General features: G+C 34.7%; 24 protein-coding genes and 1 pseudogene across 40 annotated transcripts; 20 read left to right on the forward strand and 5 right to left on the reverse strand.

Moving 5' to 3' along the window:
- The first annotated feature begins 1117 nt into the window (after positions 1–1117).
- On the forward strand, positions 1118–4477 carry LOC113004875 (odorant receptor 22c-like). Of its 2 annotated transcripts, XM_039450036.1 has the most exons (9): positions 1118–1509; positions 1578–1697; positions 1782–1899; positions 2247–2508; positions 2605–2721; positions 2949–3039; positions 3124–3260; positions 3415–3547; positions 3623–3751. In XM_039450036.1, exons 1-9 carry the CDS (start codon positions 1366–1368, stop codon positions 3680–3682), a joined length of 1182 nt encoding a protein of 393 aa, XP_039305970.1. In that variant the 5' UTR covers positions 1118–1365; the 3' UTR covers positions 3683–3751. The 2 variants fall into 2 exon arrangements, with proteins under 2 accessions (XP_039305970.1, XP_039305969.1); XM_039450035.1 differs by having other exon boundaries at positions 2949–3260; positions 3623–4477.
- A 1354-nt stretch (positions 4478–5831) lies between these two features.
- On the forward strand, positions 5832–9505 carry LOC105193355 (annotated as a pseudogene).
- A 1960-nt stretch (positions 9506–11465) lies between these two features.
- Positions 11466–16194, forward strand: LOC113004871 (odorant receptor 30a). Of its 4 annotated transcripts, none has more exons than XM_039450042.1 (9): positions 11466–12117; positions 13612–13731; positions 13814–13931; positions 14281–14557; positions 14647–14763; positions 15105–15195; positions 15276–15412; positions 15610–15742; positions 15816–15956. In XM_039450042.1, exons 2-9 carry the CDS (start codon positions 13654–13656, stop codon positions 15888–15890), a joined length of 1026 nt encoding a protein of 341 aa, XP_039305976.1. In that variant the 5' UTR covers positions 11466–12117; positions 13612–13653; the 3' UTR covers positions 15891–15956. The 4 variants fall into 4 exon arrangements, with proteins under 4 accessions (XP_039305976.1, XP_039305975.1, XP_039305974.1 ...); XM_039450040.1 differs by lacking the exon at positions 11466–12117 and adding an exon at positions 13118–13538 and having other exon boundaries at positions 15816–16194; XM_026139436.2 differs by lacking the exon at positions 11466–12117 and adding an exon at positions 13119–13538 and having other exon boundaries at positions 14296–14557.
- A 683-nt stretch (positions 16195–16877) lies between these two features.
- LOC120357946 (odorant receptor 13a-like) lies at positions 16878–20301 on the forward strand. The gene is made up of 9 exons (XM_039450047.1): positions 16878–17223; positions 17289–17408; positions 17495–17612; positions 17951–18212; positions 18303–18419; positions 19237–19327; positions 19411–19547; positions 19950–20082; positions 20149–20301. The coding sequence occupies exons 1-9, from the start codon at positions 17080–17082 to the stop codon at positions 20197–20199; spliced, it is 1173 nt and encodes a 390-aa protein (XP_039305981.1). The 5' UTR covers positions 16878–17079; the 3' UTR covers positions 20200–20301.
- Positions 20302–20522: 221 nt separating this feature from the next.
- LOC105193356 (odorant receptor 85b) lies at positions 20523–24925 on the forward strand. Of its 3 annotated transcripts, XM_011157765.3 has the most exons (9): positions 21783–21929; positions 21993–22112; positions 22196–22313; positions 23154–23415; positions 23508–23624; positions 23886–23976; positions 24067–24203; positions 24423–24555; positions 24627–24769. In XM_011157765.3, exons 1-9 carry the CDS (start codon positions 21783–21785, stop codon positions 24678–24680), a joined length of 1179 nt encoding a protein of 392 aa, XP_011156067.3. In that variant the 3' UTR covers positions 24681–24769. The 3 variants fall into 3 exon arrangements, with proteins under 3 accessions (XP_039305973.1, XP_039305972.1, XP_011156067.3); XM_039450039.1 differs by having other exon boundaries at positions 20523–22112; positions 24423–24517; positions 24627–24925; XM_039450038.1 differs by having other exon boundaries at positions 20541–22112; positions 24627–24923.
- Positions 24926–29921: 4996 nt separating this feature from the next.
- Positions 29922–43149, forward strand: LOC105202917. Its single transcript, XM_039449247.1, has 25 exons — positions 29922–30259; positions 30564–30683; positions 30755–30872; positions 31204–31465; positions 31600–31722; positions 31802–31952; positions 32517–32653; positions 33185–33383; positions 34473–34748; positions 35012–35131; positions 35200–35317; positions 35603–35867; positions 35949–36071; positions 36169–36259; positions 36530–36666; positions 39290–39422; positions 40455–40730; positions 40991–41110; positions 41179–41296; positions 41582–41846; positions 41930–42052; positions 42150–42240; positions 42484–42620; positions 42757–42889; positions 42968–43149. The coding sequence occupies exons 1-25, from the start codon at positions 29948–29950 to the stop codon at positions 43016–43018; spliced, it is 3999 nt and encodes a 1332-aa protein (XP_039305181.1). The 5' UTR covers positions 29922–29947; the 3' UTR covers positions 43019–43149.
- Positions 43150–43373: 224 nt separating this feature from the next.
- LOC105201546 (odorant receptor 67a) lies at positions 43374–47500 on the forward strand. The gene is made up of 9 exons (XM_039450045.1): positions 43374–44004; positions 44194–44313; positions 44427–44544; positions 44893–45166; positions 45309–45425; positions 45511–45601; positions 45780–45916; positions 46042–46172; positions 46258–47500. The coding sequence occupies exons 1-9, from the start codon at positions 43849–43851 to the stop codon at positions 46305–46307; spliced, it is 1194 nt and encodes a 397-aa protein (XP_039305979.1). The 5' UTR covers positions 43374–43848; the 3' UTR covers positions 46308–47500.
- On the forward strand, positions 46816–51856 carry LOC105193357 (odorant receptor Or2). 2 transcript variants are annotated; one of them, XM_039450044.1, is made up of 10 exons: positions 46816–46951; positions 47832–48376; positions 48833–48952; positions 49072–49189; positions 49418–49700; positions 49846–49956; positions 50306–50396; positions 50558–50697; positions 50825–50957; positions 51026–51856. In XM_039450044.1, the coding sequence occupies exons 2-10, from the start codon at positions 48221–48223 to the stop codon at positions 51071–51073; spliced, it is 1200 nt and encodes a 399-aa protein (XP_039305978.1). In that variant the 5' UTR covers positions 46816–46951; positions 47832–48220; the 3' UTR covers positions 51074–51856. The 2 variants fall into 2 exon arrangements, with proteins under 2 accessions (XP_039305978.1, XP_039305977.1); XM_039450043.1 differs by lacking the exon at positions 46816–46951 and having other exon boundaries at positions 47684–48376.
- Positions 51857–52515: 659 nt separating this feature from the next.
- Positions 52516–55673, forward strand: LOC113004873 (odorant receptor 63a-like). Its single transcript, XM_026139444.2, has 9 exons — positions 52516–52827; positions 53462–53581; positions 53703–53820; positions 54049–54331; positions 54478–54588; positions 54673–54763; positions 54911–55047; positions 55161–55293; positions 55360–55673. Exons 1-9 carry the CDS (start codon positions 52672–52674, stop codon positions 55405–55407), a joined length of 1197 nt encoding a protein of 398 aa, XP_025995229.2. The 5' UTR covers positions 52516–52671; the 3' UTR covers positions 55408–55673.
- A 1098-nt stretch (positions 55674–56771) lies between these two features.
- Positions 56772–60866, forward strand: LOC113004878 (odorant receptor Or2). The gene is made up of 9 exons (XM_026139451.2): positions 56772–57130; positions 57428–57547; positions 57672–57789; positions 58598–58868; positions 59086–59208; positions 59283–59373; positions 59443–59579; positions 59825–59957; positions 60023–60866. Exons 1-9 carry the CDS (start codon positions 56975–56977, stop codon positions 60068–60070), a joined length of 1197 nt encoding a protein of 398 aa, XP_025995236.1. The 5' UTR covers positions 56772–56974; the 3' UTR covers positions 60071–60866.
- A 2160-nt stretch (positions 60867–63026) lies between these two features.
- Positions 63027–73267, reverse strand: LOC105193358. Its single transcript, XM_039449248.1, has 18 exons — positions 71554–73267; positions 71156–71275; positions 70815–70932; positions 70244–70493; positions 70045–70167; positions 69784–69874; positions 68835–68971; positions 68549–68681; positions 68316–68357; positions 67242–67649; positions 66685–66810; positions 66485–66605; positions 65844–66105; positions 65188–65310; positions 64820–64910; positions 63928–64064; positions 63598–63730; positions 63027–63523 (listed from the first exon to the last, which is right to left on the reverse strand). Exons 1-18 carry the CDS (start codon positions 71692–71694, stop codon positions 63473–63475), a joined length of 2607 nt encoding a protein of 868 aa, XP_039305182.1. The 5' UTR covers positions 71695–73267; the 3' UTR covers positions 63027–63472.
- LOC105193346 (protein Fer3) lies at positions 67424–79940 on the forward strand. Of its 4 annotated transcripts, none has more exons than XM_039450052.1 (6): positions 67424–67560; positions 67789–68380; positions 75219–75493; positions 76303–77684; positions 77768–77966; positions 78163–79940. In XM_039450052.1, exons 4-6 carry the CDS (start codon positions 77383–77385, stop codon positions 78439–78441), a joined length of 780 nt encoding a protein of 259 aa, XP_039305986.1. In that variant the 5' UTR covers positions 67424–67560; positions 67789–68380; positions 75219–75493; positions 76303–77382; the 3' UTR covers positions 78442–79940. The 4 variants fall into 4 exon arrangements, with proteins under 4 accessions (XP_039305986.1, XP_039305987.1, XP_011156059.2 ...); XM_039450053.1 differs by lacking the exon at positions 67424–67560 and having other exon boundaries at positions 67648–67992; positions 68201–68380; XM_011157757.2 differs by lacking the exon at positions 67424–67560 and having other exon boundaries at positions 67648–68380.
- Positions 79941–110935: 30995 nt separating this feature from the next.
- Positions 110936–115818, forward strand: LOC105193359. The gene has a single exon (XM_039449992.1). The coding sequence runs from the start codon at positions 110966–110968 to the stop codon at positions 111959–111961; it is 996 nt and encodes a 331-aa protein (XP_039305926.1). The 5' UTR covers positions 110936–110965; the 3' UTR covers positions 111962–115818.
- A 35393-nt stretch (positions 115819–151211) lies between these two features.
- On the forward strand, positions 151212–183096 carry LOC105196896 (inner centromere protein). Of its 2 annotated transcripts, XM_026136816.2 has the most exons (4): positions 151214–151443; positions 179384–179656; positions 180801–182045; positions 182164–182353. In XM_026136816.2, the coding sequence occupies exons 3-4, from the start codon at positions 180835–180837 to the stop codon at positions 182165–182167; spliced, it is 1215 nt and encodes a 404-aa protein (XP_025992601.1). In that variant the 5' UTR covers positions 151214–151443; positions 179384–179656; positions 180801–180834; the 3' UTR covers positions 182168–182353. The 2 variants fall into 2 exon arrangements, with proteins under 2 accessions (XP_025992600.1, XP_025992601.1); XM_026136815.2 differs by having other exon boundaries at positions 151212–151443; positions 180801–183096.
- LOC105193076 lies at positions 152306–154477 on the reverse strand. The gene is made up of 4 exons (XM_011157405.3): positions 154351–154477; positions 153866–153898; positions 153169–153435; positions 152306–152468 (listed from the first exon to the last, which is right to left on the reverse strand). Exons 1-3 carry the CDS (start codon positions 154390–154392, stop codon positions 153199–153201), a joined length of 312 nt encoding a protein of 103 aa, XP_011155707.1. The 5' UTR covers positions 154393–154477; the 3' UTR covers positions 152306–152468; positions 153169–153198.
- Positions 183097–183892: 796 nt separating the features above from the next.
- On the reverse strand, positions 183893–185444 carry LOC105196897 (probable serine hydrolase). Of its 2 annotated transcripts, none has more exons than XM_011163046.3 (3): positions 185292–185444; positions 184842–185018; positions 183893–184770 (listed from the first exon to the last, which is right to left on the reverse strand). In XM_011163046.3, exons 2-3 carry the CDS (start codon positions 184975–184977, stop codon positions 183938–183940), a joined length of 969 nt encoding a protein of 322 aa, XP_011161348.1. In that variant the 5' UTR covers positions 184978–185018; positions 185292–185444; the 3' UTR covers positions 183893–183937. The 2 variants fall into 2 exon arrangements, with proteins under 2 accessions (XP_011161348.1, XP_011161347.1); XM_011163045.3 differs by lacking the exon at positions 185292–185444 and adding an exon at positions 185095–185251.
- A 43-nt stretch (positions 185445–185487) lies between these two features.
- LOC105196898 (WD repeat-containing protein 3) lies at positions 185488–191099 on the forward strand. 2 transcript variants are annotated; one of them, XM_011163047.3, is made up of 15 exons: positions 185488–185740; positions 186869–187062; positions 187142–187351; positions 187650–187847; positions 187920–188093; positions 188189–188400; positions 188493–188628; positions 188704–188894; positions 188980–189175; positions 189258–189485; positions 189575–189844; positions 189941–190183; positions 190268–190434; positions 190509–190731; positions 190823–191099. In XM_011163047.3, the coding sequence occupies exons 2-15, from the start codon at positions 186892–186894 to the stop codon at positions 190985–190987; spliced, it is 2784 nt and encodes a 927-aa protein (XP_011161349.2). In that variant the 5' UTR covers positions 185488–185740; positions 186869–186891; the 3' UTR covers positions 190988–191099. The 2 variants fall into 2 exon arrangements, with proteins under 2 accessions (XP_011161349.2, XP_039305923.1); XM_039449989.1 differs by lacking the exon at positions 185488–185740 and having other exon boundaries at positions 186859–187062.
- Positions 191100–193001: 1902 nt separating this feature from the next.
- Positions 193002–196039, forward strand: LOC105196901 (KICSTOR complex protein C12orf66 homolog). Of its 2 annotated transcripts, XM_039449991.1 has the most exons (10): positions 193002–193103; positions 193315–193509; positions 193606–193752; positions 193926–194077; positions 194152–194292; positions 194900–195038; positions 195115–195308; positions 195372–195522; positions 195648–195755; positions 195816–196039. In XM_039449991.1, the coding sequence occupies exons 2-10, from the start codon at positions 193429–193431 to the stop codon at positions 195984–195986; spliced, it is 1284 nt and encodes a 427-aa protein (XP_039305925.1). In that variant the 5' UTR covers positions 193002–193103; positions 193315–193428; the 3' UTR covers positions 195987–196039. The 2 variants fall into 2 exon arrangements, with proteins under 2 accessions (XP_039305925.1, XP_025992603.1); XM_026136818.2 differs by having other exon boundaries at positions 193058–193509.
- Positions 196040–199515: 3476 nt separating this feature from the next.
- LOC105198547 (WW domain-binding protein 4) lies at positions 199516–245264 on the forward strand. The gene is made up of 7 exons (XM_026136819.2): positions 199516–199956; positions 241943–242150; positions 242220–242321; positions 242555–242629; positions 242829–243069; positions 243965–244298; positions 244821–245264. Coding segments are annotated over exons 1-7 (1182 nt in total). The 5' UTR covers positions 199516–199954; the 3' UTR covers positions 245041–245264.
- LOC105198546 (calmodulin-lysine N-methyltransferase) lies at positions 211618–222841 on the forward strand. The gene is made up of 2 exons (XM_011165283.3): positions 211618–214659; positions 217429–222841. Exons 1-2 carry the CDS (start codon positions 214003–214005, stop codon positions 217786–217788), a joined length of 1017 nt encoding a protein of 338 aa, XP_011163585.1. The 5' UTR covers positions 211618–214002; the 3' UTR covers positions 217789–222841.
- On the reverse strand, positions 243634–249142 carry LOC105198548 (facilitated trehalose transporter Tret1). Its single transcript, XM_011165286.3, has 4 exons — positions 248679–249142; positions 247198–247765; positions 246931–247129; positions 243634–246712 (listed from the first exon to the last, which is right to left on the reverse strand). The coding sequence occupies exons 1-4, from the start codon at positions 248743–248745 to the stop codon at positions 246092–246094; spliced, it is 1455 nt and encodes a 484-aa protein (XP_011163588.2). The 5' UTR covers positions 248746–249142; the 3' UTR covers positions 243634–246091.
- Positions 249143–250997: 1855 nt separating this feature from the next.
- LOC105198549 (protein-L-isoaspartate(D-aspartate) O-methyltransferase) lies at positions 250998–254916 on the forward strand. 3 transcript variants are annotated; one of them, XM_039448988.1, is made up of 7 exons: positions 250998–251139; positions 251285–251403; positions 251538–251677; positions 252461–252686; positions 253578–253663; positions 253738–253930; positions 254430–254916. In XM_039448988.1, exons 2-6 carry the CDS (start codon positions 251349–251351, stop codon positions 253918–253920), a joined length of 690 nt encoding a protein of 229 aa, XP_039304922.1. In that variant the 5' UTR covers positions 250998–251139; positions 251285–251348; the 3' UTR covers positions 253921–253930; positions 254430–254916. The 3 variants fall into 3 exon arrangements, with proteins under 3 accessions (XP_039304922.1, XP_011163590.1, XP_011163589.1); XM_011165288.3 differs by lacking the exon at positions 254430–254916 and adding an exon at positions 254065–254123; XM_011165287.3 differs by lacking the exon at positions 254430–254916 and having other exon boundaries at positions 253738–254123.
- A 265-nt stretch (positions 254917–255181) lies between these two features.
- On the forward strand, positions 255182–258866 carry LOC105198550 (protein-L-isoaspartate(D-aspartate) O-methyltransferase). The gene is made up of 5 exons (XM_011165290.3): positions 255182–255737; positions 256610–256749; positions 257015–257240; positions 258062–258147; positions 258217–258866. The coding sequence occupies exons 1-5, from the start codon at positions 255677–255679 to the stop codon at positions 258391–258393; spliced, it is 690 nt and encodes a 229-aa protein (XP_011163592.1). The 5' UTR covers positions 255182–255676; the 3' UTR covers positions 258394–258866.
- Positions 258867–259747: 881 nt separating this feature from the next.
- Positions 259748–263886, reverse strand: LOC105198552 (equilibrative nucleoside transporter 1). The gene is made up of 11 exons (XM_011165293.3): positions 263666–263886; positions 263216–263370; positions 263050–263131; positions 262802–262977; positions 262426–262520; positions 262282–262332; positions 261963–262195; positions 261357–261594; positions 260844–260929; positions 260571–260770; positions 259748–260495 (listed from the first exon to the last, which is right to left on the reverse strand). The coding sequence occupies exons 2-11, from the start codon at positions 263359–263361 to the stop codon at positions 260384–260386; spliced, it is 1419 nt and encodes a 472-aa protein (XP_011163595.1). The 5' UTR covers positions 263362–263370; positions 263666–263886; the 3' UTR covers positions 259748–260383.
- Positions 263887–264285: 399 nt separating this feature from the next.
- On the forward strand, positions 264286–269882 carry LOC105198551 (DNA replication licensing factor MCM4). Its single transcript, XM_011165292.3, has 8 exons — positions 264286–264576; positions 264702–265018; positions 265856–266751; positions 266969–267291; positions 267372–267649; positions 267726–268126; positions 268243–268453; positions 268700–269882. Exons 1-8 carry the CDS (start codon positions 264309–264311, stop codon positions 268793–268795), a joined length of 2790 nt encoding a protein of 929 aa, XP_011163594.1. The 5' UTR covers positions 264286–264308; the 3' UTR covers positions 268796–269882.
- The last annotated feature ends 455 nt before the right edge of the window (positions 269883–270337 follow it).

The following is a 270337-nucleotide window of genomic DNA, read 5'->3' on the forward strand; positions in this document are numbered from 1 at the left end:
CCTACGTATAGCAATTATTTCAAACGGTACTTATCTGGAAACATTTTGTATAATAGGTATATTATATTTTATTTATGTCAAACTATGTTAAAAATTGAAATATTTTTCTAATGCACTAATCAAAAAATATTCTTTAAAAAGCTATATATTTAATGTTAGGATTAATTATTCTTCTAACATAATTATAATGTAATAATTAATAAATACACATGTAAATTATTATTTCGTTGTTATTAATTAGGCAAGTATAATCATAAAATAAATAATGATAAAGTAACATATAATAATTTTATACAAATAATAAAATTTATTTAAAAGTTAAAATATAGAGTGAAGAACATATTATATAATAATTGTATGCATATGTACCAGATGTAGAAGTTTATTCATAATTAATATAATTGTTTACAATAATTTTATTCCTACGTTTCTTACTTTGTATAAAAATATTCAAAATGTGGCTACAATTTATATGATAACATTACAGAATTATATGAAATATTTTTCTAAATATTATATAAGAAATTTAAAAAAAAAAAAAAATAATATCACAATATAATCACAATAACACAAGCAATATATTATGAAAAAGGATAAGCTGTTATCTAATTCAAAATTTAAATTATTTAAAGTTGTACAGAAAAATGTTTATTTTATTAACTCAACATATTATTAATATATGTATCAATATAAAAAAATATAATTTTCTTAAATAAACTAAATTATTATAAAATCTTAATCTTTGAGAGTTATTATTGAAATTTAATGTTTTAAAAGGAAGAGACGGAAAGAAAGAATAAAAATGAGAGAGAGAGAGAGAGAGAGAGAAATTTTTTAATATTCCTTTTCCTCTAAATTTTATGCAGCAGAATCATTAAATATAATAATATTAATGTATATTTACGTGTTGAATTTCTTAGAACACAAAAGAATAAACTTCACAGAATTGATTCTTCGAAAACAGATTGATTTACAGATTTAACGGTTTGTAAAATCACTAGGTGGACAGTTTTACTTTTGCGAGTTTGCAATTCACATGTACCTTACTACCATTTATCTTATAGTGTGATAAATTTTACTTCATTTATAAAGCGATGGGTATATAATGTCGATTTTATAGATCTCTCTGCTCACAAAGAGTGCGATTGAAAAAAAGGCGACTCATATATTATTCAGAAATTTGTGATTGCGCGTATACATCTCATTGTTTTTTGTTGTCGCAACGTTTCCTCTTAAAAATCTTTTCAAAGGAATACGCAAATATTATTTTTCTTTTAAAGAAATAAAACTCTGCAATTTGACGTGAATATTCTACGAGATATCTGGCCGTTTCGAATAAAACATCTTTGATTTGTGCAATACGATATGTCTTTCTTCGACAATCGCTACTATTATCTCAACAAAAGATTGCTGTCCATAATTGGTCAATGGCCATTTCAGTCGCGACTGAAGGGTAACATAATGTTCGCTGTTGCATCTTTCTTCATTTTCAGTTTTTCATCCATTCAGGTATTTACACAAGTTCAGTAAGGATACGTTAGATCCGAGACCAATAATTTGTTTTTTATTTTTGGCAGACTTGGGGCTTAGTAGCTGGGATAACGGATCTGGGTATCATCATGAAGAATGGTTCACAAGTGCTGGTGCATAGTTACATTATTATAAAGCTCATTAATTGTGCAGTTACTAATAACAAAGTTTGTACTTTATAATCTGTTGTATCTGAAGATAATCAAATCGTTCTGTAATTGTATAAAACAAATTAATTCTTCGAGCTGTAGATGAAAGTGCTTCTGGAGGACGTCGAAGAGACGTGGAAGATGAAACAGTCAGGTCCAGAAAGAGAAATATTACAGTGTCACGCGGAGACAAGTAGAATTTTCACAAAACGATTTATGAGTGAGTAGTCTTTATTTTACAAAAATAAACTTAATTTTTTCTATCCGATAAATACCATAAATCTGGCGAACTATAAAATTGATGCTGTTTTTTTTCTAAATCTGCTTCTCTTATGTTATTGTTCATTCAAAATATCGTAAGTTCTATTTAATTTTTTTTAATATCTTCGAGAGATTTATAATAATATTGGAATATTTGCAATTTTCTATTTTATTTGTAATTTTTTTCTAATGCTGATCTTTTTCAATATTTATATTTTTACTGGATTTTTAAATAAAGAGCCTATTGTGTTTACCTAAAAATGATTTTGAGGTAACTTAAATGGAAAAAAGAGTAACCTATTACAGTTGCTTTTTACACGACGTGGGTGTTGTACATTATGCCATGGGTTATCGCGAGAGGGATGTACAAGCTTTCCCCGACAAACAAAACATACACGGCCAAGTTTCTGTATCGTATCGAACACGTTCTCGACATGGACAAATATTACAACCTGTTGCTACTTCACGGGCTTATGGCCGCATTCTTCTTATTAACCGTGTCAATATCCATCAATGCTGTGTTCACAGTTTGCACTCTGCATATCTGTGCATTGTTCGAATGCCTACGGTCAGTTGCTCTCGCGAATAAAGCTGCATTTAAGAGGACCTTTTTAATTTCTTAATTTCTTTTTAAGAACGATAATATTACGATTTTATTAAATAGTTATAACGTAGAGCGTATACGAAGCACCGATCCCGTATCGCTGGAGCCAAATATTAAGGATGATGAATCGTATCATGACTTAATTGCCTGCGTTAAATCTCACAAACATGCCTTAAAGTTAGTATCAATGCTAGTTTTTATTATATATGTACTCAACGTGTTGCAAAATATAACAAAACGTACAAAATAATATTTGTAAAATGTTGATCATACTTTCAGGTAACGTTTATCAATTAAGTAAATATGCGTATTGAATATTATATAAAAGTTTTAATCAGGTATAGATTATATTAGATTTGTTTAAATAGATTAAAGTATTTATATTTTATCTATTTTATATGTAGACTTTCTGATATACTTTCATCTAACTATTCTATGGCATATTTCTTTCATTTGGGAAGTGTAGTTATAAGCTTAAGCTTTGGCTCTGCTGAGGTAAATATCCAAATTAAATATAAACACTTTAAACTATTATTGCTCTTTTTATATGTGAAATGTCTAATAATGTTGCGTTTCAAGATAATAATGCTAGACTTAAAACTGGGCGAAATTATCAGCATCCTTTCTCTTAATATAACGCAATTAGTACACATATTTAGTTTGTGTATGCTTTCTCAAAGATTGACCAATCGAAGCAGCGAAGTTCAAGATATAATGTACGCATGTATTAATTATAAATATTTAAAAAATTATGCGTTAATCTGTTCAATTGCAATAAATATATGTTTATTTAACATTTTAAACAATTAAAAAATCAATATCACTATTTGTAGGAACATAAAAATGATATAAAAAATAATGTATTAACAGTTACAGCTGCGATTGGTATAGGATGTCATTACGATCGAGGCGTCTCGTGATGTTTACATTAATGGGTGCAAATAAGCCATGCTATATAAAAGCTGGGATGATGTTTGTAATGTCGATGGAGACCTTTAGCTCGGTACGTGGAACATAAAATTTAACTTTGATGGTTATTTAATTTAAAATATAATAAATTATGCGATATAATTTTTAGATCTTAAAATTATCCTTATCGTACTTCACGGTGCTTACGTCTCTGCAAAACGAACAGTAAATTAGAAGTTTATAATAGAATTATAAATGTATATAGTTTCTTGTAGATAATACATGTTAATATCATTAATGTGTTTTTATTTTATACAGAGTGTCTCTAGATAATTCTGTTTTAAATAATTGAGAAATAGCAGGAGATATGAAAAACTGTTTCAAGTAAATTTTACTGTTTCGAAAAAGATACCATGATGATGGACATAGTTCTTCTAAGTGGGCATGTTCCCGAGATTTCAAAGTAATGCTGTTATTTTTTAAATGCAATTATGCAATTATTTTACATAGAATATAAACGATTATCCATAAGAACATCTATGATCTCTTTCGAAATACAATAAGATTTACTTGAAATACATTTTCCTATAGTTTAGCAATATTTCAAACGGTACACATTTAGAGATATCTTGTATTCCAGGTATATTATATTTCATTAGTGTCAAACTATGTTAAAAATTAAATTATTTTTTTAATGCACTAATTAGAACATATTCTCAAAATAGCTATCTATTTTATGTTGATATGGATTATTCTTTTACATGATAAAATCATAATGCAATAATTAATAAATACAAATGTAAAGTATTATTTTATTGTTGTTAATTAGGCAAGTATAATGATAAAGTAAATAATCATAAAGTAACATAGTTATGCAAAAAATAAAATTTATTTTAAAGATAAAGATAGAGCAAAGTATACATTATATAAGTATTATGTACATTATACCATGTGTATAAGTTTATTCATAATAAATATAATTATTTATTATAAAATTATTAATAAATATAAATATTTTAATAAATTTAACTATTTACCAGGAAATTTTATTTCTACGTTTTTAATTATATATAAAAATATTCAAAATATAGCTACAATTTGAAGAACGTTATGGAATTATACTAAATATTTTTCAAATTTAAAAAATTATAATTTTAAAAAAATTAATATGACAATATAATCTCAATAATAACACAAGGAATATATTATAAAAAAGGATAAACTGTTATCTAATTAAAAATTAAATTGTATAAAAATATACCGAAAAATGTTTATTATATTAAGGGAGAAAGGTCATGTAAAAATCGATTCCTTTTTTATTGCATATGTATGTACTAAAACATTCCAAGAATTCAAATTTGAAGTCCTCATATTGGAGATCGACATATTAACGATTCTACAAACAAGTTCATACGTACATACGCATCTAATCGTTAGTCATGCGCTTTTCAATCTTTGAACCCATTTTTTTGAAACTACGTCTTTCAAAACGGAGTGCAATATAACTCTAAAAATATTCAATTAATATAGTTGAGACGGTGCATTTATTTTTCATTAAATTCTCCACTGGAAGTACTTATAAAACTTGCAAGAATTACTGTCCAAACTATTTTTTTTTATATTGATAAAAATAAATATTTTATGGAAAAATTCAACATTTTTTTCATAACTGCGTAGATTTTTATTTTAGTACTTTTTACTATCGGATTTAGGTTCATCGGGTGTGCAATTTTATCAAAAAGACAAATTTGTTCGATTTTTTATTTTAGGACAAGATAAAAAAAATACTGCATTGCACGCCATTTGATCTCCTCGAAAACTAGGACTTAGAGAGCGAGCGTCATTACGCCGCCATATTTAAACAAATTTGGTTTAACAAATTTCTTTCCTACATCAACGAATTATAAGAAATATGTGAGAAAAGTTAAGGACAGTTCATTAAAAAATTTAAAAGTCTTGTGCCGCAAAAAAATCTATGAAAATTAGTTTCTTTTCAGCCGATTACATGACCTTTCCCCCTTAAATTAAAATATATTATTTATATATACATATATATCAATATAAAAAATATAATTTTTTAAAAATAAACTAAATTATTATAAAACCTTAACCTTTGGGAGTTATTATTGAAATTTTATGTTCTATAAGAAAGACGGAAAGAAAGAATAAATTGAGAGAAAAAGAGAAAAAAATTTTATATTCTTTCTTCTTTAAATTTTATGCAGTAGAATCATTGGATATAATAATACTAATGTATATGAACGTGTTGAATTTCACGAAACAGTAAACATAAAACTGATTCTTCATAAAACTGATTCTTTTAATACAGATTGATTTCAACGGTTTGTAAAATCAATAGGACAGTCTTACTTTTACGAATTTGCAATTCGCATGTATCTTACTACCATTTATCTTATAGTTTGACAAATTTTGCTTGATTTATACAGCGATGGAAATATAATGTCGAGGTTATAGATCTCTCCGTTCACAAAGAGTGCAACTGAAAGAAACGCAACCCATTACTCATAAATATGTGATTGCGCGGCATACATCTCATTGCTTTTTGTTATCGCGCAACATTTCTCTTAAAAATCTTTTCAAAGAAATACGCAAATATTATTTTTCTTTCAAAGGAATAAAACTCTGCAATTTGACGTGAATATTCTACGAGATATCTGACCGTTTCAAACAATACACCTTTGATTTGTGCAATTCGATATGTCTTTCTTCGACAATCGCTACTATTATCTCAACAAAAGATTGCTGTCCGTAATTGGCCAATGGCCATTTCAATCGCGACTGGAGGGTAACATAATGTTTGCCGTTACATCTTTGTTCATGTTCAGTGTAACAGCCTTTGAGGTGTTTAGAGGTCCAAAAACACAGGGATACGTTGGAGCAGAAACTGATAATTCGTTTTTGATTTTCGGCAGTTTTGGGGTTTAGCAGCTGGGATAACGGATTTGAACATCATCATGGAAAATGTTTCGGCGTTATTGGTGAATTGCTTGGGTATCATCAAACTCATTAACTGTGTGATTACTAATGACAAAGTTCGTATCTTATGTTCTTCCACATGCAAAGCTAATCCGATCGTTCTGTAATTGTAAACCGAACGATTTCTTCGAGCTACAGATGAAAGTGCTTTACGAGGACATCGAACAAACGTGGAAGAAAAAATGTACGAGTGCAGAGAAAGAAATATTACAGCGTTAGAAAGAAATATTACAGCGTTATGCGGAAAAAAGCAGATCTTTTACAATACGATACGCGAGTAAGTTGGCTTTATTTTATAATAAAATTAGCTAATCTTTTCCGTCAGATAAACATCGCAAATAGCAAATACGAAAAAAAGATCGGTACTATTTTTATTAATTCGTTTTTATTATATTATTATTTAAAATATTATAATTTTTGTCTTTTTCTCTTTTTTTCGCAATATCTACGAGAAATTTATAATATATGAAAGTTTTTGCATTTTTTTATTTTATTACATGTTTTATCTATAAATTTTTTCTGATGCGTTTAATATTTTTATTAGATATTTAAATAAACGGCCTGTTACGTTTTTATAAAAATGATTTTTTAAATAATTAAAGAAAGAAAAGAGTAATTTATTGCAGTTGCTCTTTACGTGGCGTGGCTCTGTTACTGTACGACACCACTCGTCATTACTTGGATCTATAAGCTATTACCGACAAACGAAACATACGCGGCCAGGTTTCTGTATCGCGTGGAACACGTTCTCGACATGGACAAATATTTCAACCTGTTGATGCTTCACGGAATTATTGGCATATTCTTCATACTTACTATAGGGGTAGCTCTCGAATCCACGTTTGTATTTTGCACTTACCATATTTGTGCATTGTTTGAATGCATAAGGTCAGTTTCGCGAATGAAGCTGCATCAAAGGACTTCTTTAATTTCTCAATCTCTTTTTAAAAACAATCATATTATGATTTTATTAAATAGATATAACGTAGATTGCATACAAAGCACGGATCTCGTGTTGCTGGAGCCAAATATTAAGGATGATAAAACGTATCATGACTTAGTTGACTGCATCAAATCCTACAAACATGTTTTAAAGTTAGTATCAAAATGGCACGTTTTAATACATATATCTCTTGCACATATGGCAAAACAAATTATTTATAAAATATTTAATTTACATGCAATGTTAATATCATTGTACTTAAATGTTGTATGTTTAACTTTAAATTAGATTAAATTAATCATTGAGTTAAATTAATTATTGATTTCACAGGTACGCAACATTTTTAACTTTTATGTGTGTTTTGGAAAACAAAATTATGTAGGAAACAAATTTTGTTTTCTAGAACTCATAAACATGCATATATTAGATTTATATTAGATTTATTTAAGTATGAAGTTGAAAATATTTGTTTATTAAACCTCGTGTTACATGTAGACTTTCCGATGTGCTCGAATCTAATTATGCAGTGTCATTTCTCTTTCTATTGGGAAATGTAATTATATGTTTAAGCTTCGGCGCCGCTGAGGTAAACACTTTAGTGATATATCAGAAATTTAAACAATTTGTTTTTTATGCAGAAGAGTCTAACAAAATTGTGTATTTAAGATAATAATGATAGACATCCAATTTGACGAATTGATCAGACTTCTCGCTTCGGATATAGCGCAACTAACACACATATATTTGCTGAGTATGATTTCTCAAAGTTTGATTGATCATAGCAGTGCATTTCAAGATGTAATGTACGCATTTTAATATTTAAACTATATGTACACTAAAAATATATATTGATTAAAACAAATCTATTTAAGATCAGAAAAACATTTTGTTATTTAGTTCTTTCGTGCTTACTTAGAGATTTAAAGATCAATGCAAATGGTTTTTTAGTAAACAAAAATTATATAAAAAATTAATGCATTAATAGTTACAACTGCGACTGGTATAAAATGTCAATCAGATCGAGACATCTCCTAAGACTTACATTAATGCGTACTATTAAGCCGTGCCAAATAAAAGCTGGTAAGCTATTTGTAATGTCGATGGAGAACTTTAGTTCGGTAAGTGCAAATGTAATTATCTCATTAATTATTTAAATAAAACATTATTGCGATATATTATTTTTAGATCTTAAAAGTATCTTTATCATATTTCACGATGCTTACGTCATTACAAGAATAGGAAAAAAACTAGAGGTTTACAATAGAATTATAATATCTATGATCTTTATGTGTAGGAACATATCTGAATATCATTATTATTCTGGTTTATATCTATATAAAATTTATATATCTATGTAAAACCAGAATATGTTTATAATTCACTTCATCATATATCAAAGTTTATTTTCTATGTCAAAATATTTATTGCGTTAAGAATAATATTTTTCTAATGCACCAATCTAAATAAGTTCTTAAAAAAGCTATTAATTTTGTGTTCATATCGATTATTATTCTTTTACATGAGATGTAATGTAATAAATAATAAATACAGATGTAAACCATTATTTTATTGCCATAATTATTAATTAGTATAAGTATTTGTTAATTCAGTATAATTATTAAGTGTGCGTGTGTACAAGTTTATTCTTATTTAATATAATTTTTTTTCTTAAATTTGTTGAATATTATACAAAAGTATCATCAATTGGTAGATCAAATCATTCATGTCGATAAGGACACAAGCGACTAACACTTTTACCGTATGCAGTATTACGAATATAGAAAATAGAAGTGGAACATTTCAAAGTATTCACCTAAAAATATTCATAGTTTTGTTATAAATTACAATTTTTTTTAAATATAACATGATATGTACAAGAGTATGTTTCAAAACATATATTTTCCAAAATTGTAAACAATTCAACATTTTATTAAAAATAAAAATTAATAATTTAGATAACAATAAGAAAAATGTCAACATATTATTTAAATAATATTTAAAGTAACGCTTATGATTTTGTAATGATAAGTGACTGCTTGTATTATTTCTACTAATATAACTGAATATATTTAATTAATGTTATAAATAAAAATGGTATTTTAGAAAAGAAAATAGTTTCACCGTCAATATTGAAACTTGCATATTTAGCAATATTCTTATCTTATAACTTTAGAAGCTACAGATTTATAGGGAGAAGACTATACGATGTCAATTGCAGTGAGTTGCACGCTAGAGAAACGCGATTTTTACTTACAAACATATGATGGCTTTATTATGCGGAATTGCAAAATATTATCTCGGCGTTTTTTGTGATGCGCTACTTTTCTTTTTGAAACTGTCTCCAAGAGAATACGCGATTAAGTCTGTGAGTAGTCGCTGTAGTCGTGAATACTCGACGATTTGATCGTTCGGCATAGTATTCCTTTACCTAACACAAAATGTCCTTTTACGATAATCGCTACTATCATTTCAATAAAATAGTCCTGTCTCTTGTCGGACAATGGCCGTTTCAATCGCCAATGAAGAGCAACGTGATGTTTGCCACTACGGTTTTGTTCGTTTTCACTATGATAACCTTAGAGGTAATCAAAATATGTTCGAGAACGAATGTTAGAATCGAAATTAACAGTCAGTTTTTCATTTTCTACAGCTATGGAGATTAATAGCTGGCATAACGGATTTGATCATCATCATGGAGAATATTACCACCGCTGCTTGTCAATAATTTCGTCCTTAATAAAGTTAATGCTTGTATAATAAATATAAGAATTGCTTGTGTAGAACAAATATAAAGTTCGTACATTACATTTCACTACGCGCAAAGCAAACCAAATCGTTGTAGTATAAATAAAAATAATGCAAACGATTTCTTTGCGTTGCAGATGAAAGAGTTGCTGGAGCGTATCGAAAAGACTTGGAAAATCATGCACGTTGAACCTGAGAATACAATACTAAGGCTTTACGCAGAAGAAAGCAGAAATTTTATGGTACGATACATAAGTAAGTTGCCATTATTTTATAATAAAAATTTTAATAAAAATTATAAAAAAAATATTATTATAAAAGAATAGACCGTTACTTAATACCGCAAAAAATCTGATACATAAAAACTCATTATTACTTCTTTCAGTTGATGCCTGTTTCAATAAAATAATTTTTTATATTAAAAAAAATGATCTTTTATCACTTCCTTTCATTTTTTTGAGGTGAAGTGTTTCAAGTGTCTCAAATTGTTTGGTCTTTTTTTGAGATTTGCGAACTTTTTATTAATCTGTTAAAATATAATATTATTTTTTTTTAATAAAAAAAATGTAACTAATTTTAATTGCCTTTTATTCGGCGTGGATTTTCTATTGCGTAACGTCAGTGTTTTATTGCACGCACGCATGCACGCATGCATGTCGCATGCACGTCGCATGCACGGGTGGAGGGTGCAAGGGAGTGGATCTAGACATGTGTGTGCGCGCGCGCGTATGTGTGTGTGTGGGTGTATCTGTATAGTTATTACTAAAATAAATTATTAATGAAAATAAAAGAACTTATTTTAAAACAGTTTTCCTATTATAACAACTAAAATATTGAAGTTAGATAAAATATGACTTTTTTTGTAGAGTTTATCACAAGCTTCATTTCCTGTTGGAATCTTTTTTTGTGAAATAAATATTTCATGAAATAATTAAAAAAAATTTTTAATTTTTACAAACTTTTATGATTATAAATTTTTAATGGACAACCAGCGACGGCTAAAACTTGTTAGAGGTTATTCAGAGCCACGTCCTTGATAACATACCAGGATTATTCGGAAAGTAAGGTCCGATTTCTTATAAACATAAACCATCACAGATTTTTTCAAAAAACTTTTTTTTATTTAATTCCTTACATGTTTCTCTACTTTTCTACATAATTTTCATATTTGTTTCGGACCTTACTTTCCGAATAACCCTCGTATGTTAAGATCAAAATTATTGGAGGGTGGTCTCTATCTCTAAATAATTACCAAAATTTTTCATATATAATTATACATACTCCGCCGCTTATGGAAGTCTAGACACCTGCATAAATTTTATCAAATGGTTATTTAAAAAATTATAACGTTACAAAAGAGATGCTACATTATTCTCTTATATACATACTTTAGAGTGTTTACATATTAATATTAATTGCAAAAGTTTTATAAATTATTTTTTTATTTTATATGCCAAAATATCCTTATTTATCAATATAATTCATAAATTTCAAAACAGCTTTCAAAATATATTAATTTAGAGAATCAATGGAATTTTTTATTTTCAATACTTTACCTGTTTCACTCTATTCTTTTAAGTACAATTAATCACTCTTAATTAATCTTGTTGATTTCAGAAACATTATTTTAAGGTTATTAAATTTAGTTCATAGAGTTTTAGTTTTTTCTCTAAAATATGCCGCGAGGAAAGCTAATAGGTATTGAAACACGATCCAGGATTGTTACCCTTCACGAAGAAGAATATTCTATCCAGCAAATCAGTCAAAGAGTTGGAATTCCAAAGTCAATGATTAAAGATACTATTCATTATTTTGGATATACAGAAAGTTTAAAAGATCGCAATCGCCCAGGACCATCGAGAAGCACTTCTTATGCTGAAGATCAACATATTAAGTTAATAAACAAGCGCAATTGAAAGTTAACAGCACCAGAAATAGCTACTGAATTCAAACATATCTGGAGACGTCTTATATACCAGGTATGTTATATTTCATTTGTGTCAAACTATGTTAAAAATTAACTTGTTTTTCTAATGCACTAATTAGAACATATTCTCAAAATAACTATCTTATGTTGACATTGATTATTCTTTTACATGATATACTCATAATGCAATAATTAATAAATAGAGATGTAAATTATTTCGTTGTTGTTAATTAAGCAAGTATAATTTTAAAGTAAATAATCATAAAGTCACATAGTTATTATAAAAAAATAAAATTTATTTAAAAGATAAAATATAAAGCAAGGTTATATTATATATATTATATTAGTATCATGTGCATATACCACGTGTTCATTTATAATAAATATAATTATTTATTATAAAATTATTAATAAATATAATTATTTACTAAAACTTCATTTCTATGTTTTTCACTTTATATAAAAATATTTAAAATGTAGCTGCAATTTATATAATAACATTACGAAGTTATATAAAATATTTTTTTAAATATTTTCTAAGAAACTTATAACCTTAAAAAAAATTAATATCACAACATAATTATAACAATAACATAAAAAACGCATTATGAAAAAGAATAAGCAGATCTAATTCAAAAATTAAATTATTTAAAGTTATACAGAAGAATGTTTATTATATTAATTTAATGCATTATTAATATATGTATATATCAATATAAAAAAATATAATTTTTTAAATAAACTAAATTATTATAAAACCTTAACCTTTGGGAGTTATTATTAAAATTTAATGTTTTATAAGAAAAACAGAAAGAAAGAATAAAAATGAGAGAAAAAAAGAGAAAAAAATTTTATATTTTCTCTCCTGTAAATTTTATAAAGCAGAATCATTGAATATAATAATATAATAGATAATATAATAGAATATAATAATATAACAGATTGATTTCAACGGTTTGTAAAATCAATATGACAGTTTTACTTTTATGAATCTGCAATTCGCATGTACCTTTCTACCATTTATCTTATAGTTTGACAAATTTTGCTTCATTTATAAAGCAATGGACATATAATATCGAGGTTATAGATCTCTCCGCTCACAAAGAGTGCGATTGAAAGAAACTCAACCCATTACTCATAAATATGTGATAGCGCGGTATACATCTCATTGTTTTTTGTTGTTGCAACGTTTCCTCTTAAAAATCTTTTCAAAGGAATACGCAAATATTATTTTTCTTTCAAAGAAATAAAACTCTGCAATTTGACGTGAATATTCTACGAGATATCTGACCGTTTCGAACGATACACCTTTGATTTGTGCCATACGATATGTCTTTCTTCGACAATCGCTACTATTATGTCAACAAAAGATTGCTGTCCGTAATTGGCCAATGGCCATTTCAATCGCGACTGGAGAGTAACATGATGTTTGCCGTTACATCTTTGTTCATTTTCAGTTTAACAGCGTTTGAGGTGTTTAGAGACCCTTAAAATACAGGGATACGTTGGAGCAGATATTGATAATTCGTTTTTTTATTGTCGACAGTTTTGGGGTTTAGCAGCTGGGATAACGGATCTGAACATCATCATGGAAAATGCTTCGCCATTACTGGTGAATTGCATGATGATCATCAAATTCATAAACTGTGTGATTACTAATGACAAAGTTCGTACCTTACGTTCTTCCATATGCAAAGCTAATCAGATCGTTCTGTAATTGTAAAGCGAACGATTTCTTCGAGCTACAGATGAAAGTGCTTTACGAGGACATCGAACAAACGTGGAAGAAAAAATGTACGGGTGCAGAGAAAGAAATATTACAGCGTTATGCGGAGAAAAGCAGATCTTTTACAATACGATACGCGAGTAAGTTGGCTTTATTTTATAATACAATTAGCTAATCTTTTCCGTCAGATAAACATCGCAAATAGCAAATACGAATAAAAGATCGGTACTATTTTTATTAATTTATTTTTATTATATTATTTAAAATATTATTTAAAATATTATAACTATATTCTTTTTCTTTTTTTCGCAATATCTTCGAAAAATTTATAATATATAAAAGTTTTTGCAATTTTTTTATTTTATTACATGCTTTATCTATAAATTTTTTTCTCTAAAGCGTTTAATATTTTTATTGGATTTTTAAATAAACAACCAGTTACGTTTTAGTAAAAATTTATGAATTTTGAAATAATTAAAAAAAGAAAAGAGGAATTTATTGCAGTTGCTCTTTATGCAACGTGGCTCTTTTACTCTACGACACCGCTCGTCATTACTTGGATCTATAAGCTATTACCGACAAACGAAACATACACGGCCAGGTTTCTATATCGCATGGAACACGTTCTCGACATGGACAAATATTTCAACCTGTTGATGCTTCACGGGTTTATCAGCGTATTCTACATAGTTCAAGTGCCGATAGCTCTCGAATCCACTTTTGTATTTTGCACTCACCATATTTGTGCATTGTTAGAATGCATAAGGTCAGTTTCGTGAATAAAGATGCATCAAAAGGACCTCTTTAATTTCTTAATCTTTTTTTAAGAACAACAATTATATTCTTATTAAATAGATATAACATAGAGTGTTTACAAAGCACGGATTTCGTGTTGCTGGAGCCAAATATTAAGGATGATAAAACGTATCATGACTTAGTTGACTGCATCAAATCCTACAAACATGTCTTAAAGTTAGTATCAAAATGGCACATTTTAATACATATATCTCTTGCACATATAGTAAAAGAAATTATTTATAAAATTTTTAACTTCCATGCAATGTTAGTATCATTGTATATAAATGTTTTATGTTTAATTTTAAATTATATTAAATTAATCATTAATTTAAATTACTTATTGATTATACAGGCATGCAACATTTTTAATTTCTTTTGGCGTTTTGGAAAACAAAACTATGTAGGAAACGATTTTTGTTTTCTAGAACGTAGAAACATGCATATTTGTGTTATATTAGATTTATTTAAATATAAAGTTAAAAATATTTGTATATTATATGTCGTTTTACATGCAGACTTTCCGATGTGCTCGCATCTAACTATGCAGTATCATTTCTCTTTTTATTGGGAAATATAATTATATGTTTAAGCTTCGGCGCCGCTGAGGTAAACATTTTAGTGATATATCAGAAATTTAAACAATTTGTTTTTTATGCAGAAAAGTCTAACAAAGTTGTGTATTTAAGATAATAATAATAGACATTCAACTTGACGAATTAATCAGAATTCTCGCTGCTGATTTAGCGCAAGTAGCACACATATATGTGCTGAGTATGATTTCTCAACGATTAATTGATCATAGCAGTGCATTTCAAGATGTAATGTACGCATTTTAATTGTTAATATTTAAACCATATGTACACTAAAAATATATTAAATTGATTGAAACAAAGCTATGTAAAATCAGAAAAAAATTTTGTAATTCAGTTCTTTCGAACTTAAATTAAAAAGATTTTAAAGATCAATGCAACTGATTGTTTTAGTAAACAAAAATTATATAAAAAATTAATGCATTAATAGTTACAGCTGCGATTGGTATAATATGTCAATCAGATCAAGACGTCTCGTAATGTTTACAATAATGCGTACTACTAAGCCGTGCGAAATAAAAGCTGGTAAGATATTCGTAATGTCAATGGAGAACTTCAGTTCGGTAAGTGCAAATGTAATTATGACTGATTTGAATCAATCATTCAAATAAAATATTATTGCCATATTATTTTTAGATCTTAAAAGTATCTTTATCATATTTTACGATGCTTACGTCATTACAAGAATCAGAAAAAACTATAAGTTTTTAATGAAATTATCATATCTATTGTCTTTGGGTGTGGGAACATATCTGAATATCATTATTATTCTGGTTTTATATCTATATAAAATTTATATATCTATATAAAATCAGATCACGTCCATAATATACTTCATAATGTGTCAAATTTCATTTTTTATGTCAAAATATTTTTTGCGTTGAGAATAACATTTTTCTAATGCACCAATATAAATAAGTTCTTAAGAAAACTATTAATTTTGTATTGATATCAATTATTATTCTTTTACATGAGATGTAATGTAATAAATAATAAATACAGATGTAAACCATTATTTTATTACCACAATTATTAATTAGTATAAGTATTTGTTAATTAAGTATAATTATTAAGTGTGCGTGTGTATAAATTTATTCTTATTTAATATAACTCTTTTTTCTTAAGTTTGTTGAATATTATACAAAAGTATCATCAATTGGTATATCGGTTCATTCATGTCGATAACGACACAAGCGACTAATACTTTTACCGTATGCAGTATTATGAATATATGAAGAAAATAGAAGTAGAACATTTCAAAATATTCACCTAAAAATATTCACAGTTTAGTTATAAATTAAAATTTTGTTAAATATAACATTGTGTAATAATATGTACAATATGTTACAAAACATACATTTTCCAGAACTGTAAGCAAATCAACATATTTTCTTAAAAATAAAAATTAATAATTTAGATAACTATTTCAATAAGAAAGGTGTCAACATCTTATTTAAATAATATTATTTAAAGTAACGCTTATAATTTTGCAATGATAAGTGACTTGTATTATTTCTACCAATATAACTGAATATATTTAATTAATGTTATAAATAAAAATAGTATTTTAGAAAAGAAAATAGTTTCACCGTCAATATTGAAACTCGCATATTTCGCAACATTTTTATTTTATAACTTTAGAAGATATAGATTTATAGAGAGAAGACTATACAATGTCAATTGCACTGAGTTGCGGTATAGAAAAACGCGATTTTTTACTTATGAATATATAATGCTTTATTATGCGGAATTGCAGAATATTATCTCGGCGTTTTTCGTGATGCAATACGTTTCTTTTTGCAACCGTCTCCAAGAGAATACGCGATTAGGTTTGTGATTTGTCGTGAAACCCGACGATTTGATCGTTCCGTACAGTATTCCTCTGCCTCGCTAACACAAAATGTCTTTTTACGATAACCGCTACTACCATTCCAATAAAATAGTCCTGTCACTTGTCGGTCAATGGCCGTTTCAATCGCGAATAAAAAGCAGCGTGATGTTTGCCTCTACGGTTTTGGTCGTTTTCACTATGATGGCCTTAGTGGTAAAGATACGTACGAGAGCGAACGTTAGAATCGAAACTGATGGTCTGTTTTTGATGTTCTACAGCTATGGGGATTGATATCTGGAATAACGGATATAACTATCGTCATGGAGAATATGTCACCGCTGCTTGTCAATAATTTCGTCATTATAAAGTTAATGAATTGCTTGTATAATAAATATAAAGTTCGTTCATTACATTTCACTACGGGCAAAGCGAAACAAATCGTTGTATAAATAAAAATAGTGCAAACGATTTCTTTGCGTTGCAGATGAAAGAGTTGCTGGAGCGTATCGAAAAGACTTGGAAAATCATGCACGTGGGACATGAGAATACAATACTAAGGCTTTACGCAGAAGAAAGCAGAAAGTCCACAGTACGATATATAAGTAAGTTGCTATTATTTTATAACAAAAATTTTATTACAAATTATAATAAAAATTTATTATAATAAAAATATAGACTGTCGCAGTATTTAATATCGCAAAAAAATCTGCTACATAAAAACTCATTATTACTTCTATCAGTTGGAGTCTGTTTAAATAAAATAATTTTTTATATTAAAAAAATAATAATCTTTTCCTTTCATTTTTTGAGGTAAAGTGTTTCAAGTAATTCGAATTGTTTGGCATTTTTTTCTTTGAAGATTTGAGAACCTTTTATTAATCTGTTAAAACATAATATCTTTTTTTTTTAAGAAATATGAAAAAAATGTAATTAATTTCAGTTGCTCTTTATTCGGCATGGATCTTCTATTGCGTAACGCCAATCGTCGTTAACCGAATCTCTGTAGTCTTACCGACGAACAACACTCATACGCCCAAGTTTCTTTATCGCTTGGAACACGTTATCGACATGCACAAATATTACAACCTATTGATGCTTCACGGGTCTATCTGCGTATTTTATACCGTCTCCGTAATAATAGCTATCGACTGCTTTTTCGTTCTTTGCACTCAGCATGCCTGTGCATTGTTCAAGTGTATAAAGTAAACCGTTATTAATATTATCTATGTAGTATCAAAAGACTCTACAATGGGCTGACATTTTTAACAAAAATTACATTTTTTTTTAAACAGATACAATGTAGAATGCATAGGAGTTGCGGATTTGGAATCGCTCAATCCAAATGTCAAAGATGATGAAGCATATCATGCCATAATCAATAGTATCAAATTGTATAAATATGCTTTAAAGTTAGTACTGCTTTTAGATACGTTTTGCATAGTTTAAAAGTAAGAATTATTGAAACTTATAAAATACTCGGAAAATACATTATCCATGAGAAAAAATTTTTCATATATAATTATACATATTATATCAAATATGTTCATACATATGTCTATACACATAAATTATAAATATATATAATTATATATATTTATATGTATATTGACATTTAATATATTATTATATATACAATTTTTTTTCTGAGGCTCTTTTCAACATGACGCTTGTGGCAAGTTAATACTCGTTGCTTTATATTCAATTATATGTTTTTTAAAAGACTTTACATTATATACTTTATATTGTTGGGGGAATTCACAACCCAAAATTTTGTACACCAATGCCGATTTTTGGCATTGCTGTAAAACACTGCCGACATTTTTGTACACTGCCGACAATGCTTATTGTTAGTCAATGCCTACAATGCCGTCAATCCTATATTAAAATTAAGGCAATGCCATGCAATTATGAACACTACCGTGTGCCCATTATCATACGCCAATGCCTGCACAAGAATTCTAAAGCTTTCCCGAAGTATTCAAAAATTTTTGTGCTCAACCCCATGATCGAAAAGCCGACTCTGAAGTGAGCTCACCACTCCCCAACCACTGACGACAATGCCGTCAATATTATAGGTCACTGCTTACTTTTTTCGGCAGTCCACTGCCGAAATTTTGTACACCAATGCCGGCTGTGAAGACTTTACATTATATACTTTATATTATTGTATATATTATATAACTGAACTAACGCGAATATATTTCTGTTTCCTTTTTTTGTACAAAGATTTGCCGATCTGCTCTCAACCACGTACGCAACATCTTTTCTATTTACGTTAGGAAACGTTGTTATAAGCTTAAGCTTTGGCGCGGCTAAGGTAAACGTCATACACAAATCTAGAATCTATTGATAATAATTGTGTCTTTCAGAACTTTTTAATAAAACTACGTATCATTTAAGATGATAATGTTGAAGAGTAGCTTCGATCAAATCATCAGAATTATGTCTACTAATTTAGCGCAAGTGCTACATATATACTATTTGAGTTCAACGTCTCAACAATTGATCGATCATAGCAGCGAACTTCAAGAAGTAATGTAAGCATCTGTTTGGCAATGACATTCAAAGTATCTTTGCGTTAATTATCAAACAAATTACATTAAATTGAATAAAAAAAGGTAAAAAAATCTCTTGCTATATTGTATTAAAAAAAAAAAAAAAATATATATATATATATATATATATATATATATATCTGTTTTATATATTACATCTTATATTTGACGTTTCGAACAATTTAGTAGTCAATGTTGGTTTTACTAGATAAATAAGACTGGAAAAATTTTTTTATATATAATTACTATACATATAATTAAATATAAAATATGTATAATTATATATATTTTTAATATATAAGAATACATATTTATATACAATTATATATAAACATTTTTTTCTCGAGAAACTACGTGAAAAATTAATGCCGTATCCATTATCAGTTATAGCTGCAAATGGTACGATATTTCATTGAGATCCAGACAACTGTTGCAATTCACATTATTGCGTACAACTAAACCGTGCCAAATAGAAGCTGGTAAAATGTTTACAATGTCAATGGAAAACTTTAGCTCGGTATGTATAAACGTATTATTTTCCTGACAATTTAGAATAAAATGTTTGCGTTTCATATATTTTCAGATCTTGAAAATGTCTCTATCATATTTTACGATGATTAGATCATTACAATAAAAATTGTAATAATAAATTTATTACAGAAACGTAGACTGAGAACTTAAATATTATGTATAACACTTAAATATTATGTATAATACATTATTTGCCTAACTATTTAATAAAATAATAACATATAAATTTGAACACTTTTCTGGTGCACCAATTAAAAAATTTCTTAAAGGTTTTTATTTTTTTGTCATGTTAATTATTTTGTTATATAAATTAAAATTTTAATTTAAAAAAATAATAAAGCAAATAAAAAAGTATATTATAATTGTACATGATAACGTAATATACTTTTTTATTTGCTTTATTTTATATATATAAGTAAAAAAGTATTAACAAGACAAATAAGTTATATACAAAATAAGTTTATAATTACTATAACAAATAAAATGTATAAACAACAAATAGAATAACATATTACTATGTATATCATGTAGATGTCTTATATTATTTATATTTAGCATTTATTCTTTATTTATTTTTTTAATCACTTTGATAAAGATTTATATCATCCATTGGTACATCAACTCACATGTGTAACATATGTTACTCATATAAGTGGATAAAGCATATTTTACTATTTCGTCAGGAAATATTTCACATTTGACCATGAGCTATAGATTAAAAACAATAGTGCATTGTTGTGTCTTTTAAAAAACATATATTTTTTTAAATTTAATATTTTAAAAGAATTTAATAAATTTTTAAAATACAAATACGCCGACGTTTATAAATATTCCAATATAAAAATATAGTGATCGATTATTCAAATAAAAGTTATTACGAATTTCAAACTATGAGTAAGTACACTATTAATATAAAGGAAATAATGTCCAAAGATATAATAAATATTGTAAATAATTTAAACAGTTTAATATTGTCACATAAATGTCATAACATATTTTAGAAAAATAAAAAATTTGATAATGTTCTTCTACATGCAAAATTAATTTAAATTTTTGTTCAAGATGGTACGTCGACATTGCATTTTAAATATAATAAATTGGTGTACTGTTAAAAAAATGTAATCACAGAATAGATCATACTGAAGAGAAATAAAAGATATTTCTCTATCACTTTTTTTCATATTGACTTAGAAAAGAAATATACTCGAACAGTCCAGTTAATTGTAACATTAATAATTATCTTGTAATATTAGTGTTACATGTAAAAATGCTAAATATAATAGAATTTCTTTCAATGTCCATAAACTTAAGCAAGTAATCAAATAAAAAAAATAGACTGTTTCAACGTTGATCACGAAACCTAAATAATACCACTCTTTATCTTATAGCAGTTTTCTTTGATTTAAAACGCGAAAGATATAGAACGTCTGTCGCAGTTATATTTCAACGGGTTGCGTTGCAAAGGGTTGCGATAGAAAAAATACGATTCATTACTTATAAATATGTAATGCTTTGTTGCAGGAAACTGTATGGTATATTGCCTCAGATATTTTTTTCACAGTGAACTCCGTTTCTTTTAGAAACTGTTTCCAACAGAATACAGAATAAGCTCTGCGATTTCATGTGAATATTCGACGAGATATCTTTGTTTCGTACAGTTTTCTTTTGCTAGTTTAATATAACAAAATGTCTTTCTACGATAATCATCACTATTACCATTTCAATAAAACGTCTCTATGCATTATCGGCCAATGGCCATTTCAATCGCGACTGAGGAACAACGTGATGTTCGCAGTGGCGGTGTTCTTCATTTCCAGTTTGACGGTCTTAGAGGTAACTAAAGATACGTGCGGCAGCAAACGTCAAAACCGATGGTTTATACCTGATTTTCTGCAGTTCTGGGGCTTGATAGCTGGAATAACGGATCTGAGCATTATTATGGAGAATACTTCGCCGTTGTTAGTGAATAACTTCATCATTATAAAATTAACCAGTTGTTGGTTGAATCAGTATAACGTTCGTATATTGTGTTTTTGTCACACAAACAGTTAATCGATTAGTTTCATAATTGTAAATCGCACGATTGCTTCGAGCTGCAGATGAAAGATCTTCTGGAACAAGTAAAAGAGACTTGGAAAGTGATACATAAAGGACCAGAGAATGAAATATTACAATATTATGCGGAGGCAACCAAAAACTACTCAATGCGATACGCGAGTGAGTTCCTTATGTGCACATAATATTTCTATAATATTATACGAATATTATTAAAGATTAAAATAGTATTTCAAGAATATTATTCAATACTTTTAACATTATTTTAATATTATTATGGGAATATTGGGTTATGTCCGTTTTTACATAATATTCGCGTATTACTTCAATATCCGTGGAATATTATAAAAATGTTCTACAAATATTATTGTTGTAAAAAAATTAATGTAAACTATTATGCATAAAATATTCATAAATTTTATAATTATTACATTAAAAAAATTTAATATTCCTTATAATTTAAAATAATATTGAAGCACATAATATTATTTACTTCTCGTATAATATTCATATTGTTACGTCCGGTATGGACGGCCCGGCTAGCAATCAGCTGTCTTCGGGAAAATCAATACTTTTATGACGGTAGCTGATCGCTAGTCCGGCCGTCCGTACCGGGTGTAACAATATAATATTATTAGGAGTAAACATAACCACTTTTCATTAATATTTCGGGAATATTATTTAATATTAAATATTATTTAATATTAAATAATATTATAGAGCTTATAAATTGTTTTCATTTTATTACAATTAAAAATTATTATTATATAGAAAAACTAGTGTATTGAAAACTTATATAGACGTATGTAAAAATGATTACTTCTTTATATAGCTTTGAATTTATTAGCAAATTATTTTGCAATTTGTCTTATTCTTTTTTCATTCTGTCCCTTTTTTTTACTAACATTCTTTCATTAAATTTTTATGTAAACAGCTTGTACTCTTTTTGTTTAAATCATGACTTCTGAAGTAATGTGAAAAAAAAGAAGTGACTTATTTTAGCTGGTCTTTACGCGATGTGGCTCTTCTATTGCTTACCACCGGTCATTATTACTAAGATATATACGCTTTTACCGACGAATGAAACATACTCGGCCAAGTTCCTGTATCGATTGGAACATGTTCTTGATGTAGATAAATATTACAATCTGTTGATGCTTCACGCATTTATCAGCGTATTCTACATAGTCTCTGTGCCGATAGCTGTCGACAGCATGTTCATACTCTGTACTGAGCATGTTGGAGCATTGTTTGGTTGCATAAAGTAAGTCATTTGCGCGAACAATGCTGTAATTTGAAAAAAGTCTAAATATGATATATATGTCAAATCGCAATTACATTTTTACTTTAAAATAGATACAACATGCAGCGAATAGAAGATTCAGAATTATTTTTGCTCAATCCAAACATCGCACACGACGAAGCGTACGATATCATAGTCAGCTGCATCAAATTGCACAAACGTATCCTAAAGTTAGTGTTAATCAGTTTAAAAATGAGAGTTGTATAAAATATTATATGAAATAGTCATCAAATGACATAACTGTTTTGTGTAATCTTTATATTAATTTGCAATTCACTTTATATTTAATTATGTATTATGTAAAATCATTTTGCATTAAACTTTACATAATTTACTTTAACTAATTATATCAGATTTATACAATAGTATAATTAATTATAATACGCTTATTTAAATACACTAATATATTTGTTTCATTATTTTACGTGGAGATTTTTTGATCGGCTCGCATCCACATATGCAATGTCTTTCTTACTTTTGTTGGCAAATGTAGTTATTTGCTCAAGTTTTAACATGGCAGAGGTAAATATTCAATATTATTTAAAATTAAATTTTTAGACAATAAATGCATTTTTATTTGAAGAAAATTAACAACATTGTGTATCATTTAAGTTGGTAATGGTGGATAATCAACCAGACGAAATTGTCAGAATTCTTGCTTCTAATGCAGCACAATTGGCACATATATATTATCTGAGTGCAACATCTCAACGATTGACCGATTACAGCACTGAGTTTCAGGAAGTAATGTACGCATTTGTTTGCCAATATTTATACGCTAAATTTCAAACAAATTATATTAAAATGGAAAAAATTGTATAAAATCAAAAACCTCATACAGCAATGTATTTCGCAATATATTTAACTTAAATATGTATATTTAATTTAAAATAATTTAGAAATACAAGTCGCATTTAATAGATAAACCAAAATTATATAAAAAACTAATGTATTGAATTCATTAACAGTTACAGCTGCAAGTGGTACCAAATTTCACTGAGATCCAGACATCTCCTGAGATTAACATTACTGCGTTCTACTAAACCGTGCCAAATAAAAGCTGGTAATATGTTCATAATGTCGTTGGAGACCTTTAGCGAAGTAAGAACAAACGTAACATTATTTTGATGATAATTTCATAAATGAAAATGTCTTTATAATATTATTTTCAGCTTTTAAAAATGACCATGTCGTACTTCACAATGCTCACGTCAATGCATGAATAACAGATGCATATAATGATTTACATTGGAAGAAATAAAAACGTGTTAAATAATCATTATACATATTATATAATGATTACAATCTTATCTTATTTAACATATCAAACATACAAACTAAAGCATTTTTCTAGCACATCAATTGAATGTATTCTTTAAACACTTTTTAATTTTTAAGTTTTACGGCTTAGGCATGCAGTGTACTTTTATAGAGGAAAACATATATTTTCAATAAAATTTTTAATCCTTAACTACATTGATAAAGTATAGACGTACCCTATCGTACAGAATTACGCAAATATTTTTTACGTAACACAAGAAAGTGGCGCAAACGCTATGCAGTAAAAATATTTATATCACAATTTTAATACGCTCGTATTAAACTTACGATATAAATATTTCCACTGCATGACGTTTGCATTACTTTCTTGTGTTACGTAAAAAAATATTTGTGTAATTATGTGATAGAAAATGTTTAATACGAGCGTATTAAAATTACGATATAAATATTTTTATTGAAGGAAGTACTTTTCCTTTTCTTTAAATTTAAGTTTAATTATTTTACATTATTGTAAATTATTAATTATTTAATTTAGTTATTAATTTATTATTAAGTTAAAGTTTAAACACATAGTCGGAGTCTATTGTAACATCATTGTTCAATGCAATTCATTATTGAATGTAATGTTACTATCGATCCTGGCTGATGAAATTTATATCGTTTTGAATACACATGTTTTTATTCTAAAATGCCTCGCATTACGAAAGACTAACAAGTAAAAAAATATAGTTCTGTTAATGAATACAGAGATACAAGAATAAAAATAATAAAAAAGTATAGTCTATTCAAATAACAGAAAAGAAATGAATCATGCCACGTATTTGTCTTTTGCAAAAAATATAAAGAAAAAACAAAAAGCTTAGAAAAAGGTGAAAGTGAGAACCGATCTTTTGTGTTACAATCGACTTTACGTCAGTGGTTGTAACATTGCATTCTGTCTCTATTTATAGTTGATAATTTTGATCCTACGCAGAAAAAACAGTATCAAATATTAGTATAAAATTAAAATTATTCTATTCTCTCCAACAATTATTGTTTCATATAAAAACAAGAAGTTATATTCTTGAATGATAATCTTGCTTATAAATAATTTAATTTTTTTTTTTTAATTTGATAATCTTCAATTTTAGTAAAATATTGTATTTTTATTTTTAATATTCTAGTCATCTAAAGAGCACAATATGTTTTATTTTAGTAATAATAATACATATTAAAAAATAAAAGTTCCTCTACATGCAAAATTAATTTAAAATTTCTTTCACTATTTGTAAAATATATGATATATCTATCAGAGTTACATTTTACAAATTGTGCACTGTTAGAAAAAAGTGTATAAATGAGAAAATAATAGATTATGTTAAACAATAAAAGATATTACTCACTTTTTTCCATCATATTATAAGAAAAGAAATATAATTTACACAATCTAGTTACTACAATTACCAAGTGATTAATGTTACATGCAAAAATGCTAAACATCATAAAATCTTTTGATCCATTAACTAAGCAAGTGATCATGTAAGAGTAACAGATCATTTCAATGTTGATCATGAAACACAAATAATATCATTCTTTATCTTATAGCCGATTTTTCTTAGATTTATCGCAAAGCATATAGAACGTCTGTCGCAGTTATATTTCAAATGGTCACAAAGGGTTGCGTTAAAGAAAAAGTACGACTCATCGCTTATAAATATGTAATGTTTTGTTACGCGGAAATGTATGGAATATTGCCTTACAATTTTTCTTTTCACATCAAGCTCCGTTTCTTTTAAAACTGTTTCTCTGTTTCCAAGAGAATAAAGAATAAGCTGTGCAATTTGATATGAATATTCGACGAAATATACGATTGTCTCGTATAATATCCCTTTGATAGTTTGATACAAAATGTATTTTTACGACAATCACTATTATAAAATATCCCTATGCATTATCGGCCACTGGCTATTTCAATTGCGACTAAAGGACAAAGTGAGGTTCGCAGAGCCAGTGTTTTTCATTTCCAGTTTGACGGTCTTAGAGGTAACTAAAGATACGTACGACAGCAAACATTAAAGTTGAAACTGATGGTTTATATCTGATTTTCTGTAGCTTTGGGGAGCTTGATGACTGGCATAACGGATTTGAGCATCATTATGGAGAATATTTCGCCGTTGTCAGTCAACAGCTTCACCATTGTAATACTAATCAATTGTTTGTTTAATAACTATAAAGTTCGTATATTACGTTTCTATTACACAAACAGTTAATGGACCCGTTTTAAAATTGTAAATCACATGATTTCTTCGAGATGCAGATGAAAAAGCTTCTGGAACATATAGAAGAAACTTGGAAAATAATACACGAAGGATCAGAGAATGAAATATTACGGTATTATGCGGAGGAAAGCAAAATTCACACATTACGATACAAAAGTGAGTTATCTTCATCTTATTACAATTAAGAATTTTTGTCATATGAAAGCACTAGCGTACCGAAAATTTAGCAGTACATAAAAAGTACTACTTCCTTATGTTGCTTTGAAACTATGTGCAAATTATTTTTCAATTTATCTCATAATCTCATTTTTTTTATTCTTTCCCATCTTCCCTCATTCTCTTTCGCTTATTAAATTTTTATATAAATATCCTATATTCTTTTTGTTTAAATATTACAACTTTTAAAGTAATGTAAAAAGACAAAGAAATGACGTATTTCAGTTGGTCTTTACAAGATGTGACTCTTCTATTGTTTAACACCGATCATTATTAGTGAGATATATACGTTTTTACAAAGGAATGAAACATACTCGGCCAGGTTTCTACATCGATTGAAACATGTTTTTGATGTAGATGAATATTGCAACCTGTTGATGTTTCACGTGTTTATCGCCGTATTTTATATAATTTCTATGTCGGTAGCTATCGACAGGCTGCTCACACTCTATGCTAAGCATGTCTGCGAAGTGTTCAGTTGTATAAAGTAAGTCGTTTGCGCGAACCTGTAATTTTAAAAGAGTCTATAAACATGACTATATTTCAATTACACTTTTATCTTAAAATAGATACAACGTACAGCGAATAGAAAATTCAGAGAGTGTTGCTCAATACGGACATCGCAGATGACAAAGTATACGATGTCATAATTAGCTGCATTAAATTGTATAAACGTATCCTAAAATTAGTGCCAACCACTTTTAAATACTTGTTTGGATAATTCTCAAAAATGAAAATTGTATGAAATATGAAAGACTCATAAAATAATATGATATAATTTTTCTGTGTTCTCTATATTAATGCAATTAACTTTATTATGCAAAATAATTTTGTATTAAACTTTACGTCAATTAACTAATTATATACATTTATATAGAGTAATTAATTATATTATATTTATTTATACACTAATATATTTGTTTTAATATTTTATGTGGTGATTTTCTGATCTGCTCTCTTCCACATTTTCAATATCTTTCTTGTAAGAAGGTAAATTGTTCGAAATGATTTAAAATTAAATATTCAGATAATAATTGCATTTTTTCTAAATATTAGCGATATTGTGTATCATTTAAATTGGTAATGATAGACAATCAATTCGATGAAATCATCAAAATTGTCGCTGCTAATTGGCACATATGTATTGTCTGCATTGTCAACGACCTAATGATTGATTAATTCCAGCAATAAGCTTCAAGAAGTAATGTATGAATTTGTTTGCCTATATTTAACCGTCTTTGTACTATTTTTTAAACAAATTACATTACATTAGAAAGAAATTGTCTTAAATTAAAAACCTCTTACAACAATGTATTTCACAAAATATTTAAATTATGTATAAGTATATTTAACGTTTGAAATAATTTAGGAATCCAAGTTGCTTTTCACTAACAAAAATTATATGAAAAATTAATATATTAAAAAAGTAAAAACGTGTTAAACAAATAAGCTAATAAAATAATAAAAAAGTAAACTTCATAAAGATTAATGAAAAATTAATTATTATGAATCAGCATGCATCTGCACGATTCAGCGCCAAGGGATAGCCTAGCGTTTACACACACATTGACACATTGAGAAAAATATTTGATTTTCTGGCTACAAATGCATGGTAAAAAAATTATGGTTAAAAGTTTTATTTTTATAATTATTACTGCTATAATGGTAGTAATAACAATATTATGCTTATAGTTTTATCAACTATAAAAAAATTTTCAATTATAAATTATAATAATTTTGAAAATTAATTTAGTGTAAAATATCAAAATATTGTAAAAATAAAATAAGCATTTCCATGTAGATCACAATTATAATAAACATAACTATTTTTTATATATTCAATATTTTTATATACATTTTGTAAATATTTGATTACTATTTACATAATAATAATGACTTATAACTACAATTTTCATAATTAAAACAACTATAAATATATAGTTTGCATCAAAAATTATTATTAATTATAATTAAATTATAGTAATTGTAATAATCTTTCTCTTTTAGCGCAATCGCTCGAAACGTTTGAAAGTACGTTCTACGGATAATATTGGCTACGCAAGAGGCGCATACAGGTAACTGCAATATAATATAATTATGCATATCTCTGAACATCTTATCATGCTTCTAGCAATTACATGAATGCATTTAAAGGTTGAGTTATCTCTTGTCACAGAATCGCGCGTATTTACGCTGATTTGTTAATCTTCACTAATCAATTCTTTATTAATTATTTTGGAGTTTACAAAATAGCAAAGGGCCTTTTTGCTTAGTTTTCTGCTTTATTGCTCACAAGAAATGTTGCAATTATTACCAAACATCTTGTATACATATGTATCATTATACTGTAATAAGATTTATGAATAAATTCTTTAAACTTTTTTTCAATAAATTGAATGGTATTATATGTTGATATTTATATCTTAAAAATGACCAGAAAACTACAACGTATATTAAAAATTAAAATATTCCAGCATTAAAAAAAAATAATGTAAAATTACGTACTTGTACTGCTTGTATTACATTTATTTTTGCTTAGCTGAAAATACTGTGTATCTCCTAGAGAGAGAGACGGTCACATCAAGGTTGATTGTCAATGCAAGAAAGATTTGCGGATATTGATCTTACAACTCCTTTTACAGCAAAGTTTTAAAGAGAAATAAAATAGCGATATAAGTGGACTAATTTTCTTCTTTGTGCTTCTTCTGATAGATTCTGGTGTAGTTTATATACGTTCCATGAAATCGATCGCGCTTCTTTCAACACACCGCCATCAACCATGCAAATTTCCGTCTACCGTTATACGCGGATATTCACCAAGGGAATACGAGATAAACGAAAGATTTACGTTCGAGCCCGCACGAAAGGTTTACTGCCTGCTGCAGACGCATTCTAGTTTTCGGAAGCGAGTCGGGATGGACGCGCAGCATTATAAAATCAATCAACTCTTTATGTCGTGGATCGGTCAATGGCCGGAACAGTCTACCTTTAAGAGATTCTTGCTTTCCGTTCATCTTTTGTTCACCGTTTCCAGCCAATTTTGTTTACTGGTTGATGAATCATTGATTAATAATTTCGTGACTCAATTACGCGAGCAGTGCAGAAAAATGTGCAATTAAAGATATTATTTTCTATTTATTATTAATCGTCACCGAAAACTGAGATCTTTTTACATATATATTACATCTTATTTATTACATGTTATTAATTAACAAATTAAATTATTTTAAATTATTTCTTGTTATAATTCACGTGCAAATAATTTTTTCTTTCTTTTGGTTTCTTTACAATACTTTACTTTCTTAGTAATACTTAATTTCTTAACAAATACGAATAGTTTTTTATTTTGTGCAGGTACTCGGCTTGGTGACAGCGTGGCAGGATTGGAATCTGGTCATCGAATGCTCGTCCGCTATCATCATCCACTTAGTGTGCATCATAAAATATCTAAATTTTCTCTTCAATAATCGCAAGGTATGTGAATCGAAATGCTTAGATTAAGCAAGTGTTGCTAAAAGTACATTCTATCATATGAATTTGAACAGTTTAAAAGCCTTTTTAACCAAATGAAAAGTAGCTGGAAATTAGCGACGTTTGATGCTCAGATGCAAATTTTAACAACCTACACCAATGAGGGCAAAACAATGATTAAGGTGTACACAGGTGGGAGATCTTGAGAAGCGTATCATTCACTTTTCATCGATTTCATTTCTGTATATTCCTGCATTTAAATCTCCAAGCGCACGCCAAGGCACAGACTCGCCGAGTTAGAGAATTTTCTCAAAAATTTGGATTTTTATTATTATCACATTTTTTGGGGGGAGAATAAAAATACTATAGTTCTTTACGTTTTCCTCCCCTAAAATTTCTCTATACCTTTCATCCGCCCGAAGTTCATGATAATAACGAAATTAATTTTAAGAAAAAAATTCCCCAACTCATTCCCCAATTCTGCGCCAAGGTGGATGATATTGAGTCACATTCATTTTTATAGTTATATTATACAGTTCTATGATCCTGTATATGACATTGCCCGTCATGCCGTCTATCATCGCATCCTTCATGAGCGCGAACCAAACACAAATTTACGGTTTGCTGTTCCACGTGGAGGCTGTCCTCGACACAAAGAAATATTATTACTACATCTTATTGCATTCCTATTACACCACCTTCTTTATGATTACCATTCCGGTAGCAGTGGATTCCATGATGATAGCTTACGTGCAACACGCTTGTGGTCTTTTCCAGGCAATAGGGTACGCTTCATGAGGATGCGAAATAATTTAATAGCGATAGCATATTAAAAATCCCGGTTGCGGATATTGTAACTCGATTTTAAGCATTCGTGTTTATTTTAGAAATTTTATAATGATTTAATGATCTTTTTCAGATATCAATTGAAGAACGTGAAAAGGAGTGGTGATCTCGATATTAACATTTACCCCTTACGCGAAGACGACGAGCATTATCGCACAATTATCGACAGCATCGTGAAGCACAAAGAAGTTTTACAGTAAGTATCATAGTTATCTCGAGAGGATCGATTTTAATAGCGAAACACGAGTTACTTCAATTAGCGAAGCTTAATCTAGAATGAAAGAGAAGATTCGATACGAAACACATGAATTGCGATGTGTATGCTCTGCCATTAGGTTTGTCGAATTATTGACGTCTTCATACAGTATCTCCTTTCTTTTACTGACAATACTGAACATGGCGGTTATGGCATTCAGCGCAGTGCAGGTTTGTACGCAAATTACTATAATATAGTATAATCGGAATATCGATACCAAATCATTTCAAACTGTCGAGATGCATGCTTTCTAAAGAATTCTAAAATATCGTTTCAAAGTTATATAAAAATTTAAGAATTTTATTTTAAATATAATAATATATCTTTAAAAAGATATATTGCAATAAATGTCAATTTTTCAAAAGTCAATCGGTTCATATCGATTTACTTGATATGAACAGAAAAAGAACAATTTTGCTGAAATACAAATATAGAAATAATTATGTTGAATGACTAAAAAATTTATATTGGACGTTTAAACTAATGGCTGGAAAGTCAAAACTTTTGCAACAGTATTATCATGCTTAAATGTTTTACATAATTATTTTCGACATCAAATTATATTTTCTGATCTGTATCTACTAAATTTTGAAATACTACTACAGTAAAATTGTTCGTTCAATTGTTCTTTGTAAAGTAGATTGGACTTTTCCATTATTCTACTTACTTACTTAATTACTTTAAAGATTATGTTTACCAAAATGACTTATTGGCTCCATTTGACTCTTAATTAGGCGATAAACAATCGTGATCAGCCCACAGAAGCGTTGAGATTTTTGACGACGTGCATATCTCTATCAATGCATTTTCTCTTCCTCAGCCTGCCGGGACAGAAATTGATAGATCACAGTTCCAACATGCATGAATCCATGTAAGCGTACGGATTATTTGAAATAACTCAAAATATATACTCTCTTAAACGGAATCAGTGTATTGTCATGAAGAAGTAGCTGAAGTGCAGCAGCAGTTATAAATACAAAAAATTATGTATTAGTAACATTAGTTTATTAGAAAATAATCTTATTAATTCAATCAATATCATGCTTCTTATTTTAATAAAACAAGTATGTTTCACCAATAGTGTTATTAAATTATTCTCGTAAAATTATATTCAATTAGATTTTTTGTTATTAATTTACTGAGAATAAATAAAATATAAAATCAGAAATGCAAAGTGTCAATGTTAATTTTTGCACCGAAAGTAAATGAAGTATTCATTGATTTTTAATAAATTTTTATTTTATTATTTTATTTAATGAAATTTTCTCAATATTATTTAAGAGAGAAAATATTGTGAGTCTGTTATGAAAAAATCTCATACACTTATTTAACATGCACTTTATGCAACAGACAAAGGGGACAAATATAATATGCAGCAACAAATAAATTTTTTATTTCACAGTTGCGCCACGAATTGGTATGCCATTTCTTTGAGAGCGAGAAGGTTGTTAAACCTAATGCTGGTGCGTTGCAAAGTGCCATGCAAGATGACGGCCGGAAAAATGAGGGTTATGTCTTTACAAAGCTTCAGCGGGGTAAGGAAAGAAATTGCTATTCTTTTAAAAGAATTTCTTGTAAAGACATCGTTAAAAGAAAGAGCTTAAATTAAGCTAATTACACGCTTCATGCGAAACATATTGCGCAAAAATATACCATTAAAGGTCTATAACACAATCGTCCCTGCAATAGCCATCCGCGTGTAAATAAATTGTTTTTATATAGGTCATGCAAGCGTCCATGTCTTATTTCACTGTACTAACTTCTGTGCAATGATCATTATCCCGAGGTTGACGATATGGCTATCATATCCGACTACGAGGCTCCTACGCGTTATCACGTACTTCGGACACTCTACTGCAAATAATGCTAATTCATAATTAGCTTCATATAACATCGCGAATCAATAGCAATAATCAACAATAATACCGCATTTAGTAGATTTAGCTTGTCATTCATTTTGTATGCGTTATTGCACAAACATAAAAGATGATACATCTATATTGTTCTTTTATTTTTTGACTCGATTTTTTGGCAAGAGAAAACGCATCTTCCTCTTTAGAAAATTTTAATCTGCATAGCTCTATGTGTCTTATCAATGATAGATATAAAAGCTGCTAATAAAAACTAAGCTACCGAACTGCAAACAGGTCTGTAACAATGTCAACATATATTCCTTCTTAAACTAATATTTTTAGTTTACTTTGTTTCTGTAATTTATAATTTATGTTGTTCACTTTAATTAATTAAAGTAAACAACATTAAATAATAATTAGATTAATGAAAATATAATTTATTTTTTAAATATGATTTATGAATCAATACCTTCCACGTTAATTTTTGTGTTAATAACATATGTGTAAAACAATATTTATTATATATCTGTAAATAAAACTCATTTTAATAAGAATTTAATTTCCAAGAAACTAATTTCAAACTTGACAAAGATCCATCGATGACTTCTACTAAAATATTCTAAGAAACACATGGTAAGCACGATACTATTATCGTGATGCACTGTAAAACTTGGCAATATTCCGATAATAGCGAAGTCCCATTGCAAGGTATAAAGGCCAACTATAAGGTGCATCAGGTATAAAATCAATCATAAAAGAACACAGATCTTTCGCAGGATAAATGTTTGATTGTCCAAGCCTTTCATCATTCTAGTGGGATAATCGGTCATGTAAATATACGCAATTTTCTGTGACTCGCTATACCCAGTACGCAGTCGCTTTCTGAGAGAATTTTCTATTAGACTGAAAATTGTGAGAGCGATATCGTGGTACAGTAGTCGAAACCAAGTGTTAGAGATGGATTCATCGAACGACATCTTTCAGTCCCGATTATATAGAGTTAATCGTAGACTACTTTCGTTGCTAGGGACATGGCCCTTTCAAAAAGACAGAGACAGATGGATTATTTTAGTGACAGTGTCGTTTATTGGTATAACGCAGGCCATCACGCAGGTACGTTTTTTACTTCGTGATTCTTATTAACCGTCTGTCAGTACATCTCTAAAAAAATTTTTTTTATGAAAAATTTTTTTCTTTTACTAATATTGAAAATTAAAATTTTAAAAGTCAAAAGTATGCAAAGGCATAAATTTTATAAAATTAAAAATTTGAAAAATATTCCAAATAATAAATGTAAGCCAATCGTGTTTTTATATTTGGCAAAACATATTTTTTGCTTTGATCTCTTTGTTTTAATGAGAAATATTGAATTCAAGGTACTCGCTTTAGTGACACTACGCGACGATCTTGACGCAACTCTTGAGTGTATACCACCGCTCATAATAGACTGCATATGCATCGTTAAGATAATGAACCTGGCGTACAATATAGAGAAGGTATGCAAAAGACCGCGGTAATAAACGTGAGATCACATTTGTAATAAAAATGAAATTTCAAGCCGTAGATCAAAATGTTTCTTATACACATACAAAGGGACTGGCAATCCTGGACCACTGAAAGCGAATTCGAAATTTTGACTAGATTTGCGGAGAGTGGAAGAAGCATTACAATCGGCTATGCCAGTAAGAAATTGATATAACAATTTCTCTTTTATTGTGCATTGAAACTGATAGAACAATCATAAAAAAATGTTTAGTTACTAGTCATATTAATAATAATTAATCTATGTTTGCAAGACAGAACTACTAATTAAGATACTTATTAATCAATTTAATTTACATACAATTTGAGAAAAACTTATTTCAGGTAAAAATCTTGCTAGCATCGCACATTTTTATATAAATGTAATTCTTCAAGTGTTTAATAGTTGCACGAAAATGCTTCTTTAAAATATCGTCCTAATATAGGTGGCATGTATGCATTCGGCAGCCTCTTCCCATTTTCCGCGATAATTCCAAAAATAATTAGCAAAAATGTAACTTCCGAATATTCGACGCGGCCAGTCGGATTTCCATATCACGTGGAATACTATATAGATCTCGAAAAGTACTACTATCCCGTGCTGATTCATAATTACTTAACAACCGCCATTCGTCTCACCATCATAGTCGCGGCTGATACTTTTATAGCTATTTTGGTGCAGCATTGTTGTGGACTGTTTTCAGTTGTTAGGTATGTATGTAATGTGATTTGCAAATCGCCTCAGTAAAAAAACTTGCGAGTCTCGCTCGGATATTTTATTTCGTTTATCAGACATAGACTAGAGTATATACGAGATTCCATCAAGCAAGATAAGGAGCTCGCTTTGCTCGAGGAGGATGATAAATTTTACAATAACTTTGTATATTGTATACAAAAGCACAAAGATGCCTTACGGTTAGTACATACTTTTATATAATTGCAAGAAATAGACATCTTTTTTATACATTTCAAGGAAAGAACGGATAATCATCAAACTCTTTCATTGAATAAGATTCGCAAGGCACTTGGACTCTGTCTACACAACGGTGCTTTTCATAGAAGTCGGCTTAGTTATATTGGTTATGAGTCTGTCGGCTTTACAGGTGTGTGCTTGACATACAGTAATAATATTAAATATATGCATATAATAATATAGATATAAAAAAATATAATATATAATATAATATATATTATATATATATTATATATTATATATTACATATTATATATTATATATATAATAATGTATAATATATATAAAATAATATATATAATATATATTGCAATATGTATAAAAATATTGTGCAATTTGTGAACAACAATATTAAATAGTATTAACCAACGGTATTAAAAATGTCTTCTGGAACATTCAGGCAACCAGTGGTACCCTCGATCCACATCTCGCAGTTCGACATGGGGGATATATTGTCGCTCAATTACTACATTTATACATCGCGTGCTGGTTGGGACAGCAAGTAATCGAACACAGCGATCGCGTGTATACATCGGCGTAAGTCAAAGCATACAACTTTTTAATAAATTTAACCTTTAGACGGCCGGAAAATCTATAAAACATGCATAGAAAGTTTAATACACCCTCTTCCGCCTCTCCTCCTCCCTCATCCCAGCCCACCCTCCTCGCTCCACTCCCACCCCCTCCTCCCGCACACAAGTTGCGCTCCCGGCAGAAGAATCCGAAACCTCTGCGAGCGTGTTACTAATTTTTTTTGTAACCATCGATTGCATCACAATTGGCTTACCGGCACAACTGTTGTTGTTCCGTACTTAGATTTCTAATACAGGTTTTGAGGAATGGTCGTATCGTCCCTGTAATTCTGGGAACGGGAACTAATAACGAAAAAGAATAAGAGTCCGAAACCAACCGACCGGCGGACCCTCTCACCATTGAATAATTGCAAATAAGATAATTATTCAAAATCTAATTTTGCAACAATAATGGACGCTGAATCTGTAGCCTGAAGTAGTGGCGAATCCACTACTCCTCAGAAACCACCAAATGAATCTGATGATGAACAATTGGTGCGTCTGAAGATATAAATACTGATTTATCCTATAATATCGATAAAGACTATCCTAACATATTTTACGACAGTTCATTTTATCTTTCTGTAAAAGATTTTACGGGTTTATCCGGTATTTGCGATAGTATTCTTGTTCAAGGTGATACTTCATTAGACTATTTTAAAATTTTCTTCAATTCGACTCTCCTAGAAATTATAACAATGCAAACTAACTTTTATCAGAAGCAAAATCCTAAACCCTTGCATTCAAAAATGAAACCCTGAACACCAGTAGACCCAGAATAACAGTAGATGAATTACGAATTTTCCTGGGACCTACAATCAATATGGGACATATGGGTTCGAAAAGGCATTCTTAAAAACTATTAGAATACAGATCCTTTGCAGGCCACTCCATTTTTTTGGAATATCATATTCCGAAATAGATATGAGCAAATTTTGGGATATTCGCATTTTTCAAACAACAAAGAAATAATGCATCATCCTTTGGAAAAAATAAAACCTATAATTGGTGATCTAAAAAATAAGTTCTCTAATAGTATAAAACCAGGGAAAAATATTTGCATTGACAAAAGTTTGGTTTTATGGAAAAAAAGACTAAAGTTCAAACAATATTTACCATTGAAACGAAACCGTTTCGGTATCAAACTGTTTGAACTTGTTGATTGCAAGACAGAATTTTTGATGGATTTCATTGTATATACAGGCTCAAATACCGATTACGAAAAGTTTGGTTTGGGTATTTCTGGTGACGTTGTAGCTCATTTCTTGAAGCCATGTTTTGGCAAAGACGTTATCTATATAGATAATTGATACTCATCTCCACAACTGGCTAAATTTCTACAAGACCGTGATACAGGAATTTGTGGAACTGTAAGAAAGAACAGAAGAGGAATGCCAAATCTAAAAAATAAATTAAATAGAGATGAAATACAAGTTGGTCACAATGACGTCTGGTTAGTCATAAAATGGATGAATAAAAAAGAAGTATACATGATTACGTCAGTCCATGAAGTCAAATTTTGTTTTACTGATAAAAAGCATTGGACTGGAGAAAAAAATCATAAAACCAGTTTGTATTCATGAATATAATCAAAACATGGGAGATATCGACAATATTGATAGGCGACTATCTCTGACAGAGACCATCAGAAAATCAATGAAATGGTACCAAAAATTTTTTTTCCACTTAGTTGATTTAGCTTTGACAAATGCCTATGTACTATACAAAGTAAGCACAAAAGAGAACATTTCCTTCCATGAATTTCGTTTACAGGTGGTCAAAAATGTACTCAAACTTGACTCTAATAAACATGCATATTCAATTTACTCCAGTAATCTACGACTAACTGAACGTCATTTTCTTCATCAAATTCAAAACGAAGACTTGACGAAGGTATTACAGCGTCAATGTGTGCTCTGTGCAATGAATAAAATAAAACGACGTTCTACTTATGAATGCAATAGTTGTCACGAAGCTTTATGTGTTACACCTTGTTTTGAGATTTATCATAAAAAATTTAAACTACCATAGAAGTCCGAACAAATTCGTCAACAGTAAAACCTATAAACAAACAAAAAACCCACAAAAACAATAAAAAGAAAAACAAAAACAAATAAAAACAAAAAATGGAGCCACACTGTCTCTCTACGTCCTCGTCGTTGGCTCTGAATAATGCTAAAGGAGAGTTGTATCACATATTTATAAACCTCTGTAATTTGGGAATGTAATTTTGGGAATAAAGATCAAATATTTTCAAAAAAGAACTTTGCTATCGTATTCCGTGATCCCAAAAACTTATAAAAATAATCTTTATAGCCAAATTTTAAATTTAAAATTTTTTCTTTACTGTTAGAGGTCAGAAAGTTTACATATAGACGCTACGGAAGATCCCCTATTATATAGGTTGCATCAAAGATATAAGAACAATATTTCAAGAACTTCCTAAGGGAATCATAATAGGTCCAATGCCGATCGTCTAAAGGTTAATACGCGTCGTGCAAATGTTCCATAGAAAGCGAAATAAAAAGGTTTTCTACAAAAAAACTTTTTATTTGCGACACACATAATAATAAAGTTTTTGATGAAAGTTATCGAGGTGAATGGTACGAGTCATCGCCCAAATCCAGGAAGCTCTTAAACATGATAATGCTGAGCAGCATGTCACCTTGTTCGTTGACTGTTGGAAAGATCATGATTCTTTCTCTTCCGAGTTTCAACGCCGTAAGATTTGTCATAATTTCCTTTATGAGTTTATTTTTCTATTGATACTTTCGCTTAATTATTTCTTTCCTTTTCTAGGTCGTACGTGCATCTGCTTCGTATTTCACAGTCTTTCGATCTGTACAGTAATCTAAAATTTTTAAAATTAAAAAATTATCAATATAAAATTATGTAATACTTATTTGTTTTAATAATAGCAGGTCATTGTTTTCTTATATTTACGAAAAAATGATTAAATACAGAAAATATTAATATTATTAATATTATTAATATTATTAATATATTAATATTACCGCCTATGCGTTATTGCACAAACGTAAAAGATGATATATCTATATTGTTCTTTTTATTTTTCGACTCAATTTTTTGCCAAGGCAAAATGCATCTTTCTCTTTAGAAAATTTTTATCTGTATAGCTCTATGTGTCTTATCAATGATAGATATAAAAGCTGCTAATATAAAAACTAAGCTACTGAATTGCAAACAGGTCTGTAATAATGTCAACATATATTTCTTCTTGAACTGATATTTTTAGTTTACTTTGTTTCTGAAATTTGTGATTTGTGTTGTTCACTTTAATTAATTAAAGTGAACAACATTAAATAATAATTAGATTAATGAAGATATAATTCATTTTTTAAATATGATTTATGAATCAATACCTTTCACGTTAATTTTTGTGTTGATAACATTAGTGTAAAATAATATTTATTATATATTTGTAAATCAAACTCATTTTGATAAGAATTTCCAAGAAACTAATTTCAAACTTGACAAAGATCCATCAATGACTTCTACAAACAAAAATATGATTCGAAGAAACATATGGTAAGCACGATACTATTATCGTAATGCACTGTGAAACTTGGCAATATTCCGATAATAGCGAAGTCCCATTGCAAGGTATAAAGGCCAACTATAAGGTGCATCAGGTATAAAATCAATCATAAAAGAACACAGATCTTTCGCAGGATAAATGTTTGATTGTCTAAGCCTTTCATCATTCTAGTGGGATAATCGGTCATGTAAATATTCGCAATTTCCTGTGACTCGCTGTACACAGTACGCTGTGGCTTTCTGAGAGAATTTTCTATTAGACTGAAAATTGTGAGAGCGATATCGTGGTACAGTAGTCGAAACCAAGTGTTGAAGATGGATTCATCGAACGACATCTTTCAGTCCCGATTATATAGACTTAATCGTAGACTACTTTCGTTGCTAGGGACATGGCCCTTTCAAAAGGGCAGAGACAGACGGATTATTTTAGTGACAGTGTCGTTTATTGGTATAACGCAGGCCATCACGCAGGTACGTTTTTTACTTCGTGATTCTTATTAACCGTCAATATATCTCTAAATAAATTTTTTTATACAAATTTTTTTTCTTTTTTTACTAATATTAAAAATTAAAATTTTAAAAGTAAAAAGTATGCAAAAGCGTAAATTTTGGAAATTAAAAATTTGAAAAATATTCCAAATAATAAGTGTAAGCCAATCGTGTTTTTATATTTGGCAAAACATACTTTGTGTTTTGATCTCTTTGTTTTACTGAGAAATATTGGATTCAAGGTACTCGCTTTAATGACATTACGCGACGATCTTGACGCAACTCTCGAGTGTATACCACCGCTCATAGTAGACTGCGCATGCATCGTTAAGATAATGAACCTGGCGTACAATATAGAGAAGGTATGCAGAAGACCGCGGTAATAAACGTGAGATCACATTTGTAATAAAAATGAAATTTCAAGCCGTAGATCAAAATGTTTCTTATACACATACAAACGGACTGGCAATCCTGGACCACTGAAAGCGAATTCGAAATTTTGACTAGATTTGCGGAGAGTGGAAGAAGCATTACAATCGGCTATGCCAGTAAGAAATTGATATAACAATCTCTCTTTTATTGTGCATTGAAACTAATAGAACAATCATAAAAAAATGTTTAGTTACTAGTCATATTAATCATAATTAATCTATGTTTGCAAGACAGAACTGCTAATTAAGATACTTATTAATCAATTTAATTTACATACAATTTGAGAAAAACTTATTTCAGGTAAAAATCTTGCTAGCATCGCACATTTTTATATAAATGTAATTCTTCAAGTGTTTAATAGTTGCACGAAAATGCTTCTTTAAAATATCGTCCTAATATAGGTGGCATGTATGCATTCGGCAGCCTCTTCCCATTTTCCGCGATAATTCCGAAAATAATTAGCAAAAATGTAACCTCCGAATATTCGACGCGGCCAGTCGGATTTCCATATCACGTGGAATACTATATAGATCTCGAAAAGTACTACTATCCCGTGCTGATTCATAATTACTTAACAACCGCTATTCGTCTCACCATCATAGTCGCGGCTGATACTTTTATAGCTATTTTGGTGCAGCATTGTTGTGGACTGTTTTCAGTTGTTAGGTATGTATGTAATGTGATTTGCAAAATCGCCTCAGTAAAAAAAACTTGCGAGTCTCGCTTGGATATTTTATTTTGTTTATCAGACATAGACTAGAGTATATACGAGATTCCATCAAGCAAGATAAGAAGCTCGCTTTGCTCGAGGAGGATGATAAATTTTACAATAACTTTGTATACTGTATACAAAAGCACAAAGATGCCTTACGGTTAGTACATACTTTTACATAAGTGCAAGAAATAAATATTTTTCTTATACATTTCAAAGAAAGAACGGATAATTATTAAACTCTTTCATTAAATAAGATTTGCAAGGCACTTGGACTCTGTCTACACAACGGTGTTTTTCATAGAAGTTGGCCTAGTTATATTGGCTATGAGTCTGTCGGCTCTACAAGTTTGTGCTTGACATACACTAATAATATTAAATATATGCATATCATAATATAAATATAAAAATATATAATATATAATATATAATATATTATATATTATATATTACATATAATAATGTATAATATATATGAAATATAATATATAATATATATTGCAATATGTATAAAAATATTGTGCAATTTGTAAACAACAATATTAAATAGTATTAACCAACGGTATTAAAAATGTCTTCTGGAACATTCAGGCAACCAGTGGTACCCTCGATCCACATCTCGCAGTTCGACATGGGGGATATATTGCCGCTCAATTACTACATTTATACATCGCGTGCTGGTTGGGACAGCAAGTAATCGATCACAGCGATCGCGTGTATACATCGGCGTAAGTCAAAGCATATAACTTTTTAATAAATTTAATACGCGTCATACAAATGTTCCATACAAAGCGAAATGAAAAGGTCTTCTACAAAAAAAAATTTTATTTGCGACACACATAATAATAAAGTTTTCGATGCAAGTTATCGAGGTGAATGGTACGAGTCATCGCCCAAATCCATGAAGCTCTTGAACATGATAATGCTGAGGAGCATGTCACCGTGTTCGTTGACTGTTGGAAAGATCATGGTTCTTTCTCTTCCGAGTTTCAGCGCGGTAAGACTTGTCATAATTTCCTTTATGAGTTTATTTTTCTATTGATACTTTCGCTTAATTATTTCTTTCCTTTTCTAGGTCGTACGTGCATCTGCTTCGTATTTCACAGTGTTTAGATCTGTACAGTAATCTAAAATTTTTTAAATTTAAAAATTATTACCAATACAAAATTATGTAATACTTATTTGTTTAAATAATAGCAGGTCATTGTCCTATATTTACGAGAAAATGATTAAATACGGAAAATATTAACATTTGCACTTTTGTCTTTTTAATAAAACATCCCCGTAACAAAAAAAAACCTTTATAAATATATTTATATTAAAAATTTTAATAAAAAGTGTTAATAAAAACAATCAAAAAACTTTACAATAGCAATGTGTACAATATACCTTTGATAAACTTATACTTCACAAAACTGTCATTTTCTAACGTAGCTAATTTTGTAAACAGCTATTCTGCAGTCTTCTTGCAACAATTTCATCTTTCGCCTTGTGTCCACGATATTAGAAATCGCTTTGAGACGGATATAGAATTGACCAACAGCATTAAGTCAATTCGCCGAATTGTTCAAAGGCGAATAGCCAATTTCTTCTCCGTCTAAGATCTCGGAACGATTTCTAGCATCACAGACACAAAGCTTTAGACCGACTCTAACTGCGAATAAAACTTTCATATCTCTTCTGTCTGTGTCGAATCCATTAAGATAATATTTTCAATATGGTTGTTTCCCATCTCTATATAATTGTGCAATTTCCATAAGATAATGTTGCGACTTTGCAACGTATGACTTTGGTTTTGGCGGCACGGAATACGTTATCGATAAACATATTAGACATGCACTTTGGATTTTACGACAATCGAACAGTAAACGGAATTTTCAATAAGGAACCGATACGTAACTTTATGGTGACTGAATTTCGCTTTTGTAATAGTAGCAGCAAAAGATAGAAGGCAGAATGGGTGATATCGAACAGTTTTTCCAAGACTCGCATTACAATATCATACGGGTATTATTAAACATCAGTGGTCTATGGCCGTTTCATACGCGAAACAGGCGCTACGCGACATATCTCGCAATGATACTGATACTCGGATCTGGATTTATATTCGAGGTAAGTTAAAAAAAAAAAAGAAACGTCCTATCATCCTTAAATATGATATTTGCTTGCGTGCGTTACCGTACATGTAATTGATTGATGTAATTTACGATTAATTTACTTATTAATTGTTTTAATTATTACGATTCCATTCTAATTTTATTTGTTACATGACGTGTGTAATGTAATCAACGGAAAATACAGATGTTAGGTACAATCGAAGTCAGACACGATTCCTTTGAAGTAATTGATGCTCTGCCGTTATTATTTTTTGCTATAGTGACTGTAAGCAGAACGTTCTGTGCAGTATATACGTTACCAAAGGTATATAAATGACAACCTTGTTTATACTTTAGAATAAAAACAAAAGCAATCAATTGGGAAAAAATGATAATTATATTTTTTATATTCATATTTAAATATTTGTCGAGTATCAGATGAAAATACTTCTGATCAAGATGCAAGAACACTGTCTTTCCCCAAAGTCGGATGAGGAAACCAAGATACAGAATTCGCACGCGCAATACGGACGAAAATTAGGCTACGCTTATACGGGTGACTTTAGCATATTCGGATTTAACAATAATACTGCCGTAACAGAGACAACATTTCAAGCATATGTACACAGAAAAAAAATTAATATCAAATCAATAATTCATTGTTTCATATATAAGTGAGAATATCAAATCTTCTTGAATTTATAATCTTAAATAATTTGTTTACATGAAGAAATTTCGTTTCTTATGATTGTTAATATAAATTTTATTTCATAAATAATTTAAAAAAACGCTTGGTATATTACAGTATCTTTATGCTTGAAAACATTTGATACTTTATAAAATATCAAGATATTGTGTCATTTTTTAAATCGTAAATTAATAATAAAAACTTTTTACCAAATAGGTTTTCTACTAGGCCATAGCGTTCTTTATATACTTTCGACAGCTCTGACAAGACTTTTCTATACAAAGTCAAAAGAAGATGATGGAACATCAGATAATGTACAAATAGGACTACCTCATCGGGTCAATTATATGGTTGATTTAGACAAATATTACGTTCCGATTTTTATACACTGCGCTATATGTGATTTTTCTTTCACATTCTTACTAGTTGTATTCGATGTTCTGTATCTAACAGTGGTCGAATACTGCTGCGGTTTGTTCGCGGCTTTGAGGTGAGTCTAATGAACAATCACGATTTGAGTACACGGGTTCTGTAAAGAGTCCAAAACGAATAATGAGCTAATTTACTTGTTGCGAAGACACTTATTCCAAAAGTCATTGTTTCTAAAAGTTTTGTGATAATATTGAGCCTAGATATCGGTTGGAGACCGCGTTAGTTTTCAAAAACGACAGATTGACGATGACGACTACGAATGATCAATGTTACGCGAATATCGTGTATAGTGTTCGCAGACACACGGAAACGATGCAGTGAGTATACATTTAGACGTTTGCTATTTTATCTTTACGTGAGCAGAGTAATAATGACTTATTATATTCGTACATATTATGTCAGATTTGTTGCCATTATGGAATCAATATACAGCTTACCACTTTTTATACATATTGGATTGACCGTACTGATCTTAAGTGTTCTGGGATATCAGGTACACCTGATAAAAATTCTCCTATGACTGTAACGATTCTTGAACATATTTTTATTTTATTAAATATTTTGGGTATACCGTAAGGCATACACAAATTATTTAACAAAACATTTATCAAAAAATTAATCAAACTAAATTAAGTATATTTAATTGGTTTATATATTTTGTTACGGTATAGGTGATAAGCAACACGGAAGACATTAGTGCCATTCTAAAACCAATTGCTTATTTAAACGGACTTTTAATTAACGTATTTTTCGAAAATTGGCAGGGTCAAAAAATCATAGATTCCAGCGAAAAAGTGTTTGAATCTGCGTACGTTCTATATATTAGAAATAGCACATTTGCAAAATCACGAATACTAATCATAAAAACGTAACGAAATAGCAAACGCGTAAGTATAAATTCTATAATTTTGAGATTTCTTGTAAAAATTACAGGTATAACTCAGAATGGTACAGTATGCCGATAGCAGCGAGAAAGCTTCTTATAATGATAATGATGAGAAGTGAAAGACCATCGGTACTAAGAATGGGTAAAATCGTTATATTGTCATTTGTAACTTTTAATGCGGTAAGTACAATTCTGGAGAATGTATACGTATGTACAACGACTTAATAAAAATAAAACTTTGTTTAAGGTATTGCGTACATCTTCGGTATTGCGTACATCTTCGTCGTACTTCATGCTACTACGATCTTTATAATGAAAATTTTGAATACAATTAGTGATATTTACATATTACCATTCATCACACTCTAGTATAATAGAAATGAGATCTTATAAGATCGCACATTCATAGAACAACTTTCCTTCCAGTGCTCTTTTTATGTGGAAATTTTAATAAAATTAAAAAAAAAATTTTTTTTAGCCTCTAAAATGTAAAGGAAAATCCTTTAAAATAGAGAATCCACGTCAATCTGTTAAAAACAATCATATAAAATATTTTTTATCGGTGTAAAAAATACTTTTGATTCAGTTGCTGTTATTATTAAAAAAACTTTGCATGTGCTAAAGTTTCAATAAATAAATTATAAATATTTAATGATAATCTATAACAAACAAATACATGTATATACTTCGTATAAAAAGTTTTTGGCTCTAGTATTTGTATATTGTATGCTATGAATGTGCAATATAAAAAAGATATGCAAAAAATCGCGGAACATAAAAATACATTTCAAGGAAATGGAATTTCAAGCCGTCAATATTTTTTATACATGTATATATAATCATCTGATTTATCTCGTGAAGTATCGTGAACCATTAGTAATTCCGAAATTATGTATAGATGTGTGGAGAACAGAAGAAGAAAGTAATCGATTATAACACACGCCTGTAGACATTGACGTAAGTTAAAACATATAACTATCCAATAAATTTAATTCAAATCGTGCAAATATTGTATACAAAAAAAAAAATAATTATATTACGAAATATTTTCATTTAACACACATAATAACACGGCTTTTGGCTCAATTTACCGAAGTAAACGATATAAGGCAGCTCTTGAATACGATAATACTGAGAAGCACTTAACTACGAAGCATGCTGATTGTTGGGAAAGGTCATAATTCTCTCTCTTCCAAGCTTCTTCAATGCAATAAGATTTGTCATAATTTCCTTTGCGATCATTTCCTTATTTTCCGATCAGTTTTCTTCTTTTTAGATACATCCATCTGTTTCGCATTTCAATCTCGGGATCTAGAATACCGTGATCTAGAATTTTCAAAATTTTTTTCTGAATAATGTAAAAATTATTAACAATAATATAAATATAATATAGGGCCTGAGAGCCGCCTTAATAAAAGTTACTTTAAATAAGTCAAAACAATTTGTGTGTGTGTAAAAAAAAAATTTGATATATAAATAATCAAATAAACACATTCTTTATGTAAATATCAAATTTATTATTCTTTCAAAAAAATAAAAAATAAGTAATTTTTCAGTACTGAAAAGATATCTGTACATTTATAAAAAAAGAATACAGAAAAACTTTTAAAAATAGCAATATGCAATAATACGAAATATTATTTATTAGTTTTATCTTGGTTTACAAGAAAATAATTAAACATAATTAAAATAATTAAAAATATTTTTACGTTTATACTTGCAGTATTATCTTCTGATAAAAAAATTTCTTCGCATCTTTAATAGAAAAATAATATAGAGAAAACTTTATAAATGGAAAAACAATGTAATACACCTTTAATAAACTTATACCTTGCAGGTCCGATTTTCTAATGCAACCAATTTCGGAACGACTGCATATCGTATTTTCATAATAGTCTGAACAGACTCTATATACGAATAAAATTTTCATATCTCTTCAGTTTGCGTCGAACTCGTGAAAATAACATTTTCTATGTAGCTGCACCCCTTCTCCATATAATTACGCAATTTACATAATGTCGTGACTTTACAGAAAGTGGTTTTGGTTTTCGCGGAATGTATTGTCGAGACACATGCCAGACACATGAATGTCTGATTTTACGACAATCGACATTAAACAGAATTCTCAATAGAAGATTGATTCGAACTATATCTCACGTTGAACTTGAAATACTACATAGATACTGAATTTCGTATCAATAGCAGCGGGAAATAAGAGATGACAGGATGAGTGATATTGATCAGTACTTTAAAAATTCGCATTACAACATCATTCGAATACTATTAGGTATCAGTGGTCTGTGGCCCTTTCATACGCGAAACAGACGCTACGCAATATATCTCACAATGATATTGGTGCTGGGGACCGGATACATATTCCAGGTAAGTTAAAAAAAAGTGCCACCTTCAAATAATGACTTGCGTGCATTAATAAATTTGAATAAAAATTTGTTCAAATAGTTGCAATAAAATATTTATTAAATGTAAATAAATATTTATTTAGTACAAAAACGACTAATATAACTATCATTTTTTTAATGGAGTTAAATATTTATTTACAATAAGTAAATATTGCATTGTAACTATTCAAATAAATATTTATTAAAATTTAATAATTTTTTCTTTCAATGTGCACTAGCATTCATTGTTGCATTCTATCCATGAAAAAAATAGAGAAATTGAATATTTCTTATATTATTATTATTTTATTAAATTTTATTACTATTTTATCTAATACAAATTTACATTTAAATGTATTTCACATAATTAATGTAATTCACAATAAAATTTAAATTAAATATTTGTTACACAATGTGTGCAATGTAATCGAAATTACAGATATTGGGTATAGTTGAAGTCTGGCACGATTCCTTCGAACTAATCAATGCAATACCGTTCTTATTTTTCACTACTATAGCTTTAGGTAAAATGATCTGTACGGTATACACATTACCACAGGTATGTAAATAAAACCACCACTGTTTATATAACCAATAACAATTACAACTAAAAGTAATAGCAATAAATTCGGAGACAAAATTACATGTTATCATATTTAAATCTTTTTTGAGTAATAGATAAAAGTGCTTCTAACAAGAATGCGAGAGTATCGTCTTTCCCCAAAGTCGAACGAGGAAACTAAAATACAGAATTCGCACGCGCAATATGGGCGAAAGTTCGGCTACGCTTATACGGGTGACTTTAAAAATATAATTGGGCTTATTACAATAATATAATACAGTAACCAAATACAAAAATTTCGAAAACAGTTATACCTAAGTTTTAATTATTAAATGATTCTGAATATCATGTGGCATATATGACAATATCTTTGAAAACATTTGACGATTTAGAAAATATCAAATCATTGTGCAGTTAGTGTTGATAATAACAGTAAATTATGAAAATTTTCTTGCAAATTAGGTTTCTTATTAGGCCATAGTGTTCTTTATTTACTCTCATCATTATCATTAAAAATTTTCCACACGCCATCCAATGAGACTGATGAGTTATCAGATAAAGAGTCGAATTACCGGATAGGACTACCTCATCGCGCTAATTACATAGTTGATGTAGACACGTATTACGTTCCAATTTTTATACATTCCGCCATATGTGATTTTACATGCACGTATTTACTAACTGTATTCGATGTTCTGTATCTAACAGTGGTCGAGTACTGTTGTGGTTTGTTCGCGAGTCTAAGGTAAGTCTAATGAGCGACCACGATTTAAATGCACGGTTTTTATAAAAATGCATATCCAACACGAGTAATAGAACAGTTTATTTGTCGCAACGATGTGTGTTCCAAAAGCCGTTTTTAAACATTTTTACGATAATATTGAGCTTAGATACCGATTGGAAATTGCGTTAGTATTCAATGATGACAAATTAAGAACGTTAAAGGATAAATCTTACGCGAATATCGTGTACTGTATTCGCAGACACGCAGAATCGATGCAGTGAGTATACGTTCAGATATATATTTAATATTTATTAATTTGATGTAAGCAATAGTAACGGAAGTAATATATAATTTTAATCAAGAAAGATGGCCAATAGATGGTCCTGACAAGATCTTACAATTAGTGCTAAAAATATTTTTAGTACTATTTTAAATACATTTTTTAATTCTCTAAAATGCGTCGTTACTTTTGGTTTCAAATACAGCTCGTAAATTGAATCATAAGAGTAATATCACAGAACTAAATTGACAATTAATTTAGTAATTCTGATGCTAACAAGCATGTACAAAATCATCTCCTTGCCCGAATATAAAGAAAAGTAATATATTCGTATATGTGACATTAGGTTTGTTTCTATCGTGGAATCAGTATATAGTTTATCTCTTCTTCTTCATGTGGGATCGTTCGTACTTGTTATAAGTTTTCTACTGTATCAGGTATAGTCTGATGTAAAAATTCTTTTATGACTGCTACAATTTTAGGTTGTGCTTCTATGTCGCATACAAATTATGTATTTACGAGTTAAAAAAAATTATTTCATTTTATCTAATTAACGATATTTTTTACATGTTATTAATATATTATAATTACCATACAGGTGTTAAACGACTTAGAAGTAAACGCTAATACCGTTGTACGAACTACTGCTTATTTAAACGCAGTTTTATTTAACGTATTTTTTGAAAATTGGCAGGGCCAGAAAATCATAGATTCCAGCGAAAAAGTGTTTGAATCGGCGTACGTTTTGTATAATATTAAAAATAGCACATTTGCAAAAGCACGAGTCACACTAGTCCATATAAAAACGTAACGACATAGCAGTAAATACATATCATAATTTTACAACTTTTATCAAATTTTACAGATATAATACAGAGTGGTATAACATGCCGATAGCAACAAGAAAGCTTCTCATAATAATGATGATAAAAAGTGAAAAACCATTGATGCTAAAAATGGGTAAAGTCGTTTTATTGTCATATATAACATTCAATACGGTAAGTGTGGTTATTCTATAGAATGTACGTGAAACGTATACATTTATAAAAATGAACCTTTGTTTAAGGTTTTGCGTACATCGTCGTCATACTTCATGCTACTGCGATCTTTATAATAAAAATTTTGAATATAATTAGTAATATTTATATATTATTATTTATCACACTCTAGTACAATATAAATAGATCTTATAAGATCGCACCTTCATAGGACAACTTTCCTTCCAGTGCTTTTTTTATGTGAATATTTAAATAAAACTAGAAATTAATCTCTAAAGTAAAAAAAAAATCTTTTTAAAATAGGAAGTGCATGTTAATGTTAAAAAATATCATATAAAGTATTTTTTATTGATAAAAAAAATTTTTGATTTTTAATTGCTATTATTATTAAGAAAGTTTGTATGTGCTAAAATTTCGACAAATAAATTATAAATATTTAATAATAATCTATTATATAACAAACGAATACACGTACTTCATAGTTTTTGACTCTATTTGTATATTGTATGTTACAAATGTGCGATACAATGAAAATGTGCAGAAAACCGCGCAGTACAAAAATACATTTCTAAAGAAATGAAATTTTAAGATATCAATATTTTTTATAAGTAAATAAAGTGATTAACAGATCATCTGGGTCATCTTATGAACCATCAATGCTACCGAAATTACATATAGAATTCCAAAAATGTAGAAGAAAGAAGTAATCGATTATAACGTGTAAACATTTACGTAAGTTAAAACATGTAACTATTACCAAATAAATTCAATTTAAATCGTGCAAATATTTTATATAAAACAAAAACAATTACATCATAAAAAATTTTTATGTAACACACATATAATTTTTCATACAAGTTACCGAAGTAAATGATATTGAGAAGCACATGGTTGCGAAGTATATTGAGCATTGGAAATGATTCTTCCTCTTCCAAGTTTCACGGTTTGTCACAATTTCCTTCTTTTTATTTTTTTTTTCGTTTCCACGCATATTCTTGTATTTTGTATTTCAATCTTAGGATATATGACCAATTTAATATTTTCGAAATTTCTCTTCTGAAAAATGTAAAACTTATTAACAATGTAAAAACAATTTATAATATTATATTGTTCAAATAATGCGAAACACTGTGTGTTCGTCTAACAACAATTATTTAGGAAAAAATAAATAAATACAAAAACATTTATGTTTTTATACTTGCACTTTTATCTTGCTGATAATCTTGCAATTTTCTTTGCGCCTTTAATAAAAAAATATATATATATAGAAAACAACACAGAAATCTTTTAAAAATAGCAATGAGCAATAAAATACAATTTTGCTAAGTTTATACATCACAAGACCATTCTAATGTAACCAATTTCGAAGCGACTGTCTTTTCGTAGTAGTCTAAATAGACTCTATATACGAATAAAATTTTCATCTCTAGTCTGCGTAGAACTCGCTAAAACAACATTTTCTGTATGTTTAGCTGTACCCCCTCTTCATATAATTACGCAATTTGCATAAGATAATCTTGTAATGGTTTTGGTTTCTGTGGCACGAATACGTTACACATGTCAGCCACATGCATTTCTGATTTTACGACAATCGACATTAAACAGAATTCTCAATAGGAGATTGATGTGAGCTATACCTCACAGTGAATTTGAAATTCTACATAGATACTGAATTTCGCTTTTGTAACAATAGCAGTAAGAGATAAGAAATAGAATGGATGATATTGATCAGTTCTTTCAAAATTCGCACTATAATATCATTCGAGTGCTGTTAGGTATCACTGGCCTGTGGCCTTTCTATTCGCGAAAAAGACGTTACGCAATGTATCTTTTATTAATATTGTTGCTTGGATCTGGATTTATATTCCAGGTAAGTTAAAAAGGAGGTATCCTGTTGAAAAAGAGTTAGACTCAACACTCAAATGTAGACAACTAAGATGTGTCTTTAAAATAGGGAATACCCAATGTCGGATTTTAATTTAAGAATTATTAAAATGTAACAGCTACAGTAAAAAATATTTACTGCTAGAATATATGTGACAATGTTTCATAAACAATTCTAAGGTGCGGTTTTATGCGCGTACAAGATGCGGAATAGCTGCAATTTTCTTAACTACTGTTTAAGTACCCTTTTATTTTATGTAATAAGGTTGTATCTTGCAGCACGTATTATATTTTTAATAGCCAACATTTTTTACAATGAAAAAAGAATTTAAACTAATTACTGAAATTTCCAAGATATTTCCAGCTAATACTTCTAGCCATTACTTTTCGTGCACTATCTTCAAATAGTTGATTGCGTGTACTAGCGTCTATTATTGTGTCCTATCTTCCAAAAAGTGGAGAAATTGAATATTTCTTATCTATTGCTGTTTCGCAAAATAAAAAATATTTACATTTAAATGCATTTTACATAATTAATGTAATTCTCAACAAAATTTGAATTAAATATTTATTGTATGTATGTCAGATTTAACATCTCTGAGATGTAATCAAAATTACAGATATTGGGTATAATTGAAGTTTGGGACGATTCCTATGAACTAATCAATGCGATACCGATGTTATTTTACACTTTGGTAGCTCTAAGTAAAATAATCAGTACGATGTATACATTGCCACAGGTGTGTAAATAAAATCGGCATTATTTGTATTACCGATAAATGAATAACTAATGATAAAAAAAGTAGCATTAAGTTAAGAGGAAAAAATTATATATTAAAATAAATTTTTTTCAAGTAATAGATAAAAATACTTCTAATAAAAATGCAAGAATACTGTCTTTCCCCAAAGTCGGACGAGGAAACTAAGATATACAATTCACACGCGGAATATGGGCGAAAGTTCGGCTGCGCTTATACGGGTGATTTTAAAAATATAATTAAACTTATTACAATAACATAATACAATAAAAAAATACCAAAATTTCGAAAACACTTATACCTAAGTTTTAATTCCTAAATGATTTAGAATATCATTTGGCATATATGACAATATCTTTGATAACATTTGACGATTTAGAAAATGTCAAATTATTGTACAGTTATTGATGATAATAACACTAAATTATGAAAATTTTCTTGCAAATTAGGTTTCTTATTAGGCCATAGCGTCCTTTATGTTCTTACATCATTATCGGCAAAAATTTTCTACACGGAATTCAACAAGACTGATGAATTATCAGATAAAGTGCCGAATTCCCAGATAGGACTACCACATCGCGCTAATTACATAGTTGATATAAACACGTATTACGTTCCAATTTTTATACATGCCGGAATGTGTGATTTTATAAGCACGTTTATAATAACTGTATTCGATGTTCTGTATCTAACAGTGATCGAATACTGTTGTGGTTTGTTCGCAGCTCTGAGGTAAGTCTAATGAGAGACCGCGATTTAAATAAACTGCTTTTTATAAAAATTCATATCCAACACGAATAACGGAACTATTTATTTCTCGCAATGATATTTGTTCCAAAAGTCATTTTTAAACATTTTTGCGATAATATTGAGCTTAGATACCGATTGGAAATCGCGTTAGAATTCAATAACAACAAATTAACAATGTCAAAAGACAAATCTTACTCGAATGTCGTGTACAGTATTCGCAGACATACGGAATCGATCCAGTGAGTATACGTTCAGATATTTAGTATTTATTATCTTTATGTGAGCAATAGTAATAAAAGTAACATATTTGTACATTATACTAGATTTGTTGCTATCGTGGAGTCAATATATAGTTTATCTCTCTCTATTCAGATGGGATTAGTTATACTTATTCTAAGTTTGCTATTATATCAGGTACAGGCTGATAAAAATTCTTTTATGGTTGTAACAATTTTAAGATATGTTCCTTACGTTTGATACAAATTATATATAATACTTTGGTAAAACTAATTAATTTGACTATATTTTTTAATGTTTTACTAATGTATCATTATCGTATAGGTGTTAAACGACATAGGAAACATTGATCGCATTTTAAAACCTATAGCTTATTTAAACGGAGCTTTATTTAACGTATTCTTTGAAAATTGGCAGGGTCAAAAAGTCATAGATTCCAGCGAAAAAGTGTTTGATTCCGCGTATGTTTTGTACAATACTAGAAGTTGCACATTTGCAAAAGCACAAATCTATGAAAACGTGATATAGCAACGAATACATAACACAATTTTAAAATTTCTTGCAAATTTTATAGATATAATACCGAGTGGTATAACATGCCAATAGCAGCAAGAAAGCTTCTCATAATGCTGATGATGAAAAGTAAAACACCATTGATGTTAAGACTGAGCAAAATGGTTGTATTATCATATATAACTTTCAATACGGTAAGCGTAATTATTATATAGAGTGTATACGTGCAATGACTTAATTAAAATAAAATTTTGTTTAAGGTCTTGCGTACATCATCGTCGTACTTTATGCTGTTGCGATCTCTGTAACAAAAATTTGTAACGCAACTAATAGCATTTTTTACATTAACGTATTATCGTTCATCGTGTCCTAGTAGTAGATAAAAACCTAGTAGTAGAGATCATGTAATATTGCACATTCATACAATTTTTTTCTTTAATATTTCTTTTTTGTACAAATATTTCAATAAAATGATAAAAATCCCATTATTAATTTCTAAAGTAAATTTTTTAAAACTAGAATCTATAGTCTGTTACAAATCATCATATAAAATATTTATCAACATAAAAAAAAATCTTTTCATTTTTAATCACTATTATTGAAGCATTTTTGCATGTGCAAATTCTTAATTATAATTCCTATAAAACACTGAGATGACTCAAAACGATATGTATTAATTTTAACAATCAATTGAAAATAATTTAGGCATCGCTGCTCGCGTTTGAACTTTCATGCCCCGCGGTTTATTCAATTATTACAACTTTAGTAATAAGTCAAAATTTTAATTAATCATAATTTTAACTAGTGCATACGTACATAAATTATAACTAATTAGAATTTTAATACATTATAGTTTTTTTTTTAAGTTCTTTTAGCTTTTTTGTTTTTTTATTTGTGTAGAATTTGGTAGAATTGTTTTCCGCCAGAAAATCAAACGTACACTTATGTATTCAGATTAGCTAACTTCTGATTGATGAAGAAACTATAATTAAAGCAGCGTCTTCCTTCAACTAGGATCTTTCCCCGGCTTACCTTATAAGCAAATTGAGCTATTAATTTTCTTAGTATTAGTACGGAGACGTGTATAGACTGTTTTCATCAGTGCTAATATGTAAAGCAATCGATAGAGCGCTTTCTCACATCATAGGGCTGTCTATTGTATATTGTTTTAATGAAATCCACAGAAGAGATAGTGCTTTCAACGATATAGATTACAGTTGTAAATTTACGCGTAAAATATAAATAATCTAGATTACGTGTATATAATGTAAACTATTTTACGTATCAGCAATGTAAACAATTATTCATAGAAGATTCAGATTTCATCAGAAATAGTGAAACTTACATTCCATTTTTAATTTTAATATTATATATTTTTATTGTATCAATACTAAAATCGGGTATATTAACAACTTATTACTTAATTATTTTTTTCTGTATTTCATTATATAATGCATACTGATTTACATAGCTTATAATGTCTGCATGCTCTCAAGATTTCATAAAGTAAAAAATTACTTGAAAAATTGCACCTGCTGAATTTTCACTGTTTTAGAGTAACGTTTTACTCAAAGATATTTAAAGAGTGAAAAAGATTCATGTAAACATAACGTAAAACAATACGTAAATAATCTATATAGATATAACCTTGAAATTTACAGCACACCTCTGGTATAGACGTAATTTTAGAATCTTGTAATTTCGCAATCAATCGCATATAGATTTCACAGAAGAACTGTGTTTATACCGCGTGCATGACAATCGACATTAAACGGAATATTTGATTAGAAAATAAACGACGTGATCTATATCCCTCGCATAAGTCAAAAGTGAATTTTGTTCGCACAAAGTAACGACGGCTATCTGGGGGGAAAGATGCGTAATATCGACAAGTTCTTTCGACAGTCGTGCTACAGCAACCTTCGCGTTCTATTGACATGGTGCGGCATATGGCCCTTTCACGTGCCAAGCAAACGTTACGCGATATACGTCGCGTTCACAATGTTTTGTGGATTCTGTATTCCATTCCAGGTATTTACAAAAGAAATAGAGAAAATTATTATTCCTAAATATTGTATATAGGTTTGTAAAAGAATATGAGTTGCGATTCTCTTGAATTTCTCTCCTTTCTTCGTTCTTATAAATGACAAATTATGTAGCATAATTTCTTTTTTCATATTTTTATATATACATTCTTTTTCAACAAAAAACAGAAATAAAACAGAAATAAAAAATTATTTAAAAAGATCGCAACGCACAATTTTACATTTCATGCATCTTTTTATAAAATTTAGAATTTTACTAATCTAGTGATTTTATTAAACACAGACGCTGTGTATGATTAAGGTTTGGCCAGATTTTTTCGAGGTGTTCGATTGCTCAACAATGCTGGTCTACTCTCTATCGACGACGATTAAATTAATTTACGCGGTGTATAAATTACCTGAGGTACGTAAATAAAGCGACCAACTGCCAGTGTCATCTTAATTAAAATACAAAGCAATTAAGATGACAGTGTTAAGATTGAAGATTTATCGAGTGGTATCATAATTAAATTAACTTTGAGCTATAGATTAAAATGCTTCTCCTGAATATACGAGAACACTGGTGTTCTCCTAAATCGGACGAAGAAGCTAAAATTTTACGCTCACATGTACTATTCGCACGAAAATTCGGTTATGTCTATTCGGGTAAGTTGATTTGATACAGTAATAATATAAGACCGCCGGAACTTAGAACATAAATCTAGAATTTAATGTCTAGTGTGGACTACGCAGTATATACAGTATTTTCGTTTCGGATTCTGTAAATATCTTCAAGAAATAATCGAAAGCCGAATAATTTATGTACTTTTACATCTAGAGAATATATGTGTATCATTATTAATTCGAGAAAATTATTATCTAACACACTTCTCTCACATAGGTGCATGCATACATCAAAATAGATTTAATAATATAATATATAGTTGTGGTAGATATACTTATTATGTGAACAGCAAAAGAAGGCTAATTTTTGTAGAAATAATTTTTTTAAATTTGTAATTTACTTCGCTTCACTAACAAATTTATTTCATTTCTTTTTTCCTCGACTTTCTAATTTTGTTTAAGTATTCTCAAACTGATTCTATTAGCGATATTTTCTTTACATAATGCATTTGATACAGTTATACTGCTCGTTTTAACAAATTAATATATTCCTATGAATCAATTTATTCAGGATATTTTTCTATTCTGCAATCAAAACAAATCTTACTATAAAATAATGAATTTATAAAAGAATTAATTTTTATAACAAAATTTGTTTGCATTTCGTGCTAATTATACATGTATATATGTAGCAACAACTTTATAATAATAATTAAATTATATTTCTTTGTGCACTTGATGAAATATTAATTTTTATAGCCTATTGTATCTTAATACAATATTATAAAAATATAATTTATATCTTTCTTTACAATTACTCATTTGTTAATAAACTTGGTGTTTTCGTTAGGTGTTCTATTTGTCTATTCGGTGATTTACGCATTTACACCTTTGGTCGCTAGATTTTATTACAATAAAATGAACTCTTTAAATAATACGCAGGACGCAGAAACAAATTCAGAACGTCAGATCAGTTACGTGCTTGATTTACAAATAAGATATATTCCACTTTTCATACAGGGCGCATCAGCTGAAATATATTTTACGTTTATTATTAGCTCGTTCAATGTCCTGTATTTGATGTGCGTCCAACATTGTTGCGGTTTATTTGAAGCTTTGAAGTGAGTTTCGCGGCAAATCCTCGAAAATTAAGTATTGAACTTTAGTTTTTACAGATTCAAAGAATGCATTAAAAATACATCTGTCTGAACGTATTCATTTAGCATAATTATTTAAAATATAGTATACTTAATTATGCATTTATCTATGCATATATGTTAATAGCATTTAAACAGCGCAAAGTATTCTTGTTTAATACTGTGTTATATCGACTTTCAGATACCATTTGGAAAACGCATTTGAGTTTGGAAATAATGATGACGACATAGTAACAATTTCCACACAGAATAATTGTCATTCAAATATCGCCTACGGTGTTCGAAGACACATAGAGGCAGTGCAGTTAGTATATGCTTCCACAATAATTTTCATAAATAATCAATAGTAATTAATAATATAATTATGTATTACGTCAGATTTGCTGTAGCCTTAGAAGCGCTGTATAGATTACCATTTTTCATGCACATGACAATTAACGTGTCTCTATTAAGTATCGTAGGATCTCAGGTAAATTACTTGATAATTTCATGCAATGAGTTTAAATACAGTTACTTATATGTATAGTAAATTTTGTAGGTGATGACAGATACGGAAAACATTGGTCGTCTTATGCCATACGGTAGTTATTTGAGTGGGCTTGTACTCAACACCTTTTTTGAAAACTGGCAAGGTCAGAAAATTATAGACTGCAACGAAAAGGTGTTTAACGCCGCGTACGTTTAACAAAATATATATAAAAAAAAACATTTAACAGAAATCATGAATTTCTTATAATGACCATTACAAATATCATGAATTTACGATCGCATAAATCGATTAAACTAAACTTGATATATTTTCACAATAATTGTATCAAAATTTGTTTATCTTTTGAATGGAAAATTTTATCCGAGCCAAATTAAGAATAAAAATGTTTTTCATGACAAACGTATAAACAGTATAATAACCGTATTTGCAGATACAATTTAAAGTGGTACAAGATGCCTATAGTGTCGCAAAAGCTTCTGATAATGATTATGATGAGAAGTAAAAAACCACTGACAATAACAGCGGGAAAAATTCTCGTTCTTTCTCATATGACTTTTAACACGGTGAGTATAATGAGTCCCTAAGTCAAGTGTAATGCCGCTTTCAATAACGTAAAATTTTATTTAAGGCAATGCGTACTAGCTATTCGTACTTAATGCTTCTACAATCCATGTAATAAAATCTTGACCATAGTAAGAGCAATTTCAAAGATATATTAATGACCGAAGTGATTCGATAACTCATTCATTGACTAGAAGATACGTGTCTGGTTGTATAAACTGTATCTTCCATGCAGATATTTTATGTAGCTAAATAAAATTAAGAAAGAATTATACTTGGTGCATTAGAGAAGTATTATTTTTATTTTTCTCGCAAATATTCTAATTGTGCCAAGAATATTTAAATATATCGATTTTATTGTGTTATCATAGTTACCATAGTCACTTATTACTTCTAATTCGTCACGAAAAAAGAGAAAGAGGCAAATGAACTGATTATAGTTGTTATTGTCAGCCTCAAAAAGATGATACATCTATTTTTATGATAATACAAAGTTAAATCTTATTCAGAGAAATTATCTTATTGCAAAAAAATTTGCCAAATTTAAGATAAATAGTTTCCAGTGATTATTTAGATTAGCACATAACATTTCAACAGCGCAATGCTGATCATGTTTTTATTCTCAACGACGACTGATATCATTTTTTGTTGGTTAAAAATAGATGTGTGTATGTATATGTGTCAGACTACATTTTTCTCGTTAGAAATCATTTATTTACAATTAATTTTGGCAAATTAGTGTTTGTAAAGCGATTTCATAAGTCAATTTTGTCAACAGTAAATAGCATGTTATTATACATTAATCATTTTCAGAAATTACTAGTCAAAATGCTTACACATAGAGATATTATAGTTATCTGTACGCAAAAATTTTATCAGTATAATTTGATAACTGCTGACTCGGTTAGCTTTCAAAAAAAGAGAAAAAAAAGCAGGCATGTCGTGAATAATGCATAATATAAATAATTATTGTATAATATTACAAACGTATATAATTATAATTGTAAAATATATAATTATAAGTATATCTAAAATGATATTTTTCTCAAGTATGTTAACCATACTTTTAAAAAAAAGGCACAAAGTTATTTATAACTATAATGAATAGTAATTTATAACTATAATTTATAACTATAATGAATAATAATGAACATCGTTACATGTGTTTTTATTTTTGTTACTAATCTAGAATGTCGTAAATGGTATGTCCATCGTATTGAAAAAAAAAAAAAATATTATATTCATATTTTCATATTGTATATGTCTTCATGTCCAAGAAATGTTAATAAAATTAATAATAAAAAGATACGTGTACCAGAATATAAATTTAAGAGAATATCTATTCTATTATATGCTACATAAAAAGAAGATTATTTACTAAAATAGATATAATGAATAGATATAAACTAAGTAAAATTTATATCAATATTCCCACGAGAGAAGCAAAAATATTAAATTTTATCGTATAATTTTTAAATGATTTTATTCTATATTTTTATTATTTTTATATATGTATTTTTTATTAATAAATATGTCCACAAGTCGAATGGTATAGATAAACTGTTTTATAATCCAGTAATTTCGCAATCGATCAAAAATAGCAGCAATAGTGCTTTCATGGAAGAAACGTTTTGACAGTGCGTGCAGGTATATCCGACAATCGACATTAAACAGAATCATTCATGAAACAGAAACTTCCATACGGAAACAAATGATGTGATCTATATCCCCCCATGAGTCGAATGTGAATTTCCCTCACACAAAGTAACAGACGGAAGAAAAGATACATAATGTCGATAAGTTCTTTCGGAAATTGTGCTACAGTAATATTCGAATTCTATTGATTCTTAGCGCTATATGGCTTTTTCCAATGTTAAATATGCATGATGCGATGTTTATCGGTTTAACGATACTATTTGCATTTAAACTTTTGTTCAAGATACTTATAACAAAAGCAGAGAAACAGAGAGCGATTAATAATTCCATGATTAATTATTTCACATTATTGAACATTATGCATAAATTTGTAAAAAAAATATGCCTTACGGTTCTTTCGAATTAATTTCCATTTTTCGGTCTCGTAAATAATAAATTTTGCATTTTATTTTCTTTTTTTATATCTTCAACGAAAAAGGAGCCAAGATTCATCTGGGATGATCGTGACATATAATTTTTTTTACATTTTATATATTATAATATTTTATTATAATATATAAAATTTTACTAATCTGCGGTAAAAACAAATGGTGCGTAATTAAAATTTGGTCAGATTTTATCGAGACATTTAACTGCTTGTTGGTACTATGTTTTGCGATATCATTAATGATTAAATTAATTTATGCGATGTGTAAATTATCTAAAGTAGATAAAGATGCTTAAATATTGAGATAATCTTAAATAAAATACGAAGCAATTAAGATGACACTAATAAGAATAAAGCGTTATTGAATAATATCATACTTGAGTAACTTTAAGCTACAGATCAAATTGCTTCTCATCAATATAAGAGCACTGACATTCTCCTAAATAAGATAAAAAGACAAAAATGTTGCGCATATATATTCTGTTTACGCAGATTCGACAACGTTTATGTGGGTAAGTTTGTCGATTCGGTATACAGCAATGTAGAACACAAGAAAACTAGTTTCACAGAACACAAATTTCATTTCTAGTATGGGTTACGAAGCATATTTCTATTTCAAACGAATTTTGTAAACATTTTCGAGAAGTTAGCCCAGCAAACACCAAGTTACATGTAATAAAAACGTTAGTTGTAATTTTCCACTCAACAATATAACTGTTATATAATACACTTGTTATATAACAGTTATATTGTTAAGTTAAAAAAAAATATTTTTAAATTTAGAAGAAATGTATAAAGGGAATAATAATCATATTTGCAGGTATAATTTAGAGTGGAACATGATGTCTACAACATCGCAAAAGCTTCTAGCAATGATCTTGAAGCAAAAAAAATAATTGATAATAACTAACAGAAAAAGTTTTCTGTTCTAGGTGACTTTTTTAACGCGGTAAGTTTAACTTGGTTCCACAAGGTAAATGCAATTCCGTCATTGATTATGTAAAATTTTATTTAAAACAATACAGATTTCTCGTATTTAATGATTTCATGGTCTATGCGATAAAGATTTGAGTATAGTAAAAACAATGTCAGAGATATGTTAATGGCCAATGTGATTCAATAACTCATTCATTGAAGATATTAGAAGATATCTGGTTATACAAAATTTCGTACCTTCTATGCAAATATTTTATATAACTAATTGTAAGTAAAATTAGAGAAAAATAGCAACCGTTGTGAGTCAAGAAATTTTTACTTCTTTCCTTCCCGGGGATACTAACCGTATAAAGAATACTTAAGTATATCGATATTACCGAGTTGTCGTAGTCACTTATCATCGTCACATGTAACTCACGAGTTGTCATGAAAAAAGGTAAATCAATTACTTGTAGTTGTTGTCATCAATAATAACTTTTAAGCTGCAGCAAGTTTTGCTCATTGCATAGAACAGAGGACAGTGAAATAAGAAAACGACGTGCGCACGACCTTAAAAAAAAAAAAAGACGATCTGTCAGTTCTAGCAATACAATGTTAAACTTCATTCGAAGAAGTTATCTTACTGCAGAGAAATTTGCCAAGTTCAAAGTGTATAGTTTGCCCGCGGTTATCTTGATTGGCTTGTAACTCCTCATCAACATAATGCTGATTACTTTCCTCACTCTCAGCGAAGACTGGTACCATCTTCCGTTAGTTCTGCAAAAGACGATGTGTTACACTATTTTTTGTTCGTTAATAATTGTCTGTACAATTATTTCTGTGTCTACACATATATAAAACGATTCCACAGGTCGAAAAAGCTTATCACGTCAATATTTTAACAGTGTGTTATTTTAATTGGTTTCAGAAATTACCTGTACTGAGCCAAAATGTTTTTGTCGTAAAATACTCACATGAACGCAAAAATTTTGTCAGTATAATCTGATAATTGCTGACCCGGCCAGCTTTCGAGGAAGAGAACGGAAATCAGGCACACCGTGAATGACGCATATCGCAAGGCTTCGTTTGGATCGCTCAATTTTACCACCGCCTGGCTCATAAATGTAAATTCATTATGTCATACTTATACATATTGGAAACTAAAAGTTTTGCAAACTTTTGGGATTTTTTCGCATTTCATGAAAAGTTAAATATAACAAAATTTGAAAAAATATTTGAAAAAATTTGTACGAATAAATTATGTACAAATACATTATAACGAACATTTTAATTCTTTCCTCTTTTTTCCGTGAATTCTTTAGTTTTGAAGTTAAACAATATTTTATAAAAAATAATTTTTATATAAAAAAATTCGATATCTACGACAAATCATTGTAACAATTTTCTTCAAAAAGCATTTTACTTAGACAATCTTCTTTAAAATACTTTTATGTTAAATTTTGTCCAATGATGATTCATCAAATTGCAGCGCTTCAAAGCAAAGTAAAGCAAAAGTGTTAAAAATATACCATATTATCAATACAATTTTCAAATGTAATTTTTATGTAATTTAAGAACAAAATGTTGTACAGTCAAAATTAAAACACATAATTAGAACTGTCTTTGCTGTTTAAAATTTATTTGTAAACTTTTCTCTACGAGATATACATTTTTCTTCACCGAGATATTTAACTTCTTGTGAGATGCGAATGTAAGTATATGATTAAAAGTATCTAAAAGAGATTTTTTATAATTTAAAGCGTAACAGCCAGACATTGTAAAAAAGACAAAACTTTTAATGGACGTAAAGTTTATCAATAATGATAATTAATTATCGTTCAACGCGTATTTCTACTTGTTACTAACCTGAAATATTGTGAAAGTCATGCCCATCATATTGAAACCTAGTTGAAAAAAATACGATGTCGTATTTGCATTCTCGATACGTTTAGCATATCTTCATGTCCGAGAAAAATTAATAAAGTTAGTGAAATGAAAAGATACACGTACAAAATAAATTTTAGAAAATATATTCAAACATTAGTTGGTCTAAGAAGAAGATTAAATTATTAAATAAAATAGATGATGCAAAAAGATATAAATTGAGTGGAGTTTATATTTTCTGTATATACATAGAAAACGTAAAAATTTACCATGATTTACATAAAAAAATACGATAATGCACACCAAAATTACTGAGAAAAAACACAATATAATTATTTAGAGATACTAACTCTATTATGTGATTGTGTATGATCACACAATTCTTAATATGATCGTACGATATAGCCTCTTCCTTATTTGGATATAAATTTATGTCTAAAGTATCTTCAGCAACAATCCGTGCTAGCCGATATCTAAAAAATGCTCACTGATAAATGTATCTTATACATAAGTCGAGTCCAAGAATGTTGAAATTCAATCGAATGATGTAGATGAACATTAATATTAGAATTTAATATCGCTGTGTCTACCTTGCGAAACCATATATCGTTCTATCTTCGCGTGACGTACGGATGAAATACGAATTCGGGCAACATGCGTATTAATAAGACACTCGATGATCAATGATAAATATTTATTCCGCAGTCATTCTTTCTCTTTCGCTCAACAATAATCAATTTAAACGACGAAGATGTATGTATATATATATATATATATATATATATATATATATATATATATATATATATATTTCTATGTATCAAAGATTTAACGAAAAGTGTGAGAAACGTGTGACAGTATGGAACGTTCGTTAAGAGATGAGATAAACACCGATCAGTTTTTTCGCAAGTAACATAGCAGTCGCGAGTAACTAACAACACACGAAAGATGCGTTTCAAATGAAAATGCTGTTCAGTCTTACAAAGTGCCATTATTACGGAGTTACCCTAGGATCTCGCACATCGAACATTCGTGTTGAACGTGAAACACCAACATCGAGTCGATCGCTACGACAATCGAGACGAATCCAAGGGTGCCGATGTACGAGTGCACCAACAACGGATAGTAATACTTCTCAGAATCTATGAAGTATTCCGTGCGGAACATCAGAGGTCTACCGTCGGAAATGTTGTACAACCCCATGTAGCTGGCTGTATTTAGTACCACCGGTACAACCAGAAAGGGAGTCATTGAGCCATATAGAGAGACTGTAAATAATATATCAGTCAAGAGTCATGCCCCTATGGCTTATGTAAACTATTTTAGCTTACACATGCGGAAAAGAAGACGCGGGATATTGTATTTTAGATCAATTTAAAAAGAATGTTGTACTTATAGAAATTATAAAAGTAAATTTAAAAAAAATATATATATATAGTTTTTAATTTACTTTTATAATATAAATTTATATAGATATATAGATATTACATACATATTTTATAATATATAAATTATATATGTTTAAAATATAAACGATGTCACTATATAAACATACTAATTTTTTCGCGTAATAATATAAAAATAATTAATATAGATTTAATCGCGGAGTTTTAAAGGAAGCCGTGAAAATTTCGGTATGACTTTTACCTGCATAGGCAATTGTAACTTTTCTACCCATTGCATAATTCCTACAAAGGATATCGTACTCGTGGCTAAGTTTTGAATAGATTTTCCAATCATCCACCATTGTAAAGGCGAGCCTCTTCATCTGTGTTCAGCATAACGAATAATTGCGATTAGATCAGCGAAACAATTATTCTCGCATCTTCGAGAAAAACGAAACGTACCTGATCATGATTGTACGTATAATTAATATGTTTACAGACGCACATTAAACTAATTACAAAAGGCGACGAACTTTCCATAAACGCGTCGATGTCACCCGCGAAATAAGCGGTGATCATGCCGCCACCCTGCAAAATTTCTCGAAGTTTGTACGTAATTCCAATTTAAAATATAATAAAAATAAATCGACATTCCAAAAAGCAAAAACATAAACTTGCGAAAATGTAATAAACACGTTTCTTACAATTTCGAAAACTAGTTAAAACAATTTTGTAATTCTTCTATTACGCTGTCATTCTAGCAAACTGTCAATTTCAATTTAAAATTGAGAATAGCAAATTGTTATGTACTAATAATACGTTATTTATCATAATAAGCGTAATTTATTATTTGTAAAAAGTATAATTTCTAATTTAGTAAGCATTATTTATTTACATCTCGAGCACAATTAATTTGATTTTTCGCACACGATTAATTATTATAACGCTCTTTGCTTCGCGATTAATAGATGAAACTCATTGTTTTGCCTTATTCGAAGGGAATTCGAGAAGAAGTTTACCTGGAGGACCGCCTGAGCGAAAACCGCGGGTACGAAGACTAATTGGATCAGAAACTTTTCCCAATTCTCCTGGTACGGCCACTGACCGATGAGGCACATTAACATCTGATTGATACGCATGTGCTGACCTTGATCACTATCCATCTTGACGGCCCCGCGGCGGGTATAGCACTGCGCCTGCCAAACCTCGCCAAAGCGGAAAAAGCGACGCGTGGGGAGGAATTCACTGGCTTCGTCAAGCATTCCGTTTGGACAGCGCGTAATTGAGAAAAATTGCCCCGCGGAAGGAATCAAATCGATATGTTGTAGCACGCACGAGGTACGCGATATCAAAATATAGCTGAAAGAAAGAGATAAATTCACCGTACGCGACGTCTTTTTCACGACCGCGCACGACGAGGGGTTGAGTTAAGTGTCGAGCATTGCGGAAAGTTAAAAGTGCATACGCAACGCTTCACTTGAATTTCCCTGATCATTTCTTTTACAAAAGGAAAAGGTCGGTGCGCAAATTTCACCCCGATTCACTTCCGCCGTAATATCGTTTCAGGGCCCCTATTCCGCGTTTTCTTTTCATATTTACCAAGGGAATACGCTTTACACGAAAATGCTTCTATAGAATACTACACTTGCTGGATACTGCAATAGTGTTGCGCATATAATGTTGAAAGAGTCATTTTTAACTCAAAGTCAAAGTCGGTTTCAGAGATGGAGGATACCATCCACAAAACCAAATACTTTGCTCTCGAATAAGGTATCGAAACGTATAATCTGATATAAAACTAATCATTTCGATGTAATATAAAAGTACTTATTAAGAAAGTAATAGCACTTTATAGAAAATAATATTTATTAATGATACCGATATCAATTACATAGCTCGCATCCGTTTAGTAACTTCGATGTTGTAAAAGAAAAATGTTGTAAACTTTAGTAATTGTAACGACTGCTTTCAATTACAGATAAAAATTTCTAGCTAACCAATGCTAATCAGTGCCAGATCTAATTAGTGAATAGTTGCTGCTTCTTGATACCATTATCTCATTGAGACTCGGAAATCTGAATCCATCAATGCGCCGAGCGTAAGAAAGTGAAGTATGACACAGCAGTCTTCACAATCTTGAAAAAGAACGGTCAGTATTGTAAGTATAGTATTTAAATATAAAATTAATATGATTGCGATTGGCAACTAATTAACAAATGTGTCTTAATTAAGGCATATACATGACGTAATTTAAACGTCATTTTTGTTATGCATTATATCAATGTGTCTTTCTTCTCCTCTATAAGTTTGGAACAAATTATCTTACCGTGGCGAATGTTTCCATACACAAAACGAACATACCGCCGGCTGTTAATACGCAGGGCGGCTGCGTTTTCATCATCATAAAAAGAACAAGTTTTTTCGTTCTAGGCGACGCATCGTACCAGTTTAAATTTATTCTGCAATAGAAAGTTTGCTCACGCATTGTTACTTTTAAATTTATAAGGAATGTTGTATGATTTATTGGAACTATTAAATTAATTGTTCATTTGTTTCTCTTAATCATATTAATTATCTTACTTCTAATTACATAAGATACGTAACATACGTACAAATTAGTATGAAGGTATCCACTATAATCTATCAATTTTTGAGCATTAATACACTCGAAGCATAAATGAAATGATACCGCACACGTCACCGCTGCTAGTCTAAAAAGCTCAAATAGTTCGTCCGATTTTGTCAAAGCCTAAACGAGATTACATTAATTATAGTCAGATAATTAATCATAAACATAACCTAATCTTTAATTCCAAGACTATAAACTTTTTTTGGACATTTGGATTAGTGGATTTCCCGAACTCCTACAAATTTCTATTCGTAATTCCAATAAAAACGTACGTATATCTTCCAACAAATCTTTTTTAAGATTCTACTAAAATATTATTATAAAATCAAAATTTGAATTTACTATTAAAATTATAAAACATTAAAATAAGAATAAAATTTCAAGAACACTAGCACAAAATTTTAACAAATTAATTAAAATTTTAAAATCAATCGTAGAATTAAATATCAAATCAGTAATAAATTTAGTAATAATAATTATGTATGATTCTAGTCAATAAAAGATGCCTATCTATACGGAAAGATTTTTTTTTTAATTTACCCTCAAAACCATGGTAGTCGTGGAATAACATGGACTTCAAAAACTTTTACTGTACTTTCAATACACTGATAAAATTTGAGTAAATGTTAATTAAATTTAATTTGTTAAACTGTAACTAAAATTTAACTAAATTTGATCAAAATCTAATAATTTTATTTTTAATTTTTTCACAATTTCAAAATTATAGCAAAATTTTTCGAAGTTTATAGTTGTCCAACGATTACTATAATTTTGAGGGTAAATAGAAAATTCTCTCTTTCCTCTAAATCAAAGATGTGAATTAATCCTAGATTCACCAAACTACTTATTTGTGATTGTTCATCCATTAATGCATTATCAAATCAATCAACAGCCACCGTTGCAATTAGCAAAATAATATAAATCGCACATACCCCAAAGCTCGTAACGCTTATAGCCATCATATTCAGACCGGCATGGAATAGAATATGCTTGGAGTACGCAATTTCCATGAGATCGGCAAACCTTGATTCAAATATATTACAATGAAAATAAATAACACATCGCGACACCACAAAACTGAATTACTAAATTCCTATGCTCGTTCGAAATTATTTTTATTCCAAAATAAGCAGAGTGTTGAGGTATTATATCTCTACATTTGGATTACAACCAATTGTGTAAACGACACAAACCTTATAGCTGACCTGTGGTCGTGAACACACTTTACTAAATTTTGATACGCCATATCTTTTGTAATTGAGGGATTGGCATTTCCGATCAGGTATACGTCCTGTATCGCTTGTTCTATTCGCAAGCTTCAAAGATAAACGATAATAAATTGATAAGGGGCTCCTCGTCAGACACTCTTCCCGCTGAGACGGTGTTACTCACCCAGTTATGATAAACAATCCGCAAGCATGTTGCATAAATATGAGAAATATCGCGTCGGTCGCGACAATGGACGTAACGCAAATTATAGCGGTGACATATCCGTGAAGCAAAATTGGAAAGTAATACTTGTCCATGTCGACGTAATATTCAACTCTGTGCAACATGGGTCGAGTCGTGGCGTTGGCAACTTGAAGGATTAATGGTTGGAAGGGCATCAGCATAAATACTACCGTTAGCATATATATTACACCTAAAGAAAAGTGTTGTTTAAAGATATATAGGCAACTAAATTAAATTAAGAGAATATAGACGGACATGTAAAAATTCTTGTGACTTATATACATTTTCAAATTCATCAATCTATGCGTCGAATAAATTTTTAGCTTAGAAACACAGTTCTAAGTTGAACGAGAATTCATTAATATCACAATATTAAATCGAAAATCAATTTAATAATAATGATGCTATTGAGCATCTACTATAGCAATGATGCCAATAAACTCTTTTCTCCTTTAAAATTTATAAAGAATTAATTAAGTAACTAGATTAATTAAATAATTAAATTACTCACTAACGTAAACAGCCGAGAATTTTTTGCCAGTGTTCGCATACTTTTGAAGAATCACTGAGTCACTGGAATTTTTCAACGAGTAAAAATCATCTCGTATTCGATCGAGCAATGCTCTTATCTATAAATAAATAAATTATCTATAGAATCTTCTTCATTAAAGAATCTAATTATCTTTAAGTAAACATTTGAATTGTTTTAGTTTTAATGTTAAGTGGCAATATACTTCGTAAACTGGCACTATATTCGAACAACTCGCGAACAGAGGGACATTTTTATTACGTTAGGACGAATAAAGTTAATTACTTCGAGATGCATTATAGAAAAAAAATAATCACACGTACCTCATTAACACATAACATGGAATTCATTATTTTCGTCATACCTGATACATCAACCATTATCGGAATTAAACACTCGATCATGATGTCCATATCGTGAATGTAAGGGACTATACCGCATAGCTTGAATTAATTAATTATTATTATAGTTATGCAAAAAAAATAATGCTCGTGAATTTATTGAATTTATTCTTCCGAAATAAACGTTGGCACAGCGTACTAGTCACCAGAATTAGGAATATCTTATAAAAGTAATTCGTCACCGTTATTCGTTACCAATTCTAAAAAATAACGCGTTACCATTACTGTTACTTAGAAAGTTAAAAAAAATAACAATTTAAAGATGAGTGACGGTGTTATAAGTAACGCGTTACTTCCGAACCCCGGTTGTCATCGCGTACCTTAGCGAGAAGTTGCGTGCAAACTATAGTTACTAGAATGATAACTATTCCGTGGCTGGTCTTGGACGATTGGTAAGGCCATTGACCGATTGCCGATAGCAGAAATTTGTTGACTCTGTAATTGTGCTCGAAGAAATCCATTTTACTTATGTTAGTGCACAAAGTACTAAGGGCATCTTCTCGTCTTACGCGATACCTCAGAATATTAACAATTCTTTGTGTAACACGGCTCTTGAAGCAATTGTTCCTATTAGGTGCTTATAGTCTATGCCAAATGATTGCTGGAAGGTATAATTCTGCGGTTTGATGTTCGTTGACAAAGCAACACCGTAATTATAGGGCGCAATTTTCTTTGTATTATGTCATTGCGATTAAAGGTATGAATTTTCAGAATGCTTCTCTAGGACTTTCTTCAACTTGCAATGCGCATAGACTTTTGTCTACGTCCTACCATGACTGTCTGTTTACTTTGTTACGAATTGGTAACAGAGTGCTCGAACATGGAAGTAGAAATGAGAAAAAATATTGTTAATGTTTTCAAAATTGCGTATCTACAATATATATTTTCAAAGTGTGAGATCTTGCAACCTCCGTTGCAAAGATTTTCGGAAAGTGAGCTCCAAATAAAGAATGCAATTTCAAAAGCTACATTACGAATACGGAATATTTCAACTCTGCGTTAATAATGGTTTATCGCGCATATTTATAGAGATATTAAAGGTAGTTTTGTTTCATCATTTAATTGAATAAAGTTAGGCATTTAATCATTATTATGTCAGCATATTACGTAAGTTTGTAATATATGCTAATATGTCACTCACACACTTAGAAAAGAAGCTTTTAATTTTAAGATATTAAAATCTGTGGATATTGGGTCTTTGTTTTTTAAAATACTTAAAAACGTTTCAGATGATGTTTAACATAAAATATTAAATTGTTTAAAATAAACATTTTTAAGTCATTTTTAAGTATTTAAAAAACAGATAGCAATAAAATTTTAACAATGAAAAATTAAGCTTCTTTTTTAAGTATATCGCATATTTGCTACAATAACATAATTCAATTTTGTAACATTATTTTTAAATGCAATTTTGATGTAACCATTTGATCTATCGATTCTAGAGGAATGAAAGTATCATTTTTTCAGTGTATTAAATTCTCATTATAATTATCTTTTTTTGTAGACATTAAAAAAAAATAATTTTTTAGTTACTTTGTAAGCGATAGAACTATATTTTAATTATACAAAATTATTTTATTAATTTTTTTTAATTTATCTTTATATAACGCACAATGCGATTTCGAACGTTATAATGAAAAGTTAGAGGATACGTCAAGGATTTCGCCACGCGTTTGAAATGCCATATGGGTCTCGGATACGTTTCGGATTCGTTTTCAAGAGCGTCAAAGTGTCGAAACTACAAACAGCAATAGTCGATCTATCATACGCTCGTCACACGCTCCACCCCTCAAATGGAGTTTCTAATTGGATATAAAATTAACTATGAGCTGACGAAAAGTTAATCGCTCTATGACGAGGGTACACTCAACCCGGTCAAATTTATCAGAAGTCAGAAAAATATATGTTGCTATAAAATATTTCCCGATATATCTCTATAGTTAAGTAGCTTAACTTTCTCATTATTGTTGGTGTCTATAGACACCGAACAAGTTCCATCATCCTGTACTCTTGGCGTCTATAGACACTCCTATAGACACTCGACACTTAATGGATACTTAGCAACTAAATATTGTTTACGTTGCATGTATTACGTTTAATGTTCATACTGTAAAATTGAATAAAACATAGAAATCAAAATCTTTTCTTCATTGTAATGCAATGTTTCATGATTTTTATGAGAAATACGGTGTGGTAATCGGTCATTGCTGACCGCTCGAAATTTTCCCTCGACAAAAGGATTAATACCGAAATCAAACATTAATGAGCCACAATTATTTAATGAGACACATCGAATGTATTTAAATGTCCACTCGACAATATTGATTAAACTATTTTGCTTACTGGTTTACACAAGGTGTCGTTCCTCTCGAGTGCACTCTCGGGTTTCCTTCTCCTCGACTCCTTTATCAAGAGATCTCCCGCCTTCGGTCACCAACACCTTACACTTTCCCCTTCCCCTCCAAACAGTATCGCGATTCTTAGTACAAGGTTATTAAAAGTCCCTTATCCAACGGCATCGCTTCATCGAGAGAGATAGAATTAATCTTCTCCCAACGCCATTCCACTTTTATTTCATTTGCAACGAGGAAACCGAGAGGCAGCTGCGCGTCACTTTCGGTAAAAGAATGCAACTTTTTCCAATTTTTCATCATAAACACAAATTTTAACATTTCTCGTTCACCATTTTTCACGTTTCTATCACATAAAGTCCTGATAATTTCACATTTCAGTAATTAAAAAAAATATATATGTTTCGCGTAATTGTATCATTATTCATTTTGTACGAATATAAAACCGAAAGTGTTTTGTCATGTCGAAAATAAAGTCACGTCGGCATCGCGTCTTTTAACGTTTCGGCACTGTTGACAACGTTAACGCGTTTCAACGTTACGGTAGGGCATCAGAAAACGGGAATTTCGATTCGGGCGCAATCTCTCGAGGGCTTCCTTCCGGCGCCGCGCGCGTTTTTATCCTGAGATCTCCCGCCCTCGGCTGGTCAACACCTTGCGGCACCTCTCGTTATACGCTCGTAGACGAATGCCACGCGCGCCGAGTCTGGGACCGTTCCGTTCTGTTCCGTATGAGGGGTAGAACCCCGTAGGAGATGGATATCGCTAATTGTCTTAAGGGCGAAGGGGTCTGTACTGCTAGTAGCACGCGACCGTTGTACACTACCTTTCCCCTCCCCCCTTCCCTTTCTGTCGGCACTCGCATCATTCTTTGTCGGCACGATTCCTCTAAAGAGTGTCCACGAATCGATTACAAATCGATGCCGATCAATATAGAATATCTAATCATTTCAATGGTGCGCTATCAAAAATCGTAAAAGATTAAAGATTGATATGACTCATTCATGAGATTTATATTTCCTGACAAATGTAACACGGGAAAAACGGTTCTTTTTTCCTGAAGCGGTTAAAAAAATTAGCTAGATACAGATCTGAAAATAATTTTTTTTTGTTGGATCATCAAAATAATTATGCAGGACGTTCAAGCATGATGCGCAAAACTGCAAAGATTTTGACATTTTAACAATCAGCTTGAGCATCCTGCATGATTATTTAGATAGTATAACAAAATTATTTTCAGATTTATATTTAGCTAAGTTTTTAGATATTTTCAAAATTGATTTTTCCATTTACACATCTGTATTATCTCTTCTGATAACTTATAGACTGATGACTTTTAGAATTTAAAAGCTATGCGATTCTATCGACGTCTTTAACGTAAACAGTGGTAAAGCGACGAATTCCTATTTTTGAAAGGACCTAATTCCTACAAAACTATAATTATACCAAATTATTGTTTTATATGATTAATTCAACGTATTTCTTAAATAATAAAAAATTCCAGCGGACATACCGCGCCAAGTAAATTTATGCCATATCTGGTAATTTAAATGCGACGATAAAAAAAAACATTTCATTTTCATCCCACAATCGAATTTCAAACTGCTAATTGCATGTCTTTGTTTCATTTTCAGATTATAGACGACGGAAAACCGCATTTGCGAGGATCGTAAATGTCCGCTTTCCTCTCCCATCGTGTTACGTTTTCATTGTTCTGTTGATGCTACCTATACGAAAATGCGACGATATATGATGCATACAGTTATTACACGTGGAGCGGCTTCTATTGTGAAAGCATCTGTCGTTCCGCCGTCGGTCGTCGCGACGATCCGAGCGCCAAACAGGAAGAAAGACAGGGAAATCGGAAATTGAAAATTAATTTCTGCATGTCACCACCGCCGCCGCCACGGTTAGTTCGTCGTCCGATTAGCGCCGCAAAATTCGGAAATATCATCGCGATATTGTAATGGACTCGTTATTCGCGTGATGGCGAGATCAAATTGGCGGATCCAATATGTCAACATGAAATAATAGTTCTAACCGAACAACTCCTATACCTGACCAGGTTTATTACATTATTTTTCCTAAAGAATAGGTGTAGGAGTTAACAAGTTAGAAATATTATTTTATTAAATGCGCTATTTCTCTTTAACCTAGTTATGTTAGGATATTAATTTATGTTGATCGTAATTAATAACTATAATTATTAATATTATAATATTAATTATAATTATAATTAATATTATAATATATTTATCATTTACATGATATTTATAAATAATTACTAAATTTTAATGTTAAAAATTTAAAGTTGATAATATTAAAATCCGACTACTTATGGTATGTTTATATGCCATATTAGATCCGACATTTCAAATTTTGTAATTTTGATCTCGGAATCCTATTCAGCGATCAAAATAGCGTACGACTTATAATAAGCATATAATCAAACTTCGAATCTTTGCAACATTTTTGGCAATCTATCTTCTTGAGCGCTCTCACGCTTTCACGTTCATAAATAATATTTAGTATCGAATTAAAAAAGTAGCATGTCTACATTAAAGTACACATTTTAAGAAACAGATTGGTATGACAAATAGATTGATTCGAGGTTGAACGACATATTGGTAACGAGTGATAGAATAAAAAAACTCAAATCATACGTTTGTAATTGATCATGATCGACTATGTATAATGCTTTCCTTCGTATTTTTACAGATCAGATGCAACCTTTTCAAATTATTATTGCTGCGAACAAACCAGCACTTGACGAAAAGTTCCAAAATGTACAAAGTACATCTACTAACATGTCAACATGAGTGTTGCAAGTTTACCTTATCACAATTAAAAAGTTGGTTGTTCTTGGCCACTTTTTCGGCAATCTATCCCACTGCGCGCCGGCCGCTTCTCGGCGGGTCGCGGAGGTAAAACGGACTCGCGGCGCGGGCGTGCCTGTGGAGCGGATGTCGAAGAACCAGAAGAGAAGAGGGGTAGATACAGAAGGAGCCCGAATGAGCCAGTGCCAGGTGTACGTATCGCCCATAGGGATAGGTAGAAAACAAGGTGGGAACCATATGTTGATCTGCTGACGGGCGCTCTGGCACGCGCCAGGCGCACTCAAACTCGAGCCTTTACACCGCGAGGATCGGGCTGTGGTGTCCACCTTGGCGTTCTCCCGCCAACTTGATCGAACGTCTGACAGTTCGATCTCGATGTTCTTTTCACGGTCCACGTGTAGAAGATGTTCGCTACAAGGAGCGCAGTGAACTGAGATACTATCAGCGAAGATAAAGTTCGCGCGAGGATCCGATCGGGTTGATTTCACATAGGTGATGTGTGCTATAAGTACATGCGGTATTCTTCACGCACAAGAAGCCATCTCTCAATATCTTTATCGGACATATTTCGTTTGACGCAATGGAATCATTTAATTCGGTGTGTATTAAGCATTAGGACCGTGAGAACACCATTTTTAAAGAACCATCCTCGAAGAGCCACCGCTTGACTGCGTTGACAAACTCAATGGAATGTGAATCGATGATAACGAACATTGTGTTTCAACCCCCTCTTCAGTGTGAGAAAATTTGACGTGGAAATGAAGATCGAGAACGTCGAGAAGATTTGACGTAGAAATGAAGATTACACCTATACAAGAATCTAGGGCTTGCGAAAAGGACTTTCCCGCTACGGTTCATCTCACCTTATGAGACGCAGCTTTGATAAGGCACTGTACTGTGCTACGCATAGAGATATTTTCTCATTGTGCCAAGTCGATCGAGTAACTCTTCCAAACCGACCATGGCCTTACTATCGAATCATCACTGCAACTATCAAAACACGCAATCTGACATGTTAACACCCGCGTATCCGAATTCGATGAGGAGCTACGACCCTCTGTACCCGTCGCCATACAACTCCCCGAACTACGAGTCCACGAGAATCGCGTATCGTGACAATTGCACGCACGAGAGCGAACTTACGCCGCGAAGAGATGTCGAGACGCTGGACTACGCCAAGGACATGGTATCGGAGTACACGAAGACTCCGGAGGAATATGATCGAGGACCCTACGGCGTCCTGACGCCCGTCACTCCGCAGAGGTAAACGCATGCTCTAAAATTTCGCAGAGAATTTTATCGAGAAGATTCATCGTTTTCAGATCTTTGTTCTTGCGAATTTACAGATACGAACCGCCACACTCGATGGATCAGACCACGTCGCCGCGATCAACATTGTACGAGGAAAGCTCAATGGACTATCAACCGTACTGCTACGAGACGCCTCCTCAGGAAGCGAGATACCAACCCCTGGAGAACAGCAAGCCGATCCTCACAATCGTCGAACCTCGCGCCAATTGTTGGGAGCCTATCATCTCGACGCAGGTAATTATAATTGACTTTCTCGTTAATTCAAATTACAATTTTAACTGCTACGGCTGAATAAATAGAGCTGTTAAATCCTAATGGAGTAATTAAATCCTAACAATATGTAAACGATTTAAATCAATTAATAATTAAAAATAATAATTAAAAGTTTACGCCGAGTGCGCGAATCATCTCTGACCTTTGGTGTTTTCAGAGAATGACATCGACGCCGCCGGTGAGTCCGCGGAAGGGTAGACGGAGATCCCGCGACGTGCCCCCGTCGCCGACAGTACTAAAGCGTCGACGTCTCGCTGCGAACGCACGCGAACGGCGTCGCATGAACGGTCTAAACGACGCCTTCGACAAGCTGCGCGAGGTCGTACCGAGTCTCGGAACCGATCATAAACTGAGCAAGTTCGAGACCCTACAGATGGCACAAAGCTACATAGCCGCTTTGTGTGATCTCCTACAGAGACACGATAGCAAGAGATAGAGACGGATCTCGAAATCGAAGATGCAAGTATGCTTTTTCAATATTCTGGCACCGTTTTTCGAAAAATGCATTTATCTGAATACCTGATCCGATAAACCTGATTTAGATAAATTCTGCGGTCTCTAATCACAATTTTTCCTTTTTTATAAGAATTTAAATGTCATTTACATTTTAATTACAAGTTTAATTTTCTTTGGCTCTAATAAATGGCTTGGACCATCATTGTACTAAATTCTTAAATTCAGAATATTGAGAAATTAGTCACTATAAAGTTTAACGTGTTGGAAATATTTATTATGGATAAAATTAATTAAAGAAACAATTGTTAGCCAAAGTTAATTTATCATGTAATCTTGAGATGTAAAATTAACAATAAAACGCACAGATAATATTTTAATGCTTATTTAAAGCGTAACAAATTATCTATACTGATTGTTATACAAAATGTAATAAGACTGAACTGCACAAGCGGTACAGAAGGCCTTCTTAACTCTATCATAATTTGTGTGATCTAAATAATTATATATCTGATTATAAGACTTAAGCATTTTTGCTAATGACTATTTCTATTATTATGCGAAGAGTGATTTTAAATGGCAATAAGTTATTTAACTACGATTTGACATAACATGCTGACGATTTTTTTAAACATACTTATATTTTTATAATCTAATTTGAAATTTCTAATACATTTTCGCTTTAAATTAAGATGATATCGACAACAGTTTCTTCTTTTCTTTTTTCTTTTTTACTTGAGTGTGCATCGCAAATGCAATAGCGAATATGCGTATCTCTGTATTTTTTTATGTATATTAGTATAAGATAACAAAAAAGAAACAGCTAAAGATCCAAAGACTAAGCGCGATAGTAACAAAAGAAGCCCATTGTGTGCTTATGCGTTTGCTCGTGTGTGCAGTGTTTTAAATACATATTATGTTTATTTGTAAGACAGGTAATCCATCATATTCTATCTCAATCTATATTATCGACTCTGAATTTTTAACAAGAAGCGAAGATATAATTTTTCAATTATTTTCATCAAAGAAAATTAAACTGTACATTGTATTGCTATATATCATTGTATTAGTCATGAATCGTTTTATTTACTTTAGTTAGCGGAAATAAATTTACATTTAAGATTAATGCTGTTTTTTGACGAATCGTAAAACTAAATTCATTGTGAATTTATAATTACTGTCGTATCTAGTCAAGATTACAATTATCAACTCTGATCATTTTTAAGTGAAAACACCAAAGAGAAGCAGAAGAAACTTTGTAAAGAACAATAATAATAAAATCGTGTTCAGACACTTATTGTATAACCCGCCAAAGAAATGTTTATAAATAACAAACGTGTATATTTAACAAGTGGCTATTCGTCATTAGTTCATAAGCGTTAAGTTCATTACATGAAAATAATTGTAATATTAATTGTATCAAATAATAATATGGTCCTGTACACTATTGTAAATAAAAAACAATGTTCATAAGAGAATAAATAAAAGAGAAATAAATAAAAAAGGAAGTTCATATTATTAATAGTAATACTTTTTAGTCAAGGATACTAGAGAAGAAACATTCCATATAATTCCAAACAATATCTAGTAGAAATTTTACTTTCACTTTCGATCTTATTTAGATCTTTACGTCTATTTTAATATTTTAAACAAAAATAAATTTCAAATAAACCTCTTTTGATACAACTTGTAACCTATTGATTATAAGATTGTGGGGAGTCCTTAAGAGAATTTACCGAATTATTTATTTTTACTCAAATAAACCTTTTTTAACTTTAAAGTGAGAATTTTCCGATAACATTTTGAGACACAAAGTAGAAGTTCAATTCCCATAATTATATGTATAATCTTCTTAAATCTGTATACGTTCTAAAACTAAGATTGAAAGAAGAAAAAAAGTTTCGATTCAGGGTCACTACTTCGTGTTATGCATAAAAATTGATTGCAAAAGAACACGAAGATTTAAAATATTTTACTTTATATAAATAATTTAGAAAACAATTTTTATACCGTAGTATAAATCTCGTTAAGAGTTTGTTCTGTATCACTAATTGTTATATAAATAAGTAAAATATTAAATACTGTTTGTAAAACAAAAAAATTGAATGGTTTGCAATGGTCCGTTAATTTGACACAATCGATATTGTGTGACGTAGAAAAAAGAAACAGATAATTTTACTTTGTTTCGTCGACTTTATTTCAAGCCGTATCAGCTGTGCCGATTGGGTATGATTAAGCAGAATGAATCGCTATACCGCGATGCATGATGTCATACCGCATTCTTCCGGTCATCTTCGTGCATAAACGTCGATTTTCCGGTTCTGCACGTGGGCGCGTGACCGGCACACGCACTTGTTGCCCACCTTTCCGTTTCCCCATAGAAGTGTTCCCCTCTCTCTTTGCGGAACCCCTTCCGGATACGAACGATTCACGTGCGCTTTCTTCCGACGGCGCCTTCATTATTTTCGGTTTTGTCATCACACACCGCCTTCGACATAGCAACCGCTTTCTCTCTTTCTCGAGTGATCGTGCAAGTCATGTGATATGTGTTTGTGCATCTATTGCAAAATATCTTTTTGATGCCGTGAGAATGCTCCACACTGCGCGTAGACGCTGCTCCGTAATTTCGCTCTAATTACTCGCGTCGCGTCTGTCCTTTGTCCAGTTGTTCCTCGGTCGTACTTCTTTCTTTCACTCCCGAAACGACCGGACGAACGCAAATTAATATAGCGTTACGCACATGACAACCAGCAGCTGTCGCTGATACCATGCTTTGTCCGCAGCATGCAATATATTGAAATGCATACCGTTTATTAACGAACGTTTAGAACAATCATGCTTTATATATGTGCAATCAAGCACACTATTCATATGGTAAAGTTATAATGATGTACTATAACAGATGATGTACAATAACAATCTACGATAAACTCGGAGATTGATTTTTCAAAATAAATATAATTTCTAAAAAAGACATGCAAAGCGTTTCGTTTGATCCTGCGCAGGACATTTGTAAAGAATTAAAATACAATTTTAAAAAATTGATTTACGACTCACCGACCCGATGCGCAACGAGCGGAGTTACTCAGCCACGAAGCTACGATGATACTGTAACACACAAACATGAGATTCAAAAATTAAAACTGTACTTAAAATAATCGACATTTCAAAAGTTACTTTTTATACACCCAGAGAAAGGTTTCTTTGTCAAAAAATATTTGTTTGACTCAAAGAAATTAATGCATTGCTATAGGTATTGTTAAAAAATGTCTTTGATTCAAAGAAATTTTATGATTGTCTCTTTTATTAGAATTAAAGAAATAGTTTGATTGTGCAACGCAAATCTTTATTTAAAAAAAAACAATATATTTTTAAAACTTAGAATAACTAAATTGTGTCTTACATTTCTGTCAGCACTTTCTTTGAATTAAATAATTATTTAATTAAAATTAAACCAATTATTTAAACAAATAATTTATTATTTACTTTAAGAAAGATTGATAACGTCATTTCTTGAAATCAAATAAATTTTCATTTTTCTCAGAGGTATTTTCATTTCAACTTAAAAAAATCAAGTTACAAGAAAACAATTTCATTAATTTAAATATAATTTTTCTCTAAATGTGTATAAAATTTTATATAAATTTTCTTTAAGTAAATTTTTTTAATTTATAGTAACAACATCAAAAGAAAGAGAAAAAGATTATTAAATTTATAGAAATAAGAAATTATATCTACCCCAAAGTTGCTCCGCTGGGGCCCGATGTCTCTCCCAGGCCTCCCCTCCTCCAGGTTGTCCTCTTCCTCTCATTGCACACGCGAAACACTCGCGAATAATATAATATACTAAATTTGCGCCCGTGGACTAATTATTTATAAAGTTTTTCGCGCGATACTGCGGCACTTCGGGTTTATAAAACCCATGATATAAGTTGCTATTCAGAGGGATTCCCGTGAATTCAGCACTCCGAGTCGGCGAGTAGAACGTATTTATACGGCACTCCCGAAACTAATGCACGACGCGACGAACCGGCTGCGGTTCGTTTATTTTATTATAAGTCGACGACAATGGGTGGTGTTCTCTTCTCGTCGTTTTTCACCTCGAGGAATATCTGTAACATACGATATCCATTGGTTAGATAGGCTAGATATGTTATAAACCCTGCAATGAAAAAAAGACTGGCAATAACTACCAAGTGTACAGTGAAATATTATCAATTAAATATTTGATCATTGTAACCAAAAATAATTTTTCTTTTCTAAATATTTAGTAAACTTATATCTGATTTAATAATACTTACAAAACATTAAAAAAAATAAAATTATCTTTGGTTATATTGACCAAATATTTAATTAATACTATTTCACTATACATTTGATAGTTATTACCTGACTTCTTTTTCAGTGTGTATATGTTGTATACATTTAAACTCACCTGAAGATTGCCTCGCAGGCCTCATCCTCTTCCTCTCAGATCATCAACAGAATTGCACTAATTCACTCGCGAAAATACGGTTACGATCGCGCGATGATACATTAAAAAAAAAATCTGTTAATAACTACCAAATGTATAGTAAAATAGTATCAATTACATATTTTGTCATTATGTCCAAAAATAATAATAATCTTATTTTCCTAAATGTTTAGTAAGTATTACCAAATCTGGTATAACTTTACTAAATATTCAAAAAAGTAAAATTACTTTTGGTTACACTCACCAAATAATTAATTAATACTATTTCACTGTACATTTAGTACTTATTACCAGAATTTATTTTCAGTGTACTTTACACGGCACTCCCGGGGACCAATCGCGCGCGATTGGGTACTCGGTTTCCCCTTCGAGAGATTGTTTGAGTCCACTGAAGAAAAGAGTTTAGTAATATTTTTAATAATGTCTATTAATCAAATGTCTAATTGGGATTATTTCACTTAACATTTGGTAACTATTACCAAACTCTTTCTTTTAGTGTTCTTTTCTTAGTCCTGCGCAGGATATTTGCAAAGCATAATATAATAAAAAAAATTGATTTACGACTCACCGACCCGATGCGCAACGAACGGAGTTACTCAGCTGCGGTGATACTGTAACACACAAACATAAGATGTAAAATAGTGCAATATTAAATTTCTAATTTGTATGAAATTATGTAAAATTAAAAACTCTGTAGCGCACGCCTGTTTTGTCTAGTACAATTAGAAAATTCCTAATACAATTAATTTGTGAAAAACCTTTCTGTTCGCAAATAAAAAAATTATATTTTTTATGTATATATGTGTATTAAATAAGTTTGAAAATAACTATATTATTTTTAATATTTCTAATTTGATAATCAAATAATCATTAAATATTATTTTATAATGATATTTTTTGTGAAACTAATAGTAATGAGGACTAGAAAAATGTCAATACTTTTTTTTTCTTTAAAATAGCTAACAGCACGCAATATGTCAAATTTAAGGAAAGAAAAATGTCACTCATGTCAGACGCTTGTCGAACAATGTCGGAGAAGAACGGACAGCATTCCTTACGGCAATCTCAATGATGGCCTTAAGAAAGCGATAAGACCCAACGAAGGTAAGACACGAAGGGAACATGATCGCGAAATGACACAAGTAAGACATCAGATCGATGTGCACGCGTGAGAATATGACAAGGCGTCCTTAAAAGGTGTTCACGTACGGATGCACCTTGATTGAATCCGGCCGAATGGTCAATTAACGCACGTCGAATTGCTGAAGGCGGATCTGTTACCGTGCCGATCGTCCCCACGTATCCTATCTGCGAGTTCTCAAAACTCGGAGCACACTTGGCCATCCGCCGTGGATCCAGTTCTTGCCCGTCAAAAAGTTGATGGACATGCGAGGGATCCGTAAAAAAGATCTCGAGGATGAAAAACAGGTAAAGCATTATAACTAGATACTTGGGCAAAAAACGAGAAAATTAAGATCTTTTCCTTTTGAGGGATTTTTTTTTATGGCAAAGGAAATTATTCAGAAAAATATTTATAAAATAGAAAAATTGCCTGTCTGTATCACGACAATGCTACGAACAAAATAACAGAACGCCAGATATTGCAGCTAATGCGTGAAGGTTTGATATGAAGGACGAAGATTGAGCGGGTTGTCTAAACCGATCCTCGAAAAGAGAGACAAGCTGACGAACAAACGGACAAAACGCGGGGGTTTCGATCGGAGAAGCCTCTCCTTCCGTTAAATTGGCGAGATCGGGAGAAGGAAAAAAAGAATCCGTCACATTTCGAGATACGTAGGCGGACAGCGGCACGTGCCCCACAATAGAGCTCGTTAGCGATTTCGTTTGATTTCCTTTTTCGTTTCTTTCTCTAGATGGACGTCCACCTTCCTGTCGTAAATAAGGATCCCTTCCAGCACCAGATGTCCGGTAATTAGCGATCATTAATTACCTGAACGGACGGACCAGCGTTCGGCACTGGCTGTTACGAGAGAAGATCCCCGATCTCCTGCCGATATATCGGCTAGATAGTAAAACGCTTTAAACGAGATTTTCGTCCTTAGGGCGAATTATATTATTATAATTGAGCGTAGAAGCATATTCCGCGACAATCTGCCGATTTTTAAATAAGATCTGACGCCGCCAACAGCATTTTTTTGCAAATAACGAATTCGAAAATATAGTTTTAAATGTGACTGCTTAACATTTATTTCGTATTTGTTATTATTAATAGGAGTTTTATTTTTGCTATCAGGTTAATACAGTAAATATTTAAAAAATAATTTAATTAGTCAATTAAATAAGAATATCATCGATAATAACAAGCTAATAATTCTTCAAAATCCATTAATATAAATTCGTATATAATGATATATTCGCACCTTTAGATTTGGCTTTTAATACTAGGTCAGAAAAACATAGCTACGTTAGAGAAACATAGCTAATATCCCGTTAGAAAAAAGGACGAAGGAGGGATACGTTCCGAAAGAAAACGGAGAGACAGCGGGAAACTGAGACAGATTTTGACCGAGTGGTCACTCGGCTGTAGGGCGTGACCAGAAGTGGTCAAGCAGCGAAAGGATCGCTGAAAATCGATTTCAGGCACAATTTGCGTCGAACGCATTGCTCCGCGCCCTTTTGACTGAGAAAACAAATTGGCCCGAGAAAGATTCGATTATCCTTTTTCTATTTTTTTCACGTTCTTCGTATATATCGATATTTAGTGAACTTGATGACTTTTTGGATTTTATACAATTCACGTATCTATCATTGCATCACTTTACTTATTGCTTTATTAATAAATTTATTAGTAAATTATAAATTATTTGCACGATAATATAAATCTCTGCCAATACTGAATACTTTCAAGTGTTCTAATTAGCGTAATAAAATAGGCATTCTTCTTTGATTTGATTATATGCTCGTTAAAAAACATTTATAATTATTATTAGTGTTAGAAATTTAATATAATTCTGTAAAAGAATATTATCCGAGTAGATAATTTAATAATAGACATAGAAAACATGACTACATTGAAAGTGTCAAGATCCCGATGATCGAAATCAAATTTAGATCGCAACCTTTCTTCCGCCGCGTCTCGTGGGAGAAGCGATTCGTTCCAGGCTGCAGGTACAACGAGAGGGCGATCTAGAAACCGAAAATTTCGAGACACCTTTCGCTACCCTTATGGTGTCAAAGTCGGCACCCCGGACGAAGATCAATTTTATAGCCATCTGACTCCGTGTCGAGCGGATTTTTCCATCGCCTCGACATTCGGCCCACTTGAAAAGTCGTTAATCCTTTCGGGGCAATCGTTGGATAACAAGAGGATGCGCGGAACCGATTATCAAAATCAGTCTAACTTGTTCGCAGTATCGTACCGCCAAAACGCGTCTCACGGTTTTCTAGCGCCGCCGCAATTCGCCTCTCGAATTTTTTTCTAGCCCTACGCCGCCCTGAATTCCATTGGAAAAAAAATCATCCTTGAATCCTTTTTTTAGAGAAAGCCACTAATATGTTTCGTGATATGGCTAATGTCCAATTTTTAATTTTACCTATTAACTGATATGTAATAAATTTTTAATCAAAATTGGGTGTTTGATATATGTATTGTATATTTTAATTGATTTAAAAATTATTATAAATTTCACATAACTGCGCGCACACAAATGTCCCTTACTCTTGACAATTATTTTAATATTTATTATTAATAAACATTAATGTAGGCAAACATTTTGTTTGAAAAAAATACGAGATACTTAGTAACATTACAAATTGATTAGCAATCTATAATTTTCGTATCAATTTGCTTAGTCATTTAACTTCACGCTTTCCATTAAGAAGAAGCGTGCCGAAAAATAAACGAGCGCTTTGATACGCCGACTGATTAGTCTTGCTCGCTAGTTATTAAATTAATCTTCGGGAAAATTCGTTAAAAAGTGATCGAGCATTTTCGTTGGTAGCGATAAACATAAAGCGAAGCGATAACATCAAATAAGGTTGAAAATATTCATCAATATGTGCTAATTAACGTGCTTAATCGACATCGCGCGTGCAATCAATGCTCAGCGAATAACCGAAGCAAAGAAAAAACGAAGAATTTCCTCGAGCGAGAGCGATCCGATAAATCATAAGTGCCGCCATACTGCCGATCGTTATGATATAATAATCTGAGTTCTCGGTAAGGATGTCCCCGGAGGACGCGCGCGTTCAAAGAAACTCGTTGCTCATCCAGAAACTGCACCACGCACGAGATAGCCGGTTTTCGATCGCCGCTTGGCCGAAGGTCAAGCTTGATCATCAAACGCATTCTTTATTTCTATAAAAATCCTACTCTAGAAAATTGTACAATAAAATCTAGCTCTCATAGATTAGGTATTAAATCTCAAAATCTAATTTTTTTTCTTATCAATTGCATTGATATATAAATAAATAAATATATATATCAAAAAATTTATATATCAAAAAACTTTTATTTCAAAATTCTTTTATTTCATTTTTCCACGGCACATCGTTCGTAGAAAAATACATTTTTTTAAATTAATGATTGCAGCGTAGCGAGCTATTTAATAATTTGATTTTATGTTAATCTATCCGTTTTTTTTTTCATCTGCAAAATTTTTCAGAGATGGCTTAACTTTTTCAAACTTTTATTTTCGCCGAAAGATATCTAAAGATCTTAGCTTTACCTAGGCAAAATATGAATCAAATCATTGACTGTAAAGAAGTCGAAGGTCCGGATCAAGAATTTTTTTATCGAAGCTTTTCCAATTACAACGGTCCTTGAAAATAAAACTGTTAAGCGTTTCAATAGACTGATTACTATATCAGTAACTGAGAATTTCATCAGTTAACTGAATAGTAATCATCAGTTACTGATATTGTAATCAGTTTATTGAAACACTTTATCAGTTCTTCTTTTAAGGGAAATTTTCGCTGTGCCGTTTTTACCGTTAGCATTTGTGGCAAACCATTTATTTTAATCTATTCTCAAGAGCAAATTCGCATTTAATTAAAAATGAAAGGGACACTTGTAAGGCGATTCATTTCAATTCGCCGAAAAAAGTCTGCGGAAACATGCGGCGCATCGGTATTATATTAAGAGGTTGGCGTTTCGACGCTTTTCTACACACGTGGCGTAAATGCGAACCCCATAATAGCCTGCACGGGAGCGTGTAACGTCGCGTGGCGATGGAAAGAAGTCGCTCGAGACGATAGAAAAACGACGATGCGAGACGTGAAAAAAAGAGGAGTTACGCCGCAGACGAGTTCGCGTCACGCAGATCCGCCAGAAATTATAAAAATAATATAATGGCACGCGGAATGCGCGCAAGTGAGAAATGAAAAGTGTATAAAAGAAAGCTAAGGAGAAACTACACTTCATTGTGGAATAGTTCACCTAATAAAACGACTTGTCATAATATTCTCCTTCTTTCTCTTCTGATGATTTCGATCTACCGCCATATATAATCAGCGCGGCTAGTTGCACGTCTCTTTTCTTCTTTACTACAATTACGCCGGTAAAAAGCGAAACGTTAACATGTACGTTACTAAAACTCAATTCAGCACCCAACCACTGTTAATGTATTAATTACATAGATAGACTCATTCTCATCTTATTATTAAGGCCGGCTGGACGTCAGTTGTTTAGGCTAAAATAATCAATAGATCAACGTATGAGGAGTCGTATTAAGGTTTATGCTTTAATGAAACCTAAATCGCGTCTCATATAAAAATCGAATGTATGTGGAAATTAATGAAATTGAAATTTTCAAATCAAAGATATCAGCAATATTTGTATCTTAATTATTAAAAAATGTAACATGGAATAGAAATAAATCGATACGTTACACCTTCCGATTATTCAAAGTAGGGGAGACTATCGTATCTAGAGGCACCGTATGTTGTACATGGGGACGCATAAAATAAAACGTTAATTTGTATGAAAGAATAATTTTAATTTTAAATTATAAGTAATAAAACTGAAATTTTTAACATTTTTAACGTTTTAGTATTTTAAATCTAGACATTATTTAATACTAAAAGATTTGTAAGTATTTAAAAATTAGAGGCAGAAATAAAACTATTTAATATTTTAAACACTTCTTTTTGAATGTATAACATGTCTCTAGGTTAGATAACAATTTTCCCTACAAGTCCTCAGATTTAAAAAAATGTCAGGTGATTGTGAGCACATTAAAGTCCTATATCGGAGATCGATCCATTTTATTCTTGATCTCAGCAGGCATCGATAGCACTGAGAGGATTCTCTCGCGGTTCTAATCGTCGCGACAAGCCACGCCACGGGCATTGCCATATGCTATTTGCAATATCCTTATATTTACGTCTCGATCGGTATAAATTATTACCTTGGCATCGGCGCCCTAGCATTACACGCGGCGTCGACCGCCGCGTCTCTGAATTCGCGTCATTCTCTACACGGCCGCGACTCCCTAAATTATTGCGTTTGCGGACGCTATATTATCGGCACGCGGCACGCGCCCTGTCCGAAATATGACGCACAGATGACCACTATGATGAATACACCTCGTGGTATTCAAAACGCCGGACTTCACAACCGATCGGCGCACGCCGACGATCACCTCTGCCAGGACAGATTGGCGGAAGGACATCGGCGAGGATTCGTCTCGAGTCGAAGTACTGGTAGGACAGTCGTTAGGAACTCTCGAGCCAATCCGTCAATTCTATTCCTTGTACAATACAATTTCAATTGTACAAGACTCATGTTTAGGTCATAATAAACTGTGATTGCTTCACAGAAATACAAAAGCAAAATTACTATGATTATATAGAAAGTAAAAAGAATGACTAATCAGATAGTAACAATATACATAAAACTTAACATTTGTTAATTTATTAATATATTATATACAGCCCGACAGTGTAGCAAGGAATCACATTGAATGCCGAGCTGTTGTCTCTGACAGTCGTTTAATGTCAGACTCCCTATAGTCCTTCCTTGTTACCAACTGATCCTCTTATAATTGCATATCTAAGGTCATCGACTGTTGGGCATGATACTTCGAAGCAGTCTAACGTTCGGCATTGAACGTGTCTATTCTAACTGTAAACGTTGCATTACGTAGCGAATCGATGGTAAATGCATAAAACTTAAACTCTACTGAATAAAAACGCGAAAGAAAAAATAATGCAAAGTCGATGACAAATGAGTGCTGTCCATCCAATCGAACGGTCTTTCAACATTTATCTGACGTGTGCGTCTTTGTAGCGGACCCCTTATAGTGGGTAATAGTTCCTGTGTCAAGCTCGCGTATATTGTCGTGCAATCAAAATTAATGTTTCCAGACGAGAAAATGTGTTTTAACAAAGATGCGTTCCCGTATAAGGACTTCGAACCTCTGGAGAGTCGAGAAATAAACGTACGCAGGCGCGAAATAATCGAAGACAAATGTACCCTGTCCATCTAATCGCGAGATCTCTTCGCGAGATTTCTTCTCACGCTCGCTCGCTCGCAATTGCATTTTTGCATTTCCGTAATTTCTTCAAAGATCTACGATCTACACGCAGTTAAGTCGTACGCGTCATTTCCTGCAGACTTTTCAATAAGTTCGATAGAAATCGAACCGGTTCGTATCTATCGAGGCCGGACTAACCTGTCATTAAATAATTGTTAGGGGGTACTCGTTGTTAACGGGCCCGGTAATTAGGGGGTAGTTAGCCCCGTGCGCGCACCCTCGTTTACGGTGGCCGACCACCGCCGACACTGCTGCAGTCACGCTCCGCCGGTCAGGATGTAACCGATGCAACAGATGACACCAACTTCTCGATTGCGCGCCACGCTATCCTGACTATCATGACGGACCCGGGCACGAGAGTCCCCATTTATTGCTCCCTGACCGACCGGTCGGCTCGTGCCATGTGGTGATCCCCCTCGTCTACGTAGAAACGATCGCCTCGACGACGACGTGTCATCGGTACGCCTAATTTACGATCGCTCCGCTCTCTTTTGACCTGGCTTACTCTAATAGACCGAGTGTTTTCTATATTTCAGCCTTGGTGTCGACGTATAAGCCTTTGAATCCCAGCTGAGCTCTAGCCTGCTCCAATTAGCGCATCATGATAACCGTGTATATAAATTTTCTTTTTCAATAAACTCTTTTTCGAAGAAGATTCGTGATCATAATTTTTAGTTGTTAATAACGTTAACTAATAAATAATAATAAAATAATAAAATTACGTTCACGGAAGATTTGTTTTTGAATTGTCAGTGCGTCAATGTTATCTCGAGTTTCCTTAACCGCGGCGTGAAGATGTAAAAGTTTCCTAATTCCTGCATTTTGCCAATCGTTACATGTAAAATCGTTAACGAACTGTTAGGTCGAAAATTTACGAGGACAAAGATTCGTTCCGTTTTTCTCTTCTTTCGGTCGTTGGTTACGACTATTGTTACGAGAGACTATTACGACGATAGATAGCCTCTTGACTCTATCTCGTTGCTTCCCGACAAGGGCCGAGCGAGCGTTTTGACGAGTAATTTGCAGTCAGTCGCGCCGATCATAAAATACCGCTACCTCGAACAGGCGCCGACAGACGACTTGGGCTAAGCGAAGTGCTATGTTAAGCCACTCAACAGTGTTACCATAGAATAGACGCATTTACCTGTCCCCTGTTGTCTCGTAAGAGATGCAAGATCGGAATCGATAATTATCCATGACTGTTCGCAATATACGATTATTGCTTTCTACCCTTCGGCGCTACTTGAACCGTCGTTAAATTTGCAAACGATTGTGATATCAACTTAAAAATTATAATTCGAGGTGAACGTGAGCTGTCATCTTTCCCCCATCTTCTTCTTCAATTATCTAGCTCCTTTTATTGTACCTTCTTTCGTCAGTTTGTTCTCGATCGTCGGCATAATCTCTTTTTTTTTTGAGTTATTCAGTTCGCTTTTACGATACCGAGTTTGTATTTCGCGTAAACCTTCCCTGATTGACCGGCGATATCCGACGCAATTCCGTTACGCCGTGGTGCGTGCGAAATGCAGGGTGCGACGCATGATGCCGTCAGTGGAAAAGGGGTGGCCGGCCGGCCTCGATCGCGGGGCGTGTCCTCTTCTCCTACAATTACACCCCACGTGCCGGTCGTGTGGCTCGCCGTCATCCGTGCGGTGTCGAGCGTCCAGGCTCGTCCTCCCGTTCGTGCGGCTTTAATACCGCGCGCATAATGTCGTAATGCCGTATTTCGGTGAGTCATGTGCGAGAAATCGCCATTGCGCCACATCGGACGCGACGGAGCGCGACGACGATTCTCTCCTCCTTTTCGTCGGCATTCAACCCTGCACTTCTTCGCGACGACGCACCTTCCTTCGATCGAGCGTGTCAAATGCATTTCGTCCGACGCGGCCGAAGGCTTGACGGATTTCTGGTGATTTCTCGTTAATGTCTCCCGATCGAAATTAATTTCTTCCGTGACGTTGCGGATTCGAGACGCTTATTATTGTCCATTAGAAATATTCAATTTAATATCAAGTTAAAATCAAGGTAAAATCTGTTACTTTCTGTACGTGCCAATAAAATTAAAAAATAATTAAGGGAGAGGGGGATAAAATCATGACTTTTGTCCATTTTTCCTTATTTCTGTGACAATGTAAAAATAACAATCTATTTTTTTCAGATTCACTAAAACTTAATTAAAATATGTTAAATAAACTAAAATCTTTTAAAAATTTAGAATTTGTTAAGACGTCAATTTTGTCATCTTGCCCCCATACGCGGGTAAGATAACTTTTAATAGTAAGTAAAATAAAAAATAGTTAAGCAAAGTTAAAAATGTATTCTTATCAATAAAAAAGATTTATTATAATATAACAATCTTATATTATTTATAATTATGTCATTCCTTATAAACAAATACCAAAAAATTATGTATTAGGTGTTTCCAAAACACATTTCTTATTATATTACTCATTCTTGTGGACAAATTGAAATCGAACTACCACAGATTATTTATTACCATCTGAAGTTTCTAATGAATTAAGCACTGGTTTGTCATTTGTTAAATTAAAAAAATTAACAATTCGTCATCTATCACCCTTTCCCCTACAAAGCGACATTCTTTCACAGTGGTCATTCTAAAAGTTATTATCTTTTTATTTTATTAATCATACGCTACTTGTTAGAAAAAGCTATTTTAAAACAAAATATATAAATATAATTTAAACTAACAAATTTGCCTTGACATCCCCTTTTCAGTTAGAATCGTAAAAGTAGGACGGTTAAAGAATCCACGACGTAAAACTTTTCTTTAATTATTCAGTCAATCGAATCGCATCAAATTGTTAGAGGATTTTACCGAGAGCTTCACAAACTTCTTTGCAAACATCGGCAGGTTATGGCTATTCGTTCGTTAGAGTGTTTTTCGAGAGAATTTTCTCGGTTAACGTACGCCACGGCAACGTGACTTGACGAAATTACGTAGTCGTTGTTCTACGTTTAGAATTTATCATAGATAACGGGAAGATGATGACCATACGATTATCGTAAGTATCATGCGCCGTCTCGCTTTTTCTTTCTCTCTCTCTTTCTCCCTCTTTCCTCCTGCGCATTCGCGATGTTCGTCTCGCGACCGAGCGGGATGTTCGTCTCGCGACCGAGGTATTGTTAGTGCACAATTTACATTCTTACACCCACGCTAATGTCACGTATACAAACATGGATTCGACGCTAATCGTTCGGGCAACGAGTCAACGCCGATCTTCCCTCGCCGCGAAGAGAAAGATCCGTTGATAAGGAAAGTCGACACCATTTATTATGCGAAATTTCCTCATTTCCGTGAAGTAAATTTAAACGGGCACTCGGCTCCGATATAAAGCGCTCGTTTACAAAAGAATAATTTTATTTATCGGTACCGGTACCTATACGCATGAGAACTTGGATAAATGATAATCCTCGGTACCTTAGAAATCAAAGAAGACGCTAACGGGTACGAAACGATGATTTAATATTTAATATTTAAATTACGCATAGGATGAGCAATTAATTAAACCGAGATTGCAGTCGCCGTAATCTCGATTTGATATTCACTTCCAGAAGGAAACAATCGACTGACGTAATCGTAAACGCGTTAAAGACGACGCATTAAACACAATTACGGCGGACATTGCGTCTTGCCGTCCCTATTATACCTGTCTATAAAAGATAACGATCATAAAAGACCGACGATAACTAAATAGAAATGCCTAATGGCGCGCTGGCACGGTACTCGAGCATTCGCGCAGGTACCAATACGACGGCCGGCGCAGGTACTCGACCGTACGAGAGCCGATTCCAGGTAACGGTGCTGCCACTTTAGCATATATATGTTTATACGCGTATCTATCGAAATAATAACGACGTTTTATACATATAGCAAAGCATTGTACGGGGAACGTCGCGTCAGGAAGCAGGCAAGAAATTTATTTTGCGGTCGCGGTAATGGCATTCGATTATTTTCAAGTGCAGTCGCATCGATTTCTACTTTCCTGATTTTCCTGATTTACATGATCGCGCAAACACAGTCCGGACAGCCTCAAGAATTTAGACGTCGTCTTTATCCTAGGAAGAAAGTCTTTCACACAAGAACAGCAATCTGTCTCCCAATTTTGGGTAAATCAAGCGCAACTGTATCATCTATTTATCAAAATTTATAATTATATTATTATTATATTAAATTTATAATTATTATTATTATATCAAAATTTATAAAATGCATCATGGTATAACACGAAAACGGCCTCTTAATTTTCTCTTTCAATTATTTTTTTTCGCATTCGGGATATTCCGTGAATATTCCCGTATATAAAATGTAGTTTCTCGTGACGAAGGTATAGCGCTTCGTAAATTGTCCGATTTATGGCACTTCGAACTTTATGGTGCAGCTGATATAACAGCAAAATCATGTAGACTGGTAATTACAGCCCCATCTGCTTCCGTTAATGTAAACAGTTCCTAATATTACTGATACATTTTGACAAGATATTAGAGTGAATACTCAGAGAAAATAGGAAACGTAAAAAATTAATACCTGAAATTTTCATGCAAAAATAAGAAAGTAAAGGCTTACTTTCCTATTCATGTTTCTATCGATAAACGTTTAAAATTGAATATCGCAGGATGAAACAATGTTACTTATGTCAAATAAAAGTAAGCTATGTAACGAATTCTTTTTCTAAAGATTATTCTTGCTACAAAAAAAAAAAATTAAATATTGTATTGACTTTTGAACGCCGCGTCGTTGACGCGCGATGATCGTTTATAAATAACAATGCAATTTAGCCGCCGCCCTTTGATTCATCGCGATCGCGTTGTAGTCGTGGGCAACGAGCCGTGGAAACACGAGAAAGAAGAGAGGGTACCCGATGGAAGCGCCCTGTTTACAGTCTGTCCATGTAGATTCCAACGAACCTCATGCATTTCGACCGTTGCAGCCAGGAGTAGCCGTATTTTTAGCGGATAGTTATCTACAAAATCTCCCGCCAAAAAGGTGTGCGGCGAGTCGCCAAGCGTGAAGACGACCTCAACGAAGACAGACCGGAGCATCATAGTAACGGCTTAATAGCTATCTACTAAAACTATCGGCGGGAACCTTCGTAGTCTCCCTATTACTGGGTCGGTCTCACTAATTCCGATTAACTTAATCGGATGATTAAATTAATCTAGTAACTAACCGAATATTTTAATTATTTTAATTAGACATATTATTTGTGTATTATTAATTAAAAGTGTAATATACAAATAAATTATAATTTGCAGAAAACGGATAACAAAAACAAAATAATATGCTCAATTTTAAATTTTGCAGTTGACAATTCATGTCAAAAAATTTTGGTTGTAAATTATCTGAATCTTGCCGTTGAAACCAAAGAAGAAAATAAAAAATTTTACTTATAATAGCTTGTGCAGCAAAAACAGCCACATTCTGCTGCAGTATTTCAAGTAAATGACTTAAACGATTAAGTAAATCCAAATAAACTTTTGCACAAATATTTAGTTTTATTAGTACAAATAAGAAATTTGATTTAATTCGTATAATGCTATTTTCTCATCAAATTTGCAAATAAGTGCTACAAAACGCAATTTTATATAAAAATCAAGAGTAAATAAAAAATTAAATAATTTTTAAACCAATGAGAAAATTATTTTATATAGATACTTAAACGTAACAATAGAACAACCTACAAAATTTTTAAATTTTTAGTAATATTTAAGATGTAACGTCACATTAAAAAACCAACCCTTATTCCTTATCAAAATACCACTATATGAATATTTGCGAGCAAACTCCAAATTTTTAGTTAGCAACCTTTGTAAAATAAATTGGATAAATGTATTTAAAAAAGTCAGTCGAATTTTTTTTTTAAATAATTACCTATAATAAATAACACTCGTTAGTGTGTGCGAGTAACGTCTACATTAAATAACGAGTTGGCAATTTATTGAATATGATTTAACGAGTGATCTAACGGTGAGATTCAAGTGATCAAGCAGAAATTATAATATATAATGCGCACGGGGACCAATACATCAGGCTTCCTACATCCGGTAGTTCAGAAATACATTTAAGGACAACGACTTCGTAGATTCCGCTCGCGAAACTCCGTTAACTTCGGACGAATCGTTAATCTTGAAACAGGCGCAACTATAACGCCGCTATTACACGCAAAATCGTATACACAAGTGTGAATAACTGCTATCTTTAAACTCACCGTTATTTTACTCTGTATAAACGTTATTTTAAAAAGAAAGGTAACATACTGAGAAGTAGGTTCGTGTTTTTCCAATGTTTTCACAAAATTCGTTCTATCTGCGTCGTTGATTGAGCCGTGTTAATGGCAGACCGAGGTGTACGATGCCGCATTACAGCACGCGACGACGACGCGCAAAATCTACCATTGTTTCACGAGGCAAAACTGCCATTTCCGCGATTTACCCTTCGCGCTTTAACGACGAGCGGCGTGCTAAATCGAGCCGTATTAAATCGTGTCTATCGTAGCCTATCCGTGGCGCGTGGCCCGACCGGCAGAAATTAGTTACGCAGAAATTAGACACGCATCCCGCGCACCGGGAGAAGTCGTTAAGGTGGATGAGAGAAATGAAAAAAAAAAAGAGGGGCAGTTCCCGGCGGTCAGTGTCGGGTCAGTGTCGAGGGAGCGATCGCGTCAACCAGGGCCACTCGAGGTGGATCGATTTCAATATGGTACTCGGCCATGTTTAATGACTCGTAAATTGGTTCGGCCCACTGCGAACAGTGGATACCCTCACCGGGGCTCGTCAACATTCAATTTTCCGTAACACGAGCGGCTAGGGGGTGTTATACTTTTTTTCCCCCGCGGTGGATCCCGGCCGCGCAACGATTATTGAAAAATAATCCCTCGATCGAGATCATGATCGGATGGGCGAGCTGCAATTTGAGAAGCTCCGAATAAAATTTCATGGAGATGCGCGCATGAAAGTTAATGAGCGACGCCGAGGTCTTCGGTTTCACGGATTTTTTCGAAATCACGATCACAACAGATTCTTTTGCTCGGGACAAAATTTCCTAGCAACGTCGATTAGATTTATTGCATCTGGAAAGACAGCCACGACGAGTAAGAATATATGTATCGCAGCATTGAGCAAAAAATAAACATGATGTCTAATGGCGATATCTGGATAACCAATTCAAGAAATTTTTCTAGACATTCCAGAATGAAAATCCTTGTTTTTTTCAGGTGGATTAATTTTGATTATTTAATTTTCGTTGATAATATTGTGTTTTGTATTCAAGTTAGGATTCTATATAACAAATGAATTAAAAATTGCAAACAAATTGGGAACAATATTATTTATCGCATTATTAAATATTAAACAAATATTTAATACAAATGATAATTTCTTTGCTATTTTATAATTTGAGGTATTAACTTGCCTATTGCACTTTTAAAATTAAAATTTATAATCAAAAATTATAAATTTATTGCCGTTTCATTAAATTATCAATCTGATTGTCAACATCCGCACTTGCTTTTAAAGCTTCCTTTAAAATTTCTCTTTTCTTACTTTTTAATTCTTTCACAAGTTTACCGCGTTTTCTTTGACTTTTCAAAGATCGCGCAATTCTTTCGCTTGGTCTTCTTTTTTCTTTGCAAACGCTCTTTACGAGTTAGCGCATTGCGAAGAAAATAGATCGTACACAGATTCAATTTCCAAGGACATTCAAGGATCGCTACGTAGACACCATGATAAGCATAATATATTCTCGCGTGCGCGGTTTTATGCGGCGACATATTCAGTAGTGTAATCGGCAATCTAAGCCCTAATTAATCAGAATGTCCATCTTCACGCATACGTGCGCCCACCTTGCGACCAATTACGTCGCACGAGCTAATTTAAAATTACGTTCGAGCTCTTCCTGCATACGTTTCTGTATTTAAAGAAGCCATGCGCGGTACTTCAGTGTAATCAATAAAATGGTAATAAGTTCCTCACGTCGGTAATTAATATTCGTAAATGGAATTAATTTAGGTTTCAGACACGATTGATTGAGTAACGATCACTCGCGATATATTCGGCAACTAGTAGACGATCGTCGATCCGCTGGCCGTGAATTATCAATTGAAGTCGCGATGCTCGATCGAAATGACCACAAACGAGGCACAAATTGGAGCCGCGGCCTCTCCTCGCGGACTCTATTCGCTTCTTTCCGTGAACGGCAGCGGCAGAATGACGTGGCAGGTGTCAGAACGCGCGCGGCCACTTCCTTGGTGGCGATGTTGTCGGCAACATCTGGCCAGCCGTTATCCACGGACCGGGATAACGTTGTTGGTCCTATGATTCTCCGATTAACGCCACAGTACTGTGCCTCTCCCCCTCCCTCCCTCCCTCTCCCGCCGCTTTCCGCGCCCTATTCCTCTTTCTCTCCGTGCGCGAGATGATACCACTGTGATTGCGGCGCCGGTTTCTATCCGCGAAACGCGATGCGCCTAATCGACGCTGACTTGCAATTAATCCGCGTTTCGCATTGCACCCGTAGAAAGTCCAATTTAACAAATTGCACCGGCGCAGTAATGCGCCTCGCGAAATGTCGAAGCGTGACGATAATGACCAGATCTTTTCTCGCTTTGATTCCCCTTTATGTTCGTCGTGGTCGATTAACGAGAATATGTCTCTGCCAAAAGAACAAAGGCATAAAAATTGTATGAAAATATTGATGTAATTTCTCTCCGTTGTAGGAACGCGTAGACATCCTCTCTTATTTCTACATCTCTAAATCTCTTTAAATAAATTCCGAATTATACTTCAATGTTCAATTTTATAATTTATATTCTTCTTTTCCTTCCCTCTAATGTTTTTCTTTTTCAGTAACCAAATCTCTTTACTGGTATTACAAAAAAAAGCAATATAATGTTATGAAAATAAAATGAAAGATCTGCATTTCTCTTTTGCAGAAAGGATGTTTGCTGAAAATGATCCTTTCAATAGCTAAAGCAAATAACTCGGGGAATCAAGGAGATCAATTATACTTCCGTTCGATGTCAACCGGACTGATGTAGCCTCCGGGTGAGATCTCGCCTACCAGCTTTCACGTCCGATCATTCTCGACATCTACTATTCCTAGGCTGTGCTTGAAAACGGATCACCGGAGAGGAGGCACTTATCGGAGGCAGGGGTCGCGCCGAGGAGTCACGGCAGTCCGGGCCGCTATTGCCATAAACGCGCGACGCAATATTTACATAGGTTCCGCGCATGAATACGCAAATGTAAATAAATAAAGTTGAAAAAGAGAAGCGCGCGCGCTGCGGCGGCAGCCGATTTGCATGCAACGGCTACCGTTGCCGCAGGTAGGCTTTTTGCCCGACCGGTCGGCCGGTTCGCATAGCCGCGGGGCACGAGAGCCGTCTCGCGGCCCCGTGTTTATGAGGGGGACACAAACACGAGGGAGGGAATAGGGATTTAAATTAGCGGCGGCCTCGACCTACGTACGCGCGCCGTGCCAATGCAGTATGCCGCGTACGGAAAAGAATGAGAAAGGACGAGGAGCGGATGAGGCATGTCACACCTGCGGTACACACTTTCCCCGTTGTTAAGATGTTGTTAAGACCTCTAAGGCCGCGACTGCATGGTAGCGATCCGATTATTACGTCTCGGATACGGGTCTTCTCTCATTGAATAATTCTAATCCCAAGAAATATCGGGAAATATTGAAAATGTTACTTCCCCATTAATCACTTGGGATCAGGCTCCGGATCATCGATACACGTCATCGGGACGACTTACGGTGACACCGCGCGCGATCGTTGGTGGTCTCCTCGAATTTCTAAAGCTACCGCAAACGCGCGCGAATGCCATCGCCGAGCTCGCGCGCTTTGCCAGTTCTTCCGTTTTCCCTCCTAGTTCGCGAGTCTTACAGAGTAAAGAATACCCAACTAACGATTCGCCGGCTCCCGCGAAGCTTCGTCATCCTTGCAAACTATCCCGCGCGCGCGCGCGCGCGCATACACACCGGTCGACACCGGTCTTGACGCAGGTGTAAGTCACGAACGCGACGACGGAGAGGCAGGTATGAGTCGGACTCGCAGGGCTGCGACTGTGCGATACCCCGGTGTATTCTACGCGACTAGCATCCGCGAATAACCTAATCTGCAAGCTAATGATCGTGGCGGTCGCTGCTGGAAGCACTGGAGGAAATTACACCGCCGCGTTGACACTGATTATTACGGTGTCCGTGATGAGAGAGAGAGAGAGAGAGAGAGAGAGAGAGAGAGAGTCTCATAGAAAAGTTCTCTCTTCAGCTTTACAATTATCAAGGTGGATTTCATACATATAAGCTCTATCGGCTATCTATCGAGATGGCAAATATACGAGTACTCGACCATATACTCGACTAATAGCATTGAAAGATTTACCTTAAGTACGCGTAATAATGAAATGAGGAAAGATAAGGTCTATTTGATTTCTCGGGATCGGTCAGCTCTGCACAAAAAAAGAAACAGCTCAATATCTTTATTTTTAAAATGTTACAGATTCAAATGAGATTATAGCGTTAAATCGACACGATTTGCTTACATGAGAAAATTTTGTATAATTTCCAAAAGAATTTATTCCTATTGTTCCATTTTCATGAAGAGAAAAAGTATCGAATGAAAAACATCTTCAAAGCAAGAATTAGAATGTTTTTAATACTATTATCGAAAAAGTAATCATATGTGTTCTTTATGATGATTGTTATAATATTGAAATAAAAATATAATACTTTGTTGAAATTTAAGATTACTAAATCTTTTAAACAAGATAAATTCTACATATAAGCAAGATTATCATTGTTTTCCATAGATAAGCAAGAAATTATTTTCTTGTTTATATGTGAAACAAAGATTGTCATATATTATAATAAATTTAAATGACTAACACATAAGTTAGAAGGAGATATTTGAGCCAGCACTAACTAGGTATCTTTACACGATTAATCAGTTTATTAAATTCGAACAATCATAAAGAGCGTGTTGCAAACGCAAATTAATATAACAATAATTTTAATTCAATATTAATGTTTAATACTGTTCTTTTCTGTGTGCTCTTTATGCAAATCTACGTGTATGAAAAAAGGCACGTGTTGTGTACGCGAAGAACGGACAATTGCTCGGTATATCATAAATTAATGATGCAGTGGCTGTCAGTTCCGTATGTTTGACTTCGATTTTATTTCGATCATTATTATCAAAGTTCAAACTTATATTTAATTAAATTGAACATTCACGCTATTTCATATAATATCACTATATTGGGAAAAATTCTAGATTCTAAAAGATGTAAAATTGTATTTAAAGTTTAAATGTTAACGTTTTATTCGATTTTATTATGTCTAATTGTATAATTAATAATTATAACAGTGCAATTATATAATGTTGAATATTGTAAAATAATAAAATATATTTCTTAATCATCTCACTATTACATACTGTTCATTACTTGTACCATTTATACTTGAGAGTGCTTTCAATATCATTCACGGTAATTAAAATTAGATTTATTAATAAATTATTATTTTTCTCTTCTTTTTCTGTTAGATTAACATGATATTAAGTTTCGATGTAATGCAACCTTAATCTTTCAACACGCGCTTTACCCGCGGCTTCGTAATTTATACTTTCGGCACGACTTCTATGTCGGCATTAAGCGCAGATTGCTTACATAAGTTGCTTAACCAGTGAATGATCGTTTGTCCATTAATATTGACGTCTCATTAGAACTCTGAGGTTTCTAATAATTCGTCGCGGTTCCGGTTGTTCGAAATTGATTCGCTTTGCGACACGAGCAATCGGGAAAGCTGACTCTCGCGTCCCGTAATTTCACTCGAACTTAAATAATTCGCGGACTCGGATACATCGCAGTACAAGGGTAAGGGACGGGACAAGGCACCGGCACAAAGGTATGTATACGGTAATTCATATTAATGCGCCTATAATTATTATTCAGAAGCTCTCACGCGCGAAAGACGTGAGCGGCCCTCTCGAGCACCGCTGGATCTTCAGAATGGCACTGCCAGTAAATAAGTAATTAGCACTATTACCGGCACGTGTTACGTCGAGTCAACGGTTCGTAGCGCGTTAAGTATCAAAGCATCTGCAATGATGCCGCGAAACGCTGGTGGTCCGAGTAAAGCACGTACCGCATTTAAGCGATGATCTAAAACTACATTGTGTTCACTGTAATGCACATTAATCGTTTCTCACATGCCGCGAGTGTAAAAAGTATTTGTACGGAAGAAATTTTTGAAACCTTATTTTCAGAAAGCAATCATTAATTAGCAATTTATTAACAACGAGTACATATACGTACAATCTATGATGTCCGTTATTAACAAACTACAAATTAGTGTTTGCTTTCTCTGAAAGATTTAAAAAAAATATTTCCTATCCGAATACTTTTTACACTCGTTGTATTAATAAAAATATTATTTTTTTTTTATCAACGATAATGTTAAAATCGTTAACGACGCATCGGTTTTGGATTTATAATGACTTTTTGACGATCGTGACACGAGAATTAATCTTTCGATACCTTGGATAAATCGTTCCCAAAATAAATCCAAATGAAGCTTCATCATAAAGGTTCTCGTCGATTTAACGCGATAGCGTGAGCGTTTCATAAGTCACTGCCCTTCGACCTTGCACCTGCATAAACTGTGATCAAGGCACTTTACCACCATGACACGCATGTATGATGTTACCTCGTCAATTTTGTACCAATGAATTTAGCAACGTAAGCAATTTGTAAGAGAGAATGCTATTTTGCGATTGTCAACATTAATGGGATCAAACCGGTTTAGCGAAAGAATATTATTAATATGACATCGCGTAGAATCTGAGCGCTTTACATTTAATTATGTTTTATCCTCGAGTCAATCGGTTGCAACGTCTCCGAAGAGAAACGCAATTTTATAGCCTCGTCTCATGTATACTTACACGATCGGTAAGCAAACACAATTTTCCTAACGGCTGTAATAACCTGTTAACCGGCCAATAAAATCTAAGGCTCGGTGAAACACCTGTCATTTAATTCAGAATCATCTCGCGAAGGACGGGACACCGCTGTAAATGCACGATGTAACGCGCGTGCATCATCTTCAGAAGAGGAACGCAGTCCCTTCAATAGCATGCAAACGTTAAATCTGGATAAATGCGTACAGATGTAACAGATATTATTTATTCATGCAGCATTATTTATTCACAGCAAATATAGTTTACCCCAGTCTTATATACGAGAGAATTGTCGAACGCGTACAGGTGGTACTGATTTGTACGTAAATAAATGTTGGACATTGTAGCTTGATGTTTCGCGTACTTACAACAATGCCAACCGTTCACCAATAACAAATTAATTTATTATAAGCATTTTGCGACGTGCTGCAAAAGACATAATATAACTGTTCTAAATTGTACCTTTTAAATCATATTGAAAGTATCAAACTTATGAATGAAATAAATCAAAAATATAAAGCATCATTAATTAATAGTTATTAATCATTTATCAAAGAAAAAACCAAACAATTAATAAGTAACAAGGAAAAGGTAAGGACGTCAAAATAAAACTGGCTTGATTTTATTTCTGCAATTGACATTTGTTTTATTTTATTAATATTAATTGTTAGTTTTACTTTTGTCACTACCTACCATCAATATTATTTATTTTAATAAAATTTGGTTAGGACTTGTATTAAATTAATCTAATCGATAGAATAGATTAATCGATTTTATCTTTATAATAATTGTCAATATGTTATATATACTGGCATACAGTAAATGTAAAATATTCTTATTGTTTATTGGGGATAAATCTTCTCTTATGAAAATATTTAAAATTTTATAAAAAAAATTCAAAATAAAATTACATGATTATGTTATTATAGCAATAAATATTTATCAAAAATTAACATTCGCTATATTTCATTGTTTAAAGTTCTTAACACGCACAAAATAAGATATAATCTGTTAAATTTTGACCTATATTTATACTCATTTTTCACTGTCATTAAGTGTTAATTACATTGAGCAAAAATATAAAATATTGACAAGGTACAATTTAAGTGACCGGTAGATATTTAACAAGTCTTCCCTATAATTTGTCTATTTAAATTAGACAATAATGATATATGTCATATTGAAATATAATATGTTGCAACACTCTTACATTAAATTTTCCGTTAAAAGCAGTCTTTATAGCAAATCTTGGACATTATTGCTGCACAAACTGTCACCGTGATGCGCGGTTTGTGCGGCAATAATAATCTGTTAATCGCTCAATAAAATCTAGAAAACGTAGAACGTCTCTTATTTAATCCACGATCGTCTCTCAGGTAGAGCTGCCTGTAACGATCTAGGGATACGACCTCGTCAGCAGGATTTTTGTGGAGGATCGGTTTAACGAGTAAAGCCAAGTCGCGAACGCTCAGGCAGCAGCAACGCGATCGAAGAAAAAAAAAAGAAAAAGGAAAATTCCGCGGGCTTAATCGATCGTATATTACGGACGGACAGGCGACAGGAAGTGGCGCCGATACTCCAGCGTAAATCATCATTACTTTACAGGACATTTATCAGCCTAAAACTTACGTATCCGCGTGCTACATCTTCGCGTAGAGAAAAATTACCGCGAAGATTTAGGACGCCGGGAGACGCGAATTTCTCGACGTGCTAGACTATGGGTCGCGCATAATTAAAGAGAAATTACTTTCTTGATAGATAGATACACTGGACAGGTGTATATAATTTATCTAGATTTTTTTCACGCACACACACACACACACACGCGTGTGCGTACATATACATATGTACATGCAAGAAAAACTATAGCGATAACAATACCGTAAGTATACCGAATCTTTTTGACGTGCACAGAAAGAACAGTTTTTGCTGAGGCGTGTAAAAATTTAGCCGAACGTAGACCGAAAAATAATTTTGGACCATTAAAATAATTATGTAGGACACACAAATTGAGTACTAAAATATTAAAGCTTTTCGCAGTCATGCTCAAGCATCTTACACAAAAAAAACAATTTTGCTGAAAATCTAAAAATAATTATTATATGAACCATTTAAAAAATTGAAACGGATGTTTAACTTGATTAATAGACTGTCACAACCGTTTCAAGCAATATGCTTGAGCGTCCTACATAATTTTGATGGTGCAACATAAAATATCTAGCTAAATTTTTAGATGCTGCGGTAAAATGATTCTTTTCGTGTACATAATTATTTTGAGGTTTCCAAAAGATTGTTTTCAAATTCGTATTTAAATTTTTACATTTAGTTAAGTATAATATAATAAAAATAAACTTTAACGAAATCGTTCTTCGCGTGTACGAACGTATATGAAATATTTCTTTTCTAACGGAGAAAGAGCGATAAAGGAGGACGTAAGGGTGTAGTAGGCATTTTTGGAGAAACTCCAGTTAATTAAATGTAAATTTGAGAATGTTCACACCGCCCACCAGTTGCCGCTCGTTTTTCCTACAATTAACGAGCTGTCGGTAAACAGCCAGAAATTGGCGCGATTCGCACCGTTTTGCGCCGAGGGCACGGCTTTGAGAAGCCGGGCAAGCGCCACGGTCTAACCTGTAATTAGGACACTTTGGGTGTGATTCTAATTAAGGGTCTCGCTTGGTCATAAATCTCCAGCTCGTACGAGGGTCATATTTGGATGAACCCTGCGGAATCGACTCCTTGGACCGTTTAGAAAATCAAATCACCATCGGCCATTATAATCAACCAGCCGGACAATGAGGATTGTTAGAAACGTCAATATGGGCAAAGAAAACGATTGATATGAGCAATAATAATCAACTGAAACGAATTTCATAGAATAAAAAAAAAGTAGGAGACGTTGGACAGAAACAAAGAAAAGCACGAACGAGAAGACTTACTCGAAACTAAATAAGAGTTAATAAAATTAAAAAATTAAATTTACAAAGAAAACCAATTGTCAGAGAAATTGTCAGATTAAAGAAAGCTAGGCAGCATCGTACAACGATCACTCCATATAATAACTTTACACACGATATACGACTTTCCCCTGTAGACGTTCGGTTTTATTGCGCATCGCGGGGATCGTTCCTGATCGAATTATACGTCGCCCTCGGCATGCTCTTGCGCAAACGACAACGACGTTGCGTCTTCGGGACCCGAGCGCGGGAAAAACCGTGCGCACCTTCGGAATCGAGGCTGTACCTTTTGCGGCCGCAGGCGGGTAACCGTACGCATGTAGCCGATGCCGCAAACGCATCAAGCCGCGTGTACGCGCGAATAGTCGCGCGAGTAAGCTCCGCGTCAGTCAAACGCGCGCCATTATGTTGTAAATCATCGGTGATTGTCTGAACTGGAACTCGCGGCGGCGAGATGCGTTGCCGGCTAGTAATAATCAATTTATGCACTTCATCGGCCGCAATAAATTTGTTATTAGCCGCAGCCGTTGCCGCCACCGCCGCCACCGCATCAGCCTGTGCGGCGGATCGATCCAGGATCGGATGAGAAAGATGAGATTGGATCTTAATGTCCGCGACAGAGGCGAGAGAAGAGAAAACAATCGCGCTGATGTTCGCGAAAAGAATTTGAAAAAAATTTTATTATCCACTCACAGCACACATTTCGCTCGCGATGCGAGCGATTTGTCTAAGGAAATAAGACGAGATTTTTTTCCGCGCCACTTCTCCACTCGGTCCGTTCCTGGATCGATCGTATCTGTGGTGCAAAGATCTATAAATAGATCCCTAGATCACACGAGCCTCGCACACACTCGCGAGTAACGTCTCCGACGCATGTATTTGTCGCCTACCTCGCGGAAGACGTAATATCGCGCTGATGGACAACGCGATGGTGTCGATGCATCGATCGATTGATGATCCTGCGCCCGGCGCAATCACGCGCGGGTTTGTTGGACGCGAAATCATCGAGACTCTCATTAGTCTTTGTTATATAATTACGTAATGGCAACTCGATTGCGAGGACCTCACCTTATGGCTAAGAGCCATCGCCGCGTGAATAGTGAACGTAAGTAGCTGTGCGACTTTGTAACAAATGTTATTATTACTTTGACTTTATTGCCACAATGGAAATGTAAGCGTTTTTGTGATTTATTTTCAGTCTCAGTTTATGCCACTTGCACTGAAAAAAAGTTTGGTGATAAATACTAAAAGTTAAGTGAAACAATGTCAATTAAACATTCGATTGATACACAAAGAAAAAGGAATTAATATTTCCATTTATTTTAAATGACTGAAAGTTGTTTCAATGAAAATTTTATACTCATATAAAACATTATTTATTTAAATAAAAATGTTGTTTTATTCAAACAACATCTATTATTTGACGAAAATAATATTATTGGTCGTACTTATTGATTCAAACATTAAATTGGTTTACATAAACCATTTCAAATAAATTTGTTTGAATACAATAAAATTTATTAAGTTCAAAGAAATCCTATTCTCCGTGTATAATTTAAAATAATTTTATTTTTCTTTTTTAGTTAGTATTACGAAACGGTTGGTTACATTATTATGTTTGGTAGTACTAAAAATTTAGAAAAATAAAATTAATCTGTCATATTAACAGAGTATTTAATTGGCATTACTTTATTCAAAACATTTCGTAGCTATTAAACTCTATTTTCAAAACTCTTATTTAAAACTGTAACAAGTTATATTGTAATAAATAATTAATTGTACTAATGATCGCAAATCGATCTTGATAATAAAACGCAAACCAATTTTCTTCTCGATTCGTGTCGCCTTATTGAAGAAATTAGACTGTCTGTCAAGTTCACAATCTTAAAAAATTAAAATCAGGGGTGGAAACTAATCTGAGATCTTTTTCCAAGATTCACAGTTCGTTGCGCAAGCCGCAAAGAGTGTTTTCGGTAAATTAAAATCCGCTAGTGGGCGTAAACCCTTCGGATTCATTGGGGTCGCGACGTTCCTTTCCCTCTGTGGGTCGGGCAAGCGCGATCGGCTCATTTGGTGCGTATTAGTGGAGGATAATGAACTTCTTGAGACCGCCGCCTTTTGCGAGAACGACTCCGAATTCCCGACAAACGAAGGAAAATGGAGATACGCCTACGGGAACCCCGCGCACCCGAGTTTCTGTTTCGGAAAGAACAGAATAGAAGCCCTGTTCTTTCTTCGGAAACGGACGGGTTAAGTCGTACGTTCTCGCGCTTATTTAAGCGTCGCGTTACAAAATAAAAAACAACAAAATTCAAATTTGTCGTTCGTATTATATTGCGGTTTTTAAGTAAAGCCTAAACATAAACTTCTATTACTGACGTACTGCCATTAGCACATGCGCGTGTCATATGATTGTTCATTGAATTATGGCGATCCGAGGGATCGATCTCGGGGGGTCTAAACGGAATGTCAAGCACGAGCCCACCGTGACTACACACCAATATCGCAAAAATAGACGTAGCGAATAGGAAGCGTCAATAGAGATGTTTTGCAGTCTGTGGGACACGATGCGTTTGACACGATGCGTTTAATCAGCGTTATAATCATGCTAAACTCCACCACAATATGATTATCGATAATTGCAAGATCGAAGTGGACAAAAGACGTCATTCGTTGCATTTATGCATTTACTTTATTGAGTACTAATGAGACTATATGAGAACACCTCGCCGCATAACAAATTAACAGTCTCATAACGTTATTACTTGTGTCAATTTTGATTAGCTAATAACGATTAAAGATTATTTCATAACATCTTGAGCTATTAGATAATAACAAATTAAAAATATGTTTCAATAAAAATATTATCTATGGATCAAATTATCGTGCTACTCAAATATCTATAAATCAAGAATCATCCCCAGATTTTTACAACCCTGTTCATTCAAATTTGCAGTTTAAAATAAACTCGTAAGAAGAATGTGTGGCAAACCTCATAAATCGATCAGAGTTGTCCACACTTGCCGACCCCATCGTATTTAAAGTCTCGTAAAGCACGGCAAGGGACCTCGCAGAAAAAAATAGAAGCTGACGGCTTCAGGTAAATAGGGAAACACGGGCCAATTAAAGCTCCGAGAAAATATTTTGCCAACACACATCTCCCGATGACACAGCGCGTTATGTCACGATGTATTTTAAGGCCAAGGTATTTTACACTCGGCGGCGGTTTCACGTGTTTTAACACTATTAATAATTCCAGTCAACGCTCGTTAATTTCTGTGCGATTTCCTTTCCTCCGCATTACAATACTTCGATTTTAGCGAAATGGTTGCGCTACCAATTAGTGTCAGTTAGACGTATCCAATTTTTATGCGCATCTGTATAATTCAATAAGGACCCATATCAAGAAAGTTTTACTAGTATCATTTATAAATCATTTCCAGATGAGTGTTAATAGGTTTTAGATGTACGAAACGCTTTCCCTGGTTCACGTTTGACATCAGTGACCTGGAAAGTTTCGCAAGGAAATTATTTTCGCTCCTATCTTGCGAAACGTATTGTATTCCTTAGCGGTGCCACGTATCCATTAATATAACACCTGCGTTCATTGTACATATGATACATTGACAGTTAAAAATGTCACGGAAATCATTTTCACATTGCATATTATGCAAGAAAATTTTACATTTTTTTCCTTCTAATTTTTTTTAATGATTCATTAGAATTATTATTGAGCGTTGCTATTAAGAAATAATGATGATTACAAAAGTAATTATCTCAGTAAAGATAATGTATCGATAGAAGAAAAATTAATCAATAAGGTGAAACGCGCGATGTTGTAGTAGGAGTCATACGTTGCCTTTCTCTGGGAGAAATTAGAATGTCACTAGGTTATCGTGTAAAAAAGAGAAGAAATAAAATCTAATTAACGCAAGAAGAGAATGCGGGGGACGCGAGATCTTAGCTCGACGGCCTGCGGCCGCGGATCTCCAATGTCAAGAACGCGGCGCCCGGTCGGTGCGTGCCGCACGATCGGGTTTTTCTTTTTTCGAGTTCCGATCGCCTTTTGACTCCTTAGAGGGCCTCAGAGAGGAGCCCCCAGCGAAGAGAAGACGAAGGAAGACGAGGGGCGTGTCTGGTCGCGCGGCTTCTACAAAGAGATGCCCACTTCCCAGTGGACCCCTTCCACTCATCGGGAGATCCCCTTCCACGTGGTCCCAGGACTCCGTCTCGCCGTTCTCCCTACCAACGGGCCCCAAGAAAACCGGGCGGCATGGTCCAGACCACGAGATCGGCAGGTAAAGGCAGTTTACGGAACGCTTCCGTACACGAAGCATACTCGGCGGAGATCCTCAGACGGTAGCCTGACGGAAAAGCAGACGGACGTAACTTCGAACGTTCCTGAAACTACTGCACCTTGCACCTTCAATCCGCCGATTCTTGACAACGTTAGCAACGGCATCAATCGATCGATCGGTCAGTCGTCGCAAAATTCTACGGTGAAGGCGATGACAATCGGTTGAAATTTTCTCGCGATCAGAGGCACGTTATGATCTAAGATTGCCGGCAGCCGAGGATCAATCGTCCGATACGTGCACACATGAGGATGACCTCCTACGTAGCCTTCCAACAATACGACCTCCTGGACTCCGAGGGCTACGGATCGGCGAGCAGCCCGGAATCGAATCCGCGTGGCAATTGGCATCACCAAGAGATCTATCCGCAGCCGCCGCGGTCCAGGGGCAGCAGCTGCGGCAGCGTCAGTTCCGTGGATAGTCACCATCAGCAGGAATACCAGGAGATCGGTGGCGGAGCCCCCAATGGCAGTCTCCACGTGACCGCCGGCTTCAATTTCGGCGATTTCTACGAGGGCTACTATCAGGAGGGTGGCTGTCGGAACGAGCATCAGCCAACGTTGAACAGTGACGGCACCAGGAACGTCACGGATCTTCACGCCAAATTGATCTTCAGGATGAACGAGCAATGTGCGACTTACGATGACGCTGCATCTAGGATGGCATTCAATGAGGGTGTCATGAACAAGCAGGATCCAGCGGGATATATCCAGAAGATGGACCATCTCCCGGCTGGAGCATACGCCAACTCGAGGACCGACTTTGGTCAAAGTCAGCCCATCTTCGCCACGAAGGGCTATGCGAAGAACGGTACCTATCATCCGCGGAACGAGAATCACCGTTACGCTCCGAGGAGTCACCCTTACGTCACTTACACTGTGCCGAGAAACGAATCTGGTCTACCGAGCGGCCAACCGAACAAATGCGATCAATCGAGGTATCATCAGAGAAACGATAGTCTTCACGTCGTTTTACCAGCGGAATACACTGGCCAGAAATCCAAAGAAGCGGCGGTACAGAAGATGAAGACTAGTGCACCCGGTGTTGAGGTACTGAGGAAGAGAAGATTGGCGGCGAACGCCAGAGAGAGAAGGAGGATGAACAGCCTAAACGACGCTTTCGACAGACTACGCGACGTCGTACCCAGTCTGGGTAATGACAGGAAGCTCAGTAAGTTTGAAACGCTGCAAATGGCACAAACCTACATTTCCGCGCTCTATGAGTTGCTACAACGCAAATGAAGACTCTAACGACAAGGATCCTCTTCCGAAAAGAAGAACAGGGTTTTGTCCGACACTCTGTACCTTCTTGCATGTTGCTGCGAGGACCTAGAGTCCTTGAAGACCGCAGAACATTGAATAAAGAAGCTAAGAAGCCTGATGAGCTCGAGAGCTCATTCTGATAAGAAGAACAACGACGAAAAATTCAAGCCTCAAAGCCGCAAAATCAATTGAAATTGCGATTAGTATCCTCGTCTTTGTGGAATCTGAAGGATCTGAATCCTGAATCCTCGCTGGAACTTCCTCCATTGGCTTTGAAGTGATGCAGATTGAAAGATCGCTGCTCCATTCTTCGACGGGAACGAGGCGCGTCCTTCCTTCGACAGACTTCAAGACGTCCGTAGGTAATGACGAATTGTCGGGGTACCGAGAACGAGACAGCTCGCTCGCGGGGAGCATGAATTAACGAGCGAACTGGGAATCGAGACTTCATTAACTTGTAAACGAGTCACTCGACCACGGCAGCATCGACTGTAAACGGTATGTAAGCAGAAAAATATAGTACCGGCGTCGTTATCGACCAAGATCTTCAAGACTTCTCATTATAAACTCGATTTAGCTGTTAAAAAATTTGGAAAGGGTTGAGATTCCTTTTTACTAATAAATAACATAATTTATTTAATGTTTTCATTAAATTCGAGAAAAAAATTAACTGTATTTCGATCTTTGATAGGAGGATGATTCATTTTGTTATTACTACTTTTCAAAAATAAATTTTCTAGTAAAGTTGCGTTTTTATGTAAGTTGCAATTTTTTTCAAAAGTATTTATCTTCATGTATAACATCTTACCTTCGAGACGTTACAAATAATACACGAATGAATTATCTTTCGATATCACCGATACACCACCAGCAATAGCTTACGTCAAAACTAACCGATTACGCGGACGATGAGTAAAAAGGCTTTTAATCGTGCGCGTCAAGCTCAACCGAGCGCGTAAGTTTAGCGCCGCGCGGTAATTCATCGTCGATACTTATCCCGGCATCGCGGCGTATCGCGGCGCATCGCACCGCGGGATTCCGAAACGTTTTTCTAATCGCTTGTGATAAGATCGGAGCGGACAGAGCGAGGGGGAGGGGGAGAAGCGCGAGCGACCGGTCCAAGATCCTCCTGCCTGGGGAACAGCCTGGGAGATCGCGACCGATATCTCGCGACACCGCGCATAGACAGGATATTCCATGCGGTAACTTCATCGGCATTTCGAATTCGCGATAAATATTACGATAAAAAAGTCGTTGTGCTTCTCGCGTAATCGCAGCGACGAGAAATGTCGCCGAGCCGGTACGGGATATCACTACGAGGCAAGTGGGTAGGTCAGGGCGCATAAAATGTGATCGTTGACTGTAATATCGTGAGGGTATACCCTTCACAGCTATCGCCGTGGCAAGCTAGGAAACGGCGGGGGCGTGCTCGCCTCGAGTTTAATTGTAAATAGGCACCGTCGTACATTGTCGTCCTCACGAGGCACCGTGTAAATATCTGATTCAAGGCGCGTCTAACTTATTGCGAGGCTGTATAGGTGACTCTGTACATAGGCACGTACATACACGCGTGTGCGCAGAGTGCGGGGGCAGGAATCTCCTCGCTCGCACGTACGTGCGCACGTGCGTGATTCGTTCATTGATGCCTCGAGTCGACGATAGGTATCAATTGAGGAGTTCGCCCTAAAAGGGCGTACGAATGATAGCTCTGCGAAAAGTGGGGGCTTTCTAAAAATTCAAGTATTTTTGAAGAAAGACCTTGGAGAGGACAAATAAAGGCGTAAGCTATTTAAAAAAAAAAAAAAAAATGGTTCCTAGAGCAAAGCTCACTGAAGATGAAAAATTAAATCGCACAATCGGCACGTTTCGCGCATTCTCCTCTCTTTGTGGGCGAACTCCATACGATCTTTCACGGGTTATTTTCGGAGAAAAACGCTTAGCATTACGCTCGCCTCGTGTTACCTGAGTATTCACCTGTAGCTACTACTGCTCAATGATAATTATTAAACTAATTGTATGTAATTATAAATTATCTCGAAAGGGATTGTGGCTCAACTTGTAATCGCTTTAAATGCAGAGATTACGCGTTCAGCGCAACAGTGCGTGTGTGCTAATTAGAGAAGTGAGAAATGAACGAATCGAGAAGCTACGAAGTCAACTTATCGAGATCTATGGCGTCGATGCTGTTTACATCTGCCGTTAAATTAACTGCAATCATCAACAAGACCATTATGGTCTGCAATAATATTGCGATAGTAACTAATTCTCTATATTTCTCGACACATCGCCGCGGCTAATTACTAACCGAGTATTAGGAGCTTCTAATTCAAAAGGCCAGACACCCCCGTGGATCATAATCGACTCTCGCTTCGATCGACCGTCGCGTCGCGTTATTTTATTTTTTCTTTTTTTGCCGCCACGAATGCGAGACGACGCGTGACTGGAATAATCTCATTCGGCCACGATTCAGCTCGCGACGCACCTCTCGCGCAATTAGGGATATGCAAAAATCGCGGGACAAATGGCGGCGGCCGGCCACCTCCACTTAGCAGTCAATCACAATTAAATACAATTTTGCGCGGGCCGCGGGGCCCGGTAATGGCGCAAAAAGAGAGCAAATTGAAATCTCCTAGCTGACAGAATGATAGATGGTACCGAGCATACGTGAGAAGACGCGAGAGCGACGGAGAGAGGCGTAAAGGAGAAGGCGGGTGAGAAAGAGAGACGAGAGAGAAGCGGGGCGAGGAGGATGAAGAGAGAAAAGCGGAGGAACAGTCTTTCTTCCATATCCCCCCATAGATGTGAGAAAGCTCTTCCTCTCCGTTCCGCAAGGAGATCCACGAGGAGAAAGAACGAAAACACAGAGAGAAGTAAGTCGGGAGCTGATGATAGCGCCACTACGAAGCCGATTTCTCCCGCTAATATCGCTAATCCTCTCCATCTGTTGAAGATGAGGATCTGATCTTTGCACGGAGCAGCGGTAATTTATATCGATCGGAACGGGGAGAAAAGAGACGGGGCGAGAGCTCATGGAAGCTCATTCTCTCTTCTATAACCGCGGTCATTATGGCAGCGCCGTTTAGAGTCGCAGATTAGTTACGCGCGCCTCGAAATAAAGCGCGATGATTATTCGCGATGATAAGCGGCGTTACGATCATTGCAATATTCTATTCTCACGAGGCATAAATAAAGGTCGAAAGTGGAGAGAAGCGAAGGAGACTCGCCAAGGATATATGTACTCGTCAGCATCGCGCGCGATGTATTACATATCCTTCTAATTTTGTCAAAAATACGCGGTATCTCGTGCATTATAAACAAGCGGGCATTTTGCGCCGCGGAGAAAACTTTTCATTTTTAAGATGATTACATTATATTACTATCGCGACGAAAGAAAAATTCAGCGGCACACAGCGTCGCTGTAATATAATACTTTATAGTTGCCACATTCCGCGTCCCATTACGGCTCCGCGCGCGTTGTAATGGCAGTATTATAAAAGGAGACGATAAGTCGCGCTCATCCACCTGCTCGGTAATCAAATCGCGGGATTAAATTGCCCACGATTTCGCGTCTTCGCGCGTCGAAAGGGAACTGCTGAAGGGGGGTAGCGCGTACGTACCTCTCCCGGGACATTATCATTCAATTGGCGCCGCTACCGTCGCGGATAAATCACGCGTAATTAGCGCGGCAAAACAACGAACGGACGCCAATTAATTTCGTTATAAACAACACGGGGCCTTTGTCCACCGTGCGAATGTATTTTCCGCGCCGGCTTCCTCAATTAAGACGATAGAGATTTATTCGATTCGCGCGTCGATCGAGCGACGTCGAGGAAAAAGCGAAAGGGGGACGGTGGGCCAATTATTCACCGACCCATTCACAGCAGTAGGGCCCCACCGGGTGAAACGAAGAGTGATACGAACGATGATAAAGACGAAAGAAAAAAAAAGAGAGAGGGAGAGAGAAAAGAAAGACATCGACGCCGAAGAAGGAAATACTTTAAGTAATATCAAAGCGCGCGAGGGATACACGCTAATGGCGATTCAGACCTACATGTGTGGGCCTCGGCCTCCATACCAATGTACGCGATACAACAATACACGCGAACGCTAATCAGTCGACGCGCAACGTCTTCATCTACGGCCGGTCGCGCATCAGCCGCGCGCTTCGTCCCTCTATCAGCACGATTTGTCTTCCGTCGCGGCTTGATGTGGCTCCAAGGCCAAGGACGAAGTCCCGCGGTCGAGTCTGAAAGCGGAGAGTCCAAGTTGCGACAGAATAAACCGGCTCTTATTATTAGACTAATCTAGTTGATATCGCTCTGACTTTTTAGACATCAGCGATTTCGGCGGTTTAAACAGCATGCGACTGCTTCTCGATGAGAGGCTGGTCACTGACAATTACGATAATTATATTTCGATTACAGACAGTTGAGAAGACAGGTCAAAAATTATGCGAACAGAAGCGAGTAACGTGATTTCTTTTCTTTTGCGTTTAACGCGAGGTTTGAGCCACAAGTGATTAATCACACTTGAAATGATAATCGAGCGATAACTGGTGTAAAAAAGGATAAACTGCGATCGCGATCTACCTGTTGTACAATGATCTCTTTTGTGTCTCCCCTAGGCACGAAGAAAGATAATTTTCCTCTTCACGGCAATCTCGCGCACGAAAGGGGAACTTTTTCGAAGACTGTATTTTGCGTTGTTAACACTGCCGCCAAGTACCTTTGTAAATAGATTGTTTTTTTTTGTACCTAGATACGAATTAAACGATAAGATTTAGCTCTAAATGGTCCTTGTAAGATTAATGAAATAAATTCCCACCAATAATGTTCCTCGACCAAGACCAAATGTACTTAAGAATGTGCAATGTTAATAAAGAAAAGATTCTTTGGAAAATCGATATCGTTTATTCTCTAATTTTTTAATGAACACCCTTGTCTATCATTCCCATATTTTTGTTTAGCGAAATATACTTGCGGAATCTTTCAGTCAGCTAAATAAAAAGATTTCAAATTGCCAGAAGAATCTTGATAGATTTTTTTTGAATTCCTAAAATCTTAGCCTAAAATGATAGCCAAACAGCTTAAATCATTTGAATATACTGTGTATACTGAGCCATATCTCTGTCACGAAAGACAAAATATCAGTCCTCATCGTCTAGCGGCACGAGAGAAAATTATGCAGATGCCGCGCTGCGTTTCGACTGGGATCATCGTGGGCAACACTCGTAAGTATAATATCGAGTCTCGGAAATTATCAAAATCGGCCCGATCCTGGCCTACTATAATTTCTATCTAGTCGCGAGACGTGGAGCCTGGATCGACGAGACGCGACCAGCCTGACCAGACATCTCGGCAGGCTGCATAGGGAGATGCATATTCCATCTTGATTTTAGGCACCGCGAAAGAGGCTGAACCAGGCTCTCTAAACTATTCCTCGAGGCCATCGCCTTTTTCTAGGAAGTCTAGGATATAACTGCCCGTAAATGCGGCTAACGTTTATCACGATTACGGACGGGAGAACTGGGCATTTCGCAAAATATCCACGTCGGAGCCAGCGGGGCCGTTTTCCAAAATTTAGTCAACAGCGACAGCACGACTTCCGTCGTCGTCTCGGTAAGAAGTTCTTTGTCTTTCACATTAGAGGCTAATATAATCCTCACACCCCGCAACGTCGGGCGTCATTGATCGTAAATCGCGGGAAGGAGGGGAAAGGGCAAAGGGCACCGTTTGACTTTCGATTTCCATTCGCGGATTCTATGCTGCCGCGAGGATAATTGGTATCTTACGCGGCCGTTGGGTGAATAAATCGATCGCGCGGTGGATGCTGTTTGGTTTGATAGAATGCCGGATAGCGGCTCGCACAAAGCGACCTTCGGGACCGGCCGGCCGAACCTGCTACCACGCCAGACAAATTGATACCCGGCAACGCACTCACTCTCCCTATCTTTTCCGCTTGCGCGCAGGGGTACGTATACCTTACGTGCCAGCAGTAGGTACAGCCGCATAACTCCCAGACCTCGATACGCCGTCAGTGAGAACGGTCAGGGCCGCCGAGAGAGAAAAGGAGAAAGAAGGAGAGAGAGACACCGAGAGCGCAACACTCATCTCCGGGTAACTGTGTGAATGTCACGCGCGTAAAACTCTGGCAGTGAATCTTCCTTTAGGTCCCTCCGCCGACTTCGATCTATACCTATTACTGCCAAAGATGCTTATACATATTAAAGATTAGACGCGTAATTTTAATTTTATATATACTCTATTATTTTTTAAATAATTTTATCAAAAATTTCAACCAATGTAAGACGCTGTTATTTATCAAATTATTAAATGTATATGCAACATAGATATTTTGACTAATATTTGTGCTGACTAATATATATTCTGGAATAGAAAATGATCCGGTTGACACATTTCGTACCGGCGACATAGGAAGGTAATTATTTCGAACCATAGCGCGATGCTTATAACGCGGACACACGTAGGTTGACGGCGTGTCACGACGGATAATTTACGCGGGTATGTGCGGAGGGACGTGAGTACCGGCAAATTACCGGTACTTACGATGCGACTTCCTCGTGTATACAGTATCGGGGAAACGGTCCTATGGTACTGGCAGGCAGGCACGCACACGTCAGGTCCGATTCCTGTTCCGACGTAACTGGCACGAGACGGCTTGGTCGCCGATAACAGGGCACCGAAATTGCGGCCACATGCGACGCCGTTTATTTATGCCACATTTCACTCGAATCACTGTAAAGGGAGTCGTGAGAATGGTGAAATACTATGATATCTCATGCAATTCGCGTTGAATTCTAGCAGCAATCGTTAAAGTAAACTCGTTACAGTCTATTTAGACATCGCAGGGTGGTTACTAGTCATTAGTGTTCATTGCATTTTTCTCACGTAATTTTGAGAAGTATGTTGGATATTAATTTTTTAACTTTAACTTAAAGGTGGGCTTTAACGTGGCATTCAAATAATAAAACTGAATTTAATGTGTAGGTATATATGCTCGACATATAAACTCGACTGTTTAAATTGTACTTTTTACAGCCTGTTGCGACAAGGCTTATAATAAACTAATTTAATATCTATTAAACATTGTAATAGATACCTAAAACAAGTTACAATTCCCAATGTTTATTTAAGTACAACGCGTTACCAAATGGAAAATATAATAAAAAATAAATCAAAAGTAACATCACTGAGAGAAATCAACTGGTGAGATTAACCAACGTTTGATTAAATAGTGACTAAATAAATTTTGTAGTTGCAAAATCTTGGTTACATTTAACAAAACTTTTTATAATTAGTTGTATAAAAATAATTGTTTGATTAAGGCTATAAATTGTTTGATCAAAACAACTATATATTTAGTTATTATAACTATAAAACTTATTTGATCACTATTTAACTAAATTTTGGTTGGTTTCATTTAACATTTCTCTCGACAACTCTGTCTTACATTGCAGATGAATAAAAACATAAGATAAATAAAAACACAAGATAAATAATCACATTTAAGATAAAGACAAGTTAAGATACAATGCAAGTCAAAGTAAATAAGTAATACAATAGAAATCATCAAAATAACGCGAAATAAATTACACGTGAATGCCATAGGTATAATTTTCGCGCAATTGTACAAAACGCATCGTGCGCTGGATCAAAAATTCCAAGCTGTCATGAGTGTCGCTTCGTCATCAGGCAATCGTTATAATTGCAATAATAATAGTAATCGCAATAATGACGGTTTAAGCGAGCACATTAGCTTTATTACTGTAGCGTAAAACGTAAAACTCAACCGACTGTATACTTGTAAATCGGCGTCTCATCTAATTCCTTCATGATTGAAACGCTTTAACATTGGAAGAACACAAGAAAGAACTTTAACACTAGAAGAATTTCAAGACGACTATTAAAATAATACAGCATTACAAATATTTTCGTAAATATAATTAAGAATCATTAAAAGTGTCTATAAATAAAATTTCTTTCAAACGTGTAACGTAATAATGTTAATTTTATTTATTTTCTAAACAATACCACGTAAAAATTAAACGTCTAATCAATCAGCCAGCCAAAGTTAGAATTTATATTAAATGTATTTATATCGTAAAAAAGACATTAGAAATATTTGGGAGCTATCTTTTGAAATTTACATAAGGCTTTTCAATTATCCTCATAATTGCTTTTCTATATCAACATGGTTTTAAAAAAAATACTTGCTTCTCCTCTATTCGAAGAATCGGGCGAATAGAGAGCCTTAAAGTAAATTTTACGCGTCGTTCAGTTCGGCGCTGCAATTCGCAGCGCGCGCGCGCGCGCGACATAATGAAAGACGACTTAATTCGTCTCGAACGCGTACGCGACTCGTGAAAGCCGCGCAAGAACGACAAAATCCACATAACAGCGTAATAACGCTGCGGTGCACGGGGGAAAAAGGAGCGCGCTTAATTTTTCGTTCCACTTGGCGCGCATCGCGCTCGTAAAGGCGTTGCGCTCGGAAACGCGCTACAGGACTTGACGGATGGGAAATTCGGACGTCGCAGCAGGGTGTAAAGCGTTGCGAGCGTTCATCGACCGTCATCGAGCGAGATGTACCAAGAAACAGGAATACGTTCGGGATACGCGCCGATCTTCTCTCGCCTTTCCGTCCGTGCACTCACTGTTGGTTTCTACTTGAATGTCACGGTATTATTTCTTCCCACTGTGAATTAATTATACAACTGCAGGTCTTGATAATATTTTTCATCTTAGTTCCGTCTTTGTTGTAAAAAAAAGAAAAAAAAAACAAGACAGGAAGAAAAGATTTTTTTCGTCTGAGAGGACAACCTGAAGAAAGCTGAGGTAGACACGAAAAGTGTTAACATCTTACGTCTTTTTCTAAATTATCCTTTTTTCAAAATAAATTGTCATTACCCAAAACAAAAATACTATACAAATCATAAAACGTCCTTTGAATTTTGTTTGAATATCTCGAAATACGTCTAGTGAATTAGTTTCGCAGAGGTGCTCCAGACAATCAGTTTACGAGTAGGGGGAAAAAATTTGCGCGAGCAAAGTTCCGGATTCCAGAAATTCTCAGTTCTTGTAGCCGAGTCACCTGAGGCGTGCAAACCCTCGAAGGACCAATTCTCCCTCAGGATGATTCGCCACGGCGCGGATAAGGAGGGAAAAGCGCGGGACGGAAAAAGCGCGCGCGGGCCGACTCGCGTCGTCGACTCGAGTGCCTCGCGCGTCCGTCGCCTTGGCGCGAATTCCATCGCGGGATTCATCGATTTAACGGTTCGACGGTTGCCGTGCGTGTGGACCGCGCTATAATTTAATGGAGAGGCGTTCAGCGCTCTCGCGCGTCTTCTTTCGCGCGCGTCATCCACGTCCGTCCGATTCATTGACCGTACGTGCGTTTTCGCACTGTCACCGCGTAACCGTTGCCGTAATGCTCGGCACGGCACGACGGAGGAACCAGGAGGGACAATAATACACGGCCGCGTCATTAATTCAAGTTCGCTCGCAGAAATCCTTCGCGGCTCCAACGCGGAAGTTGTTTTACGATCGGTCCTTCTCTCGGCCCCGCTGCTGCCGCAGCTACTGCTGCTGCGCTGTCGTTGCTGTTGCTTCGCAGCACCTACCTTCCTCCTGCTGTCTAAACGTGTCGACTCGTTTAATTATCAAACCGTCTGTTATCGCCTGATGAAACGCGACATTTCAACGCGTGCCGGCTGATCATCGCGTCGTTGAATGTCGAGAATGCGATCAAGTACTGGCGAACTCGCACTGCTCGAACCTTTTTAACAGGGATTTAATTATGAATTTATTCCAAAATTGTCGTCTGATCTATTTTCTGATCTAAAGAGCTGTTTTCATTAGGTTGACTAAATAAAAAGTTGTCCAAGTTATTGAGAGGAATATTTTTAAAATTGCGCATTAATTGTAACCATTATTATAGCAAAAATAAAAAATTATAATTATTAGCTTTATCGTTCAAGAACGTTGCAAAGTCACAATTACTACACTGAAAAAAAGATTTTGTTCAAATAAATATACTTATTTTAACATTATTTCCTTGATTTAAATAAATATGAGCTAGTATAAAATAATTTATTTTTAAACTTGGAAAAGATTTTTTTAAACCAAGAAAATGATATTAAAATAATTATATTTACTTAAACGTAACAAATTTTTTTCAGTGTACAATTGAGCTTACCACCATTAATTTATCCTAAAATCATCTCTCAATAGACGTGGCCCAGACAGATTTATATGGGATACCTATAATTACTCACAGCGATATTAAAAAAGATTTCCCATTATAGAACTGTTTTTTTTTAATCCATACTGAACAAAAAACTCGATCCACGATGTTCCCTGTGTCTCGCTTCGAACGCTTTGAAGTTCAAAAAAGGCGAGTGACGCGAAAACGAAGAAGATGGGCGGAATTCGGCGCGGATAAGTGCAGGAGAAATCTTCTCCGAAGAAGAGCAATGGTATGTTTCTCTCGTTGATCGCGAACGGGCCTTTTTGCGCATTCGAAGCCGGGCCGAATGTTGTAATGATTCGGCAGACCGGCAAAACCGAAAAGGCAACTATGGTGTCTTAATCGACGCTGAATCGCGACTTAAATGGGCATCCTATAAATGCGACGATTAGACGAAGTGTGTTATATTGTGTGTATGTATGTGTGTGTTTATTATTTCTTACCATTTATACACTAGCTTGTATCTTCATTTGTAATTATCGTTTTATGACTTATAATAATCTTGTCATATTAATATTCTTTCGGCATTTTTTATCATGAATGTAAGTAGTGTGCTTATAAAATACTATAAATAATATAAAAAAAAAACACATTTTATACAGTTAAATTGCTGTTGTTTGCGTATTGTTTGCCTAAACTTGTAAAATGGTACTTCGATTTATGAGTGCGAATTAATAGTTATATTTAAAATTATATAAGTGTTTTGCTAATGCTTAATAAAAAATCCGCGGGCATTAGAAAGTCTTGTCCAATCAAACTTTGATTAATCTAACGATTGTTGGAAGCACGATTGTCGAATAACTCATTATAGTTAATAACGGATGTTTCATCCCTGTTCTAAAAGTACCGATATCACAGTATAAAAGTTTTATGACTCGTATAAATTAAATGGCTTTAACTACTATTAAGCGGCTTTACGGCTCTGTATAAAATAATGGTATATTCACTATCATAGCACGGAATTTTCATCCTCGGATTAAAGTTGGCATCGATACAAATCGTTAAACTAATTACATTCATTGTCTGTCTTACAACTTCCCTGTACTTTTACTAGAAGCATTATTCTAAAATATTTTCGCTGTTACGAGAAAAGATCATAAATCAAGAAAGAAAAGAGGTATTATGTTCATTGTGCTTAATTGCATTATGATATTTAATTAATATATCTACGCATTTTACATTAATACGCTGAGAAAAAAATGTCTTTGAATATTTGTAATGACATAATTAAAAAAAATTTATTCAATAAAAAATGATAGTTAAATTACATTAGTGATCCTTGTATTAAACAAATACTTATTTACATTGAATAAATTATGTCATTGCAAGTATTCAGACAAATATTTATTAAAATTTAATCATTTTTCTCTTAGTGTATATAATAATAAAAAATATATTATCGTTGTTAAATTATATGGCAAATTCGAATAATTCGTAGAACCAACTTGTATAACACATTTTCTCAGACAATACCAATCGAAACACCTCTTATGCAAATGTACCAAGAAAGACGAGGTCGAGTGCGTCACGATCGTTGTGCTCGATCAGAATAAAGCGGTATGGTAATAACAGCCCGGAGGTGCCATCTCGAAATCAGTATCATTGGCCAATAATCAGCGTCAACGGTTCGGTAACGACGCGACTTCGGCTACGTCCTTGTATCACGCTGCGGAATCGCACCCTCGCCGCTTCTTCTACTACTTTGCCTATAAATAGTCTTCCTCTCTCTCTAAAAAAAAAAAATCACATACGTCCGCGTAATAACAGATCGCGCCGCACACGGGTTTACCGTCGATCCTTATCGCGAATATACGGCCGCGCTTCGATAGCACGCTGATAATTAAATAGCCGAGCCGCCGACCTAGCGGCACGATCCACGCGCCTCGCCTAATCCTCACGCCGAGCGACGAGAGACAAAGCGTCTCGCATTTATTATATAGCACTGGTAGCCTTAACTCCTAAATCGAAAATCAGCCTCCGAAACTACTCATACGTACTAATTCAGAAAGTGCTGCTTTGCGAAAGATTTTCGTCATTTACTTGAAACAAATAATATTTATTTAAAATAAACTTCTGTGTACACACAGAACAATAAATATTATATAAATTACTTCGTAATTAGGAGTATAAAAATATATTACTAATTTAAAATGTTTTATGAGTTTATATAGGTATCGTTAAATTAATTATAAATTTATTATAAATTCCATAACCAAATTTATTCAAAACATTATATATATTCTGAATTCTCATAATTTAATACTTCAATCAAGAATATTAAGTTCAAATAAAATATTTTACAACATTCTTCGAAAGAGTTCAAATTCTTTTTTTTTTTTATTTATAATCAATTATTCTAAAGTTTGTAATGAATATATTTCAAGACAATTATCAAGAAAATATTCCTTGTTAAAAATAACGTTACCTGCTAGAAGAAAAAAAAATCATTTTTCTTAATAGTAAAACAGATATTTTTCTATGCGTATTAAATAAACGTTTATTCTTGTGGATTCCATAAATTGTATTTCAAATATTTTTTGATGTCATAAATTTCAAAGAGCGATAGAAATAAAACTGAGGAATTGTAAAAGAGAGACCACGCGCGTTTCTAAGCTGTAATTAAGGAATTCGATGGTACGTTAACTCGACACAAGTTGCTGTATTAATCTGTCCAAATCTATCAATACGACATGATTATGAGTTAAGAAAAGCCTCCAATGTGCGGCATATTGGAGATATCAATAGACTTGATCGCGGAGACGCGAGCCTGGAGGTCGTAATAAGAAGAGCGCGGCCACACCTGCCTTATCGTGCCTCGCTAAGAGTCCCCGAAGGAATTAGAATCTAGAGCTGCCGGTGCATCCTTAGAATTGGCGCCCGAAGCCGACGCGAGACACGCCTAGTTAAGCCGCGTGATGAATGCGCGAAAAACGGGACGTAGATCCGCCGATTAGGCGTCAGAAGAGCGGTGGCAGATACCAAAACCAATTCGCAAAAGGGATGCACTCCGCGTGAATCTCCGTCATCCCCCGTTTCCTCCCACCCATATGATTGTTAACCGGGCCACTCTCGCGTCGGTGCACTCTTCTCTCGCACCTTGACCGCCTCCGGGAATGCAAATTATTGTCGGTCTCGCTGCACTAGGCGGAATTTCTTCGCTCGCGCCTACCGCTCGAAACCGCCGTGACTTATCATACCTAATTGTACGGTCCATCCGATGAATTATCACCGTTTTGCAATATTAAAGAGGCGCCAATTAATCGCGCGGAGATATTCGTTTTTACTATCCGCTAACGCGATACGCTGCCGTCCGGCGAATCGAGAGCGCCTCTCGCTTCGATCTTTATTTCGGGTCCAACCACCGTAACGATACAAGAACAATACCAGCGACGTAAATTCTGTTGCTCTCTCGCATACAGCGTCTGCAAGGCTTAATTTTGAACGCTCGCGTTCGCGATACGCGACTGAGTCGCTATTATCCAGCGGCGATGTATAGCTCGACTTATTGAAATACGCGAGTGATTTAAGAGGAAGATACTTGGTCCGAACACCTCGCAGCGAATAGCGAACTACCCCGTGTAACGAGTACAAGTTTGCGACTATTAGCAACGAGCGTGTAACTTATGGAGTTCCGCGCTCCCGCTCCTTTGCGACGGAAAGCGAGAGAGATCGGCGTGGGCTATCGAAACGATCGAGGTATAAAGATACATCGCAAAACGCCTTCAGCCAAGCCCGGTCCATTTCTCTTTCGGGCCCTCCCCGGCTGCTCCCCCTTTCTCTCCGCTTAGCGTAGCGCCATCATTCTTTCATTCACGGCGTACATTTAAACTGCCGGCGGACCCGTGGCGCTGATTTCACTAACGAAGCCTGCGATTTATATAGCCGATCGGTGAAACGGCGTCCGCGGTAGGCGAGTTCTCCAAGTTACCGAGTTCATTGTTAAATGGCACCCGGCAGCCACGCACGACCCTTATCGTTTGCATTGACGATCGAATTGACGATGCGAACAATCACTGCATAGAAGGTGTTTCAGATAGGTATTGCACGTTATCGCGACGTAAATTTATAGAAAAATCCTCTGTATCTTTTCAGTTTTTTTTTTACATTGTAAATAACAATAGCTCACAATTTTTAATGAAGAAAAAATTATTGCATGGAAAAAATAGCTTTGTTAAAATATTTTTAAATTTAGCTTTAGATACAGATCTAAAAAGAATTTTGTCGAACCATATTAAAATAATGATAAAGGACATTTAAACATGAAAAGTTTTACATGCTTTATTATAACGAAATTATTCTTTCCGTGTTCATTATTTATATATTTTTCATCACTCTACACTGAAGAAAAAAAGTTTAGTATTAGCTATTAAATGTTAAGTGAAATTGATGCCAATTAAATATAAATTTAATGTAACAAAAAATAATTTCGCTTTTCTGAATATTAAGTAAGTGTTATCAAACGATCGGTAATATTATTACATTTAATAATGCTTACAAAATATTTAGAAGAGTAAAGTTACTTTTTATTATATTAAATTTATATTTAATTAGCATTATTTCACTCAACATTTGGTAGCTATTACCAAACTCTTTCTTTTTCAGCGTACTCTATTATCGGAGCAGTCGATTCGAACTTCTTCCTTACTCTCGCCAATGTTAATTCAAATTCAAAAATAACTCCCTGACTTCCTCGCGGACAGATCGTCGAGGATCGTTACTGGATCCGCGCGATCGTGGGACGAGAGCTCACTCGCAGCGAGATAGTAACTTAGAGTTAAGGTAGGTCGGGGCGTAACCCAGGATCAAACGAGTCAATAACTCGTACCTCGTGCCTCCTCCACCTACAATGAGAAATCGCCTTGCCCCGCGTGTACAATGAATGTGGGTGCACGCTGACATATTGTTGCGAGCACGGACGCACACGCGCGCGCCTGCTGCACGTGGGTGCCGGGACCGCGTGCGCGCTCGCGAACGTACGTCTTCATGAAATCGAAACCCCGGGCGACACCGCGCTCGCGTAATTGCGGCCAGCGTGAAACAATCACGGACGAATCGGTATCGCGAAGCGCGATCGAGGGAGCGCGATCGAGAGAGGCCGTGCTGGAAACACACATTTGCATAATTTATGTCTTCTTGCTTCTCTCTTAGCACGCGAATAATATTGGTTGCATCGTTTGGCACTGCTATCAACGGAGAAACTTACTGCCATAAGGAAAATAATGATCGCTTTCTCTTCTACATGACTTTGCCGTTTTTAATATGCTTAATATACAAAAAAATTTTTCAACATTAGATACTTAAGTTTAATCCAGTTGTGAGTTATGCTTTAATTCGTTGTAATCCAATGTAAAATGTAAAAGTTTATTTTATTATTTATAAAACTGCAAGATTCTGTTTATTTGAATACCCGCGAGAATATATGAAAAAAAAATCTTGAAAGCGAAAGGTTTATTCGTGCTTACGAATAAACCGGCGCGCCGACAATCGTCGCGGAAGATTAAAACGATTCGATTGCGATTCAGCGCGATATAATCGACGCGACGGTAAGAATAACCGGTACTGGAACAATCGATGCGGCGCGTTTCTGGACCACGATCGCGAAATGCACAAGGGGCACAGCATCGGGCGTTAATACTGACGCCGTAACTCTTTACGCGAGACCAGTCTGTACCTCACGAACACCACCACCACCACCACCGCCGCCGCCGCCACCAGCATCACCAGCTATCCTGTTATTTTCTTCTTCGCCATCCACAGCGATATTATTTTTCGCTATTTGGGCTTTTCGAGGCCGGACCCTCGAGAGGAGAGGCTGCATAACGTGAGGCCGCGGCTGCGTGAGGCACGAGACAATAATAATTCATCGCCCGGAGGTGCGCAGCACGCAGGGCTGCCCGTGCTGCTTCCAATCCTTCGGCAATTTACACTGAGCGCCGTAAAATAAAACGCACGGGGAAGGAGAAAGGGTGGAGGGCGGGAGGGGGACCATAGGGACTCGCGATGGATTGTCTTTTCGGATCCGGCGAGACGCTTTCAGGAAAGAGAATCCACGGCGCGAAAGCAGCGCGCGAGAGAGGTGGTCCAAAAAGAAACGCGTCAATGCCTTTTGCCAGATGTCTCGTGAAATGGCAAGTGACGTCAAATGTGAGCGTGAGCCGTTCGCCCGGCTATCGATATGTGTCACGCCAAACGAATCGATCCGCGGACTATCCTCGGGATTCGATAGTACAGATCTGATAATTCCGCGCGCGATCCCATCAAACTTACGATTGACCCTTGAACTGTGATGCCGGTCTGGAAGACCGCTATGGAAACTTCACTTGTTAATAACTTTCTTGACATCCACAAGAAGCGCTCTAAGCTCAAAGTACATTCTATCAGATCGCTATTTACCAACAGTGTGATATTTTTCGAGCGTTACAGTTTAAGGATCAAAGATTCATTTTATGAAAATAATATTCCAGGAGAAATTTATGCTCTCTCTTTCTCGGTGCTTAATAAACGTCCTGACTTTTTCGTACGTTATATATTACGCAAATTCAATTTCTCGACAAGAACACGCGAAAGAAACGCGGATAATTTTCTGTATGAAAGTTGAGATTTATTCAATCAGCGGCATTTGATAACTCTATCCGTTTGAGCCGTTATAACTGGCGTTATATATCATTCTGACGCTTCGCGTTATTTCGCCCGGATTCAGACTTAACCGCGCCGTTTTCTTACTGATTTATTTATTTAATCTACGAACCGCGTCGCGCCTTTTTTCGCTCCGCGAGCGATTCACGGTTAATGGCGCGCGACGTTTCCGCGCGGTGCAGTTCCCGCTCGCAGCAATGATTCCAAATGCATTAGTTCGCGTTTGATTAACGAGTACGTCACGCGTATGAATACAGCCATTAGAAAACGTATTAGTCACGAATACTGAGAAGGGAATCTACCCGCGGTCGCGTTTCTATTTTCGTCAGCGCGAATCCGATGTACGTCTCGCCGCATATTTCGTCATTAAAATTAAACAGTTTAACGCGCATTCTTTAAGCGGCGCGTAACCTCCAAACGTATTCAGTATTCACGTGAATTATCATAAAATAAATGACGATTATCATATATTTTCGTGGTAGAGACGAAGAATCGATTTAAGTAAAAAGCACGATGTGTTAAAGGAATATCTTGACACATCTTGTAATTTATCATACAGCAGTGTCAAATAATTCAAAATTAAAATTAAGAACTCAGTCGAGTCGTTTAAATGTGAACAAAATTTACATTCTGGAAACTTACGTCCCACACGTGCGAGCCGTTATTCTAATGTATGAATATTTCTATAACAATATTTCGTATAAAAATAAGTCGCAAAAGTATTGTACTTGTATTTATAAAGTTTTTTGAAAGAAAAAAATTTTTTAATTCAATACATGCGCGATTGATATAAAAGAGTGTTGTTTGTTTGATTTACTTTTATAGAAGTAAGAGAAAACATTCTGATTTTATTTACCGTACGTCCAATTATTATACCAAAAAGTAGTATCGTTATTATAAATAATATAGTTTAATATAATTTATTAATTGTTAATATAATTTATTGTTTATTCAATTTATATGTATGTATTACATATCAATAATTGTAATTTATTTTTTATAATAATCATCTACTTAATTATTGTTTTAATTCCTTAAATTCTTCTTTTAAAGAACAAACGTTAATTCGAAAAATGTGACTCAAACATCACTTGTTCTTATAAAACTTTTTCCCCATAAAAAATGCAACAATAAGAGAAGATGATAGTCCCGATAGTTTCGAATACGGTAAATGACGGAGTATTTCCTATCCTAATTCTCTAGTTTTTTGTTGCGTCTGTTTCATTATATACGGACGAGCCTTACATTACAGAATCAAAACCGGTTAGCTTGTTTGAGAAAGAAAAAGTTAATGATAAAAAAAAGTAAAAAATTAATAAATAAGTGAATAATTATAGTAAATGGTAACGATCATATTATTTATATTACAGTATAAATAATAAATTATATTAACAGAAGTATATGTAATATTTATATTATTTATAAAACCAACGTTATTTTTCTCTCTAATACTTTTCATTTTTGTGTATCAAAATGAAAAAATTACATTTCCATTAGAAATAATTTTCTAAATATTACTCTCAATAAAATACCCAAATAAAAAATTAATACACCATTATTTTGGGTTCTTCGATATTCTTCCTGCGAAAGCTCGAGTTCTACCTATTGCGCCTTGGGTCTCTTCTTGGAAGTGCACAGTATTCTTAATAAGGAGGAACACTCAGCGCGCGTAATGTACCGACGCTTCAGGAAGAGATGACGCTTTCGCGTTCCGAGACACGTTAATCGGCGTCATGAGCGATCGGTGAGAGAGCGAGGGGACGCGTTTAAGGGCCCGGACGAATTCCTAGAGCGGTCAAAAACCTGGGAGTCGATCCGAGGCACGGTCACTCCGTTCCGCCTGGAGGAAGGCGCACACGCCTTGGTAAACCTTTCCTAATAAACGGCCGTGAGCTATCACGAAAACATAAAACGTCCCGAGGAAGGCGACCGCGCCGCCGTCGCCGCGTCGTGCAAAGCACCCCGGGGACGCGCAACGGACACGGGTTAAAAGGGTCCGTTGGAAATGCGCGCCCTTTTAACCGGCGCTTTTCGAGCGCGTCTACGCGCTTCGGGGGACTTCCACGGAAAAAAAGAGGAAGATGATAGAGGAGTTTCGGTTAAGGCGGCTCCGATTTCGTGCCGGCATAGCAATCCCGGCGTCGTGGTGTCGTTGCACTAGGTCCAAGACGATTTAATTGGCAAGGGATGCAACGCAAACAACTTAATAGCAGCCTCTCTCCCTCGTTTCAGTCGAAGGTCGCGAAAAGTCCACCCATCGTGATCGTAAAAGAAGAGAGAGAATTCGACGATGGAAGTATTGAGACGTATGTCAAAATATCGCAGATGCTTGAATAATGCAAATAAATAGAAGAAAAGCCATTTCAGCATCAAGATCTTGCTGTGATCCTTCTTCTATAATATTTCATTTGTTCTATACAAATCATGATCTAGATCATGATTGCTTGAATCTATATTATGTACAATAAAAATCCTGTAATCGATATTTTAGACTCAAAAATAATTCTCACACTCGCGTAGAAAGATTTTGTCCGTATCAGTATCTCGCATCTCTTTCCGCGTCTTTAATTAATTAACATAAAATGTGACTCGTGATTTTTCCATGATGACCCTTTCCCGTGTTCACGTAACGTTTCTTAAACGCTCTCGCGTAATATTTACAATTTTCCGTTCTCCTGTCCCGCGTAATTCACTCGGCCTCTGACAGGCCCAGGCTTATCGTCCAATCTGTTAATTACACCAAAGTTGCACTTGCGAAAGTTATATAATAACGCGTTGACGTATCAGCGGCATCAATCGGTACGCGTGTTGGACACTGCCGCTTGTAAACTTTTCGTCACTCATTATAATCGTCGCTCGTCGATGATTCATAAATTACGAGAATAATGAATGCTCTTCGATAATTCTGATCGATCGACGATCGATATTCAACGATTGTAATCAGCATTATTTTGTAGAATCTGAATATCAATTCGCATCGTTATATCTTTATCATAATGATAGTAATAATTACTATAATAAATTGTTTTATTACAATGAAAAAAAAATTTATTGAAAAAATGTTTAGTCTAATACGTTCAATTGAACATTGGGTTCATTCAACAATTATTTATTTGTACAACAAAAAGGGTATCATTCATTTTTGTTAACCATCAACATTTTTTAATCCAGAATTAATTAAACTAATTAATAATAGGGGTTAAACGACTATTTATACTATTCGATAAAAAAAGGATAAATTGGCAAATAAGAATCAAGCGCTATAGATAATGCGCATATATTAATATTAAAATCACTTTGCACAATAAATTCAAATTCGACTCTACTTCAAATAATTTTCAACGGAATCACAAATATTATTAAAATAATATTTTAAATATTTTCAACTATTCGGTTAGAAAGTCGCTGTTATTTCAAAATAACTGATTATTTATACAGTTATTAAATTAAATAATTACTAATATTTAATCACAGTATAGCTTCGTTCAAGTTACTTGGAAGCCCCAAAAATTCTTGCACGTGAAACGAGATAAATATATATTCGAGCGTAGGAGGCGAGGCTACTGAGAGCAAAAAGTGCAAGCAACGCAAACCGAACTTATAATTTACCGTTGTTAGAAAATACTTTGACTAAAAAAATTTTTTTCTCCGTATAAATTGATTTAAAACCTCAAAATGTGCATGCGCAGCCGATTATGTTGTCGCCGTATTCTCATTGTTATTTCACGTAATCCGAAATCCCACGAACTCTCGGGACCACGTTATCTATTCCATCTCGCGTCTCGCACGCGCGTGCATGCGAAAGATGACGAACCATAGCGGACGCATCCAGGCGCTATCTGACATCCCGTGGAAGATAATGCCCCTCGCGACAGGGAAGAAGGCGCACGGGGAGCAAGGCGGGTTAACTAGCGCCGATCTTTAACCGGACATCTAGGAAAGGCAATTAACCGTAGCGAGCATTTCTCTTCCTGTCTCTCTCTCTGTCTCCCTTTCGTCTTTCCTCGTTTCACCTGTGCGTACATAATTCTCTCTTCTCTTTTTCTCTCTCTCTCTCTCTTTTTCGTCTTTTTATCGCGAGTTGAGTTATTCGTGCTCATTGTCGCCGAACCCTTATCCCTGTCCCCGGGGTAAGAGAACAGAGAGAGAAAGAGAGAGAGAGACGAAAGAAGGAAAGAGAAAAGAGGAGACCGCTTTTGCGCCCAGAAAGAGAGACGGAGAAGACAGAGGAGGAAAAGAGATGGAGAGCGGGTTCAACCTAGGAATTTATCACCGCTACCGACAGCCATTAATATGCCATTGTGCGCCCGCGGACACCGGCAGCGGCTCGTCCATCTTTTCGTGACGCGTTAACGACTGACCTCTGCCGCGAACGACGGCTCCTGAAGAGTCCCAAGAGCCGAGTATACGCGACCGAACTAGGATCTAGATCGTAATAAGCGCGAGGTCGCTGCGATAGCCGTCGTGGAGGATTCGAGAGCGGATCGCTCTCTGAGGATTCGCCGTTAATCCTTTCGAGCTCCCAATCAATTCCGGCAAATGATAGACCGGTATTAAACATCTTATCCTCATTTTAGCGGCATTGATGCTGAGAACGTTTATTTTATTGTCAAGTCATTTGTAAGAAATGACGGTAATTCATCGTATTATTTTTTTACCACTCAACATTGTCCAGTCTCTTGGTCTTATCACTCTCTTGGAGCAGTACAGCAGTGTTAAACCGTTGCGTAAATCGCCTTCGTAATTTTTTTTCGCAGCGAATACGCTTTTTGCATCCGTTAGTCTCGACGCACACTTTAATTTATAGCAACTTCACCGCGATCCACTCTTTCGACCTAGATCGCGCCATCAATTATTCCACCTGATGTTGCTACGCACACTCGACTACAAATTAAACGACGATCGATCGACGTAATTACAGTAATTGTACACAAACTTTTTATATTCCCGTTTCGTTCGTAGCGGCGGGTGTGTACGCTATCAAGATATTCATCTTTTTTTTTATATCTGCGATTTGTGGATTCAACGAGGCTAAATTCGCGAGAAGTAATAACAATTAATTTATTTAATAATGCCTAATGTTAATAGCAAGTAAGTCGAACCAATAAAAACGCCACCGATTTTGCCAAAACTCCGAGTCCGCTAATTTTAAAAAGGTATTTCGATTCCGCAGAACACGTGCGCTGAACAAACACGCGAAAGTTAATGGAACGAGATCCCATGGTGGTGTCGTAACGATCCGGTAGCTAACCGACGACGTGAGAGGAGGAGATCCCGAGAGTCCGATCGCGAGAGGAAGTGCGTCTCTCAGCGCGAGCGCCGCCGATCCGTTCGCCGTCGAATGATCATTAATCATCAGCCGCCGCTGCGCGGCCACTATGTGACGTACCGATGATTTCACCTTGGCAATGATCCAGGAAATGCCGGGGATCCAATCCGTAGTAGATCCTCGGCGTGTGCAGCTGGATCCGGAGAGACGTTTCTATTCAATCCGTTCCCCCCTCTTCCCTCGCGCACCTCGCTAGAGTTCATAAGTTAAGCATTTCCGCGTGAATCCGACCGGCACCGTGCGCGTGCACGTGCACGTGCACGTAAACGCCGGTGCGTGGTGTATGCACCCGCGGTGTGCGTATATCCGCTCGTGCGCGCGCGCTCCGGGCGCATTCACGCCGGGCGATGGACCGAGGATAATACGAGATTTATCGCGATTTCTCGCGGCCGAGCGACCGGCGAATTAGTAATTGTCGGATTTCCCAATGAAGCGCGTCTCTAAATGGTTTAAACGCTCTTTCGGGTCGCGGCAACTTAGACGCGACTCGGCGGCGGGGAATTAATCTCGACTTCGGAGATGCATGCGACGGAGATGCATGCGAAACTAAGTACACGTTTTTGCGCCCCTCGGTGTATCAGGTACCAGCTAAGGCCATCGGATTTCTCACGGACGCTTAAACACTCGTTTTAGACTTGAACGCGAGCTAAACAAGTGAGAAGATAAAAGTGAAGAGACATGAAATAGGTAAAAATAATTAGTGCTGAAATCGAGATTAAAATTACACTGTCAAAAATCGGCACCGAAATTTAATGAAATGTAATGGAAGCAAATTGCAAACAAATACATTAAAAAACATTTATGCCCATTTCCACCAATGTAGATGAACTTCGATTTTAGTTTAACTTACTCTTTGTCTTTTTTTAATTCTTAGAACTAAAGAAAGATAAAGAGTAAGTTAAACTAAGATCAAAGTTAATTTGCATTCGTGGAAATAGGCATTAATATTAATTAATGTAAATTTAATGTTGTCAAAAGTGCACTATTTTCATGCACAAGATTTGTACTTATTGATACGTTAAATTGAACGTGTAACTTAAAAATACATTAAACTTCATGATATTTTTAACAGTGTATATTGTAAAATATATATTATTAAATTTAATTGAATTACATGTTACGTTACTACACTGTTAAAAATATGAAATTTAATGTATCTACAACTGAAAAGCATGTGCATTTTCATATTCAGCAAATTTTCGTCGAAAAAGGAAAGAGAAACAACACACAGACGTATGTGTTACGAAAGAAACTTTGAAGAGCCCTTTTCTACTTTGTTACAGATACCACACTGTTCAACCAACAAAACCACCGGATATCCGGCCAGTATTACAGAACGGATGTTTTCTTGCGGTACTATACGTCATCAGGCTTACTTCATAATGAAAGCCGATCGATTCGATTGTTTCCGGTTCATCTCTATTATTCTCTATTACACTCTATTGGTCATCTTCAATCATTATGATTGAATAATTCATAAAAAAAATTTTTCTTGTGTTATTAAACAATATTTGAAACAAAAATTTGCATTTTCTAAAATATAATGACGAGGATTAGTCAAATATATAAAAATTGAATATTTTTTTGAGAAAACCATTAATACGCTACAACATGCGAACATTTTCCGGTGAGACATTTTCGCAGTGAAAAGGGTTAATTAATAATACTGTTACATTTTTTTTTGTCTTGCTATTGTAAGCGGACCTCCGGCGTTTGAAAGCAAAGGGAGGTCTTCGGCATCGTGCGACAAATTCGAGCGATTGCGGTCCACTTCCAGCGAAATATATAACGAGAGCGGTAAACCGGTACCGGAAGGATGTTGCGTAAACGGAAACGCACGCGGCCGTCTTTGTTTCACCGGATCTTTATTCAGGGATGCACGTGAACGCCGTACCAATACAATGTTGCTGTTGTTGAAGATGGACTGAGAACGTAAAAAGGGAGGATGCGCGAAATTATGACTTTTGAGAATATTAACTTGCGCTATTATCGTCACACGTGTCTCTAGCGACAGAACAACAGGATACTCGATAAACAAAAATAAAATATTTAGGATGTTCCCTTATAAATGGCCACTTCTTTTTATTTTGCAAATTAATGGAAATAGTCCTAATAAAAATAATATCAAATTAAATGGTTTGAACTGAACTCTATTGTAAGCACAATGATCACTCAGAAAAATTATCTATATTAAAAAATGGAAAGGCAACTTTTTTACACTAACGTGAATATTTCGATGTGATAAAAGTTATAGCTTTTTTGCAACGAGTACTCTAACAAAAGATCTCTCTCTATTAGTTTGCAAGATAAAAAAAGAGTGATCATTTATAGGAAGATGCTGTATAGCTAATATTATAATTTTTAAGCAAACAAAAGATAAACAAATCTCTTACTAAAAAAAAAAAATAGAATTTTGATAGGTGTCAATTTCAACGATAGTCATACTGAAAACAAATGTTTTTTTTATGTTTCTAGTAAATATATTTATTTTGACATTATTTCTTAGATTTAAATAAATATTAGCTAATATATAATAATTTATTTTTAAATTAAAAAAATGATATTAAAATAAATATATTTATTTGAACATAAAAAATTTTTTTTCAACGCAGATGTAAGTTGTAGTAATCAATTACAAATTTCTCATCGCTGGACTATTTCTACAAACGACTGTTTGAATACCCATTTTTTGTTGTGAAAAAAACATTAAAAAATTTATCGCGCCATGTTTCACACGTAAACAGGTTTCCAGGTCGTGAAATAGGTACAGGTGTGTAATTCGAGGATCAGTATCCCAAAATGCCGATACTGCCGCCGTTGAGTCTTATATCTTCCTCTTGTTACAATAACATAATTCGACGTACTTGGAAACCCCCCGCACACACATGCGCCACGCATGCACTTCGCGTGGCACGCAACGTGAACATTATCGTCCGTAAGTAAAATACGCCTGCGACCGTCTCCGTTCTCTTCCTTCCTTTCTTCCCGTCACATCTTCGAATCACGAATTGTCGAAATAAAACCGGTAGTCGTCCCCAGGGCCGTACATTTACTTTCACACCTCATTATTACGAATTTTTCAAATTTGCTCTCATGACACGAACGCTATTTGTATCACGCAATGTGAATTTCGTTTACCTTTGTTGTAATTTAAAATTATTTAAAAAAGCTCAGCTTCCAAACTGTTACAAAATCATTTCTATTATTAAAATCTATTAACAATTTTCAATTTACATATAATCGTACATTTTAAATAATTGTAAAAAAATTGAACGTACATACACACATTAAAGTTACATTAATAGAAATTATTTTAGCAATGTGTGTACAGCATGAATATTAATTTTAAAAGATTAATTGTAACGCAATGTCAATCCGTGAATTTGATCAATATTTGTATTTCAATAAAAAAAATAATCATTAATATTTGTTATAACTTTCCACGTAGCCATCTGCGTCATCGTCTTTGGAGACACGCGTGTTCTTGGCAAGTGTATATACGTACGTATAATGTCGGCGACGACTTCCGCAAAAATCGAGTACGTCGACGCAAGACAAGATTTCGCTGAGACCGTCCGCGTGGCAAATACAATGTGTCGTTCCTCTTAAAGTACAGGGTACCGTAGCGCGAAAATGCGTCAAGAAGAAAGGACACTGATTACACGCTATAGAACCGGACAGTGAGGTAAACCGGAGCCTCGGTGGCGGGCTCCTTCCGATTCCTCCGTCGTGTTCCCCCGGTTCGGCTGATTATCCGACACCGTATGAGAACGGAACGATGGAAGAAGCGATTCCCCGGCAATCGGTTCCCGGCGGAGAAAGGAATCGGGAGACGTCCGACGGCAATTGCTCGGTGTGCCGCTCGTTAATTCTCAACAGTTTCGCATCCGACTTTGAACTCGCCGTATTTCAGCCGCGACGAAGATTACGCCGAAATGACACGGGCGATAGCCCTCTCTCTTCTCAAAGGAGTCAGTGACTGCGGGTGTCACATTCGGACAACGCCACGTGCGTGCGAATAACAGACACGCGTGAGCTCGCGTCGCGAGATCCCCGGAGCTGCGAGATGTCCGCGTCTAAATGAGAGACACTCGAGAGAACGATACGCTCGGAGTAACGAACTGAGGAATGCCTATGACTCGACTAACAGGAATTGTCCGCTCCTCTCTGCGGATTCTAAATTTATGTCGCGCCGAGTCGAGCCGTGTGCCGCATTTTTCTCAGGGACGAGAGGATCAGGAAGTTAAATCGGCGACGCATCTGCCGTGTCGCATCTCGTCGAAGATGCGAGTCATCGCGCGGTCTACAATCGAAATCGACGCGGCGCGGCGCGACTACGGTGGAAGCAGGGGTATATATACAAGAGGAAAGAGATCAAGAGAGAAGAAAAGGGAGCAGAGCTCGCGGCGCCGGGAGATGAAGATGTTTCACGCGAAAGCATCACGAGAAAGAGAGAGAGAAAGACGATGCCGGTCCATCGAGTTGGTTATTAAAGATCCTGGTAGGTGTTCGCGCGGCTTGAAAGGATGCTTTTTCCGGACGGAGAATTCGCTATTGTCTAACGGCGCGCCGATACAGGACCATCTAAACTGTCCTAAAGGCCCGTGTAATATGCTGCAGCACGCCACCCACGTGGAGAGAGAAGAGATGCGGGGAGGGACCGACCGCGAGCCGATAAAGGCGCGATCGGGAAAGGCGTTTTGTTGCCGGCTCTCACGCGATCCATCCTTCGCCCGTGGTAACATAATGACCATTCGATACGGAACCGCGATCTAAACTCAACGCCCGCTTCGGATGACGCGGGAGATGTGTCATGTAATGATCGAACGTTATTCGCCATCGAACGAATCGAAGGATCGTACAGAGTCGCGCTTTGAAATATCAATATTCGCCAATATATTGCAATGACTTTACTAAACGTGACAGCGTAGAGCAAAAGCGAGACGGTGAATGGAGATTATTTCGTCTATCAAGATAGAGCACGTGAATAAAGATACGACGCGCGACAAATTGTTACTGTAAAAAGTCTTTTTTAACCGTAAGAAAAGATAAAAAAAATACTGTGTGTCAAGGGCAACTTCCTAATCGCCTGTTTTTTTTTCTATCCCAACCCGTATCAACAGATATTAGTTATAAATATCCTTTTTTACATAAATATATTGCGAGTTAATCCACCGATCAATCTTTCTTTTCGAACATCGACTTGGAAACTGCCGAATAAGGAACTAGTGAAAGAATTACCTAGAGTTACCGATCGTATCGGTCTATAAGATTGATTAATCACTATCGTAAATTTCAGCTAATTACTTGGATGTCCGTTATAGCTATATTTTCGTGATAAACGTTGTCATAGCGCGCATACATCCCCGATATGGCCACGATGTCTCTTGAGTGATTATGCAAATGATAAAGGAACGAGTTGCTGACTATAACGGAGACGCGGCATGCGTAAAAATAACTTTTACTTTGGCTTGACGTGTCGATAATTCACGCAGCGATAATTCACGCAGTGAAGTTTCTATTTTCTAAAAATCTTTGAACGATTGGTACACGTTCCAATCCACCATTCGCGATGTGTACAAAAGATATAATGTACAATAAATATGACTTGAATAATCCACTTTAACTTAATTATTTCTTATATTTTCTATGTTATTTTTATATTTTCTTATATCGCGATGGAATAAATGTTATCAAACAAGTAATATTAAACAAATTAAATTAGAGAAAACAGTATAAGCAAAATCCCAGGAAAAGTTTGGTTGAAAAAAATTTATGCATTGCTATACAATTAAAGAAAAATTCTTTAATTAAAAAAATTTTTTTGGTTGTTCCTTTAACTAAAATTTTTCTTAAAGAAATAATTTAGTTGTGCAATGTAAATTTTTTTGTAAATGAAAAAAATTATTTTTAAAATAAAAAAACAACTAAATTATTTTTTAACTTTATTAATACTTTTAGTATTTTTTTTTAATTAAAAAATCATTTGTTTAAGTTAAATAAATAATTCGAACAGATAATTTATCTTTAAATAAATTTTTATTAAAAAAAACAAAATAAATAAACGATTTCATCACTTTAGACATAATTTTTCTCTGAATGTAATTATATTAATATACAGAATATTTTTTTAATGTTTACTACGCAAATATATATCGACTCATGAAAATGATTTTTCCGAGATATCAATGGGTGTAATTCGTGATAGGATAAAGTTATAAAATAGCATACAATGACTGGCCAGTAAAGGAACCTCAGGTTTTATCGAATATTTTGAGTGATTTACGAGCCTTGGCACGCCTGCTCGTTTTCACTTTTGTACGGGCGCACACTGCGCAATTAGTAATCAGCCCTATAATTACGATAACGCTACAACAGTTAATTGTTTACAAGATTTAAGAGATGATCGCAAATCTAGATTAAGCGTGGTGAGTCTTTCTCTCTTCCAAATTATAATGAATTATTTTTAAAAGCAAGATTTCTCTAAATACAATAAACGATTCTGGTTAAACTGTTTTCTGAATAGATATTCAAAAGCAAATGTTTTTCACTTCGCATATTGGATCGTAAATGTTTTCTAACCAGAAAATTTAAAAAATAAAAATGTAATAATGTAATTAAGTAATTATTTATACAAAATACCGTAAGTTAATTATATTTCATTATTATATTTATTATATTATAGAAATTATTATCTAAATATATTTGGAGATTACGCAAGTAAGATATTACATCTTATTCAATCATTAAGATACATAATATCATATCAATTATTTGTAAATTTTGGTTCAAAATTGATTAAAGAAAACATTTCTGAAATCCAATAATCCCCTGATCTTACAAAATATTTTGTGCCCAAAATAAGTAAATATAAAGTTTCGCATAAAGCATAGTCCGGCATCAGTTTCAAATAAATTACGTGGCGGATCGAAGCGCTTTTCTTTGTGGTTTTCTCACACCGTGACTTCTCTCAACGGGGTGTGCCCTCGTGAGAAATTTGGAAGAAATCTTTATCCGACCACCCATCGTGGCCGTGGCGAGGAAGATGAATTAAGTCACAATGCGCCCGTAAGATTTGGAAATGACGGAAGAATGGACGAAGCCCCAGATCGCCGCTGTTCTCGCCCTTGTCCAGGGATCGTTCCGCGATTGCTTTCATTAAAAAAATAGTTCTTCCCTATATATAAATTTGACCCGTGCTACGAGCCCGAACATAATCAGAGGAGCACGTGTGCAACGATCTGCTGCATGTGTGATTTAATTTCCGCGACGTTAATGTCATTATTGTGTCATTATCTTGCAATTTTTCGTTGCAAAAAAATTGATCGTACAGCTCATTATCTATTTTCAATGTATAACAAGTATGATATAAAAAAAAATAAAATATGTCTAATACGATTATATCTATATATATCAAGAAGGGATCATTTATTTTTTAGTCTTTTTCTAATTTTTTTTGTCATCACATGTACAGAGGGTGTCTTAGATCATCTCTTTTAAAATAAAGAAAAATAATTTATTTCAAAAATCCCAACAATGTTGATATGTAAGATAAAATCAGTTATACTCTATCGAATAGTGATTTTTCAACTTCGGGTTCAGATAGAAAATAAACTACCCATATCAAATGTTGAATTTTTTAAATATAACATGTACCTTTTATTACAAATTCAGATTACACGCAAAAAATAAAAAACTTTTAGTCTTTAACATTTTCCCTTGAAATAACTCCAAATATTAAAGTAATATTAAAAATAAATTTAAATAAAAAGATAAAAGTATTTTTAGGAAAAATGTTTAAAATAAAACTTTTTATTTGTTACGTGTAATTCAAATCTATAATAAAAATATCTTTTTTATTTTAAAAGGAGGGTGTCTGGAACACTATTGTAAATCGTTCCCGAGATAAAATAAAACATTTTGGCCTTATATCTGTTAGTTTGATTTAAAGTCATTTTTTCAGACGATGGATTTATGAACGGTTCCTAAATGACAACGCCGTTAATGTAACACGTGTAGGTACAGGTCGTTGTATAGGTCGTTGGCAAGATGTGCATTGATTGTCTATAAGGAAATAGCAGTCTAGAAAGAGAGAAAAATTTTAATTTATAACTTATTAAAAATCTCTCAATCCTACGATGAGCTTTTCGCCCGTTCGATTAACTGTCTATGCGAAGTCTTTGTCCCCGATCGCTGTGCCGTGATTTATGGAGACGCATTGACAACGGCGCGACGTGTATACATCGGCTAAGAGATCTGTCAATAAACTCGGCAACGGTACATCAATGACCCCCGGAACCCCGCGAAACGCTAGAGTGACAAAGTACACGGATATGCACGCGAAAAATTTTGAACATCTGACGATAGAAATTTTGAGAAATTAATCGTAGATTGAAAATACAACATGTGTTGTAACAAGTTTCTCGGTACTTTGACGTTAAAAATACTTTTACACACACCTACGAATAAATGTAAATAATTTTACTTCAAATGCATTCATTTCAAATAAAATTAATAAAACAGATGCAAGAGAGGCACTCAAAATTCGGATGGATGAAAAATTTCGTAGCAAGACATCGTGTGACGGAAACTGAATCGAAACGAGCTTATAAGAACGAAAAGCAGGCAGAAACGTTAAGAATTCGTCCGTATTCGCCTATCTCGAGAAGATGCTTCTCCATTTCGGAATCACATGCGATAAAGCAGCCGGCCGTAAACGCGCGGCGATAAAAGAAGCCGTGGGATAGTAAATTAAGAACAATGGCCGGTCAACGCCCATTGTGCGAACGCACGAAATTAGGTGTCGAACGGCGCGATTCTTTCGTGGCGGGATACACGAAAATCATCCATGATAATTCAATAACGCCGTCACTTTCCTCGAGAGCCTATATCTCTATCACACGACTTCAAAAGAAGCAGTCGTTCGATTCGATGCGCCAAGGAACGAGTGGCGCGATGAAGATCGATCCGACGAGAGAGATCGACGTTTCTTAAATGACTGACGCTACAAGTATTATTGTAAAGTTCTTATTTTAGCGTTGTTATTAATTATTTGTATTCAAGTCGCGCAGCAGTTTGGTTATGATATAGTGTTCTTAAGAAGGATACTACAGTAACAGTTAAAAAAAATAGAGTTGATTTCGGCTTGCAATTGTGCTGTTAATAACTTACATTTTTTTTGGTACGATGAGATGTTAATAACTTACATGTAAAAGTTTACATTTTATACATTATATTTAAAAAATAAGTTAAAAATATTTATTTATCAAATGTAAAATGTTAAAAAAATCTGTTAACCTTTTTAAAAATCCGTTTTTCATGATTGACATGGTATCTCCATTTCTAGATGATTGAAACAAATGATCTTGGTTTTATTTAAATTTTAAATAATGTGGCTATCGTTTGATCGTTGTTTTTTTTTAAATAATAATTTTTAATACAATGGCGGCCATCCAAAAAATTGATAGTTACAATTTTCATGAAAAATTTCATTCGTTTTTAAGCGATAAAAACGGTTAAAAACTTTTTAAAAACTACGATTGAACAGTAAACAATATATTTTTAAGTAAACTGTTAAAAATTGAAATCAAACGTTCAGTGATTTTTTAAAAATGTGTCAACTAGATAAAAAAGTGATTTTGAGAAAAACGCGTTTAAAGTTTTAAGTTTGAATATTTTTTTAACAAAAAATAATTTTGTTATATACCTTAAAATTTTGACGATATATTCTTCAAAAATTACTCTTTCAAATAAAATTTTAAAAAAATTAATTTTTTTATACATCATTGTAGTATCCCCCTTAAGTTTCTTTTAATATTCTTTTTCTTATATTTGTGCTATAGACAGAGAAAAAGAGAAAGCTAATTTCAAACAACATTCAGTGTTATAAATCGTAGAAAGCGAAAGAATCGTAGAAACACCAAAATTTCTATTAATCAACTGTCAACACTATAGAATTCACATAATGATTCGCCTACTGTCCTGCCCCTATTATCTTCCCTAAAGTAATTATCTATCAACCTCCTCGATTCATAGGTGGTCTTCTACGGTTCCCCAATTTTCTTCACGGAAAATTCACCGAGAGAGAATTCGGAAAAGACGCACAATGTATACGGTAGCGCATTCGACTCGTCAAGATCGGCCAACAGTCACACTAATTTCGTGCTGGGATGAAGGCGCGTTGGAGCATTGGTGCACCTAAGGCTGTCCGTTTCCATTGTCGTTATAGTGGAAGTAGGAAGTTCATTATACGACCGAACTCACCGACGGTATTCCGCCGCCGACACGCTCACAATGCGCCGGCGAAGCTACCGAATGGCATCGCGCGCGATGGCTTTCTTCCGCGGGAAAAGGAAGAAAGAGGAGATGGAAACGAGACGCTGAAAGACACTTTCCAGCCAAGTCATCCCAATCACGAGCACGCGGACGAGCAATGCCGCCAATCGCGCGTCGTGATCGTGCACGAATCGAATCAACGTTGCGGTGAAAATTAAACAATCTCGCAGTCGCCTAGGCTGCGATTGTTGAATGATTAAAATTTTGCGAGAGGTATTTAAGAGATATTAAAATACACCCTGAAAAAGATATTTATTGACATGCTGAGGCATTAAAATCACACGATTCTGTGAATCCTATTGAAGCAATGCTTGAATAAAATATATAACATTTTTAATAATCTATGAATTTCATAGAAATAAAATATTAAACAGAAAAAATCAAAGAGGATCAACAACAAAGAAAAAAAGATTAAGGATGTATGGGTTATATCTCAAAACATTATCAAAAATAAAAAAATTTTCTAAGAATATTTTAGTATTAATTTGAGTATCTATAAAAGAACACAATTTACTTATTGGTTTAAAAGTTATGTAATTTTTTGTTTACTTTTGATTCTTACGTAAATTTGCGTTTTGCTGTAAGTACTTATTTGCAAGTTTGACGGGGAAGTAGCATTATCAAATAAAATTTTTACATATACCAATAAAACTCTAATAAATATTAGTGCAAAAATTCATTTAGATCTACTTAATCATTTAAAAGGTATTTATTTAAAAACGCAACAAGTAATAGTAATTTCTGCTGCAAAAACCATTATAAATCAAATTTTTCATTGTTTTCTTTTTTACAGTTAGTTTCAGATTCAAAATTCGGGCATTCATAAATAATATTTTTGATTATTAATTTAAAAAAAATAGAATAAAGTGTAAACCTAGAGAAGCCTTTAGTTTTTAAATTTCGAATAACTTTTAATTCGTATTCTATAGCCAAAATATCCTTAAGAAAATATTTTTCCATCAAAGCAAAATATAATAATATATATCAATTTTAATTCAATATTTGTAATTTACAATCTACCTGATAATATAAAAAAAAAATCAGATTTGATCACGTTTAGCTAATCGACATTAATGAAATCGATTGTCAGATTTCCTTTATAAAAAACGCAGACAAAAAAGCGGAAGGATCCGTAGATCCGATAGGACGTACACTTCCTCTGCTTAATAACGATAGGCTTGATCGCTGTGAAGCGATCGAAGGGAGGGACTTGAAGTCTTAATATTCGATGATTGACAAATAACAATTAGGCACCTGTTATTTGAGCAGCACATGGATCGACCCTCCCTTTTTTTTATGACGCCTTTTTCTAACATCCTCATCGATAAGCTTCCTTTCCGTCCTCTCGTGACTCCTCCCACGTTTCGTCGGAGAAGTTCCTCCCACTTTCCTGCCAATCTCTTATACGAAGATACGGTAAGAATCTTCAAGTTCCCACACAACCCGTGCCTATTCACCGGAATATAATTTTTTCGTTTGACATCTGGATGTCTCGCGGAGTCTTTGTGAAATTATTATCGAGTCATCGATGAAAACTCTTTTAAAACGGAACTACGAAAGGAAATATTTATTTTTTAATCTACACTGAGGGAAACATCAGCAAATTTTAATAAATATTTATTTAAATAGTACTAACAAAATATTTACTAAATGTAAATATATATTTATTACAATTCAAATAGATATTTATTAAAATTTAAGAATTTTTCTTTCAGTGTAGATAAATTAGATTGTGGAAAATAATAAATTCGATCGATCATAAAACTCGATAGGTTTACGCAAGTTATATTTTATAGTTTAATCTGATAAATATAGATATAAAATTTATGCATATATTTATCACAGAATAAACCGTGTCATTTTACGTACACATTCCCTCGAAAGAACGCAGGAAAAAATCAGAGATAACGCGCGTGTGTGTGTATAAAACCCCCTTTTAAATCAAAGGCTATACTCGCAAATGGGACACGCGTCATCGGCAGGGACAACGGGGTACGCGAGGGGGATGAGAGGGAGGAAGAGAGAGAAGCATAAAATCTGAACGTAACGTAAAAGTGACGAACAGAGGGACCGCCGGTCGGCGCGTCCCGCTTCGCAAGCCGCGTGTGTATAAAAATTATCGCGAGATATACGACGCCGTTAGCGGGATTGGAGCTAATTACCACCCAGAAGCAACGTCCGCACGTATCTCGCGGTAACAGTGAGTCAGCGGCGTTAGCTGACCTCCTATCGGCGAACATAGAACCCGACCTCGGCGTCGACCTCACCGATTTATTCGCCCGTAACGAAGTAAAAACGAGAAATTGCGCAAAGGGTAAGAGCGCGAAAGGGGGAAGCAGGGAAGGGGAATAGATGAAGATTCTCTTATACGGCCGAAGGTAATATTCGTATAATCGACGCCGTTCGTTTACCCCTTGTCATCGTCATCGTCATCGTCATCGTTGTCGTCGTTGTCATTGTCGTGCGTCGTCGTCATCGTTTATAGACGGCGACGCGACGCTTCTCCGCGATGCCTGATCGAGAAGCCATCGGCGCGGCGGATGCGTCACTCATGCCGTCTCATCGATTATCCGCAAGTCGAATCTCGCCTCCTTTCATCCCGTCTCTCGCGGGACGGCAACGCGAATGGAAGACGCTTCGACGGATCGGCGATTAGGGATAATCGCGTGCGCCGAGTGCTATTCGATTTGTTCGAGCGCGCGAGTCCTCGGCGTGAATCGTCCTCGCGTCGATACCAATCGCGTGTGTTTATCGCGCTGAATAAAACCGGCGACGGTTCTCACAATCGTGGACGCGTCGCGCGCCGAGAGCTCTCTTACACCTGATCGTCTTATTTAATTAACGTTTCGCGTAAGCGAGCAAAGAGAAAATATAGCTGTCAATCGTAATACAAAGTATATCTCACCGAGCTTCCGATTGTACTTCGTCGATTAATTGTGGAGCAAATATTTTCGAGTGAGAAATTAATGGCAAGCTTTTTAAAAATAAAACATTCACCGTAAAATAAAATCGTGATTCTTTGTGACGATTGCACGATTGATTTGAGGGATACTTTGTATAAATCTCGCAATAAAGAAAAATAAGACTCACCGATTGGACGATCTCGAAGCGGTCGAAATTCCATTCTGTAAAAAATATAGAATTATGTTAGAATCAAGATTGGAAATAATACTTTAAAAATGTAACGTGTTACCGTTACTTTTTCATTATTTTTTTTTATAATGCTACAGTAAATCATTAAAGTTTAAAGTTACATTATTTGATCATCAACGTTAAATGTAATAATAAATATTAAAACTTGAAACTCTAAACTATTCTGTAAAGCTTTTCTTTATATTTTTATCTAAAAATTTTTCTAATTCTTTATTTTTTAGGATATTTATTTTTACAAAAATGTACATTAAATATTTTTTTAAATATTATTAAAATCCTGTATATAGTATATATAGTATATTTGTAATGCTAATTATTCGATAGTAGCTATTGGAATGTAACTCCAAGATATAAAAAAATATATATCAGAATATGTCTATCCAATCACCAAAAAAAAAAAAAAATTATGTTCAAATTGATAAAATTGTTTCTTTAATTTATTGTTAGTTTCTTCAAAAGTTGAAATAAAAATATCTTTAAAAAAAATTATTTTGATTTCAAGAAATAATGTTATTAGCCATTTTTTAAATAAATTATTTATTCAAATTACTTGTTTAATTTAAATAAGTAATTTTTTTAATTTAAAAAAAGTTGTACAGAAATGTAAGAAATAATTATGTTGTTTTAGTTTTAAAAATATATTTCTTTTATTTAAAAAAAGATTGCATTGCACAATCAAACTATTTCTTTAATTCTAATAAAAGGAACAATCAAAAAATTTCTTCAAATCAAATAAACTTTTTTTTTAACCGTATAGCAATGCACAAATTTCTTTGAGTCAAACAAAATTTATTTAACTCGAAGAAACTATTCTCTGGGTGCGCAATTAGTGTGCAATCAGCGATCTATTAAAAAAAAATGATAGATATAAGAATAATAAAAAATTAAAATAATGATAAAAGTAACGATTAAATTCGTTACTGTGAAAATGTGTCTAGTTTTTAATTATTAAAAAAAGCAGTCGTCCTTTCAAATGCGCTATATTAGTTATCGTCAATTTTTTAATATCATTCTTTAAACTTCAAACACAAATATTTTTAAATATATATATTTAGAAAATATAAAATAAAAAATGGTAAAAATATTTTTTCCAAAACAATTTTTTCTTTGAGAGGGTCCTGAAGTAAATTAATGATTTTTTTTTATTAGAAAACACTTTTTAAACTGGTTTCAAAATCCCCCCTTAAGTGTTAATATTAAAAATTATTAAAAATAATTATTTATAATATTAAAAATTAATTAAAATTATACTTACGAAAGTGTCCAGCAGATGAGTCGTCCTTGTCATCCTTCTGCCGATCTCTCTGTTGCTTCAGGCACTAACACAAACCGATCGCGGAAGAATGTTATCGGCCACACGCAATTAATCGAGATACCCGTTGTTTTACTCCCAATTAATACATTCGCGGCATACTTTGGTCGAATAAAGACAAAATTATTGACACTTACTGATTGTTATTCAATTCGCGAACCTTGACGCGACGCATCAAAAAAGTGATTAAAAAAATGATGAATTTGTACAATCGCCTCGTCCGTTCATTAATTCGGCATTTCTAACATTACGTCACGCAACGCGTTTTGTAAGAGCGACTATGAAAAATTGCGACACTTGTCCGAATTATGATGCTATTACATGTGAGCACCAAGCGTCGAGCGTCAATATGCACAGAATACGTTTTATAACTTTATCAAGGCCGTGCTCCAATATTCATTGTCAATACGGAAAATCTATAGTTAACGTTACGTATAGAGAATATTGGAATGTCTTCTATTAATTTTCAATTACGTTAGAAAAGTTGTGTATATCGACCACCTAACCTCCCTTCCTTACGCAGCATCAAGAAGCGGGGGGTCCGCAAGTTTAGATTCCTGCGCAATGATTTTCTATGCATTAGCTCGATGCTCGACGCTTGTCATGTGTCAGCCCCGGCCTTCTCGCAATTCGATCAGCTCCCGATGCAGATCAATCACGTCCGCGACGTTACCTTGAACGAAAGGCGACGACGAAAACACTCGCGACGTACTCTCGCATCGCGTCGTCCAATTCGACTTCCGGCTCCCCGCGGTGCGACGGACGCAACGGTAAAAAAGATCCGAGGGACGCGAAGACAACTTCGGGTCGGTGCGCCGTGGCGTGCCGTCGCGATATGCCGCTTCGATTAGGTTATCGGCCAATTACCATCACGTATCTGGATCAATTCAGCGTGCGACGTTCACGCGCCGCTCAATCGCGATGAGACACTCGATACGGACGAGAGACGAGCGAAATGAAAGACGCTGGTCCATAACACACGATCTCGTGTAACGCGCTTTTTACGCGCGAGATTGAGACGCGAGAGAGCGAGTTCGTTCGACTTCACTCCGCTGTATCGACACGTCGGAGCTGCGTGAAGTTGTCTAAAGCGATGCACGTAAGCGGTAAACACTGTGAGAGTAAATCGTATTATCCGAGATATATCCCGACAAATAGAATGGCAATAATGCGTCGGTCTACGTTGCACTTTCACGTTTAAACGACTGTGTGCGAAATCAGATCAAATTCGTGCCAACCGAAAATCGAAAAAACAACGGAAAAACTACGCATACGCATCGAATTGCGTCACCGCAATTATTTCGTAAAATTAATCAACGAGGTTTCGAGCGATTCGCGGCATTCCCGATGCACGCTTTCAATGCTTCATGATGCATGCGACACGCTTGAAAGATACTCAACCTTGTACATATGCATGTAAATCGAAAAGGAACGATTGTACGTTCTTGAAAATAGATACCTTAGGTTCTTGCATAGTAAGCGTAGTACATGTTTTATGGATGCGAAATACCTCAAGATATCGAACGCGCGACGATGTCTCAATGTGCGCGATGTACGAATGATGCGAAATAAAGCGGGAGAAAGAGAGATGGAGAGGGATTTCCATGTTGAAGCGCAGCGGATCATCACGCCGTGTCGCCCTCGCGGGAGCCGGGAGTCGAAAGGAATGCGGGTGTGCGTGTGACTCAGCCGAGCGCGCGCGCGACCTACCCCCACCCCCCACTCTGATTATCGTGCGCGCGCGGTGCCCGGACACCGTGGCGCGACGATGCGTGGTGCGTACGTCACGCGCTCGCGTGTGTGTATACACCCCGCGTCGAGAACAGCGTAAATAAAGATTCGTAAGTCGTTGGTGTCGTTGGTACCGTTGATACGTGATTTCGGTGAAAGTTATCGTAACGTTCGACACGCGCCGGTATCGGTGATACGTATGTACATGTCGTAGGCAAATAGCAATTTTAGGAAAATAGTAACTGACTAGGCAAATAGCATTTGCCTGGTCAAATAGCTTAGAAATAAAACACAAAATGCCTGCTTTAGAAACCTAATAATTATACAATTTTTGTGTTTTTCAAGCAGGCATGTTGTGTATTTAAAGTAGAGAATTAAAAACACAAAATGCCTGCTTTGAAAACACAAAAATTATGTAATTTATTCTAACCTAACCTAACCTGGTAAATGCTATTTGCCTAGTCAGTTACTATTTTCCTAAAATTGCTATTTGCATGCGACATACATTCGTCGGATCGAGTGAATACCGTGATCGCGCCGGTTAGAGAGCGCGTATTGACTAATTGCGTGATTCTTACAAGTGCACTGTGATCAATGTCTATCGACACGGCTCATCGGAGTACACGAGAGACAAGATCGAGTTCGTTGGATGCTCGATGGAACGAACAGCTAGACGGAGCGATAATGTAACATCGATTGGTGAGTGAATTTATATCGATTTTTGTATCGATGTACGTGTAGAGGAAGGTAAGGTTATACCGCGAATGTCGAGGTTACGTCAGTTGAGGCCTAATTTCTCACATGAATGTTGGTTCACTTTTGGTTAGGTTATAAAAATGTTAATTACTTAAGATACGAAATAATATAATATTATAAAAGAGCAGCATGAAAACTGTTCTACCGTCTGATGTACGACACTTTTTAGTTTGCATTTAAAAGTTTTCTTCAAAATTTTATCGTTGGCTTTCGTTTAAGAAATACAATCTAAAAACAAAGTAATGATGTGTCGGTATCGTGATCTTCCTCTATTTGCATTGCTTTACGTACGACAATCGTCGTGTAAAGTTACTGCGAAGTTAAAGCGCGGTGTAATTATATATTTTTTTCTCATGTGCGCAATATATCGAAGTGCTAACGAGAGTTAACTCATAATGAAAATCTAGAAACGTCTAGATCTGACATCGTCATGCTCGACGTATTGGCAAGATCACGCGATCAATAAAAACGATATCGTCGCACGCAGTATCGACGATATAGTAAATTTTGCACATCTTGATCGTGTGCAAATGCACACTGTAATCTTTCTCGCGACGTTTGACAGTTCAATTATCGATGTTAAAATTTACAAGAGAATCCGAATTTTTGTTTATTCAAAAATACGTTAGGAAAATACATCGAAAGATATTCGATCTATACACATATAAATAGAATTTAATACCAGTAGAGAAACAAGCAATGAGAGAATTTGATAATAAAAATAGCTTGTTCAAAAAATTCTCTTACAAATTATTTGATTTAAGAAATTAGTATCAAGAAATAGGGAAATAAGTATCGAGATGGGTTTAAACAATGAAAAACAGCGCTAGCAAGTTTTATTATCCTAAAAGCATCGGGGTTTTTCTCGGGCGTGCAATTAAGTAAATAAAACACGATACAGTGCTGAATAAAATCGTGCTGAATCTAATCGTCTCCATTGTACAATAATCATTCCATCTACAAGAGACCTGTGAAATAAACAAAATTAATTCATGACGTGTTATTTTTTACGTCGGTAATTCTAGCGTTAAAAAATAACGTGTTAACAAATAATCTAATACATCTAATAAATTATCTTTAAAAGAAGATGTAAAGACTAAAATAAATTGACCAACTTAATCATTTATACATTGCGATAAAAGTCGCAGAAAATAAAAAAATATATAAATTTAATAAAAGATTACAAACCAATCATTTCGATTGATTTGCTAGTTCTAATATTAACGACGGTTTTTTTAGAAGTGTCACGTTTTTGAATGACAAATCAGTGATCTTAATGGAATTTTATTGTAGTAAAAATTCAGATAAAAATTTAAAACAATTTTTTTGTTCTCTGTGTATATACATGTCTGTTATGTGTTCCATATACACTGTGCTTTTAATTTTTATTGTGAATTCTACCGTACAACTTACAAATTATTTGAGGTCGGTTCAACTTTTTAAACTTCTTTTTCAAACTTAAATCGTGAAATATTCAATACTAAAAATAGTTTGATGTATGTATCATTAATTTTACATGAAATAATTCGCGTTCTGTGTTAAATATTTTATACGATTAGTACTATGATTATTATTATCAACAAAATGAAAAAATAACTTATGGAATTAAATTAAATATTATTAATAAGTTTGTTAAAGGCTCATGATCTTGAATTTGGAAATATATACCAAAGTCTATTATTGCTCTGTTGAGTCACTTCATTTTGATGGACCTGATGGGTTGCCTTCTGGAGGAGACTCGTCTGGTGGTCCTTGTGCCGCACGTCGCACTAAAGAACTATCTTGTCCGCTTGGTGGTGGACCTGGTGGAGGTTTTGGTGGTTCCATGTCTTGTGTCATACGTCGCACTAAAGGATGACCTTGATTGATAAAATCTTCAACACGTTGAGCTTGCTTTTGAGCCTCGTCCATTATTTCTTGCCCTTTCATCCATGCCTTTAAATAAGAATTATTTCATTGCAAGAACTATCCGATAGGAATACGAAAAAAACATTTTTAATATTTACGTTGAACATTTGACTTAGAGAACTGTCAATTTTTTTTATAATTCCACACAGAGAAAAAGATTTCTTCAGTTTTAGTATTTCTATTTATTTGATTAAAAGTTGCTAAAAGTTGTTTTATTGTAACAACATATGCTTATACGAAATATTATTTGTTTGAGTAAAAATTTTGTTTAATTCAAAAAACCTCTATTATTTGACTGTTATTAATCGTACTTATTAATTTAAACATTAATTTGTTTGGACCATTCTAAATAAATTTGTTTAAATACAATAAAACTTATTAAAATTTATTATTCAAAAAAATCTTTTTCTTTGTGCACATGAAAATACAAAACGTTCAATTAAGAAATGATACTTACTTGATTTATTTCGTCAATTGGTGAATCGGCGAACTAAAAGAGGCAATAAAATGTTTTATTATGAATATAATCACAGTACTAAATTAAGTAATTTCAAAATGTAACAACGCTAATATTTACGTGGCTTTAAATCATCGTTATTATTTCGCAAAATTATAATTGAGTGTTTGAACATCTCTGAAAATTACTTTACAAAAGTATCATTAAAAAATATGTTATTTATATTTGCCTCCTGCTTTCAATAATAAAAGTGACAAAAATTTGTTTTCATATGTAATTTGTGTACTCTTTTGAATACAATAGAAAAAAATCTCTGATTTTTTAAACATTTGATGAATTTTTGAACGTATCTTGAGAAAGTCCGACTTCAATCTTGCTATTAAAGCGCAAAGCTCGTATATTTAATTTATAAGATTAATATAATACGTATAATTTACACATCCTTCTATTCTAAGATTATAAATGAGCTATTATCGCGTTCTTACCACCGCCGCGCAAAGCAACGTAAAGAGGAATAGCTTAATCATCGTGATTCGCTTTGGCACAAACGTATACTGGTTGGATCAACGCGGACGTTCTTCGCCTTTATATAGATCCTAATCCATGCGTTTATGTGTCTAGATCGGGAAAAAACTAACAGGACGTTGCGTATTCTCGCCACAATATAACATAACTTCCGGTTATTATCACACCTTTTGTTTGCATAATTTGTGTCATTATAACGTCTGGTTTTGCGACGATTTGCATGAAACTTTTTTGCGACGACTTTTTGCAACGACTGAATCATTAGATCTTGTCGCTCGCTGTCATTTCGTATAATACGCGATACGTTTCTCCGTTTATTATTTCCGTTTATTAATAAGTGCGCAATTTACACATGTAACACTTACGGTTATAGTTTCAAAAACTCAGAAAAAAAACCAGCTTTTTTTCAATTTTTTTGTGGATTTTCTCGATTTTATTTTCCAAAGGTAAAAAAATTTATTGAAAAAATTCACTTATAAGGTGAATTTTTTTTGGGAAAGAAACCGAAAAAAAACCGCGGAAAAATGGAAAAAATGCCATTTTTCCAAGTTTTTAAAACTATATTCCTATTATTTACAGTATGATAGACCTTGGGTTTTGCGTTATATTACGAAACGATGTTTATTTGCTCGTTAGAAATAAGATATCATCAAAACCAGAAAAAAGTAACAAAAAGTCACAATTAATATGTTCGAAGTTCATAACAATTCAAAGAATATCATCTTTGATGTCTTTCAAAAATGTTCGTGCATTGTACTATATTACTTGTTTAACTATTTTAATAATTTCCATAAGTTTTTAAATCATATTTAAAGATAACTAAGAGTATCGTGTTTTTTCAGTTGAATATTCTTTGAATTGTTATGAACTTCGAACATATTAATTGTGACTTTTTTCTGGTTTTGATGATATCGTATTTCTAACGAGCAAATAAACATCGTTTCGTAATATAACGCAAAATCCAAGGTCTTGCCAGCTCTAATGACATTGCGACAGTGATATAAGCGATATAAATGATATAATCATAATTATTACAAATATGTATTTAATACACAGAAAAAGCAGTATCAAGTTAAAATCAATCTATTCAACAATCATTGTTGTAACAATGATACACAAGCAAAAAATTATATTCTTGCTTATATACAATCGTAATCTTGCTTACACATATTTTAATCTTCTTTAAAAATTTTTATAATCTTAAGTTTTAGCAAAATATTTTTTATTTTTATATTAATATAAAAAAGTTTTCTTTAAATGTCTTTAGATGATTTTTATAGTAATATTATAAAAACTATCTAAAGAGCCCAATATGATTGTTTTGATAAATGTTAAAAAATTCTAATTTTTGGAGATATTATTTTTTATTCGATATTTTCACCTCTTAACTTATGAAAATTATTGAATAATAAAGATATATTTTTCTTGAAATTGTACAAGATTCTTTATGTAATCAAATTACGTCCAACGTTGTACATGCCAACATGCCACACGTTGTATTATGCCAATATTTAACATTTCAAAAATGAAGATATTTTCAAAACAAGAATGTTCTTTTTTTGCATAGCACTTAAAAGTTATATATGATAATACGCAATATTATTAGAATATTTTAATAGATTAAGTATTCTGTAAATTTTCGAAGATCCGTTAAAAAGCTTATTAATAAGAATTTAAATAAATTTGCGCACATGAGACATATTCCAATTTGTTCCGCGCAGAAAAAAAACAAATTACAGGTTATTTTCTCGTGCTAACTTGATTTACGCAAGTGCGATTTACATTGATTTATACGGAGTAAAATCGAAAATCGACAGTGTCTGCGCTATAATCCCCGACTACGTCTGCGACATAATTAATTTGTTCGTGCAGATCGTAAAAAAGGCAGGAGATACTTACTCGCGACGGAGCCTTACCGTTAACCAGCTCGAGCATTTGCATTTATTTTACGGGCGGCCGTTTCGCAAAAGAAAGCCCGATGCGGAGATAGCGCGGATGAAGCAATCAGAAGCGTGTTTAACAAAACCCGTCTTGGAGTATGGTGAAAATCTCGACGGAGCAACGAGGCCTCGACCAATTACCGCGAGTAACTATTCATATCGGCGTGAGTAATCTGCACTTCTCGTACGCGATGCGACGAAGATGGTCAGGATCGTCCTCTGATGTGCGACGTTATCGCGCGCGTGTACGGATCGTCCTGTCCGAAGTATTTATTGCTCTCTGACATCGATAGATGCCCGCATCCAGCTTTCCTCTCCTGCTCCTGCTCGCGTTCGGTCAGTCCCCGTCGAAGAGTGCCAAACGAATAAAACAGAATTGCTCGTGGTACAAAATTAAATTAAAGCGCGGATATTATTTTTTTTTCTCTATGATACATATAAAAAATAACAGTAATTTCTAATAATTAAAGTAGTTGTTTAAAAACGCTTTACAGCTTCGTTTATTTAGTCTTAGTAAATCTCGCTGAAATAACAAATAATTTTTTTTTTATCTAATATTTGTTATTTCTTCTCCTTTCGCGATCTAATGAATTGACATTTAATTTTTTTTATGAAAGTGATAGTCCATTCAGGTCATTTAGGAAAGGTCAAGCCGCGCTTATTATGAGAAAACGCATCGGTTGTCGAGCAATCAAATCAAACCAGTCTCATAAAACTTAATTGTCGCTGTCGTCAAAAAAATATCGATTCATAAAGTGATAGGAAGCAGCAGAAGATTTCGCCGATACGGTCCTTCGAGGATTACGTTAATTCGAGGATCGCGGAGCTTAGAGAGAGGATTTTATACGAGAGGAAAGAAAAGGGTATTAAAGCGAGGATTTATTACGTCGACGGTAGAAATGCATTAAATTATATCCAAGCACTCATTTCGCATTTAATACAGCGGTAATATTTTATACGGGTGTAATTACTCGTAACTGTCTTGCCGGATATTTTCCTAGACACACACGTGACCGAAAGAGCAGCAATTAAAAAAGCGCGGGCCTGTGCATCGCGGTGGCCACTAATGACGTCGTTCCGCATTTACAGTTATCGCAAAGCAGTGCAAATGTGAAGGAGAGAACCGGGGGAGAGAACGGAAAGTAATTTATTAATGTACCATGGCGCGTGCGACCCGTATGATCCGACTAATTAATTCATTTCTACGTCTTTTCTAATGATATTTTAGCGATTTCGGAAAGATTGTGTATCTCGTGATTAATATTATTGAGAAGGAACTTTCGAGCAAATATTAATCTTGTTCAGCTATTAAATATATTCTCAGCTATATATATCTCTTATAGCAAATATTTTCTATTAAGAACATTTATATATTTCTGTATTCCATTAATATAAATTACTGTAATAAGACAAAAACGATACATAAATTTCTCTTATACCTGCTAAAAATTTTATTTTAATTGTGTGATTAAAACAATAAAAAGTTTATTTTGTCTTGACTCGTTAACGTAATTAGTAACTGATGGCTCAGTATGAATTTGGGGCGCTATTGTGTGTGCGTAATTATTAATGACAGAAATTTTATTCGACGAATTTTTGGAGTCATTGTTTATACATGACAATAAAAGACTTAACTTTTAGATAGTTTACTAGTGTATTTCCTTGAGAGAAAAATTTCTTTTATTGAAAAAGATACGTTTTCTTAAAACCACATATATTGATTTAAGTATTTGTTTATCCTGATTAAATAAAATTATTCACTTTTAAGTAAATAAATATACTACTTTAATTAATGTATAATTTTGTTTTTTACATTTTTTACATTTAAATAAGTGATTTTACAAATAAATTAATAATATCATTAAATTAATTAGATTGTTTTCTTAGATTAAAAAGTCTGATTGTCTTGAAATAAAAATAATCTAATAATAAAAAAATGTTCTAAAAGTGAAAGAAAAATTACACGACTATTTTACATAAATATTATATTTCAATTAAGAAATTTTAACTTGAAGTAAATAAGCTATTAGGATTCAAGGAGTAAACAATTTTTTTGTGTCAAGTAAAATTTTTTTGTTTTAAGAGATTATTTCTCTCAGTGTATGCTATAATTAAATTTACACTACTTGAGTCTTTAACAATGGGAAGGTATAAATCGATGAGCTCTGTTGCCAATCTAAAAGTATGAAATATTTAAAAGAACTATGCCTGGAGTGTCTGTAGTCGTCCCTTCTACCCACTTAAAGGTTAGTAGCTCTTAGTTGCAAAAGGGGACGATAGAAAAAGAAAGAATGGAAGCGCGGTAGTGCCGGCCGCGTCGATGTCGCCGAGGTTGTTCTCTCGATTGCGGAACGATCTTCGTTCTCGTAGCTCCGGTCACACTGGACCGGAGATCGCGAAGCTGCGCGAAGCAGCGAGAGAGTACGCGAGAGGCGTGGGGACGACGCGATGATGCCCTCGCGCTCGGTTTTTCAAACGTGCCTCGGGAGGGCCTGGGGGGGCCTGATTGCGCGGGATTCTCGCTTTGAAGTGGCACCGCCGATGTTCTCGGGCCGTCTCGACTCGTTACCGCTACGGGATCCAGCACTCTCTTACTCTTTCTCTCTCTCTCTCTCTCTCTCTCCCTTTTCCCTTTCACCTTTTGCGCGACTCCCGGTTGCACACGGAATCGATCGAATTCTAGATGTTATTTTTCCGGTTATGCGATATGTGTCCAAGAATTTAAGTTTAATAAAAATATAATATTATAGAAGGATCTCTATTTGTCTCGATCTTAGAACGACATTAGAAATTCAAGATAACGTAAATATCGCGCGGTGACGCAGATAATAGATAATTACGAGAGATCGAGTTCTTAATTAACGCCGTCACTTTTCAATTTCTCGCCCCTTTCTCGTCGTGAACAGGGACAAAAAGCCGAAGTGGCCGGAATTCTAATCTCTGGTCCCATGGGGTATCCGGCACGAAGCAGAGCCCCAGTACTTTTTATCATTCCTTTAAGGAACAATTAATTATTGAGACTCACCGTTTGATTTCTGTGTTCTCATTGAATACACCGCGCCGCAAAAGTTGTTCCTGTAACATAGAAAAGTAATTATTACAATTTTGTACGAATAAAGTGGGGGAAAAAAAATACATTTTAATTTTATTACTATGTAATATTATTAATATTACTGTTTTCAAAAATAGTTATCTCAAAGTAAATCGAAATGTTGCAGAAATTTCACAGAGAGAACATCTTATAAGATTAGGAAAAAGAAACATAAAAAACGAACGCAAATGCTTCTCTTTTAATTCTCTTTAATTTTTTTTTTTTTACGTCACGCTCGTAGAAGATACGAAGGTGTACCATCTCGCGCACGTGCGTTAGCTTATTCTCTTGCACCTGTACACGCGTACGCATACATATACGCACACAGAGACTAATACACTCACGCCACGATATCATGGAATCCGCGAGTGGTGCTGTCGAGGAACGTCGCAAGAAGATAACGCGCCCTCCGAACATTTCGGATTCCAGCCGTACCGAAGAATAAACCCCCCCGACTCATCCCTTTCCCCCGTTCTTCCCCCTTTTCCCTCGCGGTCCCCTTCGTTTTCCTTTATCTCCCTCTTTCTCGCGGCCTTTGAGCTTCTTGACTGGTCAGATAATTATGTTCCCGGCCCTTCGACTTCGAATCTCTCCATAAACGTATCGACCCCTCGGCCCCTTCCTCCAACACTACCTCGCAGATTCTCCGTCCCGTGTAGTTTTGCTTCACGTCCCATCTCGAGACTATTCGATGCTACTTCTCTTCCAATTGTGCCCTTGTCATTGTTTTCGCTTTTTCTCTCAACCGATTAAGAGAATCCAGTCCCAGAAAACTAGTGGCGAGCTCGACGATAGATCTAACTTTTCCAAGAAAACTGCTCTGATCGATATTTAATTTTTCTTACAATGAAATTTTATAAAATTTATTGATACTTAATTTTTTGATAATAAAATGTTGATAATTGACGTTCCAATCTAGTTGTCACGCTAGTTTGATCAGCAAACAATTCGAAGAAAAGAATATTAGATAATTTCGCGAAGGAAGTTCCGTCACGCGCGCGACTGCGACATGGTACGGAAATTTTCAGATTCTTCGCGAAACACGTAGGGCTGCTGGGTGGATCGGAGCGGTGCGAGACCGGGCAATTACATCGAGGAACAATTACAGGTTGGCGCGTCCTCGCGGTCCGCTGTCGCGGCTTTTTCTGCGCCTTGAGATTCCGACGACGAGAGAACGCCTTACGAGGGAAGCTCCTTTCCACTCCTTTCGCGGTACGAGACAGCGAGAGGTAGAAACGTGGTATGAAGAGAGGAGGAAGAGAGGCGGAATCGATCCTCTCGAACTAAATCCTCGGTACATCTCGAGACCCAAAATGCAACAATGCACTCTCTGCGCTGTAATTTGTTCTCGCATACTGGCGAGAAAAAAAGAAAGCACTTTGTTCGAGTAAATCGATATCGCTGTTCGAACAGTGCAAATATTGCAAAATTAACAAGGGATTTTACACTTTTTCACAACGCAATTGTGATCTATCTTAAGCCTTTTCTTGTGAAAGATTGTAAACGATTACCACGCCTTTTACTGCCACAGAAGATAACGCTGACTAAAGGTTAACGACTATCACAGCGGATGCTCGCTTTAAGGATTCTGCGATCGGTCGAGCCGATTATCGTTCCAGATAACCTGCCTGCGCTTCCTTCAACGAGCCACTAATTAATTTGTCGAGTGTTAACTGCTATTTTGAATTAGGGAAGAATTTTTTTTCTAATTTTTATTATACTAGAACAACACAAGCGCGCGCTACACGCGCACCATTTACTTCATTTCATGTTTACATATAATATAACAAAATATAAATAATAAAAATTACAAAACATAATTAAACATTTATGATTAAGAATCATAAAGTTCACGATAACAAATAACAGATTATCTTTTTGATGACATATTACAAATAAATAAAAATAGAATATGATTTGATTTATTATTAAATAATGTCTATAAAATTATCATTAATAAATAAAATACATTAATATTGTATTCTTGTAATTAATATGTATAACTTTTTTATGTCTTTTATATAACAAACTCTATAAAAAATTTAAAATATAAATATCATTTTTGCTCATTGTCATGACAGCATTGCCATGAAGTCATTGCCATGAAGGCATTGCCATGACAGCAGTACACAAAGTATCAATTTTTTATAATAATAATTTTTACAGCCATAAATAAGAACGTTTAATACTTATCTGAAACAATCACGAAGTCGTCCAAGGGAAAAGAGAAATCTTTAGACGCAAGAAACAGATCCAATTCAATAAATAAATTTGTAATAATTTTTTTTATAATATATTAATATTACAGTATTAACCTTTTGATGCATGTAACAATTATGTGTATAATTGTCAGCGCGATTAAGTATAATTATCAACGCGATCTTCGTGATGACTGCAGCTCATAAAGTAAGCACAACGAGAGAACCAATCAGCATTACGGATAAGCGTCAACAATAAACTTCGAGAGATGCGCGACTATCGATATAACATGGATTTTTTCAGATAGGAGAATTTAAAATATTGTACTATTAATTATAGTATTACTAATTTGGTATTAATTTTGCATACGGTTTTTTTCTGTGTAATAATTAACAAATTAAGTAGTAAGATTAGCACAGAGACAGATTATCGTTTCACAGATTGTTCAAGTAGTGTAATATTTTTTATACAAGCTATCGGAATAATTGCCGGATATACGCGTTGCATGAACCGCCCAGTCGCGGAATTCTGAAAATATTTTACGACGCGCCGCGTACACGCGCGTTTTACGATATCGACCGCGCGCGTACGTGTCGATATACGCATAAAGACGATTTTTCTAATGTCGTTTTACGACGCCGCGTGTAATCCTTCCCGCGGGACTATCACCCGCTGAGATAGCAAAGAAACGATGCACTCTCTCGAAGGTCCATCGGAAAAAGTAGCTTCAACTATGCCGCTGTTACTTGTAAATTCTCATAGAGTGTCACTTAACAGTAAAACTTTGTAAGATTATGAATCACGGCATACAAAGAGGTCAGTTTGAATCCGCGATTACTAACGTTCGCTCGCGACGTTACCTATTCCAAAGTAATATAAACGTCCACACCATTTGACACAGCGCAATTATTCCACGTCATTTACTACACGACTGTTAGCAAATTACTTTTACGTTCAATGTAGCCCACTTGACACAGTTGCTTAAGATCAAACTCGTCGACATCGGTCAACTTACCGCAACCGATTCTCTATTTCTTTACTGTATGTGTAATACGCCTGCACAATACATAGAAGCGAAAAAAGATTCTTTAGTCCACTTGCCCAAGTCTCTTGCCTTCGACATACTTTGTTCTTTTCCAAATGAGAAGATAATGATCGAAACTCTCTTCGACAATAATCCACGTCGATTCGTCGAACGCGTATCCCTTACTTTATTAGTTATTGAAAGAATATTTCCATTTACAGTTTCGAAAAGAGGTGAAGAATCACTTAAATTGACATTTAACTGATGATGTTCTTATTGTCAGTTAGACGGGTCGCGTAGCGTATAATAACCGTGACCTAAGCCTCCTCCGATTGTATTGATGACTTATCGATTTATCGCCGTGTCCACGTGGATCGAGGAACCGGAGTTGTCCCAGGTTCGGCTTTGGGTCGCGGCCCGCAGGTCGCGGGGGTCACGCGTCTCGCCGATGCGATGATTGGCGGAATGCTGTGCGCCGTTTTACGAGGCTTCGGGGACGAGCGCAAGCGAAAAAGGGAGAACCGAGCATCGAGTGGACCGCGAGAAGCGGCCAGTGTCGGAGAGACGACGAGGCCCACGAAGGGCAGGAGAAGAACGAGGGGAGAAAGGCGCTGGAAGCGCGCGCGCGCGCCGCTGCAGTTATAATTTGATACAACGCGGCTATAAAGAGGATTACGCGCATAGATGGCTATAATTTTCGTGGAAAATAGCGTGGGGCACCCTTCCCGCTCCTCGCGCGGGCGCCTCACGTCCTTTAGCCTTCTCTCGCCTTTTCTCGCGTCCCTTTTGCGGCTCCTTCCCGCTCTTCTTCAGCTTGTACCTCGCTCTCCTTGCCTATCCGAGGATCCGCGATGATGCGTTAACTCACACTTTTTGTGTACGAATTCTCGTCACGTAGTTTCACGTAGAAAACACATTGTGATTTAATAATATATAATATATAAATATATAATAGGCGTAAAAGGTCTCATTAAAGTCGAAAATAAGAGTAAAATTTTGACTTGAATATTTTGACAATAAATAAATAAATTATATACATATTATATAATTAATATATTAAATATATACTTATTCATTTATTTATTGTCAAAACATTCGTCAATTTTTTACTCTTACTTTCAACTTTAATGACTTTTTATGCTTATTTTAATACTTTAAACACTCAAATAAATCTCTTTTGAACCTGTAGACTTATAGTGGGATCTTTATAAAGAGTTTTAAGAGATTTTATGAAGTCGAAAAAAATTTCTTTTTAATTTCAAAGTAGAAAATTCTGCGGTAACTTTCAGATTATTATTTGCTCCGTCCGATGCAGCACGTTTTGTCTGATAAATAATGTATAAAATTTTTTATATTTATATGTACACACTTGACGTTTCTGTAAAATTGTCGGAAATAAAATTTGAAATGCCTCTGAGAAAATTATTTCTTTTCTTAACAAATAATAAACTTGCGAACACTTGAAAAAAAAGGGAATTCTGTCCTACTGCAAACTTCAATTATAAAAATAGCTTTATAGATTTTTATAATAATTAAGTAAAGAATTAATCCCCATCAATGCTGATCAATGAAACTCAAGAATGTTATATTTTACTTTTTTCAAAATATGTTATAAATTGCGATAAAATTTTGATATCGATCCAAGGTATGGCAATATTGAAAGAGGGTCAACTCTTTTTTTTTTTAAATCTCCCTCTGAACTTCACTGCGACTGCGGACGAAAGAAAAATTCTGATTTATCCGCGCCAAAACAGCGGGCTTGCAGCGTCAATTTCGCACGTCCGTCGGTTTGCCGTGGAGGATAATTCGTTATGATCGCTCGCTATTAAAATCCGTCCCAATTAAGGGCTCCGCGCGAGAGGCAAAGGCTGTGGGCAAAGGGTCACACAGCGGAGCGGGACCAGGTCAGAACGATCCAGCAATCGGTGCGGCTTATTTTCGGGGTCAAGCCATAAGCGACCTGGAAGCTCTGCACGCGGAAGGGGTGCGGGGCGTGGCGGCATAAACAAACCGGCGCGGCGGCGGTGTTTCGCGAACAACAAATCAAACCGACACCTCGCACCGCCGCCCGGTATAATCAGCTAACTCGCGATAACAACTTAATTCGGGCCTCCGTAGGGCCCCGATCAAACAAAGTGTAACCACTTAATTTAGCCTAACGACCGGGGTGGGTGCCCGGCGCACCGCGGAGGTGCGAGCGCCGCCTGCGCACACGGTGTTGTTTGCCGATCGATCGCGGCCCCGATCGATTATCGGTCCCGTCGTTACACGGTAATGATCATTGCCCGCACATGTGCACGCCGAACCCGAAATTCGTCTCGATCCACGAGAGCATCTCGCGGGTATCGAAACCTCAATTCTATCCTGCGTAGCAAAAATGCAGAACGTCTTCAGTTTTTCAATGAGAAATGATCATAAAAAATGACAACAATTGAACAATAGTTACCGACAATATTGTTAGCAATAACACCGATAATTTCAACAGAAACAATAGTAATAACGAGGGGGAATTCACAACCCAAAATTTTGTACACCAATGCCGATTTTTGGCATTGCTGTAAAACACTGCCGACATTTTTGTACACTGCCGACAATGCTTATTGTTAGTCAATGCCTACAATGCCGTCAATCCTATATTAAAATTAAGGCAATGCCATGCAATTATGAACACTACCGCGTGCCCATTATCATACGCCAATGCCTGCAGAAGAATTCTAAAGTTTTCCCGAAGTATTCAAAAATTTTTGTGCTCAACCCCATGATCGACTCTGAAGTGAGCTCACCACTCCCCAATCACTGACGACAATGCCGTCAATATTATAGGTCACTGCTTACTTTTTTCGGCAGTCCACTGCCGAAATTTTGTACACCAATGCCGGCTGTGAATTTCCCCTCGAGTAATAATAATAATTATTATTTTTCACTGTTTAAAACCATTTCTATCCTGTTTTGCATTTCCATTTCTGCAACTACACAAACACTACAACGAGTAGCAAGAGTGGTTTGAGTTAGCTGTACGTATGTATAGTAAAAACTTACAGTCGCATAATAAAAATCGCAGCGGTGCACTACGACGGTTCCTTGGGAGGCAAAGAAAATACGTAACGTTGTAAAAGGCCACGTTTACCCACCTTCATCGTGCTCCTTCTACCTGCTTACGAGAGCTCGCCACTCGTGATATACGACTCGGCGAACCCGGACGTATCTTCTGTGAGTATTATGAGCGTCAACAGTCTTGATGTACTGTAACCCTTCGGTACCGCGGAATATTTTCATGGCTAAAGAGTAACTTTCTTCGCGAAAACGTCGTGAAAATCCTTAAAAGGTACGAAGGAGACCGGGGGAGAGAAAATTTAACGCTTGATACAATATTTAACTTAACATTCGCATAACTTAACGCGTATACTTATCATTTCTGAATACGCGTTATTCACAATTTATCACGTGGCGCGAATAATATTTCACTACGCGTTATTTTTACACGCGGGACCGTGATTTATTAACGAGGAAGGCTATGAGCATTTAAATAGTCACTTCGTACCGGATTAAGTCGTGGCACAGACTATTTATGCGAATAATTAAATCTTCATCACGTTGATTGCGTATCGCTGATCCATCTTAATCGATGTTACAAACGACTTCTGTCCCGGGATTTAACTTTTCAAAGATAAATTAGTAAAAATGGGAACGTCGCGAATTAAGACGGTTGCCTTCCTTTTATTTTATTAATACGAAAAACAAATCGGGTCCGACGGCGTTAAGAACCGACGAAACAGTGATGAAGCGTGCTGAGGCTGCAAGGCCGTTGCCCCGGCAATGATTTCACAAGATTGCCGGGCATTAATTAACGCACGGTAGAAATAAAGTGATAACAGTACCTACGTCCAGACAATGATTCATGTTTCTAGCATTGCATCTCCGCCCTGCTACGCGCTGGATGAGTTATACGTAGTCGCAGAGAGGATGACGAGGAAAAGAAAGAAGCGCCGGGGCCGACGATGTAATTATTAACGGCGGTCATTAAGGGATCATCGCGAAAAAAAAGGCACGAGACGTTCGATAAATTTACGACGGCCGAAAAAGACAAAGAACTTACCCGAACTTGCGCATTGTCAAAATTTTCGTTTATTCAAATATTTTCGTATTTACCGATTTATATTGGTGGGCATGAATCAAGCCACGCGTGAGAACGTTGCTGAAAAACGCGACAATTCTCGTTAGCGCTAACGACATCGGTTTCTCTTTGATATTCCTCGGCGATATTTAGCAGGCTTTATTTATGACGATTTAAATGTATGTATTTCTATCGAAGAGGATGTATAGTAGCAATGGAACTCTCGTTAGAGATTTGAAGGCTGTTCTTGTCCTAGTGACTTTTCACTGATTACCTTCGTAATTACCATCTTCTCGGCCGGCGTTATCGCAACGTACAACTATTATTTGAAAATAAGTACAAGACGCGCGGAATTGTACGGGAGACCACCACGCTCTCCCGTTCGCACCAGCGGCATTCCATTTGTTAATTTTCCCCCTGTATGTAAAATCGATTAGGGGTATGTCCCGCTCGGTGATTTGCGACGAAAGACAGTGTAAGGTCGGCGCGCTTAACTGACGGATTAACTATTGCGATAACTCCATAATTTATTTCGACGCAGGTGCGCGCTGTATCTTGTCCGAAACAAGATATATTTTCCCCATTTCTCTTTCTCTCTCTCACTCTTCGTTTACTTTCTACGTTACTCGACTCGTCTTTGCCGGCGCTTGGTTCTTCCCGATTAGCGCTACAATATTATCTAATATTGAATAATATTCTTAAATATTAATAAAAAGTGGTTATGTCCACTCCCGATAATATTAAGATGAGAAGTAAATAATATTATTTGTTTCAATATTTTAAATTATCGGAAATATTACAACTTTTAAATGTAATAATTATAAGGTTTATGAATATTTTTATGGATAATAATTCACATTAATTTTTTATCACAATAATATTCGTAGAGCATTTTCATAATATTCCATGAGTATTAAAGTAATATACCACGAACGGATATTATGTAAAAACAGACATATAACATTAATACAATATTTCCATAATATTAAAATAATATTGAATAATGTTCTCGGCGGAAAAATAAATGTTCCTTTTTTTTCCTTATTTTTTCGTTCGCCAGTCGTACGTATCTCGAATTCTTATCGCTGATCTGTAAGCGCGGAAACTTTGCATCTTCCCCGACGGGAAAATAAAACTGATATAGTTCGACGCGTGTACGAGATCCGTGCGCATAGATCACGCTTCGACCGTGCGCGGGGAGGGACGTGGAGCAAAATAATACCTACGTGCATGGCCGCGAAGGCATTGTTCCGATGACTTATGGAAGGCGGCTATACATCCCGCGAAACATCCCGCAATAATACACGCTCTTACGGCTTACACCGAACCGCAGTGAAATATCGGCAGCATTAATGACCCTCGTAAAGCCCCTCGCATTTGTTAATGGCGCATTCCTGTAAACGCGCTCCACTTCGTCTCCGCGAACGAAGAAACGCATATCCTTCGCGAACAATTTGTCCGTTTCCAAGGCAGGGAATAAAAACGTAAAAAGTGTAATAAATATAGAAAAATAATAAAGAATTATTAAAGAACCTGAAATTACGATGATGGGACCTAAAATAAATATCTTTCGATTGACGGAGAGAATATCGATGACGTAGATAACTTAAGAGGCTATTCAGAAGCACTATCGAATTATCATTGGAGAGAGATCATGTGTGGCATGACGCTGCGAAAAGCGAGCGTCCCGTTACTTACCAATAATTATTTAGATAAGTCGGACTGTCACGCTTTTCGTATCTAAAGGATACGTTGGCAATTAAGGATGGTTCGTGGAGCGATTAGGGCAACGGCTCAAACGATTCCCGCAGATTACTGATAGATCGCGATGTGCGTGATGCAAAAGCAGTCGCATAGCTGATATTCGCGACCGTTATTGTCAAAGATGCCGTTACGGACGTCTTCCTTTTCCGAATAAAGCGCGCGGACAAGAGCTATAAATTACCCTTCGCACAATCTTTCTCTCTCTTTTTCGCAAAAATATAATCTCGTCTCGGAGTTTTATCTCAGAAATCTAGTTATATGCGCCCTACAGAGCTAATTTCACGCGAGAAGTTACGAAAACGGAGTTGATCGTTAGGACTATCAAGAAATAACTTTCCGAAGAGTTCTGTTGCCTTTATAAACTGTTGCAGTGTCTGACTGGAATAGAATTAGAATCGAGCTAGAGAAACACCTCAGTTATTTATTAATTATAGAATGATCTTCTCGGACTTAATTTTTCCCTTAAAACTTCGATTTTTCAATCGGTGTACAAATCCAACACTAAATCTGTTATCAAAAGTCAAAAAATTTATATATTGGTCAATATTTGAAAGGAAGACGTATACTTTTGAGTTGTTTGTGTTGATATCCAACAAGAAATCGCCGGCACTACTAATTATAATGTCATATCCCGACGCGAAAAGGTCCAGCTATAACTCATTAACACTCGTCCACATCCACGTGTGGTTTCTCGGTGGGTTTAACCGTGACGCCCCACCGAGGATAGCTTCCTCGGTTTCACGCGGATAAGCTACGCGCGATTAAGAGTAGTTACGGCCGTTAAACAACGTTTCCCGGTGATGTCCGACGATGCTTGTAGTCCACCGGCACGAAACGAAAGCGATCACTTAACTCAGGATCGTAGCTGGCAAAATATTATAGTATTGTAGAAACGCTCACAGTTCGATTGTTCTGTCGATTTATTTTGATAGTTAATTATTTGTCAGTGCAAAATATTATGCTTCGCATCGCAAAAAACGACTTAACACAATATTAAATAATAAGAAATGATTTTTTTCTAATTCCAGGAGTACAATCAAAATTTTTAATTATAACTAAGTCTTCTGTTTCATATTTATGTGCTTATTTTGAACTTCTTATTCGTTTGTATTTTATTTCGTTTTTGGCTTAAAAATATTTATCATTATCGCTTTAAATCTAATAATAGATTTTAGATCTCTTTCACTGATATTTTGTTTTTTCTCTGAAAAGTTTGTTATTTCATCCAAAATTTTATCGCAATATATCAATGAATGTAATCATAATAATTCAAATTATATGAGTAAATCAAATGTGGATAATTTATTAAGAGATACAGTATTAAAAATAAAACTTTTCCTTTTTTGCGGCCAATATATTATTAATTGATATATTTAAAATAATTTATTATATACATATATTAAAAAAAAATTATTTATGGAGATTTATTGTATTATAAATAATGGATACAGCAGCTATGTCATCATAAATCATGACTTTTAAAACTCGCTGTGATCATCATAGTATTTTACAGAATGTTCTGAAAACAAAAATCTTTTGAAAGAAAACTAGAATCTTGTCTTTTACATTAGACTTTTGTCTATTTTTTTTCTATTTTTAAGAAAATAGCGATTGAATAAAAAAATCGCAATTTTTGTAAAAATTTTGGATTATTTTTATTAATTTAAAAAACTAGACATTTATATTTAAAAATCCTGCATGGAGAATAAGATTAAGTAATGAAGAAAATGTTGAAATTTTAGCTAAATCGATCAAATAGTTTTTGAAATATCGTAATTATTGGCTTTGAAAACTATTCCGAGAGAAACGCGTTGAAAGTTTTAACTGTGAATATTTCGAAGAACAAGCATAAGTAAACTTAAAATGTCACAACTTCTTTAATTTTTATAGGATTTAAATAAAATTTGATTTATATATGCGAGGCATTTAATACAGCAAGGAAATGTAAGAAAATAAAGAATCGATTTTTTTCAAAGTTTTTAATCTACTATCTCCCCTTGAAAATTCCTCTAAAAAAAGAGCAAAGTTGTCGATTCTCAATGTTATCCGCAAACAGGTGCCGACTTCCCAAGTCGGTCCTGGCTGTAATTAATAACGGCGACTGTTGTTGTCAAAGCGCGAGCCACCGCGAAGTGTCCCTATAGTAGATGAAGAGACGCGCGCGCGCGACGAAATAAATTAATCCTTACGTTGCGCGACCGGCTGCGACGAGCATGAAACCAGATTTGCCGTCACGAGGAACATACATTGCATGAATCCTTTATTGCGCGTTCGTCGGATTGCGATTATTCCTCCACGTTCGACGCAGCGGAACGAATTATTTGGTAAGAGCTAATTCGCATTTGCGGTGGTCCTGAATTTTTTTGCCGATAATAATTACTTGACGGTATATACGTGTGCTCGCGTGAGGGAAAAAGATAAATTAAAAAAAAAAAGAAGAAGAATAACTATGTAATTTCGACATTTAGAAACAATTTTTTTCTTTACTCGTCTTGCATATTTACAATTAATTAAAATAACAGAATTAATTTGACAATTTATCATATTTTTGTATGTTAATAACGTTTTGTATTTCATAATTTAGTTAATTATGTTAGATCATTTTATATCATAAATCCTTACAAAACTTCAACAATCTTAACTCTATATCGTTATACGTCCAGTTACTAGGACATTTACCTTGGAATAGGCGTTATAAAAGCGACATATGATACCTAACCGTTAATTGAACGCGTGCGACTTTGTTCAGTGTCCGAGTCCTGTTTAAATTACACGACTCGCTGCGTGTAGACAGCGAAGCCATAAATTGCAGCTATAGCGCGCGCGGCATAGACACGTGCTCTCATGTACGCACTATTCATAATATAACGCCCATCCGTAGCACGCGAAGACCTCTACCTCTACCTCTAATCGTATCGTCCGTTCTCGAGCGATTCCCGAGTCGGACGGAATTAACTCTCCACCTTTGGAGAGCGCTCGTCACCTCGACCGCACACTCGGCTGCCTACTGCGCATCCTTAAACAAACAAAATGTAATGTCGCGAGCCGAAGAAGAACGCGGGCTGAGAACGCGGGCTGATGGAAGCGGGACGAGACGCGAGACGTAAGCCGTGAGGCGGCGAATGAAACGCGCCGGGAATTACGGGCAGATCTGTGTGCCGTGTGTATCGAGAATTATCTCGGAAACTACCGTGACGACGGCCCGCCAAATACAAGGAAGACGAAACCGCATGCGGGACGCGTGACGAGACCGAAAAAGGAACGACGAGGCGTGAGAGCCGATGGCGACGGATCCCGCGTTCGGTGAGGACGAGGAAGAGGAGGAATGAGAAGAGGAGAGAAAATGGGAATGAGATCGGAAGAGATCACGAAAGGAAGGAGAAAGAGAGACAAAAATTTCTCTTGGTCGCCCTTGTTGAGAAAATTAATTTCATGCAACTTTGCTCTCGGCTACTCCTGCTAAACAGTCGAATCTCGCGGTTTAGCGAGAGGTTCAGTATTAATGAAATGGCGCGAGAGAAGACTGCCGACGTACGATTAAAATAATACTCTCACATGCCGAGGAATCGTTCCTCTTTTTCTCGGTCGTTCTTAGCGTGTGGACCACGTGGTGATCACGAACGTGCGAGCATAGCAGGGTCTTACGATCGAGCGAACGATAAATACCCAAAGTCTTGCAAATCTTGCGAGCATAATTCGTATTATAATTTTATTTAATTGTGTTCTTCACTTTGATTATTTTCTTTTACAAAATAGTATTAATGCTCCCTGTCAGTTTAAAAGATGTTAAAAACTATGGTAAAAATATGGTAGAAATGTGAAATAGTACAATTTATACACACTTCGTTTTGCTCAGAGGCAGAACGATGGGACGGATGTCGCTTCGCGTGGGAAGATGAAAATTTTTTAGTATAAGTGCGAAACGAAATCTATCACATATTCTACGTTAATCATTTACTCAGATTTGAAATTATTTTAAGCTAAAGTTATATATTTTTTTCTGAATTATTCCGCCCACGTAATGTAAAGGAAGATCCTCTCTACACCTCCTACTTAATCTTCAACCACAGTATACCAGTGGGATACAAAACGTGTTTCACACAATTTTGCGTTGCGAAATTGTAGTCTAAAATTATAATTAACAATTCTTAACTTACTTTTCTAAAACGTAAATGGCAAAAAGAAAGAAATACAATTTTTATAACGAAATAAAACCAGCTACTCTATCTTTTTCTATTTTTTTCACCAAAAATTTACAAAGTTAGACACTATACCGTTTTGACACTTCTAGCTAGTGTGGTTGAGAGTTAAATGTGCACCTCGTATCCAAAAATGATGTTCTATTCATGAAAATTGTTTTTTTAACAACTTTTTAACAAAGAGTGAAGGGGAGAAAGTCAATGATCTTGATCTCCTTGAAGGTCAGGGTTAATAACATCAAGGTCAGTTAGTCATTTGGGGCTGGCTGTGTAAAGGGAAATGTTTGCCATATCTCATTACACAAAAGATAAAATCACGTGTGCTTTCATTTAAATATAATGAAATTTGAACAGCTCTTAGTCCAGGGTGTCGAGTGATACTGCCATATTATTATCCCCATCTAACGCCTGCGGCATTGTGCCGGGCCGAAGAGTAGTGTGCCCGGGATGAAAGGAAGCGTGCTCGTTGAAATAAGATAGTCGGCGGCACGGTAGCGGGGAAGGGTGGGAAGACCACAGAAAGCCGGCAGAAAAATGGAAATGCTCACGAGCGGCGCATCGGCGATGCCAGATCCTTTTCAGCGATCGGCACCTCTCTCTATTCACTGTGTCATCGACCATTCTTTCTCGCTGCCTTTTGCCATTGACGAGAGCCTCTAATTTGTGCGCCATCAAAAAATTGAATTACTAGCGTTCGTTATAAATTCAGATGAGTATCCATTGTCGGTAGCGAATAGCTAGGAAAGAGAGAGGAAAGAGACAGAGGAGGAAGAGGAGGAGAAAGGGGAAACGAAGCAACCGGCCGAAGGGAAGACGTTTACGCGGTTCTTAGGTGATGAGCGAAGCCCCGAATCTCGGGGGGGCTCTCCGTTGTTGTGATTTGCCGCTTAGGACAGCGAGATTTTGTGTAAAACTCGAAACCCCAATTCTTAGAGAGCCTTTGTAACTATTGATTCGTCTGCATTTCTATAATTGTACAAAGTTGCGAAGCTACAATAGTGATCGTCATCTTGCCGAGCCACGACACGATGCCCGTAATTAAGCGCTCGTGACCGTATAGGGACGAGAGAGAGAGAGAGAGAGAGAGAGAGAAAGAGAGAAAGAGATGATCGCAGAAGAATACGAGAAACGGTCATAAGGCGCTTATAACATTTTTAGTTTTGAATTGTAGACGTTGATTAGCCTTTGCGTTTCTATCGTCGGAGTTGCGGTGGACGGCGGACAATGGGCAGACGCAACTGCCTCCGAATCTCGGTCGGCGTTCAAGTCAAAACTGATGCAACTGAACGACCCGAGTGCGCTTTAAACCGGTTTGCAACAAAAGTCACACGCGCGCTTCTCGCGCGAGACCGACGTTACGCGGCGGACGGACGAATGGCTAGAATAGATCTCTCGGAAATAAGCGAAGGATCCAGTGGGATATACGTCGGTCGCGAGTGTAAGACTCTCGCGGCTATGCGCGAGTATCGAGAAACCGAAACTCCTCTCTCAGCCGCACGAAAACCGATCCGAACTCGGCTTGATGTACGATCCGCTCGGAAATGGCTGTCGTCGGGAGGCCGCGTCCCGATAAATCTTCCGGCTTTTTAACTGCGGACGGACTTGTCGTTCGCGTATAAACGCATCGTTTTCATCAATATTTATGTCACGAGGGGGACCGACGGGACCAATTGGACCCCGGCAAGCCGGCCCAAGAGTTGAGACGTCGTCGCCGTCGTCGTGGTCGACTTTGCCGTAGTCTCACGAAGTCTCGGCGACTCGCGGCTCCGATAATAAAGATATCCATTATGCTCGCCGCGGCTTTTTCCTCGAGCGGAACGAGCGTTCTGTGTGTTTTGCCGTGTCCCCGTGTGTCTCTTCCCTGGATGCTTCTACGTGTGTACGTGCCCGTTGTCTGCCTCCGCCATTCGTTCCAGCTTCCGCCGTGCGAGCGGGATTCGCGATTTACGCGCGTCGACGATCTCTCGCCCGGAAAGGCGATTAAAATGCAATCGGCGAAAGGAACGCGGTCACGGAAGGATAATGACGGAATCCTCGGATGGAACAGGATTTCGCGTCCCGAGATGTGCGTGTCCTAGATATCAGAGATTCAGAATTGAAACGTTAAGCAATGTTAACATAGCGTAAAGTATCCACCGATGTATTTGTCTGTTCCACTTTATCTGCATAGTATTTAGCTTCTTACTCTTACATCTCCGATCGTACTTATGTGCTTAATCCATTGAATACAACCGTAAAACCGTAATCGTAAAATCTTTATTCCGATCTTAAAGATGTGTTACATCGATTTTTATAAATACGTTAATATTTAAATTTCAAATAAGTTATTTAAAAGTCCTACTTATATTTTATTTTTAAATATATTACATCTATTGATAACCACGAAACAAATATACATATGCATATATTTTGTATTATATATTTTATATTATATTTATTTAGTATTATAAATTTCTTTTCAGAGAAAAAATAATACGGTTCTCAATGAGCTAATGAAAAGTGTTTTTTTGCTAAACGTTGTATTCGTTAGTCTGCCAATCTCAATTAACGCGAACGTTCTCCGAGCAATCACGCGTTGTTCACCTTCAAAAAATATATAGACGCAGCCGTAAATCCTGGGAACATCGTGTACTTCGCATGAGGCGAGCCGCACGTTCGCGATAATAAAGTGTACCATCAAAATAACGCGGCTTCTTCCGATCAACGACCGTTTCCGAGAAAAGACAACCTGAATTGATCATTACCGTACACGGCATTCTATTATCGCAGTTTATAGTACGCGCATTACGATTCTAAAGGGCTAATGCGTAACGCCATTAAAAGGCCGATATCTCCCGTAAGATTTACTAAATATTCGGCATCGCCAAGCATCAATATCAACATCGCGATAATATTATAATCCTTGATAACGATCAATATAAATCACTTTTGACTATTATTCCAAATATGCGAGGCAATCTCTATTTTAACTCTTATGAGGTAAACCCATATTGAATGTTTCAACGCTTGTGTTACTTTAAAGGAAAGTTTATTAAAATACTTTAAATAAGAATAACGCAAGACTGATTATTATTAGTTGTGATTAAAAATAGATAAATGAGGGTCCAAACATAAAAAAATATAATAAAAATGCTTTTAAGATTAATGAGTTTCTTTTTATTAGCTCTCGAAAGATAAGGATCCAGTGGATCCACGACATTAGAAGCGTAACTTTTTTTCATTTCGTAAGTTAAGGGTTAACGCTGTTCTCTTTCCGATATTGTTTCACAAGACGATAAAACTGAATTATTTGTTAAGGATTTAAAATTTGTAAATTTCAGTCACAATCATTCCTTATTTCGCAAAGAGTTGTATCGCGAGCTATTAAAACCCGCCTCGGCGTAGAGGAAAGCGCTGCATAAGAAGATTAAAAGTACGGCAATAACCGATTCTAATTTTCTTTAGTACATCGTCATTACATCACTCTACGCGCTGCGTTTCGCAAGGGGCCGATACTGCAACCGGTTTTGACGCGTGGCGCGTGAAGGCTCGTCGCTTCGCGCTCGAATTATTTAGAGCTTTATTTCGCCTAATTCAATAGCGACGGGCAAGAAGACTATTTCGGCGAGATGAACGACGGGGGAAATGGCAACGTGAGCCGAATGACGAGCGTCAAGAATGTACCATTGATACCGATTACGATGCCGCGCCGATCGCCTCGGATCGCGAGAATGTTTTCTTACGACGGAGTCCCGCGAACGATCAAGGGCCTCGCGCGGACTCTTTATTGGATTTGGTCCCTTAATGATTTTGTCAAAAACCATCGCGCGAAAAAATACTATCCGTCCTGGCATTCCGCGTGCCGCGATCGGCTCCGCATACGAATTCCGTGATCGTCGCGCGATCGCGAGCGAACTTCATAAATTATCACCTCGACTGTTATGGAAATCGTGCATACACAAATATATTCTGCGCTCCATAATAAAAACCGCAATGTTCGCGGTCGAGTCATCTGTCTTCCTGGAACGAACGTAAATTAAACGGAAAATAAAGTCGTCTCGCACGCGAGCGTCGCGTCGTGACTTCTGAGAAAATAGAAACCGGAGTTCGTTGGTACAGTTTCGGCATTCGACATTTTAAACAACTAATTATTATAATTAAACCGTATTAATATAATAGAAAGAACCTTTCTCTATATTTCCATGACGAGAACGATTCTGTACACAGTATCTTTGTAATAAATAAAAGAACGATAATGCCGTATTGCAGCTCCAGTCCCAATAACGAGGTAAATTGGCACGTATCACGGTGTAATTAAATTAAATTAATTAAACAATAATAGAAATATTAGGTGTATATATTAATTCAGTGCCTTTTTTTCATAAAAATCAAAGCTTATTCATAAAAAATCAAAGTTTAATGTTTGAAATAATTTCTATTATTTTTTATGACTGAATCGGTAAAGTTTTCAAGACTTTTTCGCACCTGTTCCACTATTTTATAATATATATCAGCCAAGTTGGGACAACCGGAACAGGTGGTAATTCGACGGAGCTATTTGGAGACTCGTTTGATTTCAATAGAACTTATACTATTGTACAAAAGAAGTTTGTGATAACTTTTCCATTGTTTCTTTCCGTGCACTATAAACGGAATGCAATGGTCAACTTGTCTCTTGTGCCAACGAGGTTTTCCCTGGTCTCTTCTACAAAAGAGATCGACCTCGTTTTCGCACGTAGACACTCGCTCGAGATAGAAATCTGGGGAATCCCCGTGTGAAAACGTTTTCGAGAAACGTGTGATTCTGAAAGAGATTCCGTCCCCGCGCACCCTATCGAGTCCCACGGATGTAGAACCGACCGCGGGACCGCGGCGAGACCTCACGCGATTTATCGGCTGCGGCGCGGCGTACCGCGATCTCCGCCGCGGGACGTTTCTTTACGTCGCGGCGCATAAACGTCGTCGCTTTTGGTGGCGGGGACGAGAAACCCGGTTCGATATACTTATATAGCGCACGAACGCCTCTCGTCCATCGTATAATCTCTCCCTGTTATCCCGAGCCCTTCCTCCTCTCTTCCCTTGCCGGTCGTTCGTTCGCGGGCCGGTCGGCGGTTTTTGCTAGACGCGCCTGGACGCTCGGTCCCCCATACTATTATACGTGCTCTGATAATTAAGACGTTTCCATTTGAAGTTGACGTTCGTGGTGACGTGCGCGCGCGCGACGGATGTCCCCCGATACGGACGCGCGCGTTTCGGCGACGGCGCGACGGCGGCGGCGAGAAAAAAGCTAATCGTTATGCATCGTGTAATTAATAGCGTATGATCGAGGATCGCGTTCCTGGAAGGGGAGCGCAGGATCGCGCGGGGGGCAAAAAGTGCGAATACCGCCGCGGGGCGAGATTTATCGACATCCGATGAGAATCGGGGAGAATCGTTGACCATTTTTAGACGTCCCGCGCGTAATTGGACGCGAGAACGTTAACCGCGCAGGTCAGAATTAAAGGTCTTTCAATTTGGTAGCTTTAGTGCGACTTGTACCCTCTAAACGAAATGCTATATAATTCGCAGTTTGCCAACAGATTCGAACAGAAAGTTACATCAATTGCGTCTATATTAAATTCGTGCTTTGCCAACAGAGCCTGACAACATACTTAATTTGACAACAGATTACGAAGAGAAACCGAGCAATATTTGTCATTTTGTAATGAATGCAGTATCTATCAATTTTTGTTTAAATCACAGTGTTAGAGGAATACTTAAGTATTGTAAAAAAAAAAAGATCGGGTTAGATTTTAAAAGTATTCTAAGACTTTTAAAGGCTTCTCAAAGTTTTCTCAAAGAATTCTGCACGTTTAGAATTTCAAGTTTAAAATTAAGAATACTCTTAACTTTCAATCTGATCTTTTTTGTACAATAGTTTAATGTCTCCTCTTTTTCAAATTTTATTTGCAGCTTTTATTTGCAACCAGATAATATTTAATATATTCTTAATTTCATTGTTAGTGATATTAATTACATTAAAAAAATTTTTTATCATTATTTATATATAATTTATATTTTATATAATTTACATGTATTTTATGATTTATATATAATACGTACGTATTTTTTATTTTATTTTTTTAAATATTAATTAGTAATACATTGTAATATTAATTTTGAATATTTTCTGTTCCCTTTGTCCCTTAAGAAAAAGTGTTTCAATAACCTGACATAGTAGTTTAATAAAACTCTCACCTTTCATCAGTTTTTTTTTTTAATAGATAAGACATGTTAGTCGTGTTATATCTATACAATCGTATGTACAATTGTATTTTCCGTCACTGTAAAGTTAACATTGGAAACTTTAGTGCAAGAATTAACATCACATCGGGCGAGTTTTTTAATTCATTGATTGATCAATCGCATTATGCGCAAATGCAACTTTGTTCTGTAAAAACTGCATTTGCGCATAATGCGATTGATCAATCGATGAATTAAAAAACTTGCCCTTAATTCATAATTTTGAAAACGAACACAGGGTGTACGAATAATAGAGGCGACAACGATACTCCAAAACATTCCCCAAGAATCTGTCTTAAGCTTCACCAATCAGATCAATGCGCCGAAAGTCCACTAATTAAGTTCTCCACCGCTGTTGGCGCCACCTTCGATTTTAAAATACTGCTCGAATTCTGTTCTAGAGTTCGCTCTCGGATTTTGTTGCCGTTAGCGATGACGAGAGACGTGGATGGACGAGCGGCGCTCGACGTTCGGATGAATTTTGGATAAAAGCACGTGGATCCTGACGGTATGTCGAGCTTACGCGCGATTTGCAGCGCCTAGGCAAGTGATGCGAGAGAGCGAGAATGACGATCGCGACGCGTTTCATGCTAACGGATACCGCGAAAATGCAGGACTCGAAAGTACCATCCACGCTGCCATCTTGAATCAGCTGTCAAGCAGACGATACGCAGGTATGGAGTTCATTTCCGACAGGTCCTGGTATCTAATTATCATAATTCTGTCGGCGACACTTGAGCAAGAAAACGATATCGTCGAAATGTACCTTTTCACATTGTTTCATCACAGATACTTTTTATTCCCTATTACATTCATAAGAAAGTTACATGGATCTAAATGATGTAATAGTAAACACTTTGAAACGAAGATAGTAAGTAGTGCAACAAAAACCGCTGTAATTAGAAAAAATTTCGGCAAAACTTTTTTTTACTATAACCTTTGACTCCTTCACAATCGGCTGATTTGCCTCAGCGAAGCTAAGATTCTTAGGTGTCTATTGAAAAACAAAAGTTTGAAAAAGTTAATGGTTTCTGAAACATTTTGCAGACGGACGAACAAACGGATAAACAATCAGATCAATTGTAAAATTATAAAGTAGCATTATTTAATAACTTTGAAAATAATTATATTTGCGAGAACTAGAAAATATCCATTGAAGAATAGAAGCTGTTTGTAAGAAAAGTAGTTGTAAGGTGTTCTAATATGTTTAAATTATACATTCTGTTTACACAAAATAATACTGACAATGTTGAATTCATATTCCAAATTCTAATGAATTGCCAAGCACATGATTTTCACAAAGAAAATATTTATGAAAGAGATAGACAAGCAAAGCGTTTATTCTAAGACATCTCTGTACATTTTTTGTATGTCTCTTGCCCTCTAATAGGCAAAATGATACAAGAAACATAGAGAGAAATAAAGAAAGATGACGTAAGTTTACAAAAATAAGACTCTGCAGAAATAAAAAGTAGGAGAACAAGATAGCATAAAAGATAAGACACACGCACACATAAAAGTAAAATTTAAAGAAAACAAGATAAAATGTTGCATAAGATCAGTGTACATAAGTTAGAAGAAATGATAAATTAATCTATAAATTAAAAAGAAAGCAAAAGAGATATTGTAAGACATAAAATAATTTAAAGATGAGAGAGAAAGAGAGAGAGATAGGAATGTGAAATGCATTGTTAACATTGCAACGTTTTTACAAACTGGTTATCTTTTTTATTTGCGCAATTTTAATTCGCTTATCAGATTTTCGCGACGCATGATTTTCAAACAAATTATTTACAGCATGTTATTGTATGATTTCAGCATTTTTAGCGTGTTGTTTGTTCTCTGGTGGGACATGGAAATATCTGAAAGCGATGTAAGAAGTCAGCCGACAGACTTAATCTCAGCGTATGATAAGCAAAAAAACGATGAGCCTGAAACGGATCTTAATGAAGTCGAGATAATTACATCGGCGCAGCATTTTTGTGCTATCGAGATCAGAGAGGCCAAGAACTACGATGAAAAAACAATCGGTAAGGATCAGAGCGAGGCGAACGAATCAAACACTTCGGAATCCACTTTAGGGAATTTACAGCATACCGACAACGGTACTATTACTAACGTATTGACGGATCCGATTTACTTGGACACCTTGGACTCTGATTCCATAAATATCGAGTTCCAAAAACAGCCGAATACAACGGAGGTGTTTATACGGAACGACGAACAGATACAAACGACCAATTATAATATATCTACGGTAACGATATCAAATGAACTTTTAGACGGGCTTAATATTAATATAAAGAAGGAGGATGATGACGGAGATCACGGCACGTTGTACACCGCTGAATGGTTATGCGACGGCAGTAACGATGCCAATATACGACTAAGGATCTTGAAGGATGCTAAGCAGAATATACAAATTCCCGTCGATGTTGATACTAATGATGTAATCACATTAGCAAAACGTAAAGGCCAATTGACGGACGGCAAGGACAGTCTTGAACAAGAAAAGACTAATAAAGTAGCCAGAAGAGCAAAGAAACACGTTAGGGTGCTGAAGTCTGCTGTGCATCATCAAGACTATAGAGAAAGATTGAGAAAGAAAGCTGAATGTATGAGAGAGAAACGGAAAAAGTTGTATGAGCAAGAGAGCGAGGAGCAACGTTTGCAGAGGTTGGCAAAGGAAGCGGCGAAGAGACGGGAGATGAGAATGTATTACGAGACGCCGGAGCAACGAAGGAAACGACTCGACGCTGAAGCGGCGAGAAAGAGAGAATACAGAATGTACAACGAAACGCCAGAAGATAGGAGAAAGCGATTGGATCGCGAGGCCGAGAGAAGAAGAGTTAAGAGATTATCGTTATACGCAAACGAAACACCAGAACAAAGAAGAGAGAGACTAAATAAAGAGTCGGCGAAGAGGCGAGAAGCCCGATTAAATCAATACGCTAAAGAGACGGAAGACGAAAGGAAGGAAAGATTACGAAGGGACGCGCTGAGAGCCAGGGAAATGAGATTCACGAGATCAGCTATCGAGACGGAAGAGGAACGTAGGCAAAGGTTAGTAAAGGACGCCCTTAGAAAGAGGGAGGTAAGGATGCATGGGGGCCATTCGGTGAACAATAATTTTACGGAACTCCGAACCGTTCGCAATTTTCAAGAATTGAACGATGTGCAGATAAAGGACAATCCAGAAAATCAATTGGACGGCCATTATCTGAGCAACTGGATGATGTGGTTTCAAAACACATTGACGCAACCGGTTCACAATGGAGAACAGGTCGCGGAGCCACAAGCGCAGCATAATAGATAATATGTTGCCAGTTATGTTTTCCTTTATGAGCGTACATTGAAAACTTTCGAATGATACCGATAATAGAGACCAATTTGAATGTGCTTTATATATGCTTCCCATATAATTTCCGCATATGGAGCGACAAAATCATAATAGCACAATTATCACTACGCCAATTATTATTAATAACAGTACGAAACTTACAATAGCAATATAGCAAGAGAGTTATAAATTCACACATTAGAACCACTATTTTATAATATTTATAAACGTCGAAAGCGAATATAATTACACCGTTTCATTAATATAAAAGAAAATCATATAACTTATTTGCATTGTATCAAAATGCTGACGACAGACGAACAATTTAGAAAAAAAAAACCAAACATTTTCCAGTGTTTACGCAATGTTTAATCGTGCGACTATTATTTAAATATTTAAAAGATTTTTCTGCTCGTAAAAGATACATCTTAAAGTAATACTGTGAGATATATGTTAAAATAACACAGTGATTACTCTTTGATATTAGGTTTAAGTGTGTAAATAAATTTTGCTGAACATGTTGATACAAAAGAATGGAAGTCATACATTGAAACAAAACAAGAGAAGCAATTCTTGCCAGTGCCTTTTATTCATTGTTCAACAAAATAAACATTCAGACTCAATTCATTAATACATATGGCATTTGAACATGAGTGAATGATTCTGGTGAAAGTTTGACTGTCTCTTGTGCTATTTGTACATATAGATATTATGTACTTCTTTCTACAGTTCCTTTGTAATAAATAAAATAATAAATTATGTTATAATACGTCATTCCATTTTTTCTGTAAATATTTACTTTCTCAAAGGTTTCTATCTAATTAGTTTACACACAAATTATTTTATGATTGTTTACTCCTCTGTGTATCATTATTTTTCGCTATCTTCTACATACACGACTAGGTCATTTGCGTTAGAATTCATTTTCATAACTTTTACAAATATAAAAAATTCTTCAGGGGCTCAACTTACATATGCTTTAGAAAACGTCTATAAATTTGTTTTTAATTTAAATGAAATCGTATATAAATATTACAACCAATTATAGCTGATATTAGAAAAGTGCCCGTTTTCATATAAAAATGTATAACTTTTAATCAAAAATAACTTAAAAAAAAAATACTTTCGTATCTTAAAGTTAACATTCCACATTATAAAAAGAAAATTTAAATGTCAACTTCAAAAAGTTAAGTAATTCAATAACTTGAAATCAACGATTTTTAATATGTATGAATGGATTACATTTATATACATGTATATACATATTTATATAAATAATACATTGTATTATTAAAATAATTTATTATTTAAATAGTTACAAATATTAAATGATACTCATCTAGAATACATTTAATTACAAAATCATGTTACGAAAAAATTTGAAAAAATTGAAATATGATTTATTGTAAGTTTATAAAAATTTTAGAAAACTATATAAGTATATCAATATGAGTATATATATATATATATATATATAAATATATATATGGCTCAAAATTCATATAAATATGTTGACTATTGTCATGCTATCACAAATGATTTGCAATAGTAATAGACAGATTATGTCTGTTGATATTATATTAGGTAGTACAATAATAACTATTCAGACTAATAATCAATCATACTTTTCTAAAAAGGGAATAATAATCGCTGCCGTACTTTCCGCATGTGTAAGATGAAGATGATGTGTTGCTGATATAGCCTCGAATTGTACTTTATCATTAGCAGCTTTCAGTATCTCTAGTGCTCTATAAAAATTTTCCTTCTCCTCAGCATAGAAATTCTCATCTCCTTTTATTATTAAATATGGACACTTAATGAGATTCGTATATGCTTCTAGTTGATCTTGCGAAAATACACTGTGGATGGGTGCAGCTCGCAATCTGGGATCCCTGTTAATAACATATGTTCCATCTTCTTTACGCGTGGTACCTCTAGTCATAAGTATTTTATATGATGCATCATCCAAAACTAGGAAACCTTTCCTTGCCTTCTCTATAATCTCACTTTGCGTCTTATAACTAGGTTGAACAGTACTTTTTTCCACTTTAAAAAATGCCTTGAGTGCATTTGCAAACAAAGTTATATGTGCAATTGGATCCATAGATACAAATTTGAATACATCTAAAGCTATAACATATTGCAGCTCTTTTGGGAAACATGCCCCATACCAATACGTCGTCATAGCACTCAAGGAATGTCCCAGCACTTTTATTTTTTCCCATCCAAAATGGTTTTTAATTCTTTTCATTAACAATAGGTAAATTAATTCGTCGTACATAAATCCTGGTGGTATCCATGAAGATAGTCCGTGTCCAGGTAAGTCAATCGCCAGAACTGGTGTATGTTTCATAATAAGGGGTGCTATGTTATCAAATGATGCAGCATTATCTTGCCAGCCGTGCATAGCAAGAATAGGTTGTTTGTCTTGCGATCCCCATAACTTACCTAAAGTAAAGAGATAAAAAACTTTTGCTTCGTAATACAGTCACATTTGCTTACAGAAAAAATATACGTACCAGCCACCTTGCCCCAAGGCACTGGAATTTCCACTTCCTTAACTTCATGCTGTATGGATTTACTGTACAGTGCTTTTACCAATTTTGTATATGAGCCCGTTCTTAAACCATAAGTTACAAATTTTTGTGTAAACATGTTGAAATATGTATGGCACACTGTTAGAGTATATCAAAATTCTGCAATGATATAAATGCAATATTCTTTATCAACTTATAACGTGTTTGACTGCTTTAAACTAAATAATAAATTTACAGTTCTGATTACGAGTGGAAGTCCAAAGGTTACTCGTGAAATCATACAGGTATTTATAACTAAACGATTTGCACATTTGCTGTGGTATATATTATAGATATCTGTTGCACTATCATATCAAGAAACCTGTGCAATAGTTGCATTCTAATATATACATATACTGTCAGTACTAAGAATGTATGGTTCATGCTACGTACACTGTAGATTTTTAACCATTTTTAACACTGAGAGTGAATTTTGAAACGTAGTCAATATAACTATCTGTCTCAGAGACATTAGTAGACAGCTCTCTTTATCTCTCTCTGTTCTGCCGGTTTCATCACTTCATGATAACCTCGCGTAGCTGCGCGTAGCTCGCGTATACTATAACTGACTATAACCATGCGCATGCTTTATATATGTCTGTGCGCAATCCATGTATAATCTGTATAATACAATAGGTCTATGCTGTGAGCGTGTTCGAAAAAAAATTTTTTTAATTGTTGAATATTGTTAGCGCAATTACAACCAATACTTCGAGTTTTTGTATACAAAAGCAAGATAAATATTAAAAATTGGAGTTGGAGAGCGTGAGATAATACAGTTGAAAAAGCAAGCATTGGTACACACGTGCATTTATAACCTCCAAAGAGTTCGTACAAGATAGGTATATTATTTATTATTAATTTATTCTTACGATATATAACGAATGCAATTTTACTATTACAAGTTACTATTTTACTTCAATAAAATTTTGATGAGATTTTAAACATAATGTTTCATTGAAGAACTTTGTTTCAATTTTGATGGGTCCTGAGCCATAAATGAGCCAGCTTTGTATTTATGTATGGAGTAAAGTAAGTATACAATTAATATCAAGGTTCTAAGTTACTACGTTGTATGCGTAGAAGTGAAATAAGGGATCAAATGTAATATAATGAATTGAGCTATAATTTGCGAAAGTCGAGGTAAAAAGCATTTTTGATAAAGCAATTTTGATAAAAAGCATTGTCTTCAATAACAATTTTAAGTATATTAATGATGTATAAGTATTCCGTAAATTTTCTTATGTCCAGGGTCTCTCCTCGTGGCAGTGGTAACAGATAAAATCATGGTTTTGTTGGACTAAGTTCCTGATTCCTGGTCGTACCATAATATAATATCTAAGCATGGCTGGCATTTCAGTGGGTCTATAAAAGCATTATCTGAATATATAGAAGACATTTTTATAATATTTGACAGCTCTAATGATGAATGAACCTAGTGTTAAATTTATTTTTTAACATCCTGTATATTTTAACACATAATTGAGCTAAACTTTTTTTTCATGAATGTACTCAAGCAGATCTACACACAGATATTTAGCTCAATGCTGATCACCATATGGTCCAGATAAAGTTCTTTAATGAAATTTCAGTGAATAGGAAATAAAATTTTAATTATACTAAATTTTAATTTTACTAAAAATATTATTTTGTGCATTTAATGAAAGGCAAATGACATTTTAATGAGAATTCAATAAAAAAGTAATAAAATTTCATTGAAAAATTATCACTTTTATTTTATGAAAAAGGAAATTTATTTGTTTGTAAAATTGAAATGAAAAAGAGTAGATATTTTATTATGACCAGTAATATGTTATTGCTACTTATAAATTTTTGATAAAATTTTTATGAAATCATTGGTAATGTTTCAAGATGAATATAAAATTCAATAAAATATCAAAATTTCATAAAAATTTTAAAAACTTTTTCATCGGGAATATGTTCTATTTTGGCTATATTTTTTGCTTCAGATTGTAGACAAATTATAAATAAAATGGGTTTGACCAAGCAGTATCTAAAATACGTGCCAGCAGGCAACGCTAATATTATTGCGAGCCCTCGATGCAATATTGTCTTTGTAAATTTAGATGGTCAAGAAGGTAGATTTGTAGCTACTGCTGCATGCGAACATGTATATATTTGGGATCTGCGACTTGGAGAGAAGGTAAATTAAAAAGTGATAGAACTTAATATAGAAACAATCAATATTCTTTTATATTTTAATATTGTAATAATAATCTCAGGCACGAGTATTATCTGGAGAAAAGGCATGCGTAACACGTTTGGCTGCGTCGCCTGATAAAAGGCACATAGCAGTCGGTTACGTGGATGGCACGGTAAAAACTTTTAATTTAAACACCGGCGAAAACATTAGCATATTCGTAGGACATAAATCTGAGATAACAGCCTTAGCATATGATATGTTAGGACATAGACTAGCAACTGGTGCCAAGGTAAAAATCTTATGCAATCTCTTAGAATATTTTTGTGATGCACTTTTTTACAATTTACACAGATATATGGAATAGTTTAAATGCCGAACGGCTTAAATTTAGAGAAATTTTTGTAGTAAGATAATCTCGGTGGTTTGTCATTACCTTCTGAGTGATAACAATTGAATAAAATCAGATATTTCTAATCAATCTTGGATTTTTAGCATGGAGAGCAGATGTTCAATTTTCTGCACGATCATTACAGAATCTTATAAACATAGTAAAATTATAAATACTTGTATTTCTTTATAAAACACAGGATACAGATATTATTGTCTGGGATATTGTGGCAGAAACTGGAATATGTCGATTGAGTGGACATAAAGGTGTTATAACCAAGTTAGTGTTCATGAAGGAACATAACATTATTATCAGCGCTAGCAAAGATACGTTTGTGAAGTTTTGGGATCTAGACACAGAACACAACTTCAAAACTCTTGTTGGGCATAAATCAGAAGTAAGCTACTTAATTGTATTCTTGATTGTTATTTATATTTCAGATGATTGTATTGATTTAGTATTGATACAGGTTTGGAGTCTGGTTTTGATGAACAACGATCGATATTTAATAACGGGATGCAATGATGTAGAATTGCGTGTTTGGAAAATAACATTCCTCGATAACAAGAATATTGAATTGGCTAGTGCTATTGGTACGTTAGATATCAAAGAAGAAAATGAAGAAAGTGTAGATACAGATATGGTATACATTTATATTTGCATATATTATGCTCAGTTTATGATGCAATTTTTTAAATAATATATATGTATAATCACGGGCGCTTATTTTTTTAATAGAAATATCCTGTAAAATGTGATAAAATTGGAAGCATCTTAAGAACAGCGGGCGGCAGAGTTGTTTCATTAGAAATTGACTCCACATGCAAAGTTCTTGGATGCCATGGAGTTGGAAATTCTATTGAATTGTTTTATCTATTGCCTGAGGACACAGTAAAAGATAGATTTGCGAAAAGATTGAAAAAAGAAAGACGAAAGGCGAAAGAAAAGAAGTGAGTTGAAACTTTTAGTAAGAAAAAAATTTTTTATTTGTTTCTAAAAAATAAAATTTTAATGTATACTTCTTTGTCTCGTCCCCCAATAGGGAAGAGAATAATGCAGAGAAGGAGCTACCAAGTGCACCTTCCCTAACAGATGAGATAAAACGTTTATCTGTTGTTCAAGTATCCGGCAAAGTAAAAGGATTTGATTTAGTCATAGGCAAAGGGAACGAGCTCAGAGTTAGTAATGGCATAAAGCAAATTTTTAAATTATCCAAAATTTGCATTATATTTTATTTTGTCTGTTTTGTGCAGCTGTGCGTTGGAGTCAATAACAATTCAATCGAATTACATTCTCTGTATGTGGAAGAGAAGAATTCCGAAGTAAAACATTTGCGTTCGATAATGGCACATGGACACCGTACGGATGTTCGAGCTGTTTGTTTTAGCTCCGACAATTTAGCATTTGTCACTGTTAGCGGAGATTCTGTTAAGTTATGGAATAGGTAGAGTACCTTATGAAATATACATTTTTAATAAATAATGTATGCGTGTTAGAAATTTATTAACACAAACGTGACGAATTTTTAGACCAACACTAGCGTGTTTGCGCACAGTACTGTGCGGTTACGCTTTAACAGTAACATTTGTGCCAGGTGATAGACATCTGATAGTTGGTTTAAAAGACGGAAAAATGCTTGTTATTGACATTGCGTCTGGCGATATTTTGGAAGAAGTGGCGGCACATTCCAAGGAGCTTTGGAGCGTGACGCTATTTCCTGACTTGGTAATATTGTCGAAAGAAAAATATTTTAATATTTATAAATCACTAGTATTAGTTTAAAGCTTATTTAATACATTTATAATAGAAAGGAGTTGCCAGCGGTAGTGGTGATAAAACGGTGAAATTTTGGAATTTTGAACTTATTGAAGATCCCGATAATAAAATAAAAGCAAAAGTTCTTTCCGTCTTACATGCAAGGACGCTTAAGCTTGAGGAAAGCGTACTGTGCGTAAGAATAAGTCCGAATAATAGATTTGTAGCTGTTTCTCTATTGGACTGTACCATTAAAATCTTCTTCTTGGACACATTTAAGGTACCATAATTTATATTTTATGTAAGCTTACATTTTAAATGTTATTTTTTATTGTTTTACGTTTTTTTAAATTTTTATTTTAATTATAGTTCTTTGTGTCGCTTTATGGACACAAACTACCAGTACTGTGCATGGATATATCCAGCGATTCCATGCTCATAGCAACCGGTTCCGCCGATCGCAACGTCAAGATCTGGGGTTTGGATTTTGGCGATTGTCATAAGTCTATATTCGCGCACGACGATTCCGTCACAGGTCTCTCGTTCGTACATGGAACTCACTATTTCTTTACCTCTGGTAAAGACGGTAAAATTAAACAATGGGATGCCGATATATTTCAAAAAATCACTACGTTACAAGTAACGTATTTCATTATATACTTCGCATATCAATGCTTAATTATAATAAATTGTTGAAGTAATATTTTTATTTTTGTATAATTGTAATCTTCGTAGGGTCATGCTGGAGAAAGTTGGAATTGTTGCGTTTCACCAAACGGCGTTTTCGTCGCATCGTGCGGTTCCGATAGAGTAGTTAGATTGTACGAGAAGACCAACGAACCTTTAGTATTACAAGACGAGGCAGAAGAAGAAAGGGAACAATTGGAAAACGAATTAGTGACCGGAGAAACCACCGCAGTATTAGGACAGAAACAGAAAGCCTTACCTTCTAGAAAAACGGTTAACAGTGAGAAAGCTGTAAGTTGAATTATTAAAATATATATAATTTGCAACATATAAAGTACTAAAATATACTTTTACATAATACGCTTTTCTTGTCAGGCTGAACTGATACTGGAATGCTTGGAAATATCCAAAGAATATGAGACAGAATTGAGCAAAGCTGTTTCTGCTGATAAACCGCCACCTCTTCCTCTGTTAATGCAGGCTTACGATTGTACGAGCACAGAAGACTTCATGATAGAAACTTTTAAACGAGTTAGGGCAAGGTAAAATATAGTAAAATGTACAACAATATTTCACATAAAAGAGAAAACGTAAACTGGAATCTTGTATGTTTCAGTGAATTGGAAGAAACGTTACTGTTATTGCCATATTCCGCCGCCTGTGATATTCTTCAGAGACTTCCTAGCTTATTAGAAAACGGTTATCACACTGAACTATTAGCCAGATTAGCTCTGTGCTTGATACAAGCGCATCATGGTCCGATAATGGCCAATCAAAATCTTTTGCCTACATTGGAGATTGTGAAGAAGCTTGCTATAGAAAAGATCTCTGCCCTAAGAGTAATGAAAATTTATTTACTAATTATGTATATTATTCATGAAAGTTGATTATACTGTTATTTTAATGAATTGATGAACAATAATCTTTCAGGACATGGTTGGCTTTAATTTGCATGGCATGATGTACGTGCAACGCATTCTCGAGGAACGGGAAGGAATCCAATTCTTCAGAGATGCCACTAAGAATGTCGAACACAAGAAGAAGATTAGAAGAAATAAGGAAAGGGCTGTAAAGAGAGCGATCATGAACTTGTAGATCTTTTCAACAACATAAGGAACTTTGTACATATATATGTGGCATAAATTTTCATCATGTATTTTATGTGTACATGTATAAAGTATAATAAATATTTGTTTTTAATTATAAATTTATTAAATAATAAATTATAGATAAAATTTCGAACCCTGACCAAATAAATGAGATTATTATGAGTGTCAAAAATTAATAAAGTTTATAAATTTATTAAAAAATTATAGTATTTTAGGATTTTAAGAGAATCATAAATATCGATTATATTACACAATAAATTTTCGAATTGGTTTCACAGATCACTAAATCCTTTTGTAAAATAAAAGTACCCACCAAAAAAACTTGGATATGATAGATTCTACAAGAAAATCGAAAGAAAGAAGGAAAAGAGCTTGAGAATAGCCATGCTTATGATTTTTCGAGACGCCATCTCTACAATTGGAACATACACTACGATGCCAATTACCTACAGGTTAAACCTCGGAAAGCACATCGTCTGTCTGTTGGCACACCTGGGAAAAGAAGCGCCGATCGCGCACACACAAATTTCAAATTTTTTCTATCCTAACGGCTTTCGCGCAATTTATTGAATCGTCTTGTCGCACTTTATACGAGCGCAATCGGGATGAGACGCAAATACTGAAAAGTGGGGACCAAATAAACAGCAGATATAAATGAATTGACTCACCGTTCGCCACTGGTCGCTCCGTCCAGCTCCGTCTCGATCACAGCTTTCGAACATTCGAGCTCCAAGATCCTCCTCACGACGATCCTCCTCCTCCTCTTGATTCACACTTTGCACAAACGCGCGGTACTTTGCTTTCAACACTACCGGTACTCACGCTCGTCGAAAATTCGAGATACGAAATACGAGGCAACGGAGAAGACGTGATTGAACGCGCGACGCGATCTCGCGTCATCCCGACCGATCGACCGTTTCCGTCTGAACAATACAAAGAATCCAAAATCCTTCTCACGACGATTCGTCTTGATTCACACTTGGCACAAACGCGTGATTCGTTTTCGGTACTCTCATTCATACGCGTCTGAAACTCGGGATACGGCAACGGAGAAGATGCGAGCACAATTGAACGCTCGACACGACTTCTCGCACTATGCATTGTATCCGACACGACGAATGTTAGTACGAATGCCCGTCATTCCACTTTACTTTCGGCACTCCACGGCACTTTCGAAACACTCGCCGCGTCAAAAACTCGTACGGGACGACGAGGATGCGAGTTGAAATGCGCCGCGACACGCCACGATCTTCCACCGTGTTCCCTAACCGACCGATTGCTGCTACTGCGTAGCGGCGTTGGTAGCGGCGCAGCGGCACGCAGGCGCCAGTCACGTGAGTCATACGTCACGCCGCTACGCCGGCTACGCAGTAGGCTGCAGTAGCAGCAGTCGATCGGTCCGGCAGGACGGCGAAAGGTCGCGGTGCGTCGTGGCGCGTTTCAACTCGCATCCTCGTCGTCCCGTACGAGTTTTTGACGCGAGTGAGTGTTTCGAGAATGCCGTGGAGTATCAATAATAAAGTTGTGGCGAACGGCAAGTATGTGCGTTGCCACTAAATGTCGGGCGCTCGTTTGTGTCAACATCCGTCATGTCGGATACGATGCATCCATCGTGCGAAGTCGTGTCATGTTCAATCGTCTTTCGCATCTTCTCCGTGGCTCCTCGTATCTCGAGTTTTCGACGGGCGTGGGTACCAGAAAACGAAGAGTCGCACATTCGTGCCAAGTGTGAATCAAAACGAATCGTCGTGAGGCTCTTGGACAGACTCGAACGTTCGAGAACTGCGGTCGAAACAGCTAGACGGTGAACGGAGCGATCAGCGGCGAACGGTGAGTCAATTTGTACTCGTACGTACTGTTTATTCGTCCTCTACAATTCGGTATTCACGCCTCGTCTTTATTGTGTTCGCGTAAATTATCATCGGTACGGCGCGAAAGCGGTTAGCACGAACGATTTGAAGTTTGTGTATGCTCGGCGCTTGCTTTGTCAGGTGTGCCAACAGTCGCAGGTGACGTGCTTTCCGAGGTTTATAACCTATACATTGGCGTCGTAGTGTATGTCCAGGTTGTAGGGATGGCTTCTCGAAAAATCTAAATCGTGGGTATGGCCATTCTCAGGCTTCTTTTCTTTTTTTCGATTTTTTTGTAAAATCTATCTTATCCAAATTTTTTTTGGCGTGTGCTTTTATTCTACAACAGGATTTTGTGATCTGTCAAACCAATTGGGAAATTAATTTATTCTGTAATGCGATCGGTATTTAGGATTTTCTTAATCCATAAAAAATCAAATTGATGAATTGACCCCATCTCTAGCAAAGTCAAAATGACTCAAACAATGTACGCAGAGCGTTGCAACATAATTTTGTGATAGCCACATGGCTTGACTGTTTATTCTTTATCCACGTTTACTGCAACCAAGAATAGAGGATGGATCATGAGGACGAGTTTCTTAACGCCTTCTTCACGCAAGTCGCTCAATTATGCTCCGACAAAGCTAAGGAAACAGTTGTAAGTAATCAAAATCCTATAATATGGCATAAGTATATGGAAACATAATTATGTATTTCTATCTGACAATGAGAAAAAAATGTAAATTTGATTTAGGAGAGAGAAAGGGAATCATGTAAACAAATGCAAATGGGTCCATGGGGAATGCTCCTGATGCATTTACCACAGATAGCTGTGGCAGAGCGTTCATATGCAGATTTAGGTTTCCTCAATACCAAAAACAAAGGTTTCCTCAGAAAAGATGTACGTAAAGGGGAGTTTCTTAATCCATTGATTGACTATACCTTTGCTTTGTAAAAGCTGCATTTACGTATAATGCAATTTATTAATTGATAAATTAAAAAATTTGTCTTATCTGAAAAGTTATGGCAATTGATGATTATTTCAAATTTTATCTATACTAATATTATTTATAGAATTCTCTAAAGACTATCTACGAATCATTGAAATCTGATTTGAAAAGATTGGAGGAAATGACCAAGGGAACAAACTCTATTGGTACGACAGTTGCAAATGTTTCCAATCAGCTCTGTCAATTCATTACAGCAAGAATCCAACTGATAGATTTGTTAGTATATTAGTATTTCAGCCTTTTATTTCTAATGTCACATATGTCATTGTATCATCATTATTGTATTACAGCTATGAGAAAATGTACAATATGAGTGTAAATAGTAAAGTTATGAAGCATCAAGAATTGCTGCAGTGTATAGAAGGAATAGTGACATGTTATTTGTTGTCTTGTTCTCATTTAGCATTGATTGCTATCAAGACCAGTTTAACGTATGTATCTTATAATTTTTTAACAGGGCTGGATAAGTTAATATTTTTTGAAATTAAATTAAGTTAAAGTTAATGATTTATGAAATTAATTTAGCTACAAAAGTTATGTGAACAAAAAATATTTTAATTAAAGGTAGAGTTAAAATCAAATTAAGTTAAATTAAAAGTTTTAAAAAGCAATATTTATGTTACTAAATTAAAATGTTATAATTTTCAAAAATTAGTTTTTATTATTTATTATTCTAAATAATAAAACTATTAAATGGATAATTAAATAAATTTAATTTATATTTTAAATTAAATTTATATAAAATAAAAATTGTTTTTTTATATAATCCATGTATTTTTTGTTTACAATTTTTTCTCTTTTACTTTGGTAAATTATTACTTAGGAAGAAAAAGTTAATAAATAAGATTATAAGAACGTTAGTTCTTTTAAAAATGATTAGTTAAAAAATTAATTGATTTATAATTAACTACATTAAAAGTTACTAATTTTTTAAATTTAATTATTTTAACTTTTTAACTAGTTATTATCCAACCTTGTTTTTTAATATGAATTGTAGACTTTAATGTGTGTGAGAAGCTAATAATTCTCATTATTCAGATTAGAATGTGAAACGCTAGTACAACTAATGACAGCACAAGTGGAAGTTCAAAGGTGGAGGTTTTTACCAACTCTAATGGCTCTCTATGGAGCTCAAACTCGAATGTCAGCTTGGGAAAGAACTCTGCAGAGCAAGGAGGTTAACAGTACATAAATAAGAACACATAGAAAGAGCTTAGCCAGTATTTTAATTCGAGATTTTTTTTGGAAATTAGTCTTGGAAATTGGGCTTTAGTGCAACATTTCTCAAGGCGAATCAACAACCAGCGTTATATCAATGGTTGATGAAACTTCGTGGTGCCATATTAGCTAAGTGTTCTCTATATTTTCACACTACTTTAAGTCAACAAGCTAGTCCAGGAGAGATGAGGAATATTATGAGCAAGCAGAGTGCAGATTACTATCATAAGTAAGATACAGAAATTGTTTTATTACTTGCACAGGATACTTAAATTAATAGATACTCTTTTAGAATACAGAGCTTTCAGAGGAAATATGACATACTAGCGGTATTGATAATCTTCGACTCTAGAGAAACTGATAATTCAGGCCCGGGATACAGGCATCCGGGAAGAGGTGTAAACTTGTCCGAGACCTTTCCTGTTGTCGTTTCTTGTCCTAATGTAAGTATAAATTTATTTTTTAATTTTTTTTTACACACCACTATTGTGTGTGGGTATATATTTATTAGTATCTGCAAATAAGTAATACAACATGTTTTTTTGTCTAATTAATTAATTTTTTTTAGATATTTACGCAGAAATCGATACACTTGGATAATATTCAGACCAAAATAAAGGAGCGACAGGCCGAACTTATCATTATGGACAAAGTGATTTACCATAAAAGCACAAAAGTACGCTTAATTGTGAAATAATATTTTAGTAAATTGCGTATTAATGATGTTGTTTTACAGGATATGTGTACATACGCTTTTTATAACACTGATCTTACAATGACTCTCGTGATCGTGTTTGAAAACGGTAAACTGAAGGATAAGGAAACTCACATTACGTCGTTTATGATGGACTTGTCTATGCAAATTAGATGCAATAAGATTTATGAATGTCTCAAATTATCGAAATAAATGTCTTTATGTGAATACATTTATGATAATAAACAATTATGCCAAAGACCTAATTATATCATAATAAAAAAATTTATTAATATAAATTTATATCGATTTATATAAAACAATAAAAATAAAGTTTATTATTTGCATGTAATTAGCTTTATATATGTATGTATCTTTGTACAACTATTCTAAACTCTATTTCTTTGTATAGGAAGTTTCTTAGAAAATTACTTATACAAAATATTCAAAATAAGGCAAGTTTTTTAATTCATTATTTGATTGATTGCGCTTTAACAGAATAAAGTTGCAATTTACGCGTAATATGATTGATTAATCGATGAATTAAAAAATTTATTTATACTGTTAATCACGTTTTTTTAAACTAGAATCGCACTTGAAGTGCAAATGCGCGACAATTCCATTAAGTGAACTCCGCATAATCGTAGTTTGTATAATAGATTTCCTACAAATGATTTCGTACGTTCCAGTTTATTAATGTTTTATTTATCATACGAATTCAAATGTTCAAGAGACAAATTGCAGGAAATCAACAAATAAAAACTTGAAATTCAAAAATCAAATAAATAAAAAACTGAGTTTATTTTTATTCATTTTAATTAATTTTTAATTATTTTTATTTAGTTTGTTTGGCGTTATAAATTATTTATAAATTAGATAACACAATACAGATAAAAGTAATGAAATTATGATTGTTAATCATCTGACTTTCTCAGCAAACGAAAATTAATTGAAATGGATAGAAATAAATTTATTTTGACATTTGCAAATTTGCTTGTCAGATTTTTCGAATCTATTTGAATCGAAAAATATTATATGGATATGAATACATCTGAATTCAACATGATAAATAGCTTGTTTCGTATTTCAATTAATTTGGAAATAGTAAATCGATCCTTTCTCTTTCCTTCGTTTTTTGAGCATTCGAAACATAGCGCCTCGAAAATCGAAACAGTTTCCAAGCCAAAAATGATTAATCGAATCGATATCGATCGATGTCGTCTAGGTAAACAATTTGACTCATATTTTAATTTATTTACATTTCTTATTATTTAGAAATAATTTTAATCTAAGACACGTTTTAAGCATAAACTAATAATAATTTGTGTCGTAATGCTAAAAATGAACGCGAAGTTAAGAACGGGATATGTAGATCATGTAGTGTCGATCTTGCGCGTGAAGTTAACCGCGCAGAGACGAAGCCGCTTCTCGCTGTTACATTCACGTTCATTTGCGGAACGCAGTGGACGCGGGAAGGATCGACTCCGTAACAAAGGCGTTATCGCGGCTAGTTCAACAGATGGACGAAACCTCGCACTAATAATTATTACCAATTTAATCATCGCGCAACGTAGATTCCATGCTCATATGTTGCGCGGCTACGGCGCGAACGTAGCGTCGAGCTTGACGCGCATAAAGTTGACCGCGCGCGGAAACGAAGCTGGCTCGCCATCTTGACGCATTCATGTCTGATTTATGTCGTACAGAATACGGCGAACGCGATGCAGATCGGAGCGGGAGTGAGTAACTAATACTGCGTAATCGATCGGTGCTCGTATGTATATACATCGACGATATCCGTAAAACCGTGTATTTCATAATAATTAATCGAAAATGTATTACGCGAACAATTGACAACGCAACGCGATCGTAGCATTGAATCGCGAATAACGCGCGCGGATATCTCGTGTAACGTCGCTGCGCGAGACGCGGAACATATTCGTCGATTGATTTTTTACACGATCTTAGCGCGTGAAATTGGTCATGTAGGAGGCGAAGCCATTCTCATCATTTTAATTCCATTCCTTTTTCGTTTACAGAACGCGGCGGAAGCAGTTCGGATCTGGAACAATTGGCGTCCACGATGGACCTGGAACAGATTGGCTCCAGGAAATAAACGGCATCGTGATTCACTTAACTGGTAAATTAACACACACATTGTGTTTATTTTATACTATAATCTCTAACAGTCGCGTAATAGATTCGGAATTATTTGTACAAAGTTTTATATAAATGTAAATAAAACTTATAAAATTTTAAATTACAATTCTTTAATAATTATTTTAATTATTATTTGTAAATTATCCGAAAAAATCAATAATTTATTTTGATAATGAAACGAGAAGGCTCGACAATCTGTATCTGAGAGAAGGAGGAGGCCTGAGAGGTATCATGCGTTGGCAATATCAACCTTTCGGTTAGTTATTGATTTTTTTATATATTATTTACCGTGCACTAATTGCATCTTTATTTCTTATTTTAATCATTCATTTGAATTTAAATAAACATTAGAAGAAAGAGATTTTTGCTCGTAAAGATATAAGATATTATTCTTGAAAGAAAGAGATTTTAAAAAATTATATTTTTGTTATTATATCTTTAAATTATAAATAACATTTAGCAAGCTAGATAGTTATTTTTTTAATTATTAATTATTTTGAGTGCTGCTATAATTTTTCTTATACTTGTATGTTACAGATTAACATCGCAGGATCTGAGAGGAGGAGGAGGCTTAGAAGAAGCATCGGGCCTCAGCGGAGCAACCTTGGGGTAAATATAATTTTTTATGTAAAATTAATAGTCTTTTTCCCTTTAATCCAATTTTATCTAAAAAAAAAACTTAAAAAAAATTTATATAAAATTTTCAAAGTTAAATTTTTTATAGTTAATTTTCCAATATGACTGTATTATTAAATATTTAATTAAAAGTCGAATTTTGAAAGTTTGATATGCGTACACCTAGAGATAAATTATGTTTAAATTAATGAAATTGTTTTTTTACTTGGTTTTTTAAGTTAAAATGAAAATACTTTTGCGAAAAATATAAATTTATTTGATTTCAAAAAATGACGTTATTAGCCTTTTTAAAAGTAAATAAATTATTTGTTCAAATTATTTGTTTAATTTTAACAGATAATTATTTAATTTAAAGAAAGTACTGACAGAAATGTAAGAAATAATTTAGTTGTTCTAGTTTTAAAAATATATTTTTTTATTTTAAAAAAATTTGCGTTGCACAATTAAACCATTTCTTTAATTCTAATAAAAAAAAACAATTCAAAAATTTTTTCAAATTAAAGAAACTTTTCTTTAACTATGCAGGAATGCACAAGTTTTATTGAGTTCAACAAATATTTTTTGATTTAAAGAAATCTTTCTCTGAGAGTATAAGAATTAACTTTTAAAACATTATTTTAAGCACAATAATTTTTAAATTTTATGTTTGTTATAGTATCACCGCAGCTTCGTAGCTGATTAACTCCGCTCGTTGCGCATCAGGTCGGTGAGTAACAAATCAATTTTTTAATTAATTGGATCTTATATATTTTAGATGTACACCAAAATAACACCTTTAAAATTTCTCGCATGATTTAAGGCTAAAGAAAAAGATCTTTCTTTGGGAATTGTATTTAATGACACGTATTATTATATATTATGTATAATATGTAATAATACGTATCATTATATTATATTATATACAATTATTATATTCTAAATCATTAATCGATGAATTAAAAATTCGCGCCTAATGTTGCGATATTTCGTATTTCTCCCAAAATGCAGTTGGTGACATTTATCTGTCGATAGATGGCGCCATCGTGCAGAAAGCGATCAGCTGATACCAGCTGATATCGCATATCGCACGCGTCGTGTTGCAGCTCTACGAGTTGCACGTTATTTATTAAACGTTATAAAATGTTATATCGTTACAAGTAATCCGCGATTGATCGGGCGCGTAAAACCGTACGCATCTCTACGTTTTTTGACTCGAATCTGGTGATAAGACGAGACGAAACGCGTCAGCCTGCAGATCTGTGGTGCTTGCGAGGTTATGTATGTCAGATATCACCAGCGTCTCGCGTATCCCTCGTCCTCGGGCCGCGACGAAAATCAACGTATTAATGAATCCTACTAGTGATTCTGCGAATCATCAGTGAAACATCGACGGCAAGGACACGAAAATGTGAGTAACATTATCTTTTATTCAGTTTTCGTGGCTATCGACACTTCACCGTCGGACTCGAGCGTCAAGTATAATCGTAGACACAGATATTTTGGTGTGCAACTATAGATCTGTTCTTGGTAAATTATCTACGATGCAGGCCTCATCGAAAATGCTGAAAATATACTTATTTGATGCTTTAATATAAAATGACGGAATTTAATAGAAAAAGGCGCGTTTTGCTTCACGAAACGAAACAGTAAAAAAATCATGTAAGTTTATAATTTTTTAAAGTACAGGCGTATAAGCGCTGATTTTAGCCCATTTACGGTACGCTACACCCGAAAGACATAACTTGAAGTCAATTCAATAGAAGTGACTTTTATTGAAGTGGCTAACATGATTTAATTTTAGTTTTGATTGATCACATTGATATTGACCACATCATGATTTCTAATATGAAACTTGGAAAAATTGGGATTCCTCCATCGCTCATATATGTTGTGTTTTGTCGATATGATTGATTGCCCAACTTTTGAGAAGTTCAACTTTAATGCTCAACAATTCACTTTGCGTGGTAGAGCACGCTCTTTTTCTGCCAGATTCTATCCTATTGTTTCAAAACGCGTCAAATAAGTATATTTTCATCAACATTTACTTGTATTTTAAATAACTCTATTTTTCTTAGCTGAACTTCTTACACAGTTTGTCTTTTCTCTCCAACGTGGAAAGAAGAACAGAAAAGATGAACTGAGCAAGAAATTCAGTTTAAAAGAACTGGCCTTGTGTTAAATTTGTATATGATTTTGCTTTTGATAGATTAGTACATGTTGATATTTTTTTATTTTCTTTGTCATTCTACAGGAATGATCCACACAATCATTAGGGCTTAACAAAACCTAGATAGATAAGCTTGAAACATTACACATGCTCATATACATTTATGTATCATATATACTCAAACATACATGTTTTTTTTATTAACGATAGTATTGAGTTGGAACAAAAATTCATAGAGGCAATATGTTGAAGTCTATATACAAATATCTAAACAAATATCTTTGAATTTAAAAAACAAATAATAAAATTCACAACAATTTTTTGGCTTTTATTTTAAAAACGTTACGAAATGTTGTTCCAATCCAATATAATAGACATATTAGGTAAGATAAATGCAAGAAAAAATTTGATTTAAGAATAATAAAAAGAATAAGTTTCATATATATATCGTTCATTTGCTACAATAATGACATGATTCAAAACATTGTTCAGTTTGAATGTTTTAAATCATTAAAATTTTATAATTTTACTTTAATGCGATTTTGGTGTAACGATTTAGAACACTGATTATAGAGGAATTAACTTTTTACTCATTTGTAAATCTACTTTTCTCTCACTTCTCGAATTTAATAATACTTGGTACACTTATAGAGTAATCAAATATAATAGGCACATTTTTTTTATATCGATAATAGTGCAGGTTTAAGAGTGCAAACTCTTGTAACGATAAGCATTTAATTCTTTGCATTTCAGCTCACAGTATTAAAGATACTTCTGAATTTTGTAGATGATAAAAAGCTTTCATGTTTTCTGAGATCAAATTCAATGTAAACATTATGAAATTGGCAGATCCAATATAGCGCCTGATGAATTCAAACAATTTTACCTCGCTTTTTGCCGAATTCAGGAATAGCTCAGGAGGATAGCAAGAGTCTATTTGACAGAATTCCATTTTGTTTTTTTTCCTTTTGTCTTTTATTTTTTTATATGTTTTATGTTTTTATATATATTTTTAAATGTTTTTAAAAAGATTTTTCTTATTTTTTTTACAATTACATCATTTCTTATGTCTTGCTTATGTCTATTTTTTTATTTTATACTCTTTACCAAAATATTTAAAAAATCTTTTATGCACAAAAAATTTTCACACCACCACATTTTATGATTGCTATATATTATTGTATAATGCACAGAGAGCTTCATAATTTTTAAAACAATAATCTACTCATGATATTTTAGTTTTTCAAACAATTTTCTTTCTTAATGTACAAAGTTTCATTAAATTTGGAAAGTGACGGAAAAGTAGGTTTACTTATTAATATAGTAAATATCTGCAAAAATAACATGGTTTTTTTTAATTATATTGTTATAGCAAATGAGCAATATGTGTTTGATAAATAGAGATGAGTAGTAAAGAATGAGAATTAAAGCTAAAATTAAATTTTATGTTTATATTCTTTAATTTAAAAAAATCTTCACAAAGAACTACATAACTACTTAATTTCATAACAACAAAATGCCTTTAATTAAAATAACAAATTTTCATAAAGAACTACATAACTACTTAATTCCATAACAGCAAAATGCCTATATTTGCAGAAGAATGCTAACTACTTATTTTGTCTTGAAGATTTCAAATAATTTCTCAAGTATTAAAATGTTTATACCAAGAAATATTTCCTAGTAATGCTCTTCGCTGAGCTGTATCGATATGGCAAAACGTTTGCCTTCTTTATAGCATCGCTGCACTACACATAAAACTTGATTCCGCAATAAGCGTATCAAGCAATAGTGATATTACATATTCTATATGATATCGCGTCTTTTCTATGCAACATCCTGTCATAATAAGCAACGAGAGGCATCGATATCCTTTCCTTATCGTTGCAATTATGTATCCAAAGTTCTTTAACCGGAAAGAAAACTATATAACTTATGCTTCTTATCCGTTTCTTTATGTTATTTCTGATAAAATAATTCTGATAAATGATAAATGGATTGACAAAAGTATTAGTTTAAATATAATTTTTTTAAAAATTTTATGATGCAATTCACAAATCGCATTTGATATTAAAAGATTAATAATTTATAATAATAAAACATAATATAATAATAATAATTTATAATAAGTAATTTTTACTAACAGAAATTAGATGTATAATAATTGTAAGAGAGATATAACTTTATCCTCTTTTATCTATAGGGAAATGGTTTGTTTTAACAATCAAAAATTATTTTACAATATAAAATAAAAATTGCCTGCATAATTGCAAAAATATTAAAATTAAGATTTCTTAAAATATTCAAAAATCAAAAAATTAAAAATGCTAATAAAAGTCAACATTTTTTATTAATCTAAAGTATCTAAATGACAAAATGATAGGCGTTTTGACCCTAATTATGGGTCATCTATAGTTATTACAGTTAAATATAATATAAATAAATATTTAAATGCATATTGTAACGAATATTTATTCAATTATAATGAAGCTGACCCAAAATTAGGGTGAAAACGTTTGTTTTGTCATTAAAATTTTAAATTAATAAAATTATATGTACACGTGATTATCCTATGTTGACTGACTTTTAGTAGCATTTTTAATTCTTTGACTTTAATCTTCAGAGTTTTATTATGTTACCATTGTTCAAAAATTCTCTTTTGCCATTTTTTTGGAAATTATATTATGAAACGTGAGTATATCTTGTATTTTCGCGGTCGACGTCTCAACTTGCGCACTTAAGCAAATTTACTTTCGTACCATTTAACAAGCTCGCGACCAATTAACGTAACATTGTTGTGGATTATATAACGCGTGGCGTTAACAAAATTTTACATCTTTGGCAGCAGCCCGCTTATCTCTCTTGTTTATATATTCGCGAAAATATTCTTTTATTATTTAAAATATTAATTATAATATAGGTAATTATTTAGATTTTTTTTACGTTTGTCACCGCAAAGCACTTAGGCAGCGTGCTTTTCCGCAGTGCAGGGCAACTACTATCTGGGCCTAGCTGATAACCCTTGATATAATCTACGCTATATGCTTCTCGTAAAACGGAATCCAGCCACTCTCTTGCGCCATGTGCGCGAATTCGTGACCGCGAAAAGTTTGCGAAGTCTGTCGCACGTGCACACGATTTATAAGGTAAATGTTCCAGTAGTCGGACATGTTCCAATATTCGACTGTATATTAAAGAAACAGCTATTATTAAATGTTTATAAATTTTACAGTAAATATTTTTTTAATTATATTGATATTACGCTTATATTAAACGTTTAGAGTCGTTGTGTAATATTTGTTTAAATAATACAATATTTTTTCTTTTTTTTTCTTTTATTTAAAGTGTAATCTTTACATATATAAAGATGTTAAAACAAATATTATTTGGCTAAATTAAATTGCGTTTTCAATAAGGATTAGCTCTTAAATGTCACTTAGATATTTACCTTAGGCGTTTTTCATATACGATTTTCAAATCCTCGCGATTGGATAATTTTGTACATATATATATGCGACAAACCTCTCGTATATCACGTACGGAGATGGATTTAATACATTCCCGATATAATACATCTAGTCTGAAAGTTCTCTGCCTCGTTTCTCCACACTTCAGCCGGCTTATGCTCTATTATTATTTCTTCTTATTATTTTTTTATTCTTTATACTCCTTGTTAATTTTAAGAAATATTTTAGTTTTATGTGTCACATATGACAATAGTTCCTTTTAATTTTCTCTCATCTTTGATTAATTCGACTCAATTCTAAATTTATAATTGTAAATAAATGTTAATTCTTTTGTTTGCTTGAAATTACAACAATTTTAGTTAACAAAATTTTGTTAACTCTTAAAATTTATTTAAAAAGAAAATGAATCTTATCTTTCGATCCTGACTGCATTTATAACTTCACTTTATTTTATCCTTTTCAATCTCTTTACCTTTCACTGTATCTTTGTTTTATAACCGCGTATATCTTACGGTCGCGGCCACCGTATCTGCTAAAAATACAACTTCCTTGACACGGGGTGCGGCGTTATCTCGTCGATTCTCACGTGCGTAAACCCGGCGCCCTGTCGTAATAAAGCCACATGCTAGTCGGGCACCGAAATTAAAACCGTTTGACCATCTAAGCGATACTTTCCTTATAAATGTAATACATGACTTGAAGAATGTACAAACTACAAGAAACATGCGGTTTTTCGTGGAATTTCAAATCGCCCTTTTTCAAACCGACAAAGAATTTAAATTATTACTAAAAGTGAAAAAAATTTTTGCCGATTAATCTGAAGCACAGTTTAGATTAAACAAAAATTATATTAAAGCGCCTCCCGAAGAGTTGCGGTCGATTCCGATATTAGTTAATCAACAAAAAATTAATAACTTCCGAAAAAGTCGATTTTTCGCATATATAGGTGAGATGCTGGTCTTTTTCCAAGAGTTCTGTGTACGAAAAAATATTTTTCTTACAGTTCTCAACATATTAAAGCGCCTTCCGAAGAGTTGCGGTCGATTTCGATATTAGTTAATTAACAAGAAATTAATAACTTCCGAAAAAGTCGATTTTTTGCATATATAGGTGAGATTCTGGTCTTTTTCCAAAAGTTCTATGTACGAAAAAATATTTTTCTTACAGTTCTCAACATATTAAAGCGCCTTCCGAAGAGTTGCGGTTGGTTCCGATATTAGTTTTTTTGTACACCTTACTCTTCGAAAAGACCAGCGCCTTACCTATTTATGGGGAAAATTGGCTTTTTCGGAAGTTATTAATTTTTTGTTGATTAACTAATATCGGAATTGACCGCAACTCTTTGGAAGGCGCTTTAATATGTTGAGAACTGTATGAAAAATATTTTTTTGTACACAGAACTCTTCGAAAAAGATTAGCATCTCACTTATATGTGCGGAAACATACATATGCGCGAATATGCGACTTTCACGGAAGGTAACAATTTTTTTCTAATTAATAAATAATTGAATCGAATGGAACTCTTCGTAAGGTGTTTAGATACGTTCAGAACTGGAGGAAAAATATTTTTTTGTACCCGGAACTCTATTATGTAAAATTATAAAATAAATATTTTATAATAATTTTTTTTTTGAATGAAATAAACTATGTTAAACGCTAGAACTTTTTCTATAACTCATCTAGAACTATAAATCTTTTAAAATCCTACAAGAATTGTGTCTGTAAAATGACGCAGGACAAACTGAGACGCTGTGTGAACCTGGCGTCTCACTTTGTCTTATGCGTTTTTTTCGCTTTAAAGGCCAGTACTATTTGTTTTATCTATCGGGATCTATAGAACTATTGAAAATAAACGCAGAACTGTCAATGTTTAGTGAATTTCTACCAAATGGTATGCCAGCTTTACACACACACAAAAACGGATACTTGAAAGTTTTTAGGAATGTTGATTAACGAATCTGAAATAAAAATTAAAAAATCAAAATATGGTCAGTCCAATGTAGAAAAAAATTGATGATACTCGCGCAACCACATAAATTTTTAAAACTCCGCCAAGTGGTTTTCAAATAAATTTCAAATTTTTTAATTTTTTGAGTTCAAAATTTTTTATAAATCACCGAGTACAAGTTTTCATGAAAATTTCTGAATACTTAGGATTGCTATACAGACGAAATTTTTTACTATAATGTATGTTATAAAAAACAAAATTTTTTCTGATTTTAAGTTTATATTAAATCAATTATTGTGAATTTTGAAATTTTTATTTCAAATTTGAACTCAGTAATTCAAAATATTACTAGGTATGAAGTTATCAAGAAGTCGGAGTGCAAAAAATAATTGATCTTTGCATTCAAAAGCTATAACGTATATGTAACATATATGTTGTTAAATTATATCATGCTTCAAATGATTCATCTGAAACATCTTTATATTTTATTTTCTTTAAACATTTATTAGGATTTACATTTTGCTTCATAAACAAGTACTGACGCTTCCGCATAAAAAATCGAATAGCATTGATCAAATTCTGATCAGTTAAATTCCAACATCCTTTTATACGCACCTGACCGCATCTGTAATTGTGTCGCGTTGCATAGAGTGACGGCAATAGCAACTCCATTGTCCGCCTCTCCCGTATGCGCCTCTGTCTGTTCTTAATAAGCAAATGTGGGACATTTGGCGCTCGTTATTGGCCAACGCAACCAGCGTGTGTGCCTACGTATGCGATTGTTGGGGAAACCCGTCGAAAAGGAAAACAGCATCTCTCGCGCGTCGGCGACAACGTCTCGACTCCATCGAATCACGCCGACGTCTTTCACGTCGTCACTTTCTTGACTCGAGACACCTAGACGCATTGCGTCGGTGCCCTTGCCAGTGCCGCAATACCGTCTTACTGCGTCTACGTTGCGACAGGCTTTTCATCTTGTTCTGCCTTCCTCGGCAACTTTTTTTTTTAATGGCCTGCAATTCTTTGAATTCACTTTTGTTATTTATAACAATTTTCTCTTCTAACAATTTATTATTTAGTTATTTATATAAATAAAAATGCCACATGCGCGCGCACGAACGCACGCACGCACGCACGCACGCACGCACGCACGCACGCACGCACGCACACACATTCTTATTATTACAATTTCTTAGACCGTTTGCAAATTCATTTTTTTTAAACGAGATCTTTAATTATTTTCAAGTAATTAACGAATTAAAATAACATGTTTGTTACGTATAAATATTTATTTTTGTTTTATTCATTATTCATGTCATTTTTTATTATTTTTCAAATTTCGAACGACGTCTTTTATCTTTGAACGACTTGCAAACGTCTTTCGCAAATTGTGCGTTTCGCTGTATTGCAGCTTACGACTGCACACTCTGCCGATAGTTTCTCTTTTGCTTCGCGAATATAAAGATGACGATAAATCGAAGGGAATATTTGACATCGAGTTTTACGGATATCTATTTTATAGAGAAAACTGTTTGCAAGAAAGTTAACGGATAAATTATAAAGGATGTTTCACAGAATTATCTTAATATACGTTTGTTAAGCATTTCATAAATGTTTAATTTAAGCATTTCATAAATGTTTACGAGTTTCTTACACCTCGAAATTAACGAAACGCGTGTCCTAGAATTAAAATTAATATAGCGGAACATATAAATTATTAATAAATTATGAAGCATCTAATCTTGTTTTATCTCATTTACACGCACGGAAAAAAGTTTTTAATTTAACTAAAAATTTATGTATTTAAGTTAAATTTACAAATGCTTAAATTAAAATTCAAGTATTTTATATACTTGAGTTAAAAATACTTGAACTGAAAAAATGTAATCAAATTGAAAAGTTTAATCAATTTAACAACTGAAAAAAAATCTAATCGGATTGAAAAGTTTAATCAATTTAACAACTTTTTTCTCAGTACTGATATCGTGGATATTTTTTAATTTTATTAGAACGGCTGCGTGCTCAGCACAGAAAGCAGCTTTACAAGCTGTTACAAGACTCTTTGGTATGATTGGTTAAACATTTAGATCCATTGAGGACCTAAGTGCAAGAACCACACGCGGTCATAGTGTAAAATCTTACAAGAGTCGGAAAGCAGCTTTTTCTGCTGAATGCAGTCATTTACTGCACACAAATTGGTTCCTCGTAAAATTGAATCTGAATATAATAAACCGTCGATACTTGACGCGTAGCAATTCCTGGCGGTCACGCCTCGATTATAGACTCCGTTAAATCGAATAGCGTCTTTATGCGCCTGTCTGCGCTCGCGTCTTCTCCGGGCACATTTGCGTAGGTACAAATAATAGTATCGCCGCTGCACATCTTACGTCAGCCGCACATGGCGCGAGAGATGCACGCCCGTGAGATGAGATATTTCGAGTACGCGTAATCGGAACGGCACGGAGTGCGGAGATTTAATCGCGCGCCAACATACACATAGATTTGTCCCGGGCGGGTTTAGAGTTAATTAATAATAACGAGCGAAGCCATTTGTAGCTTAAGATTCCGCGTTTGCGGAAACTATAATCCGATTTTGAAACGAACAACAACGGTCTCTAGCCGTTGTTTTAGCCTCAGCTCGTCGACTGCACGTTTTATTTAAGATAAAATATTAAGAGTAAATTTTTAATAATGTATGGTTTGACGAAGAATATTCTCTTGAGAGAGCTGGAAATCAAATCGCAAGGAGTGCATTATTATTGTGCTAGGAGAAGTCCATACTTAGCCGTAGTGTCTAGAGGCCATCGGCTTCACACGCGAAGTAAAACCACGAGTGCCACTACTATCGTGAATTCTATTTGTGTCAAACAATATAAAGTAGAGACGTATGTGCCCGCAGCCTCACTGCGGTTACATAAGCACCGTCGAGGGAGAAAACGTGCAGAAACGCGGGCGCATCGCCGCGCACCACCGCTGCCGCGGGGAGATCAGCCGCAACAACTTGCGCTTTAACGAAATTGAATTTGCACCCGGGCATCGGATTATTCGTTCCCAATTCAATATAGAATGCCGCGTCTCTCGGAAACCGCGGACGTAGCGTCTTTCAATTTTTTACGCGCACGGAAAAAAGATTTGTTAAAACAACTTTAAGAGACTCATAGCTTTACAAATCCGTAATATATATATACAATATATAAAAGGACAGCTAGTTAAAGTTTTAGCAAAGTTTTACAGCTAAATTAAAATTAGCAATTATAATCATGTTAAAATAGCATAGCAAATTTGTTAATACAGCATGACGACTTTCCGCAAAAATCAATCGAATATATCAATTAAAATTTTTAACAAGACACACTATCTATGGCGTACTTTTGCTGCCATAATGAAGGAAAGCTTATTACATTGGCAATTTTCATTGCAGTAAAGAATTACTTGTGCTCTAATAATTCATTTATTGCTTTCAGACATAAATTTCTTTGTTGAACTATTAAATCTCCTTATAGATGCCGAACTCGTGCAGCAAGCTATAGCTTTGCTGAATCACTCATTCTGCTTTCTTCTCGCGAGAAATTGATAAGCGTTTAATTATTAGCCTGCTCTTTGCACTTACCCTGCCGATTATTCGTTTGCGTTAAATAAATATCATAGGATCTTTTGGATGACTCTAAATATCTATTTAGATTTCAGTTTCGATATGCTGATTTCTCGGATAAATGAACTTTATACAATAGTTCATTGCCCGTTTTCCTCAGGCGAATCCGCTCGAAACGATGTCACTGACCGTTGAAAATTTGATTTCGCTATAATTACGACGAGACCGATTCCGACGCTCACTGTGACAGGAAACACCGAGGCGATATCTCTCCGCGACGTATAAATATCTTTCCGTGTATCCCGAAAAATCCTGCAAATAATTAAAAAGCTGAATCTCTCGAAAATGGGAAATGATATAGCTTAATGGACGTGGATCAAGTAGTGACGTTTTGACGTGTGCTTCAGCAGGATAAATCGTTAATGGAGCCAGAAACTCGAGCCGTCTGCGATAGTGCAGCGGAGGACGTGAGGGATTCCCCTCACGTAGGAATATGCTTAGTGCTTCTTTCGATAACGTCTTTTCAACAAACAATTCCGTTCCGCGTTCATCCTCACGCGAAAGTGGACAAGCGATCATCATCGCCGATTACTTTCAGCATTATGAGATGGCTTAATCGTCGCAGGAGAGAGAAAAACGTTTAAGCGAATGCGCAAGTAACTTAGCTTCAGCGGGCAACGGTAAAACTGATTTTCGAGGCTTAAACCGATTTTCGTTCGCCTTGGCGATATGCTCTTGGGGAAATTGAATTCCTCTCGAATTAGCGAGGCCCATGTAAGCCGGAAATGGTAACTGCTGATTGCGCGGTAACTTATTCTGAAGCTGCAGTTTTTCCTGCCTCCCCCTTCGCCTTTCTTTCTGGCAATCCCCCACGAGACTGATCTCCATTTTTACAGGAACAATTGAAATTCATAGTTTTGTGGGACTCTCGTATCCTATTATTTGAATAAGAGCGCTGTCTCTCGTTACGATGTCCTTATGGTATCGTTAAGGTTATAGAATCGATCCCTAAACTAATAGTAGGGCTGCGTTCCGTAATATCACTCGAATGACCCCGTGGATCATTTTATTCTTGTTTAACATTCGGTGAACGAGTGATTTCCGAATGCGATCTATTATTAATTCAGGGGTCCATTCTGTAATTTTAACGATATCATATTGCGAAGAAAAGATAGCGTTTTTACGCGCACATGTTCGTAGCTATATTCATTTGTTCCGGCTGTCATAATTTTGGCTTTCTTCCAAATCTTGTCACCGCGCGGAGAATTGTTGGGTTCTCTGTAAAGCTTCCTTCTCAGTATCTCAGTTTTTATCCGTCGAATGGCGGTGAACATCTAAATGCTCACGTTCATAAAAATTGTACAGGTGAGAGGGATTTAATAATTGAATTATTTATATTTACGCTATTTTCTGCGTGGTTTTAAATTAAGTCAAAACTGTAATAAACAAAACTGCTCCAGTCTTTATTATTCATATTACACTTTATTATTTAAATCTATATAAAGTGGAATGCTTGCATTAAAATCCAGCGATATCGAATCTCTATAGAGGATATTAATAGTATTAATACACAATATTTCCAATATTGCTTTTAACTGAATGAAGGGGAATTGTTTAAATTAGACATTCCAACGTAACACATGCGTTGCGTTTATTTAGCAAATTATTCATATGTATATTGGTAGTAGAAATTGAGTTAAACGAAATCTGTGCTACATGATAGCAGAAACGAATTGCATATGCATGGTATTGAACATAATTGATAATGAACATATTATTTTTCCTGCAGAAACACTGACAAAAATTTTTTATTAAGTAAATATATTTATTTCTTTAATTTTTTTTTTTTTAAGAAATATTTTGTAAGTTTATAAAGAAATTATTCTATGCTTGCTAATGTTTATTTAAATGGAAATGATACTAAAATAAATATATTTATTATTTACTTAATATCAAAAAAATTTTTTTGTATGAATAAGAATTCCATTATATTGTTTATTATTTAGGCAATCCCGAGTTATATATATTAGCGACGATGAAAATAAATGCGCGGCCGGATCCAGAATACCATTTCGTTTCCGATCGAGACTGCGATTGCGATTATGCGAGGCGCGGAATCGCGTAAACGGGACTAGAAGAGACGATTAACGCGATGCGCTTTTCGTCGCTCATCCGGAAACTTAGGCCAAGATTTAAACATTAGTGTCGTGACAGTTTAATGTCTGCGTCTTGGCACGACGTACGAAGCGCACTGGCTACTAGATGTTCAGTAGCGATGTTGTAACCGGGCTTATGACACGCTCGGATAAGCTGACCGTATATTATAACGGCATTTAATGCTCGCCCGTTGTCCTTTTCCCCCTGTCTTTATTATAATAATAAAGACCGATATATCCGAAGGGAGTTTGCGGCGCGCCACGTGTACGAGTTGTCGTCGTTTCTCGATGATAGTCAAGATCAAGGTAACGGATCGAAACTGGAGGATGACACAAATAATTCGACGCGAACGCTTACGATAGTTGTAAGACGTGAAATTGATTACATAAGATATTAAACAAAATTTTAAACGATTATGCGAAAGGATTATGGCTCCGTTATATTTATCAACAGACAGCGACCCCGCGCATCTTCGTAACTGGTGTACACCTGTCGAATATTTACGCTTTCCGCGTCATCGACGGGTTATAGCACTCGTATCTTTAGTTGGTAGATTGACGGGACGAGGAGCGCTGTAAAAATAGGAAATGAAACTTACGATACGATCGCAGGCGGTGAGAAATAATTATATCATCGCTGGCACGTGCCAACCAATGCCGCGAATGTTATTAATGCTTTAATGTACAGTATTACAAATGTTAAAGATAGCCAAACGTTCTTGCTATTTTAATACGCAAAATTATAATTTCTTCAACGAACCGTATGATTATCTATATTTTTGTTAGTCGTTTGATAAACATTCGTGCACGGAAAAAAATGGTTCTGTGATTGATGAAGTATCTACAAATTTAGCCGGGTACGGAACATATGAAAATAATTTGGTTATCCATCGAAATAATTATGACGTTGAAGCATAATAAACAATGCTGCGAAACGTTTCGACATTCCAGCAATCTGCTTGATAGCATCTCGCCTAATTATTTTGATAGACCGACAAAATCATTTTTAGCTAAATATTTAAATGCTTTAGCAAGACTGTTCTTTCCGTGTGAATTGCTCGGTTTAGATGTTATTGCGATCTCTTTTTTTTTTCGCTAATAAAATTGCGAACCAGCATCGCCTTGCGATGAAACCGAAGTGATAATTTCCCGCGTGTATATAATGAAGGAAAAGCGCGAGCGATAACGTTTCACGTTACTTCCGCGATAGCCCGCTCGTCCGAATGACAAATCTTCGAGAGCCCGTCAGCATAATTCATCATCACGTCAAGAGGCCTCGACGAGTTTCGATGCGTGCCGTTCAATAGCGACGCGGTACTCGCTATTCAGCCGGATTCGTCATTGAGCTTCGAATCTCGGAAGGCTCGGGCTAATTCGGAGCCGCACGCGTAGCTCTCGTGCGAGACCCCCGAGCGTCGGCGCGCCAGAACATCTTTACGAAAGCGCGACAGACACGCACGAGGAACACGACGTCTTGGGGAACACCCGCGGAGACGGTGCGAAAGGTGGACGGGGGAGGACCAGCGCGAGGAAGGAGGCACGAGGAGCGGAGTCGCGCAGGCGCCAAGCCAACGCGTGGAGAACGCTCGTCGTCCGCGTGGCGCGAGTTAGAACTTGGTGCTTTTAGTCTTGTCCCGTCCCTTCGTCCATCATCGTCCTTGCCAGGCGAGAGAGCAGCCCCCGCGGGCGGAGTCTCGTCAGAAAGGAAGTATGCGCCCGGTGCCGGGACCGGTTGCGGCAAGAAGGACGCGGTGCCGAGGAGGATTCCGCCTGGTCCACCGATTGAACCGGCTAACCGTTCGCCAGCGATGAGGAGGAACACGCGTCGCCCCCACGTGCCTTCCACGGGTTCGCAACAGCGCGGCGAAGTGAAAGTTTATTGACGAAGCCTTTAACAAAAGCCTTCAACGAAATTCTTTGACTAGAAGATCATCTATCCGGTGAACACCTACACACGCGATTGAACACGCAACTGAAGATTGATCGAAACGAAAAAATCAGTAGAAGAAATAATAGGAAAGACAGTCATCGTCATCCTTCTGAAACATAAGATTTTGTAATCTGAGAAGAAAATCTGGAAACCGTATATGTTATCGAGTACCGATCGATGTGCCTGATTGCGACATGTCGCAGGAGATTTTATCCCGTAGGGAGACCCTCTTGTCGGTTGAGACGAATGATCCTCGCAATTCAAAGAGGAGCACCCGCGCTCTACGTCGATGGCGCATCCTGGCCAGGGCACTGGCAGGCTCGCCGCAGCCGATCGGCAGCGAGTCGGATGAGGAAGTGTCAGTGAGGCGATTCACCAGCTTCGGTTTACTGAAGTGTGCGCTGCTGGAGAACATGTTGGCTGACGGCAAGTTCAGCTGGTGCGAGTACTCGACCCAACTGAACGGTCAGCCGTACAACGTGCAGATACGTCGGATAAGCAAGTGTTTCACGGCGAACGAGCTGATCGGCTTCAACAATACCGGCAACGTGTGCGTGTGGCCGTCCGAGGAGTGTCTGGCCTACTATCTGCTGAGGAATCGCGGCCTCTGCTGGAATCGGAACGTCCTTGAACTCGGTGGCGGCATGAGCTGCCTGGCCGGCATACTCGCCGCCAAGTACTGCAATCCCAGCACCGTCACCCTCACGGACGGCAACGTGACCAGCATCGACAACGTGCGCTGTATCGTCGCCAGAAACCACATGACGCATCTGGTGCAGTGCGGGGTTGTTCAATGGGCCCAGGCCGCCAGAGCCGTTCAGCATCGGCAGATGAACGGTAACCGTATTAAGGTGAATGCTCAGATTTGAGTTTGAAAGCGCGGTCAATAGTCCGATGTTATTCTCGATCTCGCTAACGATTAAAATAGCGCGTTGAAGCCGTGGAGTCGGCAACCAGGCGAGAATTAATGGAAACGGTCATTAGGAGGCTTTTTCCTCAAGAGGCGCTCGATAGATCGGGAATCGTATCTTGAATTGCCTTAATGGTTTTCTGCGCAGCTTCCGAGTCTTCTGTAAGAATTCATTTTAATTCAAATCACAGACGTGCTATACATTATTTCGTCCCTTTGAAGTTGTATATCATAAATACATTAACTTACCAGCTCTATCTCTTCTGTGTAGAAACGTGTTCATCGCTTTTTTTAACTGTGTTCCATGACATGTTCCATGACGTATTCCATGCGATTTCTATGAACAGATAACTACGAGTGCATAATAAAATATACATAAAAAAAGCATATTTTCAAAGCGATATTGAAACATGACGAGGCGTTTCAACAACGATACGCGACTACAAAGCGACAGGAAATTAAATATTGAAAACGTTATTAAGAAAGACATTTTTTTTTTTAACTTTCTCATCACAATGCAGGTTTAACATTAATTGAAAATCCATTTGTTTTACATTGAATAGAAAAATAAATTTATTGCTATAAACAGTACGGCAACGAAAATTATTGCGCGCTGGAATTTTTCCAATGAACATACATACTTTGTTTTCGAGCTCTCGGATTCCCACGTGTAAATGTATCGCGGTAGTGCGAGAAACGTCAAGCGTTTGCATTTGATTGTACGAGTACCGAGGATTTGCAGGTGACATTGGGAATCGGAGAGTCAGCCTCGTACTTCGCTAATCACGACACAGAATTCAGCCTGGTCGCCGACCCCGCGGTCGAATAATGCGTCTCGTAAACTCCGACCGCGACGTGATCCGCATCTGTAACGAGGACGACGGCGACGAGCTCGCTAACCGTAATCGACGACGGATCATCGGATATCGACACGCCCGGTTTCGCGGTCGCACGTCGCGACAGCAATGCGCTGCTCGTCGCCACGATCAATGAGTCATCGCGGTCATCGCGAGCCGATGAATGGAAAAATTGAGGCTCTGCCGGGGGAGCGTAATGCAGCTGGGAATCACAATCCCGGAATAAATAGGGGAACCCACGATCGCGTGACCGAAGAGTGGTTCGTACTTCCGCGATAATAGAGTTGGCACTTTTGAATCGATTTCCTCGAAATCGGAAAAGTTTAAAGACAAGAGAGATTCTGGAAGTTTGGCAAAATGAATGGATATAATCAATTTCGTTTTTTTAACTTACGAACAATGTCTGTAAAGTATATGATAAAATTGATATCATAAAAAAAAACGTCTTTTACGAAGCACGTGTTACGTTATAGAGTCACGTAGCACACAGATTATCGTAACATATTTTGAAATGTCATGCTAATATAATGTGGCTGTCACTGCTTATCCGCGGGATACTCTAAAAAATATACGCGCAAAAAGAAATTTTTGCCATGTCCGAATTCCTTTTTGAATAAAAATTTCACTCTGATTTTTAGATAATAAATTAATGTCGGAAATTAGCTTTTTTTTAATGAAATTCTAAGCTCAGAGATTAAAATTTATCTACTTATCTTTAATACCTTTAATGTTTCTGTGTCACTGTTACATTCTGATATCACTAATCTTTTAATAATGTACATTTTTTTTATAATGTACATAAAATACTAAAAAAGAGTTGAAACTCCAGCTAGGAAATATTTGATTTCTGTGTATTTCTCTCTCTATAATTTATCGCGAAGAACAGCCACATGGGAGCATAGAATCCCCGCGTGATTCTTGTGATGCCGGTTCAGATATATAGACGCGCCGTTCGGACATTTTCCGGTAGCCTCCATAACGTAACCTCAGTGCTCTTCCGGTAGCTCGTAATGTTCCGCGCAATTGATATTTTTTTTCGTGGGAAATTTCCGGTTGATTGGGACCAATCAAGTTTGCACCGACGCCGCGGCAAACCAGAATCGAGGATAATTCACGTCTCGTAAGTTAGCGGAACAAGGTGAGCGGATTCAATTTTTCACTTTCTACTTTTCGTCAAAATAGGTGATGCTTTAATTTTGGTGTCGTATGTTCGTTGACAAATAATAACAAAAAAATATCGGAGCGATAGTTATTTTATTAGTTAAGTCAAATCATAAAACACATCGCGGATAAGCTTGACCGAGGCGTACATAAGCTTACGATCAGTTTTCTTCGAGTTTCTTGTACGAAAAACGAACATTCTTCGCGATAGATTTTTTCGCAAAATAAATTAAAACAAATCATTCCTTCAAAACATTTCGCATGATTATAACACTGACTTATAAGTTACGAAAAACCAAAGTACAATTATATAATCTTTCTTTAATTTTTTTTTTAAACGGTTTTGAAGACATTATGTATCATATTATAACAGAAGCTTAGAAAATTGCTTTAAGAGTTCGAGAGATTGCTTCATCCGTTAAAATCTTTTATCCATCACGAGAAACGATTATAAGTTCTCGAGTTATCTCAAATTTGTACGAAGTTTCAGATTCTCTCGATGTACTATGTAACTCTTCGTGTAAGTCGCAAACGCGCGAGACGAATCTATCGTTCTTCAGATTTTAAACGATTTCGGATATGCAATCGGAGCGATACGAGTCGAAATTCGCGAATACATTGATCGCGTGTCTCACAGTTGTTAGCCGACAGATTGAAATCTGGATTCTCGGTTATGATTTCTCGATCTCTAGACCCGGACGGCCGACGACGACGAATTTGCTCGATTACCGTCGGGTCTCTACGACGTGATCCTGAGCGCCGACTGCCTCTTCTTCGACGACGCTCGTCTGGATCTGGTAGAGACGATCTACGGCTGGCTGACCGACGACGGGGTCGCCCTGGTGATGGCGCCCAGACGCGGCACGACATTTCAGAAGTTCGCCGAAGCGTCGATTAAACGCGGCTTTATAGCGCGCCAGAGGGAACGGTACGACGACATGGTGTGGTCGAGGCATCTCGAATTACTGCAGAACAGTCCGGAATACTGTCCGGATCTGCATTACCCGATACTGCTGGAACTTACCAAGCAGAAGAAGATACCACCCGGATAATCGAAAACTCGATCGTCTAGGAACGTGAGAATTGAAAACGTGTTTGCGAACGTTTTTAAATATGTACTCTTCGTTTGCGTGCGCACAAATAAAGTTATTGCGAGGAGAATGAATGTACCACTTTTCCAAATGAGAACGCGCGTTTGCAGTATAATGGGATGTAAAGATGCATAAAGCTGCCTTTATGTCGCCCAGCAATGTCAAGGTCAATTTTTTATTAGTGCGTTCTGATGAAACGTTTAGCGGTCACATTTACTTGCGAATCGATCTTCTGCTCGCACGCATCGTTCCACATCGTCGCCGCTATCGGAAAAGTTTCATAAGGAAGGTATTATGAACGACGTGCGAGAATCGTACGGTGAGCTCTTTTGAACGTGCCCGACCTTCCCTGCCGTTAATTAACGGGTATTTGCGATACACACTCGACATCTTATGAATGAACGCGTATCTGAAAGTACAAAACGTTAATAAGATTCGTTCTTTCAACATACCATATATTTTTTTTTTTTTAACTCTTACGTATGATCAATTTTTGGTAGACGTATCTATTTATTTGAGACGCGCCTAGTAGCACGAATATTTGCAGCAAGTACGTTGGATGGTACAATGAGCCATAATCCTTCGCTTTAATGCGATGCCTGGCGTCGTCTGTTATAAAACAGTTGATAACAAAAATATCATTTTTGTTGGTAAAACAAAGTTTTAAGCTTTAAACAAGTTTGGCCCTGCGCATAATAGAAGAATATTAAATATTAGGAATAGAAATTACAATTTTAAAATCAGTTTCCTTAATAAACATATTATAGATAAATAATAAGTTATATTGTATCTTGCACGACGATTTACGTATCTTATTCGTATCCATTGTGCGTTACGTTTAATGTTCATTAAAAAAACTGAGATTGTAAAATTTTAATTCCTCTTTCTAATACCTAATATTTCTTTATTGTGCGCAGGCGTTATACTTTATATTGTTTGGTACAAAGCTTTAAGCAAGTTACACTTTATATTGATTTTACGTAATTATATGTGCGAAACAAAGATGAGCCAGATGTAAAATCAATAAATGAACAAATGTTAAATTATTAGACTTAAGCTTAGAAGCCTAATTTAAGAGAACATAATGTTTAACAAATTGTGTATATGCACTCAAAAAAGAAGTGTTTAATTTTTAAGTATTGTATTAAAATGTTTTAACGGATTACGCAGTCCTGCGAGTCTTACAAAGGAACAGTCCAAACTGTTCCTCACCTGATTTTGATGAGCTTTAGATATGTTGTAGAACATTAAAAAATATTAAGCTTATATTTTTTTATCTGGTTATTTCGAGGTTTAGAGGTCGAAAATAATGGATTTTTTTCGTTTTTAGCGAATATCTTTGAAAATATGAAGTATATGAAAAAATGTTTCATATTAAAGTTTTATAGTTTTATAGTTTTTTTATACTCTGTATAATGGTATATTTACTTTTCTGCAAAAATCAAATTTTTAAAAAATTTATTATATTTGAGGTAGTGTTTCAACTTCTAAACCTTGAGATAAGCAGATAAAAAAAAAATGTGAGTAATAATTTTTAATGTTCTACAACATTCAAAACTTATTAAAATCATATGAAGAACAAATCCGACAGTTTCCTTGTTAGTAAAGAAGAGGGGTGATGTAGGACTTTGCTGATAGTACAGTGTGCTACCTCGCTAATTCTAGATGAAGAGAAGGGAAGATAGAATGTTGTTGATACAACATGTTATCTTAGAAGGAGAAAAGGGGGAAAGGTACAAGGGTTGTTACGGGAGGAAAGGGTTTAAAGACTACCCCCGTGATTACCTCTTAATTAATTTACCAGTTATTGCGATAAATATTACCAAGTGCCTCGGTGGTCGAACTGACTATGATACCCTGGTCAAGGTAATATTTTTCGTGCTATTTCACGAGTGTCAGAAGGGAGGAGGGTACAAGAGTTGCAGGAGGAAAGGATTTAATAACTACCCCCATGATTATCTTTTAATTAATTAACCAGTTATTGCGATAAATATTATCGCAATAAATTTTTTAATTCTTTAATTCTTTTTGGGATAAGGGGAGATAGTAGAGATGCTTGTAAGCATCAAAAATTATTAAATCGAGTATCAATTTAATTTTCGTGATATTACATTTCTTGGTTCTTCTTAAAAAGCTGTGCTTTAAGTCCGGCACGCAGTTGGGGGAATCTTGTAAATGTTTGTTTTACCTAAAAAATTTGAACACAAAGATCTGCTTTCGACCGGTATAGTCTTCTCGTTATTTAAATGTGTTGTTACACTTCCCGGTCTTGTTAGGATATCGTATTGCTTTTATTAATTTAATTATGCTACTTACGATTACAAGTTACATATGCAAAATTTTGAGAGAGAATTCCAGCTGTAGATTTTGAACATTGTAAAAATTAAAAAATTATTATTTGGCACTAAGAACCGCTGTGACTAACATAGGGTTGCTAATCTTATGTTTAAAATGTTTTGTTTCCGTTTTTGTTTTTTAAATACTTAAAAATATTTGAGTTTTAAACGATGCTCAGATTTAAAATACTAAAACGTTTAGAACTGAAATTTTTAATAGCTGTAAACGTTTTATTGTCTCAAATATGAGTACAGTTCTAAAATTAAACACTTCATTTTTAAATGTGTATACGTGAGATTTCGATATGTAAAAATCTGTTGATGTTTCGTAAATCGTGTGTATGTATGTAATTGTATATATTCATGTAAATTGTATGTGTCTCCATTTTATATTGAACCGGATAGAAACGTTGCACGGAAAAAAGAAAAATAGCTGCCATAGCTAAAAACTGCATGTAGCAACTACATTACAGTCGTAATATGACGGCTAATATTACTTGTTACCTATATTATTTAGCAAGAATTTAACTACATGGACGTTTAGCCTAGCTACAGAATTTGCTTATCCAAATATACTGTAACTAAAAGTGTATTCAAGGTAGCTACATTCATTAGCTACCAAGTATATTGACTGATATACCTCTGACATATCGGTTAGTTCAGATAATTACTTTTATGTTGCTATACAATGTGATCCTAAAATATATCGCATGTCCCAAATGGTCCATTCAAATTTTTATGTTGATCTAACACAAGATGAATGCGTTAGAAAGTAACATAAATATTATGTAAAAAATTAACACGAAAAATATAATACTTTGACACAGTTTGAAAACGAAATATATAAACAGATTTCTTTAAACATAAAAGTAGTTGTCGCAACTAATTGATATGTCAGAGATGTACAGATAATACACTTAATAGCTAATTAATGTAGTTATTTCGAATACATTTCTAGCTACAGAGTATATTTTGGATATAGCAAATATGTTCTGTAGTAAAACTCGTGTATCAGGTAGCTAAACTCTTTCAACTAAATAATATAGGTATCATAGATAAGATGTTAGCTGCCCATATATTACAACTGTAACTTTGTTACCATACGCAGTTTTTAGTTAGCCAGTAACTTCTTTTTTCTCGTGCAATCGAATTTCGGGTTTGCGCCCGAGTATCGTTTATAATAAAATTAAAGTGTCATTTATAATACAACGCGATAGTGATAGTTTTATCAATTATCAATTAAACATCGACACTTTGTAAGTAGACAGCTCGAGCAGTAGCTCTCGAGTTCCTCGTTTTTCGCAACCGGCAGGACCAATTGTATAGACCGAGTTTAGATACAGTCGAACCGTGACTCGTAGACTACGAAGTCATTTCCAGTGAATCCTATTCATCGCAAAACTGCGCTAAAAGACATCCCTGTATTCTTGAATAAGGAAGAGAATATCATTTAATGCTACTTGGGTCCAAAAGTGAAGCGAAATTGAGCCAAAGCAAAATATTGATTGGATCCAACGCTCGATCTAAACGTTAATAAAAAATATCAATTATTCGATTGTTATTATAAACAGATGCAGATGTAGATCATTATAATCGAGTAGCAGGATAAAAAAAGAGACAATTTTTACGTGAGTCGACATTGCCTTATTCATGTTGCATTGTAGTAATTTATTTATTTATTTATTTAGGTACGTTTAAATCTTTGCAATACGAAAAGGAGTTTCCAAGTACATTCTATAATTAAGTATCTCCGATCGCGTTATGAACCTATTACCTCAAAGGACCAATATTTATTATAGACATAGTCTTAAGTCTAGTCAGAAATATCAAACGTACTTCCACCGTTACCTCATCCCCTTCGACCGAAAAATCATCCTCGAAATGATAGTAGTTATTTTTTTTTTTAAATACTAAATATATAAGAAATTTGGGTTAACGTTAAGCCAGCACCTCCACTTTCAAACGTGATTAGAAAAGTGTCGATTTTTCTAATAATAGCTACTTTCTCGATAATTAAGACTCCTTCTAATTTAATTCATAATTTCGTTAGCACACGTGTAGAGAGATTTTATAGACACTTGACTTATTTAAGAAGATACCTACGATCAATTTGATATTTGTCTTTGTACTGTTATTTTGCTCTTGTATCGGGAAAGTGGATGCATACTTTGGGCGCGATTTTTCAGTCGAAGGGAATGAGCACGAAAATCTCGTTGTATATATTTCGAAAGCACATAAATAAAGGAATGTTTTGAGCCTACGACCAATTTGATATCTGCCTATTTACTGGCACTTTATTCTTGTATCGGGAAGGTGGGTGCGCACTTCGGGGTCGGTTTTTCGGTCGAAAGAAGGGACGAGCATGAAAATTTCTTCGTACACATTTTATGCTTAACGTTAAGCCAGCACTCCCACTTTTAATGATTTGATTTTCTACCAAACTGCTCGAACGCACAAATTAAAAATACAGTATGTAATTAACGCACATAAAGCACTTAATTTTTGCATAGGTATTGTTTCGATTTTTTTTGTGGTGGGGGTGCTAACTTCACAGGCTGCTAATCCACGTGGCTAGACTGGAGAATTTATGGACCTTTTGTAACTCTAGAGGGCCATTTGTGTACACGTGCATTATGCGCGAGAGAATCTCCATAGTAATAAACTATTTTCATCTAAAAGCGCCGTGTTTTTCTTACGTTGTTTGTATCCCCTGGACGGAGATAATGCGATCGTCACGTTACGCTCGCGAGTTCAACGTGACGATGAAAATACAAAACCTACAACGACGCGATCGCGCCTCCTCGTCGGAATTAATAATACGTTTTAACGTTCGTCGAACATTCTGCCTGATGTATCGGTATCTTTATGTTATCGTTGCACAAAAATTATATACATTATACAATAAAAAAAGCTGTGCAAAGATAATGTAACGATGTCGATACTGTCATTAAGCCGGTATAGAATTCCACTATTGGACTGATAAAAGAAGATTTCGCTTTATTAAATAACAATCGCGATTACTAATTTTACCAATAAGTATTCTCGATTTGTTCGAAGGCTATGTCCGATTGCTGGAATTTAAAAATGAAAATCCCGATAGATGATTGCGATTAGCATTTGTATTCCGTGGCGAATGATATAATCAAACAAATTACCTAAGAAAGCAAAATCATTCTTGATAATATCTCTCGGGATATAATACCATTTGCTCGTTTATTTTATTATCCGGCGATGTACGTGTATGTCGGTACGTTTTACTTCTTAACTGCATGTTATATTTCGTGCAGTGTGCGCGACATGAGGTTATAAATTCGATCGGATCTAAATTCAGCGAGATCGACGGAAATTGTGGAGAAATTGTCTCTCGTCAATTGTATATTTCATATATTGCTTATTTTATATCGGCGTTAACAGTTTATAGGACAAAGAAGTATCTTTAAACAAAATTATAGTTTATACAATTTTTTATAGTTTTATTATAAATTCATATCGTTTGATAGTTATACAGATGTTGAATATATTGCTTTATCCAAACGATACCGATTGATAAGGTATACCAACTACACTGAAAAAATGTTTGATAGTAACTATCAAATGTTGAGTAAAATAATGCCAATTAAATATTTAATTAATATAACTGAAAATTAATTGTCATTATTTCGGATTGAACGGAAAGAATCTTTTTGCTGAAGTATCGAGAAATCCAGATGCAGATCTCAAAATAATTTTGTTGGATTATCAAAATAATTATGTAAGTAGTACACTCAAATTAATTGCTAGAATGTCAAAATTTTTTTGCAACATTATTCCCATGTTTGTATCGTATATATTTATTTTGATTTAACAAAATTTTTTTAGATCTATACATATTTATCCAATTTTTTTAGAGACTTCAACAAAATTCTGTATTAATTGAATATTTAATTAGCGTTATTATTTTATTCAATATTCGGTAGTTACTAAATTCTTTTTCAGTGTATCGATATTTAGTTTCCAGTGATATTAAAACAGTATCTGTATTTTTACTAGTAAGTTTTGATATTCGGTAATTACTAATCGCGAGATAATAATTCAGAGTCGACGCGCGCTATTTTTATTACACAGAAAAAATAGTTTTGCTAAAGTATCTAAAAATTTAGCTGAATATAGATCTGAAAATAATTTTGTCGGGCCATCAAAATAATTGTATTGAACTATCGAATTGATTGCTCGAATGTCAACATTGTTCGCAGCATTGCTCATGTTTGAACTTCGATCACAATTATTTTGATGGTCCAATAAATTATTTTCAGATCCAGCTAAATAATGTTTAGATACTTCAGAAAAATCATTCTTTTCGCATAGGCGTTTTACATTATCCTTTGTAGTATTCGTAATTAATGTTCATCGTTGTGGTGAAGCTATAAAAAGGAGGACGCGTCGGCGATTCGTTTATATAATTAGACACTTTTCTCGTCGCGGCCTCATTAAAATCACTGTAACCAAGCGTGTGCGTGCGCCCGGGTTGATCGATCGTGGTAAGTAAATTTCCATTGCGTCCAGAAGCGGCTGCCACACCGCTGGGAATAGATTTTTCGCTTAGCTACGAGATTTTTTAAATACGTAAGTGCACTTACCGCACAAGTGTGAGGCATCCCGCGACAAAAGAAACAGCTGATCGGAAGCGTATCTCAAGGAGGCCGTTAAGCACCTCCTCTCTTCACAAACAGCTCCGAAATGAATTAATTCGTGTCGATTATCAGCCAACTATATCCGCTATATTTAACCTCACGTTTATCGACAGCTGTTCAATCTTTAATCAAGAGCAGAATGAACGCTTCATTTATTACGTTACTGAATACGAAATTAATTTGACGTAGAAATAATTTGAGTTAAATATTAAGCATGAAAATTGCCGCAAAAGGTATGTCTAAAAATCGAATTAACGCTTCGGAATGACGTTACCTTTCTTGGAATAATAATCACATGATTTGCAAATATTATGAAAGTTGAAATAATGGTTTTCATATATAATCGCGGATGTAACCCGTATACATTGTAAATTAAGTTTATTCAAGAAGAGCGTTGAAGCTCACGGAATTGTTATTCGTTTATTGTGTTTTACCGAAACAATAGTTCGCTCGTTTTCATGCGCTTAACCCCGATCTATTAATTAGCTAAGGTACCATTAGAAAATTCGAAGCTGGAGATGCGGGAATAACGTGAGTATTATTAACGTGCGAAATGGGATATCGCGAAGAGAACTCGATAAGGAGGTCAAAACGTCTGCAGGGAAACTGCAACGACTTCGCCACTAACTTGTTAGGAGGCTCGTGTATTTTATTGGACGACGACATGTCGACGACTACTACAACTGGGGCTTCTTTTTTTCTTCCAGACGCGATGCAAATAATCCAAACTTAAGTTCGCGGCCATCCTCGCGCGTTCGTCTGCATAATTCCTGACATAAATTCCCTGCCTTGAAACTTTTTCGATGTCTTCGCCTGGCACTGCAACGTTAAACAACCGCTCGGTTGCTCTACCGCCGACAGATTCGTCGAAGTAACGGCCACCCCTGTACAATTCTATATATTTTACGATGCTCGTTAAAGTATGCCATAATAAATCTGTCTCATCGTACTCAAATAGACGCTTACCCATAAATACAATAGCTTTTTTTTTATTTCGTAATTTTACAACGGAAAGAACGATTTTACCGTAATACAGATTTGAAAATAATTATATTGGATTATCAAAATAATTATTTTGTGCTCAAATAACTAATTGTTGGAATGCCAATTTTTTGCAGCAATATCACACTTGAGTTTCTTACGTACACTCAAAAAAGAAATGTTTAATTTCAGGATATTAAAATGTTTTATTTCTATCCCTTTGTTTATATAAATACTTTTTATAAAAATCTTTTTAGTTTTAAATGCTATTTGGATTTAAAACATTAAAGCATTTAAAATTGAAATCTTTGACGGGCTCTAAACATTTTAGTGTTTCAAATCTAACATCGTCTAAAACTAAAATATTTTTAAGTATTTTTAAAACGAAGAAGCACAACATTTTAATGTCTTAAAATTAAATCTTTCTTTTTTTGAGTATATTTATTTTTTATTCAACAAATACAATTATTTTTTAATGTATCTAAAAAGTTTTTAAATACTATAGTAAAATTGCTCTTTCCGTGTAATTTTTATTACAGCAAATCATGCTGGATAAAAATTGTTCTATAATTATTCAGATGGTCCAATATAAAATTATTTTTTTACTTAATCGATCTGTAATTAAATTTTTAAATACTGCAGTAAAATTGTTTTTTCCGTGTATCTTAAATTGAAGCAGACAAGGTTGAATAAATTTGTGACTAAAAATTGCTCTAATTAATTTTTCGACGAAATATTGAAGTAAATTGAACGTCTGTCAAGAGTCATTTAATTTTAACAATTATGATATTTCGCTAGTTTGATTAGGGCTTGGACAATTTTTACGAGGTGGAAATGTCACTTTTATTATCACAAAGTGTTTTTTTTCTCTCTGCCCGCGTGTGTCTGAAATTCGTCAAAAAATTGGAACGACGATGACTGGTAGAAAATAGTCTTAGTGGTTGGCAGCGAACTGACGCCAATATTTATTAGTAAAACGGGCGCTAATGGGTCCAAGTCGTTTGTTGTCGGCGTAAACGAAAACGATCGTGGGCCTCCGCGTTTTCAAAAGTGTATCGCGGGAAAGCAGGAACCTGACGGACGGAATTGACGTGGCGCAGCACGTGATGTAACGTGCGTGCCACGTGTTAATAATATTTATCCCGACATCGGACCGTTTAAACGCTCGTGTAACACGTATAAATGCTGCGTCGTGAAATTCTCCAGAAATAACCGGCCCTTCGACGAGAGCGACCGCCGATTGAGCTTTACGATCGTCTTTGTTTCGTCTCGTGCTTAAGCCGGTATTCACAGTCAATCCTTATTTAGACCGCCTTAAGATGCTGATACGGCATGCTTTAACACGGTCTTGAATATGGGACTTGACTGTGAATACTGGTTCTAGACTAATTAGACGAACTTATCTTCTGTTCAAAAAGTACCCGGAATTGTTAACATAAATTTATTACATATTTAATCGGATCAATTTATTTTGTCCCCTTTGAAATAGGCTTCGATATAGCTTCAGCTCCTTCAGCAAATTTTCTTTTACAACCTCTGTCAACTCAAAACACTTTCCACGAAGTGGTAATTTGGAGTTTTGGGAACAGGAAAATGTTACAGGGGGTCAAGTACGACGAACACGATTGAGAAATATTATTTATTGAATTTTTGGTTAGAAAGTTGCGTGCTAACATCGATGTGTGAGACAGTGCATTATCGTAGTGCAAAATTCATAATATTAATTATTATTATTATAACTTTATTGAGTGCAATGACTTACGGGATTAGACATAACATTGTATTATAATAGGTTAAACAGAAACAATATAATCAGACTCCATGTATGGGTAATAAAACGCGCAGCAGAGGAAGCTGCAACAGGCTATCAAAATGAATAATTCCATAAGTAATTGTTAAAAAGCGTCATCTAATAAGGGAGATAATAGGGCTAATGTGCGCAATAGTCATAATACTCCCTTTTCCTCTATTTATCTCTCGATATTATACAAATGGACATAGAAGATGAATAATAAATTAGATAAATAGAAGAAAAGATAGTATTATGAGCTGTGTATTATGACCATTCGTATTATATCCGTTATTAGGCTTAATCTGATCTCTTTTTCGTTTACATAAAATGTAGATGGTTGACCATAATAGTATTTTTCACATACATAAAAAAATGTAACGATATAATGCAAAGATAGCTGCATGTATCGCAAGATAGCTCAGTATTGCAGCGAAACGAAATGGAACGAATTAGTTATAGATTGGTAGAACATAATGGTACAGCAAAATATCATTTATAATGCAGTCATGATTGTTTCTCTACAAATAGTCGTTTTTCTGTAGATCGCTTCACGCAAACATATCACAAAACTTAAGGATTCATTAACGACTGTTTGATCGGACGGTAAAAAGAAGTTTCGATTCTGCTTTGTTTAAATAGACAATTCCGGATATTTTCCAATTGAAAAAAAAGGCTTTACTTATCAGAATCTTGGTTTATTACAAAATTACAAACTTATGACAAATTACTATTCTCGTAAAGCTGTCGCGAATCAACATGAGTTTTTCTTACAAGCATTTTGAGTTCGCAAACGCACGAGATAATTTATTTAAAGGAGAGCATTTGCCGCTTCTAGGTTACTCTGTATGGAGCTAAGCGATGCCATAAAAGGGCCATCATAGTGAGGGCCATTCTCGAGTGCCTCGTTCCGAGGTGTGTCATTTCAAGGCGCGCCGTTCCGCGGGGTAACTTACAATTTCGGGCCGAAACTATTTTCCGCCGACTATCTCTTATCTCGCTCGTGTTATTCGCCGTTATTGTAAATTCCGTTGCCGCGCACGTGGGAATTCCGGGACGTTGCAGGACATCGGATAAACCGTCGTGCTCGTCCTCGTCGCGACGGCAATTTATTCGGATACGAAATTACGCTCACTGACAATTTCGCCGGGAAACGTAGTAACCGACCAACTGAATTTGCATGCAAAAATTACCGCTGTCACGCCGCGCGGATCGCAATTTGCGAAAAGAAGAAGAAAAAGAAGAAGAAGAAGAAGCGTGCACAATTTAACGTGAACTATGAATTTCGATAATTCTCCTACTTCTCGAAAAAAGAAAAGAAAACTGTCTTTTAGTTAGAAAAGAAAATTACCTTTCCGAGGAAAACTCTACTCGAAATTCATAGTACACGTAACGTATATCGAGTAAAATTTTCCTCGGAGAGAATGTTTTGCGATGTAGCTTTAATACGTATAACGAACAATATGTAACAGGATGTAACGATGACATGTCTTATTTGCGTCGTTATCAAGTGATTTAGAAGCTTTTTGCAGCTTCCCTGCTTTTCCGCGGTACGTATCTCCCGGTTGGATAGGTATCCTGATTCCCGTCGGTTATCGATAACTCTCATCCCGCGCTTGCCGTCATCTCCACGCCGATTAATTATCCGTCCGTCATTTCGGATGCTCAACGAAATTCTTCGTTCCCTCGACACGGGAAAATCGCGCCGGGGTGATTTCCGACGAGTGCATGCGTCACTGTTTGCATTGTTACGACCTATAAACCCATATAAACTCATATATCGACACGGCGCGATTGCACGGAGGGCAAAGTGACGTTAAGTGACGTTGATTGTTATCAATGAATGCGCGACGATGCTCGTCGACGACACGCGTTATCTTGATATATCGTTCATCATCTCGCCCGCGAATTTAATGTCTGCGTACCGCGCACGTATACGTTGTCGGTGCGCGAAAAAAAATGCAGACGAATGCACTTCAACAATGCAATCTTGGGTTACAGCTAAAGAAGGCATTTTTGTCGAATACACCGTCCGAATTTAATTTTTCCTCTACCCTTTATCACTTTCCTCAATCTCGGAAATGTGCTTTTTATCTTGCAAATTTAAGTGTGTGAAACGCGTAGTCACTTTTTACGCATTAAATTTTGTATGCGTGTAATTTTTGTACTTTTTACACGCTTAGACATGTATCACTATTAAATTGCACGTTTAAGCGTGTATTAAGTACAAGCAAGAACAAAACAAAGAAATTACACGCATATAAATGTGCAAAAAGTGACTACATGATTTTACACACAATGCACACTTAGATTTCCAGTGTATCCGCAGTAAGCAAGCCTATTAAAGTCGATCATCTGGAAGCAAGAGCGAGGATTTAAATCATTTTAAGTACACAGAAAAAAAAATTAATATTAAATCAATAATTCATTGTTTTATATATAAGCAAGAATATAAATCTTCTTGGAAAAATTTATAATCTTAAACGGATACAATTTGCTTACATGAAGAGAAAAATTTTCTTCATGTAAGCCAATTATGTTTGTTTAAGATTATAAATTCTTCCAAGAAGATTTTATATTCTTGCTTATAAATGAAACGATGAATTGTTGATTTGATAACAAATTTTTTTTCTGTGTATCTTATTGCAGGACACTTCATGGAAAATCATTCGCATATGGACTGTGCAGAATCATTCTTGAATTACTCTCGCTTAAACATAGATATCGAGAACCGATGAGAACGCGAGTTCTAATGAGCGTTCTATTCTAACCGAGTCACTTGCCCCTGCCAAGGGGCGCTGATATATATAAAGATATTTATATGTCACAAGTTCTTTTTTTCACTATGGAAAAAGTTCCGGAGGACATAAAAAAAACTCCGGATGAAACGCCTACGCGAGTGGCAAGCAGACTGCAGTTAGTGCGTGTGCGAAGTGATATGTAAACGAGTGTAGTATGTATAATAAAAATACGTATATTTCCTCTTGATTGCAGATTCTTAGCGTAATTTAAGTCACCCTGTGCTCGAGTAGAGAATTTGTTTTTTCGCGGAATATTTGCATTTTAAATACCCTCTGAAAGTTTAGTAATTAGCCGTAGAGTGCTACTCATATTTCTCTGACGTGAAAATTTTTTTTGTTGGGTGAAAATTTACCCACATAATTAAAAATATTTTTACACTTTTTTATACACCTACTTGATGGCGTTGCAAAATGATAAAGCAACTGAATTAACATTTAATATAAAATAAATGAATTTCAAAGTTTGACCAATTTATTAAATGTAAATTTATTTTAAGTTCCAGGAAATCTCTACGATTTTTCTGTTTTAAATCTTTGTAACTCGGTAATTAAAATTAATTACTTTTTCCAAAAATCTAGTTGACGATGAGATGAGATATATACGGGGAAAAAGAAGTTTTTTTTAACCATCAAGTATTCAACTAATAAATTTTGTCTATCTTTTTAAGTAAAATAAATGGATATATTATTTGAATAATATACATATAACATACATATAATAATTACATACATCGATTTTTTATTAAAAATTATATTTCAACAGAGATCCTTATTTTCATTGTTATAGCTAAAAAAAAAATGATTGCAAAATTTATTTAAAATAACTTTTTTGTATTTTTCTATTCATATATTAAATAATTTATTAAATTATAAAAACTTATTTGCAAACAAAATATATTACGTGTTGCAAGAAATTGAAAAGAAAAAAATACGTTAACCCTGTTTTCTGGGTGAATACTCGCCCAGGCAAGCTTAAAATCACAGATCATAAAGAACGTGATCCAGATCTGACCCTGTTTACAACTATAGACATAAAAGAAAAGAATAGGTGGAACTAGAAGCTTCTGGCCAACGCTTTTGTATTTAGTAGCAAATACTTGAATTAGTCCCTAGGCGAAAATTCACCCTTCTAGCTAGAATTGATCCTTTTACAGCAGCGAAACTCTACTAAAAATTAAACAAGATCTCGCTGTCTGTGTTTGAAAAAGAGCACGGCTAAAAAATTCGTTTTTCTCTGAAAGATACATCCTGTTATCGTACATGCTGTATGCAACTGTGCGTAGCGAATAAACAATGTAACGAAGTGGGCGTTTCTCCGTCCGTGTGTGTCGTTTCCGATTTATTCGATTTCTACGTAGAATTCTTTGTTACACCCGTTGCCCGCGCGTGTGTATTTTTAATTAATCTTTTTTTTTAAAGTGCCCGGCGATATGTGCAGTTTCAATAATATGCACACGCACGGAACGAATCCATTGAATTATTTATTCATCGAAAGGAATAAAAACGCTCTCTCTCTTCCCTCCCTTTCCCAGTTCCGATGCATATATTTTTGCGATCACGATAACAAGTTCATCTTGACATTGATCGAGATTGTTTCTGTAGTCCGCGCTGCTTGTTTATCAGATGCACCGGCGCACTCCGCGCGCAGGGGAGGGGGAGAGCGACTGTTTACTATCGAGCACGACAAAATTAGAACAACCCGCCTTTTTTTTATTGTGACCCCACTCCGCTTGCCGCCTCGCGAGCAACAATTGTTCCGCCAACATTGTGGTTTTTGGCAAGTTTCCCGCGCGATTTCAAGCGAGAGTAACGTAATAACGCCCGCAAGCTGCGCGAAATCCGTATGCGTTAATTAATTAATAGCACTTTTTAACGCGAAACTCACACGTGACTGCAATAACGTACGCACATGTTCTCTATCTCGTTTTAAACTAATACAGATCATTTGAGGAGCAAAAACGGAAGAGAAAGCGTATATCACATGTATCGAAATGTAACGAATTTACTTGCAATTCGCGAATCAACGGGCAATATAATGAATTTTTAGTCGATTTACGCAAAGTGAGCTTTCACTTTTTGTAACTTCAAGTTAAAATTCAATTTCGTTCGCAAAAACTTTCTTTATTTGACATATTTCTGCGGCAGATTAGACAGCTCAGCGTGATGTAATCACGTAAATTTCCTTCACGCACGAACACTTTTAATTCTCCGCCATGACGCGATGGCATCTACAAGAGGCCAAGTTTCCCTTATTTTCCGCGTGATGTTTAATTTATGAAACGCCGCTTGTGTAAGTTTCGAGGAGTGCCAGCAGCGTTAAGGATTAAAATGGTCTTTTATGCATGAACCTTTACTCGATCTGTGTCATAACGCGGACAATAATTTATCGTCGCGCGTTATAAAAATAAGCATTGACGCTGGTTTTTGCGTTAACGCCCGAGGAATAAAAGCCTGTCGAGTGTTTCCGAAAAACCTACAGCCACGCTCGTCTCGAAACGTTCTGAAAAGAATGCCGAAAGAAGCGCCTTCGTGTTTTTATGCGAAAGATATTTTATGCATACGGCAGCTTTAACGCGTACGACCTATTGCGAGAGGTATAATGCACAGTAGAAGTCAACGCTGATACAATCTCGACAAATCTAGATCGGCAAAAAGATCTATATGTTTTCACCTATTGCATATCATGGAAGCATATTGCAACCATTTTATTATACTTGTAGAAAATAAACTCATCGATATCCAGTCGTTGCAGCACAATATTTAAACGAGCCAATACTTTTTCTTACACACACACACACACACACATTGTATATATTAGAATATGTATAGAGAAGAGCTTTCTTGCTATTCGGTATTATAATATATAATATTACAATATTACATACCATAAAATATAATATTATACTATCAAATAGCAAGAAGGCTATTCTTTTAAATCGATCAAGTCACATTCATCACGCGGGACAGTAATTTACGGTTGCTTTGCGATTCTATAAATCCGTATCTTTGTAAAATGTTTCTCCCAACCCTCTGACGGATCATAAATTTTCAGGGACCTTGATTACATTAACGAGCACCCTCGACGTTCACGTCCGTCAAGGGGGCGAAAAGGAGGAGTAGCGTGAGAAATAATTTTGAAATGTGAATCCGTCGGAAATATCTACGCGTATGACAAACGTCGAACGTTAACTAGCTGCCAAAGCAAACAGCGATGGACCGACGGATCCCAAGATTTTCAAGCGCGTCTCTTATGAGTCAATTTTTAACGCATCGCCGACGGGATTTACCACACGTGGGCGGTTCGATTTGCTTAGGCTCGATTCCGACAACATCATTCAATGCGCCAAGCTTTGATTTAATGAAGCAGCTTTAATAAACAGAGCTTATTCTTTATTTTTGCGAGCGAAAAAATAAAATACGTTTTGCACGTTGTTCGTCCCTCCGAAGAATTTCTGTATTACCATTTTACTCGAGAAAATATTTTAGGATTGAATTAAGATCGAGTTTCAGATTCTATTTTAAGACATTGTTTTGTCAAATTATACACGATGCGACGGTAGGGTAATATAACGTTTTACACAATATACGAGCGCGTCTCTTTCCGGATTACATATCACTCCGCGCGAGATAAGATGATGAAATATAGTTTTTACTCGCTGGAATTTACACTCGGAACTCGATTACGAATCGCGAAATTTATTGGGGCCATTCGGGAGAATCACTTTTTGCGACACCAATGCCATTTGCATAATCTACCGTGGTATCCTGTGCTTCGAATTTCTCGGCATTTTTTGGAGGAGGCGCCATTCGCTTTTTTGAGCTAAAAGCACGATTACAGATAGATTTCACCAAATCTTATTGAACATTAAGCCTTTGAGGGACACATTTTTATTCTATCTGACGATATTCTGTGAAATCTTGCAATTCTGTGTTTTTTGAATCGCTGAATTAAATTATATTTTGGCATATGAAGAATATTCAGTAAAATTTTCAGCCTCCCCCATATTTTTCAAGAAACCACATTTTTTTGTAAAAAAGATGGTCTTTTTTTCAAATTTATTTTTTGCATAAGTAATTAGAAATAATCAATTGTAAAGATCATGGAAAACATATAAATTAAATAATAATTATAAAAAAATGTGAAATTATAAAAATGGTTTCATTGAAATGGGAGCAATACATCTTAAAAATAAAGAGAAATGTGGGAAATGTACTTTCCGCAACCTCTCAAAGTAAGAATCCCTTTTTTTGGCGTAGAATACAATCGCTAAAGAGAAGCAATTTGTTTTCTTACTGGTTGTTTCGAGATCAATATTGTTCTCTCGAAAGTAACTGAATTAGCTTCCATTTATTTCTTACAACTCTCATTTATCTTTCAAGGACCCCTTTATGGAAGTCGAAAATAATGTTGTTTTTTGTCTGCGTGTCGCTAAATACGAAATGATAATCCTGGAATTTCGCAGTGTTTGAAACGTTTATTTAATTAAAAACGTGTACACAGAAGAAACAGTATCGAATGGTAAGGTCAAATTAAAACTAATATATTCTACTTAATTATCATTGTTTGAAATTACGTTCTTGCATGCACATGAAACAATGATAATCTTGCTTATATACTCCGACTGTCTCTTTCTGTCTCTTGATTAAACATTTGCTTTCTTCGAGACTTTCGTACAATATATAAGCAAGATCGAGTTGTACATACATAATGGCTGTAATTGTGCGGCAGCTGAATGAAGGGCACGCTCTCGGCATTGTCGGCACGTGTTGGCAATGTTACGAGGGCGAGGGATCATGTCGGATATAAAATCATTCTTTTCGCCCGATAAACGACTCGGTGTCTCGTCCAAATTGTTGTTGGCCGGCGTGGAAGCGTCACAATATAATCGCCAATAAATTCACTTTAGCACGACCGACAAGAAAGTCGTGATTTTATTTAGAGACCGCTCTGTTGTCTTTACGCAACATTGTCGCTCGCACGATATCGTTTGTCCGCAGTATCAAAGAAAAAACAGTGAGAGTTGTAGAAATTTATCAAGTTTGTTATTTATTGCCTATATTCTCTAATAGAAATACATGCATTTTTCTAGACACACCTATCCAATTTCTGTCTAGTATTACTGTATTCTTACACACCAAGAAAAAAAAGTTGATAGCTTGACTAAATTTTTCAACTTGATTAAATTTCTTCCGTTTATATTAATATTTATGTATTTAAACTTAAATTTAAGCATTTATATATTTAATTTGCTCGTTTTATTGGACTTATTGACACATTACTTAATTTGTTATTTAGTGGCTGAAGCAGTTTCCTAATGAAAATATGCAGACATCTGCCCAATTATTGTCTAGCCTTAACCGGCCAGCTTTCAAATTTGCTATTAAATCAATTGAACAGTCCGTTTTTGTTCACTAAATTTGTTTAGATTTTGCGCATCTTTTTTACACAATAAGTGCACGCAAAGCGCTACATCATGATTGGGATTCCAAGTAATTTTACTTCTCAGAGACAGAAATATAATTGTCCAGAGGAGGAAAATAATATAACTGCTAAAAAAAAATTCAATATCAAGGTTCTTTTAACGTTCTTTTAACGTTCTTCTAATTTGCCAAATATGACTTTTGCCAGTATCTTTATGAGGAACAGAGAAGGAACAAGGATAGATTTCTGTTCCTCGTATTTCGAAAATAAGAGGGAGAAATGAGGGTATGACGGTGCATATTAATGTCGAGTGTACAGTCGCGATTTCGCCGTAAAGCAAACCAGGAAGGGCGAATGCAAACATGAACGTGTCACATTAAGATGATGAACCGTAACGACGCGGTAGCGTCTGCCAAACGATAGAGGGAAGACAACCAGAAGTATTGCGCGAGGCCAGAGGCACGTCGGTAAATTCTCCATTGTCGCATTTGGCCGTCGCGGATAATAATGCGACGCAATTCTCCGAAGGGATGCGGAATCGCATTGAGAAATTGCGCCCAACTGTCCCACAACGATCCGTCTCTATTAATAGCCCGTATTAATAGGAGACGGTCGCTCTATAGATAGCGTGAGCATCTACTTCACGACGTGCCTCGTGTGGTCCCCGCAACTTGCTTACGGATGCGCATCATTAACATACCTCACGAGCACAAATATCGTGCGAAAAATATAACCACCAGATCGTATAGACGCTGCGATTTCCCCGCTAATTTGATGTGGTAATTTAATCGGGATGTTGTCGTCTTTTTAAAGCTCTAATGTGCTTTTATAACGTGCTCTTTTACGCTCATTTTTCTTGCCCCTTTTTTGCCTTCTGATGTTATTTCGTTTTCTCTGTCACCCGAGATAAAAGTCAAACTCCCGAAGGGGAAAGAAACGCGTCGACAAAAAGAAACACGATTATCAAGAAGACAGTGTGGGAAAAAGCAAAAAGATAAGAGACAAGGGGGTAAAAAACGAGAAGCAAAAAAAGTCTATTGTAGATCATCTTTAATAATCACGGTGTTAAGATCGCGACTTTGTTTCATGAGAATTACGTTAACCGGCTTTTATCGCGAAAGAGGCTGGACGTCTCTCTGAAATGTCAAAATTAATACGAGCATCTCGAGTCTCGGTGCAACTCAACTCGCGCGAGAGTGATCTTCTGTACGCCGTAAGACGCAATGTCAACAACCGTCCGTTCGCCGTGCATCGACGAGACTATTTTACGTCGATAAATTCCAACCGCATATTGACAATCGCTGATTTATACCAGCTGGACGCGGTCGGAGACCTGTTGCTGCTGCAGCAACAACGGCATGCACGCGGCCACATCCGCCTTCTCGGTACGCGCGCGCGACGACAGATTTATGGTGACAGACGTTCGACAGCTCGCGCGTACATCAGCAGCCTCCGGCACGTCAAAGGCAACGGTGCATGATAGATGCAACGGACCGCCGGATGACGTGAGGGAAGAGGAGAAAAGAGGGATGACGGAGGGTCGCCAAAGGAGGGATATTTCCACTTTGGAACTTGGCCAATGGCCGTGTGCTTTGAAATCTTATGTATTGATCTTGCTTAATCTCGCCCACATGTTCTACCGTTGCCCTAATTCATCTACGGCAATTATTTCGCGCGATGTTCTGCGCCAGACGTTTGGAATCGCTCATCGAGAGAACGCCGGTTTATTTCGAATTAAAGTTGAGTAGATATCATGGAACTGACGTTCAAGATATCGTTGTGTAATAATATAAATACGCTCTTTAAAACGAAATCAAAGGGTCACTTTGAGCCGGAAATTGCGAGATTCATATTGATGTTACAACTTTGCGGAAAATAGTTGCAGAATATTTTTCTCGAATTACGTTTAAAAAAAAATTAATTTTTAAAACCTGAAGAGGCTCTGCTTTCAGACTCCGTCGAGCTTCTTCTTCGGCGATGTTTCTGCTCTAAGCGTCGTCGTTTTCAAGTTGAAAGTTGATCGGAAAGTTGATACAGAATTGAGAAACTTCGAGGTCGTGCACAGAGTTAACGAAAGATCGTTTTTATTTTTGCTTGAGACACTCTGAAAATCTTTCTCGTATAATTTTTTTTAATACCCATTTATACATTAATTAATCTGTTTTTTTGTCTAGTTATCGCGATTTGAATGGATTAGGATCAGGGTTGGCAAAATTTCACATTTTTTTGATAAAGTCCATGCCAGTGGCAAAAACTCGGTATTTTCCGGGAAAAAATGGTATTTTCCGGAAAAAAATTGGCAAAAATAATAATAAATATAATTTAATACAATTAAATATAATTAAATATAATTTAAATATAATTTAATATAATTTTTTTTATTTTAAATATAATTTGCCCGAAGATTTCGTTAATTTTGTCATGCATTTACATAATTGTCCAGCAAGTTCGGCGTCAATAGAGAGAGTATTCTCCAATCTAAGTTTCATCCAAAACAAAATTCGTAATAGATTAGGAATTGACGTAACAAATAAATTAATTTTTTTTAATAAAATGTTAAATGGCGAATGCAAAGACGTTAATGATTGGTAAACATTGATAAACATAAAATTTTACTATTTAATTATTTTTACTATTACTATTATTACTATTAATTACTACTATTATTTACTATTACATATAATACTATTTTGCATTTAATTACATATATTAATTTAGAAAGATTTTATTGGTTTATTTTATTGGTTTATATAAAATTCATTAATATATATAAGATTATATATATAAGATTCATTATAAGATTACAGCAAAAATATTTCTTTTGCATATAAATATATTTTATTTAATAGTCACTTTTTTAGTTCTTGCCAGTTTATTCCAATTTGCCAGTTTATAGGATAAAGTCCGGGACGGTAAAATTCGGAATTTACCATGGTTTTTTCCACTTACTGGACTTTTCCTGCCAACCCTGATTAGGATACAGTTTTAATCATTTCTGTCAGTAGGGTTTTTATTACATATTATAACCGTTGATTTTCTTAAAAAAAATTATTTTTGTTTTTTTAGCGTTATAAATATATTTCTGTAATAGATATCTTTTCTTTAATATACATTGTATAATACACTTTCTTTAAGACATAATTTAACACAGTAAATCATCTTTATTTAACATTGGCAAACAACAAAGTTGAAACACTATTCACTATGTTACACTGTTTATAGTGCCTCTTGATGGAAAACACCCATATATATTAATAGTAATAATTTTGTACAAAATCTGTACAAAAGTAAAAGTATTTCGTCTCTTACAGATTATTGGCTACGTGATATATGTTCGATTGCCGTTAATCAGAGATAACAATGTTATGTAATGAAACATTGTAATCGATTTACGCCTCAGGGGTTAATCTAGTCTTGTATGAGTCCCACTTCGATGAATATTCATTGAGCCGTCTCAGATGATAGTCTGTTTATTCGCCCGATAAATGCCGCAGATACCAAAATTCGTCAAGGCACTCTATATTTATACAGTACAATCTATATTTATACAGTTTGAGAACATTGTCAATAATTAAGATATTTTAGAATACAGTAAAAACAAAAAAAATTGGTATAAATTTTTTATGTTTTGTAAGCCATTCTTAAAAATTCTGACAATTGATAAAAGAATTTCACTGCTTTTTATTAAATTGCAAAAAGTTTGTTAAATTAAAAATTAAAAATTTCAACAAAGTCAAAGCAAAATTTCCGCTGCATATATAATGTATTATCTTCATCTAGAGAGGAATTTTTCAATCAAACAACCTCGGTTTTTTAACTTTAATACAGCATGATGGAAAAACCGACAAAGCTTTTGCATCGTGGTAATAAAATGCATAAAACTAATTATTTCCTGACCCGAAAGTGGGAGAGAGCGTTACAAAAATGTTTTAACGAACGCCGTCCATTACTTAACTCTTTCTAACTCACGATACTGTTTTCATTACTGGTATGCTTTGTCACAGTTGAATTGAGCCCTGCATAAAACACCAGTTACGGAACGTTGATAAAGCGTTAATAGAGCGCAGCGAGACATACCTATAATGGAAACGGGCGCCACCGAGATACGTTTATTGTGTAAAGCGAATTTCTGCGACAAGACAGTTCGGTACAGCAACAGGTTGAAACTTTGTTCGCGGCTCTGTCGGGTGACTCGACAAAAAGAAACAATCGAGGTGAATCGATCCGCTTTAGTCACCGAAGATTACTCATTGGCGCCAGTTAACGAAATCAGGAAATTTCTTTTGTCCGACAATACTTTTCTTCCTTCGACGCGATATGATTCTAATTTATATTTCCAGATTAACAGATTTAGCTTTGAATTTTTGTTTAAACCTGGAATGTTACTGTGAATGGATTTTTACACAGGTGATAATTCAAGTTTAGTGTAGTTTTTGTTATCAAAATTTTTATAATTTAAAATAATATTTAATAAAATGATAAAGAAAGATCGATAAGACGAGCAGTTATCGATGAAAACGATAATTTATTTAGTTCTATCATGAATACGGTTTCGATTATACTTAATCTTCTTAATAATACGTACCATATTTATAAGAGAACTGAATAAATTATGGCTACTGATATCTTTTTCATCGTTAACTGGTCGTCTTATTGACTTTTCTTTTTTTTTATCATTCTGTAAATTAGAAGAACGAGCGAAACAGATTACTTAATGTTTAATAAGATTTTTGTTTATTTTAAAATATTGATTCAGTTATTCTAATACAAAAAGTACAAAGAGAAATTAAAAAATTCTTAAAAGTGTAATAGATGTTTAATCATGTGGATGAATTTTCAGGGTGGTATTAACGTCAGAAAAATACGAGTAACGGTCAGAAGGGTTAATCTTGCCAATTAATTGCCTTCGGAGAGAAAATAAAATTATATTATTGATTCACATTGATTAAAATGTTTTATCATTTTAATTGATTCATATTAATTATTTTACAAATCTAAAAGAGAGTTGAAATTAACATTATTATAATTTCGAATAAAACGCCCTTTGATGTAATAAATTTAAGTCTACATAATTATTCGTCACAGCTACTATTCGGTTCGGCTGAATTCAGGCGAATTGTCATGATTAAATTAATTCCCGTCTAAAAATATTCGTGCTTACGCACATTGGCAAAATCATCAAGCCGATTTTAACTTGATTCTCGACCTGAATTCTTCCGGTAATAATTAGACGTGGTACCGCTTCTAATTGGCAGCTCCTAATTGGAGCTTCATCTTCCCAAGAATGCGTTCGACGTTCGTTCAGCTACGAAATTTTCAGGAATTAATTATCTACGTATCGATGTAACTGCAAAAAGTTTTTTCGAACATGTAAAACGTGTTATACGCATAAAATGAAAGTGGGCGTCCAAGTACTTGAATTTGATCAATGATTTTATCTAAATTATATTTTACTTTGCTTATTTATATTATTTCCTCGTTGTCTAATTTAATTCACGAGAAGAAGATAAGAGATGCGAAATTCACACGCATTTATTTTTTGTTTCCATCTGTCGCAATTCTCGACAATCTCTCGAGTCCTCATTGAGCTTCTTGGAAATCCTTTAGTCGCAACTGAAATGTAACATGAAGGTCGAGTGACGCTCAAGGCTGCGTAGATCGGAGACTTAATTACCAACTAATTTGTTCTCATCTTGAACGGGAGAAAACATTTCTCCTAGGCCACGGGCAACTTCCTCCGCATTCTCTCCAATAATTGCTCCGGGAAGACAGCGCAAATCGCAATCGCTTGAATTATTCACTTTGCCGATCGATGACGTCAAGAATAGAACTTTTTCGACTATTCCGAGCCGCGTACATTTTAGTTTGGGATTTACAAAAATACAAATCTTATACAACGGGTTTGCACAGCAAGAACGGTTTTATATACTTCTAACTTTGTAAGAAGCTGAGATTTAAAAGCGCGGCTTGTTTTATACAAATTCAGGACAAGAGAAATATCTCTAACACTTATAATCTAATTCATACACGCAACCCGACGGAGTTTTGTCGATGCCTCGATCCTGTACGATGCCGCAGATATTTATATGTCACCCCGCTGTGATAATGGATTGCAGGGCGGATTATTGGAAGTCCCAAGGCCGCAAGTTCTGCGACTTCTGCAAGTGCTGGATCGCCGATAATAAACCGAGTATCGACTTCCACGAGGGCGGCAAGAAGCACAAGGAAAATGTCAGTAAGCGGCTCAAGGAGATTCATAAGAATAGCGCAAAGCAGGCAAAACAGAATAAAAAATTTGAGGATGATATCAAGAAGATGGAAAATGTATGTATTCACAAATATTGGCTTAGATGTGAAGGCACCAACAGTGAACAAATTATTTCTTTTGTGCAGGCGGCTATGGCTGCGTACTTGAGGGATGTCGAGAATAACACGCGAGATATGACTGCTCAGAAAATCATGAAAGAGAAACTGAACAGGGTAGAAACAAAAGAAGTGAGTATACCTAGTGAAACTAATCTATTAAATTTTACGTCTAATTTTAGATATTGCGCCAAGGAAGGCCGAATAAAATTAGATACAATATTTTGAGAGTTGCACAAAAATGGAACAAGTTTTTTCTTTTCATTTTCTTTGTTACGTTAAGACAACGAACTTTAAACTATTATATTTTTATTTCAGTAAATTTTTTTCATATACAGTACTTATAATATAATATGTATTTATAGACGCCTCAAAATTGCAATCGTATGCCGTCAGCCGCCCCAGAGACTGTACCAAGATTCAAAAGCAATAACGAACAGGTGTGTAGGTCGATCTTTTTTAATTATTTAATGATCAAAATGATAAGATAAACATCTATTATCTTTATTTATAAGATCCGGAGTAAAAGCCAAGCTGGTTTGCGAAAGTTATCTTTGATTACACACGTCTGTTATTCCTTAAGAAAACTAGAACGTGGTTCGTCAATGCGAGACGGCTTTCCAACTGAAACTTTTACAGTTCTCGCCGAAAGTGGATCCTTGCGACCCTACAACTTTACCAAAGGGCGTTCCATCGTTTCCACGAGTCCAGCAGCACGGCGGCGAGAACAGGACTCAAGGGAAGAGCAAGGCGAACAAAGGGAAGGGAAAAGGGAAGAAAACCCAGGAGGATGATCGTCCAACCGCAGCCGTCAGAAAACTATGGTACGAGGCTCGCAGTCCCGAAGGATACACTTACTATTGGCACATTGAAACGAACGGTGCGTGTACCTTTATCAAACTTTTTTTATCTACAAGTGAAGTTTTTTTTCTTTTTGCTCGGCTGCTGTTTAAATATCTTCGTTTATCAGTAAATATATGTATTTTGATATCTCGTCTTTCTCGCAGCCGTTTTAATGATAATTTTTATGTTTGTTTTTTAATATTTTTATAATTTCTACATTTGCATATTTTTTCAATTTATTCTTCATAATTTATATATTTATTTTTCCATTTTTTTACATACAAAGAAAGTATATGTATTTTAAATAGCATTCAAAAAACAAATGTTTAAATTTTGAAATTGCTTGTTTCTTTTATATTTCTTGCTAACAAGGTATTCTTCTTCTATATGTTCCTTTGTTTTTGCCTTATTTTCTTCTTAAGTATATATCACATTTTAAAACATTACCAAAAATATGAAAATTTTATCGATTGTTCTATTATTACGTTTAAGTATGTGTAAAATTTTGACAGTTTTCTTACCGCTTTAAAGATTATTCAATTTTTTATTTGATCTTGATTTGTACATTGAGAAAAAAATATTTTTAAATGAAAAAAATACATTTTCTTAAAACCATTTATTTTGATACAAACATTTGATTGTTCTGCTTGAAAATATTTACTTTTAAATAAATAGACATATTATTTTATTCTTTATACCTGGTTTCAGAGCTAAAATTTGGATATTCATGACTAAAATTTTTTGTCGTTAATTAGAAAAAAATAAATAAATCTAAAAAGTTAGTTTTTAAAATTCAATTAATTAACTTTCAATTAATATTATATAGTCAAAACATCCTTAAAATTATAATGTTGTTACGATATTATATACATTGTAAATCTCTTATTGAATCCCTTATCAAACATTCAGTAATATTATTTGAAACACATTAGAGTCGGTTTGGGAGCCTCCGGAGGAAGGTTACATGACTTTCGCGGAGCAAGAAGAGGAAGCAAAGGAGGAGACGCTTCAGAGAGAGCTCATGGAACAATTGGATAAAGAGGAAGTGTCTGAGAAGACGGATATTCTTGAGGAACAACGAGCCAACGTCGAGAGGGAGAAGATGAAAGAGTTCAGGAAACGACCCGTTGAAAACGACGCTCAAGGTGACGACAAAAGTGTGGAAATAAAGAATGTGGCTGCCGAAGAGGAACGACCTTACTGGCGAGACTACAGTGTGCCCGAGAGACCGCAGCCTTACGGATCCTGGCAAGTCGTGGATACAAGGTAAATATTTGAATGTCACACTATTTTGATTGCCAAGATTAAAACATTTTTCGTAAAGATTTATCGCACAATAATAAATATTTGTTTAATATTAACAACGTTTATTATAAAATCTTGAGTGCGGAGATGACGGGTAAGACACAACGTTTGTGTATATTTTTACGATTAATCGTAAAACACGTAGCGTTTTCCATCAATCAATTACTTTTTCTGGTACCAAATTAAAGTAAATGTTAGAAGCAACATGATATTAAAAATATATTTTTTGTATTTATATAAATCAAATAACTGAAAATCAATAAAGATTGTAAATTAGAAATGAAGATTACTGTTGCAAGAGTGGAGCTATGTTAATTGCTGGCTCATTAACGTACAATTATTTAATAATATGGCATCATACTAGTTAAAATTTACAAGCATATTATTTTTTTGTATTATAACAGAAGCTTGCTCGAGGATTAACTACTTTCCTACATTGGTCTTGTTCACCAAAGATGAATGCGAATACGTTTGATGTTTCAGCAAAAAGAAACCAATAGATCTCCAGTTACCAAAGCAACAAAAGCAGATACAGCTACCCACGTTTACGAAGTTCGAGCCACCGCCACTGCAGAGAACTTTTAAAGAAAAAACTGTCACGCAAATTAGTACCGGTGATAGTGATGATGAAGAGGCATCGACTATCTTTAAAAAGAGAAAGATTAGTAACAAGAGCGTGCGAAAAAGAACGACTGATGATTGATCGACAATATTAATTTATGAAAAAAGGTGATATAATTTTTTATTATTTGGTTTATTTTGAGGTATTTAAAAAAAAGGACAATTAAATATTATTAAATTAGTTATTAAGTTAGTAATATTTGAGAGTCTTAGGTTTGTATTTGTATAAGTTTAGAGTCTTCAATTATACATATTTTACTAGAAAAGCATGTAAATAAAAAAATCATACTTTGTAATCTACACAAATGTGTGTACATACATTTATATATATACACACATTAATATAATTTTGATTGTAAATAAAAAGTTTATATAAAGATCTTATTGTACTGTAATATTGATTAAATTTTATTAACATTATTAATATTATTTAGTGTATAATTAATATATTAATGTTCTTTATTAAGAAGCATCATTTAGAACAAGTAACAATGTAAAATATGTATACATACAATCTTTTACATATAATATTTATTTTTATTTTTAATAACAGTTCTGTTATTAAAACCAGACACGTTATCGTTTATGTCCTCGTCTGAATATTATTAACATTGTCAATATTGTCAGGTTTGTCATATCTATCGTGCCGTGTATCATATATCAATATTTTAAACGCCTCATGTGTTACATACATATAAAACACACATGCAAGATAATGTATGACGTTATAAGATTAAACAAACGCATTTCTTTGATAAAGTTTATGTTAAAATTTTAAAAATCAGATGAAGTGCATGACGCGAGACTCATCTCCTCTTTAACTAAACATATTTAATAGTTTTATTTTCGCAATACATTGAATTAGTAAAGTATTAGACACGTAATATACTTGGGTAAATTTTCAAATTTTAAGTAATGAATGAATGTGAAAATATGAAAGGAATGCGCAAAGATTAAATAAAAATTATTGTGAGTATGTTAGTAAAGAAATTAGTAATGATTTTTAAGAAACTGACAACGTGTGAACTTTTATAAAGCTATGTACAGAATGTTTAGTGAAAAATGAAATGATGAAGATGTTTTACACATTTTCTCATTACAGTGTTAGTTTTCGTTGGACATACGTAACACTTTCACACATATTCCGCATGCTCTAAATCCGACCCAATGATATGCTTGTTCTTATTTTTTGTACACTGCTCGCCATTAAGTTCGTTCACAATGTCTTCGCGTAATCGTCCCTTGGTCTCCGGTAGCAACACGAAGCAAAACAGAAAACTACACGCGCAAAAGGTGGCGAGGAGGAAGAAGCAGCCATGCGTGCCTAACAAAGCAACGAGATCGGTAAAACTCTTTGCCATGATGAAAGCGGACCCCCAGCTTACAGTGAGACCAACGATCGAGGCCAGACTGGTCACGTCACGACTAAATATTTCAGTCATCACCACGATAGGTCCGTTGCCCATTCCCAAAGAGTATGTTATCATGTAGGTGGACAATGTTATCACCGGTATCCAAGCATAATTGGACACATCATATTGGAGGTTTTGAAGATAACAGAACGTGCCTATCACACAATGACATATACACATTCCCGCGCATGATAGGAGAAGTAAGAACCGCCTGCCTGCACGCTCCACTAAAATCATCGCTAACCACGATCCGAACACCTGTATGGTCGCCACAATGATAGACGACGTGTTTGGCGATAACGAACTGCCGGATATTTTGAAGATAGTCTCCGTGTTCGCGATCTAGATGGAAAAAAAAAATTAATTTGTTTTACAAAAATACAGACTCGTTTTATAAAACATTACAATATCAATACGTTGATCATAAATGAAAAAAACGAAAGACTCGGACCACTATTTCACTCATAGATTTTAAGAAAGCGAACTTGAAGAATTCATGAGTAAATATTGTATTAAATGCATCTGAATCCACGAGCCATTCGTAAATTATCGATAATTACCATCGCAATGATCCCGCAAAGTTGTTGGCTGGTGAACAGACCCAAGGTAATTACCAATCCTTTGATCGTCGCTCTGTCTCTGAACAAATCCGAAAACTTGGCGGGCCTTGTGGATGCGGTCTCTTTAACTTGCATCTGTATTTGCGACAGTGTACATTCCGCCGCCACACTGTTTCCAGCTTTCAACCACTTCAAGGCTCTGGAATAGCAAATTGAAATGCGTTCCCTCCCTTTTGAGGAGAATATTTGTTTCTTTGTCCTATTTACCTAATCGCCTCGTGCATACGATTTTGGCGCACCAAATAGACTGGCGACTCCGGCATGAAGAGAAAGGTGATGAAGAATAGAACAGCTAATGCTACGCTGACCACAGGGAAGATACGGAAGGACATTACACCGCCCAGAATGTAAGCCACTACTATCCCTGAATTTAGGGAGAATACCAGGATACTTGCCAGCATACCGCGGATGCTGTCACACGAGATCTCTGACACGTAGTTAGAGATGAGGAAGAACGTGACGCCTCCGGCGATGCCGCTCAAAACCCTCGACACGTAGAGATATATATACTCGTTGGCGAATATGATCAGCAGCCAAGCGATTATCACCGGTAACGTTAACATATAGCCGAATCTCTTTCGACTAAATTTGTCTGGTATCACCCCCAACATCACGGTCGCAATGGTACCACCTAGGCACAAAATCCCAGTCAACCAGGACACACCAGTATCTGTCATGGGTTCGTTGCCCATGGGCGGCGAAGGACTTTGCAGCTGCGGCGCTGACGGTGACTGCCATCCTATGACGATCCCGTAAATTAGCCCCAACTGATTCACTGCAAATACATACCACGGAATAGATAAGGCTCGAAGACCCAATAAAAACTACTTAAAATATTATATATTTTTAATTAATATATTATAATTTACTTAATTTATTTATAAAGTAAAATTTTTTAAATATTTTTAAATACCATTGATATATTGGGAAGAAATGATAAAATAATGAAAACGCACTGTTTTTTTTTTTTTTTTTTTAGTAAGAAATTAATTTACTATTTATCTTACATAGATACAGACACGAATATTTTTATCTTATTGGATTAAAATCATACAATGCTTGCAAAAATTTATTTCTTATTATTTTCCAAAATTGCCTACTATTCTTCAAGATTTCAACATTTTTTCCAGTCAGTGTAACTGCCTGACTTAAATATTGAATTGATCAATTTTGAAGACTCGAGTGAAAAAAAGTTTTCTCTTTCAATATTTCTTAAATATCTTCCACTATCTCTTGAAGATGTTCTGCTAGAAGAATGGTATAACATTGCACTGGTAACTATTAAACATTGTATTGATCTTATTCCAAATAAGAATAAAATCTCTATTAAAGATACAACCTCTTATTAATAAAATAAATAGTATAATTTTCCAGATTCACATTATTTTATTTATCTTCTGCTGATGAGTATTATGAACAACAATCTTATTTAGAATAATCACTTGCACCGCTGCCCAAATGTCAATCGTTTGGTACATCTTATTTTCATTCTTTTTATAATTCTTTTATTTTTTTAAGGAATTGTCGCCTTCATCGGAAGACTTCTTTTACGAAGGGAGTTTCTCTATTTCGGTCATGGGGACCGATTTATTTCGCACTGTCTCTTTGGAAAATATCATACGGAAGATATCGCTTCTGTTCTTCGCGGGAAAAAAATCGAGAAAACTCCTTTCTTCCTTCCAACTTACCGACCATCGCGGCAATGAATTGCCGCAACTTTCCCGATTCCTCTGGCGGTTTTTCACGCTTCTCCATTGCACGTTTTTTCAAGCGGACGAGACCGCACCGACAATTTCGCGATTATTGTCAGCCTTTAGCCAGGGATCGGTGAGGAATGAAATTTATAAACAGCGGAGCACCAAGTGATTCATTGGTACAAACAGAACGCCCGTCTTATACTCGATCCGCGAACCGAGCTGTAATTCGATTTATAACGATTCGCGCTATCCACCCGGAAAATCTCGTCAGGAAGGGGCACCCTTATCTCGTTGTCACTCGTTAATGAAAGCACGTGAATAATAGGTACACATCACGTTCTGTGTACACGGCAAATACTCTGCTTTATCGAAATATCTCCAGCTTAAGGAATCTATTAGACTCTGATAGAATCGATGTAACTGTATATGGGTTTAAATATCAAAGACCCCGAAGATATGCTAAAGATAATTGTACAAATATATCTAAATCTTGAAAAATTTCCACATTTTGTGCTATAAGGCAATCATTGTATTTTATTTTCTACGTATAAAGCCACTTTACAATTGTATAACATAACTGTAAAGCGTAGTTGAACATCCATTTTTATCAATGTTAATTAATTTTAATGTCTTTTTTTTTATTTTTCTTATAACTAGAAAAAATAAAAAAAATTTTAACCGAGTTAAAATTAATTAAAACTAATCTGCATTAGCAAAAATAAATCTACAACTGCGTCTTGATTACGTTTATGTTACTCTAAGAGCGAATTCTATAATATTCTAGTTTTATGTTTAAGACTATCATCTATTGAAATATAGATATAACGATTTAAAAATGCCATATTGGATTTATTCTTTAATCTAAATTTGAGAAATTGCGCATAATAAATGAAATAAAAAACAGAAAATAAGGAATTAGGAGCAGCTTAATATTACACAATAAATAAAGAACGTTTTGTATGTTTTCCTTATTTAACATATTAAACTATTTCTTGTTCTCTGTTCTTTGTTCCTTATTCAATTTATTATTTTATTTAATATTTGTTTTTCATGTATAATGGAATAGAATTTAAAATATGATTTTACTCTTATTGCAATTTACACGAGTATATGACAAAGACATTGAATCGTGTAATTAAATGTTGTTTTTTTTTTTAAGATACCATCCAAGATACTATTGTTAGCACATTATATATATCTAACTACCATGATGCAGAATATTTTTTTTTTTTTTTGCGCGGAGACATGGATTCGTCGGTTTGCGAGCGAAATACAGTCTTTATCTCGCGTCTCTCATTCTAAATCATCATGTCGCAAGCGAGAATGAACCACGTTGATTTACTACCGTTGTTCAACTTGAGTTACGGAAGAATTTACCATTGTTGTACGACGATTGCTATTTGCTATTGATTGATAAAATTACGACTTGTAGCGAGCTAATTACGATACGGTAAACTATGTTTGTACATTTGTCACACGATAGCGCAATGACTTTTTAATAACGAATGACGATGCGGATATATATCGGGTGTTTCTCATTCGTATTCGATTTTAGTCTTGCGACTTTTCTTTTGCATTCGCAATCGCTTCCGTTCGGGAAACACTCTTGGTTATTTAGATCGAATGACGAATGGTAATATCGACGTGACATTCAGAACGATTTTAATTATAAGATTTTATATTTAATATCATTTATTGGACTATGAATAGCCCAGTCTTATATTTAAAGTTGTCTTAAGTTTAATTTTAGATAGTACTAAGTTAGTCAACAGAAATAATTGGATGATTTCTTTAAATATTTAAGTTCCAATTTTCCATTTACATAAATACTTTACATTGTTGTTGCGTAATGTAAATTATTTATATTGTACACATAGGGTCACTGCACCAGTCAATAAACAAATAAAAAATTGAACTAGTCAATAAACATATAAATGAAATCTTGATATAATTACGTTTTTAAATAAAAAATGATATTTTAATAAAATGTTTATAAAAATTAAATCATAAAAAATACAATCAATTTGCAATTTATTATTTCGAAGTTTTACTATTTTAATACTTTTCTAAACATAGTCATTTACTGATAATTGTTCAGCGACTGGTGCAGTGATCCTAAACGTCCAACTGATATTAATACTTCGCGGTGCCTCACGTTGATGTCTTATAATTAGGAGAATTGTGCATTTCGGAGTTCGATGGGCTTTGAAGCTATTTGGAGCGATCAGCGCGGCGGGATTTAAATCCGCGCTCGTTCTTATTTCGCGGGCGAGAGCCGCGAGAGGCGAATCGATAGTCACCGCATCAGCTGTTTCTCCTCCCTCCTCTCCCGCTTGCTGCCCCTCCCCCATGATCCCCCCTCGCTACCTGTGTCATCACGGCCATATTAGACACACGTACAGGAGGAATGAGGACGTTCCGCGATAAATGAGGCTCCCCTGAAGCTTTCAAGGTACGCTCGTTTTATTTTCCGCCTCTCAGATGCCTCCCATCGATCGTTAATTATCGCCAGAAGCGACCCGAATTAGATCGATCGTCGAAGCGCGTCGTTATGCGTCGTCTCTGTTGTCATCCGTGTGTTGCCTTATGCAAAGCAGGTCTTCTCGGTAGCTGCGCCACGAAGCCCCCGGGAATTGGATCGCGAGGGACAGTCCGCGAAGCATGGCATGGCACTGCAACGGTACTACAAACCAAGAGATGGTGACGAAGCTGAAAGGTAAATGACCTCTCGCGACGCCCAGGGAGGACGATCTCTTTGATTGTCTAGGAGTTAGTATAGTGCCGAGTGCATGTCTCGTTGGAGACAGTTTCTTACGCTTCGTACGGCAGTTGAGTACTAATTATTTGTAGATGCTGGCATATTGGCAACGGACAAGGCAGAAGCCGCTATGCTCGCTGTTGACAGAGCCAAATACTGCCACGAACCGGACCCTTATCTCGATCGTCCAAGAAGAATCGGTTACAACGTGACCATCAGCGCACCGCATATGGTAAATAAATATATTTTATCTATCTTGCGTTCTAGCAACTACTTTGTAATGAGCAAGTTTGCCATGGATCTTCCACTCACTCCATGGTATTTGCAGGTATAAATGCAAAAGAAATATTTACATGCTTGCAACTGTGCTTGCAAAAGTATACAGTTGGTAATTTAAATCAGAGTTGTGTCAATTTTAAGATTACATCTTATTTACGTGTTGCTTATATTATGTACACAAATTTTTTTCCTGTAGGCAATACAAGCGACATAAATTTTAAATTGGGTACTCAATTAAACATAATAAGTTATAAAATTGTTAATATATCTGACTTCATTGCTAAAGTAAAAATATATAATATTAAAAATTAAAAAATGCAATTATTTTTTTTATGGCATCTAATTCTTCTATGATCCATTTATTATATACATAAATGAAAAACATAGTTTACATTTGCATTGTATACACGTAATGTAGATTATTTATGTTTTATGAGTAAACGCCCAATCTTAATTTGAACTATTCGAAATTATAACCAATATTATATAAATTATATATCTAGTATATAAGATATTGAAAGAACAATTATCAGGAACATGATTTGAAATGAGGGTATCAGCGTAACCTTCTTATCTTATTTTTTTGTTATTTATGTTAAACTCATATTTGGTTTGATGATTAAAAACTCCAAACAACGGTATTGACGTAGATAATTATCAACCGAAGATGTTATGCATCTCCTAAGATTTAATCCACTTGGTAATGGTTCGTGTGATAAGTCTGAATCTTTTGTAGCATGCATACGCGTTGTCTATCCTCTCCGACCAGCTCTTCGACGGCGCCAAGGCACTCGACGTCGGTTCAGGCTCGGGTTATCTGTCCGCCTGCATGGCGTTCATGGTAGGCTCGCACGGACGCGTAACAGGCATCGAACATATTCCCGAACTCATAGAGGTCTCCACCAGGAACGTGCGCGAGGATAATCCGCACTTCCTTAAGGAAGACCGCATCAAATTTGTGGGTAAGCTGTCGGTATTCCATTAATATTAGTTCCCTACTATGGTTCCCTGGTAGTCCTCTCACTCGCAAGGAAATCACATGACATGTTACTCATCGATTTTGCTGAATTTTTGTAAGTAGATCGGAAATCGAAAAAAATACATATTTTACTATTTAATATGTAACCTAAATTATTCAGACATTGAATAATTAGAGTAGGATTGAGAATTTTTTAAAAAGTATTTTTTTGTTTTAAATTAGAATATAATTTTTTTAATTATTCTAAATAACAGAAAAATTATAGTATGAATCACAACAGATAATTTTAATATTTTTATTTGTAAAATAAGTTTATATAAAATAACACGAAAATATATTTTTTATATGAGAATTTTATACAAGAATATTTTTTTCTTTAAAATTTTTTTACATAAGTAAATTTTTAACTTAGAGAAAGAGTTAATAAGTTATAGTTTGTGTTCTAAAACTAGTTGAATTTGACAATTTTTTTTTAACTCAAAACTAAGTGTGCAAATAACAAAATATATATATCAATTTTTTTTAATCTACTTGCAAAAATTTATTGAAATTGAGGAGTAACATGTCATGTGATTCCCTTGTCAGACAGTCGAAGCTCCTTCTCTCGTCAATGTTACGCCATTCCTTCACGTCTTATTATCATTGAATCTTCGTGTGAAAGCTCATCGTACGATGAGAGAAAACCGTTGAAAAAGTATTACACATGTATGCGTAGTTTGAAATAAAAAATACTCGTGATCCATCCACGTGGAGTAGGTATGTACGTTGCCGTGAAGAGTCGAACGGAACACTATCCACCAACTGTGTGGCTTTGCTGTAAAGGTAAAAGATAAAGACTGCCCGACTAACAACAGGTCATTATGAATGCGCCTAGTGGGAGACGGCAGATTGGGACACGCTGCTGACGGCCCTTACAACGCAATACACGTTGGAGCAGCGGCCGAAACTTTACCGCAAACGGTAAGTGGTAATTGCCAGGAAAAATAAATAAATGTAGATTGTAATACATGTAATAAACGATGTAACTCTTACAGCTGATAGACCAACTGGCTCCCGGAGGTCGACTGATCTGCCCGGTCGTGGCTATAGAAGGTTTTCAAAGGTTCCAAGATCTGCTACAGGTGGACAAGAGCACGGACGGCGCGATCACGAAGAAGAAACTGATGCAAGTCTCTTATGTTCCTCTCACGGATCCTACCACTCAATTACGTAATTAGAATCATTAAGGTGAGGTGTTACGCGGCGGAAAGAAAAATTTTTGAATCGACGATTAAAAGTGATTATCGCATACGAACCTGATTGATTAACGATAATCAAAATTTTTATACATCCACGAACTAATTTTTTTCACGCATGCGTAGATATGGAATATACGCCGTCTTCAATTGGGGATATATCAATAAACTATATTTTATACATACCCTGTTAATTTCTTCGCAATGTCCATATCTTTTATTAACATAGTTGTAGTCGCAATTATAATGTGCCTCTAAGACAGAAAAATCCTTGATTAAGAAATGGTGAACAAAAAACGTTAGGATGGCCGTTCTTAATCTTCTCTCTGGTTATATGGGATGCTATATAATCAAAGAGAAGACAAAGTGGCTATTTCATGGTTTTATATACGACCCTTGTTTTTTCCTCAGTAATTATAATACCTCTTTCTCCTCTACTAATTCAAAAGACTAAGTTTGATTAAATAGATCCTCCAATTTTTTCTGTGCAGGTATCCTTTTTAAATAAATACTATCACCCTACGTATTTCCTATTTCAAAAGTTTAGCAGTGATATCGTCCTAAGAAGTTTCCAGATGAAATAATACTCAATAAGACTGGATCATAAGGAACGTAACAAAAACTTTTCAATTTTGTTGATTTTTCAAGACTTTACATTATAATAAGTAAAAATGCCTTTTATATATACTTGATAGTTTTTCAGATTAACTATATTAAGAAACTATTATAAAATCCATTGGGGACCACCTCAACATCTGTATAACATTTTGGCATCACAATGACGGCAGGTTAAAATGGCAAGCATCCGCGATCCATCTAGCTTTAGGAATTATGAAAAGGAGGGGAGATAAATTGATTATTTATTTATACTACTTTATTTATACCACTTTGCTCCTTCTACTTTCTATAACTTTTTACTGAATATAATTTTATAAATCCCTCAAAACATAGGATATAAAGATGTGATAAATGCACTCATTTCCTTATTTTATTAATGCCATTTTTGACATCAATTCATCTAAGTGAAATCATTTTTATGTAGAAAGAATTTTATATAATAATTGTAACATAGGGTGTATAGGATACGTTACGCACGTTATATGAAACACATGCGCATATGAAATGCACCGGGAAGGCATGCATGACCACTAGCGTATTTGCTACTTAAGTAGTCGCGCATGTGCGAAAACGCCGGCCTACCTAACATTAGTGGATGTGCGCAACACGACGTTTTGCGCGCGCGAATATTCTCCAACGATAAGACGAGGACAGGAGGCTCATCGTGAGCGATTGCCCAACGCGAACAGCTGTACTTATCACAATTTGCGTGTCGATCGAGTTCGAATCGCCTGTCAATAGCGCTAACGCACGACGGAGGCGAGGAAGCGACAGACGTAAATATCGCAGTGGCTTGGAGACTCCGGTGGGAGACAGAGAGAGAGAGAGGCGGACCGATTGCGTTTTTCAATCGAGTCTCGCGGCGTAATATTTCTCGAATTGAGCGGTCACCGTGCGGCCAACCGGGACTCGCCGAGGGAGTCTTCGCAGATGACCGAAGGCAACAGGTCACCACATTGACCATTTGACTAGTGGCCCGCCTACTCGCGTTATTCGTTTGTTTACGTTTCACACCGCACTGGCGGCCACGCCAGTGCACCTCATCAACATTCGGCCCCACGTCGTCAGGTATCTCTGCGCGACGCTCGCGATCTTGTCGCCCGTCGCGCTTGCCCGCGACATGGCCACGTATGGACGTTATCGCGGCAGGGACAATCAGGAGCTCGTGCAACATCTACGACGTAAGTGTTGCGCGGTTATGCAACGTTGTGTCATCACGCTCCCCTCCTTCTCCCTCCTGGTCACCCGCTGCCACGCCGCCGTCACATATATATGTACCAATACTGTGCCGCTGTCTTGTTGACGTCGTGAGATTGATTTAGGATAACAGCCGTAAATTCTACAATATTTGCTATCCGTTCTGCTCGGCTTTAGATCGAGTAACAAAAATTTAATTCACAAAAATATACGATTGTTTGCCTTTGAATTTAGAGCAATTTAATTTGAGAGAAGTACACATACATATGTGTACGTGTGTATAGTGTATATCAGAGTTGGGCGTTTACGTATACAATATAAACACTCTACATTACATAATGTAAATTATGTGTACAATGGCTGCATTTATTTTGACGCCCACAGCACTTTAAGCATCATTCATTTTTGTTTACGAAATATTATATTTGTTGTGATGCTTACAGGTGCTGTAAGCGCCAAAACGAATATACTAGCTAGTATTATTTTGGCAAATTACGCGTAATGTATATTTTCAGATCATAAAAAATTGAAATTTTATCAGAAATAGTGAAAATTATATTCCGTTTATTTTTAATATTGTATATTTTTGTTTTATCAATACTAAAGCTATATATATATATATATATATATATATATAGAGAGAGAGAGAGAGAGAGAGAGAGAGAGAGAGATGAATTTCTAACGTTCAAATATTCTTAATATCCAGAGAATTAGTTTCACGTATATAAAATATGTATAAAATAATTAAAAAATTAATGTGGAAAATCAATATAGATGTTACGTATTTTGTAAACATTTTTGCTTATTGTTTATATTCAATTAAAACAATGTATACTGCATGGAAAAATTATTTTAGGATCCAGGGTGATTAAATCTGACAAAGTATTTGAAGTGATGAATTCTGTGGACAGAGGAAAATACACTGATCCCAGTCATGCCTATATAGATGCACCACAGGGGATCGGTTACGGCGTAACCATCAGCGCTCCCCACATGGTATAATACAATGCATTTTTTTTTCTTCTATATGAAAATGACATATGTCTATAAATCTATACTCATTATTGTCAGTTTCTGTTATAAAAGATTACTTATGTATGTGTACCTGTGTATGTGGGGAGGAGGGGGGTATATGTGCATGTGAGTTTTATTCAAGAGTAAAGTTTCCACAGTAGTAGTATAATAAATAAATAGATGTCCATCGAAAAAAATTACTAAAAAAAGTACTAAAAACGTTGTTAAATAAATGGAAATTCTTTAGCATGCGTATGCCCTGGAATTGCTTGAAGAAAAACTGATTAATGGCACAAGGGCGCTGGACGTCGGTTCTGGATCCGGGTATCTGACGGCGTGCATGGCTCTTATGATGAGGCCGCAAGGCTTGGCCATTGGAATCGATCATATTCCAGAGCTTCGAGCGATGGCTGAAGAGAACATTCGACATGATCACCCAGAACTTTTGAGCGATGGACGTGTGGAATTGGTTGGTAAGTGAAAAGTGGTACAAATCTTAAATCTACTTTTAAATTATGCGTAGGTATTCTTCTTATAACTATCCCGGCTTATGAATTTGTAGATCGATTTATAATCGATGTGCTGTTAATTAAAAATTAGAGTAGAATATAAATATTTTATTAAAAGTTACATTATTTTAAAAAGAAATAGTATTTTTCACTTTCCTCGGAGTAAGAAATTTTAGAGTTGCTAGTTAGCATCAGTAGTATTAAATTTATTTTTAGTTTAATTCTGTGATATTACTTTTCTAATTCATTTCAAGAGCTATGTTTGAAACTGAAACAGCGCACAATTCGAAAAAATTGAAAACTATAGATAAAATAACATTTAAAATATTATTTCAACACAAATCTTGCTACAACTATATGGCTCTTCTTCTATTTAATTTGTTGTACAAAAAATAGTATTGTTTTCTCATCACTTGTTGGAGTTAATATATTTATTTAAGTTACATATTATAATTTTATAATAGCAAATTATATTAAGAATTATAATCTTAGAAAAACATTTTGTTTTATTATTTGCTAAATAGAGGTTTATAATCGTTTTCGTAATAAATAAATTATTTTGCACAAATAACGTTTTATTTATATGAAATATAAATGCTATTTATTTGACTTACGATTAATTTGATTTACGATCAAAGTGTTGGAACGTAATGTTTATGATAAGTAGAAAGATATCTATATAATCAATTTAAAAGTAGATTTTATAAATTCTAATCTTATATTTTATGTATCACAAACTGTTCTCTATATGATAAAATTATTTAATCGTGACTGCATTTATTTAGTCGGTGATGGGAGATTGGGATATCCCAATCGCGCGCCATACGATGCTATTCACGTTGGAGCAGCTGCCAAAGAAATGCCGCAATCGGTAAGAAAAAAAAAACGCTCAGAATTATTTTTCACTTGAACGAACGCTACAATATTTTTCGTCTTACAGTTGATAGATCAATTAGCACCTGGTGGACGCTTAATAGTACCTATGGGTCCTGAGAATTCAGATCAAACCTTAATACAAATCGACAAGACTCTGGACGGTAAAATCAAGCAGCGATCCTTGATAGGCGTAGTGTTTGTTCCTCTCACTGACAAGGAGCGACAGTATCGTCGATCATGAGGCACGTGCCAGCTCCAATAAGTGAGCGCCATTTTATTTATTTTCGTAATTACGTGTATTAATTTATTATTTTAACATTTTATGCGAAATTACAGCTGTATTCACATAAAAATACAACCGTGCATATAAAATCAGTTGGAAATCTATGCTAGTGATCAATATTACCATCACTAGCTTTCTATACGAGATCAATTAAATTGTACACGGTCTATGTACACTGCACTGACTCATCTTTACATAGTAAATGTTTTATTACAGGTCAAAATTTAAGTATATAGAATACTTATTTTTAATGATTCTTTTATCACATTTTGTTTCACAAAAAGATCAACTATTGCTAATTTCTACTTGCAAAGGACTTAGTTTTATATCTAAACACGTAACACAAAATAAATTGACAATGTTTTCCAGCTTGTAAACTATATGAATGTATACTACATTTGAAAAGAAAAATAAATTTAGATTAATGCCTGTTTAAATTGTATCAATAATAATAATAAAGATCATTGCACGTAAAAAGGTTTAGTTCTAAGGTACTGACTTGACGGAAATCTTGAGACTATGATTATGATCTGGTGATTATGTTTAAACTGTCACCAGTTGTGATCTATAATCTAATCTTTAAGCTTCAAAACGAAATTTATCGCTAAAAGAGAAGATGTAAAAATGTCAGAATTATACGCTATTCTTTTAAAATAAATAGCATCAGATTTCGTTCCTATGATAATACTATTTCAAATTTTACAACTACTATCTTGCGATTACGATTTACGATTAAAACTTTTATGTGCAATGATCTTAAATTTGTCACAACATTTACAATTGTTTAAAACTGATTTAAGTAGTAGTGGAAGCGGGGACTATGTCAGATTCTAGATAAAATCTAGATCTAAAGAGAATTTCTTTGCAACTTTCGCTTAAGTATAAGTTTTCTTATACTTAATCTAAGCATTAAAGCCTTTAAGCCCTTTGGTTCTTAGGCTTAGCTATACAGAGAAAGAGAGAGAGCGAGAGAGCTTTAGTTTCTTAGTTTTAATATAATTCTTGACAAATATAGGATGACGGTTAGGATCAAATTCGGAACCCGTTAGTTATGAGGCAACCGTTTTCACACGAAGTTACGCGTCGTTACTTGATTTAAATAAGTCATATTTTATCGTCTAATAATTTATTATTTATCTGCTTCATATTAATTTTATTATAGGTTTCTTTATAGGGGTCTTATTTTACAGACGAGTCGCGAAAAGTATATACATATATATAATTAATATTTTATTTATTAACGTAAAGTTGTTTATATGTTTATTGTTAACGAGGCTATTATTATATTTATTAATATTCATTACATATCTTCTGTTTTTTGTCTTAATTATTATTTGTATTTCTTTCAATTATAGATGTCATATTTAAATTTAAATGTACATAATTTACAATGATAATTCACTAACAATATCATAGTCTCAAATACTTTATATATCTCTTTCTTTGATGTCATATGTGTATGTAACATTTGTATAGCTACACATTTTTTTCTTAGAATATATATAATAAATGTATCATAAATTATATATAAGTCTCTAGGAGTGCACTAATTTTACACATAACGTCAATATCGTTTATCTCTAGTAATTTGACACATCTCGTCAATTTCTTGAACAAACGATATGATAATACGAGATTGAGTTATGCTATAGTAAATAGGTGATTTAAAATCTAGTTGAAATCTAGTTAAAATCATAAACAAAAATTGTACGTAATGTACATCTGTTCAAATTTTCGATAAAATACTGCAAAGAGTTGCGCCGAAAATTCCCCGTAAAAAAAAAAACAATTTTTGTAGAGTATTGTTTTACCGAGATGGCGATCAGGAATAGATTTACATTAATGTCATGTTATTTAAAAACTTGTAATATCGTAAAATTGTGATTCTACCTGATCTGAATGTACAAAAGGCAGTGAGATCATGTATTTTATTTACATTCGTCTTCAATTAAAGAGCCTTCACCATGTACAAGCTGAGCGCGGCGCCAGATGCTAGTCCTATACCCAAGAAAGCACCTGTCATTGCAGATGCGATTTCTTTTTCCTGACTGTCTACAACTCTGCAAAGTGAATACGTACAATTTTAGGGAACAATCTTGCGACCGATGCAAAATTTTATAATTAGAGATACTTACGTAGGCGCGAGAATAAACGTTAAATTACAAAGATAGCCATTGGTTATGGCGAATGCAATGGTTAGCAAGATGTAATATACATCATTGTCAATATAAACGGGTAGATGATGCCTCGGTTGTGCATTGCAAAACATAAACATAGGTATAAAAATACCTCTAGCGACGCTCATGAACATTACGAGCCATGGATTGCTTTTTGGCTGCAACGATAAAAACTCAATAAAAGTCAAATAAACAAATATTTGCAAATCGTATTAAGATGCAGACTCTCACCCATTGCAAAACACCACATAATACTCTTCCTGTATAATCACCCATGCTGAAGATAAGATATGTGACTACAGGTACAAAGTATATATCTGAAAAATTCGAGTAACATGAATTTATTGTTTAAAATTTATAAAGCAGACATTCCTAAAGTATGGCGAAAGTATAGCGAAACATTTTTCAACGATACTAGGAATTAAAATCAAATTTGAATTGAATTATAATTATCAAACTCCTTATACATGAAAATTATTCATATCGATGCCCATGTCAAAACTGTCGTCAACAGAAATGGAAAATAAGCTCATTCTTCTCCTTGTGTACTGGAGAGAGAAATAGGTTAATAAAAGTACATTCAATAAAAATTAAAAAACAGAAGGAGTAAAATAGTATAAATAATCAATTTATTCTCCTTACTTTGCTTTTTCTCTTAAAGATCCCAATATGTAAAAAAAAACGCGATTCACATAAATTTTGGAAACTCTGCTACAAAGTACTGAGATAAGTAAAAATTTTTACCGTTCCATGCATTGCCTTTGCCTCTGCCTTTACTCTCCACTAATACAGTGATCGCCGGATAGACAGCCATCGATATAAAAAATACTAGAAATATGCTAACGCCGTAATGCCAGATTCTCTTTAAAATCCGTGTGTAGGATATATTCGGATGTGTTGAGAAGCTGACCTCTCTATTTAGAGAATAATCGGATTCCAAACATTCAGGTACTTTTTCTATCATGTGATGCTTGAAGAATGGCTGTAAAAAAAGAATGCTGTAAAGAGCAATGGTTCTCAAACTCTGGACCCAGTAAATCTAATTAACGAAATTGTTCGTGAAAAGAAAATGCTTGAAAGTCACTGTATTAAATGAATCATGTATAAGTTAATTCCATCACTTTCAAGAGATTGTACAGTAATATAATACGTTGTGGAATGTATATACTGTTTGGTTATTATCGTAAGTAGCTTATCATACATTTATAAAACACTTGCGCCGCATGCATCATCGTTTTAACGAAACAATAAGTGTAATGATGATATCATGCGGATTATCGGATTGAAGAAAACACAGTACGAATAATAAGTTAATTCCAAAGTATATTTAAGAACACGAAATTGACTCACCGCTCTCTCCAAAAGGATGTACGCAAGCAGCGATAATAACAGCATAGTGTCACCGATAATAAAGTATACTAAGCCAGAAAATATCGGACTGGCACCTATCCACAGAGAACATATTTCCGCTAAAGCCGTAAATATTCCGCCGAGGGCTTGTCCACCGGACATGGCGGTTATATACTTCGGTGAAAACTTGCCTGCTATGCCCAGTAAACTCCCTCCAAAAATTGCGCTCGCAGCTAAAAATTTATATCATTGCTGTTTTATAACAATAATAATGGCACATTTTCGTTACAAATTTAATTATTTAATAGCATATACGTACCATTTACAATCGCAACTGTTGTCAATGTAATTATTAAGAACGAATGTTGCCCTGAAATAATCTTTTGTTGCATTTTTGATACGATAACTCTAATTGTTATATGATAAATGGATATGTTAACAAAATAATAATTTGCTGGCTTACATTTATCAGTGTCCATTTCGACAAATATAGTGGTCATGATGAAAAGCAGCAATATTGTGCATTGAGAACCCACCATTCTTACAGTTAGAGAGACTCTGGGGATTTAGAGATTTTAAATATCACTTTTAATTTTATGATATATAACATTATTCAAAGTTACTAATCATATTTTGTAAGCAATATGAAATAACTGATTAAAATGCAATAGAAAGAATGAACTTTTACAAGACTTTTAATTGTTCAACTAATCAATCTTATAAAAACAAATGTTAAAAAAAGAAAAGATATGCATGGTAACTTTGAATCTTGTGATTAAAATGCACATATTTTTTAAAATATATTCTTAGTAATTATTTCCTGATGAGTTTTCACTTACCTTTTGCTAATAAATGCATTTATGATTAAAAACAGAGTATTTGGCAATGCACTAGCTACACTTAAATAAGAAGTAAAGCTAGCTTGAAGATCTGTCTTCTGTTCAAGTAGTTCTGCATACGTATGAGTGAGGTTTGTCGAATTATTATGAATTTCCCTAAATTTATACATCCAGTACTGAAAGAAAGATGTCATACAGACAATGGTATACCACACGTGCATAAGAAAAACAAAAGAAATGCCACTTACGTCGTCAGCAGTAATAAAAAAACTCCATGGAATCAATGTATTTATTCCAAGCAAATAAAACACCATGTAGGCGATATTATATCTAAAATATGTAAAAAAATGATAAATATATATATAAGCAAACATTCTTAATAAATTTCAAATTAAATCCAAGTATTAGACGTACCTATCATGTGGTTCATATGGTTTAAAAAATGGTTTCTCATCAGGAATTGCGACATTATGATCATCTACCTCAGTCTCCAAATCATCCTCGAATTCACTATCTGTCACACTCCCCAGTAAGGGTCTTCTATTGATGGAGTACGACATGATCTCTCCCTGATGTACAACAAATTGTATAATATTACATGTCATAATACAAAAATAACAAAAGTGATAACAAGTAAAGCATATGTGCATAATAATGTAAAATAATTGTTTTATTATACGATGCGTTGTAATCGCGACAATAAATAAATATAAATATTTAGATATTATGCATGCATATGTTTTACCGTCGATCAAAATTTTCCTGCTCGCGAACTAGCCAGGTAAACAAAGCGTTTCTCGTGCTGATGCAAACACGTGTTTCCATTCCTGACACGTGTTTCCATTCCTGGAAAATGATACTCACGGAGGCAGTACAAAGAATGGGAGTGTCCTAGTCGTAAATGGACAGCGGGGTTCACGAGCGATCACGAGTAACTCTGAAAAGCATCCCCAATACGATCAGGAACGAGTCTGGCACGAGCGTCATCCGAGGGATCACATCTGACGAACGTCAATGCTCCTGAGCGCGAGCAGACGAAGATTCAACCAGTGTGCGACATGCGACATCCTCCAGCTCGATCCACTCCAGGCGACCGAGAGCGATCTCATGGTTAGCCAATCTCTCGCATCTACGTACAGCTAGCATTCTTCGAGCGCATTCACCATGCACCACACCACTCCGCGCGACAACACGCGGGACACGCCTCCTCCTCTCCTCAGTTTCGAGTCGCAACATGCATCGTGTGGCGCGTGTCATATGTCAGTGTGTCAGGTCGATCAGCTGGTCGCGCGGACTTAGCGCGAATGGGATGTAGGAAGTGTGCGCGCGCGATAGCGAGAGGAAAAAAGAACTCGATGTGCTCCAACAACGCCCTCTCGGCAGGCTTGATTTCGTGTTCGCGCGGGAAAACAAGCGGCTTGTGAGGTTACCTCTGACTGTCTCTCACCTCGTGCGCTTGGAAGAATTCGGAAAATAAAGTGTAAGATCGTCGCGATCCTCGTCAACGATGTCGAGTCCCAGACCGCCGACGACCCCTGTCCGGCCGGATGACACTCAATCGCCGAATCGCACACCAAATGGCACGCCGAGACGACAACCTGGGACCCCATCCTCTGTTAGGACTCCCCCGGTCGCAGGAAGACGAACACCCAGCGTCCCTGGAACACCCAGCGTTCGTGGAACACCTAGCGTCCCTGGAACACCTAGTGTCCCTGGAACACCTATCGTCCCTGGAACACCCAGCGTCGCCGGGACACCCAGCATCGCCAGACAAGGTTAAAGGATATTCATTAATTGATCGTCTTTGTTGAGAAACGCATTTTCTTGCTTAAAAGATCTGATAGAGTTAGATAAGAAAAAAAAATCAACTTACGGCATCAATCTTTTTTGACACATGTAGGTACACCACGAAGAAGATTGGGTAACAATTTGGTAGACACTCCTTTACGATGGGCCAACCGTCAAACACACGAAACTATTGCATCGTCGGAGGGCTTGTCCTCTATGCCACTGTCTTCTCCGAATCAACAGTTGCAGACGAGCCCTCTCACTGCAGGTACGAGCGAGATAGGAGATCTGTCTTCTCCACTGAATTATGGTACCCCCAGCTCACTGGCATCCATTCGTACTCCTCGCAGTGGTGTCAGAGGTACACCTATTCAACAAAGACCAGACGTTCAGTCTGACAGACGTGTACGACAGGTTAATCTGGCTGATGTAAGTAATATAACAGGAAGCATATAACAGTACATATTAATAAAGTGTTTTAGTTTAAAGTCTGAAAAAGTTTGCCTGTTTTTAGGTATTAAAAAAACAATTGCACATATCTTTCTATGCTTTTGATGCTACACATCTATTTGTACATTTGTAAATCTACAAATTTATGAAATATGTATTAGTTTTTATTTTGTTTTAAACATAAGTTTAAGAAGAAACACATTTTTAAATTTTAAGTTGGCTGACACAATTTCTCAGAAACTCTTAAAGCTATTGACTATAACTTTTGTGTATATGTAAAATATATGTTTATCATTCAAATTAAAATTATTGCAATATTTATAAATTAAAGTATTTCTAATCCAATGAATATGTGCAGTTTGAATAAGTTGGAGAGTGTAAAAATTAAAACTTATTATTTGGTACTAAGAATCGCTGTGACTGGCATAAGCCTGCTAATCTTATTTATAAATTTAAATAATTTTTTTGTACATATTTGATTCAATTTATTTTGTTAAAAAAAAAAATTGTTATTTAAGATCTATTTCAATAAATTTGCAATATTTAGTAGTTTCTGAAAATTTGTGTCAGCCAACTTGAACGAGAATGCTTGTTTTTTAATTTACATATCATAGAAACTAATAAACATTTAATCATCAAAAATTTGTAGATACTTACTAAATATATGTGCAAGTAGATGTATAGAAAAATATGTGCAGCAGTTTTTTTTTAATTCCTAAAAATAGGTAAACTTTTTAGCTTTAAATTAAAATATTCTTTTAAAATAAGTGAAATTATTAAATTGTTAATGTATTAAATGTATAATTTTATTGGTAGATACCAGAAAATGACGAGGACAGAGAAAGAACATCTGAGGGTGAGAACGGCCCGCAATTAACAATCTGGGGTACAAATGTTGTCGTAAATCATATCAAACACGAATTCAGACGATTTATCATGCGCTATATCGATTCACAAGCGGAGAACGATGAACTACCCGAAAATATGAATCTGTCAGAACCACTGTATATGCAAAAGCTTGAAGAGATACATATACTGGAAGAACCTTATTTAAATATAAATAGCACTCATCTCAAAGAGTTTAATCAGCAGCTTTACAATCAATTGGTAGTATATCCTCAGGAAGTCATACCAGCATTTGACTTGACTGCGAACGAAATATTCTTTGAGAAGTTTCCCGGTGCTGCACTGGAACACTCAATTCAAGTACGTCCTTATAATGTTTCAAGGACCTCGAGTATGCGTCTTCTGAATCCAGAGGACATAGATCGATTGATCACGGTTACTGGAATGGTTATCAGAACATCAAACATCATGCCGGAGATGCGAGAGGCGTTCTTCAAATGCATCGCATGCTCCTTTACGACAACCGTGGTCATCGATAGGGGCCACATAGCCGAGCCCACAGTGTGCACTCACTGCAACAACAATTTCTGCTTTAGTCTGATACACAATCGTAGTCATTTCACTGATAAGCAAATGATCAAATTGCAAGAATCACCAGATGATATGCCAGCTGGCCAGACTCCTCATATGGTGGTGCTTTTTGCACATCATAATCTAGTTGACGCTGTCTCGCCAGGTGATAGAGTTTCGGTCACCGGTATATATCGCGCGATGCCAATACGCGTTAATCCTCGGCAGTCTAATGTACGGGCCATTTATAGAACGCATATTGACGTTGTCCACTTTAGAAAACAAGATTCAAAGCGGTAAGACATTTTTGACTCTTATAATTTGATTTTAATAAATTTATTTTATCAATTTTGTATTATATATATATATACATATTTTTTAAAATATCAATATGTTGACATATGGATTTCCAAAATGAGTTTGTTTCATACTTGTTAAATTGTCCAATTAATTTTGTATGTTAAACTATAGCATATTTTTATTCATTTTTGTAATGATTTATTGCATATGTAGATTGTACGAACAAGAAGATGGCAAAAGCCACGCGTTTCCACCAGAAAGAGTGGAGTTATTAAAACTACTGTCACAAAAGGAGGATATATATGAACGACTGGCACGGCATATTGCTCCTAGTATCTACGAGAATGAGGACGTTAAGAAGGGTATATTGCTACAATTGTTCGGCGGTACGAAGAAAGAACAGAGTGAACAGACTAAGAAATACTTCCGGTCCGAAATTAACATTCTTCTTTGTGGAGACCCGGGTACGAGTAAATCGCAGCTGCTACAGTTCGCCTTCAATTTGGTACCGCGCTCGCAATATAGCAGCGGAAAGGGTAAATATTTTTGATTTCAATAATTTCAAAGTTGATTTTAATTTTCATTTGTAACTCATGTTCGTCATTTCTTTCCTCAGGTTCTAGTGCTGTGGGCTTAACCGCCTTCGTAACGAAAGATCCCGAGAGCCGGCAGTTAGTATTGCAAACTGGCGCTTTGGTGCTCGCAGATAACGGTATCTGTTGCATTGACGAATTTGATAAAATGAACGATAGCACGCGTTCGGTGCTGCACGAAGTTATGGAGCAGCAAACATTGAGTATTGCGAAAGCTGGTATTATTTGTCAATTAAATGCGAGGACTAGTATTCTGGCAGCGGCTAATCCTTGCGAGTCGCAGTGGAATAAAAATAAGACAGTAAATAGCCATTAAATAATACATATTTGACATCGAACCAATAAGCACTGTTATAAAGTTTTATTCTTATCTTTAGGTGATAGAAAACGTCATGTTACCACACACATTAATGTCACGTTTCGATTTAATTTTTCTTATGCTGGATCCCCAAGACGAAGTGTTTGACAGAAAACTTGCCAGACACTTGGTGTCATTGTATTATAAATCTGCTTTGGAAGAAGAGGATGATATTGTTGATATGAGTATTTTACGAGATTACATAGCTTACGCCAAGGAACATGTTAAGCCTATTCTTAATGAGGAAAGTCAACAAAGACTAATTCAGGCTTACGTCGATATGCGTAGAGTAGGAAGCGGTCATGGGCAAATCTCAGCTTATCCAAGGCAATTAGAATCATTAATTAGACTTTCCGAAGCACACGCTAAAATGCGATTTAGTAATGTAGTGGAGATCGTGGATGTCGAGGAAGCTTGGAGGTAAGAGCGAACAAGTCGTAATTAATAATAAATTATTTGTTGGAAAAATTTACAAAAACATTAAAAACATTATTTTTAATAATGTTTTTAATAATGTAACTTATAATTATTATTAGATTACATCGTGAAGCATTGAAGCAATCTGCCATCGATCCATTGAGCGGCAAAATTGATATTAGTATTCTGACGACTGGTATGTCGTTGGCAGCGAGAAAACGTAGGCAGGAGATGGTCGAGGCGTTGAAGAAGCTCATTAAGAGCAAAGATAAGGCACCAACATTAAACTACCAGAAAATTTTCACGGAATTGAAAGAATCATCCAGCACGGTAAATTATTTATTTATTTTTGTTATTCGTGTGTCGTTATTTATTTTTTATATACGTGTTACTATTATTTTAATAAATTCAAAGAACAAGCTCATTTATTTATAAATGTAATTAATCTAAAGCTAACGATCATTAACGAGCAAATATGTCGTTAACCTTTACTTGATTATTCTATTATTTTACTTTTACTTTATTTTTATTACAAAAAGCATTTTTGTTATTTTAATTTTGCTTTTTATTTTTTAGTTGATTACACGCGAAATGTTCGAAGATGCTCTGAAGGAGCTGCAAGATGATGGTGTTGTAATCGTAACCGGCAAAAATACCATTCGTGTTTGTTAAAAGTATTTACTTTCGCGTCACTCTTTTTAGAATAATATCGTGGTTTCTACATAAGAATTTTTCTTCTGTTTTTAATCTTCTTTTTCGTTATTTTTTGTTCAATTTCGACACTTTAACTTTTTTTTGCTCAATCGCAATTATTTGGATCTTGTCTGCTTTCGAAATTTTTTTTATCGTATCCTTCACGCTTCATTCTTTCTTTAAGTTTTATCAGAATTGCTGAAAAAGGGATTAAACGCAGAATTGAAAGCAAAAGGAGAATTTTTACGAGAAACCAATGGTGACACTTTCTCTCTTCATGTGTCAATTTTTCTTCCTCTTTTAATTTTTTTCAAAGGAGCAAGTTTTTTCCAGACCCTCTTTACCTTCTTGATCTTTACAAAATATTTCTTTAGTTTTTTTACCACCTTTTTTATTTTTCTTCGTACTATTTTCAGGCTCACCATCGGTTTTATAAGAATCTTAGAATAATAATATAGATATACATATATTAATATAGTTAATAATCCATGAGTTCTGAATCTTGTGAAAAATTATATCGATTGCTACTTTTTTATATCAAAATTTTTTATTTTTTTAAAAACTTATTAATAACGATGAAGAAAGGTGTGGCTTCATGTAAGAACGGACTTATTGACAGGTCGTAATTTTAAACTTACACATCTTGGATATATATACATAGATTTTTAATCTTTGATCACACAGCTAGGGACGTGATGGTATGGAATATAGGGACTGATAGTCTCAGTCGCTTTCATTACTACTACTACTACTAACGATGAAAAATTAATAACCGACAATTATAAGAAATATTTATGATTATATATATTTTTTTATTTTTGAACTATTTCTTCAATTGCCGTATTTCAATAAAATAACAAATACATTTAAAATATATTTCAAAATTCATACAATTCATACAATAGTTTCTTTCAGAATTTATACTGAATACTAATTTTCGATGAAATTTTTTATTTTGTAATTCTATTTTATTCCCATAGAGTTCAGTTTTACATCGGTTATTAGTTTACTTTGATATTGCGAATAAATGCAATTGAATTTGCAGCAGTTGTAATTTGAAAGAGTATATTGATTTGTATTATTATTTTAATAAATTTATAAATATATCTCGAATCAGGATAGGAATTCCGTAATTAATTGTTTGCTCGACAAAATACTTTTTCACTCCACCCACGCTTTAGATTATTGGTAATACAACTGCAAAACGCATTTTAATTGTTACACGAGTCAAAGCATCTTGTAGATGGCCTCTGTATAAACATTCTACGCCTACGCTCTGCGCGGGCGTCCCGACGGAGGCGTCGTACTACGTTTTGCTCTTGCGATGACCTTGGAAACTCCCACGCTGCTCTCAGCGCCGGGTAGCTTGGTGGGAGACATTCGTTCATCGATGTCCCGGCCACCCACACCGGGCAATTTTCATCCCTCCAAACCGCTGCGTCCTTAACGATCAATGAGGGGAACTCCTTCGAATTAGGGGATGTATTTTCGAATTATCGTATCCTAGGAATCGAAGCGGAA

Source organism: Solenopsis invicta, chromosome 5, assembly GCF_016802725.1.
Source record: "Solenopsis invicta isolate M01_SB chromosome 5, UNIL_Sinv_3.0, whole genome shotgun sequence".
NCBI classification, from domain to species: domain Eukaryota; kingdom Metazoa; phylum Arthropoda; class Insecta; order Hymenoptera; family Formicidae; genus Solenopsis; species Solenopsis invicta.

Excerpts from the sequence above, each read along its gene's own strand:
- LOC113004875 (XM_039450035.1), top strand. The coding sequence starts at position 1,366 with ATGTCTTTCTTCGACAATCGCTACTATTATCTCAACAAAAGATTGCTG. Across the intron at positions 1,510-1,577 it reads TCAGTTTTTCATCCATTCAG|ACTTGGGGCTTAGTAGCTGG; the intron begins GTATTTACACAA and ends TATTTTTGGCAG. Across the intron at positions 2,509-2,604 it reads GCATTGTTCGAATGCCTACG|TTATAACGTAGAGCGTATAC; the intron begins GTCAGTTGCTCT and ends TTTATTAAATAG.
- LOC113004871 (XM_039450040.1), top strand. The coding sequence starts at position 13,395 with ATGTCTTTCTTCGACAATCGCTACTATTATGTCAACAAAAGATTGCTG. Across the intron at positions 13,732-13,813 it reads GTGTGATTACTAATGACAAA|ATGAAAGTGCTTTACGAGGA; the intron begins GTTCGTACCTTA and ends TTCGAGCTACAG. Across the intron at positions 13,932-14,280 it reads TTTTACAATACGATACGCGA|AGGAATTTATTGCAGTTGCT; the intron begins GTAAGTTGGCTT and ends AAAAAAGAAAAG.
- LOC120357946 (XM_039450047.1), top strand. The coding sequence starts at position 17,080 with ATGTCTTTTTACGATAACCGCTACTACCATTCCAATAAAATAGTCCTG. Across the intron at positions 19,328-19,410 it reads TAAGCTTTGGCGCGGCTAAG|ATGATAATGTTGAAGAGTAG; the intron begins GTAAACGTCATA and ends GTATCATTTAAG. Across the intron at positions 20,083-20,148 it reads CAATGGAAAACTTTAGCTCG|ATCTTGAAAATGTCTCTATC; the intron begins GTATGTATAAAC and ends ATATATTTTCAG.
- LOC105193356 (XM_039450038.1), top strand. The coding sequence starts at position 21,783 with ATGTCTTTCTACGATAATCATCACTATTACCATTTCAATAAAACGTCT. Across the intron at positions 23,416-23,507 it reads GCATTGTTTGGTTGCATAAA|ATACAACATGCAGCGAATAG; the intron begins GTAAGTCATTTG and ends ACTTTAAAATAG. Across the intron at positions 23,977-24,066 it reads CAAGTTTTAACATGGCAGAG|TTGGTAATGGTGGATAATCA; the intron begins GTAAATATTCAA and ends GTATCATTTAAG.
- LOC105202917 (XM_039449247.1), top strand. The coding sequence starts at position 29,948 with ATGAAATCGATCGCGCTTCTTTCAACACACCGCCATCAACCATGCAAA. Across the intron at positions 30,873-31,203 it reads AATGATTAAGGTGTACACAG|TTATATTATACAGTTCTATG; the intron begins GTGGGAGATCTT and ends TCATTTTTATAG. Across the intron at positions 41,111-41,178 it reads TGGCGTACAATATAGAGAAG|ATCAAAATGTTTCTTATACA; the intron begins GTATGCAGAAGA and ends TTCAAGCCGTAG.
- LOC105201546 (XM_039450045.1), top strand. The coding sequence starts at position 43,849 with ATGGGTGATATCGAACAGTTTTTCCAAGACTCGCATTACAATATCATA. Across the intron at positions 44,314-44,426 it reads CAGTATATACGTTACCAAAG|ATGAAAATACTTCTGATCAA; the intron begins GTATATAAATGA and ends GTCGAGTATCAG. Across the intron at positions 45,426-45,510 it reads AGACACACGGAAACGATGCA|ATTTGTTGCCATTATGGAAT; the intron begins GTGAGTATACAT and ends ATATTATGTCAG.
- LOC105193357 (XM_039450044.1), top strand. The coding sequence starts at position 48,221 with ATGAGTGATATTGATCAGTACTTTAAAAATTCGCATTACAACATCATT. Across the intron at positions 48,953-49,071 it reads CGGTATACACATTACCACAG|ATAAAAGTGCTTCTAACAAG; the intron begins GTATGTAAATAA and ends TTTGAGTAATAG. Across the intron at positions 49,190-49,417 it reads GTTCGGCTACGCTTATACGG|GTTTCTTATTAGGCCATAGT; the intron begins GTGACTTTAAAA and ends CTTGCAAATTAG.
- LOC113004873 (XM_026139444.2), top strand. The coding sequence starts at position 52,672 with ATGGATGATATTGATCAGTTCTTTCAAAATTCGCACTATAATATCATT. Across the intron at positions 53,582-53,702 it reads CGATGTATACATTGCCACAG|ATAAAAATACTTCTAATAAA; the intron begins GTGTGTAAATAA and ends TTCAAGTAATAG. Across the intron at positions 54,332-54,477 it reads GGTTTGTTCGCAGCTCTGAG|ATACCGATTGGAAATCGCGT; the intron begins GTAAGTCTAATG and ends TATTGAGCTTAG.
- LOC113004878 (XM_026139451.2), top strand. The coding sequence starts at position 56,975 with ATGCGTAATATCGACAAGTTCTTTCGACAGTCGTGCTACAGCAACCTT. Across the intron at positions 57,790-58,597 it reads ATTCGGTTATGTCTATTCGG|GTGTTCTATTTGTCTATTCG; the intron begins GTAAGTTGATTT and ends TGTTTTCGTTAG. Across the intron at positions 59,958-60,022 it reads CTCATATGACTTTTAACACG|GCAATGCGTACTAGCTATTC; the intron begins GTGAGTATAATG and ends ATTTTATTTAAG.
- LOC105193358 (XM_039449248.1), bottom strand. The coding sequence starts at position 71,694 with ATGGATTTCTTCGAGCACAATTACAGAGTCAACAAATTTCTGCTATCG. Across the intron at positions 66,106-66,484 it reads AGTTACAATTGCCTATGCAG|TCTCTCTATATGGCTCAATG; the intron begins GTAAAAGTCATA and ends TATTATTTACAG. Across the intron at positions 64,911-65,187 it reads ATACACAATCACATAATAGA|ATATGCTAAACGTATCGAGA; the intron begins GTTAGTATCTCT and ends TCGGACATGAAG.
- LOC105193346 (XM_039450052.1), top strand. The coding sequence starts at position 77,383 with ATGGCCTTACTATCGAATCATCACTGCAACTATCAAAACACGCAATCT. Across the intron at positions 77,685-77,767 it reads ACGCCCGTCACTCCGCAGAG|ATACGAACCGCCACACTCGA; the intron begins GTAAACGCATGC and ends GCGAATTTACAG. Across the intron at positions 77,967-78,162 it reads AGCCTATCATCTCGACGCAG|AGAATGACATCGACGCCGCC; the intron begins GTAATTATAATT and ends TGGTGTTTTCAG.
- LOC105193359 (XM_039449992.1), top strand. The coding sequence starts at position 110,966 with ATGAGGATGACCTCCTACGTAGCCTTCCAACAATACGACCTCCTGGAC.
- LOC105193076 (XM_011157405.3), bottom strand. The coding sequence starts at position 154,392 with ATGATTAAGCTATTCCTCTTTACGTTGCTTTGCGCGGCGGTG. Across the intron at positions 153,899-154,350 it reads CGTTGCTTTGCGCGGCGGTG|TTCGCCGATTCACCAATTGA; the intron begins GTAAGAACGCGA and ends TGCCTCTTTTAG. Across the intron at positions 153,436-153,865 it reads CAATTGACGAAATAAATCAA|GCATGGATGAAAGGGCAAGA; the intron begins GTAAGTATCATT and ends TCTTATTTAAAG.
- LOC105196896 (XM_026136815.2), top strand. The coding sequence starts at position 180,835 with ATGGAAATATCTGAAAGCGATGTAAGAAGTCAGCCGACAGACTTAATC.
- LOC105196897 (XM_011163046.3), bottom strand. The coding sequence starts at position 184,977 with ATGTTTACACAAAAATTTGTAACTTATGGTTTAAGAACGGGCTCATAT. Across the intron at positions 184,771-184,841 it reads GCCTTGGGGCAAGGTGGCTG|GTAAGTTATGGGGATCGCAA; the intron begins GTACGTATATTT and ends TCTTTACTTTAG.
- LOC105196898 (XM_011163047.3), top strand. The coding sequence starts at position 186,892 with ATGGGTTTGACCAAGCAGTATCTAAAATACGTGCCAGCAGGCAACGCT. Across the intron at positions 188,094-188,188 it reads AAAGTGTAGATACAGATATG|AAATATCCTGTAAAATGTGA; the intron begins GTATACATTTAT and ends TTTTTTTAATAG. Across the intron at positions 188,895-188,979 it reads TCTGTTAAGTTATGGAATAG|ACCAACACTAGCGTGTTTGC; the intron begins GTAGAGTACCTT and ends ACGAATTTTTAG.
- LOC105196901 (XM_039449991.1), top strand. The coding sequence starts at position 193,429 with ATGGATCATGAGGACGAGTTTCTTAACGCCTTCTTCACGCAAGTCGCT. Across the intron at positions 193,753-193,925 it reads AAGGTTTCCTCAGAAAAGAT|AATTCTCTAAAGACTATCTA; the intron begins GTACGTAAAGGG and ends TATTATTTATAG. Across the intron at positions 195,756-195,815 it reads TTTACCATAAAAGCACAAAA|GATATGTGTACATACGCTTT; the intron begins GTACGCTTAATT and ends GTTGTTTTACAG.
- LOC105198547 (XM_026136819.2), top strand. Across the intron at positions 242,151-242,219 it reads ATATCAAGAAGATGGAAAAT|GCGGCTATGGCTGCGTACTT; the intron begins GTATGTATTCAC and ends TCTTTTGTGCAG. Across the intron at positions 242,630-242,828 it reads TCAAAAGCAATAACGAACAG|TTCTCGCCGAAAGTGGATCC; the intron begins GTGTGTAGGTCG and ends AAACTTTTACAG.
- LOC105198546 (XM_011165283.3), top strand. The coding sequence starts at position 214,003 with ATGTCGCAGGAGATTTTATCCCGTAGGGAGACCCTCTTGTCGGTTGAG. Across the intron at positions 214,660-217,428 it reads TGAACGGTAACCGTATTAAG|ACCCGGACGGCCGACGACGA; the intron begins GTGAATGCTCAG and ends CTCGATCTCTAG.
- LOC105198548 (XM_011165286.3), bottom strand. The coding sequence starts at position 248,745 with ATGGAGAAGCGTGAAAAACCGCCAGAGGAATCGGGAAAGTTGCGGCAA. Across the intron at positions 247,766-248,678 it reads ATTCATTGCCGCGATGGTCG|TGAATCAGTTGGGGCTAATT; the intron begins GTAAGTTGGAAG and ends ATGTATTTGCAG. Across the intron at positions 246,713-246,930 it reads TTTGCGGGATCATTGCGATG|ATCGCGAACACGGAGACTAT; the intron begins GTAATTATCGAT and ends TTTTCCATCTAG.
- LOC105198549 (XM_039448988.1), top strand. The coding sequence starts at position 251,349 with ATGGCATGGCACTGCAACGGTACTACAAACCAAGAGATGGTGACGAAG. Across the intron at positions 251,404-251,537 it reads GATGGTGACGAAGCTGAAAG|ATGCTGGCATATTGGCAACG; the intron begins GTAAATGACCTC and ends AATTATTTGTAG. Across the intron at positions 253,664-253,737 it reads CCGAAACTTTACCGCAAACG|CTGATAGACCAACTGGCTCC; the intron begins GTAAGTGGTAAT and ends TAACTCTTACAG.
- LOC105198550 (XM_011165290.3), top strand. The coding sequence starts at position 255,677 with ATGGCCACGTATGGACGTTATCGCGGCAGGGACAATCAGGAGCTCGTG. Across the intron at positions 257,241-258,061 it reads TGGACGTGTGGAATTGGTTG|TCGGTGATGGGAGATTGGGA; the intron begins GTAAGTGAAAAG and ends GCATTTATTTAG. Across the intron at positions 258,148-258,216 it reads CCAAAGAAATGCCGCAATCG|TTGATAGATCAATTAGCACC; the intron begins GTAAGAAAAAAA and ends TTCGTCTTACAG.
- LOC105198552 (XM_011165293.3), bottom strand. The coding sequence starts at position 263,361 with ATGTCGTACTCCATCAATAGAAGACCCTTACTGGGGAGTGTGACAGAT. Across the intron at positions 262,978-263,049 it reads TTTTTATTACTGCTGACGAC|TACTGGATGTATAAATTTAG; the intron begins GTAAGTGGCATT and ends TCTTTCTTTCAG. Across the intron at positions 262,521-262,801 it reads AATGCATTTATTAGCAAAAG|AGTCTCTCTAACTGTAAGAA; the intron begins GTAAGTGAAAAC and ends CTAAATCCCCAG.
- LOC105198551 (XM_011165292.3), top strand. The coding sequence starts at position 264,309 with ATGTCGAGTCCCAGACCGCCGACGACCCCTGTCCGGCCGGATGACACT. Across the intron at positions 268,127-268,242 it reads GATGTCGAGGAAGCTTGGAG|ATTACATCGTGAAGCATTGA; the intron begins GTAAGAGCGAAC and ends AATTATTATTAG. Across the intron at positions 268,454-268,699 it reads TGAAAGAATCATCCAGCACG|TTGATTACACGCGAAATGTT; the intron begins GTAAATTATTTA and ends TTTATTTTTTAG.